Source organism: Narcine bancroftii, chromosome 1 (assembly GCF_036971445.1).
Source record: "Narcine bancroftii isolate sNarBan1 chromosome 1, sNarBan1.hap1, whole genome shotgun sequence".
Classification (NCBI taxonomy): Eukaryota; Metazoa; Chordata; class Chondrichthyes; order Torpediniformes; family Narcinidae; genus Narcine; species Narcine bancroftii.
Window position 1 is genome coordinate 143,643,069 of NC_091469.1, and position 288,358 is coordinate 143,931,426.

Sequence of the window (288,358 nt, forward strand, 5' to 3'; positions counted from 1 at the left end):
TGGCTCATTATCACTTTCCAGTACAGTTGGGCTCCTGGCATAGCCAACATCAAAGGTTCAAAGGTTCCTTTTATTTCCATGTCATGTCATGTAATATACATGATATACTTCAACCTTTGCCTGCTGTAAAGGCAAACAAAGTGTCACTGTGGCATTATCCGGCATCCCTAATAATGAGATATGAGAAAGAGAATCTAAAAAAGAGTCCTTTCAGAAACAGTGAGTGTCCATGGATTCACTACCAGTGCTCCCTCCACCCTCAGTGTACACAACGTCCCAAAAATAAGAATAATTATTCAAGATTCAAAATTATTTCATTGTCATGTTATAAAACAGAAAATGTGATAATGTGCACACACGCTACGACAAGTGTGGAAGGAAGGCACACACACAAGGAGTCGAAGTTGAAGACTGCTCTATTGCACTGTTTATATGGGCCCCTGGCGCTGACATCAGGGCCCTGCATCATCGGTGTGCTGACCTTGGGTTGGCCGATCTTCCTGCCAGGGTCCCCCATCTTCATGCCATGCATAGGTCACCTATGACTATGGTCGGTGTCACCCTCAGTTACGTGCAGTCGCTGTGTTCATCAGACATTTTGGAGGCTGATACAAGTCTCTATCACGGGCCGCTACACGACCTCCCCCAAGAACTGTCAACCAGGCTATTGTCCATAGTCTTCAGTAGCCTACCCCTGCGCTATTGAGACGGAGTGGAGACTGGCTCATTACAGTCCAGATATGCTGGTTTCAAGCAGTCGACGGTAAAGGTTTCTGCCTACCGCCGATGTCGAGGATGAAGGTGGAATCATTGTTTCTAATGACCTTGTAGAGCCCCTCAGGGCTTCATTGTAGACCTCATCTGTGAGCAAAAGCTGTATATCCACAGACAGCTGCTTCAGAAAGATCTAGTCAAAGAGCAAGCAAGGCTTGTGGCCCTTGGTTAACACAAGCATCTCGCTCATTAAGGCAGATGGGGCCCTGTCCCCCAATCCATCCATATTCAGCAATCGGGTGGTGTTTTTGCACCGGGAAAGTCCAAAAGTACGGGTTAATAGCTCTTTGAGGGCCACGCATTTCCATTGCTCTGGAGGCTGCCATAGGAAATGTATGACACTTGCTGCTGTGTCCTGATCGAGGGTGCTCATGACGTAGAAATAGTAGGTGTCATCAACGGTGATGTGGTGAAGTTGGAACTGAGCCTCGCCCTGCTTGAACCACATGTGCAGCTACGACACCCAGAACATCGGAAGCCTGAGGGAGACCATGTGGATAGTCACTGGCTCTGCTTAATCTGTTATCTTCGGGACCAACTGCTAGTTGGACATGTTGGGGCCACCAATGTAGTATACGTGCTATGTCGAGTGTGGAAAGAAGACACACACAAGAGGAGTTGAAGTTGAAGTCTGATTTATTGCACTGGTAGCTCTTGCAGTCGCCAAGTTCGTCGGCCATTTTGCAGGCCGGTTTGTGTTGCTGTGCAAATTTCCTTTAGTCTATCATGATTCACCATCAGCAGAAATTGCCCTTGCAAGGGATATAGACAGGATGCAGAGTTGGGCAGAAAAGTGGCAGATGGAGTTCAATCCGGACAAGAGTGAGGTGATGCATTTTGGAAGGATAACCCTGAAGGCTGAGTACAGGGTTAATGAATAGATGAACCTTGGGGTCAAAATCCATTCATCCCTCAAGGTTGCTGCAGGATAGTTAAGAAGGCCTATGGGATGCTGGGATTAATTGACAGAGGGTTGAATTCAGGAGTAGAGAGGTCATGTTGCAACTCTACAAATCTCTTGGAAGACTACACAGAATATTCTGTTCAGTTCTGGCCAGCTCATTATAGGAAGTATGTGGAAGCTATGGAGAGGGTGCAGGGGAGATTTACCAAGATGTTGCCGGATTGGAAAACAAGTTTTTTGAGCCAAGGTTAGCAGAGCTGGGACTTTTCTCTTTTGAGCATAGAAGGATGAGAGGAGACTTGATAGATGTCTACAAGATTATGAGGGGCATAGATAGGGTGGTGAGCCAGCATCTGTTTCCCAGGGTAGGAAGAGTAAACACTAGAGGAAGTATGTACAAAGTTAAGGGAGGGAAGTTTAAGAGAGACATCAGGGCTAAGTTTTTACTCAGATGGCTGTGGGTGCCTGGAATGGCTAGCCAGGGATGGTGCTGAAGGCTGAAATATTAGGGGCATTTAAGAGGCTCTTAGACAGACATATGAATGAAAGGAAAATAGAGGAGTACGAGGTAGGGAGGGTTTAGTACTTTTTTTTAAGGGAAAATATGGGTTGACGCAACATCAAAGGCCAAAGGGCCTATACTGTATTGTATTGTTCTCTATTCTATGTTCTATGTTCAGTCAGAGAAACCCACTATATTCTCCAACATTCTCACCAACTCATCCCTATATCTACATCTTGGGACCCCTATAAACAAGGGGTCAAGGCTAATGAACTTACCATCCCACGTATTTTGAGGTTGGAAACTAAAGCTCCGGAAGAAATACATGTAGTCACAGGGAGAACATGCAAACGCCACATGGGTGACAGTGGACAAATATGAGCAGGAAAGAGTTAACCGATGCAGTAAGTGTGGTCAGGAATTTCCTTAGAGCATATCTAATTTCCTCTAGACTTCAAAGTAGAAAGGGAGATCATGACAATGAGCTTTTTGTCAGTTACCCAGAGCAGCTCCATGAGTGCAGGCCTCTCAAAGCTTCTTCCCCACTTTATAAAAAAAGATCATGGTTGATGGTATCTTTAGCATCGACACCACTTGTGGTCTAAAATTCAATGTATCTGCTTATGTTTCTCACACTAGCAAAATTATGCTGCCTTTGCTCTGTACCAACTGATCTCTTGCTAGAACACTGCACTGTATCTTACTTGCTGCCTTACGTATGGATGCTTGGAAAATTTTGTTACTGCATTTTGGTACTTATGACAATAAACTTGAACTTTACTAGATATACCTGGAGCTGAATGTCTAAGGGTATCAAATGTATAGGAAAGATAGGCAGATAGGTAGAGGGTGTGGTGTGGCAATGATCTTAAATCACTAGAAAGAAGGGATATAGGGTCAGAGTGGAAGAATCCTTATGGGTTGAGTTAAGAAATGGCAAGGGTAAAAGGACCCAATTAGCAGTTATATACAGGCCCCAAACAGCAGCTGGGAAGTGGAGTACGAGTTACAGATGGAAATAGAAAAAGCGTGTCAGAAGGAAAAATGCCAAAATAATTATGGGGAATTTTAACTTAAAAAGGGATTGGGAAAGTCAGAAAGGTACTGGATCTCAGGAGAGAGAGTTTGTAGAATGCCTACAGGATGGCATTTTGGAGCAGCTTGTTGTTAAACCCACCAGGGGATCAGCAGTTTTGGATTGGGTGATGTGTAAAGAACCTGAGGTGATTACGAAATTAAAGGTAATGGAATCCTCAGGAAGTAGTGATCATAATATGATTGAGTTCACTTTCCCATTTGAAAATGAAAAGCTGATATCAGGTGTGTCACTATTTCAGTGGAACAAGGGAAATTGCAGTTGTATGAGGGAGGAACTGGCCCACGTTGACTGGAAAAGTAAGCTCGATGCAGGGACAGCAGAGCAGAATTGGATGATATTTCGGCAAGAAATAAAGTGCAAGAATAAATATATATTCTAAGCAAAAATAAAATTATGAATGGAAAAATGCTGCAATTGTGGCTAACAAGAGAGGTTAAGGCTAAATTAAAAGCAAAAGGGAGGGCATACAAGGAAGCAAAAATTAGTGGAGAAACAGAAGACTGGGAAACTTTTAAAAACTTACAAAAAGAGACCAAGAAAGTCATTAGGAAAGAAAAAATAAATTACAAAAGGAAGTTGACAAATAAACATACAAATAACGCTGAGTTTTTTTTAATATATGAAGAGTAAAAGAGAGACATGGGTAAATATAGGACCGATTGAAATGATGCTGGAGAAATTATAAGGGGTAACAAAGAGATGGAGAGAAACTAAATGAGTATTTTGCATCAGTCTTCACTGAGGAAGAAAATAGAAATATACCTGATAGTCTGAGATCTCAGGGAATAGAATTAAGTACAGTCAGTATTACTAGAGAGATAGTGCTTAGTGAGCTAAATGGACTCTTGGACCGGATGACGTGCAACCACGGGTTTTGAAGGGGGTAGCTTTGTAGATTGTGGAGGCACTGGAAATGATTTTCCAGAAATCAATAGACTCTGGCATGGTTCTGGTGGTTTGGAAAGTCACAAATGTAGTTCTGCTGTTTAAGAAAAGACGGAGGCAGAAAAAGAGGAACTTGTAAGCCTATTAGTCTGAGGTTGGTAGTTGGAAAGTTATTGGAGTCATTTCTCAAGGATAAGGTTATGAAATGCATCAAGGTGCATGACATAATAGGTCCAAGCCAGCATGGTTTCATGAAGAGAAGATCCTGCTTGGCCAATCTATTGGCATTTTTTGAGGAAATCTCAAGTAGGATAGACAAGGGAGAGGCTGTGGATTTTGTGTATTTGGATTTTCAAAAGGCCTTTGATAAGTTGCTGCTTAATAAGATGAGAGTCCATGAAATTACAGGAAAGATATTAGATTGGGTGCAGCATTGGTTGACAGGTAGAAAGCAGAGTGGGAGCAAAGGTATCCTGTTCTGGTTTGGTTGCCAGTTAGTAGTGGTGTTTCACAGGGTTTGCTATTAGGGTTGCTCCTTTTTACAATGTATATTGATGATCTATATTATGGATTGAATGTTTTTTTGGCGAAGTTTGCAGTTGAAACCAAGATAGGTGGTGGAGTAGTGTTATGGGTCCAGAGGACCCCAAAACCCAGCATCAATACAAATTCACCAAGACAAATTGTTACTTAAACAAAAGTTGCTTTTAATTATCTTTAAACATGAAAACAGGATCAAACTTTAACTTATTAATATTAAATTAACCTAACTTAACCCCCTTCTAATTCTAAGCATATGTGTATGCAATGTGTGTGTAAGTTCAGAAATGTGCTTTGATTCACAGTCCAATCTCACTTCTCATTCCTCCAAGTTCACTGGTATCAGGCAATTCTTATACTGTGCACAAAATTTAACATTTAAGAATTTCACCAGGTTTTGGTGCTTGAAAGGTAAATGGTTACCACTCAAGAAGGTTCATGTTGTTTTTCAGAGAGAGAGTTGATGTTTGTTAGACACCCACGACTGATTCCTTCCAATCAGCCACTTCAGTGTCTTGCCAAAGAAACTTGCCCCATCAGGGTTTTCCAGCTGATAACCTCTTTCTTTCAGGTCACCACAGAGTTCCTTTTAGTTTCCCCTATTTCAAGTGAAACGTTATGCAGCCAGCTATCTCCTCTTGTATGGACCATAAGGGCTTTGACCAGGCTGAACTAAGAACTCACTCACAAACCATCTTCAAAATGGGGTTTTTCCACAAGCTTGCCAGCTTGTCCTGTTCCATTCCCAGCTGCTGCTGCTGAACTGTAGAACTGGATTCTCTCTCTCAGAGAAAACCACATGACCCATTTAGAGCAGCCAACTGCACTCAGACTGTGGCACCGGATACAATCTTCTGAGTTTGTTCATCTGTTGCTTTCCAAAACAATAATCCATTACTCCACAGCATGTCCAAATTATCACCTCCTTGTGAAGTCCTTATAGGCATCCTTCAAAGTTTTTACAAAGGCACCCGGAGGCTGGACTGTCTGACTTGAGCAGAGCTCCGGCATTTTAAATGAGATCTGTTTTGAAATGTTTTTATGTGACCTACACTAAAAACCTGCCACAATTTATCTCCTTTTAATACAATATAAAAAATATATATAATCCATCATAGTAGAAGTGTTGAAGAAACTGAAAGATTGAAGAGAGGCTTGGACAGCTTAGGAGAATATGTACATGAGCTGCAACTTTGATGAAGTTCAAGGTATGGTTCATAGGCCCCATGACCTGACCTTTGAGTCAGATGCTTATTGGTTCAGGTCAGTGGTAAACAAGAAAGACTGCAGACGCTGAAAAACTGGAGCAACATAGAAAATGGTGGAGGAACTCAGCATGCCAGGAAATATCAATGGAAGGGATTAGACAATCAATGTTTCGAGCTGTCACTTTTCATCGGGAATAGTCCTCTCATCGTCTTCCATGGATGCTGCCTGACCCTTTGTGTTCATTCATGTTTTATGTGTTGCTGCGGTTTAAGTCTTTGTCCAAAGCCATCAAAGTAGCAATAGTTTCCATCAGTATCACGCTCGCAATAGAAAAATACATCTGAAGGTGCTTCACAAGAAAGCTATGAGACAAAACAAGATTGATGCACAGCTCATCAGCAGATCAAAGGGGAGAGAAGAAAATTCTTGATCAAAAAAGCAGGAGAAATTGTGATATTGAATATGATTATAGGGAAGGAGGGGATTGACAGAATGAGAGGATTAGAGTGCAAGTTGTGTGTTGATGCCACAATATGGTACTCCTAATACTCAGTGCTGTTCTGGGTGCAGTCTTTCCAAGGAGGTGTTAGCCCAGTAGTCCAGTAGGTGGAAGAAATACAATCAGACTATTTTCCTGAAGAGCAAAGAGGTTCCTCCTGGTGTCAGCCACGATTTATTCCTCGAGCCAGAAAGCAGATTATCTGGTCATTATCACTTGCTGTGCACATCTTGTCTTCCATAATGTTAATAGAGATAGCAATGGAAATATTCATCAGAGCAGTCAACATTAAGGGAAAGAGAAACATGGTTATTGCTTTATTTGAAGACCATCTAAAACACTGGTAAGAGAGGAATCCTGGGAGTTCATGGTAGAGAAGACCTCTCCTGGAGCCACTGCATCGAGGACAGGGTGAAGAAGGCACACCTCTACTTTCTAACGAGCCTGAGGAGATTTTGCATGTCATCCCATTCTCTATCAAACCTACAGGTGCACTGATGGAAGTTTGCTGGCTGGTTGCACCTGGGATGTGGCCGCAAATTTAAAAAAAATGAATTTCACGATTCGTTCATGGCAATATCTTATTCTGATTCTGACCTCCCATCCATTCAATGCCTCTATGTGAGGTGCTGTCTCAAGAAGGCAACCAACACCATAAAGGACCCCCATCAACATGGTCACCACCTCATTGTAACCTACGGACAGAAGCTGCAGAAGCCTGAAGTCCAGCACCTCTAGGTTCAAGGTTTCTTTCCAACAGAGATCAGGCTCTCGAGCCTGCCTTTATTATACTAATCAGGAACTGACCGGACACCACAAAAGAAATGTCTACACTATTGCTAAGTCATTATTTTTCGCACTGGGATGAATGTGAATGTGAACATTTATTAACCATCTATTGTCTTTTTAATTCAATTATTTAGTGTGTTATTTTGAATTTTTTTTTTGCCAAGTATCCGCTCAGCTGAAGCAAATAAGAATTTCAGTGCATATGTACATTGTACAATATGCAGTATACATAGCAATAAACTCATTATATCATTACCAAGTAAGTTATCTTTAAGCCATGATAATTGTGCAGGATGGATGATCAAGACAACAGGAGTATCCCTAATAAGATGAAGCCAGGGTTCATCAGTGGATTTCGAGAGAAAACAAACCAATGCACATAAAAATGTGAAATGGAGGAAGTGCCCAAACATCCATAGAAAAGGTTATTATTAATGATGAACTGGTCACTTGTCATGAAAAGAGAGAATGTGACCTACCTGAAAGCTTTGCATTTCAGTCTTCAGTCCAAGAGGCCACAACATGTCCATATGGAAGGTGAGGTGTCATTCCTCAAAGTTTCATTGGGCCTCATGGTCTTCTTCTTTGGCTTGGCTTCGCGGATGAAGATTTATGGAGGGGGTAAAAGTCCACGTCAGCTGCAGGCTCGTTTGTGGCTGACAAGTCCGATGCGGCCGGTTGCAGCGGCTGCAGGGGAAAATTGGTTGGTTGGGGTTGGGTGTTGGGTTTTTCCTCCTTTGCCTTTTGTCAGTGAGGTGGGCTCTGCGGTCTTCTTCAAAGGAGGTTGCTGCCCGCCAAACTGTGAGGTCACAGACAGTGCAGAAAAGGAACGATGAGGCGAATGGAAGTGCAGGCAACTGGAATCTCTGTGTCACTCCATTGGATGGAATGCAGCTGGCCGCGCGGAGTAGCCAGACAATCTTCTTCAAAATGGAGGAAGCCACATTGTAAACATTGACTGTGGACCAGGTTGGGAAAAATACAAGTGAGTCAGTTATATTTTTCACATAGAGTTAACTTTTTTTTTCTGTTCAGAAAATTGACTTCCTAACTTCCGGAGTGGCTCTTCACACACAAATGATCAAAACTCAACATCTCTGTTTCCTTACGGGAGTTTAGACAGCATACCTGAAGTGAGTTAATAAAATATGCAAATACATGCTATTCATTAGCCCGCTGTTTACTGTAAATTTTAGACTTCAGGTGTTCTGGAAAACTTACTGGATAGTGGGATGCGGAAAGATAAAATTCAGGCATTGCCTCTCCTGCAGTTGCATGGAAAATTGTAATGTGAGGGGTAGTCTTCGGTAGAAATGGAAGAGCATATGTACATTGTACAATATGCAGTATACATAGCAATAAACTGGGTGTGATGAAGGAAGCCATGCCTTCAGAAGCTTAAAGGAAAGACAAAGGGAAAATGAGGCTAGTTGTTAAAGCTGGTGGAAATTGTGTTGAATGTGAAGGCAGTTGGAGAATAAAGTGAGGAGTAAAGTAATCTATCTTTGTTCTGTGGGGAGGTGAAGGGACACGAGTTGAGGTTTTAATAATAATTGAGAGCTCTGTCAGCTGTGACTGGGGTGACAGTTGTAAAGGGTTGTCATTGGAGCAGATGTTACAGGAACTATTATGGAAATGAGTCCTTAGAGAAGGCAGGGTAAGAAGAAGTATAGTTCAGATAGCCGTGCAAGATGGTGGGGTTCACAATAAATACCTGACACTGACATCTCCTACGAGTCAACAGAAAGATCTAGAAATAGAAGAGAAGAAGCATGTCTACCGGCCACCATTCTGTCAACTTTCTACAGGAGCTCTATTAAGAGTGTCCTGGCTGGCTACATCGCAGTGTGGTATGATTGCTGTAGAGCATTGGATCCGAGCTCACTCTGCAGGACCTGAAGAGCCACAGAGATGATCACTGGAGTCTCCCTTCCCCCTCACCCCTCGACGTGATCTACTGGGATTGATGTTTGAAGAGGGCTCACAAAGTTGTGAAGGATCTCTACCCTCCTGCACATAGCATTCTCTGGCTCCTCCCATCAGGAAAGAAGTACAGGAGTATCAGAGCCAGAGCCAGGAGGCTTCTTCCACGGGCAGTAAGAATGCCGAACGACTGAATGAACTGCTCATACAAACTATCCGAGATTAAACAATATTTAGTTATTTTATACTGCATATGTATCATTTGTCTATATGTGTGTTATATCTTGATGTGTGTTTGCATGTTTTTGCATCAAGGACTGGAGAACGCTGTTTCGTCGGGTTGTACTTGTACAATCAGATGATTGTAAACTTGAACTTGGAAAGTTAGAACTGAACCACATTTCGTATATCACGTTGGGTCCGAATTTTAAAATGACTTCACCATTTGTTAATGACAATAGGACTAGGTAGTTTGTAAATTAATGTTCCTTCTTTATTTGACTCTTTTCTGATTATAATTACTGATTAAAACCTGCCGGGGCGAGAATTGGAATATGGATCCAAAAACAGAGATCACCACACAAAGTTGCCCAACGGTATTGTAGTTTTTTTCTCGTATTCTTCGCATTGCCACTTGAGAAGAGGGTTCTGTACACTTTTTTGACCCGTCACCATGCTGTTACCTTCAGAGATCTGCCAAAACTCATCCTCTTCCTCCACACTTCTCACTATATCTGAGCTTTGTGTATACTTGCTCCAGCTAGTCTCCCAGGACCATAACCTCTACCATAATGGAGGAGAAGCCCAATGGTAGAATAATCAAAGCCATAAAAGGTACAGCCATCCTAGAGCAGAAGAATTATGGTTTTATTTTCAGTTTAAGCAAATATTTGGCTGTTACAGGGTGGTGAGTGATCCCTGAAGATTCTGAGAATACGAAGAAAATATAATGGCCGAATTGGAAGAGTAAATGCCTGGATATTGATTGGTTGGTGACAGGATTTTGAGAATCTAACAGTAGCAGTTAAATTGTGAAATATAACTAACACTTGACTGAAACCAGATCTTCATGAGATAGAGGAACAGGACTGTGAAACAACATTTTCTCATTTCCTTATTCACATTGGTTGCCTGGCCTCATGCAACTCAGGGTCTTAGATGCTTCATCAATTGAAAAGAACGAAACAGTAGCTTGCTGGTTATAATGAGATAAGTAACAATGGGTTCACTCTTGAAGCATATTCAAAGCCTCCACAGCACAAAGAAGAGCTAGCTGTTCCTATAGCAATAAGGGATAACTAGAGGTCTTGGTTAAGACCGTGAAATACCTGTGTGATGCGATTTAATCAAGATACCCTGATAGGTGCAATCAATTTCAAGCCTCTCTGTATCTTTGTTAGCTCAATATCAATAACTAGGAGGCAACACGATTGATGAAGTGGAAAATGGGGCGGTGTCATAACAATCAATAGACCAACAGCAGAGGATGGGTATGTATTAGATGAATGGGACCTGAATTGGAATATCCATGTGGTACCACTTCATCGGTGAAGAACAATAGGAGCAGGAGAAGGGTTGATCTCGGAAATTTAATCCAGGAATGATGTGAGAACCTGGGTTCACAAGTACATAATAAATAGCCATCTGACCTGTCGAGCCTCCTCCGGCATTCAATAAGATCATGGCTGATTTGGCTATGGACTCAGCTCCACCTACCTGCATTTTCCCCTTCGCCCTTAATTCCCCTACTATGCAAAAGTAAATCTAACAATGTGTTAAAAATATTTAATGAGATAGGTTCTAGTGCTTTCTTGGAGAGAGAAATCCAATGAGATAGGTTCTAGTGCTTTCTTGGAGAGAGAAATCCATAGACTCAGGAATTGCTGGGAAAAGCAGTTCCTCAACATCTCCATCCTAAATCTTCTCCCCTGAGTCTTGAGGCCACGATCCCCTAGTTCTTGTCTTACCTGCCAGTGAAAAAATAACTTTCCTGTCTCTATTTATCATTTAAATATTTTTTTTATGGCTCCATAAGATCTTTCACTCTTCTGAATTCTAATGAATATAGTCCCAGGTGAGTCCACTTTCTCCTCACTTTCTCTGTAAGTAACCTGCTGAGCCTCCTCTACAAAGCCAATATCACATAGAAACATAGAAACATAGAAGATAGGAGCAGGAGTAGGTCATTCAGCCCTTCGAGCCTGCTCCACCATTCAATGAGATCATGGTTGATCTTAAAGTTCAGTACCTCATCCCCCGCCTTCTCTCCGTAACCCTTAATTCACTTATACTGAAGAAATAGATCTAATTCCCTCACGCATGTAAGGAGACCAGAACTGCGCAAGCACTCCAGATGTGGTTTCACCAGTGCCCTGTACAGTTGCAGAATAATCCTCCTGCTTGCTTCAATGCCTCTAGCAAGGGCCAACACTCCATTTGCCTTTCTGATTACATATTACATCCACAAACTAACATTCTTCATGCAATAGCACTCCCAGGACCTCTGCAACCACATGCTGCAAACTTCCATTGTTTTGACCTTTGACACCTTCATAGAATCATAGACATCCAGGCATGTACAATAAATAAATAGGCAAATAAATAAATAAAGGGATAAGTAACTGGACGTGCAGCTTTCATAGGTACGTGAGGGGAACTGCACACCAAACCTTGCTTTCCATATACATCAGATAGAGAAACTGCATAACCAAGCCCTGTGAGACTGTTCTTCTGTATCCCCTCCCCAATGTGAATAGCTCTCATGAAATATGGGGACATGAAAAGGAAAATAAACTGTCTACTGTTATTGTGGAAATGATGAGAAATGTAGAAAATATTGAGTATAATGTTGGAATTCAACATAAATGTGTTCCAATGTACCAAAATAAGTGTAAATACAGCTTGAAATAAAGGGAAATACACCTCATTAATGGGAAGGACGTGTTTGACAAGCATCTGTAAGGAATTGATATTTGGCTGGAGACTGATGAGTTTTAGTCGTAAGTCACCACGTTCTTCCAGGTTTGGTTTGTTCCTCAGCTTTGTTATAACCACATTTGCATGGCTAAAACCAGCTTCAACCATGTGCATAATTGGGAATGCACGTTAAAAAAAAAATGGCTGGACTCCTGCACTAAACTTGGGGTATTTAGTAGAATTTTTTACATTGTTCTAATAGTCACCTGAGGCTTTTACTGTTGAGAATGATTTACACATATCAACGAGTTCATCTTCTAAGTGAGATTCCATGTCTGCATTTTCCATTTCCAAATCAAATGGTGTGACAATCCAGTCAGGTATTTACATTTTCTCCAGGTCCTTGAAACGTTCTTTAAAATCTTCTCTTAATTTTTCAAGATCGCAGTCTGAAATGTTTTCCTCTTCTTCCAATTGCTGTAAGTTTGAAAAACATTTAAAATCTCCATGTGCCAATGAAGGTTTAAATTGGCCTATCTTGACTTGGAAACCTATTAGGATTGTTCAGGCTTGTATAATTGTAACATCTTTACCTTGCAGACATTTCTGTAGTTCATTAAATTTTGAATATAGATCTTCCAAATAGAACAGATGGTCCTTACACTTTTTCAGTTTGTCACATAGTGATGGCCGTTGTCAATGGAGAAGGGTTCGGAGAGCTCATTGCTGTACCTCGGCTGCACCATATCATCTGATTCAAGGATCGACAATGAGATAGACAACAGACTCGCCAAGGCAAATAGTGCCTTTGGGAAGACTACACAAAAGAGTCTGGAAAAACAATCACCTGAAGAAACACACAAAGATCAGCGTGTACAGAGCCGTTGTCATACCCATGCTCCTGTTCGGCTCTGAATCATGGGTCCTCGACGTCCCTCCTTGTCTCGTGGAGCCCAGGACATGCAGCCTGTAAACCCTGAATAAATCAGTCTTCGGTTGTCTAGTCTGGCGTGTGTTTTTGTATTATTTCAGTAGCTCTACCGTAGTAGCTGCTACAATTGATGACCCTGACTGCAAGATTCAACCGAAGCCCGAGTCTACGGTCATAATGGATGTAGCAGCAGCTGCCACCACGCTGGCAATTAATGCAGTTGGTCTTCACTTGCCTCCTTTGTGGACCCATCAGGCTGAAACCCAGTTTCATTTTCGGGACAAAATGGTGGAGGACATGATGTTCTCACATGTTGTAGGTGGGTTGGACCCCATTACCTCATCTTGAGTTAGCAAATTTATTGCCAATCCCCCGGCAGAAAACCAGTACACCAGATTTCGCCAGCTTTGCCTAGATACACTGGAATTGACAAGGCATGAGCGCGGGATGCGGCTTTTGAATGTGGAAGGCCTGGGTGAAAGGAATCCATTGGACCTAATGAATGAAATACTTGCATTGGTGGATGGTCATTTTCATTGCCTGCTCTTTGAAACCCTATTCCTATCAAAGCTCCCAGCTCGTGTTGCCATACCCATCGCTGGCATGGATTTCCACCATACCCATGACATAGCACGGGAGGCTGACAGGTTCTATCGTACTCTTGCACAAAAGTCTGCTTAAATACAGCCTGTTTTGGAAGCAGATATATCTCCGGCATCCTACGAGCCTCCTGTATCTGCAGTTCAATCAAAGAAGGAGGAACGTGCTGATATAAGTCAAGATTGGTGTTTTTACCACTACCATTGGTGAAAAAATGCCCATAAATGTGTCCAGCTTTGTACCTATTACGGGAAAAAGGCGGGAAACAAAAAGAGCCGACTGCCAGTAGCGGCCTCAGCCGCTGGTGCAAATACTGGCCTATTGTATCTTCAAGATGAAGCGGGTAGGCGCAAGTTTCTTGTGGACACAGGTACTGAGGTCAGTCTACCCCCGCCTACCTATTTTGAAAAAACACATGAGTGACAACACCTGGCTCTTCGAGCTCCAAATGGAACAACCAAGCTTCAGCACGTGGTGGATCTCAATTGGAATAGGAGGGACCACATACCATTAGAATTGCGTCTTAGCTTCTGTTGCTCAGCCAATTTTGGGTGCGGACCTTTTACGATCCCATGACTTACAGGTGCATATGAAATGTATGATGTATGATGCCTTCAGTCCTCCCCATTATCAACACTGGCAGGTGCTTTAAAAAAAATCTGATTTATTTTTTGTCGCCTTAAAAAATTTAAGATCTTTGTTTTCTTATCAAAGTGAATCATTTTGAGGTGGCCTTTCATCTTCGCAGGTTTCATGGCATCATGACTGAAAGTCTTTTCACATAACAAGCACATAGGTATTTTTAAAATACTCAGAAGAGTATTTAAAAAATAGAGCATATGAATAAGAAAATCTAAGTCAATTCATCCATGTGGAAACTGGTCTTACAACAATCCTTTTCATGAGATTCTAACTAATAATAAATTATTATAACGATATTGTTATCATTATGTTTCAGTAAATAGAATATAAAATAAATAGACTATAAATACTATACCTAAATCAGAAATGTGTAACAGCAAGACATCCCAGCAATTTTCTGCTCGACGCATCAGAGCAGCTGCAAGGAACACACTGGAGACTGATGTCAAGGCCTCCCAGAAACAACCCAATCACCAAGTAACAAATCTGTCAATTAAGCAAGCAAGAGATTACAATAACAGTAAAAAAAAACCTTTGGTTCTGGCCGTGAAGATGCCAAATGAAGCTGGGCCCAAGTCTTCAGCATCGGCTGCAGCCGGAATTGGCAATGGCAATTCCAATTCTCAACATTGGTGCTGACAGCATCGAATAAGTCACCTCGGACTCCTGGATGGGAGCTCAGCAGGAGCGGGGACCTTGGGATCCTGGGCAGGAGCAGGGACCTTCAGCAGGAGAGGGGATTCAGGCTCCTGGGCAGGAGCGGGGACCTCGGGCTCTACAATTCTTTCGACCCCAAAGGTACAATCAACCCCCCCCCCCCCCCACTCAGGGGTCGATATCGCTCGACCACTTTGGAAATGCCAAGCCTAACGAATACTCTAATTTTCCATTTTTCTTTCCAAAGTGGATGACGCTGAATTTTCCAACATAGTTCTCCACCTGTCACATTCTTGCTCACTCAGTCAACCTATTTGCATCTCTCTGTCATCCTGCCACATCCTCTGCACAATTTGGTTTCACACTCAAGTTTGCATTGTCAGCAAATTTAGATATGCTACACTTGGCCCCCTCCTCCAAGTCATTAATGTATATCATCAACAATTGTGGACACAGCCCTGACCTCTTCACTCACGACTGATTGCCAACAAGAGAAATACCCATTTACCAAACCTTTTACCTTCATTTGATTTACAAATCCTCTATCTATGTTAAGACATTACCCCCAACTCCATGTATCCTTATCTTATAGATGTCTTCTTTCCATCCAGCAGCCTATTGGTAATATAAGTACATCAACAACCACCCCTTCTGAACTGTGCTCATTAAATCATCAAAAATTCCAGTAAATTTGTCAAAATGGCCTCCCTTTCCTGAATCTATGCTGTTTCTAACCGATGAAATGTGTATTCATAGGTCTCATTATTTCTTCTTTAATGATAGTCTCAAACATTTTTCTGATTATTGAGAGCTAACTGGCCTTGTACCTACATCATTTTTTTTAAAAGAAAAACACAACATTCACTGTCCTCCAATCTGCCAGGACCTGCCCAGAGACAAGAGAATTTTGGTAAATGATCACAAACTCCTTAACTATAACTTCTGCCATTTCTTTCAGTACCCTGAGATGCATTCCATCAGGACTAGGGGACTTAGCTATCTTTAGGCATGCCAGCACAATTTCTTTAGTGATTATATCAAGGTCAACACCTCCCATTGCACCCTCCAAATACCCTCTAGCATGTTACGCTGGTCTTTCACTGTGAAGACCTTCACAAAATAGTCATTCAAAGCTAGAGCCCAATATTTTTCCCTTTCTCCACTTTGCCCACCCATTTCTGCTTTATATAATTATAAAAAACTTTATCCGTTCTTATACTTTGTGATAATATCCTTTCAAAATCTATCTTCCCTTCCTTATAGAATCACAGAACATTACAGCAGAGAAACAGCCCCTTTCAGCTCTTCTAGTCTATGCCAAACCATGTTTATGCCGAGTCCCATTGACTTGTACCCAGTTTATAGCCCAACCTCGCCTATCCAAACTCTTCTGAAATGTTAAAATTGAGCCCACATTCACCAGCACAGCTGACAGCTCATTCCACACTCCCACCTCTCTCTGTGTGAAGAAGTTCCCCCTCATGATCCCCCTAAACTTTTCCTTTTTCAATTTTAACCCATGCCCTCTAATTTGTATCTCACCTACCCCTCAGTGGAAAAAGCCGATCTACATTTACTCTTATCCCCCTCATAATTTTAAATACCTCTATCAAATCTCCCCTCCAGGGAATAAAGTTCCTGCAGTCGAGGCAATACCCTAGTAATTTTTCCCTACTCTCTGTCTATCTTATTGATATCAAGAAATAGAGTAGGTCAGGACAACCAAGGACAGAAAGGCCTGAACTGAGCTGTGGTGTTCTATGTTCTATCATATCCCTCTAATCCTTCTCTATACATATCATATACTTGTCCAAATGTCTTTTATTTGTACCACCTCTCCAGTTATTTCAGGATGCTCGTTCCATTCTCCCTCTGTGTGGAAAAAACCTTCCCCTCAGTTCATTTTAAAATCACCACCTTCTCACCTTAAACCACGTCAAATCATCAGAAGGGGATCCGTAGAAATTAGCATCCAATCCCCTTTGAGTTCTGTGATTGGCTTGTGGACCTACATGTTAAGACTTTGAGTGAGGTCAATATCAGGCTGTAAGGAAACAACTGTGTTTGGAAATAGGCTGAGAACGGAAAAGAGAAAACAAAGAAATGCTGGAGGAACTCAGCCGGTCTCGCAGCTCCCATTGGAGGTAAAGATATATTTCCGACATTTGGGCCTTTTGTTGAAATGTCTTGAGAGATATTCTTTAAATAGAAGTGAGCATCTTTTGAGCCACCAATGTGCCTCCTGTGAAGAGGAGAATACAATTCCTGTCTTTTCAGGATAAAATCTTTTTACTGAAGATTTTGGCATCTGTTTTCCACAAGAATAATCTGTCCTCTTTTCAAAGAGACAACGAATGTTGCTATTTTATTTCATGATGAATTCACAAACCCAGACATGTGTTAAACAAAATGGCCATACAAAAATGGACCCAGTAGAATTCTGTCCTCTTTTCTAAAGAGACAGAGAAGTGGTCTTCCTTATTACAAAAGCCACTTATTCTGCGTTCCCCTTTTTCCAGGAGTAACACCCAACAACAGCACCTATTCTGGTTATTTTAATTCAACCCTGTCATTTGCAAGGTTCCAGCCCCTGTGTCACAGGGTTTTGACTTCTATACTCCCCAAACTGAACTCTTTCTGTCTTCTCATTTTGATAATATGTTTCCAGTTTATTTCTCATACCATGTGACGTCATTTATCTCAGTACAGCTTATAAGTTTTTTGACACAAATGTGCTAAAAGCATTTAAATCCACATGTATCCGAGAAGTCTGCTTTCCTCAGAACTAAAATGGCCGTGCTTCTGAACTAACACCTATCGTTTCCAATCTCTCAAGAACCATCATAAATTATTTTCATCTTCTTGATTCTAATTTCAATTAGCATCCATTTTCATCTCAAAGTGACTTCTCTCTCAAAGAACCAGATGTGTTTAAAATGCTAATGTGTTGTTTTTGTGCCCCCATAACCATCCACACTAACTTATTAAACAACGTCTAGATACAATATAGTTTTAACATTAAACTAAGGATTCATATTAACACAGATCCATTACAGTACAAGGATTGAGTAGGGGATGGCACAGTAATGTGGAGTGTTAATGGCTGATACTGCTGATCCACACTAATTGGGGTTTGTCAATGAGGAAGTTGAGGATCCAGTTGTAGAGAGATAGACAGAGTCCCAGATCCTTTAGCTTGGTTATGAGTTTCTCATTATGGTATTGTTGAGCACTGCTGTAGTCAATGAATAACACCCTAACATACAGTAGGTCCAGGTGATTTAACACAGAAGGGAAGGCCACCAAGATGGCATCTGCCATAGACCTGTCATGATGATAGGTGAATTGAAGTGAGTCCAGGTCCATCTTGAAACCAGAATTGGTTTGGTCCATTCACAACCTCTCAAAACACTTCATTATTGGAGATGTCAGTGCCACCAACCAATAGTCATTAAGGAAGCTCACCTTTCTCTCCTAGGGCATTATGGATGGTGAGGACCTTTGTCTGTTGTAGTGAGAGGGAGACAATGTCCACAAAATCTCCAACCAGTTGGTTCACACGGGTTTTAAGGACCTGACCAAGTAGATCATCTGGGCTAGATGCTTCTTCAGGATTCACCGTCCTAAAGGTTGTGTTTACCTCTGCTTCAGAGTCACTGGGTGGGGGGGGCAGCTGGGGGGGGGGCTCGCAATGGTTCTTCATTGTTTTCCCTTTCGAAGTGAGCACAAAAGGCATTGAGCTTGTCCACATGTGAATGATCACAGTTAATGATACTGCCTTGTTTGATGCGATGGATGAAAAGGATATAAACTTTGTTGAGCACTGTGAAAAACCTCTGAATGTCTTCAGTTGTTCCTCGCCTGTCCCACCATGTAGCCTGGGCTCCCAATCTCCAATAGCCAACTCCTCCCCCATCCCATTGCAATCACCTATGTTTAGACAGAATGCAAGTTAAGCCAAGAAAGAGTAAAACAAAGTAAAACACGAAAATCTGCAGACATCGTGGTTGAAGTATCTTTTTATTCGGATGCCTGCCAACATTTTTCCAGAACTTGAAGGGCTCAAGCCTGAAACGCTGGTTACATATTTTTATCTTTGCTATGTAAAGGACATAGTTTGACCTGCTGAGTTTCTCCAGCATTGCGGTTTTACTTAAGTCAAGTCGAGTCAAATCATGTTTAATGTCAACTGATAACACAAGTGGTACCTTTTGAAACAGCATTCTCCAGCTCTCAGTGCAAAACATGCAGACACACAACCAGACATAACATACAAACAGGCAAACAATATATATGCAGGACAAGTATTCAAAGATATAAATAAATTATTGTTTTCATGGGTATAAGAGTCTCGGATGGTTAGTGTGAGCAGTTCCTTTGGATGTTCGGCAATTTCACTACCCTTTGGAATAAGCTGTTCCTCAGCCTAATGGAGGTGGCTCTGCTACTCTTGAATCTCTTTCCTAACTGGAGCAGCTGAAAGATGCTGAGTGTGGGTTGGAAATGGTTATGAATAATTTTGTGCACCCTCTTCAGTCAAGGATCCCGGTAGATAAGGTCAATGGGGACTCCAGTCATCCTCTCTGCCACACTTATGGTCCTGTGGATTGACTACCGATCCATTTCTCTGCACCAGCCATACCACACTATGATGCAGTCGGCCAAGACGCTCTTGATAGAGCTCCTGTAAAAGACTGACATAATGGTAGCTGGTAGCCTTGACCGGTTGAGCCTTCCTGACAAGTGAGGAGATGTGTATCCATGATAGGTCACTAGACAAGTGAACTCCAAAGAACTTGGTGTTCTCTACTCTATCCACTATAGAGTTATTGATGGGTAGTGGAGGGTCATCATTCTTGATCCTCCTGAAGTCCGTAATCATCTCCTTCATCTTGTCCATGTTGAGATTCAGGTTGTTACTGGTGAATCGATTTCCCAGCTCTTCTCCAAGGCACAACTCATCGTTTTTGCTGTTGAGGCCAACTACTGTTGTGTCAACTGTAAAAGTGATGACCACTGTTGGAGATGGATCTGATAATTCAGTCATGGGTCAGTTGTGTGAACAGGAGTGGGATGAACACACAGCTCGATGTTCTGCCACTGACTAGGACAGACCATGTTCTTTCCATTAGGAAGTCCAGAATCCAGCTTCGGAGAGGTAACTCACACATGAAGAAGAAACCTTGGGTCTGAGAGTGAAGAATCAAAGGGAATCCAAAAGCCTGCCTGAAATAGATCACTTTGTGTCTCGCAAGCTCTAAGTACCTTGTCTTTGCAGTGAAGAGCTGGAATGAAGCCAAGAGTACCCTTTGTGAATTTGACACCATATTTAGATGTATTTATTATTGTTACATGTACCAAGGAAGAGTAAAATATTTTCGTTCTTGTACCATTAGAAAATTGACAAAAAGTGGCAACCTTTTAGAAGCATACAGCACTGTACAGGCCCTTCTGCCCTTGATGTTGTGCCGAACCATATATCCCTTCCTAAAAACAAGTTCTAAAACCACCCTACCCCATAACCCTCTATTTTTCTTTCATCCATCTGCCTGTCTCTTTTAAATGCCCCCAAAGTTTTAGCTTCCACCACCATTCCCGGCAAGGCATTCCAGACACCCACAACTCTCTGTGTAAAAACTTACCCCTGATGTCTCCCCTAAAATTCCCTCCCTTAACTTTGTACATAGATGTCCTCTGGTGTTTGCTGATCCTGCCCTAATCTGGTAGATTTCTATCAAGTCACCTCTCATCCTTCTACGCTCCAAAGAAAAAAAGTTTCAGTTCTGCTAACCTTGCCTCATATTTTACAATCCAGGCAACACCCTGGTAAATTTTCTCTGCACCCTTCCCAAAGCTTCCACATCCTTCCTATAATGAGGTGACCAGAACTGAACACAATGTTCTAAGTATAGTCTTCCCAAAGATTTGTAGAGTTGTAACATTACCTCTCTTCTCCTGAACTCAATCCCCCATTAATGAATCCCAGCATTCCACAGGCCTTCTTAACTATCCCATCAACCTGTGCAGCAACTTTGAGGGATGTATGGATTTGTCCCCCGTGGTCCCTCTGTTAATACACACTCTTAAGGAACTGACTATACTCAGCCTTCTGGTTAGTCCTTCCAATATGCATCACCTCACACCTATCTGGATTGAATTACATCAGTGACTTCTCCACCCACCTCTGCATCCGGTCTATATCCTTTGACAACCTTCAGTTCCATCCACAACTCCTCCAACCTTCGTGTCATCCTCAAACTTACTGACCCATCCTTCCGCCTCTTCATCCAGGTCATTTATAAAAATCACAAAGAGCAGGGGTCCCAGAACAGACCCCGAGACAGATTATGAAAAAAAGAAAGCTGAAAAAGAAAGAAAGGATTAACGTCCCTTTAGAGACAGCCTCTGAAGAATAACTTGTTTAAGGAAAAAATTACCCCCTTTTTTTTTTATTGGCAATGCAAAATAAATCATCCTGGTCATTTATGAGACTTCACCCCGAAGAATTCATTTTAAATAATATGAGGTTGAAACCTTTATTCCAACAATATGCTGCCGTGTATAGTAAAATTACAAATATAAAATTAAACAAAAATTACTCAAAAATGCATCAGCCTATTTATCACTGTTTCCTGCAGAACCCCTAGCGACCTCTTGAGGAACCCTAGGGTTCCAGGGAACACCGGTTGAGAAACACTGGAGTAGATGTTGTTTCCCATGGTGGGAAAGAGGGCACAAGCTCAGGATTGAAGGGTGTCCACTTAGGACAGAAATGTGTAGGAATTTCTTCAGCCAGAGGGTGGTAAATATGTGGAATTTGTTGCTATAGGCAGTTGTGGAGGAAACGGTATATTTAAGGCAGTGATTGAGAGGGTCTCGATTAGCCAGGACATCAAAGGAGGCCGGGGAGAGAAGTTGAGTGGGTGAACTGATCACCTCACGATTGAATGGCATGATAAGACTCGATGGGCTGAGTAGTCGATTTCTGGTCCTGTGTCTTATCCTCTTATAGAGAGAGGGGAGGAGTCTGAAAGAAACTGGAAAAGTCAATGTTAATGCCTTCTGGTTTGGCAGTGTGTTAGCCCATGAACAGACATGTCAGCATGCTCACTCGCCCCAAGGTATCTTTCTGTAGATTGGTGTCAATTTTTTGTTCAATACTGGGAACTGCTTTGGGACCTACTGAAAATGTAAAACATCCCTGGCTAGAAATTCATTCTCGCTCAGCAGCACTGAACACACATTTACAGATGTAATGCAAACCACAATCAGTTGATGTGACTAAGAAATGTGTTTAACACAAGCATCCACGGATGAATCTCCGGGCGATTATTTGATGGTCAGCTCTACTGCTCAAATAAAAAAACTTGGGATAGGAATATATTAGAACCCTGTGGTCGTCTGTTTGGCAGTTTACATTTAAACTAGACCACTAAGGCATCCTGCTCAAATCATTTTCACTCCACAATGTTCTTCCAAATCTTTTCTTTCATTTCACTGGGAGGACACACCATCTATGGGAATTGGTAGGTGACAGCTATCCAAATATTCCGGGTGCTCGAGCCTCACTCTTATAATAACATAACATAACATAACAATTACAGCACGGAAACAGGCCATTAGGCCCTTCTAGTCCGCACCGAACCAAACACCCCTTTCTAGTCCCACCTCCCTGCACAATGCCCATAACCCTCCATCTTCTTCTCATCCATAGACCTGTCCAACCTTTTCTTAAATAATACAATTGACTCCGCCGCCACTATTTCTCCCGGAAGCTCATTCCACACGGCTACCACTCTCTGAGTAAAGAAGTTCCCCCTCATGTTACCTCTAAACCTCTGCCCCTTAATTCTTAACTCATGTCCTCTTGTTTTAATCTTTCCTCCTCTTAACGGAAATAGTCTATCCACATCCACTCTGTCTATCCCTTTCATAATCTTAAATACTTCTATCAAATCCCCTCTCAACCTTCTACGCTCCAAAGAATATAATGCCTAACTAATACACCTTCATTAAGAATAACAGTTGAAAAGACAAAAATACCATTCCCTACATACACTGAGCAAAGTTCACTTGCATAAATATTTTTATTTTTTAATATGTAGGCATGCAGCACGGTAACAGGCCATTTCGGCCCACGAGCCTGTGCCGCCCAATTTCACCCAATTGATCTACAAGGTCAATTTAAGGGTGGGAGAAAACAGGGTCCCCCAGTGAAAACCCACGTAGACATGGGGAGAACGTACAAACTCCTTACAGACAGCATGGGATTTGAACGCGGTCCCAATTACTAGTGTGATAACAAGATTGCGCTAACCTCTACTCCAACCGTGCCGCCCTCTATAAACTTTAAAGAATTTTACTTTATTTTCTGTCTCATTCCTTGAAAACATTTAAATGTTGCTGCATTTCCATGCAGCTGTCCAAAAGCTGAACAATAATAAATTAGATTAATATAGATAATTAACACCCCCTCCCCAAGCCCAAGGTCACAGATAATGCAAGCAGTCCCCAAGTCAAAAATGTCCAATTTATGAACAATTTATGAATGACATTTAGTTCTGGTTCGAGCGGTATTGGTCTCACTGCCCCGTCGATCATCAGGCGCCTGGTGACGCACATCCACTGTCAGCCTGGGAAAAGCAGCGAGTGGGCGAGGGGGCGAGTGGGCTGGCAGAGGGGAGGGAGGGAGCGGGAAGGGGGAAAAGAAGATACCACGTGCACCATCGTGACGCCCCGCAAATTGGCCGCTGCTCGGTCTTAAAGTGTAATGTGACACAGATGAGGAAGGAAGAGAGGGAGGGAGGACAAAAAAAGCAGCATCTGCCATCATAAAACCCCGCAGAATGACTGCCGCTTGGCCCTGAAGAATTGTGACTGTTCAACCCCTCAAAATGGAAGCTGCTTGGCCTTAAATTGCGATTGTGCCACCGAAAAGGGAGGGAGGGGGAAGAAGTATTAAGATGCATCATCATGACATCCCGCTCATCCTTAAAGAGCGAATAACAGTATTATTGCCTGTATTATCATTATGTCCTGTATTATTATGTTTAAGATGTTTTAGTGTATTGAGAAGCATTTTGTATTCATATAAAGGTAAAATATATACAATATACTAAGATAAGCATTTGACTAACTGATGCTAAATAAGGACCATACGTATTGGTTCTGACTTAAATACAATTTCGGGTTAAAGACAGACCTAGGTAATGGAACTCATACTTAACCCAGGGACTGCTTCTATACTTAATAATATACTAACAAAAATAAAGACTCTTATTAAGTCGGCAACGAATAGCAAGCACATCAGCCAGCTTTTCATCCTGGGTGATACCATTTGATTCAAACACAACTTTATTTAGACAGTTGTTTCATGCAAAGTACGAACAAGGCACTCTGCTACTTGAATGTTGCTCCCATCGTCACCAAAGGTTTATATGTTACTTCAGAGAAAATTTACTTTTAAAATTTAAACTTTTACTTAATTTTTTTAATTTATTGTTATTTGTGTGCATATATATTTATTTATTTATTTCATCTTTTTTTTTGCCTGTTGGCTTGAATTCTGGATAACAGGGATTTTACTTTATTTTGCTAGAGTGCATGTCAATTGCAGAGTAAGGATTCCTGGGAATTTCAATTGCAATGCAATTCTATTTTTCTATTTATTAATTCCTCACTCTATCAGGCAGCACGTTTGGCATAGCAGTTAGCACAATGCTGTTGCAGCACAAGTGATTGGGACCAGGGTTTGAATCCCATGCTGTCTGTAAAGAGTTTGTACATTCTCCGTGTGTCTGTGTGGGTTTTCCCTGGGATCTCCGGTTTCATCCCACCCTTCAAAACGTACCATGGGTTGTAGGTCAATTGGGTGTAATTGGGCCTGTTACTGTGCAGTATATCTCTTTTTTTTTACAAGTAACCTGGCACTATATTCTTTGGAGTTTCATATAATGAGGGTAGATCTTACATAGACAAATAAAATTATGCAAGCAATTGATAAGATCGAAGTAGCATGGTTGCACTCACAGGTGAGACTGGGATTTGCAAATATGGCCTTAAGGTTCAGGAGAATAGATTTAAGACAGACATGATGAGGAACTGCTCCTCCCAGAGAGTGGTGAATCCATGGAATTCTCTTCCCAATGAAACAGTAGAGGCTGCTTCATCGAATACAGTTAAACTGCTGTAATCCAGAATTCAAGCAACTGGCAGCTTCAACTAACTGGCAAAAGAAAATTGGAGCAACGGAATAAGTGAAAAACATGGGCTTAAAACTGGTGCGCCTCTCTGTTAGTTCACCGATCACACAACACGCAAACTCAAGCAATCAGAAAATTCACTTATTCGGCATCTTCCAATCCCCACAGGTGCCGGATACCAGAGGTTTTCCTGTGTATTGGAGGCTCGCGTAGATTTTTGAAGAGTAACAGAATGAAAGGTTGTGGGGATCAAATGGGTAAATGCATCTGAGACCACAGCCAGATTAGCCAAAATCTTATTGCAGAGCAGGCTCGACGAGTTATATGGTCAACTCCTGCTCCCATTTCTTATGTTAGAACAAAAAATATTCTATTACTCTCTGTCCTTTTCTTATTCTCCAAAATAATTTCTCCTCTCTCCACGCGTAAGGGGCCCAGATGAATTTTTTTGGTTCGCTCTCTTTATCTTTATATATGTCTAGAAGCTTTAACAATTTGTCTTTATGTTTCTTTCAGATCACACTTACCCTTATCATAATGCAAGCACATGTGAGGAATCTATTGACCTCTTGATTAAAAATAAAATGATGAAAATGACCTGTGGCCGATCTGTTTGCATTCAGTTAGAGAGGGTGGATTGGCTACACTGTGAAGCCTGTGCACAGAGGCAAAATAATTATAGAAGTTAATGCTAATTATTCCAGCAGATTCCATATCTCATGGGGAAGTGGGGGTGGGGGGTGGGGGAAATTAAACAGACTCAATTAACCAGGAAGTAAAGAGTAACCAGGAAGTAAAGAGTAACCAAAGTTTCAGGCCTGGGCCTTTTGCTCAGACATGAGCAAAAAACATGCTGGTGTCTGAAAAATGGGTGGGGGAGGGGGAGAAGAGAAGAGAAGGAAAGAAGGGGCCAGGGAGGAGTACGAGTTAACAGGTTACAGCTAATAGCTACCCTCTCTCCTGATCACTTCACAGCTTTTTTTTCCCCCACCTGCATCTACTTATGGGCTCTTACCTGTTAGCCTGTGGTCCTTGCCCTTCCCCTTCCTCTCTGCTCTCCTCTTCCCCACACCCCGCCCCCACCCTCCCACAACACCACCATTTTATTTCAGGTACCTTTCATTGGACAATTCTTTTTGCAAATCTTCCATTCTCTTCACACTGTTGGTCATAATGATTTCCTAATTTCTGTTATCCTTGTTCTCGTACCAACAGTGGTGTGTTGCCCTCACAGTACATTACATGTCAATTTTAAAGCCATTTAGTATGGAGAACAGTTTCAGCTTATTCACCGAGGCAATAGTTTTTAAAGTAAAAATAACTTAAGAACTTAAAAAATAAACCTGCGGATGCTGGAAATCTGAAACAAAAGTGGGAAATGCTGGAATAACACAATAGGTTATGCAGCATTCACAGAAAGAGAAACAGAAGCTCAGGTCTGAGACATGATCAATGGTCATGGACATTAAGTTTATTTTACCTATTCCAGGGTGGAATTGACTGGAGCCAGTGTGATGAATGTTTTACACCATATGTGAGTGCACTGGATTTTGCAACATTTCCTCCATTCTTCTGTCATTCAAAAGTAGATGGGACATCTGCCATCAGAGCCCCCCTCTTCCCTGTGCACTTGGTGTGCACTAAACACATATGATACTGCAGATGCTGGAATCTGGAGCAAAAAAAAAGCAGACTGCTGACGGAACTCATTGGGTCAGTAGCGTCCATGGAGGATGCAAACAAATAATATCTCGGGCTGAATCCTGTTGCAAAGAGAGAAGGTAGGCAATGTTAAAGAGGAGAGATGGAGGGGTTAGCAGATGATAGGTGGACTGAATGGGGGCAGGGTGAATGGTGCTGGTGCCAGGTGAGGAATCTAGAGGAGTGGAGACAGGATGGAAAAGCAGGAGAATGACAGGCAAAAGAAGGCAAAGGGAAGAGAAAGGCTGGGGAGTCAGGAAAGGGGGCATGAGGGGTGAGGTGGGGATAGCTGCGGAAGACAGGAGACCTAAAGTGTTCCTCTACAGATATTTCTATCACCTGTCGTTTCTCATTTCCTAATTGGAGATCCAGTATTGTACTTTCTCCAGTTTGTACATCCATATATTGATATAGAATTCTTTCCGGAACACATTTGACAGGAAACTCTTGGCTTTTTATCCACTGCAGTGGAGATACCTTCCCAAATCCAGTTCCAAGCTGGACAACATGTGCTGGATGATTTAAAATAAAGGAAACATTAAAAATAAATGAATCAACCAGTCACTCTTCAGGGGTGGGCAACCTTTTAATTTTTTAATTTTAAAAAATTGAGACATACAGCACAGTAACAGACATTTTGGCCCATGAGTATGTACTGGGGGGGTGTAGGACAATTGGGTGGCATGGACTCGTGGGCCGAAATGGCCCTGTTACTGTGCTATATGACTAAACTGTCTAAATTCTCTTAGAGAATATTAGAGTGAAAAAAATTCCTTGTCAATAACCAAAACCAAATGAATTGCAAAATTAAAATAAATCCTCCAACTGAACTGGAGAATTTCTATTTGATTAATGAGTGCAGGTTCTGGGAACAGAATTAGGTTATTGAAAAATCATGTGTCACTAATGGATAAAGATTAGTTATTCTAATAGTATTGCAAGCTGATGTCCATGAGTAGATTGAAACCTAGGAATAGTTTTTCTTCATCTCATAGGCTCTAAACAGAACAGTGGGTCACCTTGACATGAGCTGCAAACATTTCAAGATCGAAGCAGAATTTTGTGAGGATTCCCCATGAAACATCACAATGTTGGTTTCAGCAATAAACTAACCCATTCATCTTCTAACAAAACATTCCCGTGGCTTCTGGCACTTAGCCAAGCAGCTATGATCCAGCGGCTAGCTCTTCGAACACTTCCAGTTTGATTGGAATGTTGGTATTGATTGAGGGCTCTCAACGAGGAGTTTGGGTGTCTAGATTGCCAAACACCTGCGCTCTGCCTGTGGACTTGAACTTGAACTCAGGCACAAAATGTTTACTGCCCTTTCCTTTCCATTGGATGTTGCATGGCCTGCTGAGTTTCTCCAGCACATTGTATGCACTATAATCCCACACAGACAAGTCTGATCACAATCTCAACCATTTTTCAGGATGAAGCTAAATGTAAATTTGAGGAATGACACATAATTTTCCTCTGCATTGTTTGTCTGTATGCGTGTTATGTCTGGTTGTGTGTCTGTGTGTTTTTTACTCAGGACCGGAGAATGATGTTTCGTCGGGTTGTACAATCAAATGATGGATCAACTTGACTTGACTTAAACCTAATGACATGAACAATCATTTTTTTTTCGCTAATCTTAGCTAGTGCCACCTCAATTGCTTCTTTACAAACTGCTGTTCTTACTTTTCATTGCAATGCCCCCTTCATCCAATGGCTTCTTCCTCTTCCGGGTTCTCCAGCCCTCTCACATTTTTGTCCAATACCCTATCACCTTTGGCCTTTTCCCAAATCCTTTCCCCTTTTATTATCGGCTCCTTTTTGCATTAGTAGTCATAACAGGTCTTGACTTGAGATGTTGACTGACCATTTTTGCCCAAGGGAGATGCCTGATCTGTTGAAGTCCTCCAGCAGTTCATTATTGGCGCTAGTCTTTTGAGTCTTTTCTCCCATCTGGAAAGTCTCTCTCCGAGGAATATCTCGGTGAATCTCCTCTGCACTCGCTTCAACAGTGTCCCTATCTTTTCTCTGGTGTCATGGCCTGGGTGACATTTACACCAGAAAAAAAAATGTGCTGACGTACAAACAAAAAAAAAATCATGTTGCGAAGTCTTCAAAAATGCTGGATGAACTCAGCAGGTCACGCAGACTCTGTAGGATGTGAAAGGCAGTCGACAGTTTGGGCCTGAGCCCTTCTTCAAGAGCGCCGAAAAGCAGACAAATGCCTCAAAATGAAGGTGGGGGAAGTGGGACAACAGGATAATGGGTAATAGGTGGATATAGGTGGGAGGATAGAAGGGAAAGAAGCTGGGAAATAACAGAGGAAGAGGCAAAGGGTTTAGAAAGATAGCTCTGATAGGAGAACAAAGCAGAGCATAGAGAGGAGGGGAAAATGTGTCTGGTGGTGGGATCGTGTTATAGGCGGCAAAAATCGTGGAATTATATGTTGGATGTGGAGGATAGAAGGGTGGTAGTTGACAATGAGGGGAATCCTGTCCACAGGGTGGAATGGGCCAGGAAAGATGTGTGGGAATTCTCCCCTCATTTCTTTGCTTTCTGCAGGGACTGCACCCTCTTTGACTTCCTCGTTCACTCATCCTTTCCCACTAATTGCCCCCTTGGCACCTTCCCCCTTTGACAGCCAGAAATTGTACACTTGTGCCCATTCACCCTCCCTCACCACTGTTTGGGATCCCAAACACTTCTTACAAGTGAAGTAGCACTTTGCTTGTGTATCTACAGGGGTCATCTGCGTTAGAGATTCTGGACATCGACTGGGAGATTGTTTCATTGCGCACCGTCTTATAACTGCAAGGACCTCCCAATGGCCAACCCTTTCAAATCCACACATCATTCCCATATTGTCGTATCTGTTCCTGGTCTCACGCTCTGCCAAACAGAGGCTACCTGCAAATTGGAAGAGCAACACCTCATACTTCATCTGGACATTCTGCAACCTAATGACATTAACATTGTCTTCTCAAGTTTCCATGAACCTTCTCCACCAAGTCTCTCTCTTTCCCTATTCTTCTGCCACATTTCTTCCAGCTCCCAACCCCTTTCCCTTCCCTCTCCTATCAAAGAGCCACCCTATCTCCCATCGCTTCTCAACTGCTCTTCTTCCCTCCCACCTGTATACATCTATGATCTCTTACCTGTGACTTCCTATAGATGTTGTGTTATCTACGGAGTTTCTCCAGCACATTTATATATCACACTCAATATCAAGCAGGCTGTTTAACCCTAAAACAATGTACATTAAAGAGTTCTTCTCAGGAAACCACTGCCAATTATCAAGATAGTTGGGTCTGAGCAAATGGTCCTACTTTATATGAAATAGGACCATTTCTGAACATTTCAGAACTTTGCTGCTCCCTCAGTTGAAAACACCTAACATTCTCAGAGACCAGGGCTCAAACCTGTAAAACTGTAGTTTAACCAGTTGAAAAAGTTTTCTTTATTTAAACATATAAATTTAGAGACACAGCAAGGTAACAGATCATTTCAACCGATGAGCCCATCCCACCCAAATAACGCAATCAACTGACTAACCCCGTACGTCTTCAGAACATATGAAGAAACTGGAACATGCAGAGGAAACCCACACAGACATGGGGAGAATGTAAAAAATCCTTGCAGACAGCGCCAGGTCCGCAGATGGGTCGCTGGTGCTGTAGATTTAGACACAGAGCTCGGTAACAGTCTCTTCTGGCCATTGGGAGGTTTCCCCCTGCCTTTCAATTACACCCAATTGACCTACAAATTCGGTGCTTTTTGAAAGGCAGGGGGAAACCAGAGCACTCAGAGGAAACCCATGCAGACACAAGGAGAACATGCAAACTCATTACAGCCTCCTTTATTAAGATGCTCTTTAAGTAGTTTGACATTCTACCAGAACTAGGTTTGTGACACAGCAAGGTTTCAGAGAGGGGAGGTGAAAGGTCAACAAGGGGTTGGAAGCCGGGGTGGTGAGAAGTTAGCAAGTTGGTCAGCAAGGCTTGGTAAGTGATGGCTCAATGAGAGGTTGACATCTGGGTCAGTGAGAGGACAGAAAGGGGTCAGCAGGTTACAAGAGGTTAGTGAGGCATCAGTGACATGGTGGAGAACAGTCAATGAGGCATCAGAAGTCTGGGTAGTGAGGGGGTCAGTGAGATGTTGGGTAGCTGGGTCATGAGGGGTCAGTTTGGGGGTTGCAGAGCTGGGTGGTGAGGGCTCACCATGGGTCTGGTGCTGGGGTGGTGAGGGGTGAGCGAGGGGTCAGAGTGCTGGGTGATGAGGGGTCAGTAAAGGGTCAGGATGCTAGATGGTGAGGGGTCAATGAGGGGTTAGGGAGCTGGATGATTAGGGGTCGGGGAGCATTGCATTGAGAGGGTCAGGGAACAGTGCAATGAGGATTTGGGGATTTGGTTTAATGGAAACCAGAGAAACTAGAGAACTCAAAGTTAATGCCATCTGGTTGGAGGGATGTTGCTCCAATTTATTGGTGTCTCAGTCTGGCCGTGCATGAGACCATGGACAGATACACCAGCAAGGGAATGTGACAGGGAAGTGAAATGGGTGGCCACCGGGAGATCCACACTATTTGGCAGACAGAGATGAGATGCTCAACCAAGCAATCTCCCAATTTGTGTCAAGTCTCTTTGATGTAGAGGGGCAGAGAATGGGGCAGTAAAGGTGGATCGGGCACTTAGACAACAGGGGTCAATGTGGGGAGGTCAAGAAATGGGGAATCATAGGATTGGCAGAAGGTCATCATGGGGTCATTGGGGTCAATTTATAAAGGCCGGCATACCAAACCCTTCTTCACCACCCTATCCACATGAGATTCTACCTTCAGGGAACGATGCACTGTTATTCCTCGAGCTTTCCGCTCCACTGCTATCCTCAATGCCCTCCATTTACTATGTATGTCCTGTTTTGATTATTCCTACCAAAATGAAGCTTTTCACACTTATCAGGATTAAACTCCATCTCCCATCTTTCAGCCCACTCTTCTAAGCAGTCCAGATCCGTCTGCAATCTTTGATAGCCTTCTTCATGATCCACAATTCCACCTATTTTAATATCGTCTGCACATTTACTAATCCAATTTACCACCACATCATCCAGATCATTAAATTTTATTTCTTTAATATGATGTGCTCTGGATTTTTTTATCATTATGAAAGCTATTTTGTAATAATTCTTTTTCTCTACTTGAATCTTATAGCACAATATATAACGGCATTGTTTAATTATAATCTAAACACCAATAAAAAGAAAGGAATCCCTGTTAAAATTTGAAGTGAAATGGGAATTCAATGTGAAGTCACTACAATTCTATCCATTGTAGTTTTAACGGATTTACCGAATGGCTCCACAGACATTGCTGATTAGAGAAGAACTCTCAGTCCATTAACGTTCCTGCCACAGGATGCAGAAGTGATCTGAAATAAGAACCAACAAACAGAATTGCTAATTCCTAAGACATCCACGAAGGCAGAATATGATGTCCTGCTGGAACTCTGAATGGAAAGGAAGTTAGATTGAAGTTTTCAGGTCTATTTAGTGGCATTTTATGTCAAATGTGAGTTCGTAATTGTGGCAGAACAGTTGATTTTTTAAAAAAACTTTTAGAAATGCAGCACGGTAACAGGTCCTTCTGGCCCACGAGCCCATGCCAGCCAAGTACATTTAGATTAACCTTTTTACTCCGCTGTTTGTTTACTGTGTTTTTTTGTGAATTTTTGAATTGAAAATGGTGCTAGAGGATGGCGAGTTTTTTTTTTTCAAACTGTCTGTATTACTCACAAAGCTGTTTTACACTGTGTTCTGGGTCATGTGTCCACAAACATAAAGTTAAGGATTTAAACAAGAAAGTCCTCAGATGCTGGGGCTGAGTGCAATTCATCAATGTCCTGGAGAAACTCAGCAGGTCAGACAGCATCCATAGGAAGTAAAGGGTAACCAACATTTCGGCTCTGAGCCCTTCCCCACTCCCTTCCATTCACTCTCCTATCAGAGAGTTGCCCGCTACCACCTCGCGTCGCGGCTTTTTATTTTTCTACCCTCCCACCTGTTAGCCCGTGCTCCTCCCCTTATCCTTTCCTCCATCCTCTCCTCCTTCCCTCCCCCTCCCCATCTATTAATTCAGGTGTTTGCCAATTTTTTTGCATGCCTAACAAAGGGATCAGGCCGAAAATGGTCACTCTTGACTTCTTTTGGATGCTGTGTGACCTGCTGATTTTCTCCAACATGTTTGTGTATTAAACATAATTTTATTTTAATTGAGATGAGGCATTTTAACAGGCCTTTCCGGCCTATGAGCCCACATTACTCAATCACATCAGTGTGACCAATTAACCTAGTAAAAACACAGAAATGCTGGAAGAAATTATCAGTCTTGCAGCATCCATATGAGGTAAACATATTGTTACGAGCCAAGAGGACCCCAAAACCCAGTAGCAATAGATATTCACCATGACAAGTGGTTAGTTATGCAAAAGTTGTTTTTAATTATCTTTAAACATGAAAAGAGAATCAAACTTTATCACTATTGACTTAACTAACCTGACTTAACGCCCTTCTAATTCTAAGTGCACGTGTAAGTAATGTGTGTGCAAGTTCAGAAAAGTTATTTGATTCACAATCCAATCTCACTTCTCATTCCTCCAAGTTCACTGGTTGCAGGCAATTCTTATACTGTGCACAGAATTTAACATTTGTAAAGTTCACCAGGCTTTGATGCTTGAAAGGTAAATGGTTACTTCTCAGGAAGGTTCTTGTTAGTTTTCAGAGAGAGATTTGTTGTTCCAGGACATCCACAACTGATGTACTTCCATCAGCCACTCCAGTGTCTTGCTGACGAAACTTTCCCCTTCAGGGTTCTCCAGATGATAACCTCTTTCTTTCAGGTCACCACAGAGTGTCTTTTTGTTTCTCTTATTACAAGTTAAACATTAGGCAGCCAGTCCTCTCCTCTTGCATGAACCACAAGGGCTTTGTCCTGTTCCAGTCCCAGCTGCTGTCTACTGGCTTGTAACACTATACATGTGATTTCCCTCTCTCTCTAAGAGAAAGCCTGCTTTTTCTCTCTCTGCTTGCAAAACCACATACCAACAGCAAGCTCTCTTCCAGACAACAGCAGCGCCAACATGCTCTTTCATCTATTGCCTTTGGTAAACAACACTCCATTAGTGAAGTCTCTTGACCACTCTTTAAAGCTTTTGCAAAAACTTTTGAGGCCCCGATATGTCTTGCATTAGCAGAGCTCCAGTATTTTAAATAAAATCTTTTTTAAAGTGTTTGTATGTGACCTACTCTAACAAACATTTCCCAATTTATCTCCCAAAAACCTATCTATATACTCTGTCACAATATATAACTGATGTTTCAGGGTTGAGCCCTTTTACAAAATTTGTTTAGCATGTTTTGTATTAATCTAATAATGCTATATATCTGTGCAACTTTGGAGATAACCAGAGCACCCATAAAACCCACATAGACATGTGGAGTGTCTGGAGCTGCACATCCATTATTATACGCCACCCACCAACTAATTTGTGCGGCAAAGATTTTGGTTTAAGTTTATTTTAGTGCAGCAGTTAGTGCCAGTGACCCAGGTTCGAATCTGGTGCTCCCTGTAAGGAGCGTGCCTTGTGTGGATTTCCTCCAGGTGCTCTGGTTCCCTCCCACCCTTGAAAAATTTGCGGAGTTGGTAGGTTAATTGCTGCATTTCGGCAGCATGAACTCGGTTGCTGGAAGAGCCTGTTACCATGGTGTATGGTTAATTTAATAAAAATTAAAACGTTTATCTGTCACAAACTACCTTGTACAGTGAGAATGGTTCTTTTGCATGCAGACGACACATTACCTCCAACATTCATACGGAGCACTAATACAGTATAGGATGGCAATGAGGAAGAAAACTCACTCAAGGAATGTCATTGCGCTTGACTCCATAAGTTGTCATGGACTCCATCATGACCCATTTCTAATGAGAGTTGGATTCTCAACCAGAGGGTTGTGGATGTGCAGTTACCGGCTTTAGTTATGGCAGAAAATTAAAGGGATGTTAGGTTATTGAGAAACTGGGGTGAAGTCAACTGCAATTCACTGTCTATGTCTTATTCAGATGGCTGGCTTCTCCCTCACCTACTCCAATATAAACCCTGGTTTTCCCACCTTACCACAGATTCACCTGAGGGCTTTTGTGCGTACCGGCCATTGATTGTAAGCTACTAAAAGCGGGCTTGTACTCTTCACTTGTATCTGAGTGCAATCAGTCGCGTTACATGGGGTTTTGAACTCGCAAGTGGCACTGGGTTAAAAAAGCAGCATGTGACAGGTTTCCAGCTTAAACCACAATTGTTCCCTTAATGAGTGCAATGAGCTGATCTCAATTACAATCCATTCAAACACCAAATAGTTTCTCAACACTGTCATGACCGAAGACCTATCCTGGGCCCGCAACACTTCCACATTCATCAGGAGGGAAGGAGGGCAAGGCTACTGGCCCCTATCTTGAGATCCTCTACAGAAGCACAATTGAGAATGGCCTGTCTGGCTGCATCATTAAGGTAGCTGCAAAGTATCGGACCAGAAATCTATTGAGAGGGTCCTCAGTACAGCCGAGAAGATTTCCCTATCCCTATTGATGTAATTAACTGGAGCTTTGTCTACATGGAGTTCAAAGAATTGTAGAAAACTCTTCCCAGCATATTTAACTCACTACCATCAAGAAGAAATAGCATCTTCCCACAATCTGTGAGATTAATCAACAGCATCCTGTAACAAAGTAAATTATTCCAAAATATTTATATATAATTATTTAAAATTATATCACTTTGTCTATATGTCAGTGATTAGTATGCCCTGCCTATGTGTGGGCACTGTGGTCCAGAGAAACACGGTTTCAGCTGATTATATATCTACAGTCAGATCATAATAAACTTGAAATCTTGAGGAAGGTTCATTTGAGCAGTCATTTGGAAATGTTCATTTGTTAGGGGAAAGAATGGAACAAAATGGTGGAGGAACTCAGCCAGTCTTCTCAGCATCCATAAAAAGCAAAAATATATTACCGACGTTTCGGGCCTGAGCTGGGGGAGGAATCCAGACCAACAAAAAGTTATAGTTGGATATGATAATGAGAGAGATAAGAATTGATCGTGGTTGTGCACAAGGAGTCAGGGAAGGGAGAGACTGAACTGGGGGAAGGTGACGGGATAGCAAGCAATGGGAAGGGGTGGGGGGAAGTTTAACAAAAGCCAGGGAAGTTGATATTAATGCCATCTGGTTGGAAGGCACCCAGTCAGAAGATGAGATGTTTGTTCTTCCGCTTTGCAGTTGTCTCAGTCTGGCAGTGCATGTGACCATGGACAGACCTGAAAGCAAGGGAATGGGATGGGGAATCGAAATGGGTAGCCACTGGGAGATCCATGCTATTGCGGCAGACAGAGGTAAGGTGCTCAACAAAGCGATCTCCCAGTCTACATCCTGACTCTCTGATTAGAGGAGACCACAGCGAGAGTACCAAATGTATTAGATGACCCCTGCAGATTCACAAGTGAAATGTTGCTACATTTAGAAGGTCTGTTTGGGGCCCCGATTCATGGTGAGGGAGCATCTCCTGTGGTCATGGGGTAGATCCCAAGCGAATGATTGATGGAGAGGGAAGAGGGGACAAGGGGGAGCTATCCCTGTGGAAGGCAAAGAGGGGACGAGAGAAGAATAAGAGTTTAGTGGTGGAATCACGTAATAGGTGGTGGAAATGGCAGAGGAGGATCTGTTGGATGTGGAGGCTGGTGGGATGGTAGGTGAGGATATGGAGGTATCCTGTCTTTGTTACGTGTGGGGGCGGAGAGATCCAGGGCAAATGTGCGGATAATGGAAGATATGTGGATGAGGGCTGAATTGATGGTGGTAGAGGAAAAGCCATGTTGTTTGAAGAAGGAGGACATCTCTGATGATCTGGCATGGAAGTCCTCGTCCTGGGTGCAGATGCAACGGAATTGAGAGAATGGAATGGAATCCTTACAGGGGAAAGGGTGGGAAGAGGTGTAGATGAAGTCACTGTGGGAGTTGGTGGATTTGTAGAAGATGTCTGTCGAGAGTTTGTCTCCCAAGATGAAGGGAGAGAGATTGAGGAAAGAGAGAGTGTTGCTACAGATGGGCCAAGTGAATTTGAGTTCAGGGTGGAAGTTGGCAGCAAAGTGGATGAAGTCAATGAGCTCATCATGGGTACATGGGGTATCACCAAAGGAAAATCCAGGGATATGGGGGTTGAAGCAGGTAAAAGATGGACTGTGAATGGTAGGGAACAGATGGCCAGGGTTCAGGAGTGAAGAGTCTGATAAGGGGTCAGCAAGGCCTCAGTGAGCAGGGCAACAAACCAGAAGAGAGAGCAGGGAGGAAACACTGTGGCAAACAATGATCTTAACCAGGGTACAGCAAGCCAGGTCAATGTAAGAGGCAATCATAACAGAAAGAAACTTTTTTTTAAATTTAGAGATACAGCACAGTAACAGGCCCTTCTTGCCACCCAAATATGCCCCATTGAAAAATGAACCTATGGAATGTGGTAATAAACTGGAGCATCCAGAAGAAGCAAACACAGACACAGGGAGAACATACAAACTCCTTAAATGGTGGCAGATTCAACCTGGGTCGCTCATGCTGTAATAGCTTTGTGCTAACCTCTACGCAAACTAAATGATTCCAGATTCAAAGCCAGTTTCTTTCCTGCTATTATCAGTCTCCTGAATGAAGTTGTTACCTTTCCTTGACCTAACTGATCTCCCTGTTACTTTGCTTTCTCTGCTGTGTTTTACTCGCTGCACTGTGTTCAGGAAATCTAGCTACACTGCTCACAAATCAAACTTTTTCACTGTACCTTGACACATAACAAAAAGCAAACCTGATCTTATATATGGGGAATTTTTAGAAGTTCAGGCAGTAAAAGTGCTGGCTTGTCGGAGATGGATTTGAAATTCTGTCACATTTCTGAGAGAACTGGGGCTGAGCTGAATAAGGCTATATGCTGAGCCATTTTCAGCTAAGCCAGACACATTGGAAACAAATGTACATCATATCATAAAGTGGTTACAAGACAGAAAGAGGCCATTTGACCCATTGTGTCTGCACTAGCTGAATACCAGAATAACTCACTCATTCCAACCCTCTGCTGTTTTGCAATTCTCCCCCCCCCCCACCCCACCCCCACTTTATATTCATCCAATTTCCTCTTGAAGATCGCAGTTGAACCTGCCCACACAACATCTGCAGGCACTGCATTCCAGTTTCCAAAAATACATGTTGTGATCTCGGGATTTTCCTCACATGACTGTTAATTCTCTTGCCCTTTATTTAATATCTGTATTATTTGAGTTCTTTATGCAAGAACAGCTTCCCACTCTTTGCACTGTAAAGATCCTTCATCATAATATATGTACTTTTATTAGACCTCCTCTCACCTTCCTTCTCTCTCTGGAGAAAAACTGTTCCATCTATCCTTAATCTATCCTGGTCACTGTAATCCCTCATCTGAGGAACCATTGCAGTGAATCTTTTCTTGACCTCTTTAATTGATTCATGCCTTTCCTGTAGTGAGGAGAATTGAACACTACTCCAGACTGGTGCTCTATAAGATACATCGTGACTTCTCTGGTTATATACTCTCCGTCTCCATTGATGAAACCCAGTATAACGTATCTTTCACTCACTGTTTTCTCAAACTGCCCTGCCACTTTCAATGTGCTGAAGAAGAATCTAAAGGTAGGGCTAAATAATTACCGGTCAGTGGCTCTGTGATTCATCATCGAGAGGGTGGTCACCGCTCACATTAACTCCAACCTACCAACCCATGCCAATTCTCCAATTGCCAAAATAGGTTCATGACAGATGTCATCTACCCGCACTCAGCACTGGAGCACGTGCACATAAAGGATAGCTTCATCAGGCGACTGAATCAACTATAGTTTCTGCCAAACAAATCAGCCTCAAGCATTGTGACCTTGGTGTCAGCACCCCCTCCCAGCAACTGAATCTGCAACTTTCAATGCGGCAGGCTGTAATCAGTGAGGATCGGTGGCAGTTCCTCCTCCATGATAGTTTTTACACCAATATCCCCCACAGCTGTCTACTCAGCCCTCTACTCTACTTTCTGTACACTGACGATCACTTGGCCTAACACCACTCCATCTCCTTTTATAAATGCGTGATGACACCACTGTCACAGACAGAATCTCTAAAAGTCAAGTGTCAGAGTACAGAAATGGGTAACGCGACTAGTGGCTTGGTGCCAGGACAACAACCTCTTCCTCATTGTCAGCAAGACCAAGGAGCTGATCCTAGATTTCTGGAATAGGGGTGGAGCTCACTCTCCAGTCTACTACATGGTGAAGAGCCATAGGTTTAAAAAATCTCCAGTGACTTATCTGTGGTCCATCCACATCAAGGCAATGGTCAACAAAGGGCAGCAGCAGCTCAACTTACTCAGATACCTGAGGAAATTTGGAATGGCGCCATCTACAGGTGCACCATTGAAAGCATCGGTCAGAATGCGGCACTGCATGGTACGGGAACTGCCAAGACCGCGGGATAGTGCAGAGGGTTACAAACTCCATTCGGGCCATCACATGCATCACACCCTCCCCTTCGCTCCATCGATTTTACCCATAGTGGCCAGTCCCTTGGAAAAGCAGGCAACATATTAAAAGATTCATCCCATCCCAGTAACATTCTCTTCATGCCCCTCCAATCAGTAAGACGATTCATGAGTGAGAGATCATGCATCACCAAACTCAAGGACAGATCATTTCCTGCTGTTATCAGACTCCTGAATGAACCTCACATTAGTAACATTATGTTGATTTACTCTGCACCATCTGATCATTCTCTGTAATTCTACACCTCTGTACTGCAATTTAATTCTACTATGTATGAGATTCTAGTTGGACTGCTCACAAAACAAACTCTAATACTGTATCTTGATACAGGTGACAACAAACTTGAACTTGACATGCACTCATGTCCTCAGGTCCTTCGACTCTCAGTCCCTTAGTCATACCATGAATAAGGGCTCAGACCCGACAGATTGGTTATATATTTTTGCTACCTATGGACGCTGTGTGACTTGCTGAGTTCTTCCAGCATTTTGACCTGTCTATATCACAATCTGTAGACTTATCCATTTTACTCCTCTACTTCTACATCCTTTTTTAAAACATATTCTTTAATCCATATCACTTGTCCTCATTATCCCTAACAAAATATATTGCCTCACCCTTCTCTGCATTAAACTTGATTTGCTCTGCTTTTGACAGACTCTAGCAGGTTGTTTGTATCGCACTCCAAAGCATGGCGATCCTTTTCACAGTCCATAATGCAATCAAGGTTTGTGTCATGCACTAATGTGAAAATTGTAGCTGGTATCCCATGTTTAGCTATTAAAACAGGTTGAGATAAGACAATGTCCTTTATACTGATCCCTGGAGAATGTCACAATTTACCCTCCTGCAGTCCAAAGAGCGTCCATTCCCAACAAACCTCAATTGCCTTCTACTTAGCCAACATCGAGACAGTTTTTATGGTTATATGCTTCAAATTTGCTGACAAATCTGTTATGTGGCACCTTCTCTGAAGTTTTCTGGGACAATGTACACCATATGTTCTGAGATGCCCTTATCGACTCAATCTGTTACCTCATCAAATTATTCTATGACATCGGTTAAACACAATTTTCCCTGAATAAGAGCAAAAGAATAGAAGAAACAGAAGTAGGCGTAGGCCATCCGGCGCGTTGAACCTCCTCTGCCATTCAATGAGATCACAGCTGATCTGATGATAGCCTTATCTCCACTAACCCACCTCCCCTTTCCCCAAACCCCTTAATTCCACAACTATAAAAATCTCTCCAACCTTGAATTAAATATATTTACTTACGTCGCCTCCACTGATACAATGGGCAGCAAATTCCATAGATGCCCCACCCTCTGAGAAAAGCAGTTCCTTCTCATCTCTGTCCTAAATCTACTACCCTGAATCTTCAGGTTATGTCCCCTAGTTCTAGTCACTCTCAACAATGGAAACAACTTATCTACCTCTATATTATCTATGCCTTTCATAATTTTAAACGTTTCTATCAGATCCCCTCTCACTCTTCTAAATTCCTGAATAAACCTGTGTTCAGGCTCTGATAGCTCAGTGATTAGAGAACTGATCTTGAAAACCAAGGGTTGTGAGTTTGTTCCTTGATGGGGACTCACCCCTGTGGTGGTTGACAAAGTGACGACTCTCTGTCTTCCTTACAGTAAGTTAAATATGTCATGTGTTATGTTACATGTAGTATTATGTGACAATAATGGACCCTTTACTTTTGTTTTACCTCAGTAAAACCATTTCCGTCCAGGTGGCTATTATCCCTGCTCTAAAAGCTTTCCCACCATCAGTATGTTGGCCGTTTTTCCTATCAATGGGAGATATAGATGATGTTCATGGAGGAGAGGGAAGTTAACATTATGTTCTAAGCTACAGTAAAATAGGAATGGGATTTGTGGGATCACTTAGTTGAATGCTGACATGGACCCAATAGGCTGAATGGCCTCATTTTATACTGTAAGAAGTAAGTAAGCAATAGTAGACCTGCCTCAATGTTCTCAGTCAGTTGGATCTTTCACATTGTGTTTTCTTTCAGCTTGGTGATGATGAAGGAAATTGAAGGATCGAGGACTCGCACTCCACCAATGTCTCCATCAGACTTCCTGGACAAACTGATGGGAAGGACATCAGGATATGATGCGAGAATTAGACCCAACTTTAAAGGTAATTTATGCTATTCTGGAATAAAACAGGAAATGGTGGAAAGAGTCAGCCAGTCAGACAGCATGGGGGAGAGAAGGAGAGTGAATGATCTGTGCCCATGACCGTTTATCCCAGTTAGGAATAAAAGTTGAGATTAAAATGTTTTAGATGGTCCTTGCCAATCAAGTTGTCCTCCAAGGCTTGTCACATTTACCTGCATTTGAACTATATCCCTCTTGATGTTTCCCATCTTTCCTGTGCTTAAAAGTCTTTTGACTATTGTAATTGCACATGCCTCTATCATTCCTTCTGGCAGCCCATTCCACATGCCTATCAGGCTTGATGGGATAAATGTTGCTCCTTGGGTCATTTTTCAATCTTTCCCCTCTCTTCTTAAACCATGCCTTCCAATTTTACAGTCCCTTACCCTGTGCAGGACATTTATATATGTGGGCTCAATGGATGGTGTGAGACCAGATTTTATAAATCTCTACACTCCAGGGAGAAAAAAGCACCACCAATGGATTTGTGCTAACAATGATCTTTAGGTATATAAAATTCTATATTATATTTGTTAGTAAGAGAATAATTGGGCTGGAAGAACATAAACATACATTTACATTTTACAGACAAACAATTATTCTCAGAGAGTCCTTTGAAATGGATCCTTACAGATCTCGGAGACTGTCTATAAATCCATTGTTCAGTGGAAACCATGCAAACAGCCATAACACTGAAGAAGGATGGTTGAATAAGAGACCACCTGTTAATTACCTATGTTTTAGAATTGAAACTAAGTCAATAGTGTGTTGAGATATGGCAGCTGTTCAAATAAGTAAGTCCTTGATTCAATGACCAGCACAGATTGGTCAGAGTCTGTTGGGTCATGATTCATACATTTGAAAAAGGCATAATGAACTTCAAAGACAGAAATTATGTCACGTGTCATGTGATGAGACATTTTAAAGTAACATATTACTGTACCAGAGGCATTTTAAAACCAGAAGAGGATTGAAGATACAGTAGCCAGAAAAGGGGCTGTTTACATGTTACTCCTGGTCAAAGGAGAACACAGAATAAATGGCTTTTGAAGAAGGAAGGCCACTTTGACTGTCTCTTTAAGATAAAGAGAGCAGCCTCATTGTGTCCATGGAAATGGTCACTTTTGATTAAAGAAAGCAAAAGTAATCTTGCATTTGAAATATAACAATTTTTAGATGGTTCATTAGTTTAGACCTTATCTGGGTTTGTGAAATCGTGGTAAAAGAAAAAAAGCCACTTCACTGATTCTTTGAAAAGAGGACAGATTCATCATTTGGAACTTGGATTCCGAAAGCTCCAGGCAAGCGAGGAAAAATCATTCATATGAAGAAACAATTCTCTGAAAACAACTCGACAAGAATTTTGTGTATTTTAAAGAAGTCTGAGACCTCAGACCTGCTCCATAATTGCTTTAAACGGCAGTAAAGACTTTGAATTTCAGCACAAATCTTTTTGAGACTGAACTTTAAAATCATCTTTTCAGAATCAAGCTTAAACTGTAAAGGTTTGGGTCTTCACACACACACACACACACACACACACACACACACATACACACACACACACACACACACACACACACACACACACAGACAGACAGACACACACACACGCACACACACACACATACACACAGACATACACACAAATACACACACACGCACACACACACACACACACACACACACACACACACACACACACACACACACATATTTACGGATAGTGGGGTTAAGTTAGAATTAAGTTTAGAGTTAAGTCAGAAATTTTATTAATAATTAATAATGAAAAAAATTACTGTTTTTAAAATATCATTGTCTTTGGTTATTGCCATTACTGCTGGTCAATTACATAACACCCCAGCCTAATCATCCTTTTGTCATCACTCAAGCTGCCCAATCTCAGTTACATCCTCATGGATTATTTTCTGTCTTCTTTCCAAGTTAATGACATCTTTCCCATTGATGGGAGGAAGAGAAAAGAAAGTCATATCTGAACACACTCTGTTAGAAGGACTCAGCTGGCCAAGCAGCATCAGTGGGGGAAGCAGAATCACCAATACTTAGAGCTGAAACCATTTATCAAGGCTGATGTAATCCCATCCCATTCCCTTGCTGATGTATCTGTCCATGGTCTCGTGCACTGCCAGACTGAGGCCACCCACAAATTAAAGGAGCAACATCTCAACTTTTAAATGGGCACCGTCTAGCTGGATGGCATTAATTTCAACTTTTCTGGTTTCCATTAACCCTACCTCCTTTCTACCTTCTGTCGCCTTTCCATCAGCTCTCTCTCTCTTCACTTTTCCCTCTGTCTCCTTTAGAACCATAGAACAGCAAAGAATAAAAGGCCTCTTTGGTCCTTCTAGTCTGTTACAAACTTTTTTTTTGCCTCGTCCCACTGACCTGCACCCAGTCCATAGCTCTCCATACCTCTCCCATCCATGCACCTGTCAAAATTCCTCTTAAATGTTAAAATTGAGCCCACATTCACCACTTCATCTTTCATAGAGTCATTCAATTCTCACATTTTCTCTTAACCAATTAACACCTTTTTTTTTGATGGTATGGACTTCTTCCCCTCCCATTCTTCCCCCTTCCATTTAATTTCAATCTTTATCCTGATGTCTTCCTTTTTTTTGTTGTTGCTTATACCTTGAAGAAAGGCTCAAATCTGAAATGTTGGTAATAGATCTTTATCTCCTATGGATGCTGTGAGACCAGCAGAGTTTCAGCATCTCTGTGTGTGCTTTAACAACGTCTGCAGCCTTTCGTGTTTTACCCCAAATGTAGTTGAGATGCCAGTGTCAATAGGATGAGGTGGAAGGGGTGAGACATGAGCCCCTTGTGGGATTGGGGTGACAGGCAAGAGGTGAAACATGATGTACAAAGGCTGAGCATTGGCAGATGTCAGATAAAGGGAGAGAGAGGAACGAGAAAGAAAAAGAGGTCAGGTGGAGGAGGATGAGTCACATGGGGTGGATTGGGTGATGAGAAGAATCAAAGGTGGCCAGTGTTAGAACCTGAAAAGGTGAGAATGGTTGCATAAAGAGAAACCAGATAGAATTGCAGGAGGATGGTGGGGGGAAAGGGTGGAGGCAAGAGAAGGAGAGCACCTCTTGAAAAAGGTTTCCGACCTGAAATATCACAACATCTATACTTAATACAGATACTCTCAGACTTGCGACCTGTGCACTTACACCATCCACACGTATGACCGAATTATTTTTTTAAGAAAAAAATGTAAAACTTACGCAATTATGGTGAAGATCATGCCATTTGTGGTGGCCGCCATATTGGCTGGTGGCCAACCTCTCATGCGAGCTGGCCGCCACATTAAGGAATTTCACTGCATTTTAACTCCTGCATGTTGTTTTTTTCCCTGATTCTGTTGCTCAATATTCTGATGGTCAGACAGATTTTAGAGGCCAGTAGAGTTCACAGGCCTACTCAGGGTCTGGAGAAACGGAGAGAATGAGAAGGATTCAGAGATAGAGAAAGGAAGGAAATTGATTGTTTTACTCTTCAGTATGTCCATTCCAAGATGCGACAGGGTCATCCAGAACGGAACATGGATGTATATCGGGGAGTACCTGCAGTAAAAAACAAAAGTTTGCAAATATTATGTTTGAAGTAAAAACACAATGTTGGAGAAACTCAGCAGGACCAACTGTGTCCTTTATCTTCTTTGGCTTGGCTTCGCGGACGAAGATTTATGGAGGGGGTAAAAAGCCCACGTCAGCTGCAGGCTCGTTTGTGGCTGACAAGTCAGATGCGGGACAGGCAGACACGATTGCAGCGGTTGCAAGGGAAAATTGGTTGGTTGGGGTTGGGTGTTGGGTTTTTCCTCCTTTGCCTTTTGTCAGTGAGGTGGGCTCTGCGGTCTTCTTCAAAGGAGGTTGCTGCCCGCCAAACTGTGAGGCGCCAAGATGCACGGTTTGAGGCGTTATCAGCCCACTGGCGGTGGTCAATGTGGCAGGCACCAAGAGATTTCTTTAGGCAGTCCTTGTACCTTTTCTTTGGTGCACCTCTGTCACGGTGGCCAGTGGAGAGCTCGCCATATAACACGATCTTGGGAAGGCGATGGTCTTCCATTCTGGAGACGTGACCCATCCAGCGCAGCTGGATCTTCAGCAGCGTGGACTCGATGCTGTCGACCTCTGCCATCTCGAGTACTTCGATGTTAGGGGTGTAAGCGCTCCAATGGATGTTGAGGATGGAGCGGAGACAACGCTGGTGGAAGCGTTCTAGGAGCCGTAGGTGGTGCCGGTAGAGGACCCATGATTCGGAGCCGAACAGGAGTGTGGGTATGACAACGGCTCTGTATACGCTTATCTTTGTGAGGTTTTTCAGTTGGTTGTTTTTCCAGACTCTTTTGTGTAGTCTTCCAAAGGCGCTATTTGCCTTGGCGAGTCTGTTGTCTATCTCATTGTCGATCCTTGCATCTGATGAAATGGTGCAGCCGAGATAGGTAAACTGGTTGAATTGCCCATTCAGAGCCAGCTCTTCAGCGCTTGACGTCCTGCTTTGCAGAAACTGCCAAAATGTTTGGCCTGGAAGTCAGCCTGAAGAAAACTGAGGTCCTCCATCAGCCAGCTCCCCACCATGACTATCAGTCCTTTATATAGCAAAGATAAAAATACATAACTGTTGTTTTGTACTTGAGCCCTTTAACAAGATATAATGTGCTCAATGTTAAAACCTATACTCAATATTTTGATTTATGAAGGCCAATATGCCAAAAGCTCTCCTTACCTGTGATGCCACTTTCAGGGAATGATATATCAGTCTTTCCAGATCCCTCTGTTCTTCTGTACTCCTCAGTGCCCTACCATTTACTAAGTATGCCCCTTCTTGGTTTGTCCTTTCAAAATGCAACACCTCACATTTGTCTATATTAAATTCCATCTGTCATTTATCAGCTCATTTTCCCAACTGGTCCAGGTCCCTCTGCAAGCTTTGAAAAAAATTCTTCTCTGTCCACAACACCTCCAATCTCAGTGTTATCTGCAAACTTGCTGAGAACCAATCATCCATGACCAATATTTGGCTTTTCCAGTATAACCAATGTCAAATTCATTTTACAACCTCATATGAATAATGAGCGTCTGAACTTTCTTGACTAACTTCCCTTCTTGAACCTTGTCAAAGGGAGGTCGCCTGATGCTGTAGGGGACGACAAGTATTCTTCCGACTCCCATGAGATTTATAAAAATAGTACCCATTTAACAATTTTTTAAAAATATAAAACACTTTAAAGTTAATATAAGACACTTAACTAACTTTTAAATATGTCACCGAAAAAAGAAAAAACTTTTAAGCTGACTCCATCTACAATGTCCAAAGTGAAGAAGGAAAAAGAAGCTGGGCCTACCTTGACGTTAAATCAAGCTGCTGAAGTACCTTCGGGACCTGTCGGCTAAGATCCAGGTGAAGCCTTCTTCAAGGTGAGTTGCAAAGATGGCCCTGGAGGAAAAACTAAAAGTGCTTCGCACATGCACGAGAAGTCAGGTATGTGTGGTGCAGTAGAATACCAGCTTAAGAAAATAATTCAGAAAGGTTTAAAGAGATAGTCCGCCATCTCAACTTCAGAGCACAAAGGAGATACCAGCCTAGTTGAAGAAGCATCAGAAAAGTATGAAAGTGAACAAGATACATCAAGCTCAGAAGATGAACAAACTGGAGAGAGGAAAAGATTATCAAGAAGGAAATAAGTAAGATTGAAACTAAAATTGAAGAATTTCAAATTAAAATTAACTCGATTTTGGAAACTAAAGCTGTTAAATTAGTCTGTAAATAATCTCAGAAGAATTGAAACAAGTTAAAGAAGAATTAACAGTTCAATTAGAGACAATACTTTGAAAATGATGAAAAATGTTACACAGAGAGTGGATAGGTTGGAAAACCACGTTAAAAAATGGGCAATGTGTTGAAGAAAGATCAAATGTATGCGAAGACTCGATGATTGGTTTTACATCGATGCATGAAAAATTGATGGGAAAAGTTGACATTATGGAGAGTTATAGTAGAAGAAATAATGTTAAAATAGTGGGACTATCTGAAGGTAAAGAAGGAGAGGATGTGATTCATTTCTTTCAAATATGGATATCGAAGATATACGGAGAAGAACATTTTCAAGATAATATTTTAATTGAGAGAGCCCACAGAGCTTTGAGACTCTGGTCCAGAGGCCCCGATCGATCCTGATTTTTGATTTATCAGAATAGAGAGAGGTTTCTGGTTTTGTCTATGAGAGGGGCTAAGGAACTTGGTCATTTGAACTATGAAGGAGATAAAATTTTATTTTATCCAGATTTAAGCCAAGCTTTGTCAAAGTGGAGAAAAGAATTTAATCCTGTTAAAAATAAGTTCTGTAAGGTAAGGGTTATAGATTTGTATTGCGTTATCCTGCCACTTTGAAAATTCTTGTACCAGGTCAGCAGAATATTTTCTTTACAAATTTTGTTCAAGCTGAAGATTATGCTCAAAGCTTACCTGAAGTGCACTCAGTCGAACGTACTGATTTGTTCCAATTAATGATGTATCGATTTGAGTTTTCTTCCTGCTGGTCTATTTTTTTTAAATCTGTTTTCTCTTTTTTAAGAGAATTGAAATGATAATATGTTATCTTTATTTTTTAATAGATGGAATTGATATTTTGGTTAATTAAGTCTTATTCCCATGGGGGTTGGAAGCTATGTTGAGTTGATTTCTGGAAGTTCCATGGGTTTTCATGGTATTTCCAGGACCTGTAAAAGGGAGGTATGGCACTGATTGGGTTGGATTTTTTGTTTTCTATTTTTCTTTCTTTGGTATTTTTTTAAATTGGATTGCAGGTGGTAATGCTCAGGACTGAATTATTGTATGGGAATTCTTCCTGAATTGGAGAGTTGAAAGGGGATCTTAAAAATAAAGAAATATGAATAATCAAAAAAGATTATAAATTTTAATATTAATAGGATTAACGGGCAGATAAAAAGAAAGAAAATATTGTCTTATATTAAGAAATAATGGAGGGATGTAGCTTATTTACAAGAAACTCATCTGACTGAGAAATAACACTTAAAATTGAAAAGAGATTGCGTAGATCAGGGGTATCAAACTCAAATTCACGGAGGGCCAAAATTAAAAACTTGGACTAAGTCGAGGGCCGAATTAAATATTTATTGAAAATTTTCAACAACATCTGCATGTTTTCTCTTCTTTCAACATATGTAATGTTAAATTTTTTCTTATTAAAATAAATGTTTAATAATAGTTTTGGATAAACTCTTTCCAGAAGCATTAACAAATGAGAAATAAAATATTCAATAAATAATATTTCTCTATAGAGGATTTGTCAAATGTTGCTAGTGTGCTGTCGAATAGTAAAATCTGAGGGCTATTGAGAATGTGGGAGAATAACATGATTCCTGAAACAATCAAATGGGTGACTGATTGTGGGCATGAACTCTAGCAGGGTTATTTGCCATGCCCTTTTCCCATTGGTACAGATATCCTTTGATTGACACACTTTTCAAGTTTTATGCCTAATGAGCTTGTATCCAGGTGGAGGACCATTGTTAACCAGGAATATATTTATCACTGTGACATGAAACTATTGGAAGATCGTTTTATCCTGAGATTAAAGTTCATAATCCTTACTCAGGCCTGTGTGTGGGAGGGCGGGGCTTGCGGGCGATCGGGTTGGACAACGACAGTGCGGGGGCATCGGCTCTCGCTGCAGGGCAGCATCTCGGCGGATCAGCGGCCCCGTCACCGTGAGTTGCGGGTTGGCCTGCGGCAGGGAGGGGGAGCGGGCAACGGTCCTGGAGAGGTCAGGCCCGAGGCCTCCGGTTCCGGGCGCTGGGAAGCGGCCTTGGCTTCCCCTGACACCGACCAGGCCCCAAAACCAGAGTCCACGGTGAGACCCTGCAATGTAAACAGAGGAGGTGGGGGCGATTAGCAGGCTGATGCCAATGCATTCTGGGATTTGTTGTATTACTGTGCATGCGCTATACTGGCGTGGCAGCCAGCGGGCCAACTCTAATATATATTTAATATGATCTTGCGGGCCAAATATAATTATATCGCGGGCCAAATTTGGCCCACGGGCCAGAGTTTGACATGTGTGGCGTAGATCAATTTAATTCTAAAGCTAGAGGAGTAGCAATTTTAGTTAGGAAAAACTTACCAATAAAAGTTCAAAACATTGCTACAGACTCCGCAGGTAGGTATATAATGGTAAATTGTCAAATATTTTATGAAAATATGGACCTTATTAAATATTTATGCACCAAATTTAGATAATGAAAAGTTTTTTCAAGATACTTTTTTTTTAAATTTGGTGGATGCATATGAAAATATTTTGATAGGAGTTGATTTTAATTTTTGCTTAGATCCTTTATTAGATGCATCTTAAAAAAAAATAGTTACGTTCAAAGCAGCTAAAACTATGCCATGTTTAACAAAGGATTTAAATTTAGTGGATATATGGTGGAAAAATTATCCCAGAGATAGGGATTATTTGTTTTATTCTAATAGATTTGATTCATACTCTAGAATTGATTTATTTCTACTTTCAGTCCAAAATCAATTAAGAGTTTTGAATATTGATTATAAAGCAAGAATAATGTCTGATCATTCCCCATTATTAATGGAATTGGAATTTGCTGAAAAGCAGCTGTCAGTATATAGATGGAGATTAAATTCTAGGTTATTAAAAAGGAAAGATTTTCATGATTTTATAAGACAATGTAATGGCTACGAAGGTAGAGCTACTGAAATAGTGCAAAAACACACATCAGACTAGTCAATTCAAAACTGATTTATTCAGGGTTCAAAGGCATATATACTGCATGTCCTGGGCTCCACGAGACAAGGTGGGACATCGCTATAAGACTGGTGCTGATCCATGAGGCCATCAGGCTTAAATCTATCCTTGTAAGTGTCTCGCGCTTTCCGCCAGGAGACTCAAAGGCTCAACGTGCTGCTCCTCGGTACTCGGTATCTCTTGCGTGCAGTCCTGGTGAGTAGGCAGATGTTTGCATTATGGTTCTGCACGCCCGCAGAACCACGCCAGGAAGTTATGTCCATTGGGACACGAAATCTAGCGATCCAGTTGACGATGAATTCCTTTGCACATGTTTCAGTGTCACTGGATGGCAACGAGATGGCCTCTGGCCAGCACGTGGAACGGTCCACCACTGTGAAAATGTATCTCATGTTTTGAGATACTGGCAATGGCCCAACCAGGTTCACATGGACGTGTTAACACCTCCTGTGTACCGCTGGAAATGGCTGAGGAGGTGCCTGGTGTGGCGCTGAATTTTGGCAGTCTGGCAGGAGACGCATGTACGTATCCATTGAGCGACATCTTTTCTTAGCCCATGCCATACGTATTTATTTGACATGAGCTTGACTGACACTCCGATGGATGGATGGGACAAGCCACGCATCTGCTCGAAAAGGCATCGCCTCCATAATGCCGGAATCAATGGTTTAGGGTAGTCCAAAGACATGTCACAAAGGAGGGTTGGGCTGCCCTGTTGTGGTACCACCCGTTGTATGTCCAGGTTAGTAATGGCCATACTGTATGTCTGAATATCAGGGTCTAAGGCCTGTGCACTGGCCAATTCAACAATATTGATTCCACCCTGAATATGATATAAAGTTGGTCTGGACAGCATATCTGCGACAAGATTGTCTTTCCCTGAAACATGGCGTACATCCGTCGTGAATTCTGAAACGTACGATAAGTGAGGCTGCTGTCCTGCTGACCTTGGATCCGTTATTTTGCTGAAGGCAAAAATTAGTGGCTTATGATCCGTAAACACAGTGAAATGGTGACCTTCCCAAATCTATCGGAAGTACTATGTGGCTGGGTACAATGACAACAGTTCCCGATCAAATGTACTATATTTAACTTCCACTGGCCTTAAATGCCTGATGAAGGAAGTGAGGGGTTGATAATGGCCATTGATGTACTGCTCGACAACTGCACCCACGGCTGTACTCGAGGCGTCAGTGCTTAGTACCAAGGCACCCTTAGGGTTGGGATGGGCGAGAGCATGGCTGCTTTGGCCAATGCCCCTTCGGCGGTCATAAACACAACCTCTGCCTCTGATGTCCAGGTCACGTTCCTGTGCTTGGTGGAGACCATCTGAAACAGTGGCCGAAGAATGTGAGCAGCTGCAGGAATAAACCAGTGCACCTCTATCTCGGTGGCCAGTGGAGAGTTCGCCATATAACACGATCTTGGGAAGGCGATGGTCCTCCATTTTGGAGACGTGCCCCCCCCCCCAGCGCAGTTGGGTCTTCAGCAGCGTGGATTCGATGCTTGCGGATTCTGCCAGCTCGAGTACTTCGATGTTGGGGATGAAGTTATTCCAATGAATGTTGAAGATGGAGCGGAGACAGTGCTGATGGAAGCGTTCTAGGAGCCATAGGTGTTGCCGGAAGAGGACACATGATTCGGAGCCAAACAGGAGTGTGGGTATGACAACGGCTCTGTACACGCTGATCTTTGTGTGTTTCTTCAGGTGATTGTTTTTCCAGACTCTTTTGTGTAGTCTTCCAAAGGCGCTATTTGCCTTGGCGAGTCTGTTGTCTATCTCTTTGTCGATCCTTGCATCAGATGAAATGGTGCAGCCGAGGTAGGTAAACTGGTTGACTATTTTGAGTTCTGTGTGCCCAATGGAGATGTGGGGGGGGGGGGGGGGGCGGCTGGTAGTCATGGTGGGGAGCAAACATCGTTAAGCCTATGGTAATCACCGCAGGGTCTCCATCCACCTATCTTCTTGGGTACCATTTGCAATGGTGATGCCCAAGGACTTTTGGAGCATTAAATGATACCCAGCTCCTCCACTGCCTTAAACTCCGTCCTTGCCTGCAGCAGTTTATCAGGTGGAAGACGACGAACTCTGGCATGAATCGGTGGGCCTGAGGGGTCTATGTAATGAGACACACCATGGACCGTTTTTGAGGCATTAAAATTAGGAGTGAGAATATGGGGAAATTTGTTGAACAGGGCAACATAGGCATTCTTGTGCAGTGTATGTACTCCAAGCTGGGAAACACTCCCTTTGCTGCATGCCAGCGGGTATGTCATAGGGACATAGGAAGTAGGAACAGGAGTAGGCCAAAAATGTCCTATCGAGCCTGCTCCGCCATTCTATACGATCATGGCTGATCTAATTTATGACCTAACTCCACCTACCTGCCTTTTCCCATATCCCCTAATTCCTCTATCATGTAAAAATTTATCTAACCGAATTTTAAATATGTTTAATGAGGCAGCCTCAACCACTTCCCTGGTTAGAGAATTCCAAACATTTACTACTCTCTGGTAAAAACTATTTTAGTTTTAGTTTCCCCGGCCAGCTCAAAAAAACCTTCCTCCATCTATCCTATCCATACCCTTCATAATCCTATATGTTTCCATAAGATCTTCTCTCATTCTTCTGAACTCAAGCGAATACAATCCTAAACGATTTAATCTTTCATCATGTCAACCCCTTCATCCCAGGGATCAACCTTGTAAACCTCCTCTGGACTGTCTCCAAAGCCAGTGTATCCTTCCTCAAATATGGAGACCAGAACTGGACCCAGTACTCCAGGTGCGGTCTCACCAGTACCTTATACAGTTGCAACATTACCTCCCTACTCCTGAATTCAATTCCTCTAGCGATGAAGGCCAACATTCCATTTGCCTTCTTAATAACCTGCTGCACCTGCAACCTAACTTTTTGCGATCATGCACAAGCCCTCCCAAGTCCCTCTGCACAATAGCATGCTGTAGTTTTTCACCCTTTAAATAATATTCAACACTTTTATTTTTCTTGCCAAAGTGGATAACCTCACACATACTAACATTGTACTCCATCTGCCAGACCTTTGCCCACTCATCCAGCTTAACTATATCCCTCTGCAGACTCTCCACATCCTCATTGCAATTTGCTCTTCCACTCAATTTGGTGTCATCCGCAAACTTGGCTACACCACATTTTGTCCCCTCCTCCATGTCATCAATGTAAATGATGAACAGTTGTCGGCCTAACACTGACCCCTGCGGCACCCCACTTACCACTCTCTGCCAACCTGAAAAACTCCCATTTATGCCGACTCTCTGCCTCCTGTCAGACAACCAATTTTCAATCCAGGCCAATATATTTCCCCGGACTCCACTTTCCTGTAACTTACTGAGAAGTCTCTTGTGCGGCACCTTATCAAACGCTTTCTGGAAATCCAAATATACAACATCAACCTGTTCCTCTCTATCCACCGCACCCATTATATCCTCAAAGAATCCTAACAAGTTTGTCAAACAATATCTTCCCTTTCTAAAACCTGAACCTATGTCTGAAAAGTGGTGGCATGAACTAATTTCTTCCATTTCACATGCACCTGTAAGTCATGGGATGGTAAAAAGTGTGCACCCAAAATTGGCTGAGCAACAGAAGCTAAGACGGAATTCAAATGGTATGTGGTCCCTCCTATTCCAATTGAGATCCACCACGTGCTGAAGCTTGGTAGTTCCATTTGCTGCTCGAAGAGCCAGGTGTTGTCATTCATGTGTTCTTTCAAAATAGGTAGGCGGGAGTAGACTGACCTCAGTACCTGTGTCCACAAGAAACTTGCGCCTACCCGCTTCATCTTGAAGATACAATAGGCCAGTATTTGCACCAGCAGCTGAGGCCGCTACTGGCAGTTGGCTCTTTTTGTTTCCCGCCTTTTTCCCGTAATAGGTACAAAGCTGGACACATTTATGGGCATTTTTTCACCAATGGTAGTGGTAAAAACACCAATCTTAACTTATATCAGAATTTTCCTCCTTCTTTGATTGAACTGCAGATACAGGAGGCTCGTAAGATGCCGGAGATGTATCTGCTGCCAAAACAGGCTGTATTTAAGCAGAATTTTGTGCAAGAGTACGATAGAGCCTGTCAGCCTCCTGTGCTATGTCATGGGTATGGTGGAAATCCATGCCAGCGATGGGTATGGCAACACGAGCTGGGAGCTTTGATAGGAATAGGGTTTCAAAGAGCAGGCAATGAAAATGACCATCCACCAATGCAAGTATTTAATTCATTAGGTCCAATGGATTCCTTTCACCCGGGCCTTCCACATTCAAAAGCTGCATCCCGCGCTCATGCCTTGTCAATTCCAGTGTATCTAGGCAAAGCTGGTGGACCCTGGTGTACTGGTTTTCTGCCGGGGGATTGGCAATAAATTTGCTAACTCAAGATGAGGTAATGGGGTCCAACCCACCTACAACATGTGAGAACGTCATGTCCTCCACCATTTTGTCCCGAAAACGAAACTGGGTTTCAGCCTTAATAAGCCAAACCCGAGGTTGATGGGTCCAGAAAGGAGGCAAGTGAAGATCAACTGCATTAACTGCCACCGTGGCGACAGCTGTTGCTGCATCCATTATACCGTAGACGCAGTCAGGGTCATCAATTGTAGCAGCTACTATGGTAGAGCTACTGAAATAATACAAAAACACACGCCAGACTAGACAACTGAAGACTGATTTATTCAGGGTTTACAGGCTGCATGTCCTGGGCTCCACGAGACAAGGAAGGATGTCGCTATGAGATTGCCGCTGATGCATGGGATTGGCAGGTTTAAATCTAGCCTTGTAAGTGTCCTGCGCTTTCCGCCAGGAGACTCGACGGCTCAATGTGCTATTCCTCGGCACTCAGTATCTCTTGTGTGCAGTCCTGGTGAGTAGGCAGACGTTCGTATTATGGTTCCGCACGCCCGCAGAACCGTGCTGGCGACTGTTCACATTGCCGTGCTGTGCGCACACTCAGCCCCCTACTTGCCCGCTACATCAATATATTTAAACTATTTTGCAATATTAATTTACAATCGATGGATGTTATGTTTGATATTTGGGATGCATCAAAAGTATAAATAGAGAGGAAAAATATTAATTTTAACTTTGAAAATTAAAAAGGAGTATATGACAGATATAGATAAATTAGAAAATAAATAACTGTATTGGAAAAAGATTTTCAAAAACTATCAACAGAAAACAAACATATGTATTTAATTAATAAAAATGTTAGAATATAATACATTGTCGAATTATAGAACAGAAAAAAGTGATCCTTTGATCGAAACAGAAATATTATGAATTAGGTGAGAGTAAAGTTTTAGCCTGGCAATTAAAAGCAGAACAGGCTTCAAGAACAAGTAATGCAGTACAATGAGATAAGAAGGTGACATTTAAACCTCAAGAAATAAATGAAACCTTTTGGGAATTTTATGAAAAATTATGTACTTCAGGGTCCTTACAAGATTATACTAATATAGATAATTATTTGACACAAATAACATTGCCTAGATTAACTGAGAAGATCCTGAAACTTTTCTACATGATCTTATTTAAAAGTTAAAACTTTTTGGATTTCTGTAAGTACATTTTTGCAGCAGTTTATAATTGTTGTTTTTCCATTGAATCCTGAGTTATTTCTGATGGGGAATTTTGAAAATTTAATTGCTAAATTACATTTATCAGATTTTCAATTGAAATTTGTTAGATTAGCTCTGCTGATAGCAAGGAAATGTATTGCAGTCACTTGGAAATCAGATGTTTCTTTAACATTAGGAAGATGGCAAACAGAGATACAAAGTTGTATTCCAGTTGAAAAAATTACATATAATTTGAGAGGTAAATATGCTATATTTTTACAAATTTGGAAGCACATATGTTTGGACATTAGGTTTGAATTTATAAATAATTCCTTAAATCTTCTGGACCAGAGAAGTCTTCCCTTAATAAATTATGTTCTTTTGTGAAATGTTTTTGATCTTTGAGTTTTTCCTAAAGCAATCCAATTTAACATATATCTATTTTTTTAATATATGTTAAAAATTTAGTTTTTTATTCCAGTATAGTTTTTAGTGTGTATACGTAGGGAGTGGGGATTGGGAGGATGGTTTAGATGGGGTTTTTTCACCTTGTAGTTTTTTCTCTCTCTTTTTATATAATTCAACATGTATTCAATCAATTATTGATATATGTTTTTTGCTGTTTTATATGTTTTAATTTTAAATAAAATATTAAAAAAAGAACCTTGTAGAAGGTCCATGCAGACAACATCCACAGGCTTTCCCTCATGAACTTTCCTGGTAACCTCTTCAAAAATCTCTGAGATTAAGCACAACCTACCATGCACAAAGCCACGTTGACTATTCCTAATCAGTCCCTGGCTATCCAAATAATTGTATTTCCGATCTCTTATAACACCTTCCAATAATTTAGCTTCTACTGACATCAGGCTCACCAGCCTATTATTTCCAGGGTTATTTTTGGAGCCTTGTTTTTTAAATAATGGAACAACCCTCCAATCCTGCAGCACCATATCCATGGCTGAGGACATTTTAAATATTTCTGCCAGTGCCCCTGAAATTTCTACACTTTCTCCCTCAATATCTTATCAGGGCATTTATCCACCCTTATTTGCGTTAAGGCAGCAATCATTTCCTCCTCTTTAATCTTTGTTTTCATTATTTCCATCGAGTCTGTGCCCTTTTTCCCAAGTGAATACTGAGACAAAAATAAATTAAGATCTCGCCATCTCTTTTCGCTCCATACATGGCCAACTACTCTAATCTTCGAGGGGACCGATTTTGTCCCTTACTTTCCTCTTGCTCCGAAAATACCTGCAGAAACCCTTAGGATTTTCCTTCACATTTTCTGCCAAAGCAAGCTTGTGTCTTCTTTTAGCCTCCTGATTTCTTTTTGAGGTTTTTCTTTCATTTTTATACACCTCAAATACCTCATTTGCTCCATTTTGCCTGTACCTGCTATACACTGCTCTCCTCTTCTGAACCAGATCCCTAATATCCCTAGAAAACCAAAGTTCTCTTTGCCTGCATACCTTGCCTTTAATCCTGACAGAAACATACAAATTCTGTACTCTCAAAATTTCACCTTTTGCTGGAAAACAACATCCCAATCAATGCATTCTAGATCCTTTCTCATTTCCTCAAAATTAACATTTCTCCAATTTAGAATCTCAATCCGGTCCAGATCTATCCTTCTTCATAATTAACTTAAAAATAAGGATATTATGATCACTGGACCCAAAATGTTCCCCTACACCTACTTCTGCCACCTGTCCTGTCTCAATCCCTAATAGGAGATCCAGTATTGCACTTTCTCTAGTTGGTATCCCTGTATATTGATTTAGAAAGATTTCCTGAATACATTTGACAAGCTCTAGGCCACCTAGCCCTTTTACAGTATGTTAGTCCCAGTCAATATGTGAAAAGTTAAAATCTATTATCAAACCTTATGTTTCCACCAGCTGTCTGACATTTTGCTCATACCTTCATGAAGGGGGTCAAGCCCAAAACATCGTTTATGTAAAATACTCTGTTTAACTTGCTGAATTTCTACAACATTGTGTTTTTACTTCATTTATGGTGTTGGCAGACTTCACTATTTTACCCCTGAATCAGATTCATTGCCTTTTTGTGTATGACAATAAATTCTCATCAGACGTCACTGCGAACTCAGTCACATAAGTGCCAGAGAGTGATTTCTTCTTTGCAGTAAAATCTTGCATGGTCATAAATGAACACCTTTCAAATAGTGTCACAGCACAAAAAAGCTTGAGGAACTCAGCAGCTTTTGCGGCATCCATAGCAGGTAATGATATTTAACCAACTTTTCAGGCCTGAGTCTTTCTTCAAAGTGTGGGCAAAAAGCAGGCAGGCACCTGAATAAGAATTTTGGGGGGAATGGGGGCAAGGAAGAAGGGGCAGAGGGAGGAGCAATGGCCAACAGACAAAAATTTATCATTGGATAGGAGGTCAATATGGAGCTTGACAAATGGCCTTGTATGGTAGTTTCCTAATATCACAGAATCCACAGTGTTCTATCAATGCCAGCACATCACCCTTGATATAATCAAGTACTTTATTGGAGGAGGGTTACACAGTCAGAGATAATATACTTTTGATGATAATCGACCACCTGTTCTCTCAAATGGACTTTAAAAAAAAGTTTTCCGAGTGTCACACCTTCATTTATCTCTTCATCTATTTTGAGTCTCATCTTGATTATGTCATTAGCATTGCGCATTTTCAATCAAATGTTATTTGTTGTGTTACCTGTCATGATAATGAATATGTATGAGATGTACCGGAAGTCACGTGGTATGAGAGAGAGATAAGAACACAAGCAGGAGAACAAAGGAAACGGGAAAATAAAAAGCCACTGAGAAGTTTATCTGATAAAACTTGTGTTTAATGTTTTATTAACTTCACATTTCGGGCCACAAATGTGACATTGGTGACGAGGATGAAAGAAGCTTGAAGAAAATTAAAGACTAAACAAGATTACAGAGGATTACAGACAACTTCAAGGTGATAAGAATTTTCTCTTTGACTCAGTATTTTTGGGGCTGGAATATTTCCTCATGGCTGGGGCAGATGGTGACTTTCTAACACATAGTGGAATTGCTCATTTTGACCCAACGGGTGATGCAAGCACTGTAAATGTGAAGTCGAAAGCATGGCTGGAAGAATTTGAATCCTACGCCGACAGTCGTGGCCTATTTCTAGATACCGGTACGGTTGAACAAAAAGCGCAGAGAAGGGCGTTACTTCTTTTCACTGCGGGACCTGCAGTTCAGGAAACATTTAAGACACTTTTGAATACTGGAAGAAAGGATGAGAACCAGAAAGCAGTAGATGCATTAAATGCACACTATGTAGTGACACCAAATGCTACATTTCAACACCATTTGTTTCAGAGAACGAGACAAGAAAATGGCCAGACAATTGCTCAGTACGTGACGAGACTACGCCAGCTATCTGTTGGATGCAATTACATGGCAGCTGATTTGGACAACCAATTATTGGATCAAGTCGTACAGCACTGCAGATCAGATAAACTCAGAAGACGTCTACTGGAAAGAGGGCGTGAGTTGGAACTCACCGATGCTTTAACCATTGCTGCTGCATTAGAGGCTGTTGAAGGGCAATTTCATACCATGACCCTGAAAGACAACTCAAGCCAGCAAATTAAGAGGCTCTCACATTGCCATAACCAGCCAAGATATACGTTGACACAGGACGTGGAGTGTTATCGATGTGGAAACCGAGGTCACTTTGGAAAAGACCCATATTGCCCGGCCAAAGGCAAAGTTTGCAGAAAGTGTGGAGGTAAGGACCACTTTGCAAAGAAGTGCAAAAGCAAGTCCAATGCAGACCAGAAGAGGAAGAGTACAACTTCCAAAGGCAAAGCCTGGGGGAAAGGAAAATATCCTGGAAAGAAAGATACCATTCGCCAGATAAACGGTGACGATGATGATACCCAGGAGGAACAGAGTTGTTACCAATTTACGTTGAATGAAGTGCATCATGAGAAGGTCCCAGTGATCATTGGTGGAGTGACAGTGCAGGTCATTGTAGACTCAGGCAGTGACAGTAATGTGATTGATCGACATTTATGGGAGAAGTTGAAAAGGAAAAAGATCATCTGTACCTCAAAGAAGTGTTCCAAGAAACTGTATCCATACACAGCAACCAAGCCATTGCAGACCATTGGATGTTTTACTGCAACTGTTGAAGCTGGAGATAAGTACACCGAAGCAGAGTTTATGGTCATAGAAGAGAGGGGAGAACCATTGCTGAGTAGAAGCACAGCGCAAGACCTGGCAATACTTCAGATTGGAGCTTGTGTCAATTCAATTCAGTCATACGAGGATATGAAGCAAGAATTCCCCGCAGTCTTCCAAGGAGTAGGAAAGCTGAAAGGTCGACAATTGAAGCTAGCGGTAGACGAAACGGTCAAACCCAAGGCACAACCAATGCGCCGAACTCCGTTTGGACTTCATGGGAAAGTCGAAGCCAAAATGAAAGAATTGATCGAACAAGACATTATTGAACCGGTGGAACATTCGACACAATGGGTCAGTCCTGTAATGATTGTGCCCAAACCAAAGGGTGACATAAGACTATGTGTTGACATGAGAATGGCCAATGAAGCTATAATTAGAGAATGACACCCTATACCAACAGTGGAGGAAATACTTCAAGAACTAACCTCCAGCAAGGTATTCTCAAAATTTGATCTGAAGTGGGGCTATCATCAATTAGAGCTGTATCCAGGTTCCCGAGATGTAACTACATTTGTGACTCACTGTGGATTGTATCGTTACAAGAGACTATCATTTGGAATTAATGCAGCTTCGGAGATCTACCAGTATGAAATCCATCGAGTGATTCAAGGCATTCCTGGAGTTGCCAACATTTCTGATGACATCATAGTCCATGCACCAACGAAGGAAGAGCATGACAAAAGGTTGAGGCGTGTACTATCTAGACTACAGGAGGCAGGCCTTACCGTGAATGGAAACAAGTGCCAGTTCAGTGTGTCAGAAATGGACTTCATGGGACACAGACTTACATGGAAAGGACTAAACCCTACAGAGGCCAAGGTGAAAGCTATTGAAGAGGCACGTGCACCTCAGAACGCAACAGAGGTGAGGAGTTTCCTGGGATTGGTCAATTTTTGTGCAAAGTTCATTCCTAATTTCGCTACAGTTGCAGAACCACTAAGGAAACTAACCAGGAAAGGTGTACCATTTCATTTTGGATCTGAGCAGAAGAAAGCGTTCACAGCGCTGAAGCAAAGCCTGACAGATGCAAAAACTCTTGGATATTACGATCCAGTGGCATCAACCAAAGTCATAGCGGATGCCAGCCCGGTTGGTTTAGGAGCTGTGTTGGTCCAGATGCATGATGGAGGACCAAGAATCATTGCCTATGCCAGCAGATTGTTATCAGATGTGGAAAGAAGATACTCTCAGACAGAGAAAGAAGCACTTGGACTTGTATGGGCCTGTGAGAGGTTCCATGCATATTTATACAGTATTGAATTTGAACTCATCACAGATCATAAGCCATTAGAGGTGATCTATGCACCTAGATCCAAACCATGTGCCAGAATAGAGAGATGGGTACTCAGACTACAACCCTACAAATATAAAGTAATCCACATTGCAGGGAAAGCAAACATTGCTGATCCGCTGTTCAGATTGGTGAAGGATGGATGTCCACAATCCAAGTCAGAATTGGGAACAGAAACAGAGAGCTTTGTACGCTTCGTAGCTATTCAGGCGACACCGAAAGCTGTGACTACGAAGGAGGTCGAGAGAGAATCCGAACGTGATCCAGAACTCATGGAAGTAAAAGAATGCATACAGAGTGGACAATGGGACAAGTGTACTCACAAGGCTTACATTCCCATTAGAGATGAACTTTGTTGCATCAGACAGTGTGTATTAAGAGGTTGCAGATTGGTGATACCGCAAAGATTGAGACCGAAGATCGTATCCTTAGCGCATGAAGGACACCTAGGTATTGTTGGTACCAAGCAAAACCTCAGGACCAAGGTATGGTGGCCAGGTTGTGATAAAGATGCAGAGAAATTTGTTAAAACTTGTCACGGATGTCAAATCACAAGTAGGAGTAATCTGCCAGAAACGATCCGGAGTACGCAACTCCTGACAGGACCATGGATCGACGTAGCTGTTGATTTTCTTGGACCTTTACTGATGGGTGAATCAATTATGGTAGTGATAGATTAATACAGCAGATACTATGAGTATGTGGTGTTGAAGTCCACAACCACTGAAAAAACAATACAAGCGTTAGCAGAGATATTCGCAAGATATGGATTACCTGTTACATTATACTCTGACAATGGTCCACAATTCATTTCAGAGACATTTGCGGAATACATGAGGATCACAGGTATCCACCATCATAAAATAACTCTGAAATGGCCGCAAGCCAACAGAGAAGTAGAGAGACAAAATCAGTCCATTGAAAAACGATTGAGGATTGCACACGCAGAAGGACAAAATTGGCGAGAAGCATTGCTATCTTATGTGGCTGTCTATTGAGCAACGCCTCATGCAACCACTGGAAAAAGTCCTGCAGAAGCATTTTTTGGGAGAAAAATCCGCACAAAAATGCCAGAAATAAAGGAAATCCGAGACGACCAGGAGATGAGGGACCACGATGCTGAAAAGAAAGGTGCAGCAAAGCTGTACACAGATTCGAAACGTGGAGCCAAGTACTCAGACATCATGCCAGGAGATAATGTTCTACTGAGGCATGAAACTGGTGGTAAGCTAGACACACCTTATTACCATCAACCCTATACTGTCGTATCCAGAAGTGGCAGTATGGTGACAGTCAAGTCTCCGACTGGAGTCCTGTATAAGAGAAATGTATCAAGTGTAAAAAGGTACCAGTCCAGAGATACATCGAGCGAAGAGGTTGAAAGGCCAATACGAGATGCTGAAACTGAGAGACCTGATGATGTTCCAGAGGCAGTTACCAGCACTCCTGATGAAATGACTCGAGCGCCAGAAACACCGGAAGCCGTGGTGAGCAGTATTTCCGACGCTGAGAGTGAACAACAGAGAAGCGACGACAATATCGCAGGCAGGCCGAAACGAAACCGGAAAGCGCCCAAACGATACGAAGACTTTGTGCCATAGTTTTAATAAGAACTTTGGGACAGTATTTTAATCTTATATCATAAAGTGCATGTATGAGTGCTGTAGGAAGTAAATTTTATGTAGTTGAGTTATAGTATTACCATTAGTTACGATGTTTGTATGTTTCCGAGGGATATTGATAAGTGAAGGTAAAGTTTATTTCTGATTAAAGGAGGGATGTCATGATAATGAATATGTATGAGATGTACCGGAAGTCACGTGGTATGAGAGAGAGATAAGAACACAAGCAGGAGAACAAAGGAAACAGGAAAATAAAAAGCCGCTGAGAAGTTTACCTGATAAAACTTGTGTTTAATGTTTTATTAACTTCACATTTTGGGCCACAAATGTGACATTACCTACAGTCGAAAGGTTATGATCTCAGCTGGTTAATGCCTGCATTGAGAACCAACTTACATCAAACATCTTGGCAGTTACAGCACCAGTACTTGTACTCACAAGTTTAAAAAATTATATTTTATATTTGTGCAAACAGACTCAATGAATGTAAAAACAAATGTATACAGATATACAAAAAAAATTACATCCTTAAAATGCACATTAACCCCGGAAGTAACCCCTCCGTACCTTAAGAGAAAGGAAAAGTGACAGTGGACGGAGGTGGAGAAGAAGAAAAAGGAAAAGGGGACAAGAGCGGCATCAACATTAAATACAATCAAAAAACAAATAAAAATATTAAATTACTAATAAGGGATGAAATTGAATATAAAATATTCAATAAATAGACTAAATTATCCAACATTTAAATAAATCCAATTGGGCTGCCAAATATCTATGAGCATGTTATAGTCATTTCTAAGATGATAATTAAGTTTCTCCCAGGGTGTACAACTTTGCATTTCCATATTCCAACGATCAATATGTAAGAGGAAATCGGATTTCCATGTTACCGCTCTACATTTCCTGACTATTGCCAAAGCGATTTTAATAAATTTGGATATACTTTTTGGGGAAGTTAACTTTCATGATAGCCAAATTCCCCAAAAGGAACAATTGCGGATCAAGAGGGAAGTCCACCCCCATCATTTTTTTTAATGTTTCATCCAGGTTTATCCAAAAAGATCTTAATTTCATGCATAACCAGGTAGACTGTATAAAAGTACCACTAAAAAAAACACATATTTGAGATTTCTGATTATGTATCTTTTGAGGTGTGACATATAGTTGATGTACAAAAAATTGCAATGTATCATTCTTTATCTTGATAAAGCTCTTTATAAGAGCTGTCATGCTATCTAACCATAAATGTGACCAGCATTCAAGATCAATTACAATGCCCAAATCCAATTCCCATCTCTCCCGAGATCTATGTAACCCAATTTTTGGACATTGATCTTGGAGCAGGAAATATAGAGTAGAAATAAATTTAATTGCATTGCCCTTTCGATTAGAACCTCCATGACTGTGCACATTGGTAGGACCAATGAGGAACCCAATTTAACCTTTAAAAAAGATTGTAATTGGAGATAGCAGAAGAATGATCTATTAGGACATGAGTTGCTTCTTTTGATTGTAACGATCCTCAATAGTATCAGGTGTTTAATATTTTATTCCCCAGGGTCATGGGTATTATATTAATTTGAAATAAAGGCGTCTTTGAGGATAATCCCTCTTTTAGTGCTATAAATTGCTTGATCTTGTCCCAGATGTAAAATAAATGCCACATGGAGGATTATTTGTTTTTCTTCTTCTTCCTGATTCATTTGGAGTCCCATTTATATACAAATTCTTCTTCCACCTCTTCTCCAAGCATTAGCAAAGCAATTGAAACCCAGGAAGGAATGGCCATCTGATTAAAAAAACAAGCAACAAATCCAGTCTGTGCAGCTAAATAATATTTCGTAAAATCAGGTAGTTATAATCCTAGGTCAGTTTTTTTCATGGAGATTCTAAATATCTTGTCTGACCACAAAATAATAAACAAAGATATCCATTTAATTTTTTTTTTATATAGTAGGTAATGGGATAGGTAACAATTGAAAAAGAGTTTGTACCCGCAATTAGACGGACTATCACTTTTGTTGATCGTCATAAAATGACCTGGTTTGGGATAAATAGTTTTAGACGAAACTGCTCTGGTTTTGGAGATGCTGAAAATTACATTGGCTGTAAATTTTGAAAGCTTGGTTGTGTATTTAATGAATGCAGATTGACAGCCTCGATGCATACAACTGAAGGAGTGCAAGCAGTTGACTTTGCTAGAATTACATATTACATTTATGATTCAGTTATACTGAGAATCAGAAAAATAATCTGGTCAGTGTATTAAACTGCCAAGACTGGATTAGTGGGTTGCCCCAGTTATATTGTGAGCTGTAAGCAGGAAATGTTTGCTTAAGCTAAAACTGAACAAAGCAATTCCTGGGATGTCTGGGCTTGGTGTATGAGGAGAGATTTAGACTAGGCCAAACATCTTGAGTTAAAAGGAATGAGCTGGATCTCATTGAAATGGGCAAAATCTGCACTCTTGAAACACTATTTCTTTTTCTTGCATCACTGTAAATGTGAATATTTATTATCTGCCTTTAATATTTATTGCCCTGTTCTGTACACTAATGTGTGCTATAGGAGTAGATTTTTTTTTACAAGGCACGAGCTTGGTTGAGGGATGATCTCACCGACATGTACAAAACCATGAGAGGAATAGATCACGTAAATACCTAGTCTTTTGCCCAGGGTAGGGGAATTATTAACCAGAGGACATCAGTTTAAGGCAGGTGTGGCTGAACATTTTTGGTTGTGGGCCCCATGCAGAAAAAAATGTTAGGAGTCACGGGCCAAACAGCCTGGCAGTTTTCAAGCCGTTACACACTACATGAGAAACAGAACACCCTCGTGCCATCAAAAATCTATCAAAATAACCGTTGACGCTACTGAACAGTTTAACTGTTGACATTGCAGTAATTTATTGATGTGCTCACATGTTACAGTAGGCATGTCTGTACCTGCTGCTCTTTAATTTAAATAAATACAACAAAATACTTTAAAAATCCTCTTTCAAAAAGCAGTGCATAATAAAAAGCTGGGTGCAAAATAAGAACAGGAGAAAAGATCAAGAAAGGGACAAGGCCGAGACCAACATTCCTCCACCCCCTTGTTATATTCCATCTTTTCAGTTCAGCCATGTTTAATCCACAGATGTAAACATTCTTTTTATTTAATCTGAAGTACATGTTTTCATCGATGAGTAACATTGATGTCTAGTAGGTCTAATAGTTGTTCAAAATGGCAGCGGCATTTAGCGTTGAAACAAAGAAGTGCAATGTTCATCAAGTGCCATTTATTCTTAAAGACTATGTTGCAAAGGGCCACTTAAAAACGGGCTGCAGCTGGGGGCATAGTTTGGCCACCCCTGATTTAATGTGAGAGGAGAAAGATTTAACAGGAACCTAAGGGATAAATGTTTTTTCACAGCTTGATGGGTGTGTGGGATGGGTTGCCAGGAGAGGTGGTTGAGGCAAGTACTGTTGCAGTGTTTAAGAAAAACAAAAAAATGATAGGCACCTGGGTAGGATGGGTTTAAAGGGATAAGGGCCAAATGCAGTGAAGTGGGACATTCTGGTCAATGTGGGTAGGTTGGGCTGAAGGTCCTGTTTTCAAGCTGTAGTTCTCTATGACTGTGCTCACTTGATGCTGCAGCAAGTACCCATTTTAGTGGATTAAGTGGAGTCTGTGAGGCTGCAGAGACTGTGGGAGCACTGGAGACAAATCCACAGGCACCCAGTACGTCTGAAGGGACTCTCTTTTGCTTCTCTTTCTCTCTTCCTGTAAGGGGCGCCGGGCAATACTAATGGCGATTGTTCGTCTGCCTGACAAAAAAGAATTAAAAATATATCATATCATTTTTAATATATTTTACGAGACAATAAAAGGAATTTTGAATGCTGAACTCTTATCGCAGCAGACAGAAATACTGCAGTGATGTGTGTTTGATCCTGAATTTGAGTGCTGTTTGTGTGGAGTTTGCAGGCTTTCCTTATCATTGCGCAGGTTGCAGTGACTATTTCGGTAGGGCTACTAAATCAACATGCATCCACAGGGTTAGTCAAACAAAGACTGTTTATTTGAGTTTGCCATGTTTCTTTTATATCCCTCCCGACCCGGGCTCCATGGGACGGAGGGCGGGGGTGCTGATGATGTCACTATGTGTTTGTCGCCAATCCACGGGGCTGACAGGTTTAAATAGAAGAAGGCATAGCAATCCAGTGTGGTGTTACATGCTCTTTCATCTGCTGCCTTTCATAAACAACAATCCATTAGTGAAGTCACTTGAGCATTCTTCAAAGCTCTGAGGCCCCGATTTTTCTACCATTGGGCAGAACTCCAATATTTCAAGTAAGATCTGTTTTAAAGTGTTTGCATGTAACTTAATCTAACAAACCTTTCCCAATTTATCTCCCAAAAACATATTTATATGCTCTATGTACTCTTTCACACCTGCCTCTTCATTCCAAGAGCTACCTTCACCTCTGTGATTACTACCACCAATGTGTAAATGTACAGATTGTAGTGTAGGATGACTGTGATTGGCTGAGAGTGTAGCCACACCTACTGGCGGGTCTTAAAGGATTGCTCCTAGCCAGACCAGGTCATTCTGGACTGGTCGACCTACTTGTGATATGCTCCAGTCTTTTAGTCAGTAAAAGCCTTGGTTTGGATCAACAAGTCTTTGGTTCTTTCGACGTGCACTTCAACCCCCCCAGTCAATTCTCAGCTTTTCTTCTCATCTACTCTCCCACCTACATTCACCCATCACCTCTTACCCATTAGCCTGTACTCTTCCCTCTGCACCTTCCTTTCCTCCACCCACCTTTTTATTCAGGCACTTGCCAGCTTTTTGCTAATTCCTTGACAAAGGAGTGAAAGATATAAGTCCGCAGATGCTGCTTATTATAGTGAAAATACAGAAATGCTGGAGGTTCTAGGTAGGTCCTGCAGCGTCCATAGGAGGCAAGGAGATCTTAGCGAAGTTTTGGACCTGATCAAGAAATGAGAAAAAGCATGCAGTACCCGATTGAAAGAAATGGCAGGGGGGAGGAGTGCAGGTGATAATTGGATAGAGACAAGAAGCCAGGAGAAAGCAAAGGTAAGTGTGAGGGCTACTGAACGGGTAATTCTGACACCAATTCCACAGACTGTACAACAGGTTTTAATTTGCTTAAACTTGTACACAGCAGGTTTCTGTACACTCCTGGCTCTACGTGTCTGACTGTTCCCAAAGGGGCCGCCTCAAGTCTTTATACGAGCTGGTGATTGACTGCCGGCAGGTGGGGCCAGCCTCCCAGTTTTCCCTCCTGCAGGTACAGTGGTTCCCCTCTGCAGAAGGCCAGTGGGAGTGCGGCCAGTGTCGTGGTTGTATCACCACAGGAAGAACTAAGTGGGGGAAGGAGGAGAGTGGGTGGGGGGAGTGGAGGGGTTGGCTCTGTAAATGTAGAGCTGGGGTAGTGAAGAAAAAGGAAAGAAGGAGAAGGAACAAGCTACAAAAAAGGAGACATGATGGGGGTGGGTGTTGGGGGGCTGGGGGGAAGGGAGTGCAAACTGGAACCAGAGAAGTTGAAGGATGGTGTTAATGCCATCTGGTTGGAGGACACCCAAATAGAATATGAGGTGCTATTCCTCCAAATTTCTTTTTTGAAAATTATATTTTGATTTTTATATATATGTATAGACTCATAAAGCAATTCAAAGAGCTAAAACAATCTTTTTCAACATTCATGCAACATATAGAGTCTGTATTTATCTCCTCCCCTTTGCCCTCAAACTTATAATCATACAGGTTATACAAATACAAATTCTAGTGTGATTCATAGCCCCCCACCCAAACCTAAGAAAAAACAACTTGGCTAACTAAAAAACTCGGGTTAGGAATAAAAAGAAAAGACTAAAAAGAAATCAAACAAAATAATGCCCGTCGCCTGCGCTATGTCCCACTTCCTTAACTCCCCTCCTTTCCCTGCTGGGATAGATTTTTGTAGTGTCCTTATTTTGAAGGGAGGGGGAACTAGTCAATCTATTATTTGTCAACTAATAGTATTATATATTATTATTATATTATATATATATTATATTTTAGCAGGCCGAGTGGCTGCATAACATAATGGGACAAACTGCTGTTCGTGCAGCTGGCTGAACTGCCATGCTACGCCATTGGTCCATCCGGCAGAATGGCTGCATGAGGGTGCGGGCCAAATTGCTGGGCACAGGGAAGTTAAGTGCTCACTCATAAGATGGCGTGGGGCTCCCGTCATCTACACTTTAAAGCCCGGACTCTTCATGTGCGTTGTAGGGACATGATGATGTCACACCTGGTCCCGGGTGTCCGGGCCGGAAGTTAGTTAAAAAGGGAGACAAGTTTAAATAAACAGTATTGCTGACTAACTACTGTGTCTGGTGCATTGATTTATTGGTTCTGTTGCAGCAGATGCCACAATATCATATATTTCTATATACATATTATATAATATAATAAAATTAGAAAACTAGTCAACAAAAATTACACAAATCAAAGCTAGAAATTTCCGAAATGTGATTTAGGTGTGGTGTGGAGATTGGAAACCTTTGTCTGCTCCACCTGGTTGTGTACAAAGGTGAGATCCTTCTGGGAGGACCTGGGGACATTCTGGAAAAAATTTCAAAGGTGGATTTTCCACAAGATTCTTTGTTGTACCTTCTGGGAGATATTGTGGATGTGAGTTTTAGACTGTCCAAATATCAAATTCAGTTTGTAAACATTGCCTTAGAAGTGTATCGTGGACGTCAGACTCCCAATTAAATATCACACGATGGAATGTGGAAATGCAGAATTGCATTCCCTTGGAGAACATCACTTATAATCTGAGGAGGAAATAGGTCACATTCGTTAAAGTGTGGCAACACCTTTTGAAATACATGGGCTGTCCCTCCAATTTGCGGGTGGTCTCACTCTTGCAGTGCATGAGACCATGGACAGATATATTGGCAAGGGAATGGAGCTGGAATTGAAATGGGTGACCAATGAGAGATTCTCGCTACTGTGGCAGTCAGAACTGAGGTGTTCAATGAAGTGATCTCCCAATCTATGTCCACTCTCCGATGTAGAGGAGACCACAGGAGGTGCACTGGATAGAGTAGATGCCCCCTGCAGATTCACTAATGAAGTGTTGCTTCACTTGGATGGACTCTTTAGGGTCCTGAATGGTGGTGAAGGAGGAGGTGTGGGACAAGTGAAGCAGGGTTAGGTACCAAGGGAGCAATTTCTGGGAAGAAGGAATGGATGAGGGAGTCACAGATGGAGTGAACCCTGTGGAAGATGGAGAATGCCTGAGCTGAGAAGATGTGTCTGGTGGTGGAATCCCTGACTGGTGGCAGAAATGGTGGAGAATGGTGGAGGCTGGTAGGATGGAAAGTGAGAGCAAGGACAATCCTGTCCTTGTTACTCATGGGAGAGGAGGGGACAAGGGCAGATGTGTGTGTAATATGGTGAGGGGTAGAGGGGAAGCCACATTATTTGAAGGAGTACTTCTCTGATGATCTGGCATGGAATACCTCATCCTGGAAGCTGATGCAATGGAGACAGTGGAATTGAGAGAAAGCAATGGAATCCTTACAAAGAACAGGGTGTGAAGAGGTGTAGTTGATGTAGCCATAGGAGTTGGTGGGTTGTAGATGTCTGTCGAGCATTTGTCTCCCGACATAGAAGAAGATAGATTGAGAAAGGAGAGTGTTGCTAGACATGGACCAAGAGAATTTGAGGTTAGGGTGGAAGTTGGCAGCAAACTGGATAAAGTCAACAAGTGCATCATTGATCCATAAGGGAAGCAGCAAAGTAGCCATCGATGTAGCGGGGAAAGAGTTGAGAGGCTTTGCCTGTATAGACTTGTCGCATGGACGGCTCTACGTGGCCAACAAAAAGGCAGGCAAAGGCAGGTACCCATGGCTACTGCTTTGACTTGGAGAAAGTACAATGAGTCATTTATTTAGGGTGAGGACAAGTTCTGCCAATCGGAGAAGGATGGTGGTGGAGGGGGACTGGTTGAGTCTGTTGTCGAAAAAGAAACGAAGGACTTTGAGACTTTCAGTTTGGAGGATGGGCCAAGGTCCATAGTAAAGATGAGTTGGTCAAGTTCAGGGAATTAGAAGTTGTTGAAGTGATGGAGGGCAATTGACATAGGTGGGGAGGGACTGGACTGGGGGAACAAAATGGAGCTGAGGTAAGCAGATATCAGTTTGGAGGGGCAGGAGGACATGGAAACAATGGGTCTACTGGGACAATTAGGTTTGTGAATCTTAGGTAGAAGGCAGTGATGTTTCTAGGACAAGAGCACATAACCTCAGGATAGAGGACACCAATTTAAAACATTTAGTTAAATTTCTTTAGTCAGGGTTGTGAATCTGTGGAACTTGTTGACACAGGCAGCTGTGGAAACCATGTCACTTGGCGTATTTAAGGCAGTGATTGACAGGTATTTGATAATTCAGGGCATCAAATGTTATGGGGAAAAAGCGGGTATTGGAAGGATGGATCAGCTCATGATTAGAATGGCGGAGCAGACTCTATGGGCCAATGGGACAACTTCTGCTCCTATACCTCATGATCTTGTGAACCGAGCAGTGCGGGATTGGGGAACAGAGGTTGGAGACTGTGTGAGGAAGATAACTGGAAGTGATGAGCTCAGAGATAGTGGTTTGATGATTTTGGTGGGTCCTGTTGGATGGGGTAAGAGGAGGTATCTGAGAGTTGTCACCTGGCTTCAACCAGGTAGAGGTCAGTGCCCCAGACCACAACAGTGCCACCCTTTTCTGCGGGTTTAATGGTGAAGTTGGAGTGAGTGGAGGGCAAGGTGTTCCAAGGAGGTGAGTTTAGAATCAGTGAGGGGAGTGGTGAAATCAAAAGGGTTGATGTTTCGGCAGCAATTAGAAATATAAAGTCCAGAGCAGACAGAAGGGTGGATTGAGGTGTCCAGGTGAAGGAAGAAGGCTTAAAGCAGGAGAAGGGGTCTGTAGTAGGCAGTGTAGTATCCTGGTTATAGAAGTAGGCACAGAAATTGAGCCAATGGGAGAAGAGTTTGTCATCATTTCATATGTGAAACTCGTTGAGGTGTGGGCAAAGAAAGTGGAAGGCAAGGCCTCTATTGAAGACTGAGTATTCTGATTCTGAGAGGGGAAGGTTGGTGGAGATGGTAAAGACCAGGCAATGTCTGGAGTGGGGATTAAAGGGGTGGAGGGTGTCAGGTGCTGGGGGGGGTGGTGAGGATGAGGTGGATAAGGAGTTAGAGGGTAGGAAAGATCCAAAGAAGGGAGAAGATATTTGGGGAAGTTAGAGGATGAGGGGTGGGAGAGAGGGGGCAGAGAGAGAAGGTTTGTGATGTATCCTTGTCCTCTTAGTCACCTGGGGTCAGGGCAAGATTTCATTTCAGAGGCTCGGTCTTGTAGGTTGCTGGCGCCAGGGTGAAATTTGGCATTGGAGGCTTGGTTCTGTAGGCCGCAGGGGCCAGGGTGAGAGTTCATGTTGGAAGCACAGTCCTGTAAGCTGTCAGGGTCAAAGTAGGAGATTGTGATGGAGGTTTGGTCGTGTAGGTCACTGGGGCCAAGGTAGAGACCCGCATCAGGGGATCGTGATGGAGGCACGGGCCTGTATTTCGCCGGGGCAGAGGTGGAAACGTTTGCTGGGGATCACAATAGAGTCTCAGTCCTATAGTTCGCCAGGGTTGAGGTGAAGACTTTCATCATGCATCACAATGGAGGCTCAGTCCTGTAGGTCACTGGGGCCAAGTGGAGACCTGAGTCCAGAGATCATGATGGAAGCTCAGTCCTGTAGGTCACTGGGGTCGAGGTGGAGAACTGCGTCAAGGGATCGTGATGAAGTTTCCATCCTGTAGGTCGCTGGGGCCCTCCCCTCATCAATTATACCCTTTCCCTTTCTCCTGGCCTCTTCTCCATATGCAATTATAACCTTTTGTTTGTCTGTACTCCTCCCCTGACTATTTCTTTCCTTCAGGTGCCTGTCTGGTTTTTTTTTCTCACCCTTTGAAGGACTCAGGCTTGAAACCGTTATTATACATCCTTACCTCTTCTGGAGACCGCAAGACCTGCTGAGTTCCTTCGTCATTTCTGTGTTTTTACCTTAATGAAAGACTCAGGCCTAAAATGTTGGTTACCCTTTATTTCTCATAGATGCTGCATGACCTGCTGAGTTTGTCCACTTCTTTTGTATATTACACCACACTCGCGGGGTTTACACACTTTCCTGTCATCTCCATAAGCATTTATTCTCCACCAGTCAACTCCTCCTTCAGTGGGGATGAGGAGAATTCCTGTTCCCAAATGAATGAAAGGTAATTAAAACTATTGTCAAAGCAAATTGATGTGAGCTGAATTCTCGAGTTAATGGGCCTTATGGAAATCAAGATGGATTTCACACATTACAACAGCCCTTTGAGCTTTGTTCATTAAAGCTTGTGTAACACCTAACTTAAAAGGAAATGCTCGCATCATTTGTTTTCCACTTCAGAGCAAAGAGATAAAAGACATAGGCTGTGCAAAGTGATGGGATTTACACATAAAAACTACAGATGCTAGAACTTTGAGCAAAAATGAGCCTCTGGGGAAACTCAACAGGCCAGGCAGCATCTGTAGGTAGAAATGGTCAGTCAGCGTTTCAGGTCGGGACTCGTTATCGAGACTAAATTGGGGAAGGGGGATATTTATCAAGGGGTGGGTGATAGGGTATTGGACAAAAGGTAGGGAGGTGGAGACCACTGGAACGGAAGAAAATTTCACAGTAAAGGGAGTAAAGAAATAGACTGTGGAAGCAGGTAAGTGAGAGGTTGCCTAAAATTTTTAAAACCTAATACTGATTGTGATACTGATCAAAATTCGTGCATGCTGCAACCAAACAGATACTTTGGAAAGAAAAATAACTCTACACTTAATTAAGCTAAAAACAAATAATAAAAACAAAAAATAGATGGATAAACTCTGCAAATAAAGTAGCTGCAATAGTAATTTTTCTGCATGATTTGTTTTTGCCATGTTGATGCCATTGGGTTTAAGGCAGTCAAGAATAAATAAGATGCATTGCGATCCGAGTTGACGTAATGGGATAGATGCGTTAGGCTTGGGGCCTGGTTTACTGAAGCAACATTGTTTTGGGTATTGAATGATCTCTCAATAAGCTACAGAGCCAGTCCAATGCTCCATGTTCTCAGAACACAATTGTACACGTTATTTTTTTTTAATGAAGATGTTCTTTTGTATTATTTATCAAAAGTAATAGCTTCTGACAGGAACGCACACTGTCAGATGGTGAATGCAGGAATGAAAAGATTAAAGACAATATCTCTTATGTGTAATCACTTCTTGCCTGTGTTGTCAGGGAAATCCAAAATGACAAAATTGATTAAAAAAGCAAAAGAATATAAGAGTTACACAAATTTATGATGGGAATTGTGTGCAGAATTGTGTGCCCCCTTATATTTAGGTCCACATCATGAAGTGTATTAACAATACTGCTTTGAAATAATTACAACTTTTTTTTTACTGTTAGACATCCAACTGTGAAGACTTTAAATGAAATTGAAAGCTGGTGTGTCAATAGAATTAATTAGTGGTGTATTATTGAGTGTGTAATTGCGAGATATAATTTCTGTGCACGGAGAGTGGTGAGTGCCTGGAAAAGGCTGCCAGGAATAGTGGGGGAAAGTTTAGAGAAAGAATAGAGAGAGTGAAACATGAAAGTCTACAGATGCTGTGGTTGTAGTAAAAACACACTGGAATACTGGAGGAACAGCTGGTCTTCCAGCGTCCACAGGAGAGGAAGGGATATTGCTGACGTTCCAGGGATGAGCCCTTCTTCAAGGAATAAGCAGAGAAAGGAATGCGTTGATGGAAAAGTAGAGATATCTGTCAGATTTCAGATTTATTGTCAGAGTACATACATGACATCACTTACAACATTCTTTTATCCTGCGGGTAAAAAACCTGTATCAACGTAAACGTGTAAAAAAACAAACTGCAATACAGAGAGAGACAATAAAGTGCAAAACTAAGAGTCATTATAAATGAGCCTCTGATTGAGTTTGTTGTTGAGGAGTCTGATGTTGAAGGGGTAGTAGAACCTGATGGTGCAAGTCTGGTGGTAGCAGTGAGAACAGAGCATGTGTCAGGCGGCATAGATCCTTGATGATTGTTGCTGCTCTCCAATGGCAGTGTTCCCTGTAGATGCTCTTGATGGCGGGGAGGGTTTTACCCATGATGTCCTGGGCAGCTTTCACTACCTTTTGCAGGGCTTTACTCTCAGGGGTCCTGGTATCCCCATACCAGTCCGTGAGGCGGTCAGTCAGCACACTTTCCACCACACATCTGTGGAAATTTGCCAGGGTTTCTGATTTCATACCAAACCTTCAAAACTTCTGAGGAAGTAAAGGCACTGACGTGCTTTCTTCATGATGCCATTTGTGTGTTTGGTCCAGGAAAGATCCTCTGAGATAGTGACTCCCAAGAACTTATATTTGCTCACCTTCTCCACTTCTGATGCCCCAATTATCTCTGGTTTTCCCTTCCTGAAGTCAACAATTAATTCCTTGGTTTTGGTGACATTAAGTGTAAGGTTGTTGTTGGTGCACCATTCTGCCAAGTTTTCAATCTCCATCCTGTTTGCTGACTTATGCAACCCACTACTGTGGTATCGTCAGCGAATTTGTACATGGTGGTGTTGCTGTACCAAGCCACACAGTCATGGGTGTATAGCGAATAGAGTAGTGGCAAAGAATGCAGCCATGTGGCGCTCTGGTACTGATGGAAATTGTAGAGGAAAAGTTTTTTATAAATCTTTAAAGATTGTCATGTGCAGGCAGCAGAGTTTTAGTAGAACTTGGACATAATGTTCGGAGCAGAGAGACTGGCCAAAGGCCCTGTTGCTATGCTGTTCTGTGTACAAGAGCCATGCTATAGGATCACTGTGGGCTGTGTCAGCAATCATAACACTTGCATGTCCTCTCCTGCAAGCTTCAACACCAACTAAGTCAATGCAAGAGTAAACCGGTGCAACTTTTTCTTTGTCTGCAGACAACGGGGCACGCAGATGGAAGTGCGGTAACCGGGATCAAAGTGAATGTTGCCTCTTGTTTCCAGAATATATGTTATTTCTTTAGTAACGATTGTTGTTGGCAAGTATTCAATTTGACTGTCCAGTCCCTATACCCTGCTTCAAAGTGAAAGAAGGGAGGATTTGGCGAGACATCAGTGTTAAGTTTTTCACACAGAGAGGTGTAGGTGCATGGAATGCCTTGCCAGTGGTGATGGTGGTGGCATTTAAGATCCTCTTAGACAGGCACATGGATGAAAGAAACATAGAGGGTTACGAGGTTGGAAGGGATTAGTTGGAAGGAATATGAAGGTCGGCACAACACCAAGAGTTAAACGGCCTGTACTGTGCTATAATGTTCTATATTGTATATTCTATGTTAAAGATTTTTAATGGTGTATCCATCTCCTGCGAGCTGATGGGTCATCAGCTCCTGTGAAGGGAATCTTTACCCTGCACAACCTTTGATAGAAAACATTTTTATTTCACGTTGAGGTTTGAAGTTGGTTATGCATCACAATGTTTTATTCTTGGGGGGGGAGGAGGGGGTTGGGAAATGAGAAAAGATCTTCCATTTTGCGTTTGCTTGCTAAGAACCGTTGTTCAGGTTCATCGGCCTGTCACCTCTTTGATACTGCCTTCCACTGTTCTCACTTCACTTAAAATGCTGAAATAACTCAAAGATACCATTGGTTTCCAGGCAACCATGGTGATGAAGGGATTTTGAGGAAGGTTGCTTTATGAATGTGTTTAAGATGATAAACGAATCACCATCTATGTTTCTCTTCAGGGTTATAGCCATTATTTACTCATTAATCAACTTTTCTGTTAAAGATTGTCTCTTCATTATCCTATTGCTGTTTGTGGGAGATTTTGTGCAGAATTTAGCAACATTATTCCCACAAAGCTTATTGGAACATTTCAAAATTGTGAATGCTTCTGTGGAAATGAGAGTCAATCTTCTTGAGATGGTCCCTCAGAGTCTGAAGGTTGTAGGTTCAAGCGCAGTACACAAACGTGCTGGAGAAACTCACCAGGTCACGCAACATCCAAAGGAAGTAAAGGGTGACCAACATTACAGGACCAAGGCCTTTGTCAGGGATAAACAAAAATGGGCAGGCACCTGAATACGAAGGGGGGAGGAGGGGAAAGGAGGAAAGGGCACGGGGAGGAGCACCGGTGAACAGGTAGGAAAGAGATCACAGATGGATGCAGATGGGAAGGCAGAATATATGATGGAGCCAGAGGAGAGTTCTTTGATAGGAAGGGAAGAAGGTGGAGGAATGGAGAGAGAGGGGGAGAGAAAAAGAAAGAAACTTGGCAGAAAGGGTTAATGGAAATTGGAAGGTTTTAAAAATATATTTTACTTAATATAAAACCACAACAAACATATCACAATATTTCTAACTTACATGTGGTATTTAAAATAAAAATAAGTAAAGAATACAAAAGAAAAAAAAAACTCCTCTAAATCAATCCTCCCCCCCTCCCCCCAGCCCTTGCCCCAACCCGCTAGAAACTAACAAAAGAAAAGGAGACAAGAAAATCACAACAGGAGCACTTCACTTTCCAATACGTTTAAACTCATATATATATATATATATATATATATATATAAATGTATAGTGACCAATAGGAGTAAAGGACCGATCGAAATTCATTTAAATATTAATACCAATAATTTGCCAATATGGGCTCCATATTTCTATGGAAATTAGAGGTTGATAGTAATGCCATCAGGTTTGAGGCTGTCGACAGAGGATTCTTCAGTTTGCGGGCGGCCTCAGTTTGCCAGTGAATGAGGTCATCTGCCAGGCTGGTGTGGCAAAGGTTTATGGAATTTAAAGGGTTGAGAAGCTGAAATTAAAGAGGAAGTGCTGTAAGTGGTGGGTCAAGGAACGAGAGAGAGAGAGAGAGAGAGAGAGAGAGAGAGAGAGAGAGAGAGAGAGAGAGAGAGAGAAAGAGAGAGAGAGAGAGAGAGAGAGTGAGAGTGAGAGAGAGAGAGAGGGGGAAGAGAGAGAGAGAGAGAGTGAGAGAGAGAGAGAGGGAAGAGAGAGAAGAGAGAGAGAGAGAGAGAGGAGAGAGAGAAAGAGAGAGTGAGCAAGCGAGTGAGCGCCGGGTTTCAACACAGAAACCTCCAGCACAGAAGAGCCCTTGACCCCACGCAGACCTAATAACCGACTCCAACCCTCCATTTTTCTCAGCTCCCTGTACCTAACTAATTGTCTCAAAAGATCCTATTGTACTTGCCTCCACCACCATTGTTGGCAGCACATTCAATGGACCCACCACTCCCTGAGTGAAAAACCTATCTCTTATCCCCCCCACCCCCGAATGTACTCTCCCACGTACCCGAAAACTGTTCCCCATCATGTTAGCCGTTTCATGGGTAAGCATGTCGTGAACAATACCTTACATCATCTTGTGCACTTCTGTCAGGTCCCCTTCCCATCCTCTGTCACTTCAAGGAGAAAAGACCAAGTTCACTCAACCTCTCCTGTTAAGGCATGCTCTCCAATCCAGGCAGCATCCTTGTAAATCTCCTCTCTGTAGCATCCACATTTTTACTGTAATTAAGTGACTAGAACTGAACACAATATTCCAAGGGTGATATTATATAGCATTAACATTACCTCATGACTCTTGAACTCGATCCCACGGTTAATGAAGGCCATTATTATTTAGCTAGAACAGTCGTAGAGATGTACAACAAAGGAAATTTGGCCATCAAAATCTCATTTACCATCAGCCACTCATCCTAAAATAATCCTAGTTATACTTTCCTCACATTTTACTCGACTCCCTCATCCAGATTTTAGAACTCACCAATACAGTAGGGGAAATTTACAGGGGTCACTTAACCAACCGCATGAACTATGAATAAAATAAAATATGAAGCACACACCATGTCTTTGATGCTCAGGTGCATCATTCCTCTCCCTCCATACTCAGCCATGTCATCTTCTGGGGTAGCTGAGAAGCTCAGGGCTAAGCATGTAAAGAAATGTTCTAGAGCCAATTCTTCACAGATCACGGAATCAGGGGATTGTTATGGCAGAGACAAAAAAAAACCTCAATGCTGGAGAAATTCAGTAGGTTAAACAATGTAGCAAAGATAAAGTTACATGACCAATGTTTCAGGCTTAAGCCCTTCATCAAGGTATGAGTCAAATGTAGGCAGACACACGAACTAAATGGTGGAGGGGAGGGGCAGGGAAAGGAGCAGATTGCCTCAAGCAGGAGGTGATGGGGCAGTAAGGGAGGGAGGGGACAACATGAAACAAAGGGAGGGAGATGGCTCTGTGAATGGAGAGGGAAGGGGATAGAGAGCTGGAGGAAAAGAGACAGAGGGATAGGGAAGAGAGGGAGAATGGGGAGTGGGCTAGGAGAAGTAGGAGGTCAATATTAATGACATATGGTTGATGAGTGGCCGGATGGAATGTTAGGTGTTGCTCCTCCATTTCAATTCTGCATGCCACTCCTGCCCCACCATATCTGTCCATGGCCTCATGCACCGCCAAACCAAAGCCACCCGTAACTTGGAGGAGCAGCACCTAATATTCTGCCTGGGCACCTCTCTAATCAGATGGCATTAACATCAACTTCTGCAGTTTCTGCTAGACCTCTCCCCATTCTCCCTTTCTTCTCCACTCTCTGTCTCCTTTCCTCCTGCTTCCCATCCCCTTCACCTGTCCATTCACCGAGCCATTCCCACTCCCCCATTTGCTGATGTGCTCTCCCTCCCTCTTCCTTTAACCTCCTGGCTGTGGGTCTATGCTCCTCCCCCTATCCGCTCCCCCGCCACCATTTTGTTTGGTCACCTGTGTACATTTTCCTCATGCCTTGATGAAGGGCTCAAGTGCAAAAGGTTGGTTATGTATCTTTGTCTTTGCTATATAAAGTTCGCCGTTTGACCTGCTGAGTTCCTCCAGCATTGTGTTTTTACTTCAATCATCAGGGCTGCATATTTTCTTCATGGCACAGAAAGATTCAATTGAATATATTGAGCCTCTGTGGAACAATTCCACCGGTGACCATGTCTTGTCTGATTAACCATTTAATGTTCCGAGGCAAGAATGTGTTCCTCTGAAGCAATGTCTTGCGATCGGTGACGGCTAACCCTTTTCCAGATACCTGTCCATGATTTATTTTGACTCCACCTCAGTTATCACGGTTTCAGAAAAGTAAAGCCCAAGCTCATTGGCAAAGAGGTTCAAGACAATTTGAGATTAATTTGAGCTGCACTGACTTGGTATACCAACACACACAATAGGATTTATTACAGCAGGTCCCGATCCAGGATCAGTTGCCACTCAGCAATGCCTAAGAGGCAACTTAAACAGACACATGAGTGGAAGGATATAGAGGAAGATGTACAGTGAAAATTAGCATGACAGTCAGGACAGATATTGTGGACCGAATGGCCTGCCCCTGTGCTGTACTGTTCTGCAAGCCCGGACATCTTAGCGGGTGTCACAGAAAGACATTATGCACGATCCCTTTCATCTGAAAGCGGAGGCACAACTGCAAGGGGCAGGCTAAGTCACTCAAAATGAAAACACACAAGACAGAGTCAGCCTTGAGCCAAGTCTCAGGGCCTCTGCGTGATGAGGTGAGAGAACTCAATGACATTTTGCTTTTTTTTAAGTGTGGCTTTGCCTGTTGGAGTCAATGTTTGTGCATCAATCCTCTGCTCGTTCTTTTCACAGGCCCTCCTGTCAATGTCACCTGCAATATATTTATCAACAGCTTTGGCTCAATTGCGGAGACAACCATGGTGAGTAGGGATGTTTATTTCTCCCTTTTCCCTGTCGGCTACTTGTATTATGGTTGATTTAGGCTAAAGAATTGATTGCTTCCTCAGTTGCCTTTTGGGCAATGGGACATTATCTCCCTTTGAGGTGCTATTACTCAACACTTCTCGTGTTCCAATGTTTCTTTTTTTAAATTTTAACGATACAGCATGGTAGAAGGTTCTCCTGGACTATGAAACCCATGCTGTCTAATTACACTTAATTAACCAAACACCCACTACCCTAAATAATCAAGGAATCTTATGGGGAGAAGGTATGGAGTGGAGCTGTGGGACAATGGATCAGCTCATGATGGTATCGCTGAGTGCACTCAATAGCCGAATGGCCTTGGTCTGCTCCTGGAGTGCCCTCCGTAATGTTTCGAGGCAAAGACTTGATTTTTTCTTTATTTGCCCCTGTGCTCAGCAGTTTTACCAGTAAATTCTGATCAAATAATTCACATGTGATTAAAGTACACATTTGAGATTTTATTCAAGGTTATTTGCATATATTTTGGTTTGACCATGTAGTAATTACAATACTTTTTATACATCATCCCCTCATTTCAGGGTATAGCAATGGTATGTATATTAAAGTTGCAATGTTTAGTACTTTGTTTTAGTGAAAACACCAAAATGCTGGAGGAACTAAATTGGTTATTTCACCAATATAGGAAACAAAAATATATTGTCGACGTTTCGTGTCTGAGTTGTTCTTTAAGGGAAAAAAAAGGCAGAAGAAGGAGATATCAGAAAGTTTCAGAATTTAAACAATGGGAGAGGAATCCAGACCAACAAAAGGTACTAATTGGATGTGATAAAGGACGACGTAGAATTTTTCCTGTCTGTGCGAAAGGAGACAGGGAATGGAGAGAAGATGGGAGGAGCAGGGAGTTGGAGGGGGTGGGGGGGATGTTTAACAAAAGCCAGAGAAGTCAATATTAATGTCATCCAGTGCCCATTTGGAAGATGAGGCGTTGTTCCTCCAATTCACGGGTGGTCTCTGTCTGGCAGAGGATGAGAACGTGGGCAGACACGTCGGCAAGGGAAATGGGATGGAGAATTGAGATGGGTGGCCCACTGGGAGATCCACGCCATTGCAGCGGAGAGAACCAAAGTGCTCAACCAAGTGATCTCCCAGTCTGTGTCCAGTCTCTCCCGATGTAGAGGAGATGACAGCGGGAGCACTGGATGTCTGTGGATTGGAGAGATTGAACGCAGACTGGAAGATCGCTTTGTTGAAGACCTCGGCTCTGTCTGTCGCAATAGCCCCTTATCATATCCAATTAACACCTTTCGTTGGTCTGGATTCCTCCCCCATTGTTTGAATTCTGAGACTTCCTGATACATCCTGCTCCTGCCTCTTCCTATTTTTCCTGGAAGAAGGGTTCAGGCCTGAAACGTCGACAATATATTTTTGTCTCCTTAAGATGCTGAAATGACCAGCTGAGTTCCTCCAGCATTTTGGTGTTTTTACTACAATCACAGCACTTCCAGCCCATTGTGTCTTACTCAATACTTGGCTGCAGATTGCTTGCATGCATTAACTGCTTGAAATCTGTGATTCATAGACATCACCAGGTGCTGAGCATCTTCTCTGTTGATGCTCTGCCAGGCCTCTTCTGCTCAGGCTTGTTTCGGAGAATTGTTCCCTTTAAGTTTTCTCATTGCTTTAGCAGTATGTTTGGGATCATTGTCTTGGTGTAGGATGAAATGCTGTCCAGTGAGTTTGAAGGCATTTGCTCGAACCTGAGCAGATAAGATGTTTTGACACACCTCAGAATTCATTTCGCTACTGCCATCAACAGTTGCATCATCAATGAAGATCAGTGCACCAGTACCTGTGGTGGCCAAACATTTCCCAGGCCTTAACACCCCCACCACCATGTTTTGCAGATGACGTGGTAGGCATTGGATCTTGTTCAATCACTTTGCAGTTGCCATCACCTGGATCCAGGTTGATCTTGGTCTCATCTGTCCCAAAGATCTTTTACCAGAATTCTGCAAGCTCTTTTAAATAATTCTTGGCAAACTGTCATCTGCCCATCCTGTTTCTGCGGCTAACTAGTGGTTTGCTTCTTACAGTTTAGCCTCTGTATTTCTGTTCATGAAATCTTCTGTGGACAGTATTCATTGACACGTCCACATCTGCCTCCCGAAGAGTATTTCTGATCTGTCAGACCGGCGTTTGGGGATTTTTCTTCATTACGATGAGAATTATTCTGCCATCAACAGTGGAGGTCTTCCTTGGCCTGCCAGTCCCATTTTGATTACAAAGCTCACCAATACACATTTTCTTTCTAATGATGTTCCATACTGTTGGTTTTGGTAATTCTAAAGTTTGGGGGATGTTTCTTACTGTTTTATTCTTGTTTCTTGGCCTCAGAACGGCTTCTTTCACTTTTATTGGCACAATTCTGCTTCTCATATGGAAAAATGGCAACTACTGACTCCAAAGGTGATCAAAAGCTTAGAAGCAAGTTCAGCTCCCTTATACCTGCACCAATGAAGCAATTAAACACACCTGAGTACTCACAAAGACCTGTGAAGCCAAATGCACAAAACATCGTGGTGCTCTAAGTGGGGGAATAAATGATCTATAAAAAGTACTCAAATTTTGATATGGTCAAACCAAAATGTACACAAATAACTTTGAATAAAATCTGGAATGTGCATTTTAATCACATGAATTGTTTGATTACAAATTTAAAACTGTGGTGTACAGGGGCAAATAAAGGAAAAAAGTGTCTTTGTCATTATAGAGGCCACTATATATACTGTACGTTTTTGGAGGTTAGGAGGAAACCAAAGCAACCAGAGGAAAACCCACGCAGGTCATGGGGAGAGCATGCAAAATACTTATATAGTGCTGGGTTTGAACTCGGGTCTCTGGTGCTGTAATAATGTTGCACTAACCCCTACACTAACTTTGCCACCCACATACCGTTGGCCCATAGCTCTCCAAACTTAACCATACCCGTCCGTGTATCTGTCTTTTACGTGGTGAAATTGTCCCCATCTCTGATTCTATGGAACCTACCCTGATGAAGGACAGGATCCTGAAATGTTGGTTTTGTATCTTTACCTTTGCAATAAAGAACACAGTTGAGTTTCTCTTGCATTGTGTTTTTACTTCATTCAAGGTTTCTGCAGACTTTTGTGTTAACTTCTGATTCTGTGGGGTAATTCCTCTGACTCCTACCCCGAAGAAAGCCGCAGACTCTCTTTATGACTCGATCTGTCCAGTTACAGAACAGGTGCTTCCCTTCTTATGATGGTCCAGCTTACAACTTTTCGAAGTTACAAGGAATCAATTCCATCGTTTCAATTTTGAATTCTAATCTGTTCCTGCGCTTGTGACATGCGGTGCATCACTCTCATGCGATGCTGGCAGCCTCACATGAGAGTGTCGTACTGCATATTCTGCCACGATCCTGACTCAACCTCTCCCGCAGTCTCTACAGCGATCGCACGAGCGAATGAGATTGATGACCCTGCAACTTTAGCGTCCCCCCCATTCTCACAATCCAGCAATAAATTTTACTTCATTACTTTGAACATTCTTAATGCCCCATGTGCTTTCATCTGTTTATGTTTATGTTTCTTACCCCCCCCCCCCCCAGTGTGGAATGAAAGTATTCAAAATTTAATTGTAAAAAATGGCAGGTGCAGTATTCCTTTATGTCTCACAATTTTTTGAACCTACGATGGGTTTGCCAGAATGTGACTCCATCGTAAGTTGAGGAGCATATGTAACATCCTCATGAAGATCGTCTGAATCTTTTCCAGCTGAACAATATTCTTCATCGAGCTCGCTGATCAGAATTGTGCACAACACACCAAGAGCTGGAGCAATTGTGGCAAAAGATATGTGCTGAAAATTTAACAAAAACCGCTTTCTCCGTGGATGTGAGGTTGCGAGCATCTGGAGAAGGATATTTTTTCCAGATTATTGAGCTCAGTGCTCAGAAAACCTGACTGAATTACAGCATACAGAGCCTGCCTGGACTTAGTGGGCCCTAATTATTCTGTTGAATGGAGGCAGGGAGAAATGCCCTGTGTAACCAAAGAGTGCTATGGGGAGAAACAAATGATCTCTCTCCAGGTCATTGCATGTTATAGAAGGTGAATGAAAATCAAACCAAATCACAGGTGTTTGACAACTGAAGCAAGAACTGAATGCTGGAAGCAGTCAGCAAGTCAGGTGACAGCTGCCAAGAGAGAAGCAAAGTTAATGATTTGGGTCAGTCAGTGTAGGGCATCCAAAAACCTTGGATCAATTTTAAGGGAACATTTTAGTCCCATACTGCACACTGTTAAGTTCAGTATGAGCAGGAATGTGATGCTGAGGCTTTATAAAGGCATTGGAGAGACCTCACTTGGAGTATTTTGAGCATTTTGGGCTCCTCATTTAAGAAAAGATGTGCTGACATTGGAGAAGTTTCAAAGGAGGTTCACAAGGATGATTCCAGGAACGAAAAGGTAATCATACAAGGCTCATTTGACAATATAAGAAAATGAGGGAGGGGGGGGGTTCTCATTGAAATATTTAGAATTTGAAAGGTGTTCAGAGTAGAAAGGATATTCCCCATGGTAGGAGAGTCTGGGACAAGAGGGTACAACTTCAAGATTGAAGGGTGTCTGCTTAGAACAGAGGTGCATGGGAATTTCTTCAGCCAAAGGGTGATAAATCTGTGGAATTTGTTGCCACAGCTGGTTGTAGAGGCCAGGTCATTGGGTATATTTAAGACAGAGATTGAGAGGTTCTTGATTTGCTGGGGCATCAGATGTTATGGGTTGAAGGCTGGGCAGTGGAGCAAATGAGAAAATGGATCAGTTCATAATTAAATGGCAGGGAAAACTTGATGGACTGAATAGCCTAATTCTACTCCTATGTCTATGTGGTATAGTTGCCTGCTGTCTGGCAAACATGTATAACTGACTGAATGAATGGAAACTTTATTGTCATATCTAACCATATAACAATTTACAGCACAGAAACAGGTCAGTTTGGCCCTTCTAGTCCGTGCCAAACATGATCTCCCACCTAGTCCCACTGACCCTCATTGGGCCCGTAACTTTCCACACCTCTCCTGTCCAAATACCTATCCAACCTTTCCTTGAATATTAACATCGACCTCGCTTCTACCACCACTACCAGAAGTTCATTCCATACCCCACCTCCCTCTGCGTGAAGAAATTCCCCCTTATGATTCCCCTAAACTTTTCCCCTTTTTCTCTCAATCCATGCCCTCTTGTTTGGATCTCCCTATCTCTCAGTAAAAGCCGATCCATATTGACTCTATCCGTGAATACCTCCATCAAATCACCCCTCAACCTTCTACGCTCTAGGAAATAAAGTCCCAGCCTGACAGCCTGCTCAATCATTCCCTGTAACTCAAACCCTGAAACCCTGGCAACATTCTCGTGAACCTCCTTTGCACTTTCTCTCTCTATACTGTTTATATCCTTCTGGTAATTCAGCAACCAAAACTGCACACAGTATTCCAAATTTGGCCTCACCAATGCCTTATACAATTACAACATAACATCCCACAAGTACAAGTACAATATACAAATGCAATGAGTAGACTGCCATTCCCACCAAAAGCATCTAACGTTCATCTGCACATGTTTGACTAACACCGGGCATCAAGGTTTGTTTCTTGGCACCTTCTCACCAAAGCAAAATCTCATTAAATGTTGATCCAGGGCAATTTTGGCAGCTGTGCAAGATTCTATAAGGCATTTGAACTAAAGGTTTATGATACATATTGTTGCAAAGCAGTTGTCATGCGAATGATTAAGCAGTCTGCAAACAACATCTGTCTATCCAGAAGTGCTGGTGGACTCTTCTCAGGCTGTGCAAATATTTAAATGTGTTATTTATGGAGTGGTACATTAAACAGCTCACATACAAATGAGGATGTGTGTGTCCAAAATATCCTTACTTATTGTTGGGGGTGGCTATTCCTCTGCAGCCTCAGACCCTGTACATTTCCTTAAATTCTTCTCATCACCAGGTGACTCACGGAAAATTATGCACCCAGGTGTTCCACTGAGATGTGGAGTCCCATATAGCTCAGAAAGATACCCTCGGTTTATCTTGTCCATGCTAACCATTGTACTAATCTATACTAGCCCCATTTACTTGCATTTGATCCGTAGCTTTCCATTCCTTGTCAGGACTTGGGAGCCACAGGCACAAGAACCCATATGCCTCACCAAAAAGTCAGGAGTGTGTTAGACTGCTCTCCATTTGCCTGGATGAGTGCAGTTCCAACAGCACTCAAGAAGCTTCAAGATTCAAGATTCCTTTATTGTACGGAATGTAATATTACATGGAATTTCCTTTTGTCTGCCGTAAGACAAAGAGTCGGCAATAGTGGCGCTCGGCACCCCTTATAGTAAGAGAGAAAGAGAAGCAGAAGCGAGTCCCTTCAGAATTACTTGAGTGTCTGTGAATCCACCTCCAGTGCTCCCACAGCCTCGGCAGCCGCCCAGACTCCTGCTCGATCCTTGAAGCTGTGCGTTTGATGACTACCTCATCCCTTCACCACTGGTGCACCACACCTGCAGTGTATACCATCCGAAAAGTGTGGAACAGTTACCTGCCTGAGTTAGTCAAGCAACACCAAGGAGACAAGGGTGGCAGTTGCCTTTCAGGTACACACCATGTTAAATTGGAAACACTGCTTTTCCTTCAAGGGGTTTGCTGTAGGAATACTGAAGGTTAATGTACGCTACATTAAGCAGCGTTACAATAGCTCATGGGTTAATACTAACTTCCCATTCCTCAGTATAATCAATCTTGTCCCAATCACTTACCTCAGAGGAGGTCTTCTCCAATCAGACCAAACACAACATTGCCTGCAATTATTTGAACAATACCTTTCACACTTACAAGTGATTCCAGGAAATAACTGCCAATCGACATTTAAAGTGCCAAGTGTGAAAGCAAAATCAGCTCAGCGCCAGCGTCAGATGACGTCACTTCACACCGGGGATTGAGGGCCTTGACCCCTAGTACAATCCCCGGCGTCTTCAGACGCCGGAGTTGCAATTGGGCAAGTATGAAATGGGTAATTGCATTGTGGGATTGAAATTACCCAAGATTTTGTGAGTGCAGGAACATGAAGGAAGAAAAGATTAAAATGAAGGTATAAACTTTGCTGTGGGAAAGTCACAGTGGTGGGGAGAGGGGGAAAGAGAGAAAGAAAGAGAGAGGAAATAAATAGCAAGAGCGGACAATTTTTAAGCAGCATGGGTAAGTTGGTAGTTTTATAGCGCACAATTTATAAAGACCGTGGGAATAAGCAATGGTGGACCTCATTTCCCATAATGCCATGCAACAGAGAAACCCCTCCATAAATGCTCCATTGCTGCAGCCAGTCATACAGCCATTTCTCTGCCTCATGGAACTCTGGGAGGGCAGGTCCGCCATTGCTTTTTCCCCACTGTATTTATAAATTGTACATGATAGTGTTACCAATTTTCCCATGCTGTATAAATTGTCTGCTATAGCGCTACAAACTTTTCCAACCTGTTTAAAAATTCTCTGCTTTTGCTATTTATTGCTCGCAGTTTCCCACTGTACCTTATAAAAGTTTATATAGGTTGGCACAACAACAACAGGGGCTGAAGGGCTCATACTCTGCTGTACATAAAGCTTATTTGTGTTAAAATTAGGCGTGATTAATTTTGTTCAAATGTAACCTCATAATACTTTGATCAGGATTTAGGCAGGTCCACCATCGCTCAATGCGTCATGATGTCACTGGTAGAAGGTAGAACAGTTACCCCCCCCCCCCCCCCCAGGAAAGGCACCTTGCAAGTGTGAAAGCATTCACTATCCCAGTTAGGAGTGGTCAAGTGGGAAAAGTCGAACCCTCATTCCTATCCTGCGACACTGAATGGCCAATTTAGTGGGATACAAGTGTGAAAGGGGCTACAGAGATCTGGGAAATGTGACAATTTGTCACATGACTGCACAACCTCTTCTGAATAGCAGAGCATTGCAGATAGTGTAGTATCGATGAAGCATCGTGATACAATAATCGATGTCATCACTGTAAGGGCCATACTTTCTCGGGATGCCATTCATCACATTCTTCATGACCAGAACTAATTAACTGAGTAATCTGTTGACACAAATGACCATGTCACCTCAGATTAGGTAGAAACATTTAGAAGAAAAGTATAAGGTGCAACTTCTGGACTAAAAGGAGTGATTTGGTTATCTTCACAATCTTACTGAGGTTGATGTTGGTTCATTGGGTACATTGCATACAGAGGTTGATAGATCCTGGATTGGTAAGGGTGTTAAAGGTTATCCGAAGAAGGCAAAATAATGGGATTGAGAAGAAACATGCATCATTGAACATAGAACACTACAGCACACTACAGGCTCTTTGGCCCACCATGTTGTACTGACCCACCCACCCTTAAAAAAATTAGGTTGAAAGGGCTAATTTTGCTCTTATTTCTTATGGCCCTATAGATATTGCAATGCACTACATGAAGTTGTTGGAGAAACTCAGCAGGTCGCGCTGCATTCATAGGAAGTAAAGAGTTACCAAAGTTTTAGGCCTGAGCCCTTCTTCAAGGTGTGAGATAAAAGCAGGCATGTGACTGAATGAAAAGATGGAGGGAGGAGAGGAAAGGAGGTGCAGGGGGAGAAACACAGAGTAACAAGTAAGGGGTCATAGGTAGATATAGGTGGGAGGGTAGAAGAGAAAATAGTTGATAAATAATGGAGGGAGAGGTAGGTCTCTGAATGGAGTGGGGGCTGGAGGAATGGAGACAGAAGGATAAAGAAAGAGAGAAATTCAGGACATGATCCCACCTCTGGACACATCTTACCCTCTTCTCCCCTCTCCACTTTCTGCAGGGACCACTCAATCAAGGACTCCCTTGTCCACTCATCCCTTTCCAACTATCACCCCCCTCCCCCTCAACGTCTACCCCTCTGACCACAAGAAGTGCCATACTTGTGCTCACCCCTCCTTCCTCACCACTATTCAGGGCCCCCAAATAGTCCTTCTAAGTAAAACAGCACTTCACATGAATCTGAATCTGGTGGTCTCTTTCTGACCTCCTCTCCATCAGAGAGACTGGACTGGGAGACTATTTCTTTGAGCAACTTTGCTCTTTCTGCTGTAATAATAAGGATCTCCTAGGAGCCAACCATTTGAATTCCATACACTGATATGTCTATCCATGGCCCCATGCACTGCCATATTGAGGAGGATCAAAACTTAAGATTCTGTATAGGCACTCTCCAACCACCCAGCATTAACATTAGGCTTTTCAGGTGGTCTGAACACCCCATTGTAAAGCCGCTTATTCTCCCCCCATGCAGCTAAGGAAGTACTCACCTGAATACTCCGAAAGCGCCTCCGAGGCGCCGACACCAACCCTTCTCCGGGAGGGATAATCGCTGGAGAGCCGAGCTCCCCCAACGCACCTGAATGCAGCCAGGCTGTAAGCGACTGGTGAGGGATTGGCTGATGACGTCGTCAGAATGAGATGCATTCGCGTGAATTTTGAAAGCATTCATGGCCTTACCAAGGATTCGGCGTATCTCAGCCTGAACACTGTCACAAACTGATAACATCAAAAGTATTTCCCTTGCCTGCTCCGGGTCCGCCATAATCCTGTGTTCTTCTGCATGACCCGCTTCAATTGACATCACATCGACGGGCGGAGCTACGGCTCCAGTCGACCAGATCCGGAGGGCACTCCGAGGTGCCTCTGGAAATGAATAGGCCTTCCAGGTGGACCAGGCAATGCTGCAGTAGCCTTTTAGGGCTGCCACCTGAATGGTGAGTCTGCAGGTTAAGAACCGCTCCTGCCTCTGTCCTCAAGGCGGAGGGTCCAACTGTAAGGGCCTATTGACTAACATCTAGTTTATGTTCAACCCCTTCACCGAGTTTTTCTCTTCACTATCCTTCCATCTTCTTTCCTCCAGGTTCCCACCCCTTCCTTTTCCTCTCCATTCAGAGACCTACCTCCTCCCGTCATCACTTCTCAGCATTATTCTCTTCTACCCTCACACCTATGACCTCTTATCTGTTACCCTGCACTCTGCAATCTGCCCCCCTCCTCCCTCCTTTCTTTTTCATCCCCCAGCAAAAGGCTTAAGCCTTTGAGTACCACAAAATTTGTTTGCAATCAGAAAAATAACAAAATGGGTCAGAATTTCAGCGGGCACTCTGACACCCTTCCATTAGAATAAAAGAGATTCAATTTTCAGAGATTCACCTCACAGAAATAAGTTCTGCATCTTCTTTCAAGATGTTGTACTCAGCCTGCTGACAATTCAATACACAAGGAAAGGGAAAGGGGGGAGACAGGCAGTGCAAAGTACCCATGTGGCTGTTCCCATCAACAACAAGTATACTGTTTTGGATACTGTTGGGGGAGGGGAAGAATCCACAGGGGACACAAGTCGTGGAGGTCAGGTCTCTGGCACAGGGGCTAGACCCTTGGTTCAGAAGGGAAGGGGGTAAAGAGTAGGCTCTTGTAGTTGGGGACTTGCTGGTTAGGGGAGCAGATAGGAGGTTTGCTGAATGAGATCGGGGCTTCCAGTTGGTATTTTGCCTCCAAGGTGCCAGGGTCAGGGATGTCTCTGATCGAGTCCACAGCATTCTGGAGGGGGAGGGCGAGCAGCTAGAACTCGTGTTCTATGTGGGGACTATTGACATAGAAGTGAGGATGAGGTCATAAAGAGGGGTTACGTAGAGATAGGGAAGAAGTTGAAAAGCAGGACCTCAAGAATGGTAATCTCAGGATTGCTGTCTGTGGCACGTGCTCATGGGGGCAGAAATAGGAAGTTGTGGAGGATGAATGAGTGCCCCAGAAGCTGGTGCAGGGGGAAAGGGTTTAGATTTCTGGATCATTGAGATCTCATCTGGGGCAAGTCTGGCCTGTACCAAAGGGACGGGCTGCACTTGAACTGGAGGGGGACCAATATCCTGGCGGGCAGGTTTGCTAGAGTTGTTGGGGAGGGTTTAAACTAGTTTGGCAGAGGGGTGGGAATCGGAATGAGAGTACGGAGATTAGGGAGGAAGAATACTTAGATTTGGAAGGATTGGAGGAAACAGAATGAAAAAATAAATGAAGGAGGGAGGAAGGTAAAGGTAGTGGGTAACAAAAGGAGTATATGTGGAGGACAATCTCTCAAGTGCATATATTTTAATGCAAGGAGCATTGTAAATAAGGAGGATGAGCTTATGACATCGTTAGACACATGGAAATACGATTTTGTGTTCATCAGTGAAACCTGGATGCAGGAAGGGCATGTTTGGCAGTTAAGTATTCCAGGATTCCATTGTTTTAGGTATGATAGAACAGGGGGGATAAAAGGTGGAGGAGTTGCATTACCTATTAGAGATAACATTACAGCAGTGCTGTGGCAGGATGGTTTGGTGGGACTGTCCAGCGAAGCTATTTGGATGGAATTGAGGAATGGCAGAGGCATGAAAACATTAATGGGAGTGTATTACAAGTACACAATCCTTTATCTGGACATCTAAAATCCAGAAAGCTCCAAAATCCAGCAAGTGGGGAGAGAGACCAGCAGTGTGAGTCAGGCAGGCGAAACCGGCAGTGTGAGTCAGGCAGGCGAAACCGGCAGTGCGAGTCAGGCAGGTGAGACCGGCAGTGCGAGTCAGGTGGACGAGGGGGAGAGACTGGCAGTGCGAGTCAGGTGGACGAGACCGGTAGTGCGAGCTGGGCTGGTGGGAGATCAGCAGCACGATTTGGGCCAGCGAGGGGGAGAGACCAGCAACGCGAGACGGTCAGACAGGTGACCGGCAGCACGAGTCAGGATGGCGAGGGGGAGATACCGGCAGCGCGAGGCGGGTGGGAAAAGGGGAGGTAGACGGCAGTGCGACTGGAAATGGGTGGCGCAATTCAGGTGGGTTTAAATCTGGCTTTCCAAAATCCATAAAAATCTGAAATTCGGAACACACTGTCCCCCAAGGGTTCCAGATCAAGGATAGTGTACCTGTATAGACCACCAAATGGGCTGAAGGAATTAGAGGAGCAAATTCGTAAGGAGATTGCATGTATATGTAATAAACATAAGGTGGTAGTTATGGGAGATTTCAACTTTTCAAATATTAACTGAGATGCCCATACAGTAAGAGGGCTGGATGGGATAGAGTTTGCATAATATGTTCAGGAAAGTTTTCTTAATCAATATGTAGAAGAATCGACTCAAGAGTGGCAGAATTGGATCACCTATTATGGAACTAGATAGGTCAGGTGACAGAGGTTTGTGTTGGGGAACACTTTGTGTCTAGTGATCACAATACTATTAGTTTTAGGCTAGTAATGGAAAAGAATAGAGATGGGCCTAAGGTTGAGATTCTTCTTTAGAAGAAAGCAAATTTTGAGGGGTTGAGAAAAGATTTGGAGGGTGTGGATTGGGATAAGATATTTTTATGGAGAATGTAGCAGATAAATGGAAGATATTCAAAGGAGAAGTTCTGAGAGTGTAGAGTTGGTCTGTCCCCATGAGGATGAAAGGAAAGGTTAAAAACTGTAGGGAGCCTTGGTTTTCAGAAGATATTGGGAACTTGGTTCTCAGGAAGATGGATGTGTACAACAGGTATAAACAGCAGGGAATGGATGAACTGCTTGAGGAATATAAGGAGTGTAAACAAAATCTTAAGAAATAAAATAGAAAGGTTAAAGGAGATATGAAACTGCTTTGGCAGGAAAAGTAAAAATAAATCTAAAGGGTTTCTATCGGTACATTAAAAGTAAAAGAATAGTGAGGGATAAAATTGGACCCCTTGAAGATGAGGGGGGTAGGCTCCATGAGAAGTCAGAGGAAATGGGAGAAATTTAAAACTTTTTTTTCTTCAGTATTCACTAAGGAAAAGAATATTGAGCCAGATGAAGTGAAGAAATATGGTAGGAGGTCATGGATAATATAAGATTTAATGAGGAGGTAGTGTTGGCTATATTGAAAAAGATCAAGGTGGATAAATCTCCAGGTCCTGAAAAAATATTGGCTAGAATCCTCAGGGAGGTTATTGAACAAATAGTAAGGGCATTGACAGAAATATTTAAAATATCACTGGCCACGGGGGAAGTGCCGGAGGACTGGACAGTGGCTCAGGTTGTTCTGCTGTTCAAAAAGGGATTCAAAAGTAAACCTGGTAATTTTCGGTCTGTAAATCCGAAGTCAGTGGTGGGTAAATTTATGGAAAATGTTCTTAGAGTTTCCATTTACAACTATTTGGAAAGTCAGGGATTGATTTGGAGTAGTCAGCATGGTTTTCTACATGGTAGATCATTTTTAACAAATCTTATTAAGTTTTTCAAGGAGGTTATTAGAGAATTTGATGAGGAGAATGCAGTGGATGTTGTCTATTTGGACTTTAGTAAGGCTTTTGACAAGATTCCCCATAACAGGTTAGTAATGAAGGTGGAATCATTAGGTATTGATGATGAAGTAGTGAAATGGATTCAACAATGGTTGGATGAGAAATACCAGAGAGTAGTGGTGGAGAATTGATTGTCAAATTAGAGGCCGATGACGAGTGGAGTGCCTCAGAGATCAGTAATGGGTCCACTGCTGTTTTTCATATATATTAATAATCTAGATGATAGGGTGGCAAATTGGATTAGTAAATTTACAGATGATACAAAGTTTGGTGGTGTTATGGACAGCGAGGAAGGTTATCAAAGCTTACAAGGTGATATAAGACAATAAGAAGAGTGGGATGAAAGATGGCAGATGGAGTTTAATACTGATAAATGTGAGGTGCTACGGGTCGGCCCCCTTAATTGAGGGTGGCAGTGAGGGCAACATCAGAGGCATCGCACTCCACCTACAATGGGGTGGTCTCATCCACAGCATGCATCGTGGCATTGGTAATGTCCTGTCTGATGTGGGTGAAGGTGGATTGAGGGCAGTTGCTGGACTTCGTGCTGTGGGTGGTGAGTCGGGTAGTGGGCCACTGAAGGTAAAGGTGAGGCTGTGGAGGTGACACTGGAAGTCAATCCCAGGATAACCAGGGACTCAGAGTTTGAGCATGACCAGGAATCTGAACCCTTGACCTAGTGCCATGATGAAGTAGTCCTGGAACGTGAAAATGATAGCAAAGTTCGCTGGGGATACTTTGAGTTTCTGCATTTGGCCCACATTCGGGTGTACAAAGCTCTGAGTACTACCGCTATCAAACAGGCATTTTATTACCTTCCTGTTGACAGCAATGTCCATCATTGAGCGCCCAAGTCCATGGGTAATGTCCTCTGTTGGTGTGGTGGACACTAGGAGCTCATATGATGAGCTCTCCACTGGCCACCGAGACAGAGGTGCCTAGGGTTGTAGCGAGTTGCGGCCAATGGCGAGCTGGGTGAGTTGGGGTAGTGAGGTTTCAGCTGGCCCATGATGGCGATGCCCAGGAGATGCACATGGTGTTGGCGTGTTCGGGTGTCTTGGCCGGAAGAAACATCCAAAGAGATGTTGTCGGTGTGGGCGAAATGGCATCACCATTACTGGCAAAGATTAGAAAATGAAAGATGGTGGTGCCCGTGGTGAGCACATGGTGGCGGTGTGGTTGGACGGTTGGACTGAAAGTGATGTTGTCAGTGTGGGCGGAAGTGGCGAGCGGAGTAATGGCGCTGCCCAGCATCTGCAAGTGGGGGATCCCAAGAGTCAGAAGGGGCTCCTGGTTTGTTGTGCAGGGCTGCAGCACTCCTAGTGAGTTTGGACAGGCACACTTTAGCAAAGTGGCCCTTCTTCCCGCATCAGGAGCAATGCGAGTTCCTCTCAGGTCAGTTCATTCGGGAGTGCTTGTCCTACCCACACTTGGACCAGCTGTACTTACAGCAGCGGACTTTGTCATTAGCGGTGATCATCTCTTCCACGTGGTTCCCCCTCAGCAACTGCTGTCATCGATGTCAGCCAGGCCGGACATTGAGGGAGGCGAGCATCAAAGGCCTCTACTTAGTGAACTGCGGCTTCTAGGGAGCGGACCACCTCCATGATCATGGTAAGGGAGGCCAACTACTGCAATCCTTGCACGCAAGCATCTCGGACGAGTCGGTCCACCTCCCCAGCAGTCACCCTAGCGTGCTAGTTCTCACCGTACCCCCAGATAAGTGCCTACCGTCTCACCTGGCTGCTGTACCCAGATACTGAGCAAATACTGGGCAAATACTATGTTTATTGTGGGCCAGTACATGCCTTCCAGAATGACCATCGCTTGTTTGAAATCCATGTAGTCTCAGATAGCCTGGAAATGGAAACCGCACGGGCCCAGCTTGGTGTGTAAAACCATGAGTTTCTTCCGGTTAGTGTTGATGACCTCAGCCTCTGTGTGGATGATCGCCTCAATCGCATGCTTCTGGATCTCGAAGTATGCTGGAGCGTCCGGATGTTGAGGTTCAATATCCAGCCTCTCGATGGTGAGAAACTTCTCCATAGTCCTTTTAATTTTAAGCTAACATCCTCAACATTCATTGGAGCGACTTCATCACCAACATCGAAATACTCGAGATGGCAGAGGCCGACTGCATCGAATCCAAGCTGCTGAAGATCCAACTGCGCTGGGTAGGTCACATCTCCAGAATGGAGGACCATCGCCTTCCCAAGATCGTGTTATATGATGAGCTCTCCACTGGCCACCGAGACAGAGGTGCACCAAAGAAGAGGTACAAGGACTGCCTAAAGAAATTTCTTGGTGCCTGCCACATTGACCACCACCAGTGGGCTTATATCGCCTCAAACCGTGCATCTTGGCGCCTCACAGTTCGGCGGGCAACAACCTCCTTGGAAGAAGACCACGGAGCCCACCTCACTGACAAAAGACAAAGGAGGAAAAACCCAGCACCCAACCCCACCCAACCAATTTTCACTTGCAACCGCTGCAACCATGTCTGCCTGTCCCGCATCGGACTTGTCAGCCACAAACGAGCTTGCAGCTGACATGAACATTACCCCTCCATAAATCTTTGTCCGCGAAACCAAGCCAAAGAAGAAGAATTAGATTGTGAGTACTGCTATTTAAATTATTCTGATGCAAAGTCCACAGACTGTACAACAGGCTTTAATTAGCTTAAACTTATACACCATTCTCAGTATCTTTGTTGGCTCTACATGTCTGACTCTCTGATGGGACCTGCTCAAGTCTTTATACGGGCCGGTGATTGCCAGACGGCAGGTGGAGCCAGCTACCAGGTTGCCTACCTGCAGGTACAGTAGTTGCCCCCTGCAGTAGGCTGGTAGGAGTGCAACCAGTGTAGTGGCTATTTCACCACAAACTGTGATCTCTCTTGAACCACCGTAACAAGGCGTAAAATAAGCATAAGGAAAGGCAGGGCCTTTTGGGAATCAAAATGGTGAGTGAGATAATATTTGGGAGGTCATAGAGACAGAGTCAGAGAGTGCATTAGCATGGTAATGGTCTGTTTAGCCCAACTATTTCATCTCCACCAACCTTGTTCCATTTTCCTCCATTTTTCCCATATCAATCCCAATCTTTCCTTTACATATACCTGTCTGAGTGTCCTTTGAATGTTACAATTGTTGCCACTTCCTTGGGCAGCTCATTACACATAACCACCACCATTTGTGTGAAGGTGTCCGTCATGTCTCCTCTTATCATAAAACTATGTCTTCCTGTTTTAGATTCCCCTCACCTGCCATAAATACGATGATTATTCAACTTCTCGATGCCTTTCTGATTATATAAATCTCCATGAAGTTCTCTCTTAGCCTCCATTGATCTTGAGATAAAAGATCACAGTCTAACCAGCCTTGTAGTTCAAGTTTAACAGTTCTGCGAACGTTCTTGTGACTTTACTCCAAGCGTAATCACACAAATGTCCTATACTGTTGTAACATGACGTCCCTGCTGATGGACTCAATGCCCTGACCAATGAAGATGACTTTGCCAAACACTTTCTTCGCCATTCTAAATGCTTATTAAACTATGTATCTGTATCCCTGTAACAGCACTGATTTAACACAGTTGAAAAACAAGTAAAGAATACTTGTTCCTTTCAGTATACCATGAAGTTGACTTTCTTTTATTATTCACTAGACACAACAGTGCGTTCTTCCATTCCCCAAACACCACCCAGATAAACTTCTCTGACCTTCTCATTGGCTCACTGCCACACAGATAATCCTGACCCTCTCAGTCTCCTCCTCCCCACGAAGGTAAGTACGCGAACGCAACAGCCTCCCCCACCCCCCCCCCCGATTGCCTATCATTTAGGCTATAATGAGCCAGTCATTGGGCAATACGAGTGTCCCTCAAAGGCTGAGTTCACCGTAGAATAGCCGCCTTAAGCATGTCGTATGGGAGATTACCACCCGAATCTATTAAGACATCCTCCACTTCACAGGCAATCTTCTCTGGAAGATGCTCCATAAATAAACCGTACTTTGTCCTCTGAGGGCAAAGAAATGCACTTTGAGGATCATGAACCATGCTGGTGAATTATTCATTAAAAAATGCGGGGGGAGTCTCCAGTTTGACCACCCCAACTCTCCTGTAAGGGGTTTATCCTTATCACCATCCATTTTAAATTAGAAGGTAACTGATCACGTCGGGGTGACCACTTGTAATGGCACTGATTTTACACAGATTACAAAGAAAGAAAGAATGCACTCACTGGTTTCTTTCAGCACATCATGAAGTTGACATTTTTTTTATTTACTGGGCACAAGATTGCATTCTTTAACTCCCCAAACACCAGCCAGCTAAACTCCTCTGATCTTCTCATTGGCTCACTGCCACACGGGTGATCCTGACACTCTCCTCCTCCCGATGAAGGTAAGTACTTGACCTCAACATCCCCAAGACTCCCTCGTCTGCAACATTTCCCAAAGTCCTTTTATTCACTTTGTAAGTCCTACCCCAGTTTAAGCTATTAAAGTGCCACACCTTATACTTGCCTGAGTTAAATTCTGTCTGCCAATCCTTGGGTCCACTTTCCTAGTTCATCTAAATCCTGGGTTAATTTTAAATGACCTTCTTAACTGTCCACTGTATCATCGATTTTTGAGGTCATCCACAAACTTACCAACTATGCTAACTGCATTGTCAGCCAAGTTGTTAATATGAAAGATGGACAACAAAGGACACAAAACTAATCCCTACTGCACACCACAGGTCACAGGCATCCAATCTAAGTAACAACCATACACTCCCACCCTCTGTCAAGCCAATGCTGTAGCTCACCATCAAACACCACAGCACAGAAACAGACCCTTCAGCCCATCTAGTCTGTGCATAGCTATTATTCTGATTAGTCCCATTGACCTGGAACCGGACCATAGTCCTCCGTACCCCTCCCATCTATGCATCTATTGAAATGGCTCTTAAATGTGAAATCCAGTTCGCATTTACCACTTCATCTAGTAACCTGTTCCACACTCTCACCGCTCTCTACATGAAGATGTTCTCCAGGATGTTCTTCCTAAGCATCTCACCTTGCAAATTTAACTCATGTCCTCTACTTCTTGTCTCACTTTAGCTCAGTGGAAAAAAGTCAACTTGGATTTACTCTTTTTCTACTTCTCATGTTTTTATACACCGCCATCAAATCTCCCTTCATTCTTCTACCCTCCAGGGAATAGAGTCCTAACCTGTTTAACCTTTCCCTGTCACTCAATTCAAATCCCAGAAACATCCTTGTAAATCTGCTTTCTTTCAGTCTTACTCAGATCTTTCCTGTAGTTAGGAGATCAAGACCACACAAATTATTCCAAATTTGGCCTCACCCATGTCTTCTACAACTTCGTCATGACCTCCCAGCTCCTGTACTCAATACTTCGATATATGAAGGCCAACATACAAAAAGTTCTCTTTATGAACCTATCAGAATCAAAATCAGAATTTATTGTCATGAACATATCACGAGATTCATATTTTGCAGCAATAATACAGTGCAAACATTTATATAAACCGCTTTACAAAATAAATTTAAAAAAGGAGTGCAAGAAAAAGTCAAAGTGAGGCAGTGTCTGTGGTTCACTGTTCATTCAGGAATCTGATGGCAGAGGGAAAGAAGCTGTCTCTGTGTCGTTGAGTGTTTGTCTTCATGTTCCTGTATTTTTTTTTCTCCAATGGTAGCAGAATGAAGAGGGCATGGCCTGGGTAGTGGGGGTACTTCAGGATAGAGGCTGCTTTCTGTCCACAAGGGAATGATGTTGCAGACCAATTTAACAACCCTCTGGAGTTTTTTTCCTGTCCAGAGTGTTGGCACCTCCATACCAGACCGAGATGCCACCAGACAGAATGGTCTCCACAATACACCTGTAGAGGTTTTTGAGAGTCTTTGGTGACATACCGAATCTTCTCAAACACCTCACAAAATAAGCCATTGGCAAGCCTCTCTACCTGTGATGCCACTTTCAGGGAATTATGTATCTTTATTCCCAGATCTCTCATATGCTCAACTTTTCTATTTCTGACATTGTCTACGGGCTTAACAACATCTTTTCCCACAACCATTTCTCTATCCGCTCTGATACACAATGACATTGTGATTTCCAATTCACTCCGTATAGTCATAAACCAAACTCCAAGAGACCTTAGTTGTCATACTTTTCTATTCAGACTGTGAGGGAAATGACCCAGAATGTCGAAATCTGTCCAATAAATGAGATGCCTATTGCTGCTCTAATTTTTAGTGTTTGTAAGGAATGAAAGCAATGCAATTCCAGGAAGGCTAAATCTAGTTTCTGTGCACAAAGCTGTGCAGTGGTAAAACAATTAACTGATAGTATCTGCAAGATTAAAATGTGCAATTAGCCCAACCAGCCATTCGGTTTGCCTGTAAGTAATAAACATTATCCAGACACTATTCTGTGAAAGCTAATTCAAGTTCCAACAGACTCCCAGAAAGAAGGAATGAGAAAAAAGATTATTTGCTGTGAGTTAACAGTTGCAATGAACTCTGCAAATGGGGGGGGGGGTCACAATTCATTAAAGTTTCAGCAAGTACTGAAAACAGCTACTGCAAAATCTGCTGCAATGTGATGCTCTATTATATGAGCCCTTTATGTCCTCTGAAAGGAGAACATTGATCAAGAATCCATGAGAGGTAAATAAGAAACAGGTTTACACATTTTCAGGAGTTTACTAGTTGTGCCTGGGGACATGGAATAATCGGCATCAGCAGAAAGGGAAAAGACTTTTCTCTTCCTGACTCAGTAGTGCCCAGAGTGAAAGGATGTCTTGTTTGTCACCCATTTGTAAGGGTTCTGAGATGGCTGATGAGGCTCTGTGGATGGTGTCACAGATGTGATGGGAGGCAAGTCAAAGTAACAGCCTTTTACTAGAATTTTTAAAAAAGATTTAGACATACAGCACGGTAACAGGCCATTTCAGCCCGTGCCCATGCTGCCTTGTTTACACCCCATTAACACACACCCCCAGTACGTTTTGAACAGTGGGAGGAGACCGGAGCCCCCAGAGAAAACCCATGCAGACACGGAAAATGTACAAACTCCTTACAGACAGAACGGGATTTGAACCACAGCCCGGTTCCGATTGATGGTGCTGTAAGGGCGTTGTGCTAACCGCTACACCAATGGTGCTGTGGGTAATCAGTTTACCTATTCTACTGGATGCTTCAGCTACTTTCTTCTTTGGGTGCCATATTGAACCATATCATGTCTCATTTTGGCAGGGTGTCTTTGATGGAACAGGCAGTGAATAACTTAGTTAGTGGTGTGCCCTTTCCATCATTTCCACTGAGCTTCCATGTGTTTTGGAGTCGAGGACCTTGATGCCATCCCAAATGATCTTACCACCCAGACCTACTGCCGACAGCTCCGCCCAGGCTCTAAACAAGCTTTTAAAGGAGCTTTTAAAATTCTGCAACCACATGGACTGGGCCGAAGATGGCAGCGCCAATGTTTGGCAGCAGACCCAAGGGGTTGCGGACTCCGAGAGAGCAGCGGTCTGGTACCAGTAAGGGCGAGAACACCCGCTGTTGAGAAGCAGAGGAGAGGAACCAAAGGACAGTGACCATGGTGGCGGAGCAGCGAAGGACTCTGCAGCTGATGGACACACAGCTGTTGGTGACTTGTTGGTGACTTGTTGGTGGCGCAGCTGCACCTTCACCAGACCTGATGCTACCGCAATGGTTAAGTAAGGTGCTTGCAACAATTCTTAATTGATGAACATTGGACGGTAGAGCGCTGTGGAGATGTGGGGCTGTGGAAATGTGTGATCCACGAAGTATGGTACAGACCTTCGGAAAAAAGTTGTGGGACTGCGCCGCCTGGCCTGCTGTGGTGATGGACCTGTGTTGCGGGGACGAAGCCTCCAGACTTCAATGTCGTTTGCTGCTGGTGAGGAGGAGATGCTGTGGCAGGCTTTGCAGAGGTATCCTGGAGCGGGCTGCGTCATGCGCCTGGCTGGGAGGATCTAGATAAAGGTCAGTGTGCTCTGCGGTGGAAGTATTGGGGAGCCCTGAGCAGCTGTGTAGAATGCCTAGCCCAGAGGTTCTGGAAGCTGTGCCATCTTGGAGAGCGGGGCCCTGCAGCGGATGGTGAGGTCGGCGAGGAAGTCGTTGGGTCGCTCTATCGCTATTGTGCCAAAGCTTGCGAGCCCGTGTGGACATGTTAAGTGTGCGGCAGTTCTTCACTTCAAGTTACTAGATTTTTAAAAATCTGTCTATGAAAATATAGCTTGTCTCTGTTGTGACTCTACTGTCTAGTTTCTCAACTTTTACTGTATTGTGTGCAGTTTTTTTTTACTATGTAGCTCTGTGTAGGTGTGTTTCAGTCTCGTGTAGTTATTTTTTCTTTTGTTTTGTCTGGTGTAACATTGTTTTTTGTGTAATCACATGATGTGTAGGTAGCATTATAGTTTAAAAGAATGTTACCTTGTGTTTTATTGTGTAGTGTTTTACAGTCTAGTCTGAAATATCAATAAAGGTATCGAATCGTATCATATCATATTGTACATGCTGGTCAGGAGCTCACACAGTGCTGGTGACTTGAGGAAATGGGACGCACCAGGCTATGGGCTGTTGTTGACTGGCTCATGGGAGTCGGTTACCAGGGCCTGAATTTGAGAGGACGCTGAGGGCAGGAAGGCACTGAGGTTTTCCTCATCGTGTCGGAGGTTTGGATTTGAACTCAGGTTGCTGATGGCTTGAACTGGACTGGAGTCTAGTGTGGCTGCAGAGGCTGCGGAAATCCACTGACACTCAGTTGCTCTGCGATGACTCCCTGCTGCTTCTCTTTCTATGACTTTAAGGAGAGCCGGGAAATGTTAATGCTAATGGTGAATCTTTATCTGTCTTATGACAGAATAAACACAATTATATATTACATTTAAATTTCTGCTCAATACGCGCCAATAAACAGCATGTGATCTGATCTGACAGTTTCTCTTCTAGGAGATGGTTAGTTTGAATCACAGAAGCGTACCCCATGGGCACCATTTAGCCCATCAAGTCTGTACCAATCATCAAATATTTATGCTTTTTTATTATCTCAACATTCCCATCAATTTCCCCCAAGATCCCACCAATTATTTGCACACTGGGAGACAATTTACAGTGGCCAATGAGCCCACCAACCTTGACTTCTTTGGTCTTGCTCTGGTAGTAGTGTAGATAGGCCATCAGGCCAATATGGACATGATGGGCCAAAGATCCTGATTTGCTGCAATACAACTGTGGGAGATTATGACTCAGTGACTGTGTAAGTGGGAAAAACAGGTTTTTGGAAATAGAGAGGAGAAAGATAGAAAGGAACAGAAGAGGAGGCCTGTGACAGTTTGGAAGGGAGGGAAGATTTCATGTCGAGAGCGTTGATGGGATAAAGCAGAGAAAAATGGTTAAAAAGACAAGTAAAGAAACAAAAGATTTGTTCCCAAGAGGTGTAAATGGAAAAACATGCAAAATGGAAGTACAGAAGGAAACATAATTCTGTGCCTAAAGCCACGCACAACCCTCGCTGTCAGAGTAACAGCCATTGTATGTCTTTGACCCTGCCTGACTTCACCCACAACCAGAAATACCCAGGAGCCAACCCTCAGGCCTTCCTGAAATGTACACCTCTTCAGACACATGGATGTGGAAAGGTCACTCAATCATTCGAGAACATTCCTCCAATACGTTGGTTTGTAACAGCTCACTCTACTTCCCATTCCACTGATCTCAGTGTCTTCTGTGGTAAGCCTTGGAAGTTATCCAAGTTCTTGGATAGAGTACCAAATATATAGTGACAGGGATAGAGATTGATTAGCGAACAGATCACTGAGACATCTCATATATAGTTCAGCAGTTAAGATACAGCACAAAAGTGCAGAATTACAGAGAGATATTAGCTTGGTATGGAGCAAAGGCAATGTTGTTTTACCAATTTAAGCTTCATTCAGGAGTCTGACCATGGTGGGAATGAAGCGATCCAGGTAGCTAGTGATACAATGTTTCTTCTCCCTGCAGGGAGTGGGAATGAGGAGAGTGAGACTGGGATGCATGTCCTTTCACATTGGATTCTTTTCCAAGGCCTTGGGGACCGTGGATGGAGTTTTCGGAGGGGAGGAGGGTATGTAGGCTGAGATGTGCCTCTTATACAATCGTTTGCAACTTTTTGCTTGTTCATGTAAGTTAAAACACTTTTTTCATTTAAACCTCTTTGAGGCACATCTTTTATTTCTTTAGAACTATAGAACCATGGAACACAATGGCATAGGACTGGTCCTTTACAAATTATCATTCTGCCAAGTCCCATTGATCTGCACATGGACCATAGCCCTTCATTCCCTTCCCATCCATGTACCTATTCAATCTTTTCTTAAGTTACATGTCTCATTACTACATCCTGAACCTCTTCTCTCTTCCATCCCATCACAGGATTTGTCTTCAGCATCTTTCTGCCCCTCTTCCAAACACCTGTTTGCCTCTCATCTTCATGGTATCTAACAGTTGTATCACACAGAAATGGGCTCTCACATCCACACACACTCAGAAGGAGAACATGCAAACTCCAAGCAGACAGCACAGAGCTCAGGATTGAGCCCAAGTCTGGGACCGAGATGCTACAGTTCTACAGCCTGCACCATTGTCCAACCCAAAGTTCAGTTCTAATATAATAAATTCATGAAGTTGATGCAATTCTGCTTCAGCCACAGTACCAGCTTAGCCTTGACTAACTTTAGAAATAGATATATATAAGACATTAGAACAAGAGCAGCTGAAGCTGAAATCCATGTCTGATTTGATTTCTTCTGTGATAAGAAGCCAGAGCAGCAGAAAGAAACTATTCAGCCCATCGAGCCTGCCCTGCCATTTAACCATGATCTGATGCATTTTCCCACTCAGCCGCCCCTCCCCACCCCCCACCACCCCGCCCGGCCTTTGATGCCCTGGCTAATCAAGAACCTATCAATCTCCGCCTTAAATACATCAAATGATCCGACCTCTACAACTGCCTGTGGCAACAAATTCCACTTTACACTCCTGGAATCATCCCATTGAAACTCTTTTGAACAGTCTCCAACGTCAGCATATCTTTTCTTAAATGAGGAGCCCAAACTGCTCACAATACTCCAACTGAGTTCTGACCAGTACCTTATGGAGCCTCAACATCATATTTCTGCTCTTACATTCTATTCCTCTTGAAATGAATGCCAACATCACATTTACCTTCTTCACCCCTGATTTGACTTGCAAGTCTATCTTCAGGCTACTCTCCACGAGGACTCCCAGATCCCTTTATATTTTCTATTTTATCCCCATTTTAAAAATAGTCTGCTCATTTAATTTTTCTACCAAATTGCATGGCCATACACTTGTCGATATTACATTTCATTTGCCACCTCACTGCTGATTGTCCTAATCTGTCTATGTTCTCCTGCAGCCTCCATGTTTCCTCTACACAACCTAGCTTCATATCATCTGCAAATTTGGCCAGAAAGCCATTCATTGCATAATCCAAATCATTACTATATAACATAAAAAGAAGCAGCCCCAACACCAACACTAGTTACTGGCAGCCAATCAGAGTATGACCCTTGTATTCCAACTCTCAGCTTCTTGCCAATCAGTCAATGCTCGACATCTGGTAGTATATTTCCTGAATGTTTCCTCTTATCTTACTAAAGTAGCCTCAGGCACATCCCCTTGTCAAATGCCTTCTGAACATCTAAATACACAGCATCCAGCCTGCTTGTCTGCTCCTCAAAGAATTCCAATTAATTCATTAGACAAGATTATCCCTTAAGGAAACCAATTGCTGGCTTTGGCCTATCTTGTCATATAAATCCAAGTACTCCATAACCTCATCCATCACAATCGATTTTCAAATCTTCACAACCACTGACGTCAGGCTAACTGGTCAATAATTTCCTTTTTGCTCCCTCCCCCCATTTGAATATTGGGGTGACATATGCGACTTTCCAGTCCTCCGGGACTAGGCCAGAATCTATTGATCCCTGAAAGATTATTACCAATGCCTCCACAGTCTCTACTACATTTTTTTCATGACCCGAGGGTGCTGAAAAGTACTTAGACCATTCAGCTTTCTGATCACCTTCTCCCTTGAAATACCAACTGCACTCGCTTCCTTTCCCTGATGCCCTTCGACATCTAATACGCTGCTAGTTTCTTCCACGGTAACTGATGCAAAATACTCATTTAGTTCTTCTGCCATCTCCTTGTCTCCCATTATTATTTCTCCAATGCCATTTTCTAGTGGTGGTGAATCTACTCTCACCTCTCTTTTATCCTTTATATTCTTGAAGAAGGATCCTCTTTGCTATTATTTCATAGCCTACTTTTATGCCAAGCGCTGAAGAGCTGGCTCTGAATGGGCAACTAAAGCGGCATCGTCTGCAAAGAGTAGTTCACGGACAAGTTGCTCTTGTGTCTTGGTGTGAGCTTGCAGGCGCCTCAGATTGAAGAGACTGCCATCCGTGCGGTACCGGATGTCAACAGCGTCTTCATTGTTGAGGTCTTTCATGGCTTGGTTCAGCATCATGCTGAAGAAGATTGAAAAGATGGTTGGTGCGAGAACGCAGCCTTGCTTCACGCCATTGTTAATGGAGAAGGGTTCAGAGAGCTCATTGCTGTATCTGACCCAACCTTGTTGGTGTCCATGCAGTTGGATAACCATGTTGAGGAACTTTGGGGGGTATCCGAGGCGCTCTAGTATTTGCCAAAGCCCTTTCCTGTTCACGGTATCGAAGGCTTTGGTGAGGTCAACAAAGGTGATGTAGAGTCCTTTGTTTTGTTCTCTGCACTTTTCTTGGAGCTGTCTAAGGTCAAAGACCATGTCAGTAGTTCCTCTGTTTGCGCGAAAGCCGCACTGTGATTCTGGGAGAACATTCTCGGCGACACTAGATATTATTCTATTTAGGAGAATCCTAGCGAAGATTTTGCCTGCAATGGAGAGCAGCGTGATTCCCCTGTAGTTTGAGCAGTCTGATTTCTCGCCTTTGTTTTTGTACAGGGTGATGATGATGGCATCACGAAGGTCCTGAGGCAGCTTTCCTTGGTCCCAGCAAAGCTTGAAAAACTCATGCAGTTTGGCATGCAGAGTTTTGCTGCCAGCCTTCCAGACCTCTGGGGGATTCCATCCATACCTGCTGCTTTGCCACTTTTCAGTTGTTCAATTGCCTTATATGTCTCTTCCCGGGTGAGGACCTCATCCAGCTCTGGCCTTTGGGGCTGTTGAGGGAGCTGGAGCAGGGCGGAATCTTGGACTGAGCGGTTGGCACTGAAAAGAGATTGGAAGTGTTCTGACCATCGGTTGAGGATGGAGATCTTGTCACTGAGAAGGACTTTGCCGTCTGAGTTGCGCAGCGGACTTTGGACTTGGGGTGAGGGGCCGTACACAGCCTTTAGAGCCTCGTAAAAACCCCTGAAGTCGCCAATGTCCGCACTGAGCTGGGTTCGTTTGGCGAGGCTAGTCCACCACTCATTTTGGATCTTCCGGAGTTTGCGCTGAAGATGGCTGCATGCGCGACGGAAGGCTTGTTTCTTCCCTGGCCAGGACGGCTTTGTAAGGTGAGCCTGGTGGGCAGCTCGCTTCTTTGCCTGCAGCTCCTGGATTTCCTGGCTGTTTTCGTCAAACCAGTCCTTGTTTTTCCTGGAGGAGAAGCCCAGTACCTCTTCAGTGGATTGCAGTATGGTAGTCTTCAGCTGATCCCTGGAAGTCAGCCTGAAGAAAACTGAGGTCCTCCATCAGCCAGCTCCCCACCATGACTACCAGCCCCCCCACATCTCCATCGGGCACACAAAACTCAAAACGGTCAACCAGTTTACCTATCTCGGCTGCACCATTTCATCAGATGCAAGGATCGACAACGATATAGACAACAGACTCGCCAAAGCAAATAGCGCCTTTGGAAGACTACACAAAAGAGTCTGGAAAAACAACCAACTGAAAAACCTCACAAAGATAAGCGTATACAGAGCCGTTGTCAAACCCACACTCCTGTTCGGCTCCGAATCATGGGTCCTCTACCGGTATCACCTACGGCTCCTAGAACGCTTCCACCAGCATTGTCTCCACTCCATCCTCAACATTCATTGGAGCGACTTCATCCCTAACATCGAAGTACTCAAGATGGCAGAGGCCGACAGCATCGAATCCACGCTCTTGAAGATCCAACTGCGCTGGGTAGGTCACGTCTCCAGAATGAAGGACCATCGCCTTCCCAAGATCGTGTTATATGGCGAGCTCTCCACTGGCTATCGTGTCAGAGGTGCACCAAAGAAGAGGTACAAGGACTGCCTAAAGAAATCTCTTGGTGCCTGCCACATTGACCACCGCCAGTGGGCTGATATCGCCTCAAACCGTACATCTTGGCACCTCACAGTTCGGCGGGCAGCAACCTCCTTTGAAGAAGACCGCAGAGCCCACCTCACTGACAAAAGACAAAGGAGGAAAAACCCAACACCCAACCCCAACCCACCAATTTTCCCCTGCAACCGCTGCAACCGTGTCTGCCTGTCCCGCATCGGACTTGTCAGCCACAAACGAGCCTGCAGCTGACGTGGACATTTACCCCTCCATAAATCCTCGTCCGCGAAGCCAAGCCAAAGAAAGACTTTTATGCCTCATCTTTTCCTTTTCTATGAGTTTTTAGTTACCTTTTGTAATTTTTTAAAACTTTTTGCTTCCTTTCACGTTGGCTTTGACTTCCCTTGTCAGCCTCAGTTGTGACATTTTTCCATTCAAATAATTCCTCTTTTTTTTGGTATGCACATTGCCCATTTCTTGCATAAACTCCATCCTTTGCTACTCTGCTGTCTTCCCCACTCATGCTTCTTTCCGATCTATTTTGGGCCATTCATCTCTCATGCCATTGTAAATCCCTTTATTTCGCTGAAAAATTGACATGCCTATTATTTTTACTTGCTAAATCTGAAATTGAACTCAATCATATTGTGATCATTGCTCCCTAATGGTTCCTTCACTCTAAGATCTCTAATCACCTCTGATGCATTATACAACACCCGAGGTGTTACAGTACAGCCATCCACTCATGGGCTCTTCAACAAGTTGTTGAAAAAGGACATTGCTTGGGCTTTCAACAAATTTTCTCTCTTGAGATGCAATCCCAACCTAATTTTCCTAGTGATGTCTAGCTTGTGCATTGGATGTATTTGAGGGAGAAACATGTCAGAGAAGGAGGGGGCATTTATGGTTTGGAGTTTGTTTTACTCAGTTTATAGGATGGAAGTTATATTAGTGAAAGGGTAGAAACACGAGTGAATAAGACATGCGTGAAATTGTAAATCCAGTCTGCAATTTAAGGCTTACTACTATGTATCAGAATTTAAAATCGCCATAATATAAAATGATCAAGAATGTTAAACAGAGCTTGGGGAAATCTTCATTGGGGAATGCCTCTTGTTTACTCACAGTCACTTCCAGCTGACACACAATGCCATGTTGCTGAAGGATGCAGTCTCTTGTCATGGCTATGGAGTCCCTGGTGCTGGTGGAAGAGTGAAGAAAGGATGTCCTGCATCTACCCAGAGCAAGGCTCTCAGGGAGTGAAGTGCAGGAAGGATATCAATAGAATTGGAAGAGTGCAGGGGAGATTTACATGGATGTTGCCGGGACTTGAAGAATTGAGTTACAGGAAAAGGATGGACAGGTTGGGACTTAATACCACGGAGCATAGAAGAATGAGGGGAGAATTGCTGAGGTATGCAAAATTATGATGGGTATTGATCGAGTAAATGCAAGCAGACTTTCGTTTTCCACTGAGATGAGGTGAGATAAAAACAAGAGGTCATGGATTAAGGGTGAAAGTGACAGTTGTGAGCACTGCCAGCTGAATTGATAAATTTTGAAATTTAAGAAAAATTTGGACAGGTACATGGATGGGATATGGTCCAGGTGTAGGTCAGTGGGACTCAGCAGAATAATATTTTGGCACAAACTAGAAGGGCAGAAGGGTCTTTTCTATTCTATAGTGTTCTTTGACTGAGTGATTATATGGAAGAGGAATCCGGATCCTTCTCCTGTCCTTTTCCCCTGCAGCTGGAACTCATTTTCTCCCTCTTCTGCCACTCTTGCTGAGAACAGTTAGATGCAGCCAATAATGCTGATGTTCATTGACCCTCCCTTATTGCCTCTAAAACATTAAGTATCTACTGGCAGGATTGAACTCACATAGAAGCAGATCATGTAAGTTGAGCAGATCTTTTTCCCTTGAGTCAATGACTAAAACAGATTGTGCTTTTGAAAAAAGTCTGTGGTTTTGTGGTTTTAATTCAGGACGTATTTAATTATCTGAATCTAAAGTCTCCAGATGCCAGTGGGATTCAATCTCATGTCTGTGTCTGTGGTCCAGATAATTGGCTGCTAATACAGTAACTTAACATCTGAAGTACCATCTCCCTTAATGACTGACATAGGCTGCCCATGAGCATGGGAAAATTGAGCCCACTGGAAAGATGAGGTGATGTCAAAGTCGACTGCATCAAGTGAGCACTGAAAGATGACATGGTTTTGAGAAGCAAATGAAATGGCAACTTTTATACACCATGGTCACGCTAACATATCTGTCCATGGCCTCATGCAAAACTGAGGGATGAACAATACTTTATATTCCATCTTGGCAATCTCCAAGCAGTCAGTATTAATTTTAACTTTTCCAATTACTGGGAACTGCCTCCCGTGGTCCCTGTCTCCTTTCCTCAGCTCACCACCCCCCCCCACTTCTTTCAGAGATCTACCTTTCTTATCCCTCTCCCCTCTCCCCCTGTCACTTTTACCCTCCCACCTGTATCCATCGGTTACCTGTTACCTTCTGCTCCTCCCCCCCCCCCCTTTCCCTCTCCTCTCCCCACCTTCCTATTCAGGCATCTGCCCGATTTTCGACATTCCTGATGAAGGCCTCGGGTCCGAAACGTTGGTTACCTTGTACTTCCTGCTGCTCGAACTGCTGAGTTTTTTTTTCCAGCATGTTTGCGGACTGCTTCTTCAACTTGCCTCTGTCTCCTATCCCAGTCGCTGCTACTATGGATTGTTAAGCATGATGGCGGCTACCAAAAGGGTGTACAGGAACATTTGCAGGCCTAATTATGCTGAACAATGAAGATTTTGCTTCTTGAACAATTTTATGGATTTTTAGTTGCTGATCACAAAAACTCTTTAATTTTTTTGTATCACATACCAATTTTTTAGATATAACCTATTTTTGTAATTTGCTGTCATATTTTAAGTCTACTTCAAACATACAAATCCATTATATCCAATATGTCACTGAAAATTCAATTTGTTCATTCTCACTTCGACTTTTTTCCTGCTGATTTTGATACAGTCAGTGATGAACATGGTGAAAGGTTTAACCAAAACATTGCTACCATGGAAAAGCATTATCAAGGTGTGACAGTGTATAGATATGTTTTTAGGAGATAAATTGGGAAAGGATTTTTAGTGTAGGTCACATACAAACACTTTAAAACAGATCTTATTTAAAATACTGGAGCTCTGCTCATGCTAGACATGTTGGGGCCAACAGCCTTTGCAAAAGTTTTGGAGAGTGCCCAAGAGATTTCACTAATGGATTGTTGTTTACAAAAAAGGCAACAGATGAAAGAGCTTGTCGGAACCACATTCTGTCTGAAGTGGAACTTGCTGTTCTAGGAGGGTCATGTGGTTTTACAAGCAGAGAGAGCAAAACAGGTTGTTTTTTTTTCTCTCTCAGAGAGAGAGAGAGAGAGAAACAGAAATCAGTTCTACAGTTTTACAGCCAGCAGCAGCAACTGGAACTGGAAAAGGACAAACTGGCAAGCTTGTGGAAAACCCCATTTTGGAAGACGGGTTGTGAGTGCTTAGTTCAGCCTGGTCAAAGTCCTTGTGGCTCATGCAAGAGGAGAGGACTGTCTGTCTAATGTTTCATTTGGAATAAGAGAAACAAAAATGCACTCTGTGATGACCTGAAAGAAAGTGGTTACCATCTGGAGAACCCTGAGGGGGCAAGTTTCTTTGGCAAGACACTGAAGTGGTTGATTAAAAAAAGGAATCAGTTGTGGGTGTCCAGCGTACAATGAATCTCTCTCTGAAAACCGACAAGAACTTTCCTGAGTGGTAACCATTTACCTTTCAAGCACCAAAGCCTGGTGAACTTTATACATGTTAAATTCTGTGTACAATATAAGAATTGCCTACAACCAGAGAACTTGGAGGAATGAGAAGTGAGATTGGACTGTGAATCAAAGAACTTTTCTGAACTTACACACACATTAGACACGTGCGCTTAGAATTAGAAGGGGGTTAAATTAGGTTAGTTAAGTCAATAGTGATAAGTTAAAATGAGATTCTGTTTTCATGTTTAAAGATAATGAAAAGCAACTTTTGTTTAAGTAACCATTTGTCTTGGTGAATTTCTATTGCTGCTGGGTTTTGGGGTCCTCTGGGCTTGTAGTAAAGGCAACTGAAATCCATTATTGCTGGCCGACTATTGTTGAACACTGACAAGAGAGGCATCAAATGCTCAGTACAAATGTACATAAGCAGCAAAACAATTTGAACTAATGCAATGTACCAGCATCATTATGCGATTAAACATGATACATTCAAGAAAAGTTCATTTTTCTCCAACTTCCTCCATGACACAGCAAATCTGAAATTACCTTTGTATTCAGCTTGAAGTTGTCTATCATAGTCCACATTTTTTTTTTCAGGAAGCAAATCTTTTCATTCAATTTGTTCTCCAGTGTCATCAACCGACTCTTTGCAAATCTGCAGGCACCATTATTCACACTGACTTTACAGCCAAACTGTAACTGCCATTGAAGATTTCTTTGCCATCTTGTAAACTCCTCTACATCTGAGAAATGGTGCAAAATTTAGGAAATGATGGAGATTAATTCAATGGCACCTGCACAAGGTGAAAGAATCCTAATCATTGGAATTGCTGCCTTCCAGTTTTATTCTTACATTAAATGGGCAGCACAGTGGTGCAGCTCCAGGCCCTAGTGTTCGATCCCAATCCTCGGTGCTGACTATTTGGAGACTACACATTCTCCGTGCTTTCACTTTCTCCCCTTTCCTAAGAAGAAGCATATCACCCATTTGATGGGCTGTGTCAACTCCTCCTGGCATAGATGGGTGGCGGGAGAATCAGACAGAGTTGCTGAGCATGAGAGCTCATGGTTGCAGGGAAATCAATGAGGGAATGGGATTGAGGGGACTGCTTTGAGAGCCAGTATAGATTTGATGAGTTGAATGCCCTTATTCAATCGTGTGGGGGAATATGATGTCAGTATCAGAATTTAACATGACAAGTTGTATAAGACATTGGGGAGGCAGCATTTGGAGTTTTATATTCAGTTTTGGTCACCTTACTGTCGGAAATATGTTGTCAAGCTGGGGTAGGTGCAAAAGTGATTTACCTGGATATTGCTAGGACTCAGGGTCCGAGCAATAGGGAAAGGTTGCGCAGGCAGGAGAATGAGAGGTGATCTCATAGAGGGATATAAAATCATGATTTTTAGATTGAGTGAATGCAGAGACACTTTCCCCCAGAGCTAGGGTATCAGTAACCTAGATTTAAGGTGAGGGGGGGGAAAATTGAACAGGAACTTAATTTTTACACAAAGGCCAGTGGGCATATGTAATAGGCTGCCATAGGAGGTGGTTGAAATGGGTACTATTACAATTGTACAGAAACATGGATATAACCATATAACCACTTACAGCACAGAACAGGCCAGTTCGGCCCTACTAGTCCATGCCGTAGCAAATCCCCACCCTCCTAGTCCCACTGACCAGCACCCGGTCCATACCCCTCTAGTCCCCTCCTATCCATGTAACGATCCAGTCTTTCCTTAAATGTAACCAATGATCCCGCCTCGACCACGTCTGCCGGAAGCAGGTTTAGAGGGATATGAGCCAAGCGCAGTCAAGGCAGCTGGTGAGGGTAGAACATTTTGGTTGGCATGGATAAGTTGGACCGAAGGGCCTGTGTCCATGCTATAAAACTCTGTGAAGAGTTACTGAGCAAAGAACTGGGTTGTTATCTCATTGCAATGTCCTCAATGCCAGAATGTTATATATTGCTATTTGTGTCAAGTGACCGGTAGTAGCTAAACTTCTCAGGAGACATGCTTTTATTGATAAGTTTATATTTGGAGAGGACAAATAAGATTGCCAATATCCTTCGGAGACGAAATTTCCTCCACTTTTTCTGTTTGTTAAAATTGGTCACCACTCCCATTGGTGTGATTGTCCTCGGAAATGTTTCAGGAAGCCGACTGGTTCAAGGGGCCAGGAAGAAATAGAGAATAAATGGTAGGCACACTGGCGCAGGGAGTAGAGTTACTGTATTTTTTTACACAGAGAGCTGGGTGTATGGAACAGGTTGATGGAAGCTGTTGATTGAGGCAAATTACATTCCAAGGTTTTTGAGAAAGAAAATTGAACAGATACATGGATAGGATAGGTTTAGAAGGATATGGGCCAAATGCAGGCAGTTGGGTCAAGCATGGTTGGCTCATTTAGGTCAGCAAGGGCAGGTTGGATCAAAGGGCCTGCTTCTACGCTGTTTGATCCCCTGGCTCTATCTCATAGTCCCAGCGACCTGGGTTCAATCCTGGAACATAGACAATTACAGCACATTACAGGCCCTTCCACCCACAGTGTCGTGCCGACCTTTATAAACCTACTCAGCAAACAAAACCTTCCCTACCTCACACCCATAACCCTCTATTTCTCTTGCATCCAGGTGCCTTTCTAAGATTCTTTTAAATGTTCCCATCGTACCACCTTCCACCACCACGCCGGCAATGCATTCCAAGCACCACTCTCCGTTTAAAAAAAACCTATCCCTGACGTCTTGCCTCAACTTTCCTCCCCTCACCTTATGCCAGTATCCTCTGGTGTTTGGGAAAAGGGTGCTGGCTGTCCACCTTATCTATCCCTTTCATAATCTTGTAGACCTCCATTAAGTCCCCTCTATCCTTCTTGATTCCAAAGAGAAAACCCTTAGCTCTGTTAATCTTGCCTCATAAGACACATTCTCTAATCCAAGGAACATTCTGGTAAACCTTTTCTGCACCCTCTCCACATCTTTCCTGTAATGAGACAAATAGCACTAAAAATGGTATTCCATGCGAGTTCGAACCAGAGGTTTAGAGAACTGCAATATTACTTCACATTTACCTCCTGACCTACATTCAATGCTGTCTATGGAGAGTCTGCATGTTCTCAGAATGATGGCATGGGTTCCCCCTGGGTGCTCCTGTTTCCCTACCACCTGTCTGGGAAGCTAGAGCAGTCACAATGGGCCTAAATGCATGTTCCCATGCTGTTCTCTTCTATATTTTATGCACAGGTTGATAGGTTAACTGTCCACTAAAAATTGTCCATCATGCAATAGTGAATATAGAATCTGGGGGAGTCGATTGGAATGTGGGGAAAACTTTTAAAAATGTAGATCTAATGGAAGAGGTGCATAAATAGTTGGTTAATGATCAGCATGGTCTCGGTGGGATACTGTTCAATTTCTCTCTCCATAAATAAAAACATTGAACCTGGATTCTTGTGAACAGATGAAAAATGAAGACTGTAAGATATAGGAACAGAAATAGGTGATTCAGCCCATCGAGTCTGCCTGCATTTTAATCGTGAGCTGATCCATTTTCCCAGTCAGCCCCACTGCCCGACCTTCTCCCCATAACTTTTGATGTAAAATAATTATACAGAGAATAGCATAGCACATGAACAGGCTCTCGTGTATCCACCAAACATAATGCACAAATTCAAATGATCTATATCCTTCTATTCCCTGCATGATCACATGCCTGTCTAGAAGTTTATTTTGTATCTGGCTCTGCCTCCTTCTCTAGTAGCTTATTCCAGTCCCCCATCACTCTCTGTGTAAAAAAATGTGTTCCCCCCACCCCCCACGTATCTTCTTTAAATTCCTCTCTCTCATTTTAAATATGTGTGCTTTTGTATTTGTTGTTTTTGGCATTAGGAATAGATTCTGACTGTCTACCCTGTCAATTCCTCTTATAATTTTATAAACTTCTATCAGGTCTCCCCTTCAATCTCTGATATTCTTGAGAAAACTGTCCATGTTTTTCCAAGCTGATACCACCATCTGTGAGAGAAAAAGAAGTCTCTGTGATTCCAGTGTCTGAAGCCTCTTGTGTCTCTCCAGAATTGTGTGTCCTTCCGGTCACCCATTACAGGAAAGATGTGGAGACTTTGGAAAGGATACAGGAGGCTTACATGATTGGGTGGTATCAACTTGGTGGTAAGCCTCCTGTATCCTTTCCAAAGTCTCCACATCCTTCCTGTAATGGGTGACCGGAAGGACACACAATTCTGGAGAGACACAAGAGGCTTCAGACACTGGAATCACAGAGACTTCTTTTTCTCTCACAGATGCTGCTTGCCCTGCTGAGCTCCTGTGATTTGGCACACAGTTCTTTTTGTATCATCACAGGACTCTGTGGGGTTGCAAGTTGACATGCCCCTTATGGCCCAGAAGAAGGCCATTTAGTCCAGGAAGTTAATACCAGCTCACAGCAGAGTGATCCCATCAGTCACAATCACCCTTTCCTTGTTTTCCCTGCCGCTCATTCACTCTCACACATCATTCAATTTTCATTTTTATTTTCTGCCTTTTTCCTTCACCAACACTAATTTACAATCGCCAATTGACTTTAATTCCCTTAATTGTGCTTGCCAAATACTGATCTATTAATAAGGCAAGTATTTAAGATAGGTCTATTTGCCACAGGGTTATAGATGCTGACAGCAATCTCTCACATACAAGTAGTAATGACATTGCAATTGTATAATGTCCCAATTCTTACACAGTGATTATTCACATCAAATTTGTTCCAATTTATTTCATTTTTCTTTATGTCTTAAAATGAGGCCAGTTAACATCCCTTTGAAATAAGGAAACCAGACCATACTCTCACAAGGTCAACATGTAACCTCCACAAAGATGATATTCAAAGTCAAGGTCACTGGAGCTGTATAGAGCCAGCATTAAGTTCAAGGTTATCATTGTGTGACTATACATAACTACCAGATAAAAAGCATTTCTCCAGACCACAGTGTACACACAATACACAGCATATAATAATCACATATATGGAGGAGGATATCATGTAAAATGAATAGATCTAAACATTTTGGAGTTATATGCTTGGATAATTTACAAGAAACTTGAATTCAGAGGATTCCCTTCATCAATCTCACAGCCAGCAGAAAGAAGCTATTTCCCAGCAGTCCTTATCTGATGCTCCTGCACTTTCCTGATGGCCTCATAGGTCCAAGCTCTTGTGTGATGGGTGTAACAGATCGTCGATGATTCTTTAAGCAAACGCTCCCAGTGAATGTCATCAACAGAGGAAAGGGAGAACCCAGTGATCTCCTGTGCCATTTTGATGAGCCCCTGTATTGACATGCTGCCCTAAATGATATTGATTGGCTGTAAATCACAAGAATCTGCGGACACCATGGTTGAAGTACAAAATATGAGTTCAGCTCAGATGGAACAGTGTACAAGGAGGCCCAACAGCTTAAAAGGGTGCAGAGGAAATTCACAAGCATATTGCCAGCTCCAAAGAGGTTTATGGAAATGTTTCCTTTGGAACAAAGGAGAGCTTGAACTGAGCCATATAAAATTATGAGAGGTGCATGCAGATAAACAAGTTAGGAAGATGTTCTTTTCACCCTGAAGAGACAAAGGTTAAGGTGTAGGGAACATCCACTCACCCAGAGGGCAGTGAGGATCTGGAACTCGGGCTGAGACCATCAGCTCATTTGAGGATACCTGGGTGTATGCTTAATGTGTTGTGACCTTCGAGATAGCTGACCAAGATCGCTTGAATGATGAGCCTAAGGTTGAATGTCTCCTCATTCTCCCTCTGGGCTGTAAATTTCCTCGATTATTTTTCAAGGGATGTCATATGTTTTCTCCATCTGCCTTCGCAAGCAATGGCCTGTCAAACTTTTAGCCTTTACCACTGCATTGTGCAAGCATATTGGAATAATTCAAGTGGAGCAGTCATTGAGATGCCCTGGGGACATTCAACTCTTGCTTCTCCTACTCCTGCAGCCCAGTGGTTTCAGTGCACTCAACCATTGTATGAATGTTGAATACATCTCTCTTGTGCTGCTTCATTGGGGTAAATGAACCAGTGCCTTTGTTAGCATGGAGAACCAGACACCATAGAAACAGTTCTCTGCTCTCGATCCTCCAAAATATTCTGTATTCTGTATGGAATTTAAACTGGAGAGGATGCGCTTAAGGAGGAGATTTTAAAAGAAGAGCTTAAATTTAATTGGCTCTGGTTGTGTGAGTATGATAGGATGAAGATTATTCCATGCTTTAATTGTGCGGGGAAAGAATGAATTGCTGTACACATCTGTCCTGGAAAATGGCACTACAAATTGGGTTACATGCCCTCGTCTGCTCCTAGCAGGGTTGGGTTCGGTGTAGGATTGGTCGTCCATATGGAGCTGGTAGTTCAGCATTTTGTAATAGCAGGTCAGGGGGCACGCTTCACAGGTGCTTTTTAATGAATTCAAGAACTTTGTCACACTCGCTTCCCTTCCATATGTATTTGTGACACATCGGGCTTCCTGCCTCTGGACTCTTTCGACGGGAGTAGTGTTTTTGTTTGTGCATGGGTCCCATGCAGCTACTGTAAATTCCAAATGTGGTTTGATGACGGTGAGGTGCGACTTCTCCTCGACAGAAGTTGAACAATGATGGAAGTTGCATCTCAGTAAATTTAGGGCTCCTGTTGCCTTCACCGTTGTATGATGTGCCTGATCATTCCCACGCAGATCATTCTGGATTTTGATGCCAAGGTATTTGGTGTGTTCGGTTTCATCAAGGTTGACACCCAGGATTTTGTAAGACGTTTTGCTTGGTTTTCTCTTCCTGGTGACATGCATGGTTTCACATTTGGAAGGATTGAACTGCATGCCCCATTTTTGTGACCATTCTACCATGCTATCAAGATTTCTTGGAGAGCATCCTCGTCATCAGCTGACTTGATTGCATGGTATACCAAACAGATGTCCGCAAATAGTCTAGTGGTGCTTGTGACTGTTCCGTGAATGTCATTGATATAGAGTAAAAACAAATGTGCTCCGAACACTGTGCCTTGGGGTGTACCACTTAACGCAGGATGCCATTCAGAGCTTTTTTCCATTTGCGCACACACACTGTAGAGTCCGTGCCAACCACCACCATTAATTCAGCTCCTCCCACCCCCCCGCTTTGCATTCTTCCCACAGTCCCATCAACTTTCCTACTGAATCAACCCTAAAACAGTGCTCTCATGTTACCCTTAATGTGCACTTGATGACCTTTTTCATTGTAACTCTACATTCTGCAATGTGCTCTTGCCCCTCTACTTTATAAGGCAAAACCAGAAGATGTGGGCTAAGGGTGAAAAATGAACTGATGAAGGGAGACATTAGGGGGAACTTCTCCACACAGAGCAGTGGCAATGTGGAATGAGCAACCAGAGGAAGTGGTGGGTCAGTATCTTTGGCTTGGCTTCGTGGACGAAGATTTATGGAGGGGGGTAAATGTCCACGTCAACTGCAGGCTCGTTTGTGGCTGACAAGTCCGATGCGGGACAGGCAGACACGGTTGCAGCGGTTGCAGGGGAAAATTGGTGGGTTGGGGTTGGGTGTTGGGTTTTTCCTCCTTTGTCTTTTGTCAGTGAGGTGGGCTCTGCGGTTTTCTTCAAAGGAGGTTGCTGCCCGCCGAACTGTGAGGCGCCAAGATGCACGGTTTGAGGCGAGATCAGCCCACTGGCGGTGGTCAATGGGGCAGGCACCAAGAGATTTCTTTAGGCAGTCCTTCTACCTCTTCTTTGGTGCACCTCTGTCTTGGTGGCCAGTGGAGAGCTCGCCATATAACACGATCTTGGGAAGACGATGGTCCTCCATTCTGGAGACGTGACCTACCCAGCGCAGTTGGATCTTCAGCAGCAGGGATTTGATGCTGTCGGCCTCTGCCATCTCGAGTACTTCGATGTTAGGGATGAAGTCGCTCCAATGAATGTTGAGGATGGAGCGGAGACAACGTTGGTGGAAGCGTTCTAGGAGCCTTAGGTGATGCCGGCAGAGGACCCATGATTCGGAGCAGAACAGGAATGTGGGCATGACAACGGCTCTGTATACGCTTATCTTTGTGAGGTTTTTCAGTTGGTTGTTTTTCCAGACTCTTTTGTGTAGTCTTCCAAAGGCGCTATTTGCCTTGGCGAGTCTGTTGTCTATCTCGTTGTCGATCCTTGCATCTGATGAAATGGTGCAGCCGAGATAGGTAAACTGGTTGACCGTTTTGAGTTTTGTGTGCCCGATGGAGATGCGGGGGGGCTGATAGTCATGGTGGGGAGCTGGCTGATGGAGGACCTCAGTTTTCTTCAGGCTGACTTCCAGGCCAAACATTTTGGCAGTTTCCGCAAAGCAGGATGTCAAGCGCTGAAGAGCTGGCTCTGAATGGGCAACTAAAGCGGCATCGTCTGCAAAGAGTAGTTCACGGACAAGTTTCTCTTGTGTCTTGGTGTGAGCTTGCAGGCGCCTCAGATTGAAGAGACTGCCATCCGTGCGGTACCGGATGTAAACAGCGTCAGTATATGAATCAGAGAAATATGCAGGGTTATGGTCCAGGTGCAGATGAATGGGACAAGGCAGAACTAAATTTGGCACAGACTAGACTAGCCAATGTGCCTGCTTCTGTGCTGTAGTGTGCTATTTGTCTATGGTACTCATGTTTGACTGCTTGCGGAAGAACTCTTCTCATTGTTCCAGAAGGAAGGTGACGATAAATTTGAACTTGAATTTATGCCTGTTTCTATCACTCCCCAATGCACTTGGGGTAGCTTTCAGAAGCCAATTAGCCAATCAATCTTTGGGATGTGGGAAGAAAATAGAGCAGAAAACGTACATGGCCACAGGAAGAACATGTCGAGCAGCATCAGTTTGACGAAGGGTTGCGTCCTGAGATGTCGACCATTCTTTTTTCTCCCATTGATGCTGCTTGGCCCTTTGAGTTCCTCCAACAGATTGTGTTTTGCTCCTGCTTCCAGTGCCTGAAATCTCCTGTGTGTCTCCATTATTTTACTGGTGTGACTTTCATTCTGGAGTCTGAGAGTGGCAGGAAAGAAGCTACCCTTGCATCTGGTGGTGCGTGATCTCACACTCTTGAATCCTCTTCCCAATGGGAGGAGGGAGAAGAGGGTGGGGCCGGGGTGAGATGAATCTTTCAATATGCTGGTTGCTTTTTCTGCATTTGAAGAGCTTGGGTTCAGCCTCCTGCTGTGGTGTGCAGGTTTTCTTCTCCTGGGAACAGTTTACGTAATTGGCAGTGGATATTTTCGTTCTGATACCAGATTTACCCTTCGTTCATGTTGCACAGCTTCACTCATTCAGCCGACTCTCAATCCTGGCCTCCGTCAGCTGTGAGTATTGCGCCTCTGGTAGTCACTGGTTTGTTTAGCAACCTAGAATGACAGGCTCTGCCACAGTTGCTGCAAGTGTAGGGCATCATTGAATTATTGTCCACTGTCCGCTGTGCTCTTTGCTTGGCTCTCCATTCCTCAAACTGACTCAGCATCACTCTTTCACCTTGCTCTAGCTGTAAAAGAAGAGTACCTCGCCATTTGTTGCAGTCACCTGCTGCATCCTCCCAGAAATCTGTGTTAATTTCTAAGGATTTCATGCCGTGCTTGCGGAGGTCCTTAATGTGAAGCTTGGGTCTACCAACCAGGGGTCCAGTGCTGCCGGAGCTCACCAGAGCACCGCTCAGGCACCTCATGGGGCCGCTCTAGGCACTTCATGGGGTAATTCCGGCACTTCCTTGTTGCTGTTTTTGGTGAGCTCTGGCACCTAAAAAATTAGCACTGCACCTCTGCTACCAATGTTCCCTTGCCTATTGCTAGTTCTCCGTAGAGGATGTATTTTGGCACTCTACCATCCTTCATGCCACGGATGTGGCCCAACCATTGCAGTCTGCATTGTCTTAAAAGTGTGAACATTGTGGGAAGTTCATCGTTCAGCTGTAAGATTATGAAAGATAATCAATTCCAAAATGAGCAGACTGCCACTAATAATGCATTTTAAATCAATCGTAAAAAACACCACTGCATTCAGTTTGATGACAGCCATATCTCAACTTATAAAAAGGTATTTCTTGAAAACTAATTGATAAGTGAAAATTCAAAAATCTTCAGGCTGATTCTTGATATTTCTGTAGAGAGCATTCCAATCCATCATAAAATGACTTTGCAAGTCGAAGCCACATACTTCAAGGAGCTGTTTCATTTATAATGAAAATTATTAATAAACTGAGGATGGTCTCCACATTGATTGATGGCCATTTCAATCAGCTATACCGAGAGATTAAAATGCACATTGATAGCACTCGCCTAATCAGAAATAATGAGGGAGAGAACATTTGAGTACAAGTTCATAGAATCAATATAGCATAACAGTATAGCAATATAGCATTCAATGTGCCAAGGTTCTGATGCTTCCTGTTCTATTTTCTGCTCCTTCCTGTCTTCACACAATTAATTTTGTGTGGTGGTCATCCACTTCCCTTTTCAAAACCATCACTAATTATAGTTCTGTTATTCTTGTTGGCAATGAGTTCCAGATCTTAGCTATTCTCTGAATAAAAATATAATTCTTTATCACAACCCCATCCTTGTTTCTCCCCTCCATACCACCGCCCCCCCACCACCCCATCCTATGTTTTTTCCAAGGATTCACAACTCTGCTTCCCAGTCCTTGAACTATCCAGCAAAGAGGAAAGGATGTGTTTAAGGAACAGTTTTCATCCAACACAGTGATTCTCAACATTTTTTTTTCACCCACTTGCACAACCCTTTAAGTAATCCCTTACTAACCATGGAGAGTAGGATGCCATAGGTGCTCTGTGGTTAGTAAGGGATTACTTACAGTGGTATATGAGTGGAAAACAAAAGGTTGAGAACCACTAGTCTAACACATATAAGGCCCAGCTATCAAATGCATTGACCAGTCCACATCTGCTAAGGAACAATGCTAAAATTGACCCTCCACACAGATTATGCTGGAGCATCTTCATTAAATCTCTTCTCAACCTTGTGATTCTAAGCGCCAATACACATGAAAACGAAAGAACTCACCCAGCATCAAAACCTGTTGCTGTTTTCACGCAGCACATGGCTCACACTCTCTTCTCCACCCCTTCCGTCTGGGGGATAATACATGATCTTGAAAACTCAACCTCCAGTTTCAAGGCCTTCACTGGACCTCTCATTGGTCAAGAATTATGTAATTGCACTCCTTTAACTGTACTTTCCTCTATGCCCTGCATTTTGTCTCTGCAACACTGTACCCTGCACTCTTTAACTCACTTGAACATCTCACACTGGGCACCCTGCACTCTTCAACTAACTTGACCATCACAGCCTGCATATTTGCTTTATTATTGCTCTACTGCTGTACTTAAGTATGGGCTGATTAGCCTGGATAGCATGCAAAACAAAGCTTTTCACTGCATCTCAAAAAAAGAAAGAATTGAATCAAATTCAATTGAATTCAATTCAATACCATTCCACATTCTCCCGTGGTTAAGATTTCCTGGTGCTTCAGCGGCAGTTTCCCATGAGGTGAGGAACTGAATGTTTAGGTTCAGCATTTTATCCCACACCCACTCATTGTTCTGGAGTTCTGACCATGAATGCAGGGAAGACATTTCAAAAGTGAAGTTAACAATAAGTTGTTCAAAGTCAACTTGTTGACGAAGGAGCACAGACAGTCTTAACTTACAAAAAAGTATATTATTTCTAGTTATCATAATGAGCTCAACCCACAGATTATCAGCTGTGACAGAATATATAGAAATATTTTTGGGAGATAAACTGGGAAAAGTTAGAGGACGTTACAGATAAATGCTTTAAAACAGATCTAATTTGAAGTACTGGAGAATTCATATCCAGAGTGACTTAACTGAAACTTTCAAGAATGCCTATGGAGACTTCACAAGTAGGTGTTAATTGGACTGATGTTGTGGAATGAATGGAATATTGTCTTTAAACCAACAGCAGAGACATGATAGCTTTTCACAAGAGTGCTCAGAGAGGTCACTGATGGATTCTTGTTTACCTAAAAACAACAGATGAACCAGAAGATGGACTCCTATTGTTTGATGGAGAAGAGCATGTGGTTTTTGCAAGCGGTGGGAGAAAGCAGTCACTGACTGAGGGTCAGAGTGTGTGTGTGTGTGTGTGTGTGTGTGTGTGTGTGTGTGTGTGTGTGTGTGTGTGTGTGTGTGTGTGTGTGTGTGTGTGTGTGTGTGTGTGTGTGTGTGTGTGTGTGTGAGAGAGAGAGAAAAAGCTGGATCTGAACAGAAGCTCCAGAGTGGAAGATGTTTCACTTGGAATAAGTGAAACAGAAAGAAACTATGTGGTGACCTGAAAGAAAGAGGTTTATCATCTGGAGAACACTGATGATAGGGTAAGTTTAATCAGCAAGACACTGAAGTGACTGATGGAAATATTTCAGTTGTGGATGTCCTGGAACAACACATATGTCTCTCTGAAAAACAACAAGAACCTTCCTGAGCGGTAACCATTTACCTTTTGAGCATCAAAGCCTGGTGAACTTTATACGTGTTAAATTCTGTGCACAGTATAAGAATTGCCTGCAACCAATGAACTTGAAAGAAGGAGAAGTGAGATTGGACTGTGAACCAAAGAACTTTTCTAAACTTACCACACATTACACACACATGCACTTAGAATTAGAAGGGGGTTAAGTTAGGTTAAGTAAGTTAATAATAATATACAAGTTAAAGTTTGTTTCCTTTTTCATGTTTAAAGAAAATGTTTGTTTAAGTAACCATTTGTCTTGGTGAATATCTATTGCTGCTGGGTTTTGGGGTCCTTTGGGCTCGTAACACGGTGTACTATAATACGACTAGACAAGTCTGTTTTCTTGACTTACTTTCAAAGAGAAAAGATCAAAGTTTGACTCATAACCTTCCAACAGCGTAACTAATCCTGAACAAAGTAAAGCAAAACATCCTGTGGGGCAGCAGGGAAGGGAACAAAGACTCACTTGCTGACAACCATGTTTGATCTCGGGATAAATGCAACAACCTTGGCAAAAATTAAAAGATCCTAATTAACTGAGGAGCAGAATTGGAAGAACTATTATGAAGTCCAGTGAGATGATATACTGATGCAGAAAAAATATGCTTTTTAAAAAAATTATATCTTTTGGCAGAGATATGTGTACAGAGTGAAGTCAAGTCAAATTTATTGTCATATGAGTGCACAAGTATGAGATGAAACAGCGTTCTCTGGTCCTTGGTGTAAAACATGCAGATGCATCACTAGGCCTAACACTCATACAGGCAAATGATACATATGTAGGACAAGTGTTCCCACATACAAATTAATTAATTAATTAATTAGTTTCATTTTGTGAGAGTTTCAGATGGTTAATGTGAGCAGTTCCTTTGGTTGTTCAACCTTCTCACTGCCGGTGGGAAGAAGCTGTTCCTCAGCCTAATGGTGCTGGCTCTGATCCTCCTGGATCTCTTTCCCGATGTGAGCAACTGAAATTATGTTGTGTGTGGGTGGAAAGGCTCCTCAATAATTTTTATGCACCCTTGTGTTTTGAGTGAGGAATTAAGTTTGGTCAGTCTCAAAGGCAAGGACTCAGACATAGTTGTGGTAGGGAAGGATTTTATTTACAGAAGGCAAATTTGAGAAATGTTAACAGATGCAACACACACACACACACACACACACACACACACACACACACACACACACACACACACACACACACACACACACACACACACACACACACACACACAATTTACAGCAGCCATGGGAAAAAGGTAGTGGCAGTGAAACAGTGCGTACAGTTTATTAGTGATCATGGGAAAAAGTCAATAAGCGATTATACACATGCAGGCAACTAATAACGAACATGGGAACAAACTGCATACACACACAAACATCCAAGGGAAAAGTAAATATGATGCCTATCACCCCTTGACTCTGAGCAGGCACAGCTTTATGAAGGCCAAGTACAGGCAGACTGAAGAGTCCAGTTCAGGTAATTTGCATGGTTTCAACGGCAAAGTGTGCACTAATGGGTGGGATGGGATGGTGTGTCCTCCAACTAGGTAGGGGGCAGTGCTGTCATGTGACAGCCACAACCCTTCCCTATACACCTCATCAGACAACAATCCCAGTAGAGGGAGGGAGGCTCCAGTGATCCTCTCTGCTACTCTTATGGTCCCGTGGATTGACCTCCAATTTATTTCTCTACAGCAACTATACCATATTGTGATGCAGCCAACCACGCACCTGAGGAAGTGGTTATCATAATGGTGGATGGTAGCCTTACCTGCTTCAGTCTTCTCAGGAGGTGCTCTGAAAGATAGTTATAACCCTTCAAGAGCAGCTTACTAATGATGCAGATAATATGGAGACTTCATCTCCAGTGAATCAACCCCGAGCAGCGTGGAGTTGCACATTTTCCCTCTGACTGTATGGATTCCTCACATATGTTCTTTGCAGCAAATGATTAGGTCACTATGTAGGTAGGTGGTAGGTGATTCATAATCAAGTTGCTGGACATGTAAAAGAGAATACACTAAAGGTGAATAAGTGGGGGAAATGGGATTAATGTGACCCGGCATAAATCAAGTGGGCTCCTTGATCAGGGATATTCACATGAAACCTTGCATCCACTTATTCTTGCTTAGTTTATGCTTGGAGATATTAGATAGGTGAACATTCAAAGCATAAATCTAATTTCCTTTTTCATAAAGTGGTGGTGTAGAACATGGCATTAGAACATGGATAGAAGTTTATCAAATCAAGGCACTTAAGGTGAGGGGAGCAAGTGTATAGGAGAGTGCAGGGCAAATATCTTACACAGAGTGATAGGTGGCTGGAATAGGCTGCCATGAGTAGTGGTGGAAGCATTCAAGAGAATTCCAGATGGACCCATGAAATATGAAGGAGATGGATAGATGGCTTCCAAGCTCAAACAGCTTTAATTTGACTGGGACATTATATTCGCCAAAGACGTGGGCTGAAAGGCCTATTACACTGCTATACCATTCTATGTTCTGTGGCCTATAAAAGCAAGGCATACTTAACTACAATAGAACATAATGACCCATGAAGGCATTTCCAATATAAAAAATAAGAGGGTAATGTGTGAGATAGGGAAGGATTATATTGTTTTGAGTAGGTTTATGTAGATTGGTACAACATCATAGGCCAAAGGGTTTGTTCTGTGCTGTAATGTTCTATAATCTACAGTCTTTCCCCTCTAGAAGTCAGCTTCAACAGTTTAATAGTTATAATTTCACAAGGAGGAACACCATCCATCTTCCCCAGAGGAATGACATCTGGGTTTGGGTTGGCACTGGATTTTTCACATGTACATATGAAGGAAGTTGATGAATGTTCAATATTCATATTGACTATTCAGGCAGATTTAAGGGGTTCTTTTGTTCTATGTCTTTGTTCTTCTACGCACTTCTTGAGGTGAAAAACGATGTGACAGCAAAGAAAACCACCTCTCCTCCAAATGCTGAAAGACGATGTGTGCAGGGTGGAAGGGGTCCACAATGATTTTGTGCTCCCTCTTCAGACAATGACCCTAGTAGATCATGTTGATGTTGGGGAGGGAGACTCCAGTGATTTTCTCTGCCACTCTTATAGTCCTAAGGATTGACCTCCAATCCATTTCTCTACAGCAACTGTATCGCACCATGATGCAATCGGACAGGACATTCTTGGTACAGCTCCTGTAGAAGGTTGACATGATGGCCTTGCCCACTTCAATCTTCTCAGGAAGTCCATTCGCTGTTGTGCCTTCCAAACAAGGGAGGAGATGTTGAATTTCCATGATAGGTCACTAGTTAAGTGAACTCCAAGGAACTTGGTGGTCTCAACATCATGGCAATGTCTGCCAACACTATGAACGTAACTCCTATCCAGGTCTTTAATGAAATGTCAAGTCTGCAGCATGGATTTTATAAGTCCCTTTAGGGTTTATAAATATCTGCCCAGGTTTTAACCATCTTATTTCTTGTAGGATTACCGCCTGAACATTTTTCTGCGGCAGCAGTGGAATGATCCTCGACTGGCCTACAGCGAGTATCCCGATGATTCTCTTGACTTGGACCCTTCGATGCTGGATTCAATTTGGAAACCAGATCTATTCTTCGCAAATGAGAAAGGAGCAAACTTCCATGAGGTGACAACAGACAACAAACTATTGAGAATTTTTAAAAATGGGATTGTCCTTTATTCAATAAGGTAGGTACTTCTTGCCAATGAATGATAGAAGTGAATGGGGCATAAGTGATATGATGTTCTTATTTCAGCCAACCCTGCCATGTTTTCTGAGGATAGAGCCAAACAGCGTAAAAGAAGTCCAGTCACGCAGCGTCCATAGAAGGTAAAGAAATACAATCATGTGTCGCTTAACATCCATGATACGTTCTGTGAAATAGGATGCTATTCGAGCACCATATTATCAGGTTACGTCTGCTACATCCCGTTCTCTGATCAGAGAATGGGATGTAGCAGACATAACTGGATAATTGCTTTGCTTTGATTAAATCATTAACTGATACTAATTTCAATTTGCAACATAAATTATGCGCACCATATATACAGAAATAGGCAATGGATAATCTATTATAACCTTATGGAACCAAATAGGCAGTTGGAAATTGCCTGAATGAATGTTATGCGGCGCATGGCTGTATTATCAATATTGTGGGGCTGAGCTCTTCTTCAAGGCACAATTCAAGAAGGCATCTGAATAAAGACTGAAAAATGTCAGGGGAGGAATCCAGACCAATGGCCTTTTTTTTTGCTTTTACCTTGAAGAAGAGCTCAGGTAATATATCTTTATGTCCTATGGATGCCACAAGAGCTCCTCCAGCATTTCTGTGTGTTTTTAACACATTTTTCTGTCTGTCCCTAGTAATCTTTCATGCCCTTGATTAACAAGAATATGTTGACCTCTATTATAAAGGTTTTAAAGACTCCGCTCCTACTACCCTTTGAGGAAGAGTTTGAAGACTGAGGACCATCTCAGAAAAAAAATGTCTAGTCTCCATCTTAAATGTGCAACCTCTTCATTTTAAACAGGCAACCCCTCAGTTCTAGATTCTTCCACAAAATAAGAAACATTATCATCAACTCTATCAAGATCACTGATGATCTTAAATGTTTCAGTCAAGTCCCCACTCATTCTTCTAAACCCCTGCAATTGCAAGCTTAACCTTCCAACATTCTGCCCATTCCAGGGATTAGTTCAGAAAACCTGACCTCAACCTAGTAATCAATGAGAGGACTTGGGCCAGCTAAATAGCTGGGCAAAGTAAATGAAGGTCAAATGAATATTATTGTGGAGAATTGTCCAGACCCGTGTCTCCACTTTCTCAAACGCTGTTCCTTTTTTTTTGTTTAGAGCCCATCAGCATAAAATGGTCATCAAAATGTCAGAGGAGATTTATAGTGGTAAAAATGTGAAACTCGCGGAAATGGAGAGTGATCGAATTACGCAAAATTAATTAAAGGGAAGACTTCATCGTGAACACTTGAAGCAGAAGGGAGATAGCTAAGAACGGGAGTAAAATGGAAAGGGAAACAGATGGCCAAATATTCTCCTGAGATTTCCATTTGGTAAGATAATGGGAGGTCCAATCTTAGCTTCACCTTTCAGCTCAGTTTCCTCTCAATCTAAAAATCTACTTAGCTCTGAATAAGATTTTAAAAAACATTTCGAACACTTTAAATTTAGACACACAGCACGATAACAGGCGGTTCTGTCCCACAAGACCATGCTGCCCCGATTAACCTACAAGCCTGTACCTGTTGAAAGACGGGAGGAAGCAGAAACACCCGAGGGAAACCCACGCAGACACAAGGGGAATGCACTTACGGACAGTGCTGGATTCAACCCCGACCTCCACATGTCTGGGCAGAAAATGTCAGCAAATCAAGATTCTTTGAGTAAAGGAAATCCTGCTTGACCCTATTCCGTGGCCTCCGCATTCCAGAAATCCACCCAAGTGAAGCAACCTCTCAGCTTCTATCCTGTCCAGAGTAGGATAACCTCAGATCCTTCTAAATCCAGAGCATACAAACTTAAATATATGAACTGCTGTTCAGAAATTCAGACGTCTATATTTTCTAAGATAAGGAGACCAAAGCTGTACCTGCTTCTCCAGATGGGATCTCAGTGCCTTATTTCTACTTTGGTGCCTTTTAATAAAGACCATAATCTAACTAGCCTTCCCAGTGCCCTGCTGCACAAGCACGGTAACTCTTTTTTGTATTCCTGTCACGTGCACCAGATTTCTCGGAGCACTGGTATTTATGCATTAAGCAGTGCTGCATTTTCTTGTTTGCTTGACCAAAATGGGCAACAAAGTTGCACCTCAAACCTCCAGTGATTGGGATTCACTCCTGACCTCTGGTGCTCTGTGGAGCTTGCCCTGTTCTGCCTGTGATTATGTGGGGTTTTCTCTCCAGTTTCCAGTTTCCTCCAACATCCTGAAGATGTGAAAGCTGGTGTGTGAATTGGCCATGGAGACTGTTCCCAGAGCAGATAGGTGGTGGAATATGGAGGGAGTAGGTGGTAATGTGGGGAGAATAGATAACAGGGATAATTAGTTGTTGAATGGAAGCGTTCTGTGAACTGCACAGATTCAGTGAGACAAATGGCTCTCACATTTCTTTAGATTTTAAATTTAGAAATACAGCACGGTAACAGTCCCTTTCAGCCCACGAGTCCGTGCCACCCATTACACGCAATTGACCAACAAACCCCCCTCCCCCACCCCCCCAGTACCTTTTGAAGGCAGAAGGAAACCAGAGCCTCTGGGGAAAACCCACACAGACTCCTTACAAACAGTGTTGGATTTGAACCCCGGTCCCGGTCACTTGTGCTATAACAGCATTCCACTAACTGCTCCATTAACCCGTGCCACTGCCTCACATGAAAATAGAAAAATGTGGATTAGAACCATAGAATATCACAGCACAGAAACAGCCCCTTCGGCTCTTCTAGTCTGTGCTGATTAATTATTCTGCCTAGTCAATTGACTTGCATCCACTCAATAGCTCTTCATTATCCCTCCCATCCATGTACCTGTCCAAATTCTTCTTTAATGTGAAAATTGAGTCCACATTAACCACTTCAGCTGGCAGCTCATTCCACGTTCCCACTAGCCTCTGTGTGAAGAAGCTCCCCCTAAATTTTTCCCCTTTCACCCTTAACCTATGTCTTCTGGTTTGAATCTCACCTACCCTCAGTGGAAGAAGCCGAAATGCATTTACCCTGTCTATTTCCTTATAATTTTGTAAACCTCTATCAAATCTCTCCTCATTCTTCTACGCTCCAGGGAATAAAATCCTAACCTGTTTATCTTTCCCTGCAATTCAGTTCCTGAAGTCCTGGAAACATCCAAATAAATCTTCTTTGCACTTCTTTGATATCTTTCCTGCAGTTAAGTGACCAAAACTCTAAATTTGACCTTATCAATATCTTATATAACTTCACCATAATATCCAAACTCCTTTACTCAATACCTTAATGGACAAAGGGTAATACTGCAAAAGCTCTCTTTACAACCCGATTTATCTGTGATGCCACTTTCAGGGAATTATGTATCTGCATTCCCAGATCCTTCTGTTCTCCCACACTTCTCAGTGCCCTACCATTTACCATGTATGTCCTTCCTTGGTTTCTCCTTCCAAAATCCAACACCTCACATTTGTCTGCATTAAATTCCATCTGCCATTTTTCAGACCATTTTTCCAGCTGGCCGTATTGTGCTGTGTTTTTTTTGGGTCATGCTCCATCTGTCTCTGTTTTGTCCAGTTATGAAATGAATAACTGTATGGAAATAAAAGTATGGAAATAAAACTGTATGGAAATAAAACTGTATGGAAATAAAGGGCATTGTGTGTGTATTTTAAAACATTAATAGGACTTTGTTGTCAGTGAAATGAATTGTGAGTAAAGTGTGATTTTAGTCAAATTAACTCCATAGATTTTTCTTACGCAGAACGCAATTGGCAAATAATCTAATCAAGTTGTAATAACTTCTGCCTCTAAAAATGAGGCCCATTGACACCTGTGAACTGTGTATCAGAAATAGAGTGGAAATGGGTTAATCAGAAGCCTTGAGAGAGAGCTGCATTACATGGTCTAATTTTCCATCTGCACTTGCTAAGGCGTGTACTTAACACCTGAGGGTGCAGAGTTTCAACCTTAAGCACAGCCACCAATTCCAGGAGCAGGTCTGCATTCAAATTTGCTCTGATCTTCCAAATGGATTTCTCTTTTCAATTTCTCTGAAAGACACTTGATCGCGGTTGTGAAACCATCAATCTTTGGAATTCTCTGGGAGGGATTATATGTGCTCAGTCTTTGAGGACATACAAGCCTGAGACACGGGATTATTGCAAGTGGTATGAGAAAGCAGTGGGAGACAACGCAAATCAGAAAGGGCATTGACTGGAAGGTGTAACAAAGCAGTTTCTATCAGGCCTTCATTGTGGACAGAGCAGTGTAATCTGTTAGGAATTGTGTTCTTCTTCCGTTTGAACATGTCTATAATCGAGTTTTTTTTTTATTTTAGATATAAAGCACAGTTACAGGCCTTTCCAGCCCATGAGCCTGTGCTACCCAAATACTATATTTAACCTACAATTCCCATATATATGAAGGGTGGGAGGAAACCGGACCACCCAAAGGAAACCCACGCAGACATGGGGAGAATGTACAAACTTCCTGCAGACAGTACCAAATTGAATTCAGGTTGCTGGTACTGTAATAGTATTGCACTAACCGCTACACTAACTGTGCCACCCTGTAGTTGTGGAGAAATGGAAAGGTCAAGTCATGCCCGAGTGTGCTCGATGGTGAGATTTCAGCATTGTTCCATGATTTGAATAGTCTCATGGCTTAGGTTCTTAAAATGGCTAGATGATTCAGTCAAGGATTAATTTGGGTTTTGCTGGCTTTCATTTCTACTACCTCTACCTTTATAAAATGCATAAAATATTAAATAGTTTTGACACTTTTTTGATCCCCTCTTTATCAAGCACACACAATTCCTCATTGTTCCCCATCCACTCCTTTCCCACTTACATCCAGGACACCATTTTTGCAGAATTCCAGTTCTCCAGTCCCTACCACCTTATGTTCCACCATGGATGTACAATCCCTTCACACATCCATTCCTCATCAGAAAGGCCTCAGGACTCTCTGCTGCTTCCGTGATAGCAGAGACATGCTGGTCCCACCAGTCAACATTCTCCTCCCCTGGTTGAACATTTAATGTTCCTCCAGAATCAGGGTGTAGCTACGAGTACACATATGGGCCTCAGCTATGCCTGCCTTTAGTTGGGCATGTGGAACAGTCTGTGGGCCAATCATTCTTGGGTACCACTCCCCAGTTCTTCCTCCATTGCATCAACAACCGGATTTGTGCTGCCATTTATATCCATACATAACTCAACAATTTTTATTAAATCCACTGCCAACTACCTAGCTCTTGAATTTACCCAGACTCTTTCTGTTATCTCTCTCCCATTCTTTGTCTGCTCTGTCTCCATCTCAAGGGGAAAGATATCTACTGATACCCTCTATAAATTGAGCAACTCTCATGGCTACCTGCATTGCACCTCTTCCATATCTGTCATTTGTAAAGTCGCCATTCCATTCTCACAATTCCTCCATTTACATTACATCTGTTCCCACAATGAGGCCCTCCACTCCAAGATTTCAAAATGTTCTCTTTCTTTAATTAAATTGGATTTCCCCTTATAATCACTGATTAAAAACTCACACCCATATCTCCTCCATTTCTCATGCTTCCACGTTCTCCCCACTTTTCCTCAAGCAGAACAAGGACAGACTTCCTCTAGTCCTCACTTTCCACCCCACCAGGCTCGCATCTGTCACATGGTCCATTTTCCGACACTTCCGCCAACTTCAGAATGATCTCACCCTCTCCGTCCCTATTCACTTTTCGTAGGGATGTATTTCCACGATTCTCTCATCTGCACATCCCTCCCCAACCAACTTCCCACCTTCTTAACCATTTCCTACTGTAACTGCAGCAAGAGCAGAATTTGTCCCTACATCTCACCTTTCTCCTCCATCTAGGGCCGCAAACATGTCTTCCAGGTGAGGCAGAACTTTAAATGCACGTAGTCCAACTTAATCTACTGCATTCAGGGTCCCCAGTGTGGCCTTCTCTACATCAGTGAGACTAAATGTTCACTGGATGATTATTCATTGAACAACCTTTGTTTTGTGTGGGTCCAAACTTGAGCTTCCTGTAGCTGATTGTTTTAACTTGGCTAACCATACATACAATGACATGTCTGTCCTTGGCCCTATCCATTGTTTAGAAGGGGGTCATTGTAAACTTACACATCATTTTCTCATCTACCACCCCACATATTGTCCTCACATACCATCCCACTAGCCTCCGCATCCAATATATCCTGTGTAATTTCCGTCACCCACAGCATCATCCCACTAGTAGATACATCTTTCCCTCTCCTCCCCTCCCCATCTTCTGTAAGGACTGGTCCCTCCATTACCAATTCCTTCCCACTAGTCTTCCCCTTGGCATCTTTCCCTGTGGACCGTAGGAAGTTCCACACTATGCCTACACCATCATTTTGGTCCCAAATAGTCCTTACAAGTGAAGCAACACTTCACTTGTGAATCTGCGGGAGTCATTTACTGCATCCAGTGTTCTTGTTGTGGCCTTTTCTGCATCAGAGAAACTGGACACAGACTGGGAGATCGGTTTGCTGAGTACATTTGCTCCGTTGTCATCAATGACACAGATCTCCCAGTGACCAACCACTTTAATTCTGCCCCTCCCCCCCCACTTCCATGCTAACTCACGTGTCCATGGACTTATGCACTGCCAAGCCTAGGGCCACTCATAAATGGTAGGAGCAACAGCTAATATTCCATCTGGGCACTCTCCATCTAGATGGCATTAACATTGACTTCTCCAGCTCCCCATCCCTCTCCCTCTCCTTTCACAGAGCCATCCCCCCATTTCACCCTCCCTCTGTTTTCTCTTGCAGCCTTCCTTCTTTATTCATCTATTACCTCTTGCCTGTAGGCCTGTGCTCCTCCCACTGCCCCTTCCCCCTGCCATTTCTTTCAGCCACCTGCCTACATTTTCACATACTTTAATGAAAGACTCAAGCCCAAAATGTTGGTTATGTATCCTTGTGTCCGTGCAGGATACTATCACCAATTGAATATATTTACATATAGTAGTAGTGATTGGCTGAGAGCTGTAGCCATGCCTACTTGCAGATCATAAAGGGCTGCTCCGAACCAGACCCAGGTCAGTCTGGACTGGTCGACCACGATGTACTACGCTCCGGTCTTTTGCTAATAAAAGCCTTGGTTTGAGTCAACAAGTCTTTGAGTCATTCGACATGCTACAATCCTTATCTTTGCTAATATAAAGTACGTGGTTTGACCTGCTGAGTTTCTACAGTATTGTGTTTTTACTTCAATCACTGTGTCTGGAGACTTCCATGTTTTGACTTTAACACATCATAGCCTCAAACCTAACAGCATTATCACTGACTTCTCTCATTTTAAGTAACCCCTCCCTCCATCTGATTCACTGTTGCCATCTCTTTTTTTACCTACTCTAGTATCTATTTGTTCCTCTCCTTATTTATCATTCCCTCCTTCTTCAGCGGTGGATTAACCATTAGGCTGTTTAGGCTTAAGTCTAGGTGCCTGGAAGGGAGGGGGGCCTGGCAAGAACAGGGACGTTCGGCTCCCGGGCAGGAGTTTGAAGCTTCGGGCTTCCAGCAGGAGTGGGGACATCGAGATCCTGGCATGACCTCGGGCTCTACAATTCTTTTGACCCCACAAGTTCAATTGACCCACCCCCCCCCCCTCCAGCATTTACCGACCCCGTTTTGACCCCCTGACATTTTGAAACCCCTTGGATAGTCCCAACGATCCCCAGGTGTCGATATTGACCACTTTGGAGACCCCTAATATAAGTTATTTAACGCAAGTTGGCAACACTTTATTCTATTCAATGAAGGGTGGGACGAGGGGTCAAGGTCAGGGGGAGCCTTACTAATGTTCAGCTGAGGGGCTCAGGTGGTAGTTAATCCAACACTGCCCTTCCTTACAGTTTTTTCCTCTACCTCTGTCCAGCTCTCACAACTTGTGTCCGAGATATGATCACCTCTGGGCTCCTCCCCCAGCACCTTTCCTCTCTTCTTTCTTTGGCTTGGCTTCGCGGATGAAGATTTATGGAGGGGGTAAAAGTCCACGTCAGCTGCAGGCTCGTTTGTGGCTGACAAGTCCGATGCGGGACAGGCAGACATGGTTGCAGCGGTTGCAGGGGAAAATTGGTTGGTTGGGGTTGGGTGTTGGGTTTTTCCTCCTTTGCCTTTTGTCAGTGAGGTGGGCTCTGCGGTCTTCTTCAAAGGAGGTTGCTGCCCGCCAAACTGTGAGGCGCCAAGATGCACGGTTTGAGGCGTTATCAGCCCACTGGCGGTGGTCAATGTGGCAGGCACCAAGAGATTTCTTTAGGCAGTCCTTGTACCTCTTCTTTGGTGCACCTCTGTCACGGTGGCCAGTGGAGAGCTCGCCATATAACACGATCTTGGGAAGGCGATGGTCCTCCATTCTGGAGACGTGACCCATCCAGCGCAGCTGGATCTTCAGCAGCGTGGACTCTAGCAGTTCTTTATTTGCTCAACAATTCCTAATGTTTGAACATCAAAAATAATGAACGTATGCCAGCAATCAGCAGGATTTTTAAAGGGGGAATCACCAACATGAGGGTGGCATGGTTAATGCAATTACAGTGCCAGCGACCCAGGTTCGAATCTAGCTCTCTCTGCAGGCAGTTGAAATGTTCTTCCCATGTCCGGGTGGGTTTCATCCAGGTACTCCGATTTTCTCCTACGTTCCAAAGACGAGTTTCAAGGGTTGATTGATCACATGGGTGGATGTGGGCAGCGTGGGCCTAAAGGGCCTGTTACCATACTGTGTATCTTTAAATTTTGAGCTAAATAATGTGGACCATTATTGTTTGGCAATTTCAACCCAACTTTTTCAGAAAAAAATAATGTATTGCTTTGTCTAATTGAACACAAAGGACATTTATGCACAGCACCATAGCCAGGAGGGTAGACTAGTGAAAATGTTCATCTTAATGCGTTTCACAGTACTCTACTCATGTTCGATAGAATAAGAGAGAAATTTGTATTTGATCACAAGGATTACACAAGAAAAAAAGCTTGTTCGCCATTTTAGAGTCCATTAAATTCAAAGCAAAGATGAGAATAAATAACATTTTATACTCATTCCCACATTTCGAGCCAGTGATCAAGGAAGAATATCTCCCGAACTTGGTATATATTTCTTGTGCATTGATTTCTTTCTACCATCTGGGTGTTTGGCCAAGGTTGGCTCTGAGCTTGTGAAATGACTGAGCATGTATAATAATGCTGTTCATTATTCCTATCTAATCTTTCAGATTGACTTTAATTCTTTCTTGTCCAATGGATCTAAAAAATTTCCCGATGGACGTTCAAACCTGCATAATGCAATTGGAAAGCTGTAAGTAGCCGATTCCATTATCAGCCGTTATTTGAATCCTCACAGTTCTTGATCAAGGATGTAACACTCTCAAACTGCAAATACAGAGAACTTTAGGTTCATTCCATTTGTCAGTTCAGCATCAAAGAGCATATGAGGCTGTTTCATACATGGTATGTATAAATGGTTCTGTACATTTGGACACAGCATTAACATTGAGAAGAACATGGGTGTTTTAGCTCCCAAAATATGTCTGCCCTTTTCGGCTGAAGAATTCAGTGTCAGCGATCCTGGTCCAAATCCAGCACTCTTTGTAAGGAGGGTGTATATATTCTCCCTGTGACCTGCATGGATTTTCTCTGGGTGCTCTGATTTCCTCTCACCCTCCAAAAACAACATTATGGTGTTTTTAGGTTCGTTGGTGTATTTGGGCGGCACAGGCTAGTGAGCCAGAAGACTGTATCCCTACAAGAAGCATTTCTGTACTCTTGAGGATTGTGGCTCCAGGGCATGGTCAATACCTAACTTTCACCTGATCCTGAATATTAAACGGTGGAACCAGAGCATAGGAGAGTGGTGAATGTTATTCATTTCTTTTTAAAAAATCACTAAAGACCAGCAACTACAGTCAGTTTAACTCAGTGGTGGGAACACTGTTGCAATTATTGACCCAATCGAGGAGTAATGACCAATGGTAAATTAAAGGCAGCTTTGTTAATGGCAAATCCTGTTTAACCCATTTCAAGATTTTTTTTTAATTTTTTTTTATTTTTCACACCATAAACCACATTAACCATGATACATACTTTTTCCTTTTCAAATATATACAGTGCCATTTTCTCCCCCCCCCCCCCTCCTCCCATCCCACCCTCCCTACCTCCCCCCCCAACCCGTCCATTTAAAGTACAAAATCTAGGATACATTAAACCAGTCAAACAATGTTGTCATTCAATAAAAATAAACAAGAAATTCCACTGAGTCAATTCTTTTCATTTCCTTCTCCTTTCGTTAATTTAGGTAGTGAATGTCCCCGGTAGGTTTTCTCTATTGTGTTTCATGTATGGCTCCCATATTTGTTCAAATATTTCAATATTATTTCTTAAACTATATGTTATTTTTTCTAACGGAATACATTTATTCATTTCTATATACCATGGTTGTATTTTCAAATTATCTTCCAATTTCCAGGTTGACATAATACATTTTTTTGCTACGGCCAGAGCTATCTTAACAAATCTTTTTTGTGCATCCTCCAAATCAAGTCCAAATTCTTTGTTTTTTATGTTACTTAGGAGGAAGATCTCTGGATTCTTTGGTATATTGTTTTCTGTAATTTTATTTAATATTTGGTTTAGATCTTCCCAAAATTTTTGATGTGGTAATAAGGCGAAGTTGACGAGCTGATAGACTTTTGATAATCTGCCACATAACAGAGGGTTGAAACACAGTTTTATTTAACAGAGAATGGTAAATAATGACATTCCTCAGGAGCTGGTGTTGGGGACATTGCTTTTTCTTATTCCTAAATAAGCTGGTCAAGGGAACAAAGTCTAGTTTCAAAATTTGCAGGCACCGCAAAACTTGATATTCTTGTCGAAACCCAAGAGAATACAGAGACTGGAATCTAGAGCAAAAAAATTATCTGGAAAACCTCAGAAGGTCCAATCAGCAACAGCGGGAGAAAAAATAATCGCCAATATTTTGAGTCAGAACTCTTCGTCAAGTCAAGAGAGTGCAGAGGGCAGATGGGCAGCGTAATGGAGGGGGGCAGGGGGAAGAGTTAAAATGGGTGCAGTAGGGGAGTGGGGAATCAGACAGATGGGGTGAGGGTGAGGGATGGAGTTGGGAGACTGAGGAGGTTGATTGGTAGGAACTGTGGAAAGAGAGAAAGAGAGAGAGAGAGAGAGAGAGAGAGAGAGAGAGAGAGAGCAAAGAGGTCAGATGGTGCAACTTGAGTCATTATGGATGAGGTTGGAAATTGTGAATGGTATTGTGAATTGCAAAGAAGATACTGATAAACAGCTATAGGATATGAAGCAGCTAGAGGAATGGGAAAACATGATGCAGGATGAAGTTTAATGTGGATAAATAAGAGGTAGAAACAATGAGGAGGGATGATGTAAATTAAAGAGACGATTCTGAAAGAGATGCTGGACAGGTGACATGATGATATGGGTACACACGTTTCTGAAAGTGACTGGGAGGCTGAGAAAGTATTGAATAAGGTAAACACAATCCCTTTTATTTAATCAAGAGGGATATTGAGTATAAAAACAGTATTGTCACGATGAACTTTTCTAAAACAGTGGTTTGGTCTCAAATAAAGTATTGTCCTCATTTACGGTCACACATTATCAGAAGAATCTGAGGCTCTTAATGATTGTCACTAGTGTCACCTCCCCCTTCCTCCGACGGAAGTGACGCTTGTGGCCCCAGTTCTCCAGTCCATTACGCATGCACCAGCCGGCACTAGCGCATGTACGCAAGAAGAAACATGGCCACACACACAAGGCCTATGGACCCCGGAATGCTGCGAATGGAGGACAACTGGACTGCCCAGCCTAAAACAGGTGGTGGGGGGGGTGCTGTAGTACCTCATTAGGGGGGGCAATGCCTGCAAATGCACCTCCTCCTCTCTGGTGCCGACAGTGTTCAACCTCCCCACACACACACACACACACACACACACACACACACACACACACACACACACACACACACACACACACACACACACACACACATGATAATCAAATGTATACATAAAGATTCAATGAAAAAGAAATAAACAAATATTTTGGAATGATTTACTCTTTTCACTCCTAAGAAACCAAAGGTTATGGGATACCATTCATCCATTTCACAGCCTGCAAAAAGAAGCTATTTCCCAATCTGCCTGCCCTGATTTCGATGCTCCTGTACCTCCTTCCTGATGGTAATTGTTCACAGATACCATGTGATGGATGGTTGAGGTCCACAATAATTCTTTGAGCCCTCTTTAACCATGCTTCAAGAAAATGTTGCCAATAGAGGAAAGGGAAACCCTAGAGATCTTCTCGATCACTTTAATGATCCTCTGTACTGACTTCCGGTCTGATGCTTTTCCGCTTCCATGCCACATAATGATGCAACCAGACCAGGACACTCTCAGTTGTGTTTCTATAATCCCAGGCATTGCTAATTCCTGCCCAGATGAATCTTACATCCTGCTCCACATTGCACATCTATGCAAGACGACAGGTCTAGAAGGGTAAATGGGGATGCCTACCATTTGATTCTGATCTTATCTGCCTGCATATTCTTCCATTTCAGCTCCTTCAGGAGATGTCAGAGTTGGTGATACAGATAAAAATTGCCCCAAATCTGGAGCCACTTTCTGCAAGATGATTTGTAAATTACAAGGTGTCGAACTTCTAAAGAGTGAGGATTTATAATTCTAAAGTTAGCATCGCCACATTTATATTCGAGAAAATTCCTGATGTATTTAAAAGTAGCACCCTACTGCAACTTTATTGATATAGTTCCAAATGGGATTATCAGGAAATATCATCAACTGGCATACTTCAAGGGCACCAACCTGCAGCAAAACACAATTAAATAGCTGCAAGTTTTATTGGTACAGAACAATCTGTTTCTTTGTGAATTAAGTAGTAAATTAGATAGGTTGGCAGCTGGATAGTTGTTTTTTTTTATATGACAGAGCTGGCAACTAACGCATTAATGCAATGCATAAAACCTTTATAAAATGGATTAAACCTTGGTCTCAGCCAAACTCAGCTTCTCTTTAAAATTCCTTGATCACCTCAGTTGGTTCAAGCTAATTTTGGTCAATCCACACTGAATGTCAGATTATGACCGCTAGTTCTTCAAATTTAAATTTAGACGTACTGCACAGTGACAGACCTTTCCAGCCTATGAACCTGTGCCGCCCAAATACACTAATTAACCTACAACCCCTGTGCCTTCTGGGGGAAGGGAAGAAACCGAAGCACCCAGGTAGAAACCCGTGCAGACAGAGGGAGGACGGATAAACTCCCGATGGACAGTGCCAGATTCACATCCAGGTCACTGGCGCTGTGATAACGTTATGCTAACTGCTTTGCTAAACTCCTTAGTCAACCTTTAGCCCTTGAAGTACACTTTGTTGATTTTATTCTCTCATTAGAAAATAGCCTTAGAGAATAAAGGCTTAAGCCTGCTCAACGTCTTCAGGTATGAGAGATCTGCCATTCCAGGAACAAGTTTGGTGAAACTTGTGTGAATCCACAATGAAAACTGTACTGAATTCTCTAGAGTGGTTTCACTAAGTGTTTACATGTTTGTAGAGAGACACCCTCACTCATATCTTCCAGGAATAAAAGCCAGCAAGTCACTGCCTCTCCAGTTGCCTTTCAGTAACCTATGTAAAAGAACATCCTGGCCTCTTCAGACATCAATCAGCATTTCCCAGTCTCTCAACAATTAAAACATTGTGAGTGTTGCAGTTAGCACAATGCCACTACCCTGCCAAAAACTCTGGTTTGGATCCGGCACCGTCTGTGAGGAGTTTGTGCATTCTCCCTTTGACCTGCGTGGGTTTTCCCCGGGTGATCCTGTTTCCTCTAAATCATACATGGCTGGTAAGTTAATTGGTTGAAATTGGTCGGCACAGGTTTCATGGTGGCCGGAAGCTGTATCATTAAAAACAAATTTTATTTAGCACTTTAGACTTTTGCTTTCAAAATGTACAACCTCACCTTCTTCCACATCCTTCTCATCTGCTGGTCTTGCAGCTCACCATTCAGTTTATCGATACTGCAACTGCACTGTGACCTTTGTACTGTAGATTATAAAAGGTGCTATTTTAAACTTCAGATGAGGAAGAGCAGTGACTTTCTCCCTAGTGTCTTGGTCACCATTTATCTTTCAATCATTGTTGCTGAGAACAGATGCATCAGTCCACTTTCTGCTTCTGGGACCTTGCTGTTCAGGAGTTTGCAGCTACCTTTCTCTACGTTACCAAGTGACTGTACTTCCATTGCATTCAACCAGTTGTCAGCTACATAGGGGCACTCTGTGAGATACAATATGAATGCAGGTTCTTCTATTCAACAAGATGTACCCAAATACTTCTTCTCAATGGCCAACATTTGCGACGACATGATGTAAGAAAAGCAAACTACCGTAACTTTTGCATGGTCATTGGGTGATTGTTAAATGGAATACAGTAAGGCCCCTGTATTCGACACCTTTGGGGATTGATAGATGCCGTATAAGTGAATTTTCCGTTTGCTTGAGAGGCTGTGTTGTGCAATTGGTGAAATGACCACTCAGGGTGCCAATTTTAAACATTTGTATTGCTTACTGATTTATTTTCAATGCCTCTTTTTGTCAGTTGCTTGATGGGGATTTTTCTGTAATAGTGTTTTCCAGCACAGAAACTGCCCCTTTGGGCCCAATGTTCACGTTGAGACCCATGTTGACTGAAGCAAGTCCCATTTGGCTAGATGGCCTATATTCCAAAACACTTTTCTATCTATGCACCCCAGCTAAAATTATTTTAATGTGTACCTGTCTGTATTATTTCATCCAGGTGCTTATTCCATGCACCCACCACCCTTAGTGTCACAAAACTGTGCCTCAAGTCTTTTTTAAATCTTTCCACTCTAAAAAGAAGCAGTAGGGGTCCATAGGGAGAGGGACATCAATCCTCAACATTAGCAAATAGAGTGTGAGTCTTTATGTTTAGATGTAGCCAAATATCCAGATGCTGGAAATACATAACGCTGCTGGAAACACTCAGCTGGCCAAGCAGCAACAGTAGCAATAACACATCTTTGATCAGAAACATCGGCTTTGGTATTCCCTGCATTAATGCTGCTCACCTGCTAATCAGTCTCTGTAAATACTCAAAAATGCTAGAGGAACTCAACAGGTCTTGAAGCGTCCATAGATATATAACCAACCTGAGCCCTTCATCAATGTCTCTGTTCCTGACTACATTCAGATGACCAGATATAACAGAGTTAATAATGAGAGGAACAGATGGAGGTAGCGGGGTGGGTGGGGGGGGGGGGGAGGTGTGGATACTGATGTACAATTTCTATTGATTTAGAAGCTCGAATTAGAAACAAGCCTTCCATAGTCAAAGATGGGCAACACTTCTGCATGCAAAGAGTAGTGAAGGTCTGAATGGCTCTTTCTCCATTGAAACAGGCCTTTCAGCCCATGCCGACTATTAACTACTCATTTTCTTGATTCCTACATTAATCCCATTTTTTAAATCAATTTGACATCAGTTTAAGTTTGTTAACATCTGACTGTACATATACAACCAGATGAAACAGCGTTTCTCCAGACCACAGCGCTCACACATACATACACAATAGACAGCAATACTAATTACATATAGTGTTAGCTGATCCTGTGAAATAAACGACACTCCCTTTATTGGCCCCAAAATCATGTGTTCTCTATATGACCCGCTTAAAAATTTTATCCCTTTTTTTAGCCCCAACTGCCTGCTCATCCTTGGTCCCGACACCCCAACCACCCACCCACTGGAACCCCTGAAGCCCAAGCTCAGATCCTTGCCCCACCCACCTGCCATTCTGAGCTCCTGAAGCTCCGAACGTAGACTTACCATATCTTCCAATGACGCAGGCACTTACCACAGGCAAAAGTATGACCCTTGCAAAAGTCAACCCCCCCCAAAAAAAGTTGACCCAGAAAATTGCTCTATAAAACTTGATTATACCCAAGTATATGTGGTATATGTAAAGGTGCAATTTTAAATATTTTGTGATGGTTTGTTCAGTTCATCAATCCCACAGTCTGTAGGATAAGCTATTTCCCAGCCTGGCAGTCCTGAATTTGATACCCTTGTGCATCCATCTTGAAGATAGTGTGTCAAAGATACCATGTGCCAGATGGAAAAAAGTTCTCAATAATTCTTTGAGCCCTATTTTTGGTTAACTGTTTACTTTATATCTAGAAATGTTAGATGTCGCTGAGAGTAGAGAACACCAAGTTCCTTGGAATTTACTTAACCAGTGATCTATCATGGGCACACATCTCCTCAGTTTTCAGGTAGGCGCAAAAGCAATTGCACCTCCTGAGAAGACTGAAGTAGGCAAGGCTACTGGCTACCATCAAGTGATCCTTCCAGAGGAGCTCTTTTGAGAGCGTCCTGGCCGGCTGCATTATGGTGCGATATTGTCGCTGCAGAGAAATGGATCAGAGGTCAATCCGTAGGATTATAAGACTGGCAGAGAGGATCACTGGAGTCTCCGTCCCCAACATCTACATGATCTACTGGGGTCGTTGCCTGAAGAGAGCGTGCAAAATCATTGAGGACCCCTTCCACCCTGCATAGAGCATCTTTCAGCCTCTCCCACTGGGAAAATGAGGATCAGAGCCAGCACCTCCAGGCTGAGGAACAACCTCTTCCCACAGGGACTGAGAATGCTGAACGACCAAAGGAACTGCCTACACTAACCATCCGAGGCTCTTATGTTTCCAAAATACCATTTATTTATTTATTTATCTGTACGTATGAAATCTGCCAGTGTTTGCTTGCCTATGTGTGTGTCATGTTTGGTTGTGTGTTTGCGTGCTTTGCATCGAGAACCGGAGAACACTGTTTCATTGGATTGTATTTGTGTAATCAGATGACAACACACCTGACTTGACAGGGAGAAAGAGGTGTGGGATAAAGGCAAATAGTTGGAATGAGGACACGGATCAAGCGCAGACACACTGAGGGCAGAGATAGTTGACTTCCTCTGCTCAATACAGGAACCAACCTTATTCATGGATTTCATCCCATCCCAGTTGAGACATACAGTAATATGGCTTTCTGCTAAATATAGCTGGTAGTATTCTCTTGTTTTGAGGAGTACATACTCCCTCACAGCTGGAATTCATAGTTCGTCAGTGCTGCTGTTCATTGTGTTATTTTTGGTGCTTGGAGGCAATTTCATTTGGAGGGAACTCGCAAAACAGAGACTTTACTCCAAGCTCTGTCATGTGAACAATTACCAGGTTGACAAGGGACAGACTCAGGGTTATGCCTGAAGCCTCCTTAAGGGATCCCTGCTGACTTGTAGAGAAAAAAAGTATTTGCAATGGAATTGGAACGACGCAGAGGTCATGTCTAGATAGAGGGAGAAGTGCACCACCTCATAACCCACTCTGTCAGGTAATTCACGGCCCGTTTGTGACAGTCTGCCATTCCCACATGGGTCTGATTAATCTCAGAACCCAAAAAATGAATGGTAGCGATTCAGAGTACGTACATGACATCACATGCAACCTGAGATTCTTTATCCTACAGGTGAGGCAGAATGACCACTTAATGTAAAAATCTGTACTCAATATACATATGTAAACAAATAAAGGAATGTGATCAAATTGCACAATACAGAGAGAGAGAAAAAAGAGAAAAAAGTCCTTAAGTGAGTCCCTGATTGAGTTTGTTGTTGAGGAGTCTGATGCTGGAAGGATAGCAGCTGTTCCTGATCTTGGCGGTGTGAATCTTGTGACAGCTATACCTCTTTCCTGATAGTAGCAGCAAGAACAGAGCATGTGCTGGGTGATGTGGATCCTTGATGGTTGCTGCTGCTCTCCAACGGCAGCGCTCCCTGTAGACGTTCTCGATGGTGTGGAGGGTTTTACCTGTGATGTCCCAACATCACTGAATGCCTCCCAGAGAAAAGAATGGTTCATATCTCTCAAGCAGTTCAAGAAATCAAAAGAAGGCTTGACCCTTTTCCCCCCATTTGATGTTAAGCTCAATTCAGTCCCCCTCTTGTTATTTTTAATTAAATGAAGAAAAGGATGCAAAATGGCAGTAGGGTTGGAATTGGAGAATGATTGCAGGATGGCAGCTCCTCTTAAAATCTCCTCACTCTGCAAATTATTGAAAGAAAATTAGACTGACCTCTTTTACGGTGTGTTCAAACAATGGTTTTTAGACTGCAGGCATATATCGGCACAATCAGTGAATTCCGCCACCTCATGGGCAGTTTTAAAAGAAATGCGCAGGAAGTTTGAGTCAATTCCTCCACCGCAATTTATCCCGCAGCATCCCTACAAAATTTTTGGAGGAAGCCTGCAGTGTAAATTGTACTGGAAAAAGTTGTCCAACCAATGGAATTGTTGCACTCCGCTACTTGCAGTCTAAAAAGGTGCTCAAGTAAAACTACAACGCTGGGGAAACTCAGCAGATCAAACAGTGAACTTTATATAGCAAAGATACATCAACAAAATTTTGACTTGGTGATGTATTTTTTTAAATCTTTGTTATATAAATGACACTATATGACCTGCTGAGTTTCCCCAGCTTTGTGTTTTTACTTCATTCGCAGTGTCTGCAGATTTTTGTACTTAACTCTTGTCCCCAAGATGACAAATGATTGCAGTGGAGTGGAGACAGTTGCCCACTCTTTGCATAATGCAGATCTACTAAGAGTTTGTGGAGAAGTGGCATAGTGGTTAATGCAATGACATTAAAGTGCCAGCGATTGGGACTGGGGTTCGAATCATGCACTGTCTGTAAGGAGTTTGCATTTTCTCCCTGTGTCTGCGTGGGATTTCCCCTGGGCTTTGGTTTCCTCCTTCGACACGCACTTGGGTTGTCAAGTAATTGGGTGTAAATTGGGTGGCATGGACTCGTGAGCCGAAACGGCCTGTTTCCATGCTGTATTTCTAAATGTAAAATTTGAATAAAGGATGCAAATATCCTTGTCAAGGTTCATCCCTGGCAGCAGTGTGAAAGAGGACATTCTGATTTACGGGCCATTTCTGGGGTTGCACACAGAACTGCTGGAAGACCATCAACCTGGCGAAGAATGCCCTTTGGTCTTTCAGCATACGGAGATGTCGGTGCGGTAATGCTGCCAACCGGCACATTTCAAATGGAGTATGTGCTGAGGGATGCAGTGAGATTTGGCGCAGCCAATGTGGGGGCACTGTGTGGAAGGACCACAGTCTAGAGTCTTTCCGTCACCTGGTATTAAAGGTCTGAGACCAATGGCATACCCCTCAACAACAGAGCAGGGAGTAATAACAAGATTCCACAGTGGATGAAAGAATGTACAATGTTGGAATTTTTATTGTAAATAATTTAACGTGAATAAAGTCTATTTTTGGAAAACTAATCGTGCAGGCGAATGAGATCCCAGATCGCTACATAATGAAGGGCATTGGTACAAGTGGTCGAAGGCCCGATTTCTGTGCTGCAGCACACTTTGGCTCTAAAAGCAGCATTCTTGTACTATGTGTCATTCATGTTCTGGACCTGGCTAGAATTCTTTATCGGGTAAGCATATTGATGGCTTGAAGCATTTTACCAGAGGGATTTGTTTGTCAGACGTCCTATCAAATGAACATGTAGCTTGGAATGTGACTTGTTTTGAGAAAATTCATTTTGTCTTTAGCTCTGCGAATGATGGAAATGGTTCGTTTTTCTTAAGTGAATCTCTGCATGTTTATTACTCGGCTCCGGAACAGTGGATGTTTCTTTTGTGTTGTAAGATTCCGGCGAATCACAAATAGTCAAGGGAGTGGAGACATGCCTCTGAGCTGATAGCAGGGGAGGAAATGCTTCATATAACTATCAGGTATCAGGGAACACTGCTTGGAGCTTATTCCCCATTAACATGGGATTTTCAGTGAACCATACTGCGTCTATTTGTTTTTTTTTCTATCTCAAAGTTCATCTTCATTCCCAGCTAAAGCTAAAGCTGTTGAAAGAGGGAGAAAAAGGGAGCAAATGTAAGGAAACTGAGAGGTAGCACAGCCAGTGGAGCTTTTGCCTCACAGCTTAGGAGACCCACGTTTGTGTACGCAACAATTAAGGAATTTTGAATATTTTTTGTTTCTCATTGTTAATTCTCTCCCTCCAGGCCAAACCTTGATTTTCAGTCATTCTTTCCCTCTGTCCTTGTGGAGATACACCACTAGCCTATTGCAGGGGGCGATCTCTGTACCTGCAGGAAGACCACTGGAGGACAGACTACACCTAGCCAGTTGTCAATCAGCCAATCTGAATAGACCCCTAGACGGCTAATTCCACCCAGCTGGCTGTCAATCACTTGACCGGGATATAGTCCTGAGCCAACCCCTCCTGAGCCACCATCACAGCCACTACTGTAGCTGAAACCTTTAGCCAAATAAAGCCTGTTGCATAGTCTTCAAGTTTGTGTCTGCTCACTGCTGCTGCAGTGCTTTGAAGAAGGGGCCTGGCCCAATGCAGTGTCTGACCGCTTCTCGGCATGCATGTGGTGGACCCACTAAGTCCATCCAGCAGGTCGCATAGCATGCGTGGAGAGAAACGTTGTTTCTCAAGGTTCCAGTATCGGCAGCTTTTCTGTCTCTCATCAATGTTGTCTTATTGCTGAAACAAATTGTTTAACCCAGAAGAACAAGGTCTCTGATATCACATATCTCAGCATCCTAAATATTACTCCTCCAGTTGTGAACCATCAAGTTTAATCAGTGGGGTTATAAGGCAGAAACATTTTGGACTTGAAAGGTTCACCTTCCATTTACATACTTAATCTTAGAAACCATGGCAAGTTTTCAACAAGACACTGTATTTATAAAATACACAGCTAACATGTGGGAAAATGCATTGTCTTTCTTCTCTGATCCAAGCAACTGGCTGCTTTTTGTTCATACCTTGAAGAAGGGCTCAGGCCCCCAACATTGGTTATATATCCTTACCTCAAATGGACTCCACATTTCTCTCTCTCTCTCTCTCTCTCTCTCTCTCTCTCTCTCTCTCTCTCTCTCTATCTATCTCTCTCTCTCTCTCTCTCTCTCTCTCTCTCTCTCTATCTCTCTCTCTCTCTCTCTCTCTCTCTCTCTCTCTCACTCCCCCTCCCTCCCTCCCCCCCTCCCTTCCCCAGAGAGAAAACCTGTTTGGGTGTCTCTGCTTGCAAAACCACATGAACCTCTTAGAACAACAATTTCCCTTCCAGACAGAATGTGGCTCCGACAGGCTCTTTCATCTGTTGTCTTTTTGTAAAGAACAATCCATTAGTGAAGTCTCTTGGGCACTCTCCAAAGCTATTGCAAAGGTTCTGAAGCACCAACAGGTCTAGCATTAGCAGAGCTCCAGTATTTTAAATAAGATCTGTTTTAAAGTGTTTGTATGTGACCTACACTAACAACCCTGCCCCACTTTATCTCGTAAAAACCTATCTATATTCTGTCACTCACACCCTTTCATGTTTCACTCCATTCCGTTGCTCCACTGTCAAATCTCTTTGAGGGATTCATACCCTGAAAAGGTCTTCTCCTCTCTTTGAAGGAGTCTATGAGAACCTCTCTCACTGCTCTTCTTCTCAGGTTCTATGACCATGTACTCCCCCAGACTCGGCCTGTGTTTCTCCCCTTATCCTTTCTTCCCTCTTCCCCCGCCACTTCATTCAGGCAGCTGCCTGTTTTTGCTCATACTTTGATGGACACAGGCCTGAAATGTTGGTGATACATCTTTTCTCCTATGGACTCTGCGGGATGTGTTGAGTTCCTCCAGCAATTTTGTGCTTTTACTTCGTTGCATTTGATCATAATATTCACCAGGTAACCTGATGAAGGTGTACAAGAGCATAAGAGATATGGAAACCCAGAGATTTTTACCCAGGGCTGAAATTACTAACACAAGGGGGCACAGCTTTGAGATGCCTGAGACTAAATACAAGGGTAACAGATAGGTTTTTCAAAAAGAGAGAGTTGAGTGCATGAAGTGCTCTGCCAGCAATGGTGTAGGAGGCAAGAACAATAGGATCTTTTATGAGACTTTTAGATAGGTGCATGGAACTGAGAAAAATAGAGGGTTATGCAATAGGGAAATTCTAGACAGTTGGTAAAGTAGGTTATTAGATCAGCCCAGCACCATGGGGTTTGTACAATGCTGTAGATTTCTATGTTTAATGTTCTCTAGGTAAAAATATCAATCAATTGTTCATTTCCATGCATTCTGTCAGCAATTATTTGAGCAAGAATTTTTTCTGATCTAACCCCTCAATATCCTTTGGTGGAAGGTCACATACAGGACAACAGCAAATGACATCTCACTAACCCTCCACTCTGTATTAGATCACCTGGACTGGAATAACGGCTGTATCAGCCTATTGTCTGTTGACTATGCTCAGTGTTTAACACCATTATAGCAGCAAAGATATGGGATTCGCTTTGCAACTGGATCCTTATTTTCCTAATTGGCAAACCCCAGTCCCAAACAGTGTAGATTGGCAACACCATCTCCTCCTCTCTGACTGTCAACATGGGGGTACCTCAAGGCTGCATGCTTTGGGCCTCTATACTCATGATTATGCGGCCAAGTTTCGGTCCAAAGCAATCCATAAATTTGATGACTATACTGTCATTATTCGCAACGATGAGTCAGAATTTTCCTTTGCATTACCAATTAGTGGTAATTCTGCCGCACTTGCAGGGAAATAGAATCTCAGGGTTGTATGTGATGTACCCTCAAGGCTGATACTCAGGTTGATGGTGTGGTGAAGAAGGCATTTGGAATGTTGGCCTTCATAAATCGGAGAATTGAATTCAAGAGTAGGGAGGTTATGATGAAATTGTACAAGGCATTGGTGATGCCAAATTTGGAGTACTGTGTACAGTTTTGGTCACCAAATTATAGGAAAGATATAAACAAAATAGAGAGAGTGCAGAGAAGGTTCACGAGAATGTTGACAGGATTTCAAGGTTTGAGTTACAGGGAAAGGTTGTGCAGACTAGGGCTTTTTTCTCTGGAGCGTAGAAGATTGAGGAGGGACTTGATAGAGGTGTTTAAGATTTTAAAAGGGACAGACAGAGTAAATGTGGATAGGCTTTTTCAATTAAGAGTGGGGGAGATTGAAACTAGAGGGCATGGTTTAAGATTGAAGGGGGAAAATTATAAGGGGAACATGAGGGGAAATTTGTTTACGCATAGGGTGGTAGGGATGTGGAATGAGCTTCTGGCAGACGTGGTTGAGGCAGGATCGTTGGTTACATTTAAGGAAAGACTGGATAGTTACATGGAGAGGAGAGGACAATAATTCTGAAATCTGAATATACCGTGGGGATTGAGAATCTAGTTGTTTGATGAGAGACAACAACTTTGCTCTGAATGTCTGTAAGATCAAAGAGCTTATTGTGGACTTGAGGAAGGGAAGACCAAGGGACCTTGAACCTGCCTTCATTGGTGGGATGGTAGTAGCAGGTTATTTAGAGTCCATATTTCAGAAGACCTTTCTAGGAGCCAGCACACCAGGAGAACTGTGAAGGAGGTACACCAATGCCTCAACTTTCTAAAATGTCAGGCAGATTTAGGCAGATATAATTACAATGTTTAAAAGAATTGAACAGGTACATGGACAGGACGAGGAATATAACACGAATGTAGGCAGCTAGCTTGGATAGGAATCTTCTTTGGCATGGTTGAAATGGGCTGAAGGGTCTGACAGCAGTTAGACCTGGTGGCCAGAAGTTTGATCAAAATGGAATGGCTCATCATATAGGTGAGGTGGTTAAGCTGTAAGTCAGAAATATTGGAAGGTAAATTCAGTCATCACTCAAGCAAACATTTGTTCCTGGTAAATGTACTGCTCTTCAAAATGTAAATTGAGATGGGTGAGCAAATTGCACCCAGGATTTTGGGCACAGTCTACTTCTTATGGGTGGAGAGTGTCATTGCAAAATATAGTTTTGTAAGTCAAGGACTATAACCCAAAGAACAAAGAGTGTTACAGGAAAAATCTGAATATTAATAGTTTGTAAATTGAAGGCTATCTGTGCTGCGATTCCTGCTTTCCTCCAATGCCATTCTTCTCATAAAGCAAATGGCTTTGTTGTGAACCCTTGTTAGGCAGACTGCTTGAAATGCTTTTAGTTCATATTCTCTTCTTTTTCAATCTTTTTCTTGGTTTTAACTTATGCAAAATACAACGGTACAAATTGTAATAATAATAAAGTAAATGAATATCAAGTTACAAGTATCAAATAACAATGAAAAAGGAATGTATGAGCCCATTAAATGGAAAAATGGGAAAGAGAAAGAAAACATATAAGAATTGGCTGCTGGCCGAGTTAAGGAATCCACTACTACAGGTACACAATCCTTTATCCAGACATCTCAAATCCAGAAAGTGGGGAGAGAGACGGCAGCGCAAGTTGGGCGGGTGAGGGGAGAAGACAGGCAGCGCAAGTCGGGTGGGCGGGAGACCGGCAGCGCGAGTCAGGTGGGCGGGGGGGACACCAGCAGTGTGAGTCAGGCGGGCGGGAGACCAGCACCACAAGTCCAGTGGGTGAGGAGACTGTCATGATAATGAATATGTATGAGATGTACCGGAAGTCACGTGGTATGAGAGAGAGAGATAAGAACACAAGGAGGAGAACAAAGGAAAACGGGAAAATAAAAAGACACTGAGAAGTTTATCTGATAAAACTTGTGTTTAATGTTTTATTAACTTCACATTTCGGGCCACAAATGTGACATTGGCGACGAGGATGAAAGAAGCTTGAAGAAAATTAAAGACTAAACAAGATTACAGAGGATTACAGACAACTTCAAGGTGATAAGAATTTTCTCTATGACTCAGTACTTTTGGGGCTGGAATATTTCCTCATGGCTGGTGCAGACGGTGACTTTCTAACACATAGTGGAATTGCTCATTTTGACCCAACGGGTGATGCAAGCACTGTAAGTGTTGAGTGGAAGGCATGGCTGGAAGAATTTGAATCCTACGTCGACAGTCGTGGCCTATTTCTAGATACCGGTACAGTTGAACAAAAAGCGCAGAGAAGGGCGTTACTTCTTTTCACTGCTGGACCCTCAGTTCGGGCAACATTTAAAACACTTTTGAATACTGGAAGAAAAGATGAGTACCGGAAAGCGGTAGATGCATTAAATGCACACTATGTAGTGACACCGAATGCTACATTTCAATGCCATTTGTTTCGGAGAACGAGACAAGAAGATGGCCAGACAATTGCTCAGTATGTGACGAGACTTCGCCAGCTAGCTGTTGGATGCAATTACATGCCAGCTGATTTGGACAACCAATTATTGGATCAAGTCGTACAGCACTGCAGATCAGATAAACTCAGAAGACGTCTACTGGAAAGAGGGAGTGAGTTGGAACTCACCGATGCTTTAACCATTGCTGCTGCATTAGAGGCTGTTGAAGGGCAATTTCATACCATGACCCTGAAAGACAACTCAAGCCAGCAAATTAAGAGGCTCTCACATCGCCATAACCAGCCAAGATATACGTCGACACAGGACGTGGAGTGTTATCGATGTGGAAACCGAGGTCACTTTGGAAAAGACCCATATTGCCCGGCCAAAGGCAAAGTTTGCAGAAAGTGTGGAGGTAAGGACCATTTTGCAAAGAAGTGCAAAAGCAAGTCCAATGCAGACCAGAAGAGGAAGAGTACAACTTCCAAAGGCAAAGCCTGGGGGAAAGGAAAGTATCCTGGAAAGAAAGATACCATTCGCCAGATAGACAGTGACAATGATGATACCCAAGAGGAACAGAGGTGTTACCAATTTACGTTGAATGAAGTACATCATGAGAAGGTCCCAGTGATAATTGGTGGAGTGACAGTGCAGGTCATTGTAGACTCAGGCAGTGACAGTAATGTGATTGATCGACATTTATGGGAGAAGTTGAAAAGGAAAAAGATCATCTGTACCTCAAAGAAGTGTTCCAAGAAACTGTATCCATACACAGCAACCAAGCCATTGCAGACCATTGGATGTTTTACTGCAACTGTTGAAGCTGGAGATAAGTACACCGAAGCATAGTTTATGGTCATAGAAGAGAGGGGAGAACCATTGCTGAGTAGAAGCACAGCGCAAGACCTGGCAATACTTCATATTGGAGCTTGTGTCAATTCAATTCAGTCATACGAGGATATGAAGAAAGAATTCCCCACAGTCTTCCAAGGAGTAGGAAAGCTGAAAGGTCGACAATTGAAGCTAGCGGTAGATGAAACGGTCAAACCCAAGGCACAACCAATGCGCCGAACTCTGTTTGGACTTCGTGGGAAAGTCGAAGCCAAAATTAAAGAATTGATCGAACAAGACTTTATTGAACCGGTGGAACATTCGACACATTGGGTCAGCCCAGTAGTGATTGTGCCCAAACCAAAGGGTGACATAAGACTATGTGTTGACATGAGAATGGCCAATGAAGCTATAATTAGAGAACAACACCCTATACCAACAGTGGAGGAAATACTTCAAGAACTAACTACCAGCAAGGTATTCTCAAAAATTGATTTGAAATGGGGCTATCATCAATTAGAGCTGGATCCAGGTTCCCGAGATGTGACAACATTTGTGACTCACTGTGGATTGTATCGTTATAAGAGACTATCATTTGGAATTAATGCAGCTTCGGAGATCTACCAGTATGAAATCCATCGAGTGATTCAAGGCATTTCTGGAGTTGCCAACATTTCTGACGACATCATAGTCCATGCACCAACGAAGATAGAGCATGACAAACGGTTGAGGCGTGTACTATCTAGACTATAGGAGGCAGGCCTTACCGTGAATGGAAACAAGTGCCAGTTTGGTGTGTCAGAAATGGACTTCATGGAACACAGACTTACATGGAAAGGACTAAACCCTGCAGAGGCCAAGGTGAAAGCTATTGCAGAGGCACGTGCACCTCAGAATGCAACAGAGGTGAGGAGTTTCCTGGGATTGGTCAATTTTTGTGCAAAGTTCATTCCTAATTTCGCTACAGTGGCAGAACCACTAAGGAAACTAACCAGGAAAGGTGTACCATTTCATTTTGGATCTGAGCAGAAGAAAGCGCTCAAAGCACTGAAGCAAAGCCTGACAGATGCAAAAACTCTTGGATATTATGATCCGGCGGCATCAACCAAAGTCATAGCGGATGCCAGCCCGGTTGGTTTAGGAGCCGTGTTGGTCCAGATGCATGATGGAGGACCAAGAATCATTGCCTATGCCAGCAGATCGTTATCAGATGTGGAAAGAAGATACTCTCAGACAGAGAAAGAAGCACTCGGACTTGTATGGGCCTGTGAGAGGTTCCATGCATATTTATACGGCATTGAATTTGAACTCATCACAGATCATAAGCCATTAGAGGTGATCTATGCACCTAGATCCAAACCATGTGCCAGAATAGAAAGATGGGTACTCAGACTACAACCCTACAAATATAAAGTAATCCACATTGCAGGGAAAGCAAACATTGCTGATCCGCTGTCCAGATTGGTGAAGGATGGTGGTCCACAATCCAAGTCAGAATTGGGAACAGAAACAGAGAGCTTTGTACGCTTCAGTCGACACCGAAAGCTGTGACTACGAAGGAGGTCGAGAGAGAATCCGAACGTGATCCAGAACTCTAAGAGAATGCATACAGAGTGGACAATGGGACAAGTGTACTCACAAGGCTTACATTCCCATTAGAGACGAACTTTGTTGCATCGGACAGTGTGTATTGAGAGGTTGCAGATTGGTGATACCGCAAAGATTGAGACCGAAGATCGTAACCTTAGCGCATGAAGGACACCTAGGTATTGTTGGTAACAAGCAAAACCTCAGGACCAAGGTATGGTGGCCAGGTTGTGATAAAGACGCAGAGAAATTTGTTAAAACTTGTCACGGATGTCAAATCACAAGTAGGAGTAATCCGCCAGAACCGATCCGGAGTACGCAACTTCCGACTGGACCATGGATCGACGTAGCTGTTGATTTTCTTGGACCTTTACCAATGGGTGAATCAATTATGGTAGTGATAGATTACTACAGCAGATACTATGAGTACGTGGTGTTGAAGTCCAGAACCACTGAAAAAACATTACAAACGTTAGCAGAGATATTCGCAAGATATGGATTACCTGTTACATTATACTCTGACAATGGTCCACAATTCATTTCAGAGACATTTGTGGAATACATGAGGACCACAGGTATCCACCATCATAAAGTAACTCCGAAATGGCCGCAAGCCAACGCAGAAGTAGAGAGACAAAATCAATCCATTGAAAAACGATTGAGGATTGCATACGCAGAAGGACAAAATTGGCGAGAAGCATTGCTATCTTATGTGGCTGTCTATCGAGCAACGCCTCATGCAACCACTGGAAAATGTCCTGCAGAAGCATTTTTTGGGAGAAAAATCCACACAAAAGTGCCAGAAATAAAGGAAATCCGAGACGACCAGGAGATGAGGGACCACGATGCTGAAAAGAAAGGTGCAGCAAAGCTGTACACAGATTCGAAACGTGGAGCCAAGTACTCAGACATTATGCCAGGAGATAATGTTCTAGTGAGGCATGAAACTGGTGGTAAGCTAGACACACCTTATTACCATCAACCCTATACTGTTGTATCCAGAAGTGGCAGTATGGTGACAGTCAAGTCTCCGACTGGAGTCCTGTATAAGAGAAATGTCTCAGGTGTAAAAAGGTACCAGTCCAGAGATACATCGAGCGAAGAGGTTGAAAGGCCAATACGAGATGCTGAAACTGAGAGACCTGATGATGTTCCAGTGGCAGTTACCAGCACTCCTGATGAAGTGACTACAGCACCAGAAACACCCGAAGCCGTGGCGGGCAGTATTTCTGACGCTGAGAGTGAACAACCGAGAAGCGACGACAATATCGCAGGCAGGCCGAAACGAAACCGGAAAGTGCCCAAACGATACGAAGACTTTGTGCCATAGTTTTAATAAGAACTTTGGGACAGTATTTTAATCTTATATCATAAAGTACATGTATGAGTGCTGTAGGAAGTAAACTTTATGTAGTTGAGTTATAGTATTACCATTAGTTACGATGTTTGTATGTTTCCGAGGGATATTGATAAGTGAAGGTAAAGTTTATTTCTGATTAAAGGAGGGATGTCATGATAACGAATATGTATGAGATGTACCGGAAGTCATGTGGTATGAGAGAGAGAGATAAGAACACAAGGAGGAGAACAAATGAAAATGGGAAAATAAAAAGACACTGAGAAGTTTACCTGATAAAACTTGTGTTTAATGTTTTATTAACTTCACATTTCGGGCCACAAATGTGACAGAGATCAGCAGCGCGAGCGTGAGTTGGGCGAGTGGGGGAGGAGACGGCAGCATGACTGGAAGGGGGTGGGGTGGATACGGCAGCACAATTCGGGTTGTCTTAAATCTGACTTTCCGAAATCCGGAAAAATCCAAAATTTGGAACAGATTGTCCCGCAAGGGTTCCGGATAAAGGATTGTGTACCTATAGTAATCATGGGGCCATGAAAAAAAATCATTCGCCTACAAATTTTGAAAGTATTGAGAAAAGGACCCCAAAGTGAAAGAAAGTTAAGATCTATTGCATTAGTAGAACACCTATTTATTTTTCTAGAGACAGATAAGTCGTCACATCCAACAACCACTGAGTATGGGTGGGAAGGACAGCATCTCTCCATCTCGGCAAAATGGCCCTTTCTACCAATGAGGGAAGCAAAAGCCATGATGTGGCATTGTGAAAGAGTCAGTATTCACTGCATTGGCCCCACTCATTCCAAGAATAGCAATGCAAAGGCAAGGATTCCATTTTTTTTTAACTTTATTTATTCATTCAAAAAACAAATAGTACATAACATATACAACAATTAACCATAAGCGTGAATGTTATTTTTTTATATATAGAGAAAAAAAGAAAAGAAAAGAACCCCCCCCCTTCCATCAGCCAAATCTCCTAAGGAGAGCCATAAAGAAAGAAAAAAATATTAAAGAAAAATTAAACATACATATTAAGATCTAATCAACATAAATTGAAATGTAAATATTCTGAGCATAACAACCACTTATTAATAAAAAACTATAATTATCACGAGAAACATATGTAATTTTTTCCATTATTAAACAATATTTCATCTCATTAAGGATTCAATATTAACTACTAATGATAAGGTCCAAAATACCCCCAGCTGGAAATTAAAGAGAGGACATACCCAAAACACAGATACAATGCACCATCCTCAGTTAGGCATTTATCACATTTAGAGATGTTAGCATAAATTTTGCTCACTAAACATTGGAAAAATGTGCTCGATGGACAACTTTAAATTGAATTAATGAATGCCAAGCACAAAGAGAAGAGTGAAAACATGTTTCAGAATAGAATCCCATGCAGTTTCTGCAAATGGTTGTTGAAAGATTTACTTCATATTCTGATTTCATTTTTTACGTTTTCCCATTCTGTGAGCTATGTAACGGTTTTATACTAACCTTTATTTTATGTCAAATTATATTTATTTTCTAAATATGTCTTAGTAAATAGATTATAGAGTTAAAATATTTTATCTGTATTCTTAATAAGTTAGCTGTGGGTTGGTACAGGGTCATACACAGGTCACAGCACATTTATAGAGAACTAGCAACTGATATTGCAGTAGGTAATTCGAGAGGAGACTAACGAGTCGCAATTGAGAGGAAGTTCAAACAAAAATGTTTACGGACGCACGCAACCTTTTTAAAAATCCCGCATTATGTGCCCCAATGACGTCACTGTGTCAGGACATTAGGCAGCCAGTTCGCTGGAACTTTTAGTGCAGCTACATGGCTCTCCCCCAACCGCCCCCCCCCCACCAAAGCGGTTCAGAATGATCCAGTTCATTTGTATTTGGCGGCTGGCCATGCCACGGGACTGTTGGCAGTGGCAGAGTCTGTTCTAAGTCAATGTGTGCAGATTTTAACCAGTCCACTGTGAACATTTGAGGTTATCCCCCAATGTTTAAGATGCATGTTGTCCTAGAGCTTCATAGCACTTTATATGGTCCTTCGTTAGGTGTTTGTAGGGGTATTCCGTGGGCGGCGTTTGGATGAAAGCATACAATCTCTTGAGTTCCTTGGGAGTGAAGGAAGATTTTTTTGCCATGTCTATAAGCTGGTATGGGAGCTAGTTTTCCTACCCGCTCCCACAGCTTGTACAGTGTCACTGATGGCTGGCCTTCCTGTCCATGAGGAGATGGCACAAATTCTCTAGGGACAAGCAAAGGTGCTCCATAGACCAACTCTGCTGACCATGAGCTGAAGTCTTCTTCAGGTGCTGTTCTGATGCCCAGTAGCACCTGTGGAAGTTCATCTTCCCAATCCAGTCCCTGTAAGTGGGCCATTAGTCCATACCATTGGGCTGTGGATGATAGGCCATGGTAGGGTGGAGCTGCATTCCAAGGAGTCGAGATAGAGCACTCCAGATGGCAGAGTTAAACTGTAGACCTCTGTCTGTAGTGACTTGTGGGTCTTGTTGAGATCCAAGATTAAACAAAAGCTCTTGTGCATGACTCAGTTGAACTGGCGACCGTGTGAACCGCCTCTGACCACCTAGTAAATCTGTCGATAATGGTGAATAAATATCTGAATCCCCTGGACACTGGAATTGGGCGAATGATGTCGATGTGTATATGGTCGAATCTCCACTTTGGTGGTTCAAATAGCTGGAGTGAAGCTTTTACATGCCTTTGTACCTTTGACTTTTGGCAGTCCACACACGTCCTCACTCAGTGAGTGACATCTTTATTCAGGCTGTGCCAAGCAAATTTGTCAGATACTAGGCAGACCAATGACTTAATGGAGCGATGTGATAGGCCGTGAATGGTGTTGAAAACGTGGCGCTTCCATGAGGCAAGAATGATAGGGCATGGTTGTCCTGTCTAGACATCTCAAAGTAGAGTATTTCCCTGAGGTCCAAAAGCAGCTCCTGGAGCTGTAGATCTGTAATCGCCATCGTGTAGTCAGGAATCTCTGCATCTGCTAGGGTACGTAGCAATCAAGGAATCTTCTCTATCTCTCATTGTCAATTCTCTCCCTCCAGGCCAAACCTTAATTTTCAGTCATTCTTTCCCTCTGTCCTTGTGCTGATACACCACTAGCCTACTGCAGGGGGTGATCTCTGTACCTGCAGAAGACCACCAGAGACAAGCTACACCTTGGGAAAATGTGTGTACTTGTTAAAAATCGGCATGGGAGAGAGCATCAGCCACCACATTCCTTTTACAGGAGATGTGCTCTATCTTCATAGAGAACTCTGAAATGTAGGATAAGTGGCGCTGCTAATGGCTGACCAAGGGTCTGAAGCTTTACCAAAAGCTAACGTTATTGGTTTATGGCCTGTAAAGACCATAAAAACTCCACCCTTGAGGAAGTACTGCCAGGTAAAGCGCCAGCAGCTCCTTATCGAAGGTACTGCATGACAAATGTGTCGGCTGAAGAATGCTAGTGGCTTCCATTATTCGTTCACGTATTGTTCTAGCCCTTCTCCTACAGTCACGTCAGGTGCATCTGTCAATAAGGCATTTGTAGTTGTCTCCATCCACCAAAGTTCTTTATTTTATTCTGAGACATTAGGCTGAAAAGGGGCTTCATGACATGTGCCGCAGCAGGAACGAAATGGCGGTTAAAATTTACCATCTCAAGGATCTCTTGGAGACTCTTGAGCGTTGATGGCTTTGGGAATCTTATGATGGCTTCCACTTTAGCAGGTAGTGGAACCATGCCCGTACATGTGATTCTGTGTCCCAGGAATTCAATGATCATCTGTCCAAACTAGCACTTGGCTGGATTAATCGTGAGCCCAAACTCTCGTAAGCAGCTAAAGAGTAAATGCAGGAGTTTTGAATGTTCTTTGTGGGTGCGGCTTGCGGCGAGAATGTCATTAAGCAGATGAAAGTGAAGTCCATGCCACGCCCCACTGCATCCAGCAGGTGCTGAAAAGTTTGCGCAACATTTTTCAGCCCAAGGGGCATTCGCAAAAATTCAAATAAGCCGAATGGAGTTACATTTACTGTCTAGGGCACGTCTTCTGGGTTAACAGGTAACCATACACCAAATCTATATTTGAGAAAATCCTGGCCCCATAAAGATTTGCTGTAAAGTCTTAGATGTGGTGCACAGGATAGCAGTCTGCTGTTGTTGTGTCATTTAGACATTTGTAATCACCGCAGGGTCTCCAGCTTCCCATGGCTTCAGGCACTATATGCAACTTTCATCCCAAGAGCTTGTCCCACACATAAAGTAGGCTGTTTCTGTGGCCTTGGGCACATTTTACCGAACTGCTTCGCAAGACACAATTTTTCAGGCACTAGTCGATGAGCTCTGGCGTATACAGGCAGGTCTTGGGTCAAAGTATACCATGTTTCACATTAGCAGTGGAGAACTGGGGAATGATGACATCAGCAAAGTCTTTGAGGTTTCTGCCAAATTCATTCTTCATACATTCGAGGGCATGCAAGGGGGGGCAGATAACCTTGAATCTCTAAGGTAGAAGGTTTAGAAAATTGTGCTGTCCACCAACCAGTATCCTTTCATATCCACAATTAGGGATTGAGCACGGAGGAAGTCTACTCCTAGCAACAGCCAGGACATGGCAGCAAGTGTAAATCTCCACATAAATGTGCTGCCGTCCAATTTCATAGCCATGGTTCTTCTCCAGTATGCTTGGATTTGCTGTTGTTTACAGCCGTGAGGTCAGGACTTGCCCCTCTGGCGCTCTCCATAACCCTGAAGGAGGAAGGACGCTAACATCAAAACCAGTGTCCATGAAGAACTTTCATCTCGAGAGCTCGTCCCAGACATAAAGCAGGCTGTTTCAGTGGCCAGCCGTCATAGCCATTATCAATGGCTGGTCTGGGGCATTTCCAAAGAAACCACAAGGAGCACATTTATGGGCACCCCAATGTTGGTGATAGAGGCACCAGCTGCTACTCTCTGAGTTACATCTGTCTGGTGGAGACCGTTTTCTCATCGTTGGGACTCAAAGGTTCAATGTCTTGGGGCATGGCACCCCATAAATACGCAGGAGGATTGATTTCAGTGCCTCATACTTGCTGTGTAGTGATGGTTCCCAAAGGAAATCCACAACGCGACCGGCCTTGTCCTGGAACAAGGCACTCACCACATGGTAATACTTGGTGGCCTCCACCTCTGTTTTTTTGATGTGGAATTGTGGCTCTGCCTGTCCGAACCTGACTTCATGTTGCGACATCCAGAATGTAGCACGACTGAGCAGAATCAAGACCAGAGAGAGTACCACATGGTTTAATTCAATAAAAATGGGGCACATATGGTCTGTGGACTGAACTGGGGTTTTGGAATGGGACCAGGGTTTATATTGGGATATGCGGGGGGCGGAGTCAGGGGAGGAGCCAGTCCTTTGAGCATTGCACCCGTAGTGAATTCCCAGTTCACTACATTCACCCCTTCTTTTTGAATGAAGCCTGCGGGTGAAAACGGAGAACATCAGATAGTCAAAAAAATTACAATATTTACAAGTTCAAACTGTCAGGAGGGTAGGAAATGTGGGCAGAGTGCCGCAGTGTTGGAAGGCCCTGGGCTTCCTGACCCTCCTGTGGTTCCGGGACCTCGGGGCCTGGGTGATCTGGCTCTGGTTGAGGGGTGGCTGGAGCCACTTCCTGCGACAGTTCACCTGAGCTCCCCTGGCATTTATCCGTAAACTCAGAGTAGAGCAGAGTCCTGGCCCCCTTGAGGTGGTGGACTCTCAGTTCCAGTGGGTGCCAGGTCCCTGATCGAGACAGTGTCCTCCCTGTCATCCTGGTATGCCATGTAGGTGTAAGTGGGTTTGTCATGGAGTAGGTACACCTTCTCAACCAGGGGGTTGGATTTGCTCCTCCTCACATGCTTTAGGAGCAGTGCTGGACCTGGAGTTGTAAGCAAAGCTGGGAGGGTTGGCCCCGATATTGACTTTCTCTCAAAAGAAAACATCAGCTTGTGAGGAGTCGCATTGGTCACAGGGCAAAGTAGTGACCTAATGGAGTGGAGCACCATGGGTAAGATGTCCTGCCAGCATGAGTCTGGAAGTTCTTTGAACCAGAGGGCCAATTTTATGGCCTTCCAAACAGTAGCATTCTCTTTTCAAACCTATCTGTTCCCCTGAGGGTTATAGCTAGTCGTCCTGCAGGATGCAATGCCTCACACCAGCAGAAAATGGCATAGCTTTTTGTTCATAAATGCTGAACTCCAGTCATTATGGATATATAGAACAGGGTGAAATTAGAGTCTGGAACCCTAGTGATGGATGGCGTAGATGTGTTTAGGAAAGGAATGGCGATTGGGAAATGAGAGAACTTTCACACTGTTACTGTTCCAACAGGGGGCGCATCCTGTTGGGGTGGGAGCCAGTCATACCATTCTCCACCAAGTAGCCCAAGATGGCTAGGCGTCTAGCCCTGAACATGCACTTACTGGTGTTGTAAGTGAGCTTCTGGGCTTTAGCTTCATGGAGAAAGTTCTGGAGGTTGGCTTCATGGTCCTCTTGAGTGTGGTCACAAATGCTAACGTTGTTGAAGTATGGGAAGGTGACCTTCAATTTAAATTCATCTACCATCTGTCTCTGGAAGATTGAGACCCCATTCGTGATACCAAATGGGACCCTCTGGAACTGATAGAGTCTCCCATTAGCCTCAAGAGTGGAACAGATTGGCAGTTGGTGGTAAGCAGCTTTAAGGTCAATGGTTGAATAAACTTATACTGCATAATTTCGTTCACCATGTCTAAAATGCGAGATGAGGGTATGCGTCCAAGAATGTGAAGCGATTGATAGTTTGGCTATAGTCAATTACTGACCTAGACTTTTCTTCCCCCTTTACCACAACCACCTGCACTCTCCATGGGCTGGTTCTAATGTTCTCATTGACCAGTCACTGTGTCTCAGCCTTGATGAATGCCTGGTCCTCTGTGCTGTAGCGCCTGCTTTTTCTAGCAATTGGTCTGCAATCAGCGCTCAGATTCAGGATCCAAGGAGGTCAATCTATATTCACTGTGGAGAGACAGCAAATGGAATCAGAATTCTGAGACCTTCTGTTCCAAACTGTAATGGGAGGGAGAGGACCAGAATACTCCAGGTTCATATTTTTAAAGTGACACAAGAAGTCAAGACCCAGCAAAACTGGAGCACATAAATTCTGAAGTATATTCACTTTGAAGTTACAGAATTTCCCCCTCCTGTAAAGATAAATTAACCATAAAATGTTCTTGAGTATTATGGGATGCTAAATAAATAGAATAATTAGTGGGACACGTTTTGAGACTGAGATTGTGGTCTGTCTCTGCATCTATGAAGCTCTCAGTTGAGCCAGAGTCAATTAAGCATTTCAGTTTATGCCTGTTAACCCACACATTTGTCGTGGAATTGTTCAGTTGGTATTACTGCCAAGACTTCGGAGATGCCCTCACTGGATTCACTCCCCCTATTTGGATCCTCTTGCCAGCAAGATGGTCACCCTCCTCCTTCTTATTCTACCATTGTAGATGGTGTGGAATTTAAACACCGGCAAGATGCTCCCTCCTCGTTGGATGAATATGGCGCCAGTTTCAAAATGCAGCAAGATGGCCAATGGGTTTTCCCATGTCACTGCTCTCGCCGCGTGGTCCCACAGGAAGGCCATGGTGTACAACACTGTCACTGGGGGGCCAGGAGTTTGGGTTTTTAGCTCACCTCATTTGGCCCATCAAGGTTCGCTCACACGTTGGACCTCTCAGCGCTCCCCCTCGCCCTGCAGACTTTCATCCAATGCCCCTTCTTACCACAACTGGAGCAAATGGGGTCTTTAGCTTGACATTGAATTCTTGGGTACTGTTGCTGACCGCAGAACAAGCATCCCTTAGCGCCCGTGGCCACCACTGTCAGAGCGGATGCTGCATCTGGCGTCGCTCCGGGAACCAGGTTCTCATTGTCAATACTCAGTTGGGCATCTCCAGCAACTTGGCCAGAGGTTCGTTGTCAGGCAGGGCTGCGCTGCTCTTCTCCAACAACTGCTGCCAAATGTGTTTGGACCACACCCCATTGACCAGACCATCCCGGATCTGCTCAACCTCCTGTTCTCGGGCCATGCCATCCTCATACCCGCAGTTCCTCGCGAGTGCTCATCGGATAAGGACATAGACCTCAATGGACTCACCAGGCCGCTGCTTCCATTGTGAGCATTGATACCTTGCTAGGACAACATTTTGGGGCCTCGTAGTGGGCCTTCAGCTTCTCAACAGCTGCTGCATAAGTCATACAGTCCCTGATGATCAGGAATCCTTTAGGTCCGATGCGAGAGAGGAACGTTGACCTCTTAAACTCATCCATTGAGTAGACCTCTTGCGTGGCCAACAGGTACATTTGGAAACACTCCAACCAGTACATGAACTCTTCTGGGGACAGATGGTTGGTGAGGAGCATCATGGGCTTCAACAGCGCTTTAATTCCATTCTTTATTAAATAAAGTTTTATCCCAACTGAGAGCATGCAAAACCAGAGAGAGTACAATGTGCTTTTATTCAATAAGACTGGCACACATGGTCTGTGGACTAAACTGGGGTTTTGGTGGGGGTCCGAGGTTTATATTGGGATAAGCAGGAGGTGGAGTCAAGGGAGGAGCCATTACTTCGAGCATCACACCAGTAGTGAATTCTCAGTTCACTACACAGAAGACAGGCAGTTTTAAGGATACTGCTGCGCTGTCCATCGCTAGTCCAAAATTTCATTTTGGGACTGTCGCGTCACCAATTGTAGCCACTGATGTCTCAGTGGGTAGTTCAGGAGGAGAGAGTAGTGAGTTGCAGTTGAGAGGAAGTTAAAACAAAACTATTTACCTTACAGATGTGCACAACCTTTTTAAAAACCCCATGTCATGCATTCCGATGAATGGCTCGTTTTCTGAGTGGCAGGCGGTGACTAGTGGAGTGCCACAGGGATCTGTACTGGGACCCCAGCTGTTCACAATTTACATTAATGATCTGGATGAGGGGATTGGATGTAATATCTCCAAATTTGCAGATGACACTAAGCTAGGAGGGGTTGTGTGCATGGAAGAGGGGGTCAGGAAGCTCCAGTGTGATTTGGATAAATTGAGGGACTGAGCAGATACATGGCAAATGCACTACAATGTGGATAAATGTGAGGTTATCCACTTTGGTAATACAAACTGGAGGGCAGATTACTATTTGAATGGCAATAGATTAAGAGATGGGGAAGTGCAGAGAGACCTAGGGGTACTTGTACACCAGTCTCTGAAGGCGAGCATGCAGGTACAGCAGGCGGTTAAAAAGGCAAATGGTATGTTGGCCTTCATATCAAGAGGGTTTGAGTATAGGAACAAGGATACCTTACTGCAGCTGTACAGGGCCTTGGTGAGACCCCACCTGGAGTATTGTGTGCAGTTTTGGTCACCTTATCTAAGGAAGGATGTTCTTGCAATGGAGGGAGTGCAGAGGCGATGCACCAGGCTGATACCTGGAATGGCAGGAATGACTTATGAGGAAAGATTGCGCAAATTGGGATTGTACTCGCTGGAGTTTAGAAGATTGAGAGGGGATCTCATAGAGACCTATAAAATTCTGGCAGGACTGGACAGAATGGATGCAGATGGGATATTTCCAATGATGGGAAAATCCAGAACCCGGGGCCATGGTTTGAGGATAATAGGGAAACCATTTAGGACCGAGATGAGGAGGAATTTCTATACCCAGAGGGTGGTGAATCTGTGGAATTCATTGCCACAGAGGGCAGTAGAGGCAGGTTCATTAAATATATTTAAGAGGGAATTAGATATATTTCTTCAGTATAAGGGTATCAAAGGTTACGGAGAGAAGGCGGGGACGGGGTACTGAACTTTAAGATCAGCCATGATCTCGTTGAATGGTGGAGCAGGCTCGAAGGGTCGAATGATCTACTCCTGCTCCTATCTTCTACGTTTCTATGTTTCTATTATCACATTGTGATGTCATGACTTTCGGCAACCGGTTCGCTGGAACTTGTTTTGCCGCTATAGAACCATTGTTTTATGAGAAGAATGTTCATTGTCAGAGTCAATGTGTCTTGGACAGAGGGAGCTAATGGATTTCAAGTGAGTCTTAATTATTGATGAACTGCTGAAGGAAGCCATCTGCTTTTAATCAAAGCCACTTAAGCCTCTTGAACAGAGATGAGGTCAGATTCGGGAACCGAGGAATAGAATTTTGATAGAAATAAAACTTGTTGTTTCAAAGAATTAGGACTCAACTCAGTAATGGTCACATGATTTGGAGAAATATATGACTGAATACAGTCATTTTGAGTTCAATTTTGGAAGAATTCAGCTTGGAGTATACAGAAGTTAAAAACTCTTGTGACACAGGGGTTTAAACCTTGTGAAAGACAGAGTTGAGTTTCAGTAACCAGAAGTGGTGCTGGTGTTGTGTGTTACACCAGGAAAAGGGGGAGCACAGAGTCAGTGGCTTTTGAAATAAAGAAGACCATTTCGCTGTCTCTTTGGAATAGAGCACAAATTTTTACTTAGTCAGTCCATTTTTGCATATGGCCACTTTGTTTATCCTTTGACTGTGTTTGTGAATTAATCATGGAAGAAAATAGCCACATTGTGAGTAAAAAAGACCTGAAGATATGATTTTTAAAAGCACTTTATAATTATTTCTGAACTAAGAATTTAAGACTTTCAAGCAAGACTAAAATTTTGCTGAACTTTTAAACTTTGACTTTTCAGAGTGGGGCTTTAATCACACACACACACACACACACACACACACACACACACACACACACACACACACACACACACACACACACACACACACACACACACACACTTACATGTGTGCATAGTGGGGTTAAATTTAGTGTTAAGTCTCTTCTCTTTGGCTTGGCTTCGCGGACGAAGATTTATGGAGGGGGTAAATGTCCACGTCAGCTGCAGGCTCGTTTGTGGCTGACAAGTCTGATGCGGGACAGGCAGACACGGTTGCAGTGGTTGCAGGGGAAAATTGGTTGGTTGGGGTTGGGTGTTGGGTTTTTCCTCCTTTGCCTTTTGTCAGTGAGGTGGGCTTTGCGGTCTTCTTCAAAGGAGGTTGCTGCCCGCCGAACTGTGAGGAGCCAAGATGCACGGTTTGAGGCGATATCAGCCCACTGGCGGTGGTCAATGTGGCAGGCACCAAGAGATTTCTTTAGGCAGTTAAGTAATTTTAGAGGTAAGTAAGAAATGTTATTAATAGTTTATTCAAAAAGCAATTATTTTGAATTGACCATTGTCTGTTGAATTTTTCATTGGTGTTCCTGTGTTAGTGCTAACAAAATCTCTTTAGTCCCAAAAATAATTGAAAGGTTGTTCATTCATAACAGATAAAATAGGCTGTGAAATAATTAGTTATTTTAATTATGACATTTAATTAAAATTAATGGTAGATATGTCATCAGTAGACAAAAATTACCTACTCCTTTAAAATAAGGTGCCTTTTTCTCTTGACAAAATGACGTGATTGCTTCCCCTGACTGCATATTTAGAAAGTTAAATCAGTCAGACTCACTAAGAACTTATTGTTGCAGGCGTTTACGATTCATAAATTTACGTCAGGTCCAAGTACAGTCTTGATGTATCATCTGAGAAAATAAAGTGCTCATCTATGACTGTCAGCTTAGTTTAGCAGAGGCCTTCAATCTTATTCTGGATCTGTCATCTGGAATTGCAATAAAAACAGAAAATGCACGAAATAGCCTGCAGGCTAGAGAATGGGGATGGGCACAGGACTTTGTTGCTTTTCAGAGATCGATGACCTTGGCTCCTTCACGATATAGGTTGAAGAGAACCTTCCGCATATTTATCTTTCTCACGCTTTCTAGGCAAGCTCTAAATCATTGCACACATCATTGACAGGAAAAGCCCATGCTGGTAGGAGCAGGGTTAACACTTCAGGTCAAAAACCTCCCATCCAATATTTGTAAGTAGAGCCGCCTCATCTCCTGCAATTAGCTCAAAGATGACTGCACCTACTACAGAGTGTTACCAGTGAATGCAGTGAGTTCATTCACTGCCCAACAGAATCATCGAAGGTAAATGAAAAGTTTTTGAAAATGTGCGACCATCTTAATAAGAATGCAGGCGTAGGGAATATTTTGTCCTTTATGTCCGCGCACACAGTCATCCATTCACGTTGAACTGCCGAAACTTATTCACCCTCATTAACTGCACACAGTAAGATCAAAGTCTGAATGCTCAGCTGAGTATGCAATTAGGGGCCCAATCTGTGTGCACTCTTTGAACATGAGCTCCTTTCATGAGATGGTTTTAAGATACAGCCTATAGTCATTCCCCTGTTGATCAACATGGACAGCGAACTCACATGATCAGTGAAAACTCTCAGCTCTTAATCCATCTTCTCTGACTGGCATCGAATGTATTTTTATCAATGCTCATTCTATGCTAGCTCTTGGGTTATTCTTCCTTGGTGAAGGCTTGCAGTAGGCAGCTTGGAATGCTTATTCCCTCTGCCTTGTTTTAAAGACTAACCATTCAGCCCCTTACACACCCACATAAAAATGGAATGATTTTTGTGTAACTCCTGCAGTAATGAAGATGTCCAAGCTTTCTCAGTGACACAATAGCTGCATCCCTCCAGTTCAGTTTAGATTTATGGTCAGAGTACACACATAACATCATAGACAACCCTGAGATTCTTCTGCCAGCAGGAAAGCATAATTATTGGTTCAAAACAAAACCTGTTCTCAAGAAGATAGGTACACATGTAAACAAATAAAGAAATGTAAACAAATTGACTATGTCAATAATGGAAGTGCAGTGACTTTTTGGTGTGGTTTTTTTTTTGCCAGCCGCAGGACATCTGTCTCTGCAGTGACTGCCCTGGGGTCTTCGAAAGAACTCTGCAGAAATAAGTCTCAGGTCTTCTAATATCCTCTCCAGGAAGAGCTGTTCGAATAATATATATGCCCATTGGCCAGATGGCAGGCACAACACGTCGTCCATTAGTTCGGATGGGGTGCGGTCACACAACTCCGCCAAGTGTAACAGTCTGTTTCTGAGGGACATGCCATACATTCACAGCAGGAGCGCTTTTGGAGGGTCATACTTGCACTCTCCAAGCTCCGGTGGATCATGCAGGATGTCACCTACTCTCTTGGCAGTGGTTTGGTCCAAGGCACTGATGAGGTGATAATAGTGAGTCACGTCCACCTCGATCTTCCTGTGGTGAAATTGTGCCTCAGCCTGTCGAAACCACGGCTCTGGTTCTGCCACCCAGAAGGGTGGTAGCTTAACAGCAACAGCTGTAATATCCATATGGTCCAAAAACTCATTTTGGACCCGTCACGGCCACTGAAAATGCAGTGGTGGAATTTCACACAAGGGAATTTTACCAAACAGGGGAAAATCTGACAACGAGGGTCAGCATTCTAACTGTGGTTTACTTCAAGACAGGAATTTTAGGCATGCAGCATGGTTAGAGGCCCTTCTGGCCCACGAGCTCATGCCACCCAATTAACCTACAAACCCTATACATTTTTGAAGAGTGGGAGGAAACCCCAGTGCCGAGAGGAAACCCCATGCAGACACGGGGAGAACGTACAAACTCCTATAGACAGGGCCAGATTCAAACACGGGTCGCTGCCGCTGTAATAGCGTTGCGCAAACTGCGCCACGCAACACTGGATTGGTTCTGGAGACAAAAAGCTCCAATGCAGTCTCTTGACCCAAAGCATCAAAGGATGTGGAGAAGATCCAGTTGGCAGGAGACTAGAGGATGAGTGGGCAAAGCTTCAAAATAAAAGGTCCCTTTAGAACACATGTTTCTTCAGCTACTGGGTTGTGAATCTATTGAATTTGCTGCCACAGACAACTGTGGCGACCAAGTCATTGGGTACATTTAAAGCAGAGGTGATCAGGTTCTGGATTAGTAAGGGTGTGAAAGATTACAAGGAGAAGGCTGGAGAATAGGGTTGAGAGCAAAAATACATCAGCCATAATTTGAAATGCAGAGCAGACTCGATGGCCCAAATGGCCTAACTTGACTCCTACATTTTTTTCTTTGGTCTTATTATCAAAGATTGCTTTAATTCCACAGGTACAGATTGAACTGCCGACTTCCTTCAGCAATTAAAGTCTGCAGACACTGTTGTTAGAGTCGAAGCATGAAAGTGCAAGAACTCAGCAGGTCAGGCAGCGTCCGTACTAACCTCCTGAGTTTCTCCAGCAGTTTTGTGTTTTTCCTCCAACAATACGTGGGCTTTCCTGTTGCAACAAAACGGTTCGGTTCAGTGCTGCAGTGAAGATCTTGTATCTCATCCTCTCGTTCTCAGAAAAGTAGGCACATAATATTCCAAAAGCCAGAAATATTACGTCTACACATTACATGACAATGACCACTGATAGAGTGAGGGTGCATGTACCTGCAGTGATTAAAAAATACCAGATAATTAGAATGGAGCATCACAGTGAGATCAGAGATATTGGACTGAATATAACAAAATAATGCATTGCATTATAAAATCAATGACTCACAGACATTTATAGAACCAAAAGAGAGCATTTGTCACATATCAGGATCAGAATTTACTGTCATGAACATGTCACAAAATTTGTTCCTTTGTAACAACATTATAGCCAGTGGGCTGATATCGCCTCAAACCGTGCATCTTGGCGCCTCACAGTTCGGCGGGCAGCAACCTCCTTTGAAGAAGACCGCAGAGCCCACCTCACTGACAAAAGACAAAGGAAGAAAAACCCAACACCCAACCCCAACCAACAAATTTTCCCCTGCAACCGCTGCAACCGTGTCTGCCTGTCCCGCATCCGACTTGTCAGCCACAAACGAGCCTGCAGCTGACGTGGACATTTACCCCTCTATAAATCTTCGTCCGCGAAGCCAAGCCAAAGAAAGAAAGAAAGAGATAGCGCAAAGATTGCTATTAAATAAATAAATAAATAGATGAGTGCAAAAAGTGAGGTCGTGTCTGTGGTTCAAAAATCTGATGGCAGAGGGGAAATAATTGTCCCTGATCTGCTGGGTTTCATCTTCAAATTCGGCTGTACCTCCTTTCTGATGCTAGCAGTGTGAAGAGGGCATGGCCTGGATTGGGTGGGGGGGGGGGGGTCCCTTGAGAATAGAGGCTGCTTTCTTAAGACACTGATTCTTATAGATGTCCTTGATGGAGTAAGAGACTGATGCGTCTGATGGTGCTGACCGAGTTTACAATTCTCTGTAATTTTTTTCTTGTCCTGTACATTGGCACCTCCATACCAGACAGTGATGCAACCAGATAGAATGTTCTCCATGATACACCTGTAGAAATTTGCAAGAATCTTTGGTAACATACCAAATCTCCTCAAACTCCTCACGAAATATAGGCACTGTTGAGCCTTCTTCTTGGTTGCATTGTCATGGAGGCCTCAGGACAGATCTTCAGAGATGTTGGCATCAGAATCTTGAAGCTCTTAACCTCTTCGACTGCAGGCATCTCCATGAGGACTACTTCATGTTCTCCTAATTTTCCCCTCCTTCGTTTCGCTAATGTTGAGTACAAGATTGTTGTTGTGGCACCATTCACCAAACTGATCTATTTCCATCCTATCTGATTCCTCATTGCTGTCTGTGATTCCTGCGATGACTGTGGTGCCATGAAAGTATTTTTAGACAATATTGGAATTGTGTCTGGCCACACAGTCATCAGAATTAGAATCAGTATCAGAATTTCTTGTCATGAACAAGTCCTGAAATTCGGTGTTTTGAGGCAGTGCAAACATTCATATTATAACCATCTTACAACATTACTATAAGTTAAAATAATAGTGCACGAAAAGTAAGGCCGTGGAGAAGAAGTCGTCCTTGTGCCGTTGAGTGCTCGTCTTTTGGCTCCTGTATCTTTTTCCTGACGGTAGCAGAGTGAAGAGGGCATGGCCTGGGTGGTGTGGGTCCATGAGTTGAGAGGCTACTTCTTTGGAGACACAGCCTCATGTGAATGTCCCCGATGGAGTGAAGTCTGGAGCCTGTGATGATGCAGCCTGAGTTAACCCTCTGGAGTTTATTCTTGTCCTGAGAGTTGGTGCCTCCTTACCAGGCAGTGATGGAACCAGCCAGAATGTCCTCCACAGTACACCTGCAGAAGTTTACGAGAGTCTTAGGTGACATACCAAATTTCTTCAGACACCTCACAAGTTATAGCCACGCGAGCCTTCTTTGTGATTGCATCATCCCGAAGGAGCCAGGACAGATCCTCAGAGATGTGGATACTCAGGAATTATAAGTTCTTTACCCTCTCCACTAATGAGCCCTCGATGAGGACTGGGCTTTGTTCATCTGACTTCCTCCTGAAGTCCACAATCATCTGCTTGCTTTTGCTGATGTTGAGTGCAAGGTTGTGGTCGTGTATGGGTGTATAGCGAGTACAGCAGTGGGCTAAGCATGCATCTTTGGCGTGCACCTGTGTTGATCATCAGTGAGGAGGAGACATTATTTTCTATTCATACTGATGTGGTCTCCCAATGAGGATGTCAAGTGTCCAGTTGCAGAGGTTCAATATCAATATTCAATTTCTAGTCATGTACAGAAGATGCATTGAAACATTTTTCTTTACTTGACTGCAAAGGCAAGCCAAGAGTCGCCAAGTTCTGCTGCTGTTATTAAAACAAGAAAGAGAAGCAAAAGAGGCATTGAGAGGCCGTGTGTGTCACTACTTCCTCCGACACAGATGCCTCCAGCAACCTCCACAGCTGCATCGTATGCTGTTGAGAGATGAATCTGATCTCAAGGCCCTGTCTCTAGATCGCACCTCCTCGATCCCTGGTTTTAAATCCACAAAACATTTGAAAATCATTGCTGGCCATCGCACTTCCACAAATCCTGGGCCCGAAAGTTCTGATTCCAGGAAACAAGGTTACAGAAGACTGTGGCCTGGAGTGACGCCTTCCGAGGCAGCACCTTTGCTGACCCCACCTTCCCAGCTCAATTTAATGCATGCTCTCCACACAACTGTTAGATAGGATTAAGGAGCTTCTCTAAACACAGCTCAACCTTACATAAGCCCTTTTTTCACTGGCATCCCAGTTAATTGGCCATTCTGTGTCCTGGTTAAATAAGCCGTTTTTGCTGTTCCCACCGGGCCACTCCCTGCTTTCACATTGACCACAAGTCATCCCCGGGGATAGGAGAGTCTACTTTCAACCAGAAACATCCCATGTGACTTGTCCTTTTCAAACTGGGTTAATCGACATGCCAGCATTAGCTGACGCTGGGGATGTGGGTAGGGGTTGAGGCCGTCAATCCCCTACGTGATTTTACACTTTCCCATTGGACGCTTAACCAGGAAATTGGCTGTCAATTCCTGGACAAGGTGCCAGTGAAAAAGGGGCTATAGATACCAACCTCATCAAGTGGAGCAAAATAATTTTGTCTCAACTCCCTTCCAATTCTACCACCAAATTACTCAAACACCTTGATAAATGGCTCATTCCTAAAATGTTGGTTATTTATTTTTACCTTTGCTATATAAAGATCACTGTTTGATTTGCTGAGTTTTTACTCAAACACATAGTTACTGATCTCCCTACTGCTCAATTTGTCCAGGCCCATCATAGCTTTATTAACCCCAGATATGTCTCGTCTCCGTCTTCTTTATCCAAAGAAAGCAACTCCCTAGCACAGCTGTAAATCTTTGCGCTCTCTGCAGTTTTATTGCATCATTCCAAGGTTTCCAGAATTATACACAGAAGTCGTCATCCTACAATATGGAAATAAGCTCTTCTGATCACCAAGTCTGTGCTCTATCCAAATGAAACTGTATCATCCTGTTTTATTCTTCTCTCCCCAACTCCTCCCCCAGATTCTATGCTTTAATTACAATGTGAGGGCAATTCACAGTGTTTGGGATAAGGAAGGGAATCAGGGAACTCCATGCGATCACAGAGAAAATGCACAAATCTCACACCAGAGGAAATCAGGATCAAAATTCATTGTCATGAACAAGTCATGAAATTCAGTCTTTTGTGGCAGTGTCGTAGTGTAAACGTTCATATTATAAGGAATCTTACAACATTACTATAAAAAATAGTGCACGAAAAATAAGGCAGGGTCTTTGCTTCATTGATCATTCAGGAATCCGATGGTAGCATGGAAGAAGCTGTCCTTGTGCCACTGAGTCCTCGTCTTTAGGCTCCTATACATTTTTCCCGATGGTAGCAGAGTGAAGAGGCCATGGCCTGGGTTGTGGGGGTCTTTGAGGAGAGAAACCACTTTTTTTAAGACACCACCTCATGTAGTTGTCCTCAATGGAGTGAAGCCTGGTGCCTGTAATGTTGCAGGCCAAGTTAATAGCCCTCTGAAGTTTATTCTTATCCTGAGAGTTGGTACCTCCATTCCAGGCTGTGATGCAACCAGCCAGAATGCTCTCCCTGGTACACCTGTAGAAGTTTGCAAGAGTCTTTTCTTCAGACACCCCACAAAGTATAGCCACTGGCGAACCTTCTTTGTGATTGCATCAACAAGGAGGCCCCAGGACAGATCCTCGGAGATGTTGACACTCAGGAATTGTAGGTACTTGACCTTCTCCACTACTGAGCCTTCAGTGAGGACTGATTCACTGTAGATGAGTCAGGCCCAAAGGTAGACCCTGGATTTTTAATCTGAAAGGGTGAAGAAAACAGATAGAATCCTTGAAAGCTCCAGGTAGTTCTCAGGCTTCTTGAGCACTACTGCATCTGCAGTAGTTCAAAGTCTATCACAATCCTGGCAAGAGCCTTGTAATTAATGAAAGTAATGACTCTGTCAATTGAGCGTGAGATTTGAAGCTACTTGGCACAGAGCAAAAACAAGATTTATTTGCCTCTCCTGCTTGGATAAATCACCTTCAGATGTACAGTGACTCCGCGTGATTTGTCAGTCCTTTGAATGATTGATATCAGAAACAAGGAGTAGCATCGCCTGGCAGACATCTCCAGTTTAATGTTACTGTCGTGCAACAACAAACATGTCAGAGAAATTCAGCTGGTCATGCAGCAATGATAGGAATTAAAGGGTAACCAACATTTTGGACATGAGCCCTTTGTAAGGTACAAACAAAAACAGGCGCCTGTATAAAAAGGTGGAAGGAGGAGGGGACAGGAGGGAGGAGCACAGGCAAACAGGTAAGAGGTCATAGGTGGATCCAGGTGAGAAGGAAGAAAAGAAAGAAGAACTGAGAAGTGTGCATTGCACCCGACTCCAGCATCTGCCGACTTTCTTGTTTAATTGTGCTGTGTTCTCTACATTCTTTTCTTCTTTGGCTTGGCTTCGCGGACGAAGATTTATGGAGGGGGTAAAAGTCCACGTCAGCTGCAGGCTCGTTTGTGGCTGACAAGTCCGATGCGGGACAGGCAGACACGGTTGCAGCGGTTGCAGGGGAAAATTGGTTGGTTGGGGTTGGGTGTTGGGTTTTTCCTCCTTTGCCTTTTGAATTCACAGTGTGTATCACAGAACAGAGTTTTGGGATCAGAAGAGTGGATATTTTCAAATGTATACATTTGAATTTAGGAGAATAAGAGGGGATCTCATTGAAGTATTTTGAATGTTGAAAGGCATGGTCTGAAAAGATGTAGAAAGGTTGGGAGAGCCTGGGACAAAAGAGAAAAACTTCAGGATTTAAGGGCATCCATTTAGAACAGAGATGTGTAGGAATTTCTTCAGCCAGAAGCTGGTAAATCTGTGGAACTTGATACCATGGGTAGTTGAGGAGGTCAAGTCATTGGGTGTATTTAAGGCAGAGATTGACAGGTTCTTATTTAGCCAGGACATCAAAGGCTATGGGGAGAAGGCCGGGCAAAGGAGCTGAGTGGGAAAATTTATCCAGCTCCTGATTTAATTGCGGGGCGGACTTGATGGACCAAATAGCCGATTTCCACTCCAACGTCTTACGGTCTTAAGCCTCATGATCTTCAGAAGAGGGAATTTGCAGACCTTAACCAAGGTGGTAAAGAAGAAAACCTGCGGAGGCTGGGGTCAGGGGAAGTGCCAAAAAAAAAGTGCTGCAGAAACTCAGCAGGTCACGCAGCATCCATAGGACGTGAAAGGCAGTCATTTTGTGCTTGAGCTCTTCTTCAGAAATGTCGGAAATCAGGTAAATGTCTAAATTAAAAAGGTGGGAGGAGAAGGAGGGGTACAGGCTAACAGCGAAGAGATAAGAGGTGGAAGAGATGGGAAGGTTAGCTGAGAAAGAGAAAACTGAAAACATAGAGCATTAGAGCGCAATACAGGCTCTTCAGCCCATGTGCCAACCTACATAAACCTACCCTTCCCTACCTCACAACCATAATCCTCTATGAATCCACGAGTCTTTTAAAATCCCTATTGTACCAGCCTCCACTACCACCCCTGTGTAAAAATCTTAACCCTAATGTCTCCCATAAACTGTCTTCCCCTCACTTTACGCAGATGTCCTCTGGCATTTGCTACTGTTGCCCCAGGGAAAAAAGCGCTGGTTGTCCACCTTCTCTATGCCTCTCATGGAAATGATAGGAGGAGAAGGCAGAGGGTAACGAAGGGCAGATCTCTGATAGGAGAAGGATGGGAAGGAGGTGGGGAGATGGAGGAAGGGAAACAGAGGGGTTAGAGAAAAAGAGTGAGACCTGTATCGTGCTTCACAACTGTCCAGTGAAATATCACTCAGTTCAAGGACACCAAGGGTGAGCTATCAATGTTGATGTTTGGCAGAAGCTCCTGTATCCCATAAATTAATGGTTTATGGACTGTACGTAGCTCTGTGTAAACAAGAGACTGCTGATTGCCTGTGTATTTTGATTAACGTTGCAAGAATAGGTAATGTTGGGAATGGTTTTGCATTCCAGAGCAGGCATTGTTTTCCAGTCAGGCAGACAAACGCCATGCGAAAAAATAAAGAATGTCAAACTTAAATCTGTTCACAGATATGAACAAGCAGACCATGAAATCACTGTCTAATCAAAAACAAATTTCATCTTTTTAAATAGTTTGACTCAGTCTTGGGACATTGATCTCACTGGCAAGGTCAGAATTTATTGTCCTCTCCCATTGTCTTGAAGGCTCAAGTTTCCTTGTCTTGTCATGTAATAATCTATAAGATTGTGATCTACATGTTATACTTAAATCTTTGCTGCTTTAAGGCAAATGAAGAGTCACCATAAACATGGCTTAGCGCTCCTAAAAATTAGAGAAAGCAAAGAAGAATTCCTTCAGAGAATCTGAGTGAAGTGGATTTGTCTCCAGCGCTTCAACAGCCTCTGCAGTCACACGGGCTCCTGTTCAAATTATTGGCAGCCCGAGCTCTAGGTCCGAAACATTCAGTAAGCCTTCAGCACCCAAGACCCTTCAAAAGCCCTTCTCGCCCTCAGCCCCCTCTCGAACCTCAGTTGCAATACCTGGGTCCCTTGAGCCAGCAGCCAACAGCATGCGTGGGTCCTTCAGCTGCTGAACCCTCCCCCCGCCCCCCACCGCTGGTTTCAGATGTAAAGCTCTGAAGGTGGATGCAAATTGAGCATCGTGTGTTACTGGCAACCCCTGCTAAGCTTGTACATTTCCACAAGCCTTGCGTTTACTGGACCCACAAGAGCAATGTCACAGGGAAGGGGGAACCCATTTATGCGATTGGTCTGCAAAATGACACAATCTGTGAATGAACAGCGGGTAGCTTGATGCTGATTGGGTAATACCTGTTACATAGAAGAAGGCTGCTTTGAAGTTAGTTCAGTTAGATAACAGCAGGAAATACAAAGCCTTACACTTATATACTCCTTGATCCTATACGAGTGTGACAAACCTCCCACAGGCCAGTTTACAAAATAAAGGTTTTGGTGGTAGAAGAGTTTGACCCCTTTATTCCTCAAGGAGAGTAGAGCGCCAATGGAGATCCCACCTCAGAACCTGGACTGAGGAGTGACACCGATCCTCCATGACGTCCACTGCCATGGTCACCTTCCTTGTAGGGACATCTCCCATGCATCCCCCTCTTTAAGAAAGACATGGTAAAGTGCCTTCTCAAATCATTACAGTACTGTTGAGGTTACTGCCACCGTTGGGAGTTCCAGCATAATGGAAAGCTGGTGATATTATTTCTAAGGCAGAATGATAATATGATTTTCAGAGGAACTTGGAAGGGGCATCAAAAGCAGGAAATGCCAATCAATCTCCTTAGGTCTTGCAGCATCTTTTGAGATAACATTTTGTGTCATCAGAGCTGGGAAAATGTGAATAAAAAGGACGTTTTCATTTGTAGAGAGGAGATGGTGGAAAGAGCAAAAGTAATGGCAGTGATCGTGTTTAGACTAAAATTATCTGGGTGATGTATTTCAGTGCCAGAATCAGAATTTATTGTCATGAACTTGTCACAAAAATCTGTTGTTTTGAGGCAGTGTTACAGGTACAAATATTGCTTTAAAAATTAGTTCAAAAATAAGAGAAAGTGGGGCAGTGTCTGTAGTTCATTGTCCATTTAGAAATTTGATGGCAGAAGGGAAGAAGTTACCCTTGTTATACCTTCATGAAGGGTTCAAACACACAATGTAGCTATGTAAATGACCCTGTCTGATCTGCTGAGTGTCTCCCGCGTTGTGTTTTTACTATCCTTGCTTTGCTGGGTGGCTCCTGTGCCCCCTTCCTGATGGTAGCCGTGTGGTGAGAATGCTTGAGATGTAGTGAAAGCAGCTGTTTTCTTTGGACACCTTCTCTTGAAGATGTCCTTGATGGAATGGAGACTGATGCCTGTGATGGCAGTGGCCGAGTTCACAACACTCTGGAGTTTTCAGTGCTGCCAAGTAATCCTGTGGCTAGAAGAGTGGGGATAACTGAGGGCACCATTAGGGAAGAGAAAAAAACAATGGAGGGATTGTGAGGTGCAGAATATAGCAGCTGCTGGAAATATGAAATAAAATAGAAAGCTGCCTGTTATGTCTCTGTTACTTGGGAGGCTTCTTAAATAACTTAGAGATGCAAGATTCAAATAACAGAAGAGACTTTACATATTGATGCCTTCCTCATCTCAGGAAACTGTTCACACACACGCACGCACGCACGCACACACACACACACACACACACACACACACACACACACACACACACACACACACACACACACACACACACACACACACACACACACACACACACACGACCCACAGTGGTGCACTACAGGTACTACAGTGAGAAGGGTGTATTCTTACACGGTTACGAAATAGTTCACATTATCCTGACTATTTAACATCTCTCCTTCTCAAGATAAAGAAAAATTTAGTGTTCTTTAGTGTACCAGTTCAGTTAGTTAAGTTGCACTGGAAAGAAAGTTAGGTAACTTTTCTCCAGTGCAACTTAAGTAACTGAACTTGTACACTAGTTTATTTACACAACTATTTTTAAATAGTCCTTATCGATATCACATTGGTGGCAGTATGTTTCTTCACCATCTTATGGATTTGGCTGCAACTGTTGGGCTCTGTGTTGCTGGTACACGTATAGGTGATGTAGCTTTTTGTGCTTTACCTGACAACTGCTGTGTTGATGTTTTGGTATTAGTGGTTGTGGTCTCTTCACTTGATACCTCACTTGATACCTCAGGTTGGTGATATTGCAAAATATCCTTCATTAACCATGGGATTGAGTTCAAAAGAAATTAGGTAATGTTGCAGCTATAAAATAACTCAGTTACCCCTCCCCACTTTGAATATTGTCACCTCACTGCAAGAAGGATGTGAATGCCATAGAGATGGGGCACAGAAAATTTACAAGGATGCTGCCTTATAAGAATAGTTTGCCTCCACACCTCCTCTGGGCAGCTTGTTCCACATGTGCACCATTCTCTGCATGAAAATGTTGCCTCTCGTTTACATGGCCTTATTTATGCCCTTCTGGTTTTCTGCTCCTCACCTTACCAGCATAACCACACCTGATATCTGGTAACCAATTGACTTTACAAGGAGATGTTGGATCGACTCAACAGGTCCAGCAGCATCCATGGAGGGAACTGATCATCAACGTTAAGGGTCAGAGCTAATCATGAAGGATCCTGACTCAAAACAATGACTGATCATTTCTACACTGGGATGTAGGAATAATGGTACATAGTTCCCTGAAGGTGAAGTCACATGTTGATAGGATGGTGAAGAAATCTTATGGTATGTTGGCCTTTATAAATCAGAGCATTGAGTATAGGAGATGGAATGCTATGTTACAATTGTACAAGACATTGGTGAGGCCAAACTTGGAGTATTGTGTACGGTTTTGGTCATCAAAATATAGGAAAGATATCAACAAATTGGAGAGAGTGCAAAGAAGGTTTATTAGAATGTTGCCAGGATTAAAGAGTCTAAGTTCTAGGGAAATATTAAATAAGTTCGGCCTTTATTCTTTGGCGCATAGAAGGTTGAGAGAGGATTTAATTGAGGTCGTTAAAATTATTAGGGGTATAGATAGAGTTGACATGAAGAGGCTTTTTCCTTTAAGAAAGAAGGAGATACAAATGAGAACGAGTTGAGAGTTAGTGGGCAAAAGTTTAGAGGAAACGAGGGGGGGGGGGGGACTTCTTTACTCAGAGAGTGATGGGTGTTTTGAACGAGCTTTCAGATGAAGTGGCAGAGATAGGACTGATATTAACATTTAAGGAAAAGTTGGATATGGACATGGACGGGAAAGGAATGGAAGGTTACAGGTTGAGTGTAGGTCAGTGGGGTTAGGTGGAAGAAAGTGTTTGGCATGGACTAGAAGGGCCAAATTGGCCTGTTTCTGTGCTACAATTGTTATGTGGTTATATGGTTGCCCATGGATCCTGCCTGATCCATTGAGTCCTTCCAACACCTCTTTGTTCACTCAAGGTTTCAGCGTCTGGTGTTTTATGTTTGCTTGTGTGGAACCTGGGTAAGATGGTGATTATTTTACTGAAAGAGTTCTCCAGAAGGTATGGACTAACAACCCAGAGTTCATATGCCAAAATCACAGGTGTGGAATTTTGAATTCATTTTAAAAAGCGGAATTTTTTTTAAAAATCACACCACAAAAGTATTTAATTGTTGCAAAAAGCCTATTTGGTTTGCACAAGGGAGGAGATTTAATCTAATAATCCAATGTGTAGCCCGAATTTCAAATTTCTGAGTTATTGTCAAGAGTATATCCTACTTCACACAACCCTGTACATCACACACTGCCCTGATATGCTGTTTCCTGTAGGGAGAGGCAGAATTACCACTTATTGGTGGAGAAAAAAATACTCTAAAGATAAATTTAAGCAAATAAAGATATTTAAACAAATGGATTGTGCAATGCAGAGAGAAACAGAAATCAATAAAGTGCAAAGTAAGAGTCCTTAAACGAGTCCCTGATTGAGTTTGTCATTGAGGAGTGGTGGGATGCCAGCTGTTTCTGAAACGTGGTGGTGGGAGTCTTGTGGCACCTAGACCTTTTTCCTGATTGAAGCAGTGAGAACAGAGCATGTGCTGGGTGGTGTTTTTCCTTCATGATTGTTGCTGCTCTCTGATGGCAGCGTTCTCTGTAGATGTTCTCAATGCTGGCGAGGGTTTTGCCTATGATGTCCCGGGCTGAGTCCACTTACTTTTGCAGGGCTTTCCACTCGGTTGTAGTGGTGGCTTCATAGCAGACCATGATGCATCATGTCAGCACACTTTCAACTACACATCTTTAGAAATTTGCCAGGGGTTTCCAATGTCATGCCAAACCTCCCCAATGCCATTACTGTGGGGAAAGATCCTTCGAGATCCTCCTGGAAAGATCCTTTGACAGAGTGACTCCCAAGAACTTATATTTGCTCATCCTGACCACCTCTGATCCCCCAGTGATCACTGGATTGTAATGGTTTTCCCTTCCTGAGGTCACCAATAAGCTTTTCAGTTTTGGTGAGATTGAGTGCAAGGTTGTTGTTGGTGCAGCACTCAGCGAAGTTTTCTGTCTCCCTCCTGCATGCTGACTCATCACTCCTTTTTGTACAACTCACTACTGTAGAATCTTCAGTGAATTTGTAAATGGTGTTGTCATACAGTCATGTATATAGCAAGTGGAGCAGGGGGCTAGGAACACAGCCCTTTGGTGATCCGATACGAATGGAGATTATGGATGCTCTTACCAATTTATATTTTATATATTATTTTATTTTTCACAGACTTACAAAATCCAATAAACAAAGTCATTCATGTACATAGGCATGCCCAAAGTCTGTATTTGTCCCAACTGCCCACTCCCACCTGCCACAGCGAATACATTCCAAAAACTTATCTCAATCCCACTCATCATGCGGCACACGACCCCTGTCAAGACCTGTAATGAAAAGAAATCACAATGGCAACACCATTCAAAGAAAGCACTACAAAGAAAAGAAAGAAACTCAAAAGAAAAAAGAAAACTAAGGATCTTCTTACCAATTCTCCCTGATTGTGGTCTGGAGGTGAGGAAATCCAGGATCCAATTACACAGTGGGATGCTGAATCCCAGGTCTTGGAGTTTACTGCTCATTTATAAGGGGATGACAGTGTTGAATGCCAAACTCTAGTCCATAAAGAGCATTCTGATGTATCATTTTTGCTGACCAGGTGTTCCAGAGCTTTGTGTAGAGCCGATAAGATGGCATCCAACATGGACCTGTTACTACAGTAGACAAATTAGAATGGATCCATGTTGCCACTCAGACAGGCTTCAATACCAGCCTATCAAAACATTTCATCAGTCCCCAATTTATTTGCCTGTTAAACAGCTGAGTTCGAGCCAATTGGGGTTGAAATTGATACCCAGGTTCAAATTATGAATAAATAAATAAAATCAAGTAAATTAATGTCCCAGCAGCAGATGCAAGGTGGGTAAGAGAACCTCTGAGCTTTCACTCCTAGAAATCTGAAACAAATACAGAAAATGCAAGCCGGGCAACATCTGTGAAGAGGAGAGCAAAGTTAACGTTTCAGGTTGTAGGGAACTTTCACAGCACGCGGTTTTGAAATGGATTTGCTGTTGCACAGAGATGTCAAGAAAATGCATTGATGAGGATGTTGATGAGGTGGTGAAAAGCTGGAACATATCTGTACTGACATTCAGATCTGAAAGTGGAAGGTAGAATTTCACTCTCCCTTTCTTCCCCCTGTCATTAAAAGCCTTTCTCATTCTGACTTCATCTGCATCTCCTCTTGTCCTGTCTTTTCACTCTTGTGGACTTCCTGGGACTATTTCCAAAGGTACCACACTCAAGTGACCATAGTTCACATAGGATCTCTGACACTGAGTGCTTTCTAGCCATTTGACAGCAAAGGAAATCACATCAACTCCTCTGTTATGAGTGAGGAAAGAGGTTTGGTAGGTCTCAAAGGCAAGGACTCAGAACAGTTTTGATGTAGGAAAGGATTTTATTGACAGAAGGCAACTGATGCAGAGCACACACACACACACACACACACACACACACACACAATGAATTGGTACATACAATGATCAGGGAAATGTCACGACGATGCCCCACCACCCCTCGACTCAGTGCAGGCACGGCTCTATGCTATAAGGGACACTAATTAAATGCTCCCAACCCTTTTAACAATGCACATCTTACCAACAGTTTCTCCAGCACCCTTCCACATTTCTAGGCCTGGAGTGAAGCAGGGTGGTCCCAAACTGGCAAAGAGTGAGAACAAAGAACACATGGCCCCTTTATAGTGCTGGAGGGACAACCCCACATCATTTACTGGGGCTCAATAGCTCAGTGGCAGGAGGGTTAATCTAATTACAACAGCCAATGGCCCAAGGCCAAGTACAGGCAGGCTGGAGAGTGGAGTCCAGGTAATTTACATATGGCCAACAGCAAGATGTGCACTAATGGGTGGGGCAGAACCAAACCTTGATTGGCAGCTGGTGTGTCCTCCGACTCGGTAGGGAGCAGTGTTGAAACATGACAGTCTTTCTCAATACACCCTCCCCCTACTGCCCCCTCCCCCCACTTCCTATCATCTGAAGATGTCTCGGGGCCTGCTAGTAGCTGCTCTGAATGTTTGATGTTCTCTTACCTTGGAATTGTGCATAGAATTTTATTTGGAAGCATAAAGGGTTTATATTAACTGGTTTTAAATGTACAGACTAATTATATTCAGACATGTCAAGCTTCAGACACTAAAATTTCAGATGGTTATTTGTAGACTGGAGATCTAATTATTGTTATTTCTTACACTATTTTTAATATTGGTCACATACTCCTTTACCTTGAATCCTCAATGGTAAACAAACACAGAGATAATTTGTGCTATCTTCAGTTGCTCAAGTCGACATCATTTACAGAAAACAGTCCCTCAGGGGTCTGCCCTCAGGGAAGAGGTATAAGTTCCATAAGACTTGTACCACCAGGTTCAGGAACAGTTGCTCCCCCTCCACCATCAGACTCCTCAACGATAAACTCAATCAGAGACTCATTTAAGGACTCTGACGATGTATACTATTTACAGTATTATTGAATATTTATTTTCTGTAATGCACATTCAGTATGTTTACATCTCTCCCTTGTGTATATGTACCTTTCCTTGAGTACAGTCTTTTGCACCACCGATCAATAGAAATTCTCCCTGATCCACAGGAAAAGGAATCTCAGGATTGTATGTGATGTCATGTGCTGTATGTACTCTGACAATTAATTTGAACTTTGAACTTTGAAATGAGTCTTGAGTAGGGTTCTCTCCCCCAACAGCTCTCCCCCCCCCCACCCACCCCCACCCCCCCCCCCCCAACACCACCACCACTGAAGCTGCTCGACCTATTTTGGAAGGAAATTAGTAACTGAAATAAAAACATAAAATGCCTCCCCCTACCTCCTCCAAGCCTTTTTTATCTGGCTCTCTTCTTTCTCACCAAAGCTGATGAATGGTTTTGGCTCGAATCATCGACTGTCTATTGCAGTGGTCTCCACCTTTTATGGTCTATGGCTCACCCGGCTTCCAGCTTAATATGCCATGACCCACCAGTGGCAATGACTGAGCAATATTTGTAAGCCAAAGGCAGCTCTGTAAAGGCACCTCAAACCCACCCTGACCTCAGTGGGTTGGGAAGTATGCATGGCCCACGTGGAAACATGCCTGTGGCCAACCATACACACTGCTCTATAGTCTTCCACTGATGTCACTTGACCCACTGAGACCCTCCAACATTTTGTGTGTTGCTCTATGTTTCAACTGGCCACTTTTGCCTCAAACAGGAAAAGCTGACAGATGTCCCTCCGCCGCTCCCATCCCTGTCCCTACCCTATTTGCATGGTTTTTCTTTTTTAAACCAGGAGAGAGAAAGAGAGGGGGGGGGGCCTTGGGATCAGAGAGACTGGTATGTCAAAGGGCCGCTCCCTATCTCTTTTCATCACAGAGGGCATCACTCCACTCCTCTGCATCTGTGAAGCCCCAACTTGCTTTTCATGTTCCACGTCTTCCATTGAACATTTTTCTTTCACTGACATCTTCAGTCATTAAACCTTATTTTACGACTCAGGCACTTAGTGTACAGATTGGAAAAGCCACCCACGCTTGCCTCATTAAAAATGTGGCAAAGAGTTGATGTGAAATTTCAGCTACCCCGCAGTATTTACTGATCAGTGTGTCTTTGCCTCATTTTTCTGTCAGGTTGCTCTTTGTTTTACCTTGATCTGGGCCGATAATTGAAATGCTACTCCTCAATTTCTTTGCATATCCCTCATTCTCCTAAATTAATTTCAACCCTTCCTGGCCTGTTCTCCAGTGGCCATCTTCCATTCTCTTATTTTACATACTAATCTCTCTCATTGACACAGCAAACATCCTTCGATTGTACTCTCCACAGTTAATTAGCAAGCTTGGTTAAAGCTCACATTTCTAATACATTTCTCATCACTTTTTAAAGAAGTTTTAATGTGAATTTCTGACCAGCCAATGGCACTTCCACCAGTAGCTTTCTGCAAGATTTAGGAGGTCAGATGGTGCTGAAAGATCCACCACATTCTGGTTTTCCACAGTAAAGAATCAGGAAAAATTGTGGCTGAGAGAGACGATTTGCCTTCTCACCATCGTCGTCAGAAAGGAGAGTGTTTTGAAGTTCAAGTTTATTCTCATTTGATTGCACAAATTTTTGGGAGTCACACTAATGCCATGCTGAAGAAAGCACTGACAGTGGAAACACTGGCAAATTTCCACAGATGTGTGGTGGAAGTGAGTTGACTAACTGCATCATGGTCCGGCAGGCAGACATCAATACCCCTGAGCGTAAAGCCCCGCAAAATGCTCCCCACCATCAAGAACATCTCCAGGAAATACCGCCATCGGAGAGCAGCAGCAATCATCAAGGATCCACATCACCCAGCACACGCTCTGTTCTTGCTGCTACTCTCAGGAAAGAGGTATCTGTGCCACAGGACTCGCACCACCAAGTTCAGGAACAGCTGCTATCCCTCCACCATCAGACTCCTCAGTGTCAAACTCAATCAGAAGTGAAGCACAAAATCTGCAGACACTGTGGTTGACTCATTTAAGGAATCTTCTACACTTTATTGATTTTTTAAAAAATTTTCTCTGTATTGCAGTTTGTTTACATTTCTTTATATGTTTACATTTCTTTATTTGCTTACATGTGTACATTGTGTGAATTATTTTTTGCTCTTCCTATAAGTGGTAATTCTGCCTGGCTCAATGGAAAAAAGAAACTCAGGATTATATGTGATGTCATATATAAACTCTGACAATAAATCTGAAATCTAATCTAAATGTAACCCGATGATACAATGTCCTCCATTCCTTGGTGCAAAAAGATGCAAACATACCTGGAGACGTAACACACATACAGACAAGCAATACATATACTATATATGATAGTATACTATATATCTATCTATATATTTAAATAAATCTCAGAGTCTCAGTGGATTTGTAGTAGTTCATCAGTCGTTCACTGCCTATGGGAAGAAGCTGTTACTCAGTCAAGTGATTCTGGTTATGATTCTTCTGTATCTTACTGTGCTGTGCATTGACCTCTGATCAAATGCTGTACAGCAAACGCATCACACTATCATCCAGCTGTCCAGGACACTCTTGATAGAGCTCATGTAGACAGTTGGCAGGATCCTGGTCAATAGCCTTGCCTGCCTCAGTCTTCTCAGGAACAGAAGTTGCTGTTGTACCTTCCTGAGAAGTGAGGAAATGTTGTATATCCGTGATAGGTCCCTTCTGAAGTGGATTCTGAAAGACTTGCTGTTCTCTACTCTCTCCAGTACTGAGTTATTAATCTTCCCCAGCTGACTGGACCTCACCATGCCACTGGATCTGGGAGGGGATGTCGAGAGGATGGGTCTGGACCTGTGCAACCCCTACTCACCTAAATCCATTCATGCCCACTCATCTTTTTGTTTGAAATGAGGAACAATTCTTCTTCCAGGCTTATTAAGGACTATACCCACAATACCTTTTCTGATTCATTGCCAACTTCCTTAGTGTCTCATACTGCAACCATCTCAAAGTCCCCCCGACTCAAAAATTCACACAATACATCATTGTCACCTCCCTTTCTAGAACTCTCTGTCTATATCTCAGGACATGGATGACCAAATACTTCCTGTAACCCAGATTCAACCTCTGGTGATGTTCTTGTGAAGCTTTCCCCCTTGTTCTCCAGCTTCCTGCCACATCCCAAAGACAATCATTGTGTGTGTGTGTGTGTGTGTGTGTGTGTGTGTGTGTGTGTGTGTGTGTGTGTGTGTGTGTGTGTGTGTGTGTGTGTGTGTGTGTGTGTGTGTGTGTGTGTGTGTGTGTGTGTGTGATAGAATCTGGATAGAGTTAATGGGAGTTTGTAGTGCTTTTAAGGCAGATCTTGGATGAATCAAAGCTGTTACAAGGCCTAGCTCTGCTAACCTTGCCTTTTACAAGACATGTTCCAATCCAAGCAGCATCCTGGTAAATCTCCTCTGCACCCTCTTCATAGCTTCCATATCCTTCCTATAATGAGGTGAACCAGAACCGAACACAATACTCTAGGTGTGGTCTCACCAGAGAATTAGCAGGGATACAGTGCAAGATACAGATAAATAGACACTTGCCTAGAACAAAGGGTATGGGGAATAGAGGGTGTGGAGCTGAGTCCACGGCAAGGTTAAGTCTTGTTGAATGGTAGAGCAGCCTCAACAGGCCAGATGGCCTACCCCTGCTCCTATATTCTCTAATTTGTCTTTATGTTAAGAGCAGGAATTGAGGCTGAGGGTATTACTTTCGAACCAGCTGACATGGACTTGAGGTGCAGCAACGCTGGAGATGTTATCACTAAAATTCCCTTCTTTCCTCCTTCAGTTGGCTACACAATGAATGATCTGATCTTTGAATGGCAAGAGAATGGGCCAGTGCAGGTTGCGGAAGGACTTACTTTGCCACAGTTTCTGCTTAAAGAGGAGAAAGATTTACGATACTGCACAAAGCATTATAATACAGGTAAGTTCATTACCTCGCTATGTACATATCTTCAAAACAAGGGTTGTGTCAAGAAATATAGAGAGCATAGGAAATTGTCAAAATTAGGTCAATCAGGATGTCAGGGTAAGGCTGCTTGGTCCATTCCTTGTTACTTTAGTTTCCCAGACAATATTCCTCCTTCATAAATCAATTAATATCCATATAAAATGTGATTGTAAAGCATTAAGGTGGATGTCAGTACAATTTGACATAAATGTAAGGAAATAGAAAGGGCTTGAATTATGTAAAAAGGTCAAGATGGTTTTAATATCCCGTAAGCCTCAAGCTAGTTGAACTGATTAAGATGAATAAGAGATCAGTTACAATCCAGAGATAATGAAATGGTTTGAAAATTCGGGTCCCATAATGCAAGTTGTTTTCTAAAAAGCAAATTAGGAGGGAAAAAGGCTATTCAGGATTCCTGAGTATGCGGTGGTGTGGTGGAGTGTAACACAAAAGTTTGCAGATGCTGTGATTGAAGTCAAAACAGACAGAAATGCTGGAGGAACTCAACCATTGTCCGAGTGTCACTAGGAGGTAAAGACATATGTAACTGACAATTTAAGACGTTTAAAGACCTATATTACCGACGTTTTGGGCCTGAGCCTTTCTTCAAGATCAAAACAAAAAACAGGAAGCCATGAAGACTGAAGAATGGTAGGGAGAGGGGTCCAGATCAACAACCAAATGGTGTTGCAGATGTACCCCACTTTACAAAGGCAGAGCATTCCTGAGGAACAGTTTGCTAACTGAAAATTCGTAATTAGAAGACTACTATTGGAGGCAATTTTCGTTAAAGCAAAAACCCATTATAATTTCTTCATTAAAGCAAACACACGTTTTTTTTTGTTAAAGTGAATTTTCATTAAAAGTGAGTATTGGTAAAGTGGAGTTTACCTGTAATTTGATATGATAAGAGGAAAGGTGAGAATTGATTTTGGCTTTGTGAAAGGAGACAGAGGGAACAGGGAAGAGAGAGAGAAAGAGACAGAGACAGAGACAGACATACAGAGAAAGAGGCCAAGGTAGAGTTAGAGCTAGGGGAAAGGCAACAGGGAAGAAGAAGGAGGGGGGGTGGATTTAATAGAAACCAAAGAAGTTGATGTTAAAGCCATCTGGTTGGAGGGTGCCAAGATGGAAGATGAGGCATTGTTCCCCTAATTCATAGGTAGTACCAATCTGGCAGTGCAAGAGATCATGGACAGACATGTCATCAAGGGAATGGGATGGAGAATTGAAATGGGTGACCAATGGGAGATCCCCGCGATTGTGATGGACAGAGCAGAGTATTCTGTCAGCGAGTTGACTTAAGGCAAGATATAGTATAAATTACCCCACCATCCCGCTGTATAAATAAGGAACTGTAGCGACTACTTTGGTAGAGCTACTAAAGCAATACACATACACTGGGTTAGTCAATACAAGACAGTTTTATTTGGGCTTTACAAGCTTATTTTATATCTCTCCCCTATGGGAGAGATCACTAGGTGTGACATCACTAGGTGTTTGCCACCGATTCGGGGGGCTGGCAGGTTTAAATTAAACACAGTGGGGGCCTTGCACCTTGTAGCTGGAGGCACAGCAAACCAACATGCCGTTACTCGACGCACAGCACCGCATGCGTGCAGTCCATTAACCAGGTGGATACTGTTAGGTAAAAACATCATGAGCTGGGAATGTAGAAGGAGTCACCCAGTGCTGGGCCGTAACAAGATGCAGTTGTGACCTTGTACTCTCAAGATAAGAGTGGGGATGACAAATTAATGTGCAGGAAACTAGCAGAGAAGGATAGCAACAGTTTATTCATTGGACAATGTCATGGTATGATAATTTACTAAGTACGTATCCTAAGGTATATAAAAAACACCACTTGCTGATAACGGCAGAATGCGCCTTCTCCAACTAACACTGTTAGTTGCAAGTGTTACAATCTGACAATAAAGAACAAAGAACCTTGATTTCGACTCAGTCTGGTGTTTGACTCACTCATTCATGAACAAAGCAGACCTAACAGTACCCAGCGGTCCGGCCTACAGCTCTACATGCCCGCAGGAGATCCACGCCAGTGATGATTTGTGATACCGCGCTGTGTGCCCACTCAGCCTGCTACACGGCCGCATCACCAACCCCTCCCCCCCAACCAGAATCATCGACCCAAACCAATATTCTGGCTGCATGCACCTTAGGCGGGCGCTCTCGTCACCCAGGCTGAGGGCAATGAATGGGTGAAGTAGGATCCACATGGGCAGGCTTAGGTCTGTCCACATTGAACAGTTGTGAATGGCCCCCAATTTCCAAAGTATATACAACCCTGTCCTTCTTAATTATGTTGAAAGAGCCCTGGTACGGCCATTACAATGGTGCTCCTGGGACCTGTCAATGTACAAAAATAAAGTCAACATCAGTGGTGGGGGGGGCACATGCTGTTTAGAGGTTCCATGCCAGTTGTTTGCTAACTACAACACCACGTCGAAGCTGCTGAGGGACATCCAGGTTAGAGTTGGATGAGAAATGAATATCCCCTGGAACTGAAACGGCCGTACCATAAACCATCTCTGCAGATGATGCAGGCAAATCTTCCTTGGGAGCAGTGCACACTCCCAGTAGAACCCATGATAACTCATTGACCCAATTGGGACCGGTGAATCAGACCTTTGTGTGCGGAATTGAGTTGAGTTGGCCGTTGGACTGCGGGTGGTACGCTGTAGTGTGATGCAGAAGTGTGCCACGAAAGCCTGAAGAGCAGTCCATAATGCAGAGGAGAATTGAGCTCCGCGATCTGAAGTGATATGTGTTGGGACACCAAATCTAGCGATCCAATTGACAATGAATGCTCTGGCTAATGTCTCATTGTCACTGGATGGCCTCTGGCCAGTGCGTAAAATAGTCTACGGCTGTTAGAATGTATCTCTTGTCTTGAGATCCCAGCAATGGTCCAACCAGGTCCACATGCACAAGTTCAAAGTGCCGGTGAACCGCCGTGAAAGGTTGTAGAGGCGCCTTGCTGTGTTGCTGAACTTTTGAAGTCTGGCGGGAGGTACATGTCGAAGCCCACTGAGCAACATCTTTCTTGACTCCATGCCATACATATTTTTTCCAGATGAGCTTGATGGTTATTCTGATGGATGGATGAGACAAGTTGTGAACTTGGTCAAAAAGGTGTTGTCTCCAAGATGCCAGAATCACTGGTCTAGGGTAGCCCAAAGACACGTCACAATTTCAAAGTACATCTAGTCGTTGTGCTACCCGTGGTATGTCCAGGTTCGTAATGGCAATACCATATGCCTGAACATCGGGGTCCATGGCCTGTGCACTGGCCAATTTAGGAATTATCAATGCCACCCTGAATATGATATACTGTCGGTCTTGATAGCATTTCAGCGACAAGATTGTTTTTACTTGAGACATTGTGCACATCCATCATGAATTCAGAAATGTATGACAAGAAACGCTGCTGCCTGGCCAACCATGGGTCCGTTATTTTGTTGAAGGCAAAAACCAGCAGCTTATGGTTCGCAAAAGCAGCAAAATGCCAACCCTCCAAAACATATCTGAAGTGTTGTGTGGCTCAATAAAATGCCAACAATTCCCAATCAAATGCACTGTATTTTGTTTCCGATAGCTAAAGAAAGCCAGGGGTTGGCAACGGCCATTGACTGACTGCTGAAGAACTGCACCCATGGCCATATCCAAGGCGTCAGTGGTATGTGCCAGGGAAGTGCTGGAATTAGGATGCGCGATCATCACTGCATTGGCGAAAGCATCTTTGGCAGTTGTGAATGCAAGCTCTGCCTCTGTTATCTAGTTAACCTCCCTGTGCTTCGCGGTGAGGAGCTGAAACAGTGGTCGAAGCATGTCAACAGCTGCGAGAATGAACCAGTGATAGAAGTTTATCAGGCCCAAGAATTTATGCAGTCCCTTAACCGTGGTAGGCTTCGGAAAAGCACAGACTACGTCTACCTTGCCGGATAAGGGAAAGACACATTGGCCATGATCCTGTGTCCCAGGAAGTCAATGGTAGACTTGCCATTTGCTAGAGTTGATGATAAGTCCGAATTCCTCCAGGCGGTGTAAGTGTAGGTTGTGATCCTGTTTGGTCTGACTGGTGATGTCATCTAAGTACAAGTAAGCAAACTCTAAATCCCTGCCCAAAGTGTCCAAAAGCCACTGGAAGGTTTGAGCGGCGTTCTTTAAACCAAATGGCATCCTAAGGAATTCAAAAACCTGAAAGGAGCAATAATTACTGTTTTAGGATTGTCATCCTTATGGACTGGGATTTGATGGTATCCCTTGAAAAGATCAACTTTGGAGAAAACACGGCAATTGTGCAGATGGGATCGGGTATCCGTCAGGTGTAGTTATATCACCGCAGGGTCTCCATCCACCTGTTTTCTTGTGTACCATGTGTAATGATGATGCCCAAGGACTGTTGGAGCGCCAAACGATACCCACTTCCTCCATTGCAGTAAACTCTCTCTTTGCCTGCCGCAGTTATCAGGTGGAAGACGACGAGCCCTGACATAAATCGACGGGTCTGAAGTGGATGTTTTGGAGGTATTGAAATTAAGAGAGAAAATACCGGGAGATTCGCTGTGCAGGGCAGCATAGGCGTCTTTGTGCAGGGTGTGCACCCCGAGTTGGGAAACTCTCCCTTTGCTGCATTCCAACGGGTACATTTGAAAAGTGGTGGCATTAACTAATTTCCTCCGCTTCACGTCGACCAGCAAGTCATGGGATCTCAAAACACATGCACCCAAAATGGGCTGTGTGATGGAAGCCAAAATGCAATCCTAATGGAAAGTCGCACCTCCTATCCCAAATGTGATGCATTGTGTTCCAAAGCTGGGAATGGAAGATCCATTTGCTGCTTGTTTGTTTATGTGTCTTCTCAAAATAGGTTAGTGGGAGCAAGCTGACCTCAGCACCCGTGTCTACGAGAAACTTTTGTTTACCAGTGTCATCTTGAAGATACAGGAGGCCAGTACTTGTGCCAACTGCCGAGGTCACTACCAGCAGCCGGCTTTGTTGTTTCCCGCCTTTTACCTGTGGTTGCTACATGGTGGGATGCATCTACGGGCATTTTTTTCCCCCAACGGCGATGGTAAAAATGCCATTCTCATTGCCTGTCATTATGTTCCTCCTTTTTTGTTTGAACTGCGGACACAGGAGGTTCTTGGGGCACGGGAGATGTATCTACTGTGAATACAAGCTGTATGTGAGCAGATTCTTGTGTTGGTGTACGGTAAAGTCTGTCAGCCTCCTGCGCCACGTCATAGGGATGGCAGAAATCCATGTTAGCAATTGGTATTGAGACATAACCTGGGAGTTTGAACAGGAATAGAGTCTCAAAAAGCAAGCAATGAGAATGACCTTTCGTTAACGCGACCATCTCATTCATTAGATCGGATGCATTCCTGTCACCCAGCCCTTCCATATTCAAAAGCCACATGCCTGGTCAAATCCAGCGTGTTCAGGAGAAATTGGCAGAACCTAGTTTACTGGTTGTCTGCCAGGGGATTGGCAATAAATTCACTCACTTTAGCTGCCTTAGCAGCGTCTAACGTACCTACGACATGACAGAATTTTGTGTGCTCTGCTGTTATGCCACCAAGATGAAACTGGGTTTCAGCCTGATTAAGCCATACCCAAGGTTGAAAAGGGATGCAAGTGAAGTCCCACTGCATTAACTGCAGCCTCTGTTCCTCAGAGTGTTTGGACCAATGGATTGGAGTTCAGAGCTATAAAGGTCCAAATACTCTGAGGAACAGATTTTAACATCTGTACCCCATGCAGGATAGGAGGACAAAATCCTTTATCTGGAACCCTTGGGAGACAGTGTGTTCCAAATTTCAGATTTTTTCGGAAAGCCCATCCGAATTGTGCTATCGTATCCACCCCAACCCCTTCCAGTCGCCCGGTTGTTCCCCCCCCAACCACCGGTCCCTCGGCCGCCTCCCCTAACAGCCGGTCCCTCAGCCGCCTCCCCCAACCACCGATCCCTCAGCTGTCTCCCCAACCAATGGTCCCTCAGCTTTCTCCCCCAATTGTGGTCCCTCAGCCGCCTGACAGTCTCCCCCAACTGCTGGTTCCTCGGCCACCTGGCCGCCTCCCCCAACTGCCGGTCCCTAGGTCGCCCAGCCGCCTCTCCCAAACGCCGGTCCTCGGCTGCCTCCCCCAACCATTGGTCCCTTGGCCGCCTGGACGTCTCCCCCAACCGTCGGTCCCTTGGCCTGCTGGACGTTTCCCCCAACCGCCTGTCCCTAGGCCGCCTGTCCGCCTCTCCCAGCCGCTGGTCCCTTGGCTGCCTTCCCCAACAATCGGTCCCTTGGCCGCCTCCCTCAACCACTGGTCCCCACTGGCCGGATTTTGGAGCTATCCGGATTTTAGAGGTCCAGATAGTGTGCCTGTATTTATTTTCTGAAAGCAGAGCTTGAGAAAGCCTTCTCTGTAGTTGAAAGGCCTTGTTCTATATGTTAAAATTACAAGGGAACCCTTTTACTGCAGTTTAAATCAAGTTTATGGATACACAGATTTCAAATCACTAAACATGCCTTGCTGTGTGTAGATTTACGCAGAACAATTTAAAGTGTGTACCATTAGAGGTAGCAATAAAGTTGCGAGCTGAGATTTTCTGAATAATGCTGACGTTGCTACTAATAAATACAAGATTACACATTTCATTTTAACCACCAGGAGTGTAAGTCTCTGTGGAATCACAAAAGCCAGAGTGGATTGTTTCAACAGCTCATTAAAATATATATTGTCTCCATCTGAAAAATCACTGACAATGAGATAACTATTTGCCAGGGTACTCACTGCACCCAGTGCACCCTTTGTGGCATTTTCTACATCAGAGAGACTGGTCACAGACTGGGAGAGTCAGCACTCAGCACCTCCACTCCGTTTGCAGCCACAGTGACCTCCCAGCAGCCAACTATTTCAATTCTGAATCACACTCCCAGACTCGCAAGTCTGTCCATGGCCTTGTGCACTATCCCACCCTGACCACCTGCAATTTGGAGGAACAACACCTGATTTTCCATCTGGGCACCCTCCAGCCAGATGGCATTAACGTTTACTGGATTCCACAAAACCTGATGGCCTTTTCTTACCCCTACCCATTTTCCTGTCTTCCAGTTCATCTACACACCCAATCATCCCTCCTCTCCTTCGTTACTGTTGTCCCCTCCCTCCTTTCTCCACCTATCATCTCCTGACTTTGCCAACCCCCCCACCCCGCCCACTCTTTTGTTCGGATGCTTGCCGGAATTTTCTCATACTTTAATGAAGGGCTCAAGCCTGAAACGACGGCTCTGTATCTTTACCTTTGTTACATAAAGGACACTGTTTGACCTGCTGACCTTCTCCACCATTCTATGTTTTTTTTTAAATTTCAACCACAATGTCTACAGAATTTTGTGATTTACAACAAACAACAGGATATATTTTATGATCCTCCAATTTCCTCTCCTTCCTTTTTACCTGTGACACTAGGTCATGCATTGCGAGGCACGTTTAACAAAGGTTTCTTTGGTCAAGATGTGTGTTCTGTCTATATGTGTGTGCTCAGTGTGTTGCACCTAGGACCGAAGAATGCTGTTTTGTCAGGTTGTACTTGTACTTCTTTGGCTTGGTTTCGCGGACGAAGATTTATGGAGGGGGTAAAAGTCCACGTCAGCTGCAGGCTCGTTTGTGGCTGACAAGTCCGATGCGGGACAGGCAGACACGGTTGCAGCGGCTGCAGGGGAAAATGGGTTGGTTGGGGTTGGGTGTTGGGTTTTTCCTCCTTTGTCTTTTGTCAGTGAGGTGAGCTCTGCAGTCTTCTTCAAAGGAGGTTGCTGCCCGCCAAACTGTGAGGCGCCAAGATGCACGGTTTGAGGCGATATCAGCCCACTGGCGGTGGTCAATGTGGCAGGCACCAAGAGATTTCTTTAGGCAGTCCTTGTACCTCTTCTTTGGTGCACCTCTGTCACGGTGGCCAGTGGAGAGCTCGCCATATAACACGATCTTGGGAAGGCGATGGTCCTCCATTCTGGAGACGTGACCCACCCAGCGCAGCTGGATCTTCAGCAGCGTGGACTCGATGCTGTCGACCTCTGCCAACTCGAGTACTTCGACGTTAGGGATGAAAGCGCTCCAATGGATGTTGAGGATGGAGCGGAGACAACGCTGGTGGAAGCGTTCTAGGAGCCGTAGGTGATGCCGGTAGTGGACCCATGATTCAGAGCCGAACAGGAGTGTGGGTATGACAACGGCTCTGTATACGCTTATCTTTGTGAAGTTTTTCAGTTGGTTGTTTTTCCAGACTCTTTTGTGTAGTCTTCCAAAGGCGCTATTTGCCTTGGCGAGTCTGTTGTCTATCTCATTGTCGATCCTTGAGTCTGATGAAATGGTGCAGCCAAGATAGGTAAACTGGTTGACCGTTTTGAGTTTTGTGTGCCCGATGGAGATGTGAGGGGGCTGGTAGTCATGGTGGGGAGCTGGCTGATGGAGGACCTCAGTTTTCTTCAGGCTGACTTCCAGGCCAAACATTTTGGCAGTTTCCGCAAAGCAGGACGTCAAGCGCTGAAGAGCTGGCTCTGAATGGGCAACTAAAGCGGCATCGTCTGCAAAGAGTAGTTCACGGACAAGTTTCTCTTGTGTCTTGGTATGAGCGTGCAGGCGCCTCAGATTGAAGAGACTGCCATCCGTGCGGTACCGGATGTAAACAGCGTCTTCATTGTTGGGGTCTTTCATGGCTTGGTTCAGCATCATGCTGAAGAAGATTGAAAAGAGGGTTGGTGCGAGAACACAGCCTTGCTTCACGCCATTGTTAATGGAGAAGGGTTCAGAGAGCTCATTGCTGTATCTGACCCGACCTTGTTGGTTTTCGTGCAGTTTGATAATCATGTTGAGGAACTTTGGGGGACATCCGATGCGCTCTAGTATTTGCCAAAGCCTTTTCCTGCTCACGGTGTCAAAGGCTTTGGTGAGGTCAACAAAGGTGATGTAGAGTCCTTTGTTTTGTTCTCTGCACTTTTCTTGGAGCTGTCTGTACAATCAGGTGATAAATACCTTGGGTTTGTTAGCAGTGTTCCTTATTACCAGATTATTGAGTTACATCTCTGCATCATTAACTCAGAAGTCTTGGCTAATGAACCTGACACACATGAGTTCAGTTCCCATTGTGATAACCAGTGGGCATTTAACAAAGGTTTCATTGGTCAGGATGTGTGTTCTGTCTGTATGCGTGTTTGCAGTGTGTTGCACCGAGGACTGGAGAGCGCTATTTTGTCAACTTGTATTTGTACAATCAGATGATAAATAAACTTGAACTTGAAGTAACTGAAGGGAAGTTGGGAAATGGATCATTAATGCAGGTTCTCATCCAAGTCACACATGGTTACTATCACATTGCTTGGATATAAATCCTAGAATTCCCAAAAGGTATTGTGGAAGTATTTTTTATGACAGCCCAAAATGCCAGCTCACCACCATCAACTCAAGGCAAATTAAAGAGGGTAATAACTGCTGAACATGACTATATCTGGAAAAGTGAACACAAACTATTACTGGTACCACGTATTGAAGCATCTCTCTCATACACGAGATTGTGGCACAAATGGGAGATGCTAGCTTCAATTGCCAAATGGGCTTCAAGTTTTTGGATTGATTGGTATGTGAGTTCCTCTAAGCAAGGGTCAATAGTAAAAGCACATACCGACATTGGAAATACAAGAAGGAGTCATCAGTTTGGCTCTTTGCAATTACCTTACCTTTCAATCTGGCCATGGCCATTTTTAAATTTTAAATTTAGACGCAGCGCACTAATGGGCCCTTTCTGCTCATCTATCCATGCTGCCCAAATACACCCATTTGACCCATAACCCCAGTACGTTTTTGAACAGTACTGCAAGGAAACTCTCTCTCTCTCTCTCTCTCTCTCTCTCTCTCTCTCTCTCTCTCTCTCTCTCTCTCTCTCTCTCTCTCTCTCTCTCTCTCTCTTTAATCTAACTCTTAATTGATTGTATTTAATTATTTGGCTTCAACTGCATTCTGGTTCACTTTCTTTCTGGTGTTTTTCCTTTCTGGAAGAAGAAATCTATCCTCATTTATGTAACATGGTTGATCCTTTACACTTGACTATGACCCCTGATTCTGGACTCACCTGGCATCAAAAATCATAAAACATTCTTCTTTTATCTAGTCTGTCCAGACATGTTGGAATTTCTTATATTCCCATGAGGTTCCCATTCATTATGCTAAACTCTAATGAGAATGCATCGAGGGTTGCACAATTAGCATAGCGATTAACACCACGCAGTTACAGCGCCAGCGACCCAGGTTCGAATCTGGCACTGTCTGTAAGGAGCTTGTACATTCTCCCCGTGTCTGCGTGGCTTTTCAATGGGTGCTCCAGTTTCCTCCCACCCTTCAAAATGTGCTGGAGTTGAAGGTCAATTGAATGTAATTGGGCAGCTTGGGCTCATGGACCAGAAGGGCCTATTACTGTGCTACATAGCTAAGTTAAAATTAAAAGTTAACATGTATCTGTCAATCAACCTGACCTCTATTTATACATCAGGTTAGTTTGCAGGAAACCCTTTATATTCTTTTGTTGAAAACAAAAAAAGGCTTTATGATTGTAATACTGGAGTAACTTAGCAGATCTCGCAGCAGCCACGGTAGGTAAAGATATATAATCAACGTTTCGGTATACCTTGACAAAAGGCTCAGGACTGAAATGTTGGTTATACATCTTTACCTCCTATGGATGCTGCAAGACCTTGCTGAGCTCTTCCAGCATTTCTCTGTTTTTCACTACCACCGTCCGCAGACTTTTGTGTTTCACTACATAATTATCGTCTTTATTTTTGGAGCTCCCCTCCCATTAACATCTAATTACAGCTGCATCAAAAGAACTGAGCCTTTGCATCATAATCTGCCAAAGTGCTGCAAACATTTGTCATATTACACGTACTGGATCTGATACATGTTTGTTTTTTATGTGTGTCCCTTTAACTCTTGCAGGAAAATTCACATGCATTGAAGTGCGATTCCATCTTGAGAGACAAATGGGTTATTACCTCATTCAGATGTACATTCCCAGTCTTCTAATTGTGATTCTTTCCTGGGTGTCATTTTGGATCAACATGGATGCAGCCCCAGCAAGAGTAGCTCTGGGGATTACCACAGTACTCACAATGACCACACAAAGCTCTGGATCTCGAGCTTCACTGCCAAAGGTAGGAGGCTGAACTCATGGGTTGTCAAACTAATCAATGTGAATGCCAATAGTAAAGACAGTAAAACCCCCGTCATGCAGCATTCCAGCAACCAGCAAAAAAGTGCGGAAAATAGACAGGTTAAAAAATACTGAAGTTTAAAATTGGCATGGTTTTCCATTAGTTCTCCAATCGTGCAATACTCAATCTCAAGCAACTGGAAAATTCACTTATCCATCATCTACCAATCCATAGAGGTGTTTTACTGCACATGTAAATATGAACAACTTATTTGCTTTAATAACACACTTGGCAAAAATAATCAATACATGCTTGATCCTGTTCTGTCACGAGGTGTGCGAAGATTAAGACAATGTTTGTTGTTCTTAATATTGTGAATAAAGTCTATTTCTAGAATGTTTTGCCAGGGTTCGTGGTGGAGGCTGAAACATTAGGGTATTTAAGACCTTAGATAGGCACATGGATGCAATAAAAATAGAGAGTTACAAGGTACGGAGTGTTTAGTACCTTTTTTAAAAGGAATATGTGGCTCAGCGCAACAATGAGGGCCAAGGAACCTGTACTGTGCTCTGGTGCTCTATGTCCTAGAGTGGGGTAGGCAGATCGGCAGCAGATCGCAAGAAACTTTTTCACATTAGCGAAGGTGTCTAGAACTACAGGGCTTAGATTAGGGTAAAGACCAGAAGCTTTAGAGGGGATCCTAGGATAATATTTTTCACTCAGAATGTTGTTGGAATCTGGAACACGCTACTTCAGAGGCTAGTGGAGGGAGAGATTTAAATATAGAGAGGAGCACTGGAATTGGTAAGACATACACAGCCACAAAACAAGCCCTGGTAAAGAGGATGAGTATGGATGGGTACTTAACTGTGGGCTGAAAGGCCTGTTTCTGAATTATATGGCGATTCTTCGGTTTCTGAAAACCACCTTGCTATTATTTTCACAATTATGTGAAGAGAAAGAATGAACAAATTAAGGAATGAAATGGTGCATAAGGCACACTAACAACAATTTAATATAATTAATATGTGAGAAGTCAACTGTGAATCTGTGGGGGCCACTTCCTGCTCCAGTGCTCCCGATGTGGTATCCTCTACATCGGGGAGACTGGGCGTAGACTGAAAGATCATTTTGTTGAGCACCTTCATTCTGTCTGCTGCAAAAACAAGGACCTCCCAGTGGCCAACCACTTTAAATCCACATGACATTCCACACTGACATGTCTATCCATAGCCACATGCACTGCCAGGTTGAGACCACCCACAAATTGGAGGAAAAAAAAACCTTGTATTCCGTCCCGGCAGTTTCCAACCAGTCAGCATTAATATCAACTTCTCCAATTTCCACTAACCTCTCCCCCTCCTCCCCACCAGTCCCGCTTTTTATCTCATCCTCCAGCTCCCAACCCCCTTCCCTTTCTTCTATCAGAGAGATTCCCTTCATCCTCTGCCCTCTCCTCTTATCACTTCTTTTATCTCTTCTACCCTCCCACCTGAATCCACCTATTACCTCTTATCTGTTAGCTTGGGCTTCTCACTCTTCTCCTGCCTTTTCTCTGCCCAACCTTTTAATTCAGACGTCTGACAAATTCTAATTTTTCGCATGCCTCAAGAAGGCCCAAACCGATAACTCCCTTTTACTTCCTATTGGATGCTGAGTGACCTGCTGCGATTCTTCAGGACTTTTGTGTTCTGCACGAGACTCCAGCATCCGCAGATTTTCTTGCTTCCCCCCAGGATACAAAGGGATTTAGGTGACCTGCAAAAGGTGAGAATGCGAGTAGAGCAAGTAATTGGGAAAGTTGACAGAATGTTGTCATTTACATCAAAAAGAATTTAATGGAAATGTAGCAAGTTACATAGGGCATTAGTGAGATCTTGGCCATACTTAAGGAAGGGCATTGATGCATTGAAAGATGTTCAGATAAAATTGATCAGCCAAGGATTTGGAATGAGCAGAAATTAAACTTGAAAGTCTGCAGATACTGTGATTGAAGTAACAACACAACGCTGGAGAAACTCAGCAAGGTCAAACAGTCTACTTAATATAGCAATGGTAAAGATGTATCATCAACATTTTGAGCTTGAGCCCTTCTTCAAAGTATGACAAAACGTAGGTAGGTGTCCAAACAAAATGGTGGGGGCGGGATGCGCAAGGGTCAGGAAGAGGGGCACAGTCCCACAGGAAGGAAGTAACAGGCAGATATAGGAGGAAGGGCGCAGGAGCAAACAGGGGGAGAGGGATGACTGTGAATGGAGAGAGGTGGGGGTGTCAGTGTTAATTCTACCTAGTTGGAGAGTGCTCAGATGGAATATTAGTTTTTGGGTAGGTAATATATGAGGAAAAAAACACAAAAATTTGCAGACACCGTGGTATAAAATTAAAACACACAATTCTGGAAAAACTCAGCAGGTCAAGCAGTGTCCTTTATATAGCAAAGATAAAGATACATAGCCGATGTTTCAGGCTTGAGCCTTTCATCAAGGTATGGGACAATGTCTGTAGGCATCCGAACAAAAGGTTACGGGGGAAAGGGGTGGTCACAAGGCAGGAGGTGATATATGGAAAAGGGAGGGAGGGGACAGCAGGGATCAAGGGGAGGGGGGATGGCTGGGTGAAGGGAGGGGAAAGGGAGGGAAGAGAGCTGGAAAGGGGAAGGGAAGTGGGGAGGGGAAGAGGAGAGCAGGTTAGCAGAAACCGGAAAAGTCAGTTAATGTCATCAGGCTGGAGAGTGCCAAGGCGGAAAATCAGGTGTTGTTCTTCCCATTTGTGGGTGGTTTTGGGGGGACATGGGCAAACATGTGAGTATGGGAGTGTGACACAGAACTGAAATGGTTGACTACTGGAAGGTTTCTATTACTGTAGCAGATGGAATGAATGTGCTCAGTGAAGCAATCTCTCAATCTACGCCCAGTCTCTCTGATGTAGCGAAGGCCACAAAGGGAGCTCCGGATGCAGTAGATTAGTCCTGTTGCTTCACTTTAAAGGTCTATTTGGGGCCCCGGACCGAGGTGAGGGAGGAGGTGTGGACATAAATGTTGCAAATCCTGCAACCACAGAGAAAGGTGCCGGTGGGGGGGGGGGGGGGGGGGGGGGTTGATTGCTGGAAAGAGATGAGTACATGAGAGAGCCATGGAGGGAGAAGTCTCTATGGAAGACAGAGAGGAGAGGAGAGGGGAAGATGTGTCTGTGGTAAGTGCCGGAACTTCTGGAGGATAATGTGTTGGATAATATGTTCCCTTCTCCTTTCCAGTTCTCCCCTTTCCCTTCCCTCTCCCTTCACCGAGCCATCCCTTCTCCACATGATATCAGAATCAGAACTTATTGCCATGAGCCAGGTGTGAAATTTGATGATCAGATTTGCAGATTATTGTGTAAACATTCATATTATGACCATCTTACAACATTACTATAAAAAAAAAAACAGTGCATGAAAAATAAGGCCGTGTCTTTGCTTCATTGATTATTCAGGAATTTGATGGCAATGGGGAAGAGGCTGTCCTTGACCCGCTGAGTGCTCGTCTTTAGGTTCCTGTACCTTTTCCCAATGATAGCAGTGTGAAGAGGGCATGGCCTGTGTGGTGAGGGTCTTTGAGGATAGAGGGTGCTTTTGTAAGACACCACCTCATGTCGATGTCCTCAACAGAGTGAAGACTGGTTCCTGTGATCTCGCAGGCTGAGTTAACAACCCCCTGAAGTTTAATCTTGTCCCGAGAGTTGGCACCTCCATACCAGGCAGTGATGCAACTGGCCAGAATGCTATAGACATTTATGAGAGTCTTTGGTATTATACTGAATCTCCTCAGACACCTCACAAGTTTAGCCGCTGGAGAGCCTTCTTTGTGATTGTTTCAACATGAAGGCTCTAGGACAGATCCTCGGAGATGTTGATATCCAGGAATTGGAAGGTCTTGACCTCTACCTCTCTTCTCCACCTATCGCCTCCTGCCTTTGCCAGCCCCCCCCCCCTCCCCCACTTCCTTCCCCACACTTTTGTTCGGACACTTGCTGGCATTTTCTCATACTTTGATGAAAGGCTCAAGCCCAAAATGTCGGTTATGTATTTTCACTTTTGCTATATAAAGCTTTGCTCAATGTCTCAGCAAAAGAGGTGTAAGGTGTTCCTTCCATCCGATGGCCTATAGATCACCCTTGGGCAAGGTGTAGTACCTGTTTAGCCTCCAAATCAGGGTCACGTGAAGCTATGGCTTGCAGATGGTTGGTGGTTTTTACAAGCAGATTCAACAAATTGGAATTTATGTTTGTAAATTTAAAAGTGCTGGGCAGATGAATCTGCTGATCAATAGGCAGGGTGACCCATTCAGTTTGGACAGTGCAACTGAAGAAGGCAATGCGAAACAACTTCAGTATCTTCCCCATATATAATCATGAACTCATCATGGACTATGGTCTCAGATCAAAGATGGAGCCTTCACTGAAAGGGAAGAGGCTACAACTGCAATTTGGCGGGTCAGAGATCATGACAGATGGAGAGACATAATCGCCTACACCGAATGGCAAGGCACCTGAATGATGATATAAAGGACACTGCTTGACCAGTGTCCAGCTTTGTGTGTGTTTTAGGTAATATCTGAAGAAAGTTTGAATAAGCTTGGGTTTTTATACACTGAAGTTCGAACATATTTAGCAAAGTGGGTTCAAATCCAATGCTGTGAAGAGTTTGTACATTTTCCCCATGTCTCTCTGGGTTTCCTCTGGTTCCTCTGGTTTACTTCCACCTTTTAAAATGTACGGGGTTCATAGTTTAATTGGGGTATTTTGGCAGCATATAGGCTCATAGAACACTACAGCGAAGTACAGGCCCTTCAGCCCTCAATGTTGTGCTGACCCATATATTCCTTATAAAAAAAGTACTTGTGGGATAATCTACGGTCAGAATTTTAAAAATGGGTCCTCCATTTGACAAGGCAAATCTTTTCTTTACAAATGTTATGAGTTTTTGGGATACATTTTCTGAAGCGATGAAGGAATAATAGGAAAGATGGATATTTGATAAACAAGGGTATGGGTGAGGTTACAATCAGAGAAACCACTTGAAATGACAGGTGCATGGTCTAGCTCTCATCTGAGAAAAATACTCGTCTACAAAGCCACAATTCTCCACCTCCGATGCAGTGAACTTCCCTTTCTAAAATGCCAGTAGAGGGAAGCAGTCGTGGCCCGAAATTGGCCAGTTAAGATAGCAACATCATCCCACATCAAAGACATGAAGGAAAGCCTTGGGCATTTCACCAACCCTTCCCCCTTCCCCTCTCTCCACCCTGACCTCTTCAATCACAGAGGTCCAGAGTTATCCAGAATCTCCAAGGGTTCTGTCCTGTGATGTCACGGCCTTATAATGAATGGAGATTACCGTACTCCATCTCCAACTATAGACGACGGAAGAAATCCTGAGATAAGCTTATGCCTCATTAGAAATACACCTGACAATTCCAAATAGATCTCAGAAGATCCAACAGCAACTTTTAATGAAAATTATGGATACTTGGAATGAAAAATAAGCAAGGGGGTGTCTCGGATAAGGTGAGGCTGGGTTGTCTTGGTTGTACCAATGGGTTAAGGGAAGCAATTGTGGACAGAGGCTGAATAAAGAAACATACAAGCTGTTGAGTGAGGACAATTCTGTATTGTCCAATACAGAACTATCGGATATGCCCAATAGGCGTCTTTGTGGAGAGATAAGAACTGAGCCAACATCTCAGTTCTGAGTTCAGAAGGCTTCAACCTGCCCAGATGGAAGATGAGGTGCCATTCCTCAAGCCATTGTTTCCCAGGCTCATAGACTACCCAACAATACAGTACAGGTATAGGCCTTTCTACTCATCCCTCTGTGCAGAAAATAATGTCTATCTTAAACTAAAATTCCACTGCTTGCACATGATCCATACCTCTCTATTCCCTGCATATCCATGTATGCATCCAGAAACCTCATAAATACGATTATTTACCTCCATCTGCCACTACTCCTGGCAGCCCTTTGATAGAACCAACACACTGTGTGTAAAGAACTTCGCCTGCACATTTCCTTCACAGGGATGTCAACAAATTTGTCACTTTAGAAGCAATTAAGACAGGTGACCAAAAGCTTGTTAAAGACAAGTTTTAAAAAGTGTTTTCTTCTTTTTAAAATATTTTTATTGATTTTAATAGAAAAACCCCTATATACATGATTTCTAACTGATTACATAATTCAATTCAATTCATAGTATATACATAACCTATCTAAATTATAATACAGAATAGAAACCATAATTATCAGGCAACATATCTTGCTCAAAGTCTCGGATTCTGATGTTAAACAGAAAATAATAAGATAGAATCAAGGATCCCAGAGAGCGACTATAAATCTTCATCCTATTCTATAATGTGATCATTATTAATTGTTTACTACAGTCTGGTTTCCTCTAGAAATAAAAAAAAGGAAAAGTACCCCCCCCCCCACACTAGTCCTGCCCCTCCCACTAAACAAGATTAACCTGTATATATTAAGTAGATATGAATCGAATTGTGACCTGACATCAGAGCATTCTCACACAACTAGATCTTCAAATGGTGATCGTAATCCATGAATGGGCCTGGGGATCTTGTCGAATTCAACCTTAACATCTTTAATGCTATATCTAATTTTCTCCAAACTTAATTAAGACATAAAGTCATGCAACCATTGCATATCAGTAGGTGAAGAATCATCTTTCCATTTCATCAGAATTGCTCGACTGGCTATCAAGGATGTAAAGGCTAGGATTCCTTTTTGGGTTGAAGTCAAGGGTATAACCTCTTCTTGAGAGAAAGTAAACAAAGCAATTCAGGGGCATGGTTCTAATTTGAAGCAATTTAAAGGAGATGGATGAGATGAAGAAGCATGAGGTTTAGGCAGAGAATCCCAATTCCAAGGATTTTTGAAACGCAGCCTTCAGTGGTGGGTGAATTAAAACTGAGGATGCACAGGGACCAGAATGCAGGAGTGTAGCTATCTTGAAAGGACGGGCAACCTGGAGGAGCCCATCATAGTGGATCTGTTTCTTCTTCTAATTGAACGATGGACCAATAGATGTAACTAAAAGCACCAAGAGAACCTACCTTTAATGTGGTCATCAGCTCCTTGAATGAACACTATGGCGCAGAAAGAGGCCCTTCAGCCCATCTAGTCTGTGCCAAACTACTATTCTGCCTAGTTCCATTGATCTGAACCCTGACCACAGTCCTCAAAATCCCTCATATCCACGTGCTATCCAAATTTTTTCTAAAATGTCAAAACTGAGCCCTCATTCACCATTTCAGTTGGCAGCTCATTCACATTCTGACCACTCTCTATGTGAAGAAGTACTCCCTAATGTTCCCAATAAACCTTTAATCCATATCTTCTAGTTCTTCTCTTACCCCTGTGGAAAAAGCCTGTTTGCTGCGGCTGCATGCAACGTTGTTATTGTTTTATAAAGTTAATTAAGCTAATAATGCCATCACCAATCTTGAAATAATAGTTTTAATAGGGATGTGTGTCTGTATCTGTGTGCGTGCGTGTCTTTGTTTACCTTTCTGTGCATGTGAGTGTACGTCTGTGTGCCTGCATATGTGTGTGTGTGTCTGTGTCTATGCAAGGGCTTGCACATGAGTGCGTATGTCTGCGTCTGTGTGCCTGCATGTGTGCACGTGTGTGTATGTCGGAGTGCCTGCATATGTGTGTATGTGTGTGTGTGTATGCACTTAAATGAGTGAGATCAAAAAAATTACCACATCTTAAAACCAGATTTAAGATATTGAATGGCCTTCACAATAGATAAGGTTCTCGTGTGCAAATCCATGGAGTTTAATTCTCAGTGTGCCAGTATGGAATCAAGTTGCTGACATTTCTTTCTGCTCACTGCAGGTGTCCTATGTTAAGGCGATTGATATCTGGATGGCAGTTTGCCTGCTGTTTGTGTTTTCTGCCCTTCTGGAGTATGCAGCCGTTAATTTTGTGTCAAGACAACACAAAGAGCTACTCCGACTGCAAAGGAGGAAACGGAAGGTTAGCAACAGTCTATGTATCTTGAATGCAGATCCACAGCTCCTCAATTCTGTCACAGACCACAACCTCAATTGTACGCTACTGACGCAGTAAACTCTCAAAACACTTGATAACTTGTGATTCCCCTGCCCTGTAAGATGGAACCTCTGCCCTGCCTGTTGCATTGTTTAATTGTGACCTATCCTGGGAATCCCTTTGACATGCATGTTATAGTGTGAAACAATCTAAGAGGTAGCATGTTACAAACATTGGTGAAAAGTCTCATATTTAAGTCGTGTAGCTGTATGGCTTTTATCTCATTCTCAGTAGGAATGTTTTAAGACCGTAGAAGTCAGCGACAGCCTGATGGCTAGACATGTGCGTTACCCTAATAAATAACTTTCTGTTTCTCTTATTTGCTCATTCCTTTTGACCGAAAGAATGTTGAGGGGGTGCTTGATGGAAATGAGAACATAGAAACGGTGCGACGTAGCAATGGCTTGAGAAACAGCGAACCAATATACGGCACTCTGGCTCAAATCTACAGTTCGAATTTCAGGGTAAAATGACAAGCAGCTGTCCCATTTGTTGTGTGATTAAAAAGTCATAACCAAACAAGTTTCTTTCGTTGCACCTCTTGTCTGTGGCAATAGGACCTGTCGCCCTTTGTAGTCTGTTTACTGTTCATTTGTGGTAAAATTGTAGTCCTGTTTCAAGGTACCTATCTTGCTGAAGTTAGTTAGTTTTTTTTTTAACAATTCACATCCGCAACTCCCAATTCTCCCTCCAGAAAAACCAAGCTTTAGACACTCAGGAAAAAAAAAATGCACTCCTCCTTTCCAACCCAACCAAATTGAATTGCAAGGGAAATTAAGAACCAGAATTTATGAAAATGGAAAAAGGCTGACAAACATCAAAAAAAGGAATAGTTTAGCATTTCTGTCTTAATCGATCCAGAGTACATAGGTGTGATTTTCAGTTATGAAAACAATGAAATGAAATATTGAAGCTGACCCTACTGTTTTGAAGCAAGATTTCTGTTTCTACTGGAAGCCCAGAGAATATTTGGGGACGTATTTAGCAAGAGATACAAGTAAAATTTCTATTTCACTTGTGCCCTTCAAAACCTTCCAAAACTTATGAATTCTTAACTTTGCAGTAATTTTGGAAGCATGGATATCAACTCGTGTGCAGAAAACCCCAAAAAGCAATGTTAAAATGACCAGATGATCTGTTTTGGTTTTTATCTGGTGGGGGGTGGGGGGGGGGGGGGTGTAACATAGCTAGGAGTCCCGGAAGAACTCCCCTACTATTCCTCGAAATCCAGCAATCGGATCTTATACAGCAACATTATCGGAGAGGGGTTCTTTTTTTCTGTAAAACCTGCAAAACAAAACCACTGAAATAGAAAGAAGCACCATTTGTAACTGGTTGACGTTAATTTTTATTTGAAACCAAAACTCGTGGCTATGATGGTAGTTCCAAAGAAGAGCCCAAGCCATAAGTTATTGTTTAATTCAAAACAAAGTTAAAATACTGTGGAGACACAAGAGTCTGCAGACGCTAGAATCTGGAGGTAAAAAGAAACTGCTCGAGGAGCTCATCAGATCAGGTAACATCTGGGGCGGCAGAGGGACAATCAACTTTTCGGGTCAAAATCCTGCTTAAGTCCTAATGCAGAGTCTCGACCAAAAACGTTGACCATCGCTGTGCCTCTCAGGTGCTGTGATGGGCACGACCAGTTGCCCCAGTAGCCACAAGGACAAGGACTGAGGGGAACGATAGGCTTTATTGTACAGAAGACTTGAGCTGGCCCGGATCCAAACTAGGGAAGGGAGAGGTGGCCCGACCTTTTTATGGCTTTTATGGCCAGGGCAGGAGTCCAGGTGAGAGTGTCATCAGGGGGCGGGCCAGCTCGAGCTAATTAGTACACACAATCCATACTATTACATGCTGCTTGTCCCACTGAGGAGTTACTCCAGCAGTTTGAGGATGTTGGAGCTCTGAAATAAAGGCAGTGTAGGAAAAGCTCAGCAGGTCGGGGTGCACCTGTGGAGTGAAAAGTAGAAGTTGGCAATGTATCGGCTTTCATTTCAGATTTCTCGGCTCCTCCGTGATTTCTAGGAAGATCTAGAAACCGTGGTTAACGTAGCAGTTAGCACAAAGATGTAGCAGCGCCAGAGAGTGGGGTTCAATTCGGTGTCTGCAAGGAGTTTGAATGTTCTCCCAGTGTCTACATGAGCTCTGGTTTCCTCCCACCTTTCAAAACGTACAGAGGTTGTAAGGCTGTAGATCAATTGGGAACACGGACTCATGGACCAGAAGGTCTTGTTGCTGCGCTTTATGTCTAAATTTAAATTTAATTAAAATGTACGGTTGTTACTAAGATAAGGTTAGTTAATGTTAGGTATAGATTGGTAACTTATAACTTTATACATCAATTATATTTAACTCCTGAGCGTTTGAAATGATATAAATTAAGTGCTTCAGATTTGTGTTTTTGATGCAAGGGAACATTTTTGCATTCAATTTGGGGATATGATAAGATTAAATGTTTTTGGGCTAAATTAAGAGGCTGCTTGCAAGGAATCTTGAAAATACATTGTTCTCTAGACCCAAAGATCTTTTTAATCGGGGACCTGACTGAAATGGCTTTATTACACAAATTCGATAAATTCCAAATGGCAATTTTGAGATTGGCTTTCGCTGTAGCAAAGAAATGTATAGCTGTTTCATGAAAAGACCAGTTGGAGCTTAATTTACAAAGATGGCATTCAGAAATGAGGTCATGTATACCAATGGAGAAGATAACTTATAATTTAAGATCAATATTATAGATTTTAAAAGATTTGGACCCCATATTTGGATTATTTCATTTTGAAAATCTGAAACTGGTTGTGTGCGGCTGGATCTCCTCATTGAATACTAAATAAGTGATTGAAGTTGTTCTCCTTGTCTCTTTTCTTTTTTTCTATTTTATAGAGAGTAGGGTGGGGTAGATTTAGGTTAAGGGGAGGGGTAGAGGTGGGTGGGGTGGTTAGGTTCTTAGGTTTTTTTTATAGATCTTGTAGTTTTTTTCTATATAACCATGTAAATTTCTTGTTGATAATTTGTTAATTCTAATTCTGTAATTGTGCTTATTACTTCATTTTCTAATAAATAAAATATTTTTTAAAAAATGTAAGGTTGTTGAGTGGGCACAGTGTTTATATATTGTCTCTGCGAATCAAACTGTTGATCTCATTGGAGGCCTTGGCAGGACGTGTGTTGCACTAATAACAAAAAATACCAGTGAGGCCCATTGGGATCCTGTTAAATTACCAGACAAGACTATCGGAGATATGAGCTTAAACCTCAACAGGGCCAACATAGAATTCAAAATCAGTTCATTAAATAATGCGTAGTACAGAAACGTGCCGGAGAATCTCAGCCAGGGCACGCAGCATCCAAAGGAAATAAAAGGTAACCAGTGTTTCGGGCCTGGACCCTCCTTCAGGTTATCTGACAAATGGCCCAGGCCCGAAATATTGGCAACCTTTTACACGTTCCACAGATGCTGCACGACCTGATGAGTTTCTCCAGCATTTGGCACCCGAGCCAGGCATTTGCAACCTTTCTTGTTTAACCCCTGATGGAATAATGCAGAGATTTTTTGAAACAAGTAGCCTGCATACTGATAACTGGAGAACTGAGAAACACAAAAAAAAACTGCAGCTGAGAGGCTGGAGGGATCAGCAGGTCAGGAAGCATCCATGGACAGAAATGTTTCAGGTTGGGACCATACTTTGAGACTCATTTATCCATCAAAACATAAAATCTGTTATCCCTCTCGGATCAGCCTATATCTGATCAACAAGAAGCCATTGGAATGTAGTTGGATGTCAGTTGCCGAAATGGCCCTTCAGCTGGACCCACATAAACCTGCAGATGCTGGAATCTGGAGCAAAAAAAATCACAATCTGCCAGAGGAGCTCAGCAGGTGGGGCAGCGTCAGTGGGAGAGAGAAAGAACGGTCAACCTTTCGGGATGGAGCCCTTCGTCAAGATGGAAGGGTTTCAACCAGAAACATCAACCATCCTCTCTGCCCCCAAACCACCCTCCCACCACCAAACCAATGCTGCTTGACCCACTGAGATCCTCCAACAGACATTTTTTCCCCCTGTTCAGATGCATCATTTTTGCAGTGATTCCCCTTTATATGCTCAAGGGCATTGACGAGTGGGTATTGGAGGTTGGCCTTGTCAATGATGCTAACCAACGGATTTCAATAAAACTTCACCAATCCTGGGAGAAAGATTTCTTTATTGCACAAAGATGATTTCCTTCTGAAACCTGCTTTTCTCTTGATCAGGAGGAAAGGTAAAAGTTCCATTATTGTCACATAAAGCTACATTTAGAATGTAACATCCATGATTTTTTTCTTGTCTCCTGTAATGCAGACAGAGTCGCCACTTTGTCCAGCGCCCCTCACGGAAACCTACAGCACCTGGTGTTCCTGGGTGGTCTCCCCTCCAAGTACTGACTAGGCCTGAGCCTGATTAGCTTCTAAGATCAGACAGTCTCATGCATATTTAGGTTATTGGTTATTAAGCTTCTGCGAATGCAAATGTGCTGGGAGGAAAAAAAAATACAAATTGCATGTGTGATAATTCTCATTTGAGAGAATACATGAAATTGAAACCTATTTAGATTATTATCTATATGCTTCATGAATAAATTATATTTATTTAAGTGCAGTGCTTCAAATAGGAGTAATTGTCCAGGGAATAAGAAGTGTAGCAAAAGAAATATAATGCGTATTATTAAGAAAACAGCACAAGGAGCAGTGGTGGGTGAATAGCTGTGGGTGGGCAGCTGTTGGTAGGCAGCAGTGGGTAGGCAGCAGTACGTAGACAATGGTGGGTAGGCAGGTATGGAGTGATGGGTAGGAAATGGTGGGTAGGAAATGGTGGGTAGGCAGTGGTGGGTAGGCAGGGGTGAGTAGGCAGGGGTGGGTGAATAGCTGTGGGTAGGCAGCAGTGGGAAGGCAGTAGTAGGTAGGCAGTGATGGGTAGGTGGTAGGTAGGCAGTGGTGGGTAGGCAGGGGTGGGTAGGCAGAGGTGGGTAGGCAGAGGTGGGCAGGCAGGGGTGGGTAGGCAGGGATGGGTAGGCAGCGGTGGGTAGGAAATGGTGGGTAGGCAGTGGTGGGTAGGCAGGGGTGAGTACACAGGTGTGGGTAGGCAGTGGTAGGTAGACAATGGTGGGTAGGCAGGTATGGAGAGGTGGGTAGGAAATGGTGGGTAAGAAATGGTGGGTAGGTAGTGGTGGGTAGGCAGTGGTGGGTAGGCAGGGGTGAGTAGGCAGGGGTGGGTGAATAGCTGTGGGTGGGCAGCTGTTGGTAGGCAGGGGTGGGTACACAGGTGTGGGTAGGCAGTGGTAGGTAGACAATGGTGGGTAGGCAGGTATGGAGAGGTGGGTAGGAAATGGTGGGTAAGAAATGGTGGGTAGGTAGTGGTGGGTAGGCAGTGGTGGGTAGGCAGGGGTGAGTAGGCCGGGGTGGGTGAATAGCTGTGGGTGGGCAGCTGTTGGTAGGCAGTGGTGGGTAGGCAGTAGTGGGTGAGTAGCTGTGGGTTGGCTGCAGAGGGTAGGCAGCGGTGGGTAGGCAAGGGTGGGTAAGCAGCGATGGGGTGGGTAGGCAGGGGTGGGTAGGCAGCGGTGGGTAGTTTTCAGTTCAGTCTAAGATTCTGGTACAAAGTGAGGTATGAATGATCAAAAGACGCAAAATGACAGCTCCTACTTGATTTTGGTCGATAGTGTTGGGAAACGAGAATATATTGCTGTGTGGGCTAAGGTTACAGGTGACTGTCAAATCTTTATGTCATATAAAGCAGCATTTGGGATAATATAAAAATCCTCAGGGGTCTCAGTCTGTTGAATTTTACTTATTAAACTGAAGTGATTAAGAAACTAATTATGTGTTATGTAACTAAAGGAAAATTTTAAAAGCATTGGAAGTGGATACAGGTGGTTGATTTTCTTTTATCAAGCCTGAGTGATACATCCTGCAAGAGTTATTAATAGTGTAGCAGAACCAAAGCCAACAATGAACGTTATTGCTGAAGCAATAGCTGCCATTTTCTGCTCTAGAATAACATATATTCAATAATATTTTCCAAATCTATTTACCAAGGCAATTTTACCTTTCTAAATGAAAGCTATCTTAAGCAGCTACTGCATATGTTATGAACAGTTGGTATTTTTTTCTCTCTATGTAAAGAGTTGATTGTATATTTGACTTGCTATATTTTCCTTCAATTTATGTTGACCCAAGGCAAACCACTTCTTATATTTATGCAGTGTGACTATCTAGAACAGGTTTTATTTACAATGTACTCACTGAAGCAACAAAATTCAAGTGATCCATCAAATGAATATCAGAAAATATCAGATAATACAAGTTTTTAAATTTAAAGTTAGACATGCAGCACAATTTTGGCCCACTAGTCCATGACGCCCAATTTACACCCAATTAACCTTCACCCCCCACCCCCAAGTACATTTTGAACAGTGGGTGGAAACCAGAGCTCCCAAGGAAAACCCACGCAGACTCTGGGAGAGCGTACAAATTCCTTACAGACAGTGCAGGATTTGAACCCCCAGCCCCGATCGCTGGGGCTACAAAGGTGTTGCACTAACTGCTACGCCAACCAAGCAGCGCCAATTGGGAGCAACAGTTGGCAACTCAGCCACGCAAGGGTGCTCTACTATTCAACATTCCTTCCAGCCCTATTTAATTGTGTCTAACTCCCTCTGCCTCAAATAACATCAAAGACTCTGCCTCCCACAAAGTTTAAGGAAGAAAGTTCCAAAGGTGTACAACTCTTTGGAAGAAGAAAATTATCTTCTCATCCCTGTTGCATTTTAAAAATTAATTTCTAGTTTAATTCCTACAGATCGAAGCATTCTACTGATGATGCTATAGCCATGTCCCTCCACTGACAGACCTGGAGAACGGCTCCTCATTTGCCAGACTGCTGTTCATCGAATTCTTCTTGGCATTTAATGCAATCCTTCTCAGAGGCTGGTGGAGAATCTGTCCTCCCTTGAACTCAACACCCCTCTCCCTAACTGGATTCTGGGTTCCTCACGGAAAGACCACGGACTGTTCCGAGTTTACAGCAGAATGCTGAGTGCCATCACGCTGTGCACTGATGCCCCGCAGGGCTGTGTGCTCAGCCCACTCCTGTTCACGCTATTAACCCACGACTGCACCGCCAGATCCAGCTCCAACGATGTCATCAAATTTCCATATAGCACAACAGTAGTTGGCTTCATCAGCAACAATGATGGTCACACTACTGAGAAGAGATGGAAGATCTTGTGATAAGATGAGAGAATAACACCTGGGTCTCAATGTGGACAAGACAAAGGAGATGATTGTGGACTTTGGGAGGATCAGGGAATGACCACCCTCCATACACAATAGCTCAGTAGAGGAGAGAGTAGAAAGCACAAAGTTCTTGGAGAACATTTAAGAAGTGACCTTTTCTGGACGTGCAACATCTCCTCACTCGTCAGGAAAGTGCAACAGCTACTGCACCTCCTGGGAAGATGGAGTCAGGAAAATCTAATGGCTACCATCCTGTCTACGTTCTACACAAGTTCTATCGAAAACATACTGGGTGGCTGCATCACCATGTGGTATGGTTGCTAGCGAGCATTGGTTCAAAGCTCAATCCACAGAACCATGAGAGGCAGAGAGGATCACTGGGGTCTCCCACAACCTCCTCCCCCTCCCCCCACTACATTGACATAATCGACCAGGATCATTGTCTGAAGAGGGTGCTACCTTTCAGCTTCTCCTATTGGGAAAGAGGTACAGGAGTATTGGAACCAGAATCACAGAGGAACACAATCTTCCCACAAGTTTTTCAAGCTCTGCTGGGACCAAGGAAAGCTGCCTCAGGACCTTTGTGATGCCATCATCATCACCCTGTACAAAAACAAAGGCGAGAATTCAGACTGCTCAAACTACAGGGGAATCACGCTGCTCTCCATTGCAGGCAAAATCTTCACTAGGATTCTCCTAAATAGAATAATACCTAGTGTCACCGAGAATGTTCTCCCAGAATCACAGTGCGGCTTTCGCGCAAACAGAGGAACTACTGACATGGTCTTTGCCCTCAGACAGCTCCAAGAAAAGTGCAGAGAACAAAACAAAGGACTCTTCATCACCTTTGTTGACCTCACCAAAGCCTTTGACATCGTGAGCAGGAAAGGGCTTTGGCAAATACTAGAGCGCCTCAGATGCCCCCCAAAGTTCCTCAACATGGTTATCCAACTGCACGAAAACCAACAAGGTCGGGTCAGATACAGCAATGAGCTCTCTGAACCCTTCTCCATTAACAATGGCGTGAAGCAAGGCTGCATTCTCGCACCAACCCTCTTTTCAATCTTCTTCAGCATGATGCTGAAACAAGCCATGAAAGACCTCAACAATGAAGACCCTGTTTACATCCGGTACCGCACGGATGGCAGTCTCTTCAATCTGAGGCGCCTGCAAGCTCACACAAAGACACAAGAGCAACTTGTCCGTGAACTACTCTTTGCAGACGATGCCGCTTTAGTTGCCCATTCAGAGCCAGCTCTTCAGCGCTTGACGTCCTGTTTTGCGGAAACTGCCAAAATGTTTGGCCTGGAAGTCAGCCTGAAGAAAACTGAGGTCCTACATCAGCCAGCTCCCCACCATGACTACCAGCTCCCCCACATCTCCATCAGGCACACAAAACTCAAAACTGTCAACCAATTTACCTATCTCAGCTGCACCATTTCATCGGATGCAAGGATCGACAACGAGATAGACAACAAACTTGCCAAGGCAAATAGCGCCTTTGGAAGACTACACAAAAGAGTCTGGAAAAACAACCAACTGAAAAACCTCACAAAGATTAGCATATACAGAGCCGTTGTCATACCCACACTCCTGTTCGACTCCGAATCATGGGTCCTCTAACAGCATCACCTACAGCTCCTAGAACGCTTCCACCAGCGTTGTCTCCGCTCCATCCTCAACATTCATTGGAGCGACTTCATCCCTAACATCGAAGTACTCAAGATGGCAGAGGCCGACAGCATCGAATCCACGCTGCTGAAGATCCAACTGCGCTGGGCAGGTCACGGCTCCAGAATGGAGGTCCATCGTCTTCCCGAGATCGTGTTATATGGCGAGCTCTCCACTGGCCACCGTGACAGAGGTGCCCCAAAGAAGAGGTACAAGGACTGCCTAAAGAAATTTCTTGGTGCCTGCCACATTGACCACTGCCAGTGGGCTGATATCGCCTCAAACCATGCATCTTGGTGCCTCACAGTTCGGCAGGCAGCAACCTCCTTTGAAGAAGACAGCAGAGCCCACCTCACTGACAAAAGACAAAGGAAGAGAAACCCAACACCCAACCCCAACCAACCAATTTTCCCCTGCAACCACTGCAACCATGTCTGCCTGTCCCGCATCAGACTTGTCAGCCACAAACGAGCCTGCAGCTGACGTGGACATTACACCTCCATAAATCTTCGTCCGCGAAGTCAAGCCAAAGAAAAATATATATGTATTGCATATGTATCATTTGCCTGTAGGTGTATTATGTCTGCATGTGTGTCTGCATGTTTTTGCACCGAGGACCAGAGAACACTGTTTTGTCAGACTGTACTTGTGAAGTCGGATTGTAATAAACTTGATCTTGAAAATTATTTCACATAAGGAAAAACCTCTTTGTAACAACCCAGTCTGGGTCTCTCCAGAGCACATCACTCCGTTATTCAATTTAATTGCTTGGTATTACTGGAAAGTAATAACTATTTGGAAGGGATGAGATAGAAAACAAATAAAGAACTCAGGTTTAGCATAGTGCCTATGCTATTTCAGTGCCAGTGACACAGGTTTGAATCAAACGCATTCACCCCTTACCTGTATGGATTTCCTCCGGGTGCTTTGGTTTCATACAACGTCCAAAAAAAACAAGGTTTGTATCATGGGCCAAAGGGCCTGTTATTGTGCTATATTTCAAAATTAATCATTTAAGTCATCATAAAAATTCATCAGATAAAATAAAATTCCAACTCGGTCACCTTTCTCTTCAAGGGATTAAATTACGAATTGGTTTCTCTGTAAATGTCATCACATGATTCCATCTTCCTAATATTACTATGTCGAAGGCACTTGAACACTGACAACTGTAAAAGGGTTTGTTTAATGCACATCTAGCCAGCAATCTTGTTATTCTTTCTTACCAAGTGCAACCCTCTATACTTTTGCATGATTGTTCATTCAATCTCTCTCAATCTAGTGAACGTGGCAGGATTGCAACGTCTTTCAAATCAAATGTCTTGAAGTTTTAATGGGGCATTAGTGCATGGAAACCTGATTGTGTGCTCTTGAAATGACCCACTTTGCAATGATTGACAAGATGTTATATAGTTTCAAATGAGTGGCCAAATTTACGCTGATAGGTGAATGCCCCATACAGGTTGAGACATTGGCCCATTAATGCACGGAACATTTCTGGAAAACATTGACAGGAATAAAATTGTGTGAAAAGAAATTAAATAAAAATATAATGACATGGTAAATGCAGCTTGATGGGTAAACAATTTTTTCAAAATAATTTCATTGGAAAGAGATGGATTTACAAATAATCCAGTGGCATTGCTCCAGTGACCTTGGGTGCTGTCTGTGTGGAGTTTCCATGATCTCCCTGCACCAATCAATTTCTTCCAGGCGCTCATTTCCCCCATATCAGAATCATGAACATGTGTCATGAAATTTAGTGTTTTGTGGCACCAGTATTGTGCGTTAAAGGTGCCAAAAATTATTATAAATTGCAATTCCATAAATAGATTTTTAAAATAAGTAATTAGTGCGAAAAGAGAAATAAAAAAGTGTGGTAGTGTCTATCGGCCTATTATCCATTCAGAAATCTGATGGCAGAGGGGAAAATATTTGATTTGTAACAGTGGGTGTGCATCTTCTGTACATTTTACCTGATGATAGCAGCGAGGAAAGGGCATGGCCTGCGTGTTGAGTGTCATTAATGATAGACGCTGATGTCTTGAGACATCACCTTTTAAAGATGGAATGAAGACTGATGCCAGTGTTGGTGCTGGCTGAGCTTACAACCCTCTATAGCCTCTTCATGACCTGTGCATTGGCACCTCCACAGTAGCCTCTTTTCCACTGGACCCTGACCTAGTAAATTCCCAGTTAATGCTTGGGACAGGGTGCCAGTGGAAAAGGAACATTGTCCAAACGCCGGTGTCAAATTGCATCATTTCACGCTGGGGATTAACCACCTCTACCCCTACTCATATCCCCGGCGTTTGCTGATGCCGCCGTGCTGATAAACCCATTTCCAGTTGAAGGTAGAACCTTCCGATCCCAAGGGATGAATTGTGTTCAATGAAAAAGCAATTAATGTCCCACTTGAGGGTGGCCCAGTGAAAACTGCACAAAGGGCTTCCTATCCCGGGACACTGCACAGCCAATTAACTGGGAGGCCAGTGGAAAAGGGTCTCGAGATGCATCACTGCATACAGACACCTCACAAAGATGTACTGTAAATTCAGTCAAATGCGGATGAGTATTCAGAGAATCAAAGGTTATGCGAGGTCATCCTCAGCTCCACTGTGTTGTAAAAAAATTAATAATTTTCCACATCAATGTTCTCATTTCTGGGCTTCTGGCATTGAGAAGCCCAAATATTCATGGCAACCACTTAACAACAAAACCAAATTGTTCCTGGTGAACTTTGGGAAGGAACACAAATTGAAAAGAAGATAGAAGCACAAGGAGTGAATGTTACGTTATTGGTCAGATCTGGCTTATTGTAACTGTTGACTTGTATTTGTCTATTTATTTGATTATTTTTGCTCACCCCTACTACCTGCTAAGGTCAGTTTATTATAACACTGCAATTTGAAGCTTTCTTTTTCAGCTTTGAGCATTTCTATGTCACATTTAGTGGAGATATGTACAAGATTATAAATTATGTTCAGCTCCAGACCTGCATCATTCTCTATGCCTCAGCAAGGGCAGGTTTAATCTGTATTTTGGACTCCACCCCACTTCCCAGTATTATCCTTTCTATTTAGATTCCTCCTCCTTCCCTTCCACAAGCCATCCCCCCCACCCCCCCCCCCCCCACCCCCCAAACCACCACCACCACCACCAGTGCTTAATTGACATCATCTCAGGATAGTCACTTCATTCAGATTGGAACTTGCAGCACAAAGCAGGCCAAGCATGGTAGGGCAGACTTGATGGGCTGAATTGCCTATGCTTTATGGTCTATTGCTATTAATTAAAAGTAGTGCAGCCTTACTTTGTCCAAAGAACCAGAATTCAGTGCTTTTATTTTCTCCCAATAAATTCCTAGGCACTCCAGGTGAAAAGAAAGCATTTATTATTCATTCCTTATTGTCCTTTAAATGGTAATTTAGGATAATTAGCTGTTTAGCTGCAGGCATGTAGTCACCTAGAGACACACATTCTCCTCTCCTTCCCTCTTTGCCTTCTGCAGGGAGCAATCCCTCTGTGACTTCCTTGTCCACACCTCCTTCCCCACCAATCATCCTCTTGGCACCTACCCCTGTGACTTCAGGGGATGCTTCACCTGCACCCACACCTCCTTCCTCACCACCATTCGGGGCCCCAAACATTCCTTCCAAGTAAATCTACAGGGGTCATCTGCCTCATCCAGTGCTCCCATCATCATTTTATTGAGCACCTTGGTTCTGTCCACTGAAATAGTGTGGGAATCCATTTCAGTTCCCCATCCCATTCCCCTGCTGACATGTCGGTCCATTGTGTCACACACTGCCAGACTGAGACCACCCACAAATTGGAGGATCAATACCTCATATTCCATCTAGACACCCTCCAACCGGATGGCATTAAACCCCTCCCCTTTCTTCTTCCCCCTTTTGTCTTTTCACCAACTATCTCTCTCTCTCTCACACTTTCACTCATCCTTTTTCCCTCTGTCTCCTTCCAAAGAGCCCAAATCAATCCTCACCTCTCCTCTTATTATATCAAATTAACACCTTTTGTTGGTCTGGACTCCTCTCCTTGCAAACCTTCAGTCTTTATTCTGACACCTTCCTGTTCTTTGCTTATTCCTTGAAGAAGGGTTTGGGACCAAATTGTCGTTCTGGACACTGCGAGGCCGGCTGAGTTCTTTCAGCATTTCTTTGTGCGTTCACCTAGAGGCCAGAGGAAGTAGGGATGACAAATTTTCATTTCCAAAGGAAGTGAATGATCCTGGTGGATTTCCACACTAATGCAACAAATACATGGTCACCAAGATGGCATTAGCATGTTAATTCCACATTTAATGAATCCATTCATATTTCCCTTCTATAATGGTATAATTTCTTCACATCACCAACCAGTGGTTAAAGCAACATCCTGCAATATTTTCCTGAAAATATTTAAATTTGATTTACATCTGAATTGTCTCATTTTAGTAAGAATTGGTTCCAATTGAAATGATTACAGTCCTAACACTTGGCACTCCTCATTGCTTGACAACATTCAAAGTGGTGCATTAACTTAGTAAATTTCAGCATGTCAAAGAGAACTTGATTATTTCAGGATCAATCGGGAATTGAGAAAGAATCCTGAATCTGAGAGATACCTGGTTCTCAAGAGTCTTTCAGCAGTATTCATATTGTCAGCATTGATTTGGCTGAGCTAAAAGTGAGGAATTAGGGGGCAAATGGTTCATTTCGGAACAAATTTGGCCATTCCAGCGAGGGACGGGTTTAGCTTTAATGAACTAAATAATCTCTTCTCACTTTTACTTTCTTTATGCAATTTAAGAATTGAAAAGCTTATTTTGAAATCAGAAACTACTTTTTCCTTCAACTCGTCATTTGAATATTGGACTAATTTGTGAGCTATATTTGAGGAGTCACCTATGAGATTGTGTGCAATGTGCACAAGTTTAACTTTCTAGCAGAAAAATGCAGCAAGTAAATCTTGCTCCATTCTCTTCTCTCAGTACTGGAAGGGTTTATTTGGGAGCACCAGAGGGCCCTCTAGGCTTTTCTTTCATCAGTGCAACCCAAAGGAATGAGATGGGAGTTTAATCAAATTAAAGGCCATGAAAGAGAAAAGGAAAGATTGAGCTGTGCGTAAAATGCACAAAACTGTATTCATCAATGACCGTAATTTGAACCCTGCATTGGGGCTAACTACTCTTGATGACAGGAGAGGTACCTTAGAATTGCAGCCAATTTGAGCAGTAAAATATGAGATTTTTTTACCCAATGTAGATCCCTTGTGTTGGTTGTTCTGTATCAGTCACTGTTTCAATGTCTCAGTGTCAATACTGGCTTATTTTACGCTATTGCAATCTTGTGTTATCTGATTGGAACTCACTTGATTTTGCATGGGCTGTTGAATATGTGTGAGTATCATTGCTAATTTCACATGAGGAACTTTTCAAGTTGAACCTGCTTCTGTGTTTAAGTTAGGTCAATGTGTGTAATCAGTAATACCGTAGACCTGGAATCAGTTCTGACAGGTAGTTAACATGAAAATTTGTCAAAGTCTCTAATTTTATTTAAAATGATTTTGATTCTTCACTTGATATGTCACCAGTTTACCTCCTCTTGCATCATATTTAAAACTCATTTTGCAGCCAAGCAATTATTTCCATAATGTTTTGGTTACCACTTGCATGTGACACTGAGTAATAATGTCTTTGGAAATGTGAATCATTTCTAAAGCCTTCTGGTTCGAAATTGCAGTGTATGCTCATAATAATATCTCCCAATGAAATTTTAGTCTATTTTAATGAACCTGTTCACATTACAGTGTTAAAACAGCAAGGCATTCATAGGAATGTGTCAGGGTGTTAATTATTATATTGCACACAAGAATTTCCAGCGACCTATCTAACTCTTTTGCTTTCTTTACTCTTCATTTATACAGTATTCTATTCCTAAAGCAAGGCGGCAGATTGTTTATGTCTCCATATTTTTGAGCTGGCAACATTGCTGGAGTGTCTAGCAGGGTTAGTCTATGGAATTAGTGATTTCCATCTGATAATTCCATGGAAGTCAAGAAGTATTCCAGGGTGATGTCAAGCACCAAGTGACTTTACATGAATATCACTAACAAGGCCAGCTTTTATTTCTTGTTCCTAATTATCCTGGAGAGGCAAAACTGACCTGCCAGCTTGATCAGTAGTTTGAATCACTGCAGTCTTCATGATGAAGGTGCTCCCACAGAGAATTTTCAGATATGGATTGAGCAACGATCGGCCAGGTGAATGAGCAGCAACCAGGCCCACTGTGTTACATGGCCATTTGGTCTGCTATACAACCCCACCCCCCAGAATCATTGGCTAAAAGAGATGAACTGGCTGCGTGCACCTTAGGTGGATGCCTTTGGTTGGGGGCAATAAATGGTTTGTTCTGTCTATAGTAAACAGTTGAGAATATCCCCAATGTCTAAAGTGTACTTAACCCCATCCCTTTTGATCACTTGGAAAGGGCCATCGCACAGCCATTGTAATGGCATCCCTGGGGCCTGTCCACACACGAATATGCGGTGTCAGGAGGGCTAGAGGCACATGCCAGTTGGTTGCAATCAACTTTCTTATTGTGACCTGGTGTTGAAGCTGCCAAAGCACATCCAGATCAGAAGGGCAGGGGTCGGACAAGGGGTGGACGTCACCTGGATCCAGATCAGAAGGGCAGGGGTTGGACAAGAGGTGAACGTCACCTGGATCCAGATCAGAAGGGCAGGGATTGGACAAGAGGTGAACGTCACCTGGTTCCAGATGAGAAGGGCAGGGGTCGGACAAGAGGTGAACGTCACCTGGATCCAGATCAGAAGGGCAGGGGTCGAACAAGAGGTGAACGTCACCTGGATCCAGATCAGAAGGGCAGGGGTCGGACAAGAGGTGGACGTCACCTGGATCCAGATCAGAAGGGCAGGGGTCGGACAAGAGGTGAATGTCACCTGGATCCAGATCAGAAGGGCAGGGGTCGGACAAGAGGTGAACGTCACCTGGTTCCAGATGAGAAGGGCAGGGGTCGTACAAGAAGAGAATGTCACCTGGATCCAGATCAGAAGGGCAGGGGTCGGAAAAGAGGTGAACGTCACCTGGATCCAGATCAGAAGGGCAGGGATTGGACAAGAGGTGAACGTCACCTGGATCCAGATCAGAAGGGCAGGGGTCGGACAAGAGGTGAAAGTCACCTGGAACCAAGAGAACTGAACCATAAACCATTTCAGCGGACGACACTGGCATATCTTCCTTTGGGGCGGTGCACACTCTCAGCAGAACCCATGAGCCATGCTTTGAGTGCAGTCTTGGGTTGCCTGTGGAAACATTCCACAAGACCATTGGACTGCGGGTGGTGTGCTGTGGTGTGATGGAGTTGTGAGCCACAAAAGCACGCAAGGGCAGTCCATAACTCAGAGGTGAATTTTGCTCTGCTGTCTGAGGTGACATACCTGGGAACTCCAAATCTTGAGATCCAGTTGGCAATGAACACTCTGGCACATGTCTCATTGTCGCTGGATATCAATGAGATGGCCTCTGTCCATCGTGTGAATCAGTCTAAGAGGATATATCTCATGTTCTGAGACACTGGCAGGGGTCCAACCAGGTCTATATGCACATGTTAAAAATGTTGGCACACTGCTGGGAAAGACTGGAGAGGCGCCTTGGTGTGCCACTACATTTTGGAAGTTTGGCAGTGGATAAACATCCAGGCCCACTACGCAATGTCTTTCTTAAGTCCATGCCATACATATTTTGTTGCCATGAGCTTGACCATTGCTCTGATGAAGGGCTGGGACAGGTTGTGAACTTCATCAAAAAGGTGCCGTCTCCAAGACGCGGACTACCAGCCCGGGATAGCCCATAGATATACCGCAAAGCAGATATGGCCCGCCCAGTTGTGGTGCCACATGTTGTATGTCTAGATTTGTGATGGCAGTTCTGTATCCCTCAACATCCAGGTCCATGGCCTGTGCACTATCCAAGTTAGAGATATTGACCCCACCCTGGATATGATGCAGTGCCAGTCTGGACAGCATATCAGCGACCAGATTGTTTTTTTCCTGAAACATGACACACATCCATAGTGAATTCGGAAATGTATGATAAGTAGTGTTGCTGCATGGCTGACCAAGGGTCCAATATCTTGCTAAAGGCAAAAGTGAGCGGCTTTTAGTGCATGAAAGCGGTGAAATGGCTGCCTTCCAAAACATATTGGAAGTGTCATGAGGCCAGGTACAATGCCAACAGCTCTCGATCAAATGTGCTGTACTTCATTTCTGATGGCCGTAGGTGGTGGCTAAAGAAAGCCAGGGGTTGGCAATGAATATTCAAGAACCGCGCTCACTACATTATCAGAAGCATCTGTGGTGAGTTGCTAGAGAGGCGGTGGGATTACAATGTGCAAGCATTGCTGCTTTGGCCAGAGCACTTTTGGTGGCTGTGAATGCAAACTCTGCCTTTGCGGTCCAAGTAACTTCTTTGTGGTGACGAGTTGAAATACTGGGCCAAGAACATTGGCGGCTGCCAGAATGAAACGGTGATAGAAATTAGCCATACCTAAACATTTCTGCATTCCTTTAAACGTGGTACATTTCGGGAAAGCATGTACGGCATCCACTTTGGTGGATAAGGGAAACATACCTTCTGCTGTGATCTTGTGTCCTATGAAATCAATGGTCGTTTTGCCAAACTGGCATTTGCTAGGGTTGATGGTAAGTCCGAATTCATCTAGCTGTTGGAACAGATGGTGTAAGTTCAGTTGGTAGTTGGTGATCTTGCTCATTTTGACTGGCGATGAGGATGTCGTTTAAGTAGATGTATGCGAATTCTAAATCCCTGCCGCCAGCATCCATAAACAACTGGAATGTTTGAGCAGCATTCTTCAAACCAAATGGTATCCTGAGGAATTTTAAAAGTCTGAAAGGAGTAATAATTGCCGTTTTTGGAATGTCATCTGGATGGACTGGGATTTGATGATATCCTTTGACCAAGTCTACCTTGGAAAAGACACGGCAATTGTGCAGGCAGTCAGCAAAATCCTGTATGTGCGCAATGGGGTATCTGTCAGACGTAGTTGTATCACTGAGCCTGCATTAGTTGCCGCAGGGTCTCCACTCACTAGTGCTCTTGGGCACCATGAGTAATGGCAATGCCCAAGGGCTGTTGGAATGCTGAATGATGCCCAATTCCTACATGGCAGAAAATTCTGCCTTGGCCTGCTATAGTTTATCTAGCTGGAGACAACAAGCCCTGGCATAAATCGGTGGGCCCAAGGTGTCAATGCAATGGGACATGCCATGAGCTGTTGTTGAGGAATTGAATTTATGAGAAGCACGCCAGGAAATTCGTTGAGCAGGGCAGCATAGGTGTCAGTGCATAGAGCGTGCACCATGAGTAGGGAGACTCGTCATTTGCTGCTTATCACAGGGTATGTTTGGAAAGTAGTAGCGTTGACTAGCTTATTTCGATTAATATCAACTAGCAGGTTGTAGGGTTGTAGGAAATCTGCACCCAAAATGGGCTGTGTGATGGAAACCAAAATTAAATTCCAATGGAACGCTGCCTGTCCTATCTTAATGGTGACATGCCGCGAGCCAAAGCTGGGGATGGAAGTTCGCAGCTTGAAGAGCGTGTCCCTGTCACTTATGTGTCTATTCAAAGTATGTTGGTGGGAACAAATTGAGCTGAGCACCTGTGTCCATGAGAAATTTGCGCTTATAAGCATCATCATGAGATAGAGGAGGCCAGTACTCGTGCCAGTTGCCGAGCCCAACAACTTTTCAGGCTTGCTACTGGTAGGCACACGGGGGAACACATCTATGGGCATTTTTCCCCCTCCGGCGGTGGTAAAAACACCATTCTCAGCACCTGTCAGTACATTCATCCCTTTTTGTTTGAACTGCAGCTACGGGCAGTGCGCAGGGCATGGGAGATGTATCTGCCAAGAACATGGGGTGAATGTGGGCAGTCTCTTGCCTTGCGGTAGAGTCTGTCAGTCTCCTGGGCCACGTCATAAGGACGGCTGAAATCCATGTTTGATTTTGGCACGGAGATGTGACCCGGGATCTTCACCAGGAAAAAGGTCTCAAAAGGAAAGCAATTGGAATGACTGTCTGCTAGCGTGAGCATTTCATTCATTAAATCAGATGGACTTCTGTCGCCTAGCCCTTCTATATTCAAAAGCCACATGCCCCATTCGTGCCTGATTAATTCCAAGATGTCCAGGAGGAATGGTCAGAACCTGGTATATCGGTTTTATGCCAGGGGGTGGCCAATAAATTCACTTACTTTAGCTGCTGTAGCAGCGTCCAGTGCCTCGACGACATGCCAAAACATCGCGTCTTCAGCAGAAGACGGAACTGGGTCACAGCCTGGTTCAGTCACACTCGAGGCTGGTGGGCCCAGAAAGGGGGCAGGTGAACACCTACTGCTGCTGTCGGTGTGTCCATGTTGACTTGGATTCAAACTGTGGCTGAACCTTGGAGTCCAGTAGAGCTACTAAGTCAATTCACCAATGGTTAGACAGCAAAGACACTTCACTCAAATTTGCCTCCTCTTTTAAATCCCTTCTGGCCCAGACACCCGGGACCGGAAGTGACGTCACCCCGAGCATGCAACTCACCTGAAGGGCATATGGCTTAAAGTGAAGATGATGGGACCCCCCGCTCCATCTTGTTGGTGATTATACAAATCCCTAGTGTGACGCCACCCTGCCCGCAGCACTGCCTGGCCCCCCAGCCAGGTGAATGAGCGATGACCAGGCCTATGGCACTGCGCAGTCACTCAGACAGCTACACAGGTGACAGCTCGGCCCATCAATGCTATGCAGTCACTCGGCCAGCTACACAGGTGACGGTTCGGCCCACTGCGCTATGCGGCCGCTTGGCCCACTACACTTTGTCATTTTGCACCTAATGGAGTCATCAATTCATTGAGTCATAATAACAGGCTGTTCAGCCCATCATGTCCATGCTTGCCATTAACCACCCATACTCACTAATCCCATTTAACAGCACTTGCTCCACAACCTTTTGATGCTTTGCCAGTCAAGTGTTCATCCAGGTACTTCATAAATGTCGTGAAAGTACCTTCTTCCTCCAGCCACTCAGGCAATGTGTTCCAGATCCTATCCAACCTTTCAATGGATATGTTCTCCCTCAGATCCCCTTTAATCCTCTTAAGCTAAACCCACACTCTCTAGCAATCTGCAGGCATACCTTGATGAAGGGCTCAGGCCCAAAACGTTGGTCACTCTTTGCTCCCTATAGATGCTGCACGACCTGCTGAGGTTTGCCAGCATTTTTACGTATGGCACTGCACGCACAGCATCTCCAGACTTTCCTGCTTCGCTCCCCTGAGCTTTAGATTCTGCTGCTCTGGGGAAAAGTGTTCTACTATCAAACCCAACAACACCCATCACAATTCTGCATCCATCCATCCATCAATGCTCAGATCAATAATTTCAAAAATACTCAGAAGAATGGGGAAAGTCTAAATTTAATGCAACATACACAATTAGATGTTTTCAGATGTCTATTTGAGCACTGAACTCACGAAATATATATAGCAAATCAAAGGTAATAATAATGTTAACATTCTAAAAGTAACAATCACCTGCCAACTCTCCCCCCCCCCAAAAAAAAACTGGATTGATTATATTGAAAAATGTTATTGAGGGAAATGACTAAACTGGAAATTAAAATTTTGCTCTGAAAGTTATAGATCAGATTAAACTAGAACAGAGAATCATTCTGGGGAAAGAGAGGCAAATAATTTGTGGAAATTATCCATTACAAGCATGAACACAAAGTAAAATCCTCAGCAGGTTGTCCTATTGATAGATGCTGAATTATAGACAACCATAAGGAAATATAATGATATTACAGTACTTAGTTATTTCCATACATTGGGCCAGTAATGAAAGATAGATCAAGTCTGGTGAATGATATAACATGGTTCAAACATTCTTCTAGCATATTGGCTCATGTTGTTAACCTCAATACTTTGCTATTTTTACAGGATAATGAGGTGAGGGAAAGCCGCTTCAGCTTCACTGCGTACGGAGTGGGACCTTGTCTCCAATCAAAAGATGGAGTCACTCCCAAAGGGGCAATCAACACATCACAACCTGCATCAAAAGGCCAAGAAGATATGAGGAAACTCTTCATCGACAGAGCTAAGAAGATTGACACAGTAGCACGGGCTGGTTTTCCTCTAGCCTTTTTAATTTTCAATATTTTTTATTGGGTCATCTACAAAATTCTTCGACGCGAGGACATCCACCAGCAGCAATAGTCACAGGCCTCGACAAGACATAATTTCAGCCTGAACTGGGATCCCAGTGTGATAAAGAGGTCAGAAAATTCACCTTTCACACATTTGAACATTGGATGAAACTCTCCAAATCTAAAGAAGAATCTAAATGAATAAGGGTAAATCAGTCATCCAGTGATTTCTGCATTTTCACATCTCACCGAGTACTCAAGGAAGGGACATTCCACATGAGCCAAAATTAACTGGCAAGGTAAAACATTGACTGGGATATTTTTTTTTATGTTTAGAAGTGATTGCTTCCAGTTTGGAGATAGCAATAAGAAAATTACTCATGGCCCATTAGAGACCAGCATAATGGAAAAGGAAAATCTGGGAGAGAGTCAGGTTATTTAGTAACTCAGCACATCTTATTTGACAAATCCATTGATTTGATTTAGATAAGGTGTGGAAACTCATAGCAGACAGATCCCAAACACGTTTGCCAAATCAATTCCACCCCTTTGAACATTTAGTCCATCTCTTGTTTGATGTGGTGAAAAATCCCCTTTGCTAATTCATAGGCTCACTGATTCCTGGTGAAAATCAATGTAGGAAGATTGATCTACACTCAGCAGAGCTTAGACTAAAAAGACACAATCTAATTGAGATAGAAAAGATTGTGAGAGGGGTTGGCAGACAGACGCCAACAATCTATTTCCTTTTGCTTGCAAGATCCAGAACTTTGGTGCCTCGTTTCAGAATAAAGAATCAACCGTGTAGGATTTGGGATGAACAGAGGGTTGTGGATCTTTCAAATTCTTGAGGTGAGAGAGATCTAGGTTTGCACTTGTTGCTCGTCTCCAAGATTAAGTACGATGATAAATGGATACAAGAAGGAATGGAGGGATAAGGAGATAGGAAGGAAAAACTCGAAGTAACGAATCATCCATAACATAATCAAATACCTTTGCAATGGGGTTGAAAAGTAGATTTCTGTCCTGAACCTTTGACAGCATTAAATTCGATCTTGGGCCTGAGGAGGCATGCATTTCTTTTCCTTGGATTATTACAACCATCCCTGGTGCATAAAGTCTAGCCTACACAATCACCATAGGTTTCTCAGCCCTGCCTTTCATTAAATTATCAGTGGATAGAATGCCATTGCAGATCTGGGATTAAATCAATTGTTCAGAAGCCAGATGTTGAACGACTGTGTGAAAAGCTAGATAAGGGAATGTTTTTAAAAAGGAAGACTGGAATAACTCAGAGCTGGAGATTTAGGAGGATGTAGAGACCAGGTTGAAGAAAGAAAGAAAGATGAATGATAATGATTTGATTATCATGTGTATAAAATATGCAGATACACCAAAGTCCTTGCTTGCTGCAGGAAAACTGAGATACACCAACTACAATAGTATGTGCTAAATTACCCAAGTGGAGAAAGAGATCCATGAAGATAAAGGGTAGCTGGATAAATCAATATTCACAGTTACAATTAGAGCAAGGGAAAAAGTGGAATTTCAATCATGAAGACAAATCTTCTTGGTGGTCCCGAAGAAGTTTATGGTAAGAGGAGGTTCAAGACCCTGATAGCCATTGGGTAAAAAAACTGTTCTTGAATCTAGATGTGCTGGAATTCAGGTTTCTGTACATTCTGCCTGAAAGTAGCAGTGAGCAGCCAGGATGATATGGGTCTTTTCTAATGTTGCCTGCCTTCTTGAGTCGGCACTGCATATGTCTAGTTCTAGTTTTAGAGCTTTGGCAGATTGAGTCAGAAGAGAGATTTTTATTTTTTTTACATTAATATTTTTATGAAGTATGTGAAGACCAGTATTTATTACCCATCTCAAATCACCCCTGAGAAGGTGGTGATGAAATCAAACTCATGGATACAGGTTGAGTTTCGACATTTAAGAGAAGATTGGATAGTGCTTGAATGGGAGGGGAATGGAGGGCTATGGTCCGGATGTAGGGTTGATTAGTGCAGGCAGAATAATAGATCTGCATGAACTAGATGGGGCAAAGTGCCTGTGTCGAAGTGTTCTATGGCTCTAACTACCTTCCTGAACTACTGCATCCCATTACTGTAGCTACCCCATTGCACTGATGGGCAAGGTAGACCAAAGGACGATGGACGAAGTGGGGATGTATTTCCAAATCGGGTCGTGGAGAAAAACCCGAGGATGGTGATGTTCCCCCTCGCCTGTTGCCTGTGGTTCCAGAGAAGTTGGCCTTTGCAACAGATGAGACTGAACATCAACGGGGTAAAGATGCATATTTATTTGATATTACATGATAATGCATTTAGTTTTGGATAGCTTGTGTATGGTCAGGAGGAGGGTACAGTAAAGTGCTCCCTGCGATCTTGTGAAAATGCTGGATGACCTCTTTAAGCATCTAATGATGCAAGGCAAATATTTTTCTTCAGTATCTCCTCCAAACACCAGTGCATGTGTTTTACAGCCTTGCTACTGATCTACAGTGATGGAATTTGTTTTAGAGCAGAATGTAATACCTTCAGTGATCCCGACAGCTCCAGATGCACCATCTGTGCTCCGGATTAAAATAGACAATAGCACAAGGTGACATCAGAAACCTGATTCTGGTTTTTCCACTTTATACACTGTACCTGAGTGGTATCAGCGAAAGGGTGCAGGACCCAACTCATTTAACCACTCATCCCTGCCTCCTTGGCACAAGCTCCATCTGCCATCTCTCCAGCCGAGGAGCACAGAAAGATGTTCCTTTTCAAGGAAATTGACAGACATAAACCCAAGAAGGTCAAGGTCATCTTATCAAAAGCATTGACTCCCCTCCCCGTGGCTTCCCTGCTCACCATTGTGGGCTAGCCGTAGTGTCCGAAGGGATGTAAATACCCCACATAATGAGGTGTGAGATGCAAGAACTTCAGTAAGATGATCCAAAGTGGACAATGGTTGGGGAAGCTTCAATGAGTCCTCTCAAAATATCCAAAAAAAATGTGCATTCAGGTCGTTGTATTACAAGCTAGGGATATAACCAAACTTGTGGCTGGGTTTTCCTGGTTAGAAAGAGAGCTTTAGTGCATCACCCCTCAACTTTCATACTCAGTACGAGGAGTGAGTTTATAATCACATGATTTGTAATGTAGAAGTTGGCAGAGAATCAGTATGACAATGGATGATCTTGATAAATGAATGGTATTGGTTCAACCCAAAGCTCTTATTTTATGCAAAATTACTCTGAAGTGTAGAACACTAAAGAGAAAGTTTCTACTTTAACTTGGAATAGGAGCCCTTAACATGATCATGCTCACTGGAGCTTCCTTTGTTTATTAATGGAGCTGAACTCATGGAAGTCAAAAGCAAGCCTGGTTCGAAGTCAAGCCTTATAACTTGGTGAATCATTGGTTCCCACTGATCTTGCACACACGCACTTTTGGCTGTTAACGGATCGTCATATGAAGTGATGAACCGCCTAATTTACAATCTTCTCAAATGTACAACTCAATTTACAAATTTACAAGCAAAAACGAATGGACACTTTTCTTCTTTAAAATCTACTGCCTCCAGGAGCCTTTTCAAGAGAGAACAGAATTTCCAAAATTATTTCTTGTACTTCTCGATGTTGCATGTTATATATTACTGGAAGTGAACATTTTGTTTCGGGCCATCAGTGCTGTCACAGCAAGAATTTTATTCACATGTTGCTCGACAGGCACTCTCCAACCAGTCCCCATTAATGTCGACTTCTCCAATTTCCATTAATCCCCCCTCCCCCAAGTCTCTCTCATTCCTTGTGCTTTTGTCTCCTTTCTTCCAGCTCTCTGCCCCCTTCCCTTCCCTCTCCATTTAGAACTACCCTTATCCCATTTCATTGGCTTTTCTTTCTCTTCTATCCTCCCATCTCCATTCACCTGTAACCTCTTACCCCTTAGCCTGTGCTGCTCCCCATGCCCCTTCCTCTATCCTCTCCTCACTTCGCCTCTCCTCCTCCCCCCTCCCTCTGCATTTGCATTCGGCTACCTGCCTGTTTTTGTTAATACCAGAAGAAGGACCCAGGTTTGAAATGTCGGTTACCTTTCACTTCCTTTAGATGGTGTGTGACCTGCTGAGTTTCTCCATAATGTTTGTGTATTGCTTGATAAATGTCCACTGTTGACACTTTTCATACCAATGTGCAGACAAGCACTTTTTGAACCTCTGTTCTTCCAGCCAGTTGAAGACAAGCTGTACTGGATGGCATGAAAATCACCTAGTGCGATAAAGCATTGTAAGCACACATCAAGGATGAAAAGAAACAAAAGCAAGATAAGTTCACAGCTCTGATGAAGAGTTGTCACTCACGTGACAACTTGATGACAACTTCTCATTAGAGCTCTGTGATGTGCCAATCATCCCCTGACATTCATAACCTCAGTCAAAGTGCAAGTATTTATTTTTGAATTTAAAGATTGAGAGTGGATCCTATAGAATCGTATAAAATTATGAAAGGCATCAATAAGATTGAGGTAGGTAAGTTGTTTCCATCGGGGGGGGGGGGTGAGATTATAATGAGGGGGCACAGTCTCAAGATTCAGGGTAGTGGATGTAATGTGGAGATAAGGAGGAACTGCTTGCGTTGAGTCTGTGGAATTCGCTGCCCGGAGGCTACCTCAGTAAATATATTTAAGGCAAGGTTGGTTCGGTTTTTACATAGCAGGGGAATTAGGGGATTTGGAGAAAATACAGGTAGGTGGAGATGAGCCTATCATCAGGTCACACATGATCTTACTGAATAGCAGGTCAGGCGCGACGGGCCGGATGGCCTGGAACCATAGAACCATAGAACACTACAACATAGAAAACAAGCCATTTGGCTCTTCTAGTCTGTGCCGACCATTATTTCTCTAGTCCAATTGACTTGCTCCTATTCCATAACCCTCCAGATCACTCCCATCCATGCATCTATCCAATTTATTCTTAAAACTTAAGATGGAGCCTGCATTCACCACATCAGATGGCAGCTCATTCCACACTCCCACCACTCTCTGAGTGAAGAACTTCCCTTAACTTTTCCCCTAAATGTTTCCCCTTTCAGCTTAAATCTATGACCTCTCATATTTATCTCCCCCAATCTGTGGAAAAAGTCTATTCGCATCTATTCTGTCTATACCTTTCATAATCTTGTAAACTATCAAATCTCCCCTCATTCTTCTTTGCACCAAGAAATGAAGTCCTAACCTGTTTAACCTTTCCCTGTAACTTAAGTTCTGAAGACTCAGCAACTTCTCTGCATTCTTTCAATCTTACTGATATCCTTCCTGTAGTTAGGCGACCAGAACTGCACACAGTATTCTATATTTGGCCTCACCAACGTCTTAAATAACTTCAGCATAACATCCAAACTCCTATATTCAATACTTTGATTTATAAAGGCTAAGATGTCAAAAGATTTCTTTACAGACCTGTCCTCCTCTGACGCCATCTTCAGAGAACAATATATCTGTATTGCCAGATCTCTCTGCTCCTCCGCACTCCTCAGTGCCCTACCATTTACTGTACAGGTCCTACCTTCATTTCTCCTTCCAAAATGTAACATCTCACACTTGTCTGCATTAAATTCCATCTACCATTGTTTGGCCCATTCTCCCAATTGGTCCGGAACCCTCTGAAAATCTTCCCCTCTGTCCATAACACCTCTTATCTTTGTGCCATCAGCAAACTTGCTGATCCAATTTTCCACATTAACATCCAGATCATTGATATAGAGAACAAACAACAATGGTCCCAACACAGACCCTTGAAGTGCACCACTAGTCACAGACCCAGTCTGAGAAGCAAATATCCATTTGCACTCTCTTTTTACTCCCACACAGCTAATTTTGAATCCAGTTTACCACCTCACCATGGATACCTAGTGTCTAGTGGGTCCTTGTCAAAGGCTTTACTAAATTCCATGTAGACAACATCCATAGCCTTCATCTATCTTCTTGGTAACCTCAAAAATCTCTACAAGACTGATTAAACACAACCTACCATGGACAAAGCCATGCTGACTGCCTGTCAGGAGTTGCACTGATTTCATATGCCACCATTCATGAGCTTACCCCATCATGAATACTCTATGCACTCTGCAAAGACAAATGATTACATCAAAAGCACCCGATTTTCCAATGCACGAGTTTATAGCACATGAAATGCTGGTAACTGAATGCAGATCCCAAGTTGACAAAGTGGAAAAAAGAGGATGATTGGCTCATGTCCAAAATGTTGCTGCTCAACCGAGTGATGGATGGGAAGAGGTCCTGGGTGAAAGATTCATCTTCAATCGCACCTACTAAATAGCATGCAGAACTCCATCTACATCTCCCATGCAATCACATCTATTGTGTGGAGTGCAGAATGGAGAAGGGTCAGAGGTCAAGGGTCTTGCATGCAATTCATGCTGTTGATCTAAGATAAATGTATCCTACCTTCCCATCCGGATATTTCCATTAAGGTTGCCAACTCTCCAAGAAGCAAAAAAACCATGTTCCAGATAACACCTATAACTCCAATTGCATTATATGTTTAGTCCCTACTTCTATACTCCTTACAAAGCGAGACAGCACATAAACAGGCCCTTTCCCCCAACTTTTTGATTATGACACAGTGCCTGTCAGAAGTTTGTTCGTTCTCCCTGTGTCAGCATGGGCTTTCCCTGGGGCTCTAACTTCCTCCTACCATTTGAAATGTACTGGGAATTGTAGTTTAATTGGGTGTAATTGAGTGACACAGGTTCATGGGCCACAGTGGTATTTTACGTACTGTATGTATGTGTGTGTGGGTTTGTGTATATCTATTATATATGTATTATGCACAGTGTATGTATATATATATATATATATATATATACACACACACACATATATATATATATATATATATAGATGCACTCTGTATATATGCATGATGCATTTCTAAATTAAAAATTTAAACTTCCCCTCTCCCTTACCTAACCCAAAGACTACCCCAACCATTTACACGAATCGCATTCCCTCACATTGTCCACTCACCTGAATACTACCCACAATTCACATTGCTCCATGATCACCGACTCTGACTTGAGGATGTGGGAAGAAGACATAGAGAGCCCCGGGGATATTGGGAAAAGTTTAAAGGAGGTGTGCAGGAAAGCTTTTCGCCCAGAGGTGCCTGGGACGGGCTACCAGGGATAGTAATGGAAGCAGACACTACAGTGGCATTTAGAGACACTTGAACCTGCAGGGAATGAAGGGACACATGCTAGATATAGCTTAATTTAGCATTGTGTTCGGCACAGACTTCGTGGGCTGAAAGATCTGTTCACGTGCGGTATTGCTGCATGTAAATGTTGTAATTTTACCTGCCTTTACAGCTTCCTTGGGTAGCTTGCTTTACATACTCGCCATTCTCCACGTGAAAAGGTTGCCTCTTAGGTCCTTTCTAAATCTTTAGATTTACACTCCCCTACGCTGGGGAAAAACCAATGGCTATTTAGCAAATCAATATCAGTGATGATTTTATAAAGAGCGACACGGTTAATGTAGCAGTTAGTGCAATTACACTCCAGTGCCAGCAACTTGGATTCAAATCCAACACTGTCTGTGAGGAGTTTGTACATTCTCCCTGTGCCTGCATGGGTTTCCTCCGGGTGTTCCGGTTTCCTTCCACCCCATAAAAACGTACAAGGATTGTAGTAGGTTAATTGGTGTACTGGGGTGGGGTGGGGGGGGGGGGTTTACAGGCTCGTGGGCCAGAAGGGCCTGTTACTGCATGTGTATCCCATGGATTTCTTTAAAAATGTAAACCTTGTTGAGGTCATCAGTTGACATCTTCCTCTTTAGGGAAAATTCCCAGCCTCTGTCTTCTCTCCTTCACTCTGGGGAAGCAGGATAGAGTCATGGTGATGGATTGACCAATGTTCTGTCATTTGCCAGCTTCAGTCTCTGGAAGCATCATAATTTCAAGCAAATTAAGGACAGCGATGTATGACACAGCATTGACCTGGCCCGAATGGCAGACAGGGCTGAGCAGAATGATAATTTAGAGGAGGCCATTCAGTCAAGCAGACTTCATTTCAATGGAGCAGCCAATCCTGCAGAAAAAGACTGATTTTTCTCCAGGTGCTCCACTTTCCTGCCATATTCCAACGAAGTACAGGGTTACAAAGCTGATCGGTCACATGGGTTTTCATTTAAGCGACACTGGCTCGTGGGCTGGAGGGGCATGTTACCATGATCAGACCACTTGAGGAGAACTCTTCTTCTCTCAGTTAAAAGTATGCAGTGGGAATGTTTACGTCAGAGAATAAATAGAGTCTCAATTTATCATCATGTGCAATAGATGGCACTTCTTTCAGGCTCAACTCACTGGATTGCAAGCAGCGAGTAGTTGGCCAAACAAACTGTCGGGTCTGAACAAATACCTTTGGAATTGAAAAGGAACATTCTCAGGAGCATTTAAAGTCGCAAAGTCGTCAAACAATGGAGGTGAGATAAAAGGAGCGATACTTAGACAACAGAGTGGCATGGTTGGTTTAGCACCACACTAACATGCAAATCTGTTGTTTAAATATCTCTCCTTTTATCTCACCTCCATTGCTTGATGACTTTATGGCTTTTAATGCTTCTGAGAATGTTCCTTGTGCAGCTATTACAGCACAAGCTGTATTGGGAAGGGTTGTGGCTGTCATGTGACAGCACTGTCCCCTACCTAGTCGGAGTTCACACCAGCTGCCAATCAAGGTTTGGTTCTGCCCCACCCATGAGTGCACACCTTGCCAATGATAACATGTAAATTACCTGGGCCGGACTCTCTAGCCTCCCTGTAATTGGCCTTGGGCCATTGGCTGTTGTAATTGGATTAACCCTCCTGGCACCAAGCGAACGACCTGGGCTGGACCCACCAGCACTATAAAAGTGCAATGTATTTTTTTCTTCCTCTTTGACAGCTTGGGACTACCCTACTTCCCTGCAGACCTAGAAATGTGGAAGGGCGCTGGAGAAACTGTGTGTGTGTGTGTGTGTGTGTGTGTGTGTGTGTGTGTGTGTGTGTGTGTGTGTGTGTGTGTGTGTGTGTGTGTGTGTGTGTGTGTGTGTGTGTGTGTGTGTGTGTGTTGCATCTGTTAACATTCCCACACCTGCATCTGTAAATAAAATTCTTCTCTACCAAAACTGAATGTCCAGATTCCTTACCTTTGAGACCCACCAAACCTGTTCCCTCACTCACAACATCAACAACCCGAGTTCAAATCTGGCGCTGTCTGTAAGGTGTTTATATATTCTCCCCGTGTCTGCATGGGTTCGCTCTGGGTTTCCCCATCCCTCCAAAACCATATGGGGTTTGTAGGTTAATTGGTATATATGGGCAGCATGGGCTCAAGGTCCAGAAGGGCCTGTTACCATGCTGTAGGTCTAATATTTTTTTTAACTCAAAATGATGGTGCAATTGGACTGAGGTTCAAGCAAGACTATGGAAATAGGTGGAGTGTGAAACACTTTATAGCAGATAGTAAAAACATAAAAATGCTGGAAGATCTCAGCAGGTCACAAAGCATCCATTGGAGATAAAAATATATACCAGTAACTAATGTTTCAGGCCTGAATCCTTCTTCAAGGTACAAGCAAAAAGCAGCAGGGTGCCTGAATAAAAATGCTGGGGGAGGTGGGAAGAAAGAGCAGGGGAGGAACACAGGCCAACAGACAAAAGGTGATAATTGGACACAGATAGGAGGCAAGGAGAGGAAAGGTGAGAATTGATAAGGGGAGGGGGTGACTCTGTGAAGGCAGAGCAGAAGGAAAGGAGATCGAGGGAGAGGGAAAGGAAGAGACTGAGCTCGAGGAAAGGAGACATGGGAATAGGGGAAGGGGAGGGACGGGAGCGAGGTAGCTAACAGAAACTGGAGAAGTCAATGGCCATGCCATCCAATTTGAGGTTGCGCAGATGGAAGAGGAGATGTTCTTCCTCCAATTTGCGGGTGGTCTCAGTGTGGTAGATGATACCTGTCTCAAAAGCCATTGCATCTTTTAAGAAAAACATGAGAGAAAAACTTGACACCAGTTGGTGAGATCGAGTCACCTGTTTACTCTCAATTTTGAAGTTGGTCACATTGCATGATAACAGGCCTTTCCTGCCCACTAGCCCCTTCAGCCCCAGTACCCCAATTAATCTACAACCCCATACATTTTTGAAGATTGGAAGGAATCCGGAGCACCCAGAGGAAACATAGACACGGGGAGAATATACAACCTCCTAACAGACAGCAATGGATTTGAACCCTGATCACTGGTGCTCTAATAACAATGCACTAACTGCTATGCTTATCATGTTGCAATTTACCCAGTTAATTAACTCCACTTGATTTGTGCAACAAATCTCCCCGCAAAGTGGTAATTTAAAGATAGAGTGACACAACATGGGACAAACTGTGCCAAATTTTGCTACTTTGATTTCTATCCACAGGGTAAAGAGTATCAGTGTTGGTGGGAGCTCAGGAACCTGAAACATAAACACGGCTTCTGTCTCTGCAGATGCTACATGATCTGCAGCTAATTTCTAATTTTAGTTCCAGCACCTCCACCCATTTTTATTTGATTTTTAGATTGGCATCATCAGTGTTGACTTTAAGTTCCTGGGGAATACTGACAGATAATAACTTGGAATTATTTCAGACATAACCGAGTGGTTAATTAATGTGATACTTGGGTCGTGTGAAAGCTGTTGCTTCTTCTGAAGCAGTCCCACAGGATTGAGGATGTCCTGCCATGGGTTCTGAAGTAGCTCATTAGGCCAACCTGGGGGTCCACTGGCTCCGTCCCAAGTTGGGCAGGAGATGCTGGATGGGGCGGGCAGGCTGCTTCAATCATCTCTTCCCCCGCCCCTCATCTCTGCGTGCTCCCATTTTAATGATCTCAGCATCTTGAAGGACAATTCTCCTTCACGTTGAACAGTCTGGGATTTCCAGTGAGGCTGTTGAGGCAACTGGAGGATTTCCAGTGGGATTTCCAAGGAGTCTGTCAGGTCAGACTTAGCAATTTTCCATTTTTACACAGCAGACTGGGCTGGAGTGCTTGCTTCGAGAACCTGGCCTGCACGTAATGTGATGGTTAGGTCTGATCACAGCCTTCCTTGATGTTGACCCAAGGGAGGTTGCCAACGAAGGCAGTCCAGTTAGAGTAGAGATTAGTGCAATGTTATTACACCACTAGCAACATGAGTTTAAATCTGACATTGTGTGTAAAGAATTTGTACGTTTCCTCCATGTTTGTGTTGGTTTCCTCCGGGTGCTTCGGTTTCCTCCCATCCTCCAAAACGTATCGGGGTTGTGGTTCAACTGAGTATAATTGGGCAGCACGAGATTGAAGTGCCTTTTACCATGCTCTGGATCGAAATTTAAAATTTAAGTTTAAATAAATTTAAACATTGCTTCAGCCATCCTGCCCTTAATTTTGGAGAACTTTGCAGAGAAACGTATTTCTCCAAGCTTACAGGTCGTCCATATTACAGAAGCGTGAAAGTTTAAGTTTATTTATTACAAATTATCTAGTTCAGTGAGTGATACGTACTATCAGTGACTCCAAAGACTGAGTGAGGAACGATAGGCTTTTATACACATTAGACTTCGACTGGCCCAACACCACGTGCTCGAATGAATGGAAGGGGGCAGGGAGGTCGACCGTTATGGCCAGGTCACAGGGGGAGGGTTACATGGGGTTGATTCGTCAGTGGGTGGGCCACCTACTTATGCACAGAGCAGCAGGAGTATGTACATATATAAATATATCACTGCATTCACCCCCTCTTTAAAAAAAACAAGACTCCATCCTAGAGGTTCAGCCAGTCAGGTGGTCTCCTCTGCCTCTGTGACCTGCGCAGCTCCGCTGGGGGTGTACTGGTCAACTCTGTTGCTGGTCGGGTGTCGAGGCAGAGGAGTGGGGTTTGGTTGTCTGTGGGGGCGGTTGTGGCAGTCGTCTTGGCAGGTCAAGGGTCCCTGACATGTGGTGTGGGTCCCCGATGGGTTCGATAGCCTGTACCAAGTCCCTGTAGGGGCCAATGTTTGTGTATGTGGTGGTCGGGGGTGGGGATAGGTGGGTATCTCCGACGCGTGGCAGGTCCCAGTCAGGGACTGTGTCCTCATGGCTGTCAGGGTTCTGGGCATATGCGTATTGTGGATTTGCCTTCAGGAGCTGCACCTCTTCCACCAACGGAACGGTCTTATGGGCCCTCGCGTGCTTCCTCAGCAGAACGGGTCCCGGAGATGAGAACCAGGGTGGCAGAGTGGTTCCAGTCACCGACCTCCTGGGGAAGGAAAACATGCATTCACGTGGGGTCATATTTGTAGCAGTGCATAGGAGGGATCGGATGGCGTGGAGTGCCTCTGGCAGGACATCTTGCCAGTGAGACACCACCAGGCCTTTTGACAAGGGCCAGGAAGATTGCCTTCCAAATGGTGGCGTTTTCTCACTCCACCTGGCTGTTTTCCCTGGGGTTATAGCTCATAGTCCTACTAGTGGAAATGCCTCTAGCCAACAGGTAGTACCAGAGCTCATCACTCATGAAAAAGGACCCCCAATCACTGTGAATATAGTCCGGGTACCTGAAGAGGCTGATAACTGTGGCAGAGGTCATGTCAGGACAGGGGACGGCAAATGGGAATATGGAGAACTTGTCTATGTCATTGAGGAAATAGATGTCCCTATTGTTCGAGAGCAGGGGTCCCTTGAAATCAATGCTCAGCCGTTCGAAAGGGCATGTGGCCTTGATGAGGTGTGGTTTGTCAGGCCTGAAGAACTGTGGTTTACATTCCGCGTAGACCCAACAGTGTCTGGTCAGGGACCTGACATCCCCAATGGAGTATGGGAGGTTCCGGGCTTTTATGAAGTGGAACAACCTCATGACTCCAGGGTGGCAGAGGTAATTGTGGAGGGGCTGGAGGAGGTCGAGATACATGCAGGTGCATGTCGCCCGGGATAGGGCATCTCGTGGATCATTGAGTTTGCCTGGATATTATAGGTGGAGAGTTTGATCTTCCACCTCAGGATTTTATTATTTTTGATTTTATCCCACAGTTTTGTGTTAAACATAAAGGCGATGGCCCATTGGTCCATCAGCAGGGTAAATCTTTTCCCGGCCAGGTCGTGACACCAGTGGCGCACAGCCTCAACAATCATCCATGCCTCCTTCTCGACTGCGGACTGCTGTGTTTTTGGGCCATGGAGGGTGCAGGAAATAAATGCTACTGGCCTTCCCGTCTGGTTAAGAATGGCCGCCAGTGTGAAGTCAGAGGCATCGCACTCCACGTGGAATGGGATGGATTCCGCATGCATCGTGGCTTTAGCGATGTCTCCTTTGATTTGGTTGAATGCCACCTTGGCTTCTACCGATATGGACCTTACTAAGGGGTAAGGCTTTATCAGCATAATTGGGCACCCATTGGGCATAGTGAGAAAAGAACCCCAGGCACCGTTTCAGCGCCATGTGGTTGTGTGGTATTGGGAGCTCCATAACGGAATGCATGCGGTCGGGGTCGAGGGCAATGACACCATGAGCCATGACGCATCTAAGGAGGGCCAGGTGAGTGGTACTAAACACCCACTTCTCCTTGTTATAAGTCAAATTCATGGACTTGGCTGTGCTGAGAAATTTGGCCAGGTTTGCGTCGTGGTCCTGCTGGTCATGGCTGCAGATGGTGACATTGTCAAGGTAGGGGAATGTCACTGTCAATTCATGCATGTCTACCATCCAATCCATCTCCCTTTGGAATGCTGAGACTCCATTGGTAACTCCAAAGGGGATCCTGAGGATGTGATAAAGCCTGATATCTGCCTCGATAGCAGTGTATTTGGAGTCCCCTGGGTGAAGGGGGAGTTGGTGGTACGTTGATTTCAGGTTAATTGTGGAGTACAATTTGTATTGGTCTATTTTATTAACCATATCGGCTCTCCACGGGAGGGGGGTAAGCATCTAGCTGTCAGCATGCAGAGTTTGCTTCAGTCCCTGACCATCATGACCTGGGCCTATCACGAACTCTAATTGGGAGCAATGATCCCCTCCGCCAGAAGTCGCTGCTCAGACTTCATAAATGCCCGATCCTTGACGCTATAGTGCCTGCTTTTTATCATGATGGGCCAGCAGTCTGGGGTCAGATTCTCGAATAGTGACAGAGGGTATATGCGGAGGGTGGAGAGGCCACAGGCGGGAGCCAGTTGTTGGAGGGATGAGGTTGCAAATTTGGGGTTGTGTACCATTGTGGGTGGTTGCAATCCTCCGAACACCATCATTACTCTCTTAAACTGGCTCTGGAAGTCAAGGCCCAGGAGTATCGGCACAATGAGCTGTGGCATCAGAAGTAAATGAAGGTTATCGTAACATTTACCCCCCACTACACAGTATGCCCGGATCTCCACAGATTGGTCCTTTCCAGCCATAAAGATGGTGCCGCTCGTGGGTCTGACAGAGAGAGAAAGTTTCTGGGCAGTGTTTAGGTGGATAAAGTGCTCTGTGCTCCCACTGTTGAACAGGCAGTTCCTTTTTCCATTTACCTTGATCTCCATCATCGAGTGGGCAATCGGATGAGGTCTGCACTGGTTCAGGGTCACAGAAGCCAGGGTCGGGTTGTTGTCGTCTCTGTTGGAGGGGAGGCCTGACCAGTCAGATGGCAGTCTCAATGTTGACCACGTTGTCGCTTCGGAGGAAGAAGGAGGAAGTGATGTTGACCGGGAGGCGGAAGGTGGAGATGACATCACCCTTGAAGGCGGAGGCGCTAGGTGAGATGGCAACTCCCGAGCCATTGGCGACTGGACATGACTTCAGTGACATGCTGCTTGCTTAGGAGGGTTTGGATGACACAGACATGCTGGTAATGCCCTTTCTTTCTGTACCCTGCACCTTAGCCAGACAGAGTCATCTGGGGTGCTTCAATTGGCTACAGTAGTGGCACCTCAGGGGTCCGATTGCAGCGGTGGCAGCGGTGGGATCATGGCTCACTATCGCGGAGTCCATCTCTGATGCTAGCTCCAAATATGGCGGTGCCCGTTGTCCACACGTGGAGACCCTGTTCGTACCGGGCGATCTCGTTGGTGTTGCGTTGGGCCGAATCGAGGGTCCTGACAAGCTGGAAGGTTCCCTTTAGGAGCAGCTTGTCCTCGTCGAGCGGGTCACGGACAAACGTAGTCAGACCTCACTCCAGCCATGCAGGCATCTAGGACCAGCTCCTCCACGCACTGGGGGGGTTGGGGGGGGAGGTCTGTAGCAGTGCCCCAGCAGTCTCTCCCCAGGTCGTACAGTGCTCGGAGAAACTCATTCATGGACTCGCAGGGTTGCTGTCTCCTCAAGGCCAGTCGACACCGTGAGCACACTTCGGTCACCCAGGGTCGCTAGAGGTTGCAGAGTTCAGCCATGGCCTCTGGGTAGGACGTGCAGCTCCAGGTTCACTCGGTGGCCAACTCTATATTGCAGTACCAAGCCCGCTGCAACTTCGAGGAAGTTTGAGAAGCAGGTGATCCACTGCTCATACCGTTCGGCAGCTCCGGGCGTCTGTGGATTGATTTTGAGGCGGTTGGGTCTCAGCAGCTTGTCTGTCCCAATGTGGAATATTAATGTGTATTAAATTGATCCGCACCATCAATGACTCTAAAGACTGAGTGAGGAACGACAGGCTTTAATGCACATTAGATTTTGGCTGGCCCAACTCCATGTCCACGAATGAACGGAAGGGGGCAAGGAGGTCGACCTTTATGGTCAGGTCACAGGGGGGGGGGGGGCGGTTACATGGGGTCGAGTCATCAGTAGACATGCTAACCACTTATGTACAGAGCAGCAGCAGTAAATACATATATACATATCACTACATTGAGAAGGATTCTTCTGTGAGCCGACAAACAGGTTGTCTCTAACCATGTAAAGAGAGCGATTTAAATTGTGCTGAAAAAACAAGGTAAACAATATTTATATTGTAAAAAGTGCTGGAATGCAGGGGGACCAGAGTAGATCGATTGTATGTTATATGAAGAGTGTGACTGTGAGGAGCTTACAGTCTTTCACAATGGATTACTGGCACCAGAAGTGTGTGTTTTCTTTTCTCCCACTGCCACCTGACAAGCAACTTGAAACACAAAAATCTGCAGATAGGACGATTGTAGAGAAACAGAGAAATGCTGGAGAAACTCAACAGTGTCCATAGAAAATAAAGATATATATTTGAACCCTTCTTCAATGAAGCAGACAGGCGTCTGAATTACATGAAAGGGCAGGGGGAGGAATACAGACCAACAGACAAAAAAGTGTGAATTGGATATGGAAAGGAGGCCAGAAGAAGGTAGAAATGGTTGGTGGCGGGGGGGGGGAGAGGGGTTTCCCTCTGAATGCAAAGCCAGGGTAAAGGTAACAGAGGGAAAAGGGAGGAGCGAGAGAGAAAGAGTTAAAGGAGACGTGGGGAAATAAGGGGCGGCAGGGCAATAGAAACTGGAGAAGTCAGTGTTTATGCCATCTGGTTGGAGGGTGTCAATGTTGCAGCTTTGAACTATTGATCATCAAACTCTCTTCCAGTCTGTCAGCGAAGACTATGCTGGTTAGCTGACAACAGTTCAAGTTGTTACCTGTTACATCTGTGTAGCAGAGAAAAAGTTGTGGTCTGTTATCTCCATGGACTCGCTTTTCGTCAAACTCTCTCGTGATGAAAACAATATATCTTACATGTTGTGAAATGTGCCAATTAACATTGCCATCAATAAGTTATACAAGTTACGCAATGGTGAGCACAGATAAATCATTTTGCTGCTGTATTCGTTCAAATATGATGTAATATTTTCAGTATGTTTATAATGCAGATATAAGTATTTCCGATGAGGTGTTATTTTTGCCTGTACTTTGTACGTGAAGACCCTTTTGAGGCCACAGTTTTGGAATGATTTCTCATATTTCTGCCAAATACGAATTAAAATATTTCCTCTCGTGTATAATTGCAACATTCATAGATAGAAATAAGATTGCATGAGATATATTAAACAGTGAATTTTACTGTGCTTGTCTTATTTTGAATAATATGCAAGCTGAGTCGGTGATCAATGTGAAATTTACAGTGTATATGTATTTGTAAATATCTTGCTGAATAATTTATGCAAATAAACTTTTTTTCAGAATCCCATTGCTTCATGATGTGATTTGTTTTGCAAATGAAAGAAATGGAGAGAGAAGTCATAAGGTTTTACAGCACAGAAACAAACCCTTCAGCAGAACTTTTCCATGCTGGCCAAGATGTCTATTCTTGCTGGTCCCATTGATAAGAAAATGAGAACATCACATATAGGAGCAGGATAAGACCTGTCGAGCCTGCTCCGCCATTCAATGAGATCTTGATCTTGATCTCCACCGACCTGCCTTTTCCCCATATCCCTTAATTCCCGCACAATGTAAAATCTATCAACCTTGTCTTAAGTGGCCTCCACTGCTTCAGTGAGCAGAGATTTCCACAGATTCACCACCCTCTGGGAAAAGCAGATCCTCCTCATCTCCATCCTAAACCTACTACCCTAGATCTTGAGGCTAAGTCCCTTCATTCTAGCCTCCTCTACCAATGGGAACAACTTACCCACCTCTTTCTAATGTATGTCTTTCATAATTTTGTGTTTCTATAAGATCCCCTCTCATTTTTCTAAGCACAAAGCGAGTACGGCAGCAGATGACTCAATCTCTCCTCATAGGCGAACCCCCTTATCGTTTACCAACATTTGGCCCATAACCCATTTAACCTTTCCTAATCATGTGTACCTTTCAAACTACCTTATAAATGTTATAATTGTTCCTGTCTACTTCACATTCTCTGGAAGCTCACTCCATCACCCCCTTCCTTCCATTCCCCACTCTCTGTGTAATAAAGGTTCCCCTCCTGTATTCTTCACTCATTCTAAATCTATGCCGTTGGGGTAGATTGGATTCCCCAATCCCAGGAAGGAAAATCTAGGAGTATTAACCTTATCGATGCTCCTCCTGATTTTATACAACCTTATGAAGTCACTACTTAGCCTCCAGGGAGATGTCCCAGCCTACCCTTATCACTCAAGCCCTCCATTCCTGGTAACAGCCTCATCAATATTTTCTGTACCTTTTTCATCTTAATGGTATCTTTCCTATTGCTGGGCCAACAGAAAAGTTTTGGAGAGGGTGCAATGGAGATTTATCAGGATGCTGCCTGGAATGGAGTATATGTCTGATGAGGAAAGTCCGAACGAGCTATGGCATTTCTCTTTGGAGCAATGGTGGATGAGAGGCAACATAATTGAGATGTCTAATATTAAAGCAAGCACAGGCAGCCATCACCTTTTCCCCAGTATTGCAAAGGCCAATACCAGAGGGCATCTGTTTAGAATAAGTGTAGGTAGGCTTTTCCCGTGTTGCGTGCCTAGAATGCATTGCTGAGGGTGGTGGTGGAGGCTGTTGCAATTGAGACATTCAAAAGGCTCTCAGTTCGGCACATGGATGTAAAAGCATTGGAGGGTACTGGTCTGTGAGAGAAGGAAGTGTTATATTGCAGTGAAAGATGCAACTCTGCAGATGCTGTGATTGTAGACACAATTTACATCAAGCCAAAGAAAAAGAAAGAAGAAGACACAACACAGAAATGATGGAGGAACTCAGCCGGTCTCACAGCATCCAAAAGAAGTAAGGAGATATTACCGATGTTTCAGATCTGAGCCCATCCTCAAGGTTTGAATGAAGAAACAGAGGGTCTGAATTAAAAGCTGGGGAAAGAAAGGGGGGATAGACCATCAGACAAAAGGTGTTAATTGGATATGATAAGAGGAAAGGTGAGATTTACATCAGTCAGCACAACCTTGTGGGCCCAAGGGCTTGTATTGTACTGTAATGTTCTATGTTCTTTTAATTTAATTTTAAATTCAAATTTACAGCATGGTAACAGGCCATTTTGGTCCACAAGTCTGTGCTGTCAAATTTACAATCTGGTACATTTTGAACGGTGGGAGAAAACTGGAGCCCCCAGGAAATTCCCACGCAGGCACGGGGAGAACGTACAAACTCCTTAGAGACAATGTGGGATTCAAACCCCTGCCTGATTGTTGGTGCTGTAAAGACATTGCACTAACTGCTCCGCTATCCTGTTCTATATCTCCCATGTGGAAGGTCAGTGCACTTTTCAAGTTTGTCATTATCTGTGGCTAGCATATGCACAATCTTTCAGACACTGGATAGCATCCAAACTTCCATACCAAGAAAATGTTGACCTGCATACCTTCTTGGAAAATATGTTTATAAAATCTGTCATCAAGTTTAAGAGCTACCAATGTGGAAAGAAACACTACCGGATTGGGATATTTTATTTTGCAAAGATAATATTTTTCCTTTCCAAAATTTCTGATTAATATTTAAGAAAATATTTTTATTTTCCAGCAGATGGAAACAATTGTTGTGGAGGGAAACAATCATTATAATTCAACATCCTGTTTCTTCTTGAAGTAAAACTCAAAAGTCCATGGGCACTGTAGTTGAAGTAAAAACCTAATGCTGGAGAAACTCAGCATTTCAAACAGTCCTTTACAAAGCAAAAATAAAGATACATAACTAATATTCTGGGCTTGAGCCCTTCATCAAGGGATGGAAAAATGTTGTCAGGCATCTGAGCAAAAAGGTAATGGGGAAAGGTTGTCCCACTCAATTGGATTTGGGCTGATATTTTGTTGCATGCATTTAAAACAAATAAACAGTTGCCAATTCAAGACTGAAGTTTACCTATGAAGCACTGTAATTATGCTCCTCTGATAGATTTGATTCCTAGTGTGCGCCTCTTAATGCCTTTACCGTTCGTAGCTTTGAACCAGTGTGGCACTGGAACTGTGAGAGTAGCCTCTTATCAGTCCTCAAAAGGATATTTTCAAACCACATCTTTTTTTTGGTGCCTCCCTCTCTTTTTTCCATTTCAGCCATCTCCAGCGTGGAGTTCTGAGGAGGTGTCTGCCTGAGATAAATCCACCCTCCCCTCTGGTGTGAGTGGTTTTTCCATTGCATCATTATGGCAGGGAAACACGTTCAACCGGCTAAGCCTTGAGCCACATTTCGCGATTGCCGTTGGCCAGATCTGCAGTTTTTAAGAGGTTCAAATTCAAGCTTATTGTCACAGGTAACAAGGTGTGGAGAGAAATTTTGTTGTGCGAGGCAGCTGGGCACCCCATACATAGTACGGTAGGTAAACACAGTACAAAGAGAAGTGCAAAGTTACAGAGATTGCTTATCACAGAGCAAAAGCAATGTAATTTTGGAGAATTTTAGTGGGGATTCAAGCCCAATCATCTTCCCTTTGTATTGTCATAGCTCCTACGGTTTGCCTCTCAATCTTTTTCTGATTGCACTTTTGGAAGTTTCCAGATTATTTTTTAAATTAAACAAAAAATTCTGCTGAACATAAGCAGGATCAATGGAGTCTCCCTTCGCCCCCTCCCCCATCGAAGTGATCTACCGGGACCATTGCCTGAAGAGGGCGCACAAAATCAGTGAACCGGTGCGGACTCGAAAGGCCAACATGGCCTGTTTCCGCTCCGTAAATGGTTATATGGTTATAAGGCATTGATCAGCCATCTTGTTTAACCTGCAGAGCATTTCAATCATTTTTTTTTGTTTTAATGTCAGTGCAGAGGTCCAGATGATTTCTCTTTTGAGACCCTAATCAGTATGAGAGTGCAGAGAATTAGGGTAGAAGAGAAACAGGGTGTGAGTGTCGAGAAAAAGGAAAATAGAAAAAACTCAAAAATAATGTGCACCAAAGATGATAAGAAGGACAGACAGGTGAAAAGACAGGGTAATTTGCTGTACAATAGAAATACAATAAAATCAGTAATAGATACTGGTCTAAGGGTACTGTTCTTAAATGTACAGAGCATTAGGGATAAAGTAAATGGCCTTGTACAGCTGCAGATTAAAAGATATGATTGCTGAGACATGGCTTAATGCTTGTTGTGATTGGGAGCTGCATGTCCAAGGGTACACAGTGTATAGGCAGGTAGGTGGGGAGGGGGGTAGCGCATGCCCCTGATGGTAAACAATGATCTTAAATCACTAGAAAGAAGGGACATAGGGTCACAAGTGGTAGAATGGGATGAGTTAAGAAATGGTAAGGGTAAAAGGACTTGTTATATACAAGCCCACAAACAGCTGCTGGGAAGTGGACTACGAGTTACAGCTGGAGACAGAAAAAGCAAGTCAGAAGGAATATGTCAAAATAATTATGGGGGATTTAAAAAAGAATTGGGAAAGTCAGGAAACTGGATCTCAGGAGAGAGAGTTTTTTAGAATGCCTACAGAACGGGTGCCCCGTAGGTCGATAAGCCCACCAGGGTGGATCAGCAGTTTTGTACTCGGTGATGTGTAGTGAACCTGAGGTGAATATGGAACTAAAGATAATGGAACCCTTAGGAAGTAGTGATCATAATATGATTGAGTTCCGTTTCACGTTTGAAAAGGAAAAGCTGATATCAGATGTGTCACTATTTCAGTGGAACAAAGGAAATTACAGTGCTATGAGAAAGGAACTGGCCCAAGATGATAGGAAAAGTAAACTAGATGGAGGGACAGCAGAGCAGAGTTTGATGATATTTCAACAAGAAATTTTTAAAAAGTTCAGGGTAAGTTTATTCCAAGAAAAAAATAATGAATGGAAAAATGGAACAAATGTGGCTAATAATAAATGTGGCTAATAAAACAAAAGCAAAAGGGAGGGCATACAAGGAAGCAAAAATTAGTGGAAAAACAGAGGACTGGGAAACTTTTAAAAACTTACAGAAAGAGACAAAGAAAGACATTAGGAAAGAAATGATGAATTATGAGAGGAAGTTGGCAAATAGCATACAAAAGGATACTGAGTTTTTAAAAATATGAAGAATAAAAGAGAGACACGGGTAAATATGGGACCAATTGAAAATGATGCTGGCAAAATTATAATGGGAAACAAAGAGATGGCAGAGGAACTAAATGAGTACTTTGTGCCATTCTTCACTGATGAAGACCTGATAGAGGTCTCAGGGAATAGAATTAAATACAGTCAGAATTACTAAAGAGATAATGCTTAGTAAGCTTAATGGACTAAAGATAGATACCAATATGTCTCCTGGATTGGATGATATGCACCCATGGCTTCTGAAGGAGGTGGCTTTGAAGATTGTGAAGGCATTGGAAATGATTTTCCAGAAATCAATAGACTCTGGCATGGTACTGGAGGATTCGAAGGTTGCAAATGTAGTTCCCCTGTTTAAGAAAGGAGGGATGTAGATAAAGGGAAATTATAGGCCTAATAATCTGACTTCGGTAGTTGCAAAGTTATTGGAGTCGATCTTCAAGGACGAGGTTATGAAATACCTCAAGGTGTTTGACATGATAGGTCCAAGCCAGCATGGTTTCATGAAGGAAATATCCTTCCTAACCAACCTATTGGAAATTTTTTGAGGAAATCTCAAGGAGGATGGGTAGGGAGAGGCTGTCATTTGGATTTTCAAAAGGCCTTCGATAAGATAAGAGCCCATGGAATTAGAGGAAAGATATTAGATTTGGTGGAGCATTGGTTGATAGGCAGAAAGCAAAGGGTGGGAGCAAAGGGATCCTGTTCTGGTTGGTTGCCGGTTTCTAATGGTTTTCCGCAGGGGTTGGTGTTGCGGCCGCTTCTTTTCACAATGTATATTGATGATTTAGATTATGGAGTGAATGGTTTTGTGGCCGGGTTTGTAGGTGACACCAAGATCGGTGGTGGAGTAGGAAGTGTTGAAGAAACTGAAAGGTTGCAGAGAGACTTGGACAGTTTAGGAGAGTGGGCAAAGAAATGGCAGATGAGGTACAATGTTGAGAAAAGTATGGTTATTTATTTTAGAAGAGGAAATAAAAAGGCAGATTATTATTTGGATGGGAAGAAAATTCAAATTTGGAAGTGCCAAAGGAACTCGGGGGTCCTCGTACAGAATAACCCAAAGCTAACTGCCAGGTTGAATTGACAGTAAAGAAAGTGAGTGCTATATGTTGGTATTCATTTCAAGAGGAGTATAGGAGTAAAGAGGTGTTGATGAGGCTCTGTTGTGACAGCCATGCTACTGTCGAGGTGTAAAAGCACAACCAAAATACACAGTACAATTCAAACAGGCTTTATTGGAATAATGCTAGCTGGAATGAGCAGTCTGTAGTGTTGGGTAGACAAGGTCACCTCACTAAGAGCGTTCGTTCTCATTTGAAGAACACAGTCACAGGGTACAATATTTGAGGCATTTTCCTGCATACACATTGGATAACATTCCTTTGAAGGTACTGACACAGCCTAAGTTTTCCATCTTGCATATCCTCCATAATGGCAGGGAAATGGTTTGTTGTTCATCATTTAGTCTCAAGCATCAGTCATGATTAAGAATGTCCTACAAATACACAGAAGATTAGCATAGGTCTGGGAAGGTAGTTCTCATTACACATCATATCAGTCCTGCATCGAGTCCACGCTGCTGAAGATCCAGCTGCGCTGGATGGGTCACGTCTCCAGAATGGAGGACCATCGCCTTCCCAAGATCGTGTTATATGGCGAGCTCTCCACTGGCCACCGTGACAGAGATGCACCAAAGAAAAGGTACAAGGACTGCCTAAAGAAATCTCTTGGTGCCTGCCCCATTGACCACCGCCAGTGGGCTGATAACGCCTCAAACCGTGCATCTTGGCGCCTCACAGTTTGGCGGGCAGCAACCTCCTTTGAAGAAGACCGCAGAGCCCACCTCACTGACAAAAGGCAAAGGAGGAAAAACCCAACACCCAACCCCAACCCACCAATTTTCCCCTGCAACCGCTGCAACCGTGTCTGCCTGTCCCGCATTGGACTTGTCAGCCACAAACAAGCCTGCAGCTGACGTGGACTTTTTACCCCCTCCATAAATATTCGTCCGCGAAGCCAAGCCAGAGATATCAGTACCTGCCTGTCTGGGTTCTGACTTCCATTTAACATATGAAGATATCTGGATTCACAGTAACCATAGATTCTTAATGTTCGCCATGATGACTGAAACTTCAGCCCCAGAACAATGGCATTCAGGGTATGAGTGGCGCCGTTAGCACTACAACTTGCTTACTGCAGTGTTTGACATTCTATAATGCTTCTGACAAGTAGTAAGCTATCAGCTGGTTTTGAGCAGGAGATGGAGTTAGGAATGGGCTCCCCTTTGACAGCTCCTTGATTCTAGCACTAGCCAGTTAGTGCTATTGTGTGAAATGCGTTTGGGCAGACATCAGGATATAGATGAAGTGAGAATGGATTCTTGTCTGAGGGTTCGAGAGCCTAACGTTTGTGCCTTGCTTCCTGGAGTCAGTTTCCTCTGCAATGATTTCTGTGTTGTTATTTTAAACCACAAGTTTTATATTTCTACATTTCTACATTCTTACACTATGGGGCACTGGTGAGATCTCATTTGGAGTAATGTGTGCAAATGTGGGCCCCTTATCTTAGAAGGGAAGTAATGATGTGGGAGAGAGCACAGAGAAGATTTACCAGGATGATTCCAGGAATGCAAGGGCTAATGTATGAGGAACATTTATCAGCTCTTGGACTGTATGTATTGGAGAATAGAAGAATGAGAGGGGATCTCATAGAACATTTTGAATCCGAAAGGATTGGTCAGAGTAAATGTGAATAAGATGTTTCCCTTGGTAGGTGAATCCTGGACAAGAGGGAACAGTCTTAGAATTAGAAGGAACCCAGAGGAGGCAAAATTTAGCCAGAGGGTCGTGGATTTGTGGAATTTGTTCCCACACACAGTTGTCAAGGCTCGATTATTTGGGGAGTTTAAGGAGGAGATTGATAGTTTTCGAATTAATCAGGGTATCAAGGGATATGAGGAATAGACTGGAACTTGGAACTAGACAGGAGTACAGTTTAGTCAGGGTGGAGTTGCAGAGCAGACTTGATGGGCCAAATGGCCTACTACTTTCTGCTCCTTTACCTTGTGATCTTGTGACAAGACCATAAGATATAGCATCAGAAATAGGCTATTCAGCACATCGAGTCTGCCCCACCATTTAATCATGAGCTGATCCATTTTCCCACTCAACCCCAATTCCTGGTTTTCTCCCCATGACATTTGATACCCTGGTGAATCAAGAATCTATCAATCTGTCACTTAAATACACTCAATGACTTGGCCTCCACAACTGCCTGCAGCAAGAAATTCCACAGATTTACCACCCTCTGGCTCAAGAAATTCCTCCTCATCTCTGTTCTAGGTGGACACTCTTCAATCCTGAAATTGTGCCCTCTTGTCCTAGACTCTCCCATCATGGCACACAAGTTTTCTACATCTACTCTGCCAATGCCTTTCAACATTAGAAATGTATCAGTGAGATCCCTCCCTAATTTTCCTAATTTTTAAGGAGTAAATTCCAAGAGCTGTGAAACACTCCTCATAAGATAATCCTTTCATTCCCTGAATCATCCTTGTAAACCTCCTCTGAACCCATTTAGAACTTCCCTGTTTCAGTTCTGATTTTACCAAGTTTCCTATTTAATTGTTTAAGCTACCATTAGCCAATGGAATCCTTCAAACCATTGCTCAGAAACATTTATTTTTTCCAATGCCAATGAACTCACCACCTCCTAACAGCCACAGTCATTCAGTAGTACATTATCTCAATCAAGATGAGCCAGAGACACCAGTTTATAATAGACCAGTCATTCTCCACCTTTTTCTTTCCACCCACATACCGCTTTAAGAAATCCCTATGCCATCGGTGCTCTGTGATTAGTAAGGGATTGCTTAAGGTGGTGCGTGAGTGGGAAGGGAAGGTTGAGAACTGCTGCTCAAGACCTAATTGTTACTGAAATATTTTGCTTGTTATTGGCCCATTTCCTTTGGAGTACTGAAACCGTGCACATAATGAGTCAATTAGGTATGATTAAAACAGTGGTTTTCAAACTTTTTTCTTTCCCCCACATACCATCTTTAGCAATCCCTTACTAATTACGGAGCACCAATGGCATAGGGAATACTTAAAGTGGTATGTGAGTGGAAAGAAAAAGGTTGAGAACCACTGTACTAGACCTTAGTTTGTTAATGCTCTTGATTAGAGTTTGGAATGAGAATGGTTACAGTTTTATTCTGATTTTTTTTTCAGTGTGTTGAAAAATGATGTAAGCATCTGCATCTCAAGTTGAACAAAATACTGGAAACTCTCAGCAGGTCAAGCAAGATTTGTAGAAAAAAGAAGAGTTAACATTTCATATCATAAAACCCCCATTAGAACAGAGAAAGAGAGTAAACAAGTCTATTACAGAGAAAAGTGAGTAAGGGGTAGATATGACAAATGGGATATATCTGATATGGTGAAGCCAGGATTGCTGTAAAGATAAGTTGTATAGGACTCCAGTCAACAAGTTAATGGGTAGTTAGAAGATGATAGAAAATTCAGGGGAGCACGGCTGGCATAGCAGTTAGTCAGCGATCATGACATGGGTTTGAATCCCACATTGTCTGTTAGGAGTTTGTATATTCTCCCTGTGTTTGTGTGGGTTGTCTCCCACCATTCAAAACATACTGGAATGTAAGTTAATTGCATGTTAATTGGGTGGCACAGGCTAATGGGCCGAAATGTCCTGTAACTGTGCTGTATGTCTAAATTTAAATTGAATATTGATACAGGCAGTGTATTAAATTGTAAATAGACTTTAAAACAACAAATGAATCAGAGACTGACTTTGCACATTATTTATTATTGAATATTTATTTTTCTGTATTGCAGTTTGTTTGCACTTCCTTCTTGTTTACATTTCTCTCTATTCTATGATATCTTTCCTTGAGAACAGTTTTTTTTTGCACCAACAATAATTAGAAATTCTGGCTGGTTCTCAGGGTTGCATGTACTCTGACAATAAATCTGAACTTTGAACTTTTAAAACATGGGCTGTAAGACATGATCAACAAGCCAAAATGTAACTGAGCCCATATTACAAGTGGATGACTGACAGCAACATTGAATTACTTACGATCATGGGTACTGAGATATTTATTTCACGTGCCATCCAGGAAAGTTAATCTATACATGGGATATCACGTAGTCCAGAATAAAAGGAGAAGTGCAGGGGATAGTGCCACATCAAAGTGTCAGATGTAATACTAAAGAGAAGGGTACTATTAAACAGCACAATGCAACAATGAAGGATCTTTTCAAGAGTCTGATAACAGCAGGAAAGAGATCTTTGAATCTCCAAGTGCGTGTTTTCAAACTCATGCATCACCTGTCCGACAGAGGTGGGGTCATGAGCCTGTGTCCTGAATGTGGGATGGCACAAGGCAGCAGGGGGTGAAGACAGAGTTGATGGAGGGGAGAAATAGCCAGTTCTGACAGTGAAAGTGACTTAACTGAAGTTGTGGAATTAGCAATTTAATCTAGAATGCTGCAACATGTCCAGCCAGAAGATAAGGGATCTAAAAGAGAAAAAGATAATCCTTACCCCACCTTCTCTGCATCTTAACACAAATCTGTTTTCTCTCCTAATGAGGGCTGTTTGATGTGAAACGTTCATGCTTCCTCTTGTTCCACTCCTGCTACCTAACATGTTGAACAATACTTCAGCACTCTCTGTTCACCTTTAAGATTTCTAACACTGGCAGTTAAAAAAAAGATATTCATTCAATGTTGCATCTCCACAGCTGCTCGGGTGAGGTTGTGGGGCTATATTGATTATAATGCTGTGCTGAGGTAGAGTATAACAGTACTAATGTTACCGTGCTTTAGATCAGCCATTCTCAATGAGGACTCTACAATCCCCTGGGGACACAGCTTATTTCAGCAAAAGACTTGATTTCTTTTCATCTCACGCAAAATAAATATTTTTTAATGTAGTCATTAGGAAATAAAAACGGAAGAAAGCAAAAAATCTGACCGCTTCACCGGGAAGGGGGTCCGTAAAGTTTGAGTAGAGTCAAAGGGGGGCCATCGATGAAAAAAGATTGAGAATGGTTGGGCTAGATCATTGTTAATAATCCAATGCCAAATATCGGAGATCCTGTGTACAAGCCACATCTGATAAGGTGCTCTTTCCTCAAATGGAGATGATGATTTAATGACTGAACTCAAACCTGTCTTAATGCTGAAATCAAATGAAATATCTTTAATCCTGAATCTTGCTCATCTTGAGGCATAAGTCTGAATCTTGGCTAAGCAATTTGAATTAAAAGAATTAAACTTAGAGCGTTGGAAATAGAAGCGGGATTAGGTTATCTGGCCTGTCGAGCTAGTTCTAACATTTCAAAACACAGAAATGCTGGAGGAACTCAGCCGGTCTCACAGCATCCGTAAGAGGTAAGGATATATTATGGACATTTCGGGCCTGAGCCCTTCTTCATTCATAGAGTCTGCAGACTTTCATGTTTCACTGCTCTGACATTCAACAAGATCGTGGCTGATCTGGCCAAGGATTCAGCTCCACCTGATAACCCTTAATTTCCCTTCTATGTAATTGTCCAACTGTGTTTTAAGTATATTTAATGAGGTAACCTCAATTGCTTCGTTAAGTAATTAAGTAAAGCAAAATTTTATATTTTAATTATTCTCAGTAAAGATTATGATGGAATTCCTGTATTGTTGCAAAAATCTAATGGGTTCAAGTCAAGTTTATTATCATCTGTACAAGTCTCTCTTTGGCTTGGCTTCGCGGACGAAGATTTATGGAGGGGGTAAAAAGTCCACGTCAGCTGCAGGCTCGTTTGTGGCTGACCAGTCCGATGCGGGACAGGCAGACACGATTGCAGCGGTTGCAAGGGAAAATTGGTTGGTTGGGGTTGGGTGTTGGGTTTTTCCTCCTTTGCCTTTTGTCAGTGAGGTGGGCTCTGCGGTCTTCTTCAAAGGAGGCTGCTGCCCGCCAAACTGTGAGGCGCCAAGATGCACGGTTTGAGGCGTTATCAGCCCACTGGCGGTGGTCAATGTGGCAGGCACCAAGAGATTTCTTTAGGCAGTCCTTGTACCTTTTCTTTGGTGCACCTCTGTCACGGTGGCCAGTGGAGAGCTCGCCATATAATACGATCTTGGGAAGGCGATGGTCCTCCATTCTGGAGACGTGACCCATCCAGCGCAGCTGGATCTTCAGCAGCGTGGACTCGATGCTGTCGACCTCTGCCATCTCGAGTACCTCGACGTTAGGGGTGTGAGCGCTCCAATGGATGTTGAGGATGGAGCGGAGACAACGCTGGTGGAAGCGTTCTAGGAGCCGTAGGTGGTGCCGGTAGAGGACCCATGATTCGGAGCCGAACAGGAGTGTGGGTATGACAACGGCTCTGTATACGCTTATCTTTGTGAGGTTTTTCAGTTGGTTGTTTTTCCAGACTCTTTTGTGTAGTCTTCCAAAGGCGCTATTTGCCTTGGCGAGTCTGTTGTCTATCTCATTGTCGATCCTTGCATCTGATGAAATGGTGCAGCCGAGATAGGTAAACTGGTTGACCGTTTTGAGTTTTGTGTGCCCGATGGAGATGTGGGGGGGCTGGTAGTCATGGTGGGGAGCTGGCTGATGGAGGACCTCAGTTTTCTTCAGGCTGACTTCCAGGCCAAACATTTTGGCAGTTTCCGCAAAGCAGGACGTCAAGCGCTGAAGAGCTGGCTCTGAATGGGCAACTAAAGCGGCATCATCTGCAAAGACTTGACATCGACATAGCCGCTCTCAGTGAAGTCCGCCTGGCAGATGTAGGCAGCCTCCAAGAACGCGGCGCGGGCTACACACTCTACTGGTCTGGCAAGCCTTCGGATGAACGACGCCTATCTGGTGTAGGCTTCATGGTCAAGAGCTTCATTGCCTCCAAACTCGAAAACCTTCCGACAGGCCTCTCGGACCGAATCATGTCCATGCGACTCCCACTTCAAAACAAGCGTCACATCACCCTCATCAGTGTCTATGCTCCAACCCTCCAGGCGGAACCAGCAGAAAAGAACAAGTTCTACACCGACCTGCGCAACCTCATCCAACGTACCCCTACAGCCGACAAGGTTGTCATCCTGGGCGACTTCAACGCTCGTGTCGGCAAAGACTCAGAAACCTGGCCAGGAATCCTGGGCAAGCATGGCGTCAGCAAGTGCAACGACAATGGGCGCCTCCTGTTGGAGCTCTGTGCAGAACAGCGGCTTGTCATTACAAACACCCTTTTTCAGCAGAGGGACAGCCTTAAGACCACCTGGATGCATCCCCGATCCAAACACTGGCACCTCCTGGACTACATCCTGGTGCGAGAAAGTGACAAACAAGATGTGCTCCACACCAGGGTCATGCCTAGCGCGGAATGCCACACTGACCACCGGCTGGTTCGCTGCAAGCTCAACCTTCACTTCAAGCCAAAGCCCAGGAACAATAAAGCCCCCAGAAAGAGGTTCAATGTTGGAAAACTGCAGTCAGACGAAGCGAGAGGAAACTTCCAGGCAAACCTCAAAGCAAAGCTCGACGTTGCAACCCGCCTCACGGACCCGTCCCCTGAAACCCTCTGGGATCAGTTGAAGACTACCATACTGCAATCCACTGAAGAGGTACTGGGCTTCGCCTCCAGGAAAAACAAGGACTGGTTTGACGAAAACAGCCAGGAAATCCAGGAGCTGCTGGCAAAGAAGCGAGCTGCCCACCAGGCTCACCTTACAAAGCCGTCCTGTCCAGAGAAGAAACAAGCCTTCCGTCGCGCATGCAGCCATCTTCAGCGCAAACTCCGGGAGATCCAAAATGAGTGGTGGACTAGCCTCGCCAAACGAACACAGCTCAGCGCGGACATTGGCGACTTCAGGGGTTTCTACGAGGCTCTAAAGGCTGTGTACGGCCCCTCACCCCAAGTCCAACGCCCGCTGCGCAGCTCAGACGGCAAAGTCCTCCTCAGCGACAAGATCTCCATCCTCAACCGATGGTCAGAACACTTCCAATCTCTTTTCAGTACCAACCGCTCAGTCCAAGATTCCGCCCTGCTCCAGCTCCCTCAACAGCCCCTAAGGCTAGAGCTGGATGAGGTTCCCACCCTGGATGAGACATATAAGGCAATCGAACAACTGAAAAGTGGCAAAGCAGCAGGTATGGATGGAATCCCCCCAGAAGTCTGGAAGGCTGGCGGCAAAACTCTGCATGCCAAACTGCATGAGTTTTTCAAGCTTTGTTGGGACCAAGGTAAACTGCCTCAGGATCTTCGTGATGCCACCATCATCACCCTGTACAAAAACAAAGGCGAGAAATCAGACTGCTCAAACTACAGGGGAATCACGTTGCTCTCCATTGCAGGCAAAATCTTCGCTAGGATCCTACTAAATAGAATAATACCTAGTGTCGCTGAGAATATTCTCCCAGAATCACAGTGCGGTCTTTGCCCTCAGACAGCTCCAAGAAAAGTGCAGAGAACAAAACAAAGGACTCTACATCACCTTTGTTGACCTCACCAAAGCCTTCGACACCGTGAGCAGGAAAGGGCTTTGGCAAATACTAGAGCGCATCGGATGTCCCCCAAAGTTCCTCAACATGATTATCCAACTGCACGAAAACCAACAAGGTCGGGTCAGATACAGCAACAATCTCTCTGAACCCTTCTCCATTAACAATGGCGTGAAGCAAGGCTGTGTTCTCGCACCAACCCTCTTTTCAATCTTCTTCAGCATGATGCTGAACCAAGCCATGAAAGACCCCAACAATGAAGACGCTGTTTACATCCGGTACCGCACGGATGGCAGTCTCTTCAATCTGAGGCGCCTGCAAGCTCACACCAAGACACAAGAGAAACTTGTCCGTGATCTGTACAAGTACAATCTGATGAAACAGCATTCTCCGGTTCTCAGAGCAAAACACACAAGATATAAACACACACAGAGGCAGTCAATACATAATGTGAATTGTATTCATATATGCAAATAAATAAATATTGTTTTGTAAAGATGAATGTCTCTGATGGTTAAAGTGAGCAGTTCCTTTGGCCGTTCAGAATTCTCACTGCCCATGAGGAAAAGCTCTGCTTGGTGGTCCTGGCTCTGATACTCCTGCATCTCTTTCCCGATGGGAGGAGTTGAAAGATGTTGTGTGTGGGGTGCAAGGGTTCCTCAATGATTTTGCATGCTCTCTTCCAACAATGATCCCAGTAGATCACGTTGATGGGGGGTGGGGGGTGGGCAGGGAGAGACAAGTGATCCTCTTTGCCAGTCTTATGGCCCCGTAGATTGACCTCTAATCCATTTCTCCACAGTAACTATACAACACTGTGATGCAGCCGGTCAGGACGCTCTCGATAGAGCTCCTATGGAAGGTTGACATGATAGTGACCAATCTAAGTCCAGATCAATCAATGTGGTTGATTCTTCAGCAGCTTTGAAATGATCTGTCAAGGGCACAATTAATAGAAAGGGCAATAAATACCAGCTCATAATGTTCATCCTAAGAATGGTGATCAGGACTAGGGTTTGAATTCCACTATTTGTATAAAGAGTTTGAAAGTTCCCCCAGTGGCTATGTGGGTTTCCTCTGGGTGCCCTGGTTTCCTCACACCGTTCAAAATGTACCAGGGGATGTAGTTCAATTGGATGTAATTGGGCGCCATGGGCTTGCGGGCCAAAAGGGCCTGTTTTGTGCTGTATGTCTAAATTAGAAAAAAATAAAATTGAAAGACTGAATAAAACAAAATCTTGATGAGGTGTGGAATGCTTTCTTAATGATTTGAGGCAGCTGTCACAAACATTTAGAGCAATTAAGTGAACAGTGAACTGCTGGAGGATCAGGCAGCATCTGTGGGTAGAAGTTAATACTGTTGAAGTACCAACCTTGCAATTGGATAATAGACAGTATTAAGCAGATTTCCTGATGAAAGCAGACAAGGCTTTCATGTTTTACTCCCAATAAAAAATATGTGTTGGCACTACATTTGAAGAACGTGACCAGGATTTCCTAGCCAAACCAAGCTTTAACCAATGAAGGAAAAGTAAACAGATCATTCATGCACTGACTGTGGATATTGCCAAAAGGTGGATTAAAATTTATTCCATTTCACCTCACACTCCAAAAATAACTAATAATTGAAAGTGCTTACTTCAGGTTTGCACAGATCCAATTTTCCTCTTTAACTTTTATTGAATAAAATATTCAATTGACTCAAGATAAATATAATTTATTTGAAAGCAAGCAATGAAAGCAATACCCAGCCAGTTGTCAATTGCCAGAATTACTCATACAAGCTTCCAAATTTTCACCAAACATTGGCCTGGAATTAAAAAATAAATTTAAAAACTATTGACTTTCTGCAATGCATATCATTAAATGAAATCTATTGCCTCTATCTAAGTCTCAGTATTACAGGTATAAGAAAACAAATCAGAGTTTTTCTACTTCAAAATGATCTGCAAATTTATTTCACTCTGAACCTGAATTACACTGGACAATGAAGATTTTTCTTCCTGAAACTTTCGCATATATTTTATGGATTTTGGGCTACTGATCATGAAAATCGCGTACTGTTTGCGTTGCTCTCCATTGCAGGCAAAATCTTCGCTAGGATTCTACTAAATAGAATAATACCTAGTGTCGCCGAGAATATTCTCCCCGAATCACAGTGCGGCTTTCGCGCAAACAGAGGAACTACTGACATGGTCTTTGCCCTCAGACAGCTCCAAGAAAAGTGCAGAGAACAAAACAAAGGACTCTACATCACCTTTGTTGACCTCACCAAAGCCTTCGACACCGTGAGCAGGAAAGGGCTTTGGCAAATACTAGAGCGCATCGGATGTCCCCCAAAGTTCCTCAACATGATTATCCAACTGCACGAAAACCAACAAGGTCGGGTCAGATACAGCAATGAGCTCTCTGAACCCTTCTCCATTAACAATGGCGTGAAGCAAGGCTGTGTTCTCGCACCAACCCTCTTTTCAATCTTCTTCAGCATGATGCTGAACCAAGCCATGAAAGACCCCAACAATGAAGACGCTGTTTACATCCGGTACCGCACGGATGGCAGTCTCATCAATCTGAGGCGCCTGCAAGCTCACACCAAGACACAAGAGAAACTTGTCCGTGAACTACTCTTTGCAGATGATGCCACTTTAGTTGCCCATTCAGAGCCAGCTCTTCAGCGCTTGACGTCCTGCTTTGCGGAAACTGCCAAAATGTTTGGCCTGGAAGTCAGCCTGAAGAAAACTGAGGTCCTCCATCAGCCAGCTCCCCACCATGACTACCAGCCCCCCCACATCTCCATCGGGCACACAAAACTCAAAACGGTCAACCAGTTTACCTATCTCGGCTGCACCATTTCATCAGATGCAAGGATCGACAATGAGATAGACAACAGACTCGCCAAGGCAAATAGCGCATTTGGAAGACTACACAAAAGCGTCTGGAAAAACAACCAACTGAAAAACCTCACAAAGATAAGCGTATACAGAGCCGTTGTCATACCCACACTCCTGTTCGGCTCCGAATCATGGGTCCTCTACCGGCACCACCTACGGCTCCTAGAACGCTTCCACCAGCGTTGTCTCCGCTCCATCCTCAACATCCATTGGAGCGCTTACACCCCTAACGTCGAAGTACTCGAGATGGCAGAGGTCGACAGCATCGAGTCCACGCTGCTGAAGATCCAGCTGCGCTGGATGGGTCACGTCTCCAGAATGGAGGACCATCGCCTTCCCAAGATCGTGTTATATGGCGAGCACTCCACTGGCCACCGTGACAGAGGTGCACCAAAGAAAAGGTACAAGGACTGCCTAAAGAAATCTCTTGGTGCCTGCCACATTGACCACCGCCAGTGGGCTGATAACGCCTCAAACCGTGCATCTTGGCCCCTCACAGTTTGGCGGGCAGCAACCTCCTTTGAAGAAGACCGCAGAGCCCACCTCACTGACAAAAGGCAAAGGAGGAAAAACCCAACACCCAACCCCAACCAACCAATTTTCCCTTGCAACCGCTGCCTGTCTGCCTGTCCCGCATCGGACTTGTCAGCCACAAACGAGCCTGCAGCTGACGTGGACTTTTTACCCCCTCCATAAATCTTCGTCCGCGAAGCCAAGCCAAAGAAGAAGATTTTAGTGATTTCCTGTCATATTTTAAATCTACATCAGGCATACAAAGCCATGAAGTTAACATGTCACTGAAACTGCATTTTTTTTGTATTTGCATTTGGACTTCTACCCTGCTGTTCTTGTGATGAACATTGCAAAATGTTGCACCAGGACATTGCAACCATGGAAAAGCAGTATCAGGCCAACTGGAGTCCATCAATGCTGGCTCACTATTGTTGGACAGTGACACAAGAGGCATCAGATGCTGAGTACAAATGGAAATCAGTGACAAAGCATTTTAGGTCTTATTTAAATTAACATAATGTGTTAGTGTAGCAGCCCGCGCACGGAGACACAAACCAGCCCGTAAAATGGCCGACATGCATGGACTTCAGGGTGATATCGGTCATTATCCCAGTGACCTCCGCATGGCGGGAAGACGGGGAATGCCGGCCAACCTGGGATCAGTGTTCTGATGATGCAGGGCCCTGACCTCAGCACCAGGGGCCCATATAAGCAGTTCCATAAAGCAGTCTTCAACTTCAACTCCTTGTGTATGTGTGTCTTCCTTCCACACTCGTCGTAGCGTGTACGCTACATTAGCGTCATTATGTGATTGAACATCCTAAATTCAATAAAACTAATTTAATATTTCTCCAACTTCCTACGTGATATAGTAAATCTGAAATTATCTTTGAGTTCAGCATGAAGTTGTCTATCATAATCCCTAGTTTTTATCAAGAAGCAAAGCTTTTGAAAAAAATTGTTGTCCAGCGTTATCATCATTTTCAGCCTAATCAACCATAGCTCCTATACATTGATAATTGGCATTGATCTGAGAAGATGGAGTCATATATTGCAGAAAAAGGCCCTTTGGCCCAACTTGCCATGCCAAACAAAATGTTCCATCCATACTAGTCCCACCTGCCTGCATTTGGCCCATATCCCTCTAAGCCCATCCTATCCACATACATCTTGGTGTTTTACATCATGTTCCAAGATCAGTTGTATAAACAAGGGAACAGGAAACAAAGAGAAAAGCTGAAGAAGGGGGAAACAGCAGTAAAGTGAAGATAGTGTGTAGCAAGGATTACAGGCAAGTGACGAGACAAAATAATAGCCAAAGGGCTGACAGAGACATAGTGCAGTGAACTGGGATTCATTGATAGTGTGTTATGCTGATGGCTGGATCTGCCTCCTGGCTCCATCCCCATCTGTTCACATATAACCCTGGTTTCCTGCCTAAACCCAGAACCCTTCCAAAGTCCCTCTCCATTGTTATATGCTAATAAAAGCATTTGTTCTCCCTCTAGTTGTGAGATCTTTTATTCATGCTACAATTTTATTAGCTTATTCCCTAATGATGGAATTGCTACTCAAGCCAGGTATGCTGCGGGTAGGCCCTCTGTCCCCTGACGTGGCTAAAGAGTTCACATACTGGCTAGACTGGTTTCAGGCCTACCTGAATGTGACCAAAAACATCTTCAACACTGAAAAACTCAAGGAGGTCTGCACTCATATCGAGGGTAGGAATGAAAGGATATACAGTCATCAGGGACTGCATTATATATGACGCTGCCAGACGTTGAATGCTCGGTACCTGACGTCACAAAATGAGGACCTAGTGAGGCAGCAACTCACTCTATGTCACCAATGGCTAGGAGAAACCATTGATGATTACCTGGTGGATCTGTGGACACTTGCCAAGAAGCGTAGGAATGAAACGGCTACGGGCTGTGTTCATGAAGAAAGACAGATCCGGGACACTCTAGTCGCAGCGGTCCGCTCGAGGTACATAAGGCAAGGACTACTCAAGTCAGGTATGAAAGATGAAGGACCTGGCTAGCCACATTGAAGTGGCCAAATCATTGGAAAAGGCCAAGCTGGAGACTGATGACCTTGAAGCCAATGAGGTCGCTCGCCCAGGTGACCCCTTCCAAGAACCAGCTGCTCCCGCTACCACAGCTCTAACGGCTGCCACTTCCTGTGCTAGGGAGTGCTCCTTCTGTGGCAAGAGGCAGCATGCCCGATCTCGATGCCCAGCTAAAGACTCAGTGTGTTGCAGCTGTGGCAAGAAAGGGCATTGAGCGAGGGTTTGCCGCACGAGGGGAAGCCCAGGAAAATCCACAGCCTGCGCTGCTCCTCGATCCAATTCCAGCCCCAAGCCTTCTGCCCCGAATTCACCTGAACCCACTTGCTGCTCTATACGCTGACAGAGGGTGGCCGTGGCAGTGAGGAAACAATGCAAAAAGGCTTGGCAGCCATCTTGCCATGACCAAAATTCAAACTCGGCGCCATCATTATCAGAGGGCGGCCATCTTGCCGCACCACGAGATCGACGCCATCTTACCCACGCAGGGCAACCCAGGATGGAGGGGGCCACTCGAGTGAGGAGCATGGTGCCTCCGGGGACCTAGCCTCGATGGTCCTAGATCAGGACAGACCTCACCAGCTCAGCAACTCCATAGTGACTGTGAAGGTAAACAGACATGCCACTAAATGCCTAATCAGCACGGGCTCTACTGAAAGCTTCATAGACCCATTGGCTGTGCAAGAGTACAACCTGAAGATGTATCCTTCCAATTATCGCCTATTCCTTGAGTCTCATTCACATTCTATATATATTCAACAACATTGTATGATACATCTATTATTTGAAGGGGGAGGGGAGTTCTGTAAATTTCGCCTGTATATACTTGATGAACTGTGTGCTCCAGTGTTGTTGGGTCTGAACTTCCTGTGTCACCTTAAAAGCTTGACCTTGGAGTATTCTTGTCCCCTCCGCCCTGTAATGGTTCAGAATGGAGGCCCTCTAAAATCACATGCAACATCTACACACTGAATATCAACCCCCCTCCACCTCTCTTCCCAAATCTGTCCTCGGACTGCAAAACCTATTGCTACCAAGGGCAGGAGGTACAGCACAGCAGACCGAGATTTCATAAAATCTGAGATACAACATCTGCTTGATGAAGATATCATCGAATATAGCACCAGCCCATGGAGAGCGCAAGTGGTAGTGGTAAAGGGGGAAAAGTAAGTCCAGGCTAGTAACTGACTATAACTAAACTATTAATTAGTACACATTCCTTGACACATACCCCCTTCCTCGAACTTCAGACATGGTGAATGATACTGCACAAAATCAAGTCTGTTCAACCATCAACTGAAAGCTGCTTGTCATCAGCTGCCAATCTATTCTGTGGATTTGAAGCTAATGGTCATCTCTATCAGTTCTGGAGGGTCACTTTTGGTATCATTACTGAGGTTTCTATCTTCCAGAAGCAGATGGACAGAATGGTGGATGAGCATGAGTTGAAGGTTACCTTCCCCTACCTCGATAATGTCACCATCTGTGGCCATACCTTGGAAGACCATGATGTCAACGTCCAGAGTTTTCTCAACACGACAAAAATCCTGAACCTCACTTATAACTCTGACAAGGGCATATTCTGGCTATCCTTAGCTACGTGGTGGAGAATGGGATCATTGGCCCTGATCCTGATAGGATGCACTCTCTGTTAGAGCTCCCCATTCCCAGGACCACAAAGGTTTTGAGGAGATGCCTGGGGTTTTTCTCTTATTACGCCATTGGATCCCTCAATACGCTGATAATGTTCACCCTCTCTTCAAAGCCACTAATTTCCCCTTCTCAGCTGAAGCCCAATCAGTATTTAACTATCATGTACCTTTCTAAGAGGAAAGCGGCGCTTCGGACATAGCCATGGTCATTACCCTCATCCACGCAGGCAGGTCAGTTGCATTTTTTCTTGGACATTACAAGGCCATGAGCTCTGGAACCCCTCTGTGGAAAAGGAGGCTCAAGCCATTGTAGAAGCCATGAGGCACTGGAGACACTACCTGGCTGGTTCGAAATTTACGCTCCTCACTGACCAGCGCTTAGTCACATTCCTGTTCAATAATGTCAAGAGGGGAAAAATCAAAAGTGACAAGATTGCTAGGTGGAGGATTGAGCTCTCCACCTACAATTATGACATTGCATATTGGCCAGGACCCCTTAATGACCCTCCAGATGCCTTATCCAGAGGAAGCTGTGCCTCTGCACACATCTGCCAAACTGTGGTCTCTGCATAATGAGCTCTGCCATCCAGGGGTTACCCGCATGGCTCATTTTGTCAAGGCGTGCAATCTGCCCTACTCCATAGAAGGTGTCATGGAAATGACCAGGTTCTGCCAGGTCTGCGCAGAGTGCAAGCTGCACTTCTACCACCCTGCAAAGGTGCACCTGATCATGTCATCCAGGCCCTTTGAATGACTCAGTGTCAATTTTAAGGGACCTCTCCCTTCCCTTCCTTTCTATCATTGATGAATTCTCCTGCTTCCCGTTCACCATTCCATGTACAGACATGTCCACTTTGTCAGTCATAAAAGCCCTAGATTCCATTTTTGCCCTGTTTGGATATCCCAGCTATATTCATAGCTATATATTCACATATATTATTAACTTTATTAATTCTTCATTCTTTATTTTGGGGAAAGGGGGGTTGGACTAATTTGAGTTGGGTTATTAATGTGTAATAATTATTGGGGAGGGTATAGTTAATTTAGATTACTGATACTGTATTGTAATTTTATTATTTTATTCTTAATTTTATTTTAATGTAATCCTATATGTTATTCATGTTTTAAAATCTTAAATAAAGTTATTTTAAAAATTGTGTTATATTTTATGTATAATTATGTTTTTGGAAAATAAATTGTGTTTTTCGTTAGTGTAGGTCACAAACAAACACAAACACTTCACAACACAGATCTCATTTAAAATGCCAGAGCTCTGCTCAAGCCAGACAGTCCAGGTTCCCTGTGCCTTTGAAAAGACAATGGAAACTGTTTTGCTGAAGGACTTCACAAGTAGATGTTAATTGGGCATCCTGTGGCATAATAGATTATTTTTGGGAAGAAAGATTGGGTCCGATGCCACAGTCTGTCTGAATGCAGTCTGCTGTTGTAAGAAGGTTATGTGGTTTTGCAAGCAGAGAGAGAGAGAGAGAGAGAGAGAGAGAGAGAAGAGACCAAACAGTCAATCCCTGAGAAAGAAAGGCAGAGAGAGTGAATTCAGTTCTACAGTTCAGCAGTAGCTGGGCCTGTTCAAACCCCTTATGGTCCATTCAAGAGGAGATGGCTGGCTGCATAATGTTTCGCCTGGCTGTATAGTGTTGTGCCTGAGATAAGGGAAACAGAAAAGGAACTCTGTGGTGACCTGAAAGAAAGAGGTTCTCATTTGAAAAGTTTCTTTGGCAAGACACAGAGCGGAAGGAATCAGTTCTGTATGTTCAAAGTGAAACAAATCTCTCTCTGAAAGCCAACAAGAACCATCCTGAACACTAACCATTTACCTTTCAAGCACCAAAGCCTGGTGAAGATTCCTCATGTTAAATTCTGGGCACAGTCTAAGAATTGCCTGAACTTGAAGGAGTGAGAAGTGAGATTGGACTGTGAATAAAAGATTCATGACATTACATACCCATGTGCTTAGAACTAGAAGGTGATTAAGTTAGGTTAAGTTAATAGTAACAAGTTAAAGTTTGACCTGATTTTTATGTTTAATTTGTTTAAGTAACCATTTGTCTTAGTGAATTTCTATTGCTGTTGGGTTTTGCAGTCTTCTGGGGCCTGTCACAGCTCTTTGGCTTGGCTTCGTGGACGAAGATTTATGGAGGGGGTAAAAGTCCACGTCAGCTGCAGGCTCGTTTGTGGCTGACAAGTCCGATGCGGGACAGGCAGACACGGTTGCAGCGGCTGCAGGGGAAAATTGGTTGGTTGGGGTTGGGTGTTGGGTTTTTCCTCCTTTGCCTTTTGTCAGTGAGGTGGGCTCTGCGGTCTTCTTCAAAGGAGGTTGCTGCCCGCCAAACTGTGAGGCGCCAAGATGCACGGTTTGAGGCGATATCAGCCCACTGGCGGTGGTCAATGGGGCAGGCACCAAGAGATTTCTTTAGGCAGTCCTTGTACCTTTTCTTTGGTGCACCTCTGTCACGGTGGCCAGTGGAGAGCTCGCCATATAACACGATCTTGGGAAGGCGATAGTCCTCCATTCTGGAGACGTGACCCATCCAGCGCAGCTGGATCTTCAGCAGCGTGGACTCGATGCTGTCGACCTCTGCCATCTCGAGTACTTCGATGTTAGGGATGAAAGCGCTCCAATGGATGTTGAGGATGGAGCGGAGACAACGCTGGTGGAAGCGTTCTAGGAGCCGTAGGTGATGCCGGTAGAGGACCCATGATTCGGAGCTGAACAGGAGTGTGGGTATGACAACGGCTCTGTATACGCTTATCTTTGTGAGGTTTTTCAGTTGGTTGTTTTTCCAGACTCTTTTGTGTAGTCTTCCAAAGGCGCTATTTGCCTTGGCGAGTCTGTTGTCTATCTCATTGTCGATCCTTGCATCTGATGAAATGGTGCAGCCGAGATAGGTAAACTGGTTGACCGTTTTGAGTCCCCCCACATCTCCATCGGGCACACAAAACTCAAAACGGGCACTGTCACAGCTGAAGATGTGTAAACAGCCATAAAACATGGAACAATAGAGGATGCTAAGGAGAAGGACCTGTGTACACAAAGAGGATCTTTAATTCAGTGGCCAGTAGAAGGAGAGGAATCATTTTCTTTTGAATTATAATTATTAAGTACCTTGAACAAACTTCAAAGGCAGTGATGTCATGTGATTTTGACACTACTGTGAAAAGTCCAAAGGACCCCAAAATCCAGCAGCAATAGATATTCACCATGACAAATGGTTACTTAAACAAAATCTGTTTTTAATTATCTTTAAACATGAATTAAACTTTAACTTATCACTATTAACTTAACTACCCAAATTAACCCCCTTGTGATGTGTGTGTAAATTTAAGAAAAGTTCTTTGGTTCACAGCTCAATCTCACTTCTCATTCTTCCAAGTTTACTAGTTGCAGGCAATTCTTTTACTGTACACAGAATTTAATATGTATAAATTTCACCAGGCTTTGGTGCTCAAAGGTCAATGCTTACCGCACAGGAAAGTTCTTGTATGTTTGCAGAGAAAGAAGTGTTGTTCCAGGATTTCCACAACTGAGGTACCACCATTAGTCACCTCAATGTCTTGTTGATGAAACTTGCCCCATCAGGGTTCTCCAGATGATAAGCTCTTTCTTTCAGAGTACCACAGAGTTCCTATCTGTTCCCCTTATTCCAAGAGAAACATCAGACAGATAACACTTTCAGCCATCTGCCACTCTGGAGCTTCTGTTTCAGTTCAAACAAGCTTCTCCTGGCTGACACTGTTCAGTCTTTCCCACTCTCTGAGATTCCAACTGCCAGCCACATGTCCTCTCTCTCACTTGCAAAACCCTCTCCTTCTCCAGGAAACAATAGGAGTCAGTCTTCTAGTCTATCTGTTGTTTTAGGTAAACAAACCTCTCAATGACCTCTGAGTGAGCACTTTGCAGAGTGGTCAAAAGCCTTGCAAAAAACGTCCAACACAGACAACCTAACTCTTCCAAGACAATAGCCTATTCATTTCATGACATCATTTCAATTAGCATCTACTTGTGAAATTCATTGAATAAGAATTCTTCCATATTTCAAATAAGATCTGTTTTAAAGTGTGTGTATGTATGTAACCTACTCTAATTTTACCAATTTATCTCCTAAAAACATCTCCAAATATTCCATCACACTCCAAAAAGCTGCATTTAAATATCGCACCAAGATTAATCTGGAGTCAGAGATGCAGTAGCCTCCGGTCAGAGAGGTACTCTTCATGTTGTGCTCTCTTTGTCAAGGGAGGAACACAGAATCACAGTAGCCTTGGAAAGGATGGCCACTTTGCTGTTTCTCTTGGTCAAGAGAGAGAGAGAGAGAGAGAGAGAGAGAGAGAGAGAGAGAGAGAGAGAGAGAGAGAGAGAGAGAGAGAGAGAGCAGTGCTGCAGTGGCATTTTGAATACCCTCTTGCGACTGACCCAATTTTGGGTAAAAGAAAACAAGATACTTCTTGTTTCTAGATCATAACCATTGCAATGGTTACTTCATCAGACTCGTACCTGAGTTTGTGAAACCTTGGCTCATAGTGCACCTTTACGTAGTGAATTATCTAGAAAGCTATCTATAAAATAATGAAGCAATTTTATTGGCCTAGTTTACGAAAAGATGTTGTGACATTTGTCAGGTTACAAGGATACCTAATCATGGTCCCACAGTGGCTCCTTTAAAATTTATTCCTGCTTTTGGGGAACCTTTTTTTAAGTTATTGTGGTTTGTGTTGGACCATTGCCCAAGACAAAATCTGGAAATGAATATTGTTACCTATCATGTGTACAGCTTCCAAATTTCTCAGAGTCATACTACTTAAAAAGATTTAAAGCTCAGGCTGTGTCAAGTGCTCTCGTAAAAGTTTTCACCTTAGTTGTTCTGCCTAATGAAATGCAATAAGATCAGGGGAGTAAGTTTATGTCAGGATTGTTTCAGCAGTGAGTTTATTAATTGAGAGCTAAATAGATCACATCATCTGCAAATCATCGAGAATCTCAATGGGCTTTCGAGAGATTCCATTTGATCTTAAAAACCATGATTGCTTTGAGAATGAGAAGGATTGGGATGAGGGTATCCTTTTGGTTTTGTTTGCAGTGATTCTGTACAAGAATCTTTCGGTTTCATTCCTTTTGAGTTGGTGTTTGGATATGAAGTTAGAGGACCTTTTGTGTTTTTGAAAGAACAATATGTTGATAAGGATGTGCATTTGAATTTGTTAGATTATGTTTTAAGGTTTTAAGATCATTTGCAGAAAATCTGGAAGATAGCTGAGGACAATTTGAAATTGGCTCAAGATAAAACGAGAATCTTGTACAATAAAAAGGTAAGACCAATTTTTTTTAAAACCAGGGGCTAATGTGTTAATTCTGCTCCCAATAAATTCTAATACTCTGAGGGCAAATTTTTCAGGACAGTATGAGATTGAATCCAAGATAAATGAAGTCAACTACATAGTTAAAACACCTGATAGGAGACACAAAACACAGATTTGCCATGTCAACATGTTAAAACATTTTGAGAATGTTAGCCAGAAGTAGCCTTCACCAGAGATATCAGTTATGGACAAAACTGAAAGGTTTGAGGATCATGAATCATTACAAGCTTGTGAGGGTCACTTAAAAGAAAAATTGTTTAATTTTGTCTATTTAATTCAAGTATTTTGCAGAATTTGGATGAGAGGTTGGCACATTTGCAACTCCAGGAAAAGGAACAAATGAAACAGTTGATTTTTAAAATTTAGGAATTTGTTTCCAGATGTGCCACAGAGAACTTCAATGATGTAGATGTTGGAAATACCAAACCTCTCAAACAACATTCATATGTTCATATGGAATGAATGCTGAAAAGTGTAAACTGGTAGATCAAGAAATTGAATACATGTTAAAGAATGACATGATTAGGCATTTATTTCTGACTGGAGTTCACTGTGTGTCCAGGTGGGATGGTTAGAGTTTGCACCAATTATAGAAAAGTTAATGCGATAACAAAAATAGATGCTTATCTTCTCCATGGGGTGGACAATTGTGTAGACATGGTTGGAAAGGCTAGGTTTCTTATAAAGGTGGAGGTAGAGAAATTTCCGCATTCCTAGCTGCACTCATAACCACATCAGCTTTATGTGAATGCCTTTCAAAGGATGATGAACTTTGTGATGTAAAATTTAGAGCATACAGATGACAATACCTCAAAGCACAAATTTGTGCATGAGAAAAATTGTGCAATGAACTTTCAGAAGCAAACCTTACTGTTAATTTAGCTAAAAGTGAATTTTGTCATGGTACATTTACATATCTTGGTTATGTTGTTGGTCAAGGAAAGTTGGTGCCTGTCCAGGCAAATGTTCAGATAATTTCTGAGTTTCCCATAACCACAGGTAAGAAAGTTATTAGGAGATTTTTAAGAATGGTCAAGTACTATAGAAATTTCTGTTAAAACTTTGCTGAGATCGCAATTCCTTTGATTAACCTTCTTAAAAAGGGTAAAAGGTTTATTTGGATAAACATTTGTTAGGAAACAGTTGACAAACAGAAATCCATTTTAAGTCTGTGCTTAAGTCACCTGACTTTGGAAAGCCTTTTTCTTTAGTAGTTGATTCTAATAATGAAATGACACAAGCTGATCTATTACCAAAATAACCGTGTTAACATTGAACAGTGGCTTACATATCTAAGAAATTCAATCAACATCAAAAGAATTATTCTACTATTGAAAAATAATTATTGTCCTTTGGATGGGCTTTGCAACATTTCGAGGTTTACATTTGCAATGCTATGGAATTGATTGTGGTTTAAACTGATCACAATCCTTTAGTATTTTTGAGTAAAATGAAACATAACAATAGACAATTGTTAAATTGGAGTTTAATTTTGCATTGATTTAATGATAATTTATATTAGAGGCAAGAATATTGTGTTGCTGAATGCCTTTCAACATTTTGAATTTGCTTGTTCTTTCTGCAGTATTTGTTTGCGTTATATTATATAGCTTAAGAATGTAAAATCCACCAGATAAATGGTAGATTGCAGTTTAAAATTTTAATCTTTAAAAAAGCTCAAAATTTTATTTGTTTGAAGGAGATATGACAGAATTGTGTTATTAATCTTTAGTTATTATATATATTTCTGAGTTTAAAAAATTGGCTGCACATGGGGCACAAACACAGACACCACAGACCTTTACTCACAGAAAATGTCTACTACACTATTGTTGGCTGAAGCTGTGTAAACAGCCATAAATCCTGAAATGATTGCCCATTCAATTGCTGGAACAATAGTGAATGCTAAGGAGAAGCACCTGTGTTCACAAAGAGGAACTTTGATTCAGTGGCCAGCGGAAGGGGAGGAGACATTTGGTTTTGAATTATAATTATAATATTGAAGTGGTTTGAAGGAACTTCAAAGGCAACAGGTGATGTCATGTGATTTCGACATTCCAAAAATCTGCATTTTAATATTGCACCAAGATTCATCTGGAGTCAGAAATGCAGTAGCCTCTGGTTAGAGAGGTACTGTTCATGTTGCATTCTCCTTGTCAAGGGAGGAACATAGAATTGTAGTGACTTCAGAAAGGACGGCCACTTTACTGTTTCTCTTGGTCAAGAGTGCTGCAGTGGCAATTTAAATAGCCACTTGAGACTGTCCCAATTCTGTGAGTAAAAGAAATTAAGATCATTCTTGTTTCTGGATCATAACAATTGTGGTGGTTACTTCATCATAAATACTCTTACCTGAGTAAGATCCTGGAAGAAAACATACGTTCTGAAACCTCTATGCAAAGAGGTAAATTATTTGTATGAAGAAACAATTCTCTGAAAACAACTCTACAAGAATTTCCTATGTTTTGAGAAATCTGAGACCTCACATCTACTCCATAATTACTTTTGAGCAACAATTGAAAGAGCTTGATTTTCAACACAAAACTGACTGGACTTTAAAAATTGATTATTTTTACAGTAATGCCTAAATTGTAATGGTTTGGGACCTGCCACACACACACTCACACACACACACACACACACACACACACACACACACACACACACACACACACACACACACATATACACACACACTCACACACACACACACACACACATATATATATATACACACACACACATATATATATATATATACACACACACACACACACACACACACACATATATATATATATACACACACACTCACACACACACACACACATATATATACACACACACACTCACACACACACACACACATATATATATACACACACTCACACACACACACACACAAACACACACATTTCTGCATAGTGGGGTCAAGTTAGAGTTAAGTTTAGAGTTAAGTAAGAAGCATTATATTATTAATAGTTATTAATTATTTTTTTTGGTGAAATGCTGCTGCTCTGGTATGTAACAATTTAATTCACTTTGAAAATTGAAAAGGAGAGGCTAGATTCCAATGTGTTGACATTTCAGTGGAGTAAAGGAAATTACAGTTGCATGAGGGAAGAACTGGAGAAAATCAATTGGAAAAACAGACTAATGGAGAAGTCAGCAGATGTCCAATAGATTAAATTTATATATGAAATGAGGAAAGTGCAAGGTAGGCACATACATATTGGAAAGAAATTTGTAAATAGAAAAATGAGACAAATGTGGCTGTTGAGGGAAGTTAAAGCCAAAGTAAAGGCAAAAGAGAGGGCAAACAAGGAAGCAAAAATTACTGGGAAGACAGAGGACTGGGAAGCTTTTAAAGACTTGGAGAAGATAACTAAGAAAGTGATTAGGAAGGAAATTATGAATTATGAAAGGATTATGAGAGGATACTATTTTTTAAAATATATAAAGAGTGACGAAAGTAGACCAATATAAAATGACACTGGATACATTGTAATTGGAGACAAGGAACTGAAAGAATGTTTTGGCTCAGTCTTCACTTTGGAAGACATTAGTAGCATATTGGACTCTCATGGCTCTCTTGGAAGAGAAGTGAGAGTAGTCAAGATTACAAGAGAGAAGTTATTTGGGAAGCAAAATGCACTAGATAAGCCTCCTGGACCAGATGGAAAGCACCCTTGGGTTCTGGAGGATGTAGCTGTAGAGATGGTGGAGGCAGTGGTAATGATCTTCCAGGAATCAATGGAGTTTGGCATGGTCCAGTGGACTGGAGAATCACAAATGTCACTTACAGTTTAAGAAAGAACAGAAGCAGCAGAAATAAATTATAGACCTTTTAGCCGATGTCAGTGGCTGGGAAGCTGTTGGAGTCGATTGTCCAGGATGAAATTTCAGAATACGTGGAAGTGCATGACAAGATAGGCCCAAGTCAGCATGGTTTCCTTAAGGAAAATCATGCCTGACAAACCGAGTGCAATTTTTTGAAGAGATGACAAGTAGGACAGACAGGGGAGATGTTATGAATTTGGACTTTCAAAAGTCCTTCCACAAGCTATTACATAAAAGACTGCTAAACAGGATGAGGGCCCATGGAATTACAGGAAGGATGACTGGTTGGCAGGAATCAGAGAGTATAAATAAAGGGATCGTATACTGGTTGGCTACCAGTTACCAGTGGTGTTTTGTAGGGGTTGGTGCTGGGGCCACTTCTCTTTATGTTGCATATAAATGATTTGTATTATGGAATAGATGGCTTTCTGTCTAAATTTGCAGATAGTTCCAAAAAAGGTGATAGGGAAGGTAGTGTGAGGATACCGAAAGGCTACAGAGAGTCTAGGCAGGATTAGAAGAATGGGCAAAAGAGTCAGATGATAATTAACGAACTAATTTGAGTTAAGTGAGCTGTTCTAGATGTCAGATCCTAGAAAGAGGACATTGGGTTAGATCATATTCAAAGGGTAAAACAAGAGGTTGTATGCACTTTGATGTGTGTATGCGGCCACTGTTTCCACAAATTTGACTAATTGTCTCTTCTGTGTACTGATGGTCTATCAGCCCAATACCTGGGGTATGAACTTATCCTCAATCACAAGTTCTGATCGCAAGATAAAGTTGCAGCGGTTTGAGATACCCGACTTCCAAATTTACACCCATTGATGTCAAATACTGTGCATTTACTGAGGATAATTTACGACATTTCAGAGTTTGAGAAATATATGAGGAGTTGAGATTATTTAACAACGGGTTGCATATTCCAAAATTTAGGTTCACCCGCTAGATTCAAGAAAATCTTTGGGAATACCACACGAAATGTGGAAGTATTTTTGACATGAATCCACGAGCTCATCTCCCTATCTGGTAAATTAAGACATGCATTCCAGATTTGCCATAATCATGAACTACTGTTTAATACAGGTAGATATTCAAATTTATCTTCTTTCCAACACCCTTTCTCTCCCTTCCTCCATAAACTCATCCAACTGTAGAACCACCACGATATCAGTGTTCCTCCACTGCTGGCCTCTTGCTGATCTATTGATTTTATCACAGGCAGTTCTGATGCCAAGGCCAGGACTGTGGTATACTTTCTCCAAACCTCCTGACCTCTCCATTAATACATCTCAAGATCCAACTCTGACCTGGTCTTTAGTTATTTGCTCTTTAGGTTAGGTATAAAGTGTCAACCTGACCAACCTGGCAGACTTTGTTCTCTTACAAATCAAAGGAAATTCATGCTGAAACACTGCCAAGGAAAGAAGGCAGTAGATATTCACTGAAATATCTATATTGAAGATAATGTTGAAAGTTCAGGAAGTTTATAACGTGCGAGTTAAGTTAGGAAACTCTTGAGAAGGTTCATTGGTTGGCAGATCAAGGGATTTGAGCCCAGGTTTCTCACAACAAGAAAGTATAGTGGATTACAGAAATGATCATTATAAATGGTTGCTGAAGTAGAAACTAATTTTATGCAAGATTTTCAGGCTATTCAAAATATAGAGAAAATTATGGAAATTATTTTAGCCACTGACAACTAAGAACAAGCCAGACAAAAGATTCTCCCAGCTCAAACTGATCTGCTCGAATGAGCATTGGAGACTTGTACATTTGAACCAATTTTCCCTTGCAACCGCTGCAATCGTGTCTGCCTGTCCCGCATCGGACTTGTCAGCCACAAACGAGCCTGCAGATGACGTGGACTTTTTACCCCCACCATAAATCTTCGTCCGCGAAGACAAGCCAAAGAAGGAGCACAATGTTTAATTCCCTTCAAAATGAGAAACACACAATCTGCAGGTACTGGAATCACGAGGAATCAAATGAGCTGCTGGACTCAATGGTTTTGGCAGCATCTGTGGAGGGAAATGGTCAATGTTTTCGGTCAGAACTCTTTATCAAGACTAAAGTAAGAAGAGGCGATCTCAAACTATCAAGGGAAGATTGGGAAGAAGCTGATAATCAGATATTAGACAGAATATGAGAGAGGTATAGAGACAGAATTTTTGCTGGAACAAGTTGCGAGATACAACGCCACCTGCAATGGTGAGGTTTACCAGATAACAGGGCCTTCCAGAAGATGAGCAGGGAGAGTTAGGGGAGCTATGCTGGGTGGAACAAATAGCTGGAAGAAACAAGAGTCACTCAGCAGGTCAGGCAGCATCCGTGGATAGACATTGTCAGTCAATGTTTTGGGGTCAGGATCATTAAAGTGGTAAGTGGAAAGTAGAGGTCAATATTGATGCTACTGATTGGAGACTACCAAGATGGAATACAAATGTTGGCCCAAAAAGAGTGAAACACAGATGTTTAACAGACACTGTGATTGTAGCAAAAACACAGATACAGTTGATCAATGGGTGTGCCTGACCAGACAATTATATGCAAATAGTGGTTTACCACATTTGCCCCTTGTTTTTAAAAAAAATACTCCAGCGGGGTGAAGTGGAATTTAACAAGTCACAAATTTAGTCTCTCAGGTGGTCTGATTGGTCATTTGGACCATCGTAGCACCGGTTGTGGTTGTCTCAGGTGTCTGCACATCGGTGTTGTACTGGTTGATAAGCACCGATTAGTCGGTGTATCCTCCCTTAGGGCATGGGCAGGATACTAGGGGTCAGATGCATCATGTGTGATCAATGGTGAGGGGTGTGTGGGGTGATCCGCGGAGGCCTCCATATCCCCTGTAGGAGCCAGGACCCTAACAGAGATGGGGTCTTCATGTCCATTAGGGTATGCCATGTAGGAATAATGGGGGTTGGCATGGAGGAGGTGGACCCTTTTGACCAGAGAGTCGGACTTATGGGTTGGCACATGCTTCGGGAATAGGACCAAGCCTGGATATGTCAGCTAGTGTGGTCCTTGTCGCAGATTTTCTGGGAAAGGAAAGGAGACGTTCATGCAGCACATAGCAGGGACCTGATAGAATGGAGCACCTCCAGGAGGATCTCTTGCCAGTGGAGTGACTGGGAAATCCTTAGACTGCAGAGGCAGGAAAATGGGCTTCCAAACCATGGCATTCTCCCTTTCCACTTGCCTGTTTCCTCAGAAGTTGTAGCTTGTGGTCCTGCTTGCGGCAATGCTACTGCCCAACAGGTAATGGCGCAGTTCATCACTCATAAAGGAGGAGCCCTCGGTTGGTGTGGATATAACTGGGGAACCCAAATAGAATGAAGTGACTGTGCAGGGCCTTGGTGACTGTAGCAGCGGTCATGTCCGAGCAGGGAATGGCAAATGGAAAACGAGAGTATTCATCAATGATATTGAGGAAATACACGTTGCAGTCAATGGAGGGCAGGGGTCCTTTGAAGTCAACACTGCGGCGGTCGAAGTGGCGGGTGGCTTTTATTAAATGTGCCCTGTCTGGCTAGTAGAAGTGTGGCTTGCACTCAGCACAGACCTGCCAGTTCTTTGTCATGGATCTGATCTCGTCAATGGAGTACGGTGGATTGCGGGCTTTGACAAAGTGGAAAAAGGTGGTAACTCCAGCATGGCAGAGATCGTTGTGGAGGGTTTGTAGGCAGTCGATCTGTGTGCTGGCACAGGTCCCATGTGACAGGGCTCATTAAGTTTCATGGGCCACTACAAGATATCACAGTTCGATTCTCCACCTTAGTATCTTGTCATTTTTGATTTTGGCCCACTGCTGATTGTTAAATATGAACACGACTGTGTATTGGTCAGCCAGCAGGTGAATCGTTTACCAGCCAGGTAGTGGCACCAGTGCCACACCACCTCAACAATGGTTTGGGCCTCTTTCTCGAGGGAAGAGTGTTGAATTTCTGGGCCCTGTAGGGTATGGAAAAAGTATCCGACATCCCCCTGCCTGCCTGATTAAGGGTGGCTGCCAGAGTGAAGTCTGACACATTTGCTTTCCACCTGGAATGGGATGAATTCATTCATAGCATGCATTGTGGCCTTGGCAATATCTGCCTTGATGCGATTGAAGGCTGCACAAGCCTCTGCCTTCAGAAGGGAGGATGTGGATTTGACAAGAGGGCGGGACTTGTCCGCATAATTGGGGACCCATTGGCATAAAAGGAGAAGAACCCAAGCCACCGTTTCAGGGCCTTAAGGATGTGGGGGGAGTGTAAGTTCTAGGAGTAGCTGCATGTGGCCAGGGTCTATGCCAATGACTCCATCCTCAATGGCACAGCCGAGGATGGCAAGGCGAGTTGTGCAAAATACAAACTTGGCCTTATTATGTGTGACATTGAGGAGCTTGGCCGTTTTGAAAATTTCTCGAGGTTGGTGTTATAGTTCTACAGGTCAAGGCTCCAGATGGTGATGTTGTCAAGGTACAGGAAGGTGGCCTGCAGCTCCATCTCCCGCTGGAAGACCAAGATATCGTTTGTAACTCCGAAGGGGACCCATGGGAATTTATAGAGGTGGCCATCCACCTTGAACCCCATATTCTTCTGGTCCTATCCATGTGGATAGGGAGTTGGTGATATGACGACTTCAGGTCAACATTCGAAAAGACCTGGTACTGTGCTGGGAGGGGGAGGTTTGCATCCAAATGTGTCTGACTGTAATCAATGACCATCCTGTTCTTTTCCCCATTCCACACTATCATTATCTGTGCTCTCCAAGGGCTGTTGCTGGGTTCAATGATCCCTTCATGGAGTAAGCGCTGTACCTCTGCCCAGTTGAAGGCCCTGTCCCCGGCACTGTACTGTCTACTTTTAGTGGTGACATGTTTACAGTCGGGGATAAGGTAGGTGAATAATGACAGGCGGGTAATTTTAAGTGTGGAGAGCCTGCAGTTTGTGGGTGGTGAGCAGCTGGGTTGTTGACCATGTATGCTGGGGGTTTGTGAAGGGCAGGTGGAGCGCAGCGGTCGGTTCAAAAATTGCCGGTTATATACAATGAGGGGCGGATAGGGCCCATCGAACTTCATCTTCACGCTTTTAAGGTGACACTGAAAACCAAGCCCCAATAGTGAAGCAGCGCAGAGCTGCGACATTATCTGTACCCTGCCATGTGTGACTTGGAGGGCAAGGGGACCTTCTATTTCACCGGCAATACTGTGAGGGAAATAAGCTTCACCGTGTCCGGGTATTTGAAGCTCTCCGTGCTCCCGCTATCGAATAAGCAACTTGTCACATGGCAATTTACCTGAATATCCATCATCGACCTGGCGAACTGATGCAGGCTGTCCTGGTTGAGTGTCATGGACGCCAAAAGCTCTCTTTACAACCCTATCCACCTGAGATCCCATTTGCAGGCAATTATGTATCTGTATTCCCAGATCCCTCTCTCTACTGCACTCCCCAGTTCCCTACTATTTATGTATATGTCCTTTCTTGGTTTCTACTTTCAAAATGTAACACCTCACACTTGTCTGCATTAAATTCTATCTGCCATTTTTCAGCACATTTCCAGCTGGTCTAAATCCTTCTGCAAGCTTTGAAAGCCTTCGCTGTCCACAACAATCTTAGTGTCATCTGCAAACTTGAAAATCCAATTTACCACATTATCAACCAGATCATTGATATAGATGACAAACAACAGCGGTTCCGTCATCAATCCCTGAGGCACACCACTAGTTACGGGTCTCCAGTCTGAGAAGCAATAATCCACCACTACTCTCTAGCTTCTCCCATCTAGCCATTGTCGAATCCAGTTCACTACTTCACCATGAATACATAGCATCTGAACCTTCCTGACTAACCTCCTGTGTGAGACCTTGTCATCGGCCTTACTAAAGTCCATATAGACTATTTCCTCCTTTCCATAGAACCATAGAACACTATAGCACAGAAAACAGGCCATTTGGCCATTCTAGTCCATGCTGAAACATCATTCTGTTAATCCCACTGACCTGCACCCATTCCATAACCCTCCAGACCTCTCCCATCCATGTACCTATCCAATTTATTCTTAAAACTTAAGAGATCACTCACATTTACCACGTCAGATGGCAAATCATTCCACACTCCCACCACTCACTTTTCTTCATCAACTTTGTGGTAACCTCTTCGAAATACTCTATAACAATGTTAAACCTTCCTACCAGGCGCAAAGCCATGTTGACTATTCTTAATCAGTTTTGAGCACTGCAAATAATTGGATATCTGTCCTTTTTGATCACCTTCCAATAATTTACCTATGACTGATACTATGCCAACTGGCCTTTAATTTCCAGGGTTACTTTTGAGTCCTTCTTTAAATGACAGAACAACATGGGCTACCCGCCAATTCTCCAGCTCCACCGCTGTGGATGGCTAAAGACATTTTAAATATTTCTGCCAAAGCTCCTGCAATTTCTACTCTAGCCTCCCTCAAGGTCTGAGGGAATATATTTTCATGCCCTGGAGATTTATCCACCCTTATTTGCTTTAAGGCAGCAAGCACTTCCTCCTCTTTAATCTGTATGGGTTCCCTGACCTCATTGCTTGTTTTCCTTACTTCCCGTGACTCTGTTCTAATTTTCTGAGTGAATACTGATTTTAAAAAAGCATTTAAGGTCTCCTCCATCTCTTTTGGCTCCATACAAAGCCGACCACACTGATTTTCAAGGGGATAATTTTTTTTCCCCTTTTACTCTTAAGATTTTCTTTCGCATTGTCTGCTGAAGCAACCTCATGTCTTATTTTCGCCTTCGTGATTTATTTCTTGTGGTTTTTCTTGCATTTTTTATACTTCTCAAGTATCTCATTTGCTCCATGTTGCCTGTACCTGGTATACACCTCGCTCTCCTTCCAAACAAGATCCTCAAAATCTCTCAAAATCCATGGTCTCCTATGCCAGCTAACCTTGCCTTTAAACCTGACACAAGCATACAAACTCTGTACTTTCAAAATTTCACCTTAAGAAGTCCTCTATTTACCTCACACATCCAAGTCCAAAAACAACTTATCCCAATCCATGCATTCTAGATCCTTTCTCATTTTCTCAAAATTGGCCTTTCTCCAATTTAGAATTTCAACCCAAGGCCCAGACCTGTCATATAACCATGTAACCATATAACAATTTACAGTATGGAAACAGGCTATATCAGCCCTTCTAGTCTGCACTGATTTACTTGAAACTCCACTAGTTCTACCTACGCACTCCCACGCCCATAACCCACCAACCCCCTCATATCCATGTACTTATCTAACTTCCTCTTAAATGACAGAATTGACCCTGCCGCAACTACTTCTTCCGGAACATCATTCCACTCAGCCACTACTTCTCCATAATTTGGGTGCAGTGGTATTATGTCCACTGGACTCAAAATGTTCCCCTTTACACTTCTATCACCTATCATGTCTTGTTTCCAAAAAGGAGATCCAGTATTACACTCTCACAAGTTGGTAGGTCTATATATTAATTGAGAAAACTTTCCTGAACATATTTGACAAACTCTAAGCCATCCAGCCCTTTACAGTTTGGGATTCCTAGACAATATATGGGAAAGTTAAAGTCACATACTATCACAACTTTATGTTTTCTGTAGCTGTCCGCTGTAGCTCTTCAAATTTGCTCGTCTAATTCTTGCTGACCAATGGGTGGTCTATTATACAAACCTAAGAATGTGGTTGTACCTTTCCTGTTCATCAGCTCCATCCATATAGCCTCAATAGACAAACCTCAAGTCTGTCCTGGCTGAGCACAGCTGTGATATTTTCCTTGACAAGCAATGCTAGTCCTTCTCCTTTCATTCACCCCCCTCCCCCCACTGCTTGTTCTATCATGTGTAAAGCAACATAAGCCAGGAACATTGAGCTTCCAATCTCCTGCAACCAAGTTTCACTAATGGCCACAATGTCATAATTATGTGTGCCAATCCATGCTCTAAGCTTGTCTGCCTTTCCTACAATATTCCTTGCATTGAAATAGATGTACCTAAGAACATTTCCACCAAATGCAAACAGATGACTTCTAATGGTGCTTGTAATTTTCACAAAATCTCTTCCTTCCTCCACTCCTCTATCTTCTCTGGCAATCTGGCTCCCATCCCCCTGCAATCTAGTTTAACCCCACCGGAGCAGCACGAGCAAACCTTTCCACAGGAATATTAGTCCCCCTCCAGTTTAGATGCAAACTGTCCTGTTGGAACAGGTCCCACCTTCCCTGGAAGAGAGTCCAATGATCCAAAAACCTGAAGCCCTTCCTCTTGCACCATGACTTTAGCCATGTGTTAAGATGCATTATCCTCCTATTTCTAACCTCACTAGCACATGGCATGGGTAGAAATCTTGAGATCCCAACCCTGGAGGTCCTGTCCTTCACCTAGTGCCTAACTCCCTGAACTCTCCTTGCAGGACCTCTTTTACCTTTCCTACCCACGTCATTGGTCCCTATATGGACCACGACATCTGGCTGCTCACCCTCCCTTCTGAGAATGCAGTAAACTCGATCTGAGATATCTCAGACCCTGGGACCAGGAAGGCAATATACCAACTAGGATACTCGATCTCTTCCACAGAACCTCTTATTGAGGAAGATGGCCACAGCAGTGCCCTGCACTGCCTTCCTATTCACTTTCCAGTCTTGACTGTCACCCATCTACCGTTCTCCTCCCCCCTAAGTGTGATAGTGTTTTTTTAACTCCAGTCTATCAACCCCTCTGCCTCCTGAATGATCCAAAGCTCATCCGACTCCAGCTCCAATTCCTTAACTTAGCTTGTCAGGAACTGCATCTGACAAAGTCATCAGGGATCCTGCTGGCTTCCCTGATGACCCACATTCTGCAAGAAGAGCATTGGCTGCGATTCCCAGTGTTTTAAACTAGTGGGAGAAAAATATGGCATCTAAAACCTGTCCTTACCTGTGCCTACCTGCTGAATCTTTTTTGTTCCTTGAATAGGGTGTCCCTTTCTTGCCTCAACTCCTGCACTGCCACCTCAGCCTCTTCTTGGCAAAGCCCCTTGATCCAAAGCCTTGCCACTCTGACTCAGCCCACTCCAACAATGACCACTCCCTCAAGGGCAGAGGAAGAATGAGGCCCCAAATGGCCTATTCCTGCTTCAATATTTTTGGTTCCTATGAATCATTTCTTAAATGTAATTTTGAATTAACAGAGCATGATTGCAGCAGTACTAATTATTCCAAGCAATTGCAAAATGCTTCAGATCTCTCTCAATCTCTCCCTTCAAGCATATTGAGTTGTTTCTATTTACCTCACAGCTTACATTATTTAATTGCAAGCTTGACATTTTAACTTTAAAGGGGATCAGTTATTAACCAAATTGTTAGTTATGATTAACCTGGGTTTATCATTTAAATTCTGTGAAAATTCAACTCAAATGATACATTTAGAGAAGATCAGATTAATAGATTCTAATAAGAATGACAATAGTGTTTTTAATTAACTTGGGACTGATGCACTCCCTTACAAGCCTAAGGAAGTTATAACTCATTTTTATGGACCAATGTAATATGCAGGAACAATATATGCCATGGAGTCATACAACACAAAAAAGGCCTTTTGGCCCAACATTCATGTTGGCCTCATGTTCCTGCATATCCTTCCCGTTCATGTATTTATCCAATTTGAATTCCTGTAATTTTAATTACATGCAATTTAATGTAATTTAGAGCCACTGCATGGTTACAGGCCCATCCGGCCCATGAGTTCATGCCACCCAAATACAATATGTGACCAATTAACCTATTAACCCAGTACGTCTTTGGA

The 288,358-nt window shown here is 43.3% G+C and overlaps 1 protein-coding gene across 1 annotated transcript; it reads left to right on the forward strand.

The window, feature by feature from the left end:
- The first annotated feature begins 41,260 nt into the window (after positions 1-41,260).
- Positions 41,261-230,893, forward strand: glra3 (glycine receptor, alpha 3). Its single transcript, XM_069940928.1, has 10 exons — positions 41,261-41,375; positions 41,448-41,575; positions 80,904-80,971; positions 128,562-128,785; positions 138,049-138,131; positions 190,155-190,292; positions 201,324-201,538; positions 209,427-209,567; positions 209,987-210,106; positions 230,618-230,893. Exons 2-10 carry the CDS (start codon positions 41,455-41,457, stop codon positions 230,891-230,893), a joined length of 1,386 nt encoding a protein of 461 aa, XP_069797029.1. The 5' UTR covers positions 41,261-41,375; positions 41,448-41,454.
- The last annotated feature ends 57,465 nt before the right edge of the window (positions 230,894-288,358 follow it).

Bases quoted from the DNA above. Each gene is read 5' to 3' on its own strand.
- glra3 (XM_069940928.1), top strand. From the start codon at position 41,455: ATGATGAAGGAAATTGAAGGATCGAGGACTCGCACTCCACCAATGTCT. The intron at 41,576-80,903 runs GTAATTTATGCT...TTCTTTTCACAG, and splicing joins AATTAGACCCAACTTTAAAG to GCCCTCCTGTCAATGTCACC. The intron at 210,107-230,617 runs GTAAAATGACAA...CTATTTTTACAG, and splicing joins TCTACAGTTCGAATTTCAGG to GATAATGAGGTGAGGGAAAG.